At 40.7% G+C, this 288,358-nt stretch overlaps 1 long non-coding RNA gene, 1 other non-coding gene and 4 pseudogenes across 2 annotated transcripts; 2 read left to right on the top strand and 4 right to left on the bottom strand.

The window, feature by feature from the left end:
- Positions 1-44,046, top strand: part of LOC134485541 (polyubiquitin-B-like) — a 583,854-nt pseudogene extending 539,808 nt beyond the window's left edge.
- On the top strand, positions 18,309-19,121 carry LOC134485546 (ubiquitin-conjugating enzyme E2 variant 1-like; annotated as a pseudogene).
- Positions 44,047-50,037: 5,991 nt separating the features above from the next.
- On the bottom strand, positions 50,038-86,009 carry Nid2-ps7 (nidogen 2, pseudogene 7; annotated as a pseudogene).
- A 21,869-nt stretch (positions 86,010-107,878) lies between these two features.
- On the bottom strand, positions 107,879-236,472 carry LOC134485542 (polyubiquitin-like; annotated as a pseudogene).
- LOC120101197 (5.8S ribosomal RNA) lies at positions 133,226-133,379 on the bottom strand. The gene has a single exon (XR_010064546.1). It is a non-coding gene; the product is annotated as a 5.8S ribosomal RNA (ribosomal RNA).
- Positions 192,941-199,125, bottom strand: LOC134485559 (uncharacterized). The gene is made up of 2 exons (XR_010063686.1): positions 196,506-199,125; positions 192,941-196,407 (listed from the first exon to the last, which is right to left on the bottom strand). It is a non-coding gene; the product is annotated as an uncharacterized LOC134485559 (long non-coding RNA).
- Positions 236,473-288,358: the final 51,886 nt, after the last annotated feature.

Genomic DNA, 288,358 nt, shown 5'->3' with positions numbered 1-288,358 from the left:
GGTACCTCACTCAGGATGATATTTTCCAGTTCCATCCCTTTGCCTATGAATTTCATAAAGTCATTGTTTTTCATAGCTGAGTAGTAGTCCATTGTGTAGATATCCCACATTTTCTATATCCATTCGTCTGTGGAAGGGCATCTGGGTTCTTTCCAGCTTCTGGTTATAATAAATAAGGCTGCTATGAATATAGTGGAACACATGTCTTTGTTATATGTTGGGGCATCTTTTGGGTACATGGCCAAGAGAGGTATAGTTGGGTCCTCAGGTAGTTTCCAATTTTCTGAGGAACCTCCAGACTGATCTCCAAATGGTTGTACCAGTCTGCAATCCCAACAACAATGGAGGAGTGTTCCTCTTCCTCCACATCCTTGCCAGCATCTGCTCTCACTTGAGTTTTTGATCTTCGCCATTCTCACTGGTGTGAGGTGGAATCTCAGGGTTGTTTTGATTTGCATTTCCCTTATGACTAAAGACGTTGAACATTTCTTTAGGTGTTTCTCAGCCATTCGGCATTCCTCAGCTGTGAATTCTTTGTTTAGCTCTGAACCCCATTTTTTAATAGGTTTATTTGTCTCCCTGTGGTCTAACTTCTTCAGTTCTTTGTATGTTTTGGATATAAGCCCTCTACCGGTTGTAGGATTGGTATACATATTTTCCCTATCTGTTGGTTGAATTTTTGTCCTTACAACACTGTCCTTTGCCTTACAGAAGCCTTGCAGTTTTATTAGATCCCATTTGTCGATTCTTGATCTTAGAGCATAATCCATTGGTGTTTTATTCAGGAAATTTTCTCCAGTGCCCATGTGTTCAAGATTCTTCCCCACTTTTTCTTCTATTAGTTTGAGTGTATCTGGTTTGATGTGGAGGTCCTTGATCCACTTGGACTTAAGCTTTGTACAGGGTGATAAGAAAGGATCAGGTGAAGCCATTTGTTAAGAATGAGAATCTTTAAAGCTGTACCTTGCTTAGACCCTAGATGTTAGACAATAGACCAGAAAGTACAGAAAGCACATTCCCACCCACTCTCTTGGAAGTTACCCAATCATAAAACAGATGGTATAGATCATATTTACTGCAGGGCAATTACAAGGCAAGAAACATCTCCGGGAAGCTGACTGACCACTATAGATTGTGCTGCAGGATGAAAAACATATATCAAGTTAGATGTCCTTGGAACTGACATAGTTGTGCTGACATAGCTATAGCCTTGTCCTGGGAACACCAGGTGAGAAACATCTGCCAAGTCAGATATCCTTGGTCTTTGTCCTGGGAACCCCAGGATGGACAAACATATATCAAGTCAGACATCCTTGGTACTGAAATGGCTGTATTGATATGGTTGCATCCCTTTCTCAGAAACTCCAGAACAAGAACATCTGCCTAGTCAGATATCCTTGGCACCACAATAGCTGAGCTAATGAAACTGTGTAACCTTAAATGATTGTATAAGCTGTATATTTCTGCTGGTTTGGGCTCTTCACATTCCTCCTGTGTGAGGACCATGTCAAGCCCCAGTGCACTGGTATCCCTAAGTAAACCTCTTGTTTTTCCATCAAGACTGAGTCCCACATGTTTGTGGGGTGGTGGGTATCCTCAGGATTGGAGCAAGAGTATCCTCGGTCTGAGGGTCTTTCAAAACATATCAGATCCCAGCTGTACCTCATTGAACTTAGAAGAAGAAGATGATGAGCTCCAAAGAAACTCCATTTAGAGTTGTCTTCATTTGTGGCAAGCTAGCCTCTGGGCAAAGAAAGTGCCCTAACTTAATCGGCAGACAGAATGCCATCCAGAAAAGAAAACAAAACAAAATGAAAACAAATGCATTGAACTTGATTGCCAAGCTTTGCCAATACAGGGTAAGCAAATCCTTGGTAATCCCTGCTCACCATAAGGTTTCTCAGATACTTTGAACAAGAGAGCTGAAGACAGTGCTCCAATGTCTTAGAATACTTTGAAGTGGTCTCAACAGCCAACTGTCTGCCATTTTTAAAACTTTGAAAGTGTTTGTCTGCACTTCCTACTTAATCAGGAAATATTTCTTCTTAGTTGTCTTTTGGGGTTGAATACAAGATAATCATAGTCTCAATAAAAGCTTAAGTTGGTATATTTAAGAGGATTTATTAGACCTAAAAAGATGGTTTTAGGTTGTTAATGCAAGTTAGGATAAAATGTGATTTAGATCAAGAACTCTGAACTCACCAGGACAGGATAGATAGTAAGATATTTTTCTTAATTACCACATACTATGGACTTGACATTGTAAATATATATCACACCTTATAACTTATAATTTAAATAATTTTATTCAATTTATATTTGAAAAAGAGACATTTATTGTACTTCAAAGGGGGATTATTGAGAGAATATCTAATATCGATATGACTATGGCACTTGTTAATAATTGATATTATTTAGGTGGTAAATAAGAAGTGAGAAATATGGGAGAAATCATAATTCTGAGATAGAATGCGGCAGGAGATTCACCTTGGAAGACGTGAGGAGAGAGACACATAGTACCTGATCATGGTTAAGTGGGCATGTTACAGAATGTAGGTTAAAATAAGTCAGTTATTCTAAATTGTGATCTAGTTAGAGAAGAGCCTCACTATATAGTCAAGGTATTTGTAAATATATCTTGAGTCTGAGTCTTAATTCTTGGAGCATGGCACTCTCTGGAAGAACTGGATCAAACTGCTACATTATATTTTTCATGAGTTTTAAGCCAAGCTAAGTTTACAGTGTATATTGTCTAAGCACATACTCAAATAATAAATTATAGATGCCATAAGTTGTCAAAAGTTATGATTTTTGTAGTAGAATCATCCCTCATATTTGAGTTGAGGTCTTGCAGTTGATTTGGTAAACTAACCTGAAATTGATTAAATGAATGTATTTGAATTTAATTGATAAATTATTGATATTTATATCCATGGAAATGGTTGAAGGGATAACTTTGTATGGTAAACTGTAGAAAAACACAGAATACATGTCATTACAGTGGATTTAAACTTTTTTTTCCCAGATTTCAAGTTGTATTAAAAAGCTTACAGTAATAAAAAACAGCATATTATTGAAATAATAGACACACTGGTCAATGTATAGAATTGAAGACTCAGATCCACATGTAATTCCATACAGGTAAAAACACCTTGTTTTTCACAATGCAAACAAAATTACACACTGGGGAAAAGGTCAGCATCTTGACAGACAGATGGTGTGAATAGCAGCATACAGAGAAATGAAAATAGATCGATATCTCTCACCCCAAACACAACTCAACTCCAAATGGATCAAGGAACGCACTCAAATCACTGAAAGACCAAAAGCCCTGAACCTGACCTCTTTTTTTCTTTTTTCCTTTTCTTTTTTTTTTTTTTTTTGACTCCGATTTGTGAATCCAAAATTCAGTTTAACAGACTGGATGTTTTCCTATCCTGAGTCTCACTGGTCACAGAGCTTCCCACAATGCCTTCTCCCACCACCTCCCACCAGCAGCTGCACAGATGTTGGCTGACCTGCTTCATGGACACCAGAATATATCCTCAATTTTTCCATCTGCTCATCAAAATGTGAAAGTTCACGGCCTGTAGCTTTCCTGCCATAGATGTCAAAGTGGAAAGACATTTCTCCCATTCTGTCAGGATGCTGGAGGAGTTGTGAGTGTCTATGTGGCTCATTTCTCCTGTCCTGTCAGGATGCTGGAGGTGTTGTGAGTGCCTATTCGGCTCATTTGTTTGTTTTCTGTGATTTTCCTTTGCGTGTTTGCTTTCTGAGATAAGGTGTTACAAAGCTCAGCCTGGCCTCAAACACACTGATATAGCCAAAGATGACCTTGAGCACTTTGCTCCTCCTACTTCCACCCTCCAAGAGCTAGGAATATAAGAATCCCATGAATCCTTGCTCTTTGCTTTGGGGACTATGGAGATGGCCCAGATTGGGATCCTTCTCTCTCAAGTGTTCTTAGCTCACCTGCCCAGGGCTGGAGTTTGCCAGACATTTGCTCCTGCAACCTCAGAGTCAGTCTGCTCACCAGGAGGCTGCATTAGATAACTTGATCACTTTTCTTTCATCAGGGTTGTTATTAGTTCTTTAAAATCTGTTCAAGTCTCAGCCTGATTGTTCTCCTGTGAGTTGACTTTTTAAAACATCAAAAAACAAAAACAAAACAATACAAAAAAAAAAAAACCTTAGAGTTTTACATTTCTCTGGGCCTTAAATGAGTATCCCCAAATACCAGCACTTTCGTAGCTCTTAATCTCATCAGAGTCCTCATGAGCTCTCACCTTTCTCTGCTGTTGAAGGCAGACTGGAAGAACCAGGGAGTAGTCTGAATGAATGTCACAGAGTCACTGTATGCAATGCTCCCTACTCTGCAGAAGGTTAGCTGCCACTTCTAGGGAAATCATTGGAAGCACTGGGTGGCACATAAATAATTAAGGGGTGCCTTTTAATTAAGGCTATGTAGTGAAAACGGCTTTGTGCAACATTAAGAGCTTTTGAATAACTTTGATGCTCTCTTTTCAACCTGAACTTGTCATCCCTGGAAACTGCAGAAATAGTGACTTTTAACAGCTTTGGTCTTTTGATGATACCAGAGACTCACTTCTTTCTTGTGAATGAATGCTTTGTGAAAAGTCAGCAATCTGTTGAGGTGGCCAGCACTTCTCGTTTCAGGGAGATGATGGTATTCGTTATTCTTCTCATTGCTGTGACAACATATTCGACTAAATCAACTTATCCATAGTTTGTGTGTAGTGGCCAGTTAGGACACCGGACTCATGGAGGAGGGGAAGGCAGGGCAGTCAGAGCAGCTCTGGCTATGGTGACAGGAGCCTGAGGCAGCTTATTTCTGGTTCTCTCTGACTGCTCTGGATTTCTGTTACAAGGTGTGATCTTGCCGTTTTTCGTCGTGCTTTGATACTTCCTAGCCATGATGAAGTCTTCTCCCTCTGGAACTAGATAAGACAAATTATCCTGTAATTATCCATCCCTTATAAGATATTCATAGCTACCTGTGGGCTATTTAATGCCACACAGAATCTGGATCATCTTTGTCTTCCTCCATCTTCCTTCCATCCTCTGTGAATTTAAACTTTACAATCAATGGTTGCACTCAATAGTCTCAACACAACATTGGTTGAATGTATAAGGGAGGGAAACAGGGTGTGTCTGTGTTTTCGTGCGCGCACATGCGTGGTGTTTAAGCTCTTTCTTGTGTTGTTTCTTTTTGGCTATTTTGGGGACTGTATAAACGTTAATAGTTTTTCTTACACAGTTTGTCAAAAACAAATTTAAGCAAAGATTCCTCTGGTAAGAAAAATGCTCATGCTATTTTCAGTGAAAGATTTAATAATGCCTCAGGTCATAATTGAAAGTATACTATATAAGAAGTGGAGAGATCACTTGGTAGTTGACAGTGCTTGCAGCTTTTCACTGGGCTCTAGTTCAGTTTGTAGCAAACACACTTAGTGGATAGCAACAGTTTGTAACTTCAACTGTGAAAAATCCAATGCCTTCTTTTGAACTTTTTCAGCAACGGCTCTCATCTGTCCACATCCATATATATGTATCCATAAATGTAAAAAAAATAAAACGTTTTAAAACTTGTTTCATACAAATATTAAATAAATTAAACTTATTTTTGTCTCTGGTACATATCCTGAGTACTCTGAAATCTCAAATATTATAATTGCTGAAATTGGCTTAATGATCATTAGCTCACTAACAACACTGATGTCAGATAGGATCTCCAAAAGAAACCTAGACATTTTTCAGTAGCCAATTCTCACAGATACACAACTAGCATGTATTTAAACTATTTGATAAGTAAGTTCAGACTGTAACTTTACGAGTTTCAGGAAAACTAATTTATTTGACTGTGCTTATAAAATATAATAATCAGCTCTGTATAATCCAGTGGTGTTTTCTTAGAGAAAAATCAGAACTTTGTCTCTTTATTATCAAGTCATGTGTGTGTGTGTGTGTGCGTGCGTGTGTGTGTTCAAATGCCATAATTCCCTTGTCTTGTGTTGGTTCTTCAGAAAATTGCTAATGATGAGATTTTCTAAGTAGGTTAACAGTTCTATAAAGTTATTCATAGTTTTCTTCTAAATTTATTAAACATGTATTCCTGAAAAATCCTACCATTTATAAAACAGATGAGTGTACATTCGTGGACATAGAGGAAGTATATGACCTCCCTAGCCTTGTCAATTTGACATGACTTAGATTCATCCAAAAAAACATCTCAATGAAATAATCTGTCTTCAACATCCTGTCTGTAAGAGACTGCTTTGCTAATTGATTTAGAAAGACTCAGTCTATTATTGGTGACACCAATCCCTCTGAAGGTTCACTCATGATGTATTATAATGTTGTTAAGTATGAGCCTGAGCAAACCAGATTGAGTCCCCAAGCAGCCTGCCTCCATTGTTACTGTTTTAAGAGCCCACTTCAACCTTTCCCTAAATGATGGGGTTTGCCTTAAATGTGTAAGCTAAATATACTCTTTCTTTCCCAAGTTGCTTTTAGTTCTAATGTTTTTCATAGCACATAAAGAAAACTAGAAGAGAAATTGAGACCAAAAGTTGTTGTATGAACATTTTTTAATATGAATTTCTGTCAAGACATACCAAAACATGTAAAAGACATAGAAAAAAATGAATGCTCATCAAAACAAATAAATAATATATATTTTCCTTACTTGGATTATAGCTAGATTTGTTTTTTACACACTCTTTATAGTATAGCTGAGGTACACATGTTAAGCCAAATTTTGAAAAACCTTACTATGTCCATTGGACTATTCACACGCTTTGGATGTTATGAGTTATTGTAGCCATGTAGCTTTAAAAATGAACCCATGCTAAAGTCAGCTATGTATTGGCATTGGCGGTGTCTGTTCCTATCCTGGTACAAAGTCTGAGATCCATGACTGTGTGTTTTTCCTAGCCAACGCCTCACTCACAAATGCCAGCTCTACCTCTCCTGATCTCCAAGATCACTCTCTTGCCAATTCACCACCCCATAGTCAGTTCTGGGGACATTCTTGCCAGCCTGGGCTCTCCAGTCGTTTCCTCTCCTCTGGATCTTGGACTTTTGTACAGTCTTTCCATTCAAAACCCTAGCTGAATGTCGCCTGGCTATGCTCATCTAGGTCACTTAGAATGGAAAACACCAGTACTCTTTGTTTAAAATAAACAGATGACACAACCACTAGGTGTGAAATCTATCCTTCTAAACTCACCAATTATTCTATGTTAGAAATCTTCTTGTGGTGGAGGCTGCTACCAGGGCTAACAGTTCCCAGTCTATATCCTTCCTCCTCTCCCTCTTGCCTCCCTGTTTAAAGCCTGTTTCTTCTTCCTTAGTCCCCTTTTCCTTTCTAGGACCTGGAAGACTCACCTCCTCCTTCTCATTCAATGATTGGCTTCTTTTCATCTTTATTAGCCAATCAATTAATTAAGGGAAATTCCCATACAAGCAATGTGTTCAAATTGAGTAGCTATGGAAAAAGATTTATTAATATGTCTGTAAAAGTTGGGACAGAGTATCCCTGTATCATGGGGAAAAGAAAGAATGGTAGAGAAAGATGCATTATGTCTTCCTCTGCCCTCTGTCAGCAAACATACCCAGACATTATCATGTATATCACACACACACACACACACACACACACACACACACACACACACACACACACAACACAATAAGAGCAGTATGTGTTCACTCCTTCTTTAAAAGGGGAACAAGAATACCCTTGGGAGGGAATAGGGAGGCAAAATTTAGAACAGAGGCAGAAGGAACACCCATTCAGAGCCTGCCCCACATGTGGCCCATACATATACAGCCACCCAATTAGATAAGAAGGATGATGCAAAGAAGTGGAGGCTGACAGGAACCGGATGTAGATCTCTCCTGAGAGACACACCCAGATACAGCAAACACATAGGCGAATGCCAGCAGCAAACCACTGAACTGAGAATGGGACCCCCGTTGAAGGAATCAGAGAAAGGACTGGAAGAGCTTGAAGGGGCTCATGACCCCATATGAACAACAATGCCAACCAACCAGAGCTTCCAGGGACTAAGCCATTACCCTAAGACTATACATGAATTGACCCTGGGCTCCCACCTCATAGGTAGCAATGAATAGCCTTGTAAGAGCACCAGTGGAAGGGGAAGCCCTTGGTCCTGCCAAGACTGGACTCCCAGTGAACGTGATTGTGGGGGGAGGGTGGTACTGGGGGGAGGATGGGGAGGGAAGCCCATATATAAGGGGCGGGGAGGGTGTAGGGGGATTTGGACCCAGTAACCGGCAAGGGGAATAACAATCGAAATGTTAATAAGAAGTACTCAAGGTAATAAAGATAAAAAAAGAAGAGCAGTATGTGTTAGCATAAAGCTAGGTTCTTCTATTTAAAGATTCTACTGAAAAGCTCTCAGGGAGAACTTTCCCTCGGGATGGAGACCCTCTAACTCTAATGACCAGACCGAGACACCACAGGATGCAATCAGCAAGAGGATTTGGTTTATTGTCGGGATACACAGGCACAGGCACCTGCGGGCGCTTCAGTCACTCGGGGGACTGGCGCGCCCCACGGAACCAAGGATGGGCTTTTTTATAGGATTTTGGGGAGCAGAAGCAAGCATACAGAAGCAGATGCATGGTTACAGGGATATAATTGGTGGATTCTAATGTGGCAAGGGTTCAGCCTGGGGGCAAGTTTCCTAGCTACCTTCCTGAAACATAATGACTGACTCGGCCCCCCCAAGGGTTCAGCCCCGGGGCAAGTTTCCTAGCTACCTTCTTGGAACATAATGGCTGAATCGGCCCCCCACCAGGGTGTGGGACCTCTCCCAGGGCTTTTCTCATTGTCAGGTGCTCAACCGCAGTCCTCCTGTTGCCAGGCCTTCAACCAAACACATCCTGCTTGGCAGCCGCTGTGTACTCAGTGTTCTAACCTTTCTCTGAACCAGTCATCTTAAGTACAGCCTTGCAAAATGGCGTTACTGCTGCTAAGCTGGGGTCTTTCACTACCACATAAGGAGGAAACATATTCAGACATACCCATGCCATACTTTACAGAGAAGATAAAACCAAGGGCAAGAAATAGATGTATGTAAACTTATCTTTGGGTCCAATATAGTTTTTAATATCAAATATAATCTAGAAATAGATTAAACATAGTTTTTACCTTAGGGCCAAGGAACATTTGTTAGGACCAGATTGGGATTATCTAAGGATCCAGCGTGCCACTATCCTTGGACATGAGGACAAAGGACCATTTTTCTTTCTAACATCCTACCTGTATAATTATGACAAATTACACATGAAATATCTTTTTCCTTTGCCTGTTCTTATGCCAAAATATCTGAAAAAGACTACTTAACAAATAAATGGCTTATTTGAGATTAGAGTTCATGATACAGTACACAGGAGAAGTAATAATACACAACTAGTAACCCACGCTCTATTGTCAGCAAATAGAAAGAGGTGAATGCTGATGTTGCCTGTACATAGGTGGAGTCTTTCCCCATTAATCAATTAAATTCAGAACCCACATTACAGATATTTCCTGAAGTTTGTCTCCTAGGTGATTTTAGATCCTGTCAAGTTGACAACAAAATTAATCACCATGATGAGTATAAATAGCCATGAAAAGAATAAAATAAGAATTTGTTCTTCCAGTATAAAGACCATGCTGCAGATAGACGTGTTTCTTAAATTAAACTCTTTTCTAAAACCAAAAGAGGCCTGAAAAGTCAGACCTTTTATGCCTTCCAACTTTTCTAAAACATACAAGATTAAACTATCATATTTTAAGTAAATTTTTATTGCAATACAATGATACTTTCTCCTTGTTACTTGATAAACCCTTATTTTTTTCTATTTTTGAGTGTAGTGTTTTTCTTATCCACTGTTATTTGTAGAAATTTAGTGTTTACTTAGTGTGCATTCCTTTTGGTATAGGTGACTGTAGAAACTAGAGGTTGCCATCCAACGTCTTCTTCATTTCTTTCCTACCTTATTTGTTATTTATCTATTTAAAGTTTTACTTCTTTAATTAAAAAATAAAATTACAGAAAATACATTTTGGTTATATTTTTCTTCTCATTGAAATCTACACAAATACTCCAAACTTATCTACAAATCCGTGTTTATGCTTTTTCTAGAACTCTATCTTTCCCTTTCTTAAGAATATAAAGCCTACCCAAAAATCAATTAAAAATAAACACAAAAGTAATAAGACAAAATAATACCCAAACAAACAAAATAAGACAAGGTATATACAGTGACACATAAAGAATTGTAGAGGCAATAAGTGCTGCCCAACACTCCAGGGCATGTTTTTTTTTTTTTTTTTTCCTTTCTAGTGAGTGAAGTTGTTATACCATCATGCTCCTTTGGAGAAAATTGGTTTTCGCTTTGTCAGCAAGTTTCAATCACCAACAGCTTCTTGCCTGGGGATGAGACTTTGTATATATGTTTCCTTCTCAGTGCTAGCTTTTTAATCTAGTTTGAGCTTGCTCAGAACTTGTGCAAGCTGTTAGAGTTCCTATGACTTCATATGTGTATCTGTATGATTGTGTTTTGAAAATACGGTTTCTTTGAAGTCATCACCTACCTCTGGCTCTTTCATTCTTTCTGCCTCCTCTTCCATATAGATGCCTGATATTTTAGGTAAGGGGTATGATAAAAAAATCTCACTTATGATAGAGAGCTCAAAATTCCATCACTATCTGAACTCTATATTAGTTCCCTTCAACTGAAAGAAAGCTTCTCTTACGAAGGCAGAACATGGCACTGATCTACACCTATAACAACAGTACATTAGCAGGAGCCATTCATTTTATTGCATGTTCCTTTAGAATAATAAAATTATTGCTTTTCTCTAAATGTATGTGAAAATACACACAGACAAACACACTCATATATATATAAATATGTATATACACATATACATATACATATATATTATCAGGTTTGTGGCTACTTTATCAGTGTCACATATGAATTCTGTCTCACAGAGTGGGGCTCAAATACAATGTAAAAGAAAAGAGGTTGTTTATTCACACATTTATACCACTATTAAGTGAGTACATTTTTTAACCAACTGACTGTTATAGATTATAGGGCTTATATCTAAATATTTTTTCCCTTCCAGCATCATAAACTCTAGTCAGCAGGAATGAAACATTTATCTGGGCTCTGGCTCTACTTCTCCATGTTTGACATTGTATGTCATCCTCAGCACTATACATTTATGATCATGTTATAGAGAGAAAATAATACCCAGAAGAATGGCCTGTGATGGGAGGGGTGATCTATGGTATCGTCTTTCATCAATGATTTAACAATATGCAAGGTATTCCTGCAGAACGTTTTACATGGTGACATATGATATCTATTTAGAACTTCATCTTTGATGACTCCATCTATCTTCCTTTCATATAATGTGTGTGTGTGTGTGTGTGTGTGTGTGTGTGTGTGTGTGTGGGTGTGGGTGTGGGTGTGTGTGTGTGTGTGTGTAGCTTAGGAAGGTTCTACAGTGGTAGTGTCCCAAATGTATATTCAAGGGGTGTTTATAGTTTCTTGTCTTTCACAGTAGTCCCTATAATAGCCTACCACCTCATCCCTGTCCCCCTTTAATCCTCTTATTAAGGTTCCTCTTTATCTCCTTTAAATATCTTCTTCTTGAGATAAGTTTTCATAACAGAAGCTGTATCTTGAAAATTGGTTAACCTGAATATTCCTAGCACACAAGAGCTATTTCTGCTTAACTTCCTTATTTTCTCACTGGTAGAATTAGACATTTTTTAGTTGTCCTCCTTTTTACATTGCATACTGCTTGACTACTTTCTTTTGTCAACTTGAAACAAACTAGGGTCATTTGGGAAGAGGAATCTTCAACTGAAAAAAAAATGTGCCCAGTGCCAACTTTGGCAGGGTCTTCTTTCTTGTCAGTTTTTCATAAGGCAGAGAAAGGAAAGAACATCGGGAGAGGATACGACTGTTCCTTACAAGATACAGGGATAAGACGTTGTCTTATGACATATTTAGGGTTGCTGTGTAATAATAAAAAAATTTACTTATCTGAGACTAAATTACCTTGCTACTGTAGCTGAACTGCCTAGAAACTGCAAGTTTCTGGCACTTAACACCTCTTCCTAAAACAGCAAAGGATTAAGTAAGTAGACTTTGTGCTATCTCAGCAGGAACTGCACAGATAGAACTTTCCACCAGCTAGTCAGAAGTTACAGGAAAAGGAGGGTACTTTGAGAAGTGATTATAATATTTATTACTAAGTTGTAAAACATTTCTTATGAAAGCTATCTAAGGGGGAAAGCAGAAAGATCCTGAATGGGACAAGGGAAAAATTCTCTTTCGCATCTTTTTGTCCTCAGTACATATACAATTTTCAGAATACATGATCACATGTTAAAAAGTTCACCACATGTTCACACATAAAAGCAAATCATAAATGACATAGAAGTTTACAACTGAGAGTGTTTACATACATAGTCATTAGGAGTAATTATCTAGTTAAACATCCACCACCTGCCACATCTTCACAGGTTCGTAGAGAGTTGAAAACCATAACTAAGCTATTAGTGAAGTTTTGTATAGATTAACCCAGACAATATTTTATCTTCTTTTACCTATAATAAATTGTTAGTTCCCTTTACGTGACCTTAGTTACTTGTTTTGACAATCTCTTGGAATGTGTTTTGAGTAATAGAAAGTATGGTTACTGTCTAGCAATCAATTACTTGGTGACACATGGGAGACTGACAGAATTCTCATTGCAGTTTTGACTATCAGAAAGGGATCTACTAGCAGTACTACTATTAAGAGAGCTTAATAATCACTGATATTTCAGTAATTCTTGTAGGATCATCCTTAAGAATTAAGAAGTCATCTATTTGTCTATATAGAATCACTGCAAGAGAGTACATCTTCGTAGATCTGCAGCTATCTGCTCAAAAGGGGTGGGCTAGTACCTAATCATTGCTATATATGTTTAATAATAACAAGAAACATATATTAATATCAGGAATCTTTCCTAAAATGAATTCTCTTGGGCTTCGCCTATAAAGCAAAACTGTTGCAGACTATAATCTGAAGCATACCTCCTACTATGATTCTGACAAAAATGTTTCCAAAAGACTGGTTCCTGGGTCTTTTCCTTGTAAAGAATGAGTATTGGAGTTAGGAATATTGTGGGGCCTCACCTTGGCAGTTTGTTTTGGGTTGTAGAAGATAGCAGGCTGAGAATGACATGGATAACAAAGAATTAAGCAGTGTTTCTTCGTGGCAGCTTTGGTTTCTATCTTCAAGTTTCTGCCTTCACTTTCCCTTATGATGATCTAATCTTAAGACAAATTGTTTCTGTATTAAGTTGTAATTGGTTATGATGTTTTATCCTAGTAATAGAAATCAAGCTGCAGCACATGGATTCTGGTGCTCAAACTCAGGTCTTGATGTAGTGTGGCAAGCCCTTTGTTGACTAAACCATCTTTTCAGCATCAACCCTTAATATTTCTAAAAGATAGTATTTTCAGTGTAAACAAAGTGCAGCTTTCCATAAGGATATATCATAGGTCTGAAATTTTAATTAAAGGAACCTGGATATAACAAAACAACACACACTTTAGCAAAATCTCTCCTGGTCAACTGCCATTACACTGAGTGTGCATCTGTGAATTTGCAAGACAAAACAGTTGTCAAGGAGGTGTGGTATAGTGATTAGCATGCCAAACAAATTATAAAGGGAAGGAGCAAAATGCTTGACTGGTTTGTTAGCTAAAATTAATTTGCATGGGGATTTTGTACATGACATACAGTGTCTTTACCTGTGAAAATTGAACAAATAGACAGAGCTGTGATATGAATGTGTGCGTGTGTGTGTGTGTGTGTGTGTGTGTGTCTCAAATATCTTGAGTCACAGCTCCTCCTCCACATGTCTTGTACATTAGATGAATTGTTCATTATTATTTTTCTGGCAAGGAAGAAAGAAAAAACTCAGTGTGGCAGCACACAGCTGTACTTCCAGCATTCAAGAAGTAGGGACGCAAAGAACAGAAATTCAAGGTCATTTTCAATTACACAGTAAAATTAAAACCAGCATAATGTTCATGAGATGCTGCCTCAAAAATTTAAAGCTAGAAAATGTTGTGCTTTAGGAAGTGGATGGGGGCTGGAGATAAACTTCAGAACAATGCATCCCTAGCATGTACAAGGCACTGATATACATTCTTCTATAACTTAACCAGATATAATGACTTGAGCTGTTCATCCCAGGTATCAGGATAAGATTTTATCATACATAAGGAATTTGAGGCTTGCCTTTCCCTAGATCTTCTAAGAAAGGGCAAGTGTGTGTGTGTGTGTGTGTGTGTGTGTGTGTGTGTGTGTGTGTGTGTGTGAGAGAGAGAGAGAGAGAGAGAGAGAGAGAACAAGAAGAGGAGGAGGGGAGGAGGGAGGCGGAGGAAGAGGAAGAATGAAGAAGGAGGAGGAGAAGAAAAAGAAGAAGAAGAGGAAGAGGAAGAATTAGAGGAAGAGGAAGAAGAAGAAATGAGGAAGAGGAAGAAGAAGAAGGAGAAGAAGAGGAAAAGTCATGTGGAGTTTCATAGAATATGTATTCTATTAGGTTTTAGATAAGCAACTGTTTTCAGTAGAGGCATTCTTTTCAGTTATATTTTGAATACTAATTGATAACAGACTTGCTGTGAAAGAACAGCATCAAGAAGAGAGTCCAAATAACAATTGCTATCATGTATGGTTATTAGTTTGACATAGTTCCCACTACGACTATTGCATGATCAATTTAATTTTCTCCTCACAATGAACAGAAGAGGAATGTTACATCTCTAAGAATAAGTAGATTTTCACAGTGTTATATCTTTTAGACATCCACAGATGAAACACAGGTCTGTCAGGAACCAACTATGTTGATCACCATGTTACCTTGCAGCATTAGCCTAGTATGCTTTGCTCAGTTTGGTCTTCTCCTTTTAGATATCATTGCCAGTTCTTTCTATACTGAAATGGCCAGTGAATGCAGTAATATTTCAAATCACCGCTTCAGTTAGATCAGGTATCTGGAATTAGTCAGATGGATCAAGAGAAAAGGGACAACATTGATTGCTGACACTGCAGTGCATCGGGAGGAAATCCTCAGTCTGACAGAGAAGATCAGTCATTTCAACTACTTGTACCCAGAGTGTTGAACTAGCAAAATTTCTGACTTTTTAGTTTATTTTTTCACAGGACACCTTTGTAAACATGTCAGTTAGAGAAATGCTTGTTGGCTGTTTAAGCCTTAGCTGTGTAGATACAGTATGTCTAAACTTTTATTTCTGCTTGAACTTACTATTTCCAGAAGCCCAAATCATGTCATGGTACAAAAAAAGAAATGAATTAACAATTTGAAGTAACATTTTAAATCAGTTGGAAACATTCTAGATTATGATTATCAAAACATTGATTTCTGTTTAGGAGGAGACATTTGAAATTATGAAAAGCAAATAGAAATGGCCACATTCTAAAAGCTCTTAGTCGACATGGGGTAGGTTTTATTATCAGACCTTAGAAATTCTAAATCCTGACTGTAAATATAATTTACCAAGTTTACAGAGAGTGAAAACAGCAGTCTTCAGAATTACTCAGAAGTGATGATAAGAGATAACCTAGTGTGGGAAAGAATTTGCTGCAGAAAGAAGAGAATTCAAATTTCTGTGCCCATACTTTAAAACAGTCATGGTTGTATACAGCTATAACTCCAGTGCTATGATGACAGGGAAAGAATTTCTGGAGCTTGTGCACAGCAAGACAGCATCAGTATAAGTGAAAGGCTTTGAATTGAGAAAATTGTGTAGAAAGTTATAAAAGAGGTTACTATTTATTTCTCTGTCTTCTGCTTGAACACATATGCATGAAGGCATAGACAGACAGACACACACACACACATACATGCACACCATATCACACACACTAATTCTTGGTGGTCATGTATTGAGGAATATTAAATTCAAAATTTATAACCTTGAACTCATGAAAATGTCCACTTGACCTTTATAATTGCCATTGATCATGAATACTATTTTGTGAACCATGAATCCACATATGTAAAATAAATCAGTTGTCAGAATAAAGAAAGGGCATGACATATTAATATTAGAAAATTTTAAAAAACATTAGTTTATTATTTTTTGGGGTGTGTGTGTGTGTGTGCTGCATGTGTGTGTTTTCACGTAGGTCTTCTGATTCCACAGCATGTTTATAGGCCAGATGGCCAATTTCTGTAATGGGTCATTATCTATGGATTCCTATTTTTAAAGTGAGGGTGTTAAGCTTGTTCTGCTAGTCCTTTTTCCCTCTTGCTGGCCCAACATAATTGTCAAAATTTAAATGAATTTCTTATAAGCAATTGATGAAGGTTATTTACTCATCATGAAGCTAGAAGTTCATATTGAAGCTCAGCAAGCCTCTGGAGTGACAATTCCATTTTATGTCAGCATAGGAGACTTGGATATCATTTGATAAGGGCTTATGACTAGTTATATTAATATTCATAGAGTGACCAAATTGATCCTTGAAGAAGTCACCATTAAATTGGAAGACAAAGAACAAGAGTCAAATAAGTCCAGCAGCTACTGAGATGCAGTCACTGACTGAGCTGAGTCTGAGCAAACATCAAAGAAACAGTGAGCTGTACTGTAGCCTAAGTAATGATACAAGCAAAAGCACTAAAATTCCTTGAATGAGGCATATAGGTATGGGAAAAGCACTTCCACCTGGGTCTTCACTTGACTTAGGCTGCATAAAAATCTACCTTCCAGAAGTTTACCTAACAATGAAGTTGCTCACCTCATCTCACCTCCATGAAGCTGTATACGTATCAAACAATGGACTAAGACTCCCTGCACATAACATTGTTTATAAATTTCTCTTTCATGATCAACTTCCATTCAAAAGTATTCAAGAGCATATCCAGATACTGGAGGAGAAATCTGTTTCAACTGGCCTGAGACAGTTTAGAATATATACTCAGTAAGTCGTATTGAATCCTCTGGAACAACTTTCAAGGGAAACATACTGTTTAATGTCATATACCTAGTGATAATGGATATGCATTTGATTAAATCAAATGCATCATGGTAACTGATGTTCACAGTTAATTAAGGCTTGCCTAATCAAAAAAAAGCCAATCAAAACAGAAATATCCACACTGAACTCTGAGTAAACAATTCCTCCTTCTCAAGAGGTCCACAAATTAAAGCTACACTGAATTCCTGTGTTTCTCACTTTGCTTTTGAATAAAGTTTCTTTGTCACCTTGCTCTCTGTGACTTCTTGTAATAAGATGAAAACATCCTGGAAACACCTCACCTAGACAGTAACCTCAGATAAAACTGATAAGCATCTTCTTCAAATAATGACACGAATTATGGATTCTCCAAAAGAATTCTCCTGTTACTTTCTTGTAAGAACTTCTAAGAATGACACAAGCCATGTCTAATCTCATGCCTATTCAAAGAAATCAGAAGTTATAAAAAAATTCACCCTAGTGTTGTTTTTTGTACGAATTTCAACTTTAAGATATTAAGTACAATCATATTGGAATTCCTTTTTTCTCAAAAGTTTTGATAATGTCACCTACAATTAAGCAAGAGGAGAATCCTTAATGAATTTCTCTAAAATACAATTGCATAATAGATAAAATATTAACTCTAGAATGAGAATATTAGAAAAATGCTTGTTTCTGTGTTACTGCATTGAAAATGTAATTTATACCCCTTTGTCATTTTCAAAATGCAGCTGTTCATAGTATACATATTAGATTATGTGGACTATTAATAATAATAAAAGTTTCTAACAATAATTGAAGAACAGAGCCAGTACTTTGAGACAATAATGCTTCTGTCACCTTTAGTGTATAAAGTTTTTGCTATAGGTACACAATGATTCCTACATATGAAAGTCTAAATGCTCTACAGCTCATGCTTTCTGGTTTCAAGAAGTGAAAACTTGAGTAATAGCTTTTAACTTCAAAATCAAAATGAAAACAAAATGCATGAACAGAAAGAACAGAAGGAAAATAAAAGAAGGGAAGAAAGAAAGCATTGAAGGAAGGAAGGAAGGAAGGAAGGAAGGAAGGAAGGAAGGAAGGAAGGGAACAAGGAAGAAACAGGAAGAGATTTGGTAAGTTGCTCATTTGTCAGGCTACACACCAGTATGTAAGACACCCTTGGATGAGTTCCAAAACTGTACAAGATCAGGCATGGTTGTTCGTATCTACAATTTATTGGTGAATATCAGACATTCAAAGTCATCACTGGATATATAGTGAGCTTCAGGCAAGTCTGGGGTTTATGAGACCCTGTGGTAAAAAGAGAGAGAGAGAGAGAGAGAGAGAGAGAGAGAGAGAGAGAGAGAGAGAAGGAGCTAGGGACATAGGGGTAGAGGAAGAAAGGAAGGACTGACTTCGAGCGATAGCAACGCAAGATGGCAGCCACCACAGGCTCGGGAATAAAAGTCCTTCGAGATTTCCGACTGTTGGAAGAGCTGGAAGAATGCCAGAAAGAAGTAGGCGACAGCACAGTTAGCTAGGGTCTGGAGGACGATGAGGACATGACACTCACATGATGGACAGGCATGATAATTGGGCCTCCACGAACAATTTATGAAAACCGAATGTGCAGCCTTAAGATAGACTGTGGGCCACGCTAGTATCCAGAAGCATTCCAGTCTGTGAGATTTGTAACAAGAGTCAATATGAACGGCGTGAGCAGTTCCAATGGAGTGGTGGATCCACGAGCCATGGCTGTGCTGGCAAAGTGACAGAATTCCCACAGCATCAAAGTCATCCTGCAGGAACTGAGGCGCTTGATGATGTCAAAAGAGAACATGAAGCTGCCACAGCCACCAGAAGGACAGTGTTACAGCCAATAGTCACCAAGGCCCCGGCCTCCCTTCCCCATCCAACCCAAGTCTTCATTTTCCATAGTAGTGAATTTTCTAGATCCATCTGTAGATCTCAAAGTACTGGAGAGGAAGCCCCATTTAGACTTCATCCTGAGACACTGCTCTGATACTAACTTCTTGTCCATTTGAAATACCTAAGTTGTGCTGTGTAACATCATCTGCGAGTATAACTGCTGTCTGCCTGGTTGAACTTATGGGATCAATAAGGTGTGTTGAAATCGGTTTCCTTTGGGAGTGGTGGGCACAGCTAACGCAACTGTGGACAGACACGTCTCACACAATCACCTGCTGCTGGCACTTGGCCTGGGTATGCCTTTGCCTGCCCCGCCCTCTGCCACAGCTGTGTGGTGGCCCATAGAATAGATGGGGAGGTTTCAGGTAGCAGCTGTGGGACTGACCACCACTAGGCTTGGGGTGCTTTGGCTGTACCCATGCTTTCTTAAGTCTTAAGTGATTGCCCAATCCAAGCCATGGTCCCCACTCCTCCACTCCCACCCTTGGTCAAAGCTCAAATTGTAACCTCCCCTCCCCTGAAATTGGCCTCGGGTGAGGAATTCAGAGCTTCCAGTCTCCCCACCTTTATCAAGGGGTGCTGCTTTCCCCTCCTCAAGTCCCTTGTTGCCCATCACCACCAAACAATTTCTGTGGCCAGAAGCCATCAGATGAGGTTGAAAAAGCCTGGCCTCCCTCCCTTAGCTCTGGACCACACTTGTTCACCTGCCACCAGCCTGGGAAGGGAGCTCTGGGTCCGAGGCCCTGCCACCACCATCAGCTCTTGAGCTTTGAGCTCAGGTCTAGAGGTGAACAGAGCAGTCACAGGGCGACTCAGACGGGCCACCACTCAGGGTCCTTGGATATATGCCTAGAGAAAGGCCATGTAGAGAGTCCTCGGTGCACAGGTTCTGAGTTCGTTCCTTTTCCCATAATTGCTTTGTTTTTACACGATGAAGAGGTTTGAACAGGGCTCTCAGTCACCCTGACCACCCATCGGGTCTGGAGTGGAGTCTGACAGCTGAAGCATGAGGCCCTGACTCTGCCAACTCGGGTTTCAGTGTTGCTCCTCAGACCCTGGGCAGGGACCCAGAGGAGCTCTGTGTCACCATGTTCACAGATCATTTGCTGATAGGTGGGCCTGGCTCCTGGGTCATTGACAAGCTCCCCACTCTGTTCAGGACCACTAAATGTTGAAATGTGGATGCATACTGAAATAAAGGCAATTGGAGGTGTTGCAAAGGAAAAAAAAAAAAGACTGAGCAAATGAAACACTGGTGATTCTTTCTTAGTCCATTCAAGCCTCATTAAGTTTCAAATTTTTCAAACTAGCCATAGGTACAGCAAAATTCAAAAAGACAATGATAATAACCACATGGCAGTCACCTGGGGAGGGAATTTGCTCACAGTGGTAGAATGTAAATGAGCTGAGTTGATAGTATAAGAATAAAGCAAATCCTCAACTGATTGATTTGAAGTATCTTTTCCCACATATGAGCTTACTTTAATGAGAGGAATGGTGGACATGTCAACCTTTAATGAAGTACAATTTTTTAAGCCTTCTCTATTCCTATTTTCAGTCATGGTGACCTCATGCAGGATTTTCTGATAGTATATATCAGTATGATATCATCTTACTAAAATCAATAGGAAATACAGTCCAAATTTTTGAATCCCAACTAATTAAAGATGAATATTTACACAAAATTGTTTGTATCAAATTTGACAAAGTTGTTTTCGTGAATAAGAAAGGTACACAGAACTAAACCCTTAACAAAAATTAAAATCAGGACCTATAGAAAAGGCTCATGGGTTCAGTGTCCAGTATCTATACTTGGTGGGTCATTACTACTTGTCAATCGAGCTCTGGAAATTGGGTACCCTCTCCTACATTTTGCAAGTACCTGTACTCATTTGTGCACACATGTACAGATGCATGAAGCAAATATTTAAAACCACTTTTAATATGAAAAACTAAAAAAGTCAAAAAGAAAATGAAGGACAAAGAACAATGATTTGAATATAAGTCATGTTAATACTGTACATATCTATAAAAAAAAGTCATTTAACATAACCTTGAAACAGCATAATTCAGATAGTTAAAATGCAGTCCCACACTCCTACCCAGTATTTAATATCAAATTATTCTCTATAGTTATTCAAATCAATATTCAAATCAATAATTTCTACAGGTGCATTTAATAGTCTTTGCTCATTAAACTAATCAAAATCTATGTTGTAGTTATTTGAAGAGAAAGAATTTTACGAATCACGTGATATCAACTGAATAAATATGAAAATTATGTATGCAAACTTTACAAAAGTTAGTTTCAACACGAAAGTATAAATTTACAATTTAATAAACAAGGAACTAATTGATCAACCAAATGTTAACAACTAAAATTCATCTATGTATGCAATAGAAAATAATATTTGAGATATAAAATTAAGACTTGTGTTAGTAAAATAATGCATAAGTTATTTTACTTAACGTCTGACTTAATCATTTGATGACTTAGTTGTTCCCCATGTACAACCACCTGTACCCCCAGGACTGCAAATTATAAATATGATTCTATAATTTCTAATAAAGAGCAAATAAATTTCAAGCAATCATCACAAAAATGTTTACTAACAGCAATCACATTCAAATCAGACAAACAAAAAATAAATTGAACACCATGTGCTCCAGCTGTATATCCTGTGAACATAACCCCAAGACACCAAATTACTACAGAGGTACTTGTACAGTTTCACCCATTGTTGTTTAGTTCCCAGCAGGGCGGAAATGTAATTCATATGAATCCTCTGACTGCTCTGCTTTTCTTATCAGTTATTTTGCTATGCTGCCACTATGCCATCCTCATCGTGCAATCCTAGATAGCACAGTGATCTATGACTCCAAGATATAATGTTTGACTATGTAATTGCAAATATTGGAAGAGAAATGAAGTCTTAAATACTGCTATATATTTAATTAAATATCCCTGTTTGTTTTATTCCAGAGACTGTGCTGCAAAAGGTATATACACACTTCTCCCTCATTTCCTCTGCTGAAGGCTATGTGGCTCAGTTGTAATTCTCATGTGATAAAGTATCACATTCTCTATACTATTTCAAGAAATGTATCTCTCTTATTCTTTTCTATTTAAAGAGTCTAAACTGTCCTTATATCAAAGTATGCTGTTTATATAACAGGTAAACCCTGAAATATCAACTGTGCTTCACAAGGTAACTATGCAAAATACGGTTTTATAGAATTCCTTGAAATGCATCTACTCCTATTTTTATTTTCTGGTCTATTCAGGTGTCTTTTATAATATCCACCTGCTTGTTACCTATGGAAAATTACAAACAAAAGCAAAAAAGAAAACAATTCAGGTCTGTTATCAAATCTTAAGCAAACATTCATCACTCTAGGACTGGGAAATTGCTCAGAGGGTAGAAACATATGGACCTGGGTGTGAATATTCAGCATTTATACATAATGCCAGGCATAGGGGATAGCTACACATAACTATTACCTCTGAATCCTGAGGACTCACTGACCAGTTCTCAAATCCCACACTGAATTTCTAGTTCAACAAGAGAACTTATGTCAAGAACAGTGAACAGCACTAAAGAAGACGCTTGAAATCCTTCTCAGAACTCCAAAAACACATGCACAGATGGGTAAAGCCACATGGTTACAGGCATGCACCACACACTCACATCCACCAACATTCTTACAACACACAACACCACAGATACATAGAAAATGGTTAAGGGACTGCAGGATAATTCTTAATTTGCTGTTGTCACCCAGTATGTATCTTATATACTGATAATAACCAAGAAAAGATTGAGCTGGAAGAGAGTTTATCCATATTTTTAACTTTTGCTATATTTTAATTTAATTAAATGCTTTCATAATTTTACACAAAATATTATATCCAGATTTATGGGATTGTAGAATCACCCAGCACAAAAATGTTTTAGCATGTCTGAGAGACATCAGACTGGAAGAGTTCTAGTGCAAAGGCCCTCCAGCCAGAAGCTGGAACCCAGATGCCCTTCAACAGAGGAATGAATACAGAAAATGTGGCATATTTACACCATGAAGTACTACTCAACTTTCCAAAACAATGACTTCATGAAATTCCTAGGCAAATGGATAGAACTAGGAAATACCATCCTGAGTGAATTAACACAGTTAGTAGATACTAGTCCAAAGCTTGGAATACCCAAGATACAATTCATAGACCATATCATGCTCAAGAAGGAGGAAGAACAAAATGTGTACACTTCAGTCCTTCCTAGAAGGGGGAACAAAATACTCAAGAGGGAGGGGAATATCGGGACACAGAGTGGAGCAGAGACTTAAGGAAAGGCCATCTAGATGCTGCCCCATCTGGGAATCTATCACATATGCAGCAACCAAACCTAGTCAGTATTGCTGATGCCAAGAAGTCCTTATTGATGGGAGCTTGATGTGGATGTCTCCTGAGAGACTCTGCCAGAACCTCACTGATATAGACAAGCATGCTTGAAGCTAACCATCGGACTCCATGGGGACTCCAATAAAGGAGTGAAGGAAGACTGAAACGGCTTGCCAACCCATAGGAAGAACAACAATATCAACCAACTAGACTCACCAGTGCTCCCAGGGATTAAACTACTAACCAAATAGTACTCATGAAAAAGCCTAATGCTTCAGTTACATATGGAGCAGAGGATGGCATTGTCTGGCATCAATAGGAGGAGAAGCCCTTGGTCCTGTGAATGTTCCTTTCTCCAGTGCAGGGGAATGGTATGCTATTGAGGTGCGAGTGGGTGGATGGGAGGAAAAGCATCCTCATGGAAGCAGGGGGTGGGTTGTGGGAGAGTGGGTCCCTGGGCAAGGGAATAACATTTGCAATGTAAATATATAAAATATCAAGTTAAAAAATGTTACCACTGCTCTTAATAACCCTATATAAGTTTTTAAAATCCATTTGTCAAAATTCTTACTAAGTCTGTTTTGTGTTCACACATGGACTATGATGGATTAACACCATATCTGGAAATATCTTCTCAATATTAGACATAACATCTGAATATGTGATTATTTATATCCATTTTTTGTTCAAGAAGAATCCGATGCCAAAGAAAATTTCCTCTTTTTCATTAGCATGGAAATTATATTCAAAATAAGCTAATAAAATAAAGGATACCTGAGTGTATACACATTCACATACATATTCATATATATGAATATGTGTGTATATATGTATACATGATGTAGGCCTCCTTCACATGGCATCTAGGCCTTAACAGTTCCCTCAGGCCTACACATTGCATCTAGGTCTTCATGTTTTCCCTAGACCTTTAACAGACAGCAGCTTTGCCCTCTGAGCCATCAGTCTACAGAGGAATTCATAGAGAAACCCTGTCTGAAAAACTAGGGGAGGGAGACAAACAGATTAACAGATTGATTGCTCTCTCTCTCTCTCTCTCTCTCTCTCTCTCTCTCTCTCTCTCTCTGTGTGTGTGTGTGTGTGTGTGTGTGTGTGTGTGTGTGTGTGTGTGTTTGTGTGTGTGTATTCAACTGAGGAGGCACTGGCAAATAAATGTTTGCCCCTCCTCTGTAAGCCAGGCCACCCCAATATTGCCTTTCCTTTTGCTTAGTTTGTTTGGTTTATTTCAAGTTAATTGTATCTGTTTCTTTAATTTCCTCTTCATTTCTTTAGTTGAGTCAGGGGTCTTTGCACATAAGCCCTGGAAATCAGTACTTGGATCAGGTCTGCAGCCTGCTCACAGGGTTCTACCCACCTCCACCACTCAAGTGATGCAATAAAAGACATGCAGCACCGCACCTGGCTTCTTTTCACTGTACATTTACTTTAGTTCCAATGTTCATTCAGGTCTGAGAGAGGAGGGAGGGAAGGAGGGAAGAGAGACAGAGAGTGACAGAGAAACAGTGACAGAAAGGGAGAATTGTAGGTAATTGTTCCATCGCTTCAATCACTGTCTGTTGTTAGCCATCTTGGCAACCATGCCCCGAAACCCTCCCTTGGGTAAGATCAAGCATAATGGCAGCAACCATATAATTCCTGCTTAGTCGCACTGAACACCCCAGTCATCACTACCTGTGGAGAATTGTAAGGGGGCTCCTCTGATCTAGAGAGTAGTACCATTGAATGAAATGAGACGCACAACAAGCATTATTTGTTTTGAATATAAGATGTGGAAAGAACTATATGTGTGGATTGACAGACAGAAAGACAGAGAGACAGAGAGACAGAGAGATAGACAGACAGGACAGACAAGACAGAACAGGACAGGACAGGAGAAAAAAAGCAAGAACACAAACAAAAACTCAAAATGGAAGTCCGGTTCCAAATAGTCTCTGTCTGCACTGTTGCTCTAGAGTTGGTGGTCCAGCTTATAAAAGCTTATACATGGATGGTTTTGGGAAATGCTGCTCGGTGTTCCGTTCAGGTCCAAGAATATTGTGGGTAACTAGACAACAAAGAAAGCAGTTAGACTGACTTCTACAATGTATAGTTTCTGAGTGTGTTATCACACAGAAGAACCTAACAGAATATGTAATGAATTCCGGCAGTAACAGCAGAAACAACTAATGAGAAAGTGTCCTTATAATATTAGTAACTGCAACAAAATGGCAGACTAGCTAGGTAACAGTTACCTAGCCATTAACTAATCTGACATAGGCCTTCTTCACATTGCATCCAGATAGGCCTTCCTATCTTCCTCTCCAGTGCTGAGACCAAAGTGAGATCAAAGTCATGCATCACCATGGGTGCCTTCCTTTTCATTTTTTTCTTTCATCCTAGGAAGTGTGTATATGTGTGTGTGTGTGTGTGTGTGTGTGTGTGTGTGTGTGTGTGTGTGTGTGTGTAGAGAGAGAGAGAGGGAGAGGGAGAAGGAGAGGGAGAGGGGCAGAGGGAGAGAGAAAGAGAGTGCTCTAGAGAGAGAGAGCACTTTAGAGAGAGAGAGACAGAGAGAGAGGCAGAGAGAGTTTAAAATCAGCACGCAAGACTTTTTTTCTTCATATCCCTATCCCAATCCCCCCAAACCAGTAGTAAAGCCACCAGCACCAGAGACAGAGGAAGATGAAATCTCTAGTCTGAAAAACTAGAGGAGGGAGATAAACAGATCTCTCTCTCTCTCTCTCTCTCTCTCTCTCTCTCTCTCTCTCTCTCCTCTCTCCTCTCTCTCTTCCTCATAATTTGTTAAAGTGTTCCCTTTGTGCTGTGTGGATTCTACTTTATTAAGCAAGTTTCACATCGTACTAGCTCCAAAGAAGAGTCAACAGTCTCTTGGGGTGCAGGCAGTTGTTGCCTTCTTTAAATATTTTTTGGTGTGTTTGTTTGTTTGTTTGTTTCAAAACCCAGGGCCAGCCTTTGTTCAACAGATCCAAACCCAGTTCTCCAAGGGAAAAATGGAGTCAAGTACGAAGTCACGGGCATTTAAGTCATCTGCCATTGACAGTCATAGGAGATGGGAATATTGTGCTTTCTCCAGTGGCATCTTCATGAGTTGTTCTGCTTGGACTCACATTAACTTGGACAATGTGTTACAATCTTCTGGATCCTTCTAATTCTCCAGCTTTTTCTGTTTTCCCCAGTGAATAGTTTGTTCTCTCAGAACCTGAATATGTAAAATCATGTCCAGAAAACTTCCGTAAACACATGCCACACAGCACAACTTCTCTTTCTTGCTCTACTTCTCTCTGTCTTTCTTTTGTCTATTTTTGTCTCTCTTTCTCTACTCTTGTGTATTCTCTTATTCATAAGCTGTTCTCATGTGAATTGGGCATATTTTATCTGTGATACATTCTGTCACATTTTTCTCTGAATTACTACTTTATCTGGCCCTCAATTATATGACACTTTCAAACATGGCTACTTCCTTGTATAAACTAACCTTACAATGTACAATCATGTTGCTAATATTTGTCTACCTAGTTCTTACCTGGACCTATTCGTCGTAAAGAATTAACCTTTCATGATGCCTATATTTATGGCAGAATCTTTCTGACCTTTCATATATGATGTCCTGTGTCTCAAAGTTGAGGGTATTAGAATAAAATTATTCTACACATTTTCTAGAAGGTTGAAAGATTCAACTTAAGTCTTATTTTATGATCCCATTAGCAGCCATCAGTCCAAAACACAAAATCACTAAAACAAATCCTAGTTGCATCAGATAGGGTGGGAAGATATCCCAGTGACTAATCAGGCAGGAAATGTTAGAGAGACATGGGAAGAAGATTGTTTATTGGTCTATATTTATGGCTTGCTCAGCCTGTATTTTTATAAAAGCTAGAACAATAAACCCAGGAGTGGGACAACCTATAGTGAGCTGGGCCCTCCAACAAAATTATTGATCAAGAAAGTGCCCACAGGCCTTATCATTGGACAATCGTATGAAGAGTTTTTTCTCAGTTAAGATTTCTTCTTCCAAGTTATCTCTAGTTTTATATCACGTTGATAAAAAACCTTCTTATATAGTTTGTAGGTGAGAGTTTGTGGGTGTATATCTCTAAGCTTATGTGTTAAAGTGATATCATTAAAAATTTTACAAAAGAATGGCTAATAATAACCTGTGTGTGTGTGTGTTTCTTTAATCCCGCAGGGTTTCGCCTGATTCTCGGTACCGTTTCGGTGAGGACATTGGGCACCGACAGTGTATGTCAGTGAAATTATGTGTGTATATGTGTTTCTGCATCCCACAGATATTATATGTATCATAATAGGGTATTAAAGAGGACAATGACTTAATCTAAAGAAATGCTTTACATTATAGCACACACCAGCAAGAAAACATTTCTTTTTTGGCAAGGGGTAGCAATTGGGCTTGCAACAATAACTTATGAAATATACTAGGAAGAGTGAAATAGCTCAGTAGGTAAAGATATTTGTTGCCAAGGCAGTTAACCTTGGTTTGGTCCTTGGGACATACACAATGGAAGGAGGAAATGAATGCCATAAATTGGACTCCGTCATCCACATGTGTGCAATCACATGCAGAAACAAGGAAATACTCAACTAAAACAATCAGAAAATTAGAATTCTATAAATATAGGACTTAAAATATATGCATAAATTAAAGTAAGGAAATAGGTTGACATGAGATATGGTAAGAATTCTGTAAAGCTGATACATTCCCAGACTTACAGAAAGTATCCCTATACATATGTGTGTTCCATTTCACCCCTTTCTGAAGCAAGAAAAAAATTACATACACGGAATTTCTGCCTAGTATTACAGAGCAACAGAACATAATATTGAGAATTAAAAGAAGAATAAATATATAATTCATATGAAGGCATCTTGGTCTTGCAGAGATAAGCTAAACAACTCCTGGATACTATAAGTTCAGACTCATGAACATGTATTACTCAGATTGATGAATCAAAAAACTTAAATATGGGGCATGTAGATTCCAGAGACTTTTCCACTGTGGTATTGTGTAACCAGGGTGACCAGACAATAGCACTTGTATTTGTATCACTTAGATTTATAGGGACCTTTCCTTGCATGGTGGAGGAATAGGCATCTACACTGAAATGTACTATATGTAACTAGAGAAATAAAACAAAATGTTCTCCTTCATAACCGAAACAGGAATACTACTAGGAGTTTCCAGGTGTCTTAGTCACATCATGAAATAGAATCAAGTGACCTTGTTCCAATATGATATTCTTCATTCTTTCTGAGATATGAGGTAGAGGATGAAAGAAAACACCCCAACAACCTGGGTTTATGGTAATATATTAGTTAAAAATGTCAAATGTATGAGTCCAAGGGGATCTGACAACCATCAGGAGTACTGGAATACTTCCACTGGACTCTCCACAGTGGTTGCCTGTGTAGGATTTAGTTGCTGAATCAGCACTCATTTTTCAAATGTAGAAGACATCAAAATATAGACAAGAGGAATCATCCTCATATTCAATTACAAAGCATCCCCACAAGTTTCCTATTGTCTTACATGGAAAGGATAAATTTAAAAGAGTAAAACAATATTATTATACTCAAGGAAAAAGCTTGTGTCAAAGAAACAAAACAACAATTAAAGGCAAAAGTCTATGTTTTTCAATAGAGTGACTATAAGGAATGGAAGTACACTTTAAGCAGAAATTGTGGTTATCTTCTTCAAATTTATGGACCATGGATGTTATAAAATGAATGATAAGATAGAATAACAATGTAGGGTAAGAAGCTAATTGATAGAGGAGCAGAAATTAAACTCAAAGCAGCTCAGAGCATCAAAGAAGCCTGTGGTAAAACCAAATGTGCAGCAACACAATTGTAAGCAATACCCATTATGGAAAAGTAAAGACAATTCAAAAGGCAAATTAATATATATGATGGACACTTGTGTCAACTTGGATTTAGATGCCTCTAAATCTGGAGGGGTTTGTCTCCTATTGAGAAGGCAAAATGTTCCCCTTCAGAAATTTGAAGTAGATTGAATAATTTTACCCTCTTTGTCCTAGTAAAAAAAAATAAGGCCAGAAAATAATTTACATTGTAAACGTGTATATGTAGGGGGTGTGTCTTTATTAAATTATGTGTGAGTATTTGCATGTCTAGGGTTGCCTGTGGAGGCTAGAAAAGGAAGAGTATTGGGTCCCTGAAACTGAAATTACCAGTGATTATGAGTCATCTTGTTCTTTGAATCTAACATGGGTCTTCTTCAAAAGTAGTACATGTTCTTAACTTCTCCGTCATCTCTCCAGTCTCCTGTAAAAATAAGTTAAAAAAAATGATTTCTGTTCCCTAAAGACAAGGAGGCTGAATGAATATAATGATTCTGAGGTTGTTTTTAAAGATGAAATTCATTATGATAGACAATGGCCATAATATATCTAAAACTAAAAAAAGATAAAGTGCAAACAACAGTGTGCTGTATGAGAGATGTTGCAGGGTAAAAAATGACATGAAACTTTCTAAAGAGGCTTGAGTCTGCTTATAAGGTCGCAGTATTTTGTGTGTACATGTTTGTGTGGGGGTACATATGTCTGCAGGTGCATGTCCACAGGTGTGAATAAGGAGGTCAAAGGTCAATACTGGGTATCATTCTCAGTCACTCTCTACTGTATTGATTTTGTGACATGGTCTCAAGCTGACCATGGAATTACCAATATAGCTAGACTGGGGCTCTGTCAAGCCACAGGGTTTCTTTCTTCTCCATTTCACAGGCACCAGTATGATTAGCTTGGAACAGAGTCCCATGACTTTTTACATGTTCTCTGGAGACTGCACTCAGATCCTCATGCATGTATCAGAAATAATTTAGCAAAGGTGCTACCTCTTTCTGGCAGTGGCCATGTAGCTGCTGCAAGGAATAGCATATGAGTGCTTCAGTGACAGGATTCTACTGTGGCAATTCCATTTAAACCACTTCTCAGTTGACAAGGTTAATTTGGTGGCCTTTATATTTAGTACCAAGTTTGCATGCCCTACAAGCTCTCCATCCCTTCATTGTACTGCATATAGTCATTATCAAAATTGTATCACTTCATCAGTCATGGACAAGGCCATCTGGAGTCACACTGACTTACACTGTGGATGATTCTACATTTTTCTGAAAACTCTTTCAAGGGATAAAATGTTCACTTCTTTTGGTATCTATCAATCCTCCAGATGTTACCATAAATCCTGGGAATTTGAGACTTATACTCATATCTTTAGAGAAGTACCCAGTCGCACTGAGCAAGTCTGTGTCAGTTGTGGAGAGAGGTAGGTCCTGCTTACATAACTGTTTTTAAGAAGATATATCTGATCAGTAGAGACATGGAAAATTCAGAGATTATGTGGGATTGATAGAGACTTGAAAATGGCTCTTAGAATGATTACATCTTACAAAGATCTATATATTAGAAAGATGTCTAGAAGATCTGCTTTGTAAAATCAACTTGTCTGTCTGCAATTAAAAGGGAATTATGATAGGAGATAATAACTAGTATAGTTTACCAACAAATGTTTAATTCGGCCTCTCACCATGCATAACTATGTAACCATGTTTGGTACCAGACCAGTATGTCTTCCTGTTTACAGGACAAGCCTGGCCAGACATCTCTTTTGTCTTGCTGAAATTGTGCTTTTTAATGCAAAATAAGTTTAGGTGGTGATTGATCCAAGGAATGGGAGAAGGAGGAAGGAGGAAGGAGGGATTTGTATAAAGATAGAGCTTTTGAAATGTGGATATTATGATTTCTTTTAATAATGTAAGCAATGATATCACTGCTTGGGTAAGCACAATTGTCATTGTATAAATATAGAAGGCTCAAGTTATTTGTGGCCACTTGCCTGAAAATCAAAAGGTGGTCAGTGTCTTCACCTTTGTTAACTCCCCTTCTCCACCTCAGGACCTAAACATTATAGCTAGAACTGGCATTGGCATCTTCTTGGTTCCTAAATTTTAATTTTTAAAAATTTTTATTAGATATATTTCTTTACTTACATTTCAAACATTATTCCCCTTCCCAGTTTTCTGTATATGAGCCCAATTCCCTCCCATCCCCCTCCCCTATACAGGTATTCCCCCTGTACATCCACTTTTTCCCACCCTCCATATTCCCCTGCACTAGCGTTCCAACCTTGGCAAGACCAGGGGCTTCCCTTCCCCTGGTGACCCAACAAGTCTATTCTCTGCTATATATGTGGTTGGAGCCCTGGATTATTCCATGTATAGTCTTTCGGAACTGGTTTAGGCCCTGGAAGCTCTGTTTGGTTGGCATTGTTGTTTTGATGGGGTTGCATCCTCCTTCAACTGTTTCAATATTTCGTCTAATTCCCTCCAAGGGTGTTGTTCTCAGATCAGTGGTTTGCTGATAGCATTGACTTCTGTATTGGACACGCTCTGGATGTGTCTCTCAGGAGAGATCTATATCCGGTTCCTTTCAAGATGCATTTTATAACTTCATCGATCTAATCTAGTATACATATATACACATACATATACATATATATACACATATATACACATATATACATACACACACATACACGCACACACATATATTCATACACACACACACACATATATTCACACACACACAAATGAGTATTTACAAACAGATACGTAAGGTAGAGTACACTATTCTTTGTATTATTTTATACTATCATATGTATTTATAACTATGCTCACATAAAGAAAAACTATTGTAAGTAACTAAACATCATTTAAAAATGGTAAGAAGTAATACGTATCTATATAAGCAATGGAAATGGAGAAAAGTACACAATTACAGTGTGAAATTATCTCTTTAAATTGTTTTTAATGAGTTTTTAAATAACCATACCACTAACTTTCAATTTAAGTCCCCAGGAATTAAATTCCTAAAGCATATTGTACCATAACTGACATGGATAAATCCTACCTCATAGTAACTAGTACTTTTTTAAATAGTCAAAGACATATTTGTATCCATGAAAATACATTGTTTCAGGTAGCACAATTTAAATTTTCAATCTCCTCCTTCCTCTCCAGCCTGTCAACAGCCTTATTTTCAAATATTTTCCTATTTCCCATCCTTTCCTTTTCACTTCCTCAGTCAGGTTCTTCCAATGAAATTTAGGTCTTATACACAGTATTCCTGCTTGGCATAATCTTCTGTGAATATGTAAGAGATATACTCCTTTCCATGGTCCTTCCTCTTATGTTCATTAATGGACCTGGTGAAATTCAACAAAAACACACTAAGAAGTGAAATAAATGGTATAGTGACTTGTTTTCATATAAATCAAGGATGTAATTACAAAATATTAATTTTAAATTAATAGGCTAAATAGCAGTTTTGTGCTACAACAAACAAAAGCAGTTTTTCAAAAAACAAAACAAAACAAACAAACAAAAAGCAAAAACAGAGTATGTTGCAAAACAAAGCAGGTGAGCCCTAAACTATGACATTTAGGAAGCAGATTTTGTTCTGAAAATATTTCCGCCTATATTAATGGAACCAAGATCATACATGGTTCAGAAGCAAGAAGTATACCTTTTGAGTGTGCACAGTATTGTAATCTGTATTGACAATAAGTCAATATTACTTCCTAAATCCTATTTGAGCCGATACAAAGGTAGGGGAAGAAAAGTATGAAAATGGCGGCCACCACATTCTCAAAGCAGAAAAGGTAAGATATTCCAAAAACAGGTAGAAAACATTTACTGGGAGTCTAATCCTGATGCTGAAACCAAAGAACCGGAAAAGAAAGTTATACACCAACATCTCTGATGACCATAGGTGCACAAGGCTTTAATAAAATACGTGTAAACCAAATGCAGTAACACAAACAGATTTCTCATTAGGTTTAAGGCAACTTCATCCCAGAGATGGAGGAAAGCGTCAATACATGAGAATTAACATAATCTACCACATAAGTACAAGTACCACCATATTGCATACATAAAAGACCTTTGATAAAATACAGCCTCCATTTGTGATGAAAGTCTTACAGAGAATAAGGACACAAGGGATTTATCTCAACTTGATAAAGGCAATATACAGCTAAAGTCATCCAAAAGAGAGAATAATTCAAAGTACTTGTGTTGGAATCAGGACCAAGACAAGGATGTTCACTCTTCTCACTTCTCAACATACTTCTTACAGTGTTAGGTCAAGCAATTGAACAAGTCAAGTTAATGAAGCAAATACAAATGAGAAGGGAAGAAATCAATATATGTTTATTTTCAGGTTTTAAGATTCTATACATAAAAACTAAATCATAAAAAAAACCCTATGGCTGATAAATATGGATAAAAGTTGAAAAACACAGAGTTAAAGCACAGGAATCAGTATCCTTTTTAACATACAAAAGACAAACACAGAAAGCAAGGGGACAATACTATTCTCAAGAAACTAAAACAAAACAAAACAAAAACAAAATACTTGAAATAAATATGACAAAGGAATGTGTGCCATGAAAACTGTAAAACACTAAAGTAATTCACTGAACATATTCCTGCTTAAGAAACAGCTACAGGTGTTTCTTGCCCTCTTGCTAAGAGCAGAAGAATAAATAATACTCTGTTAGTACTCAGTGGCTTCTGGGATTTTCTTAACATTCACATCACCACAGAGAACTACAAACAAATAAGAAACCTCTTAAGTTATTGAGAAGCAAATCCCAACCTTCGTGCATTTTTCATGTAAATAAAATAAACTATTTATCAAGTTTAAAATGGAGATAGGATGTAGTATGCACCCTCCCCCCAACGCCCCCCTCACCCTCCCCGATTACCACAGTCTTGTGTATGTTACTCAGTGTGACAGCTCCAAAGACTATGTGTCCTGAGAGCTATGTGTCCTGAGGACTTGATGCTGTTATGGAGTTCTGCTCTGTTCACTGCCAGCATGTTCCTCATAATCTAAGAATTATGGGAAAACTCTAAGGGGCCTCAAATCACTCACTGGCCAACATATCTGGCATTAACAATTGATTTCTTATACACATTTTTGCCCTCAGCTTCCTGAGGGGATTTATTAAGAATTGCTCTTGAGTAGATACTCATTCTGAGGATTTAAAATAGATATGACTGATTTTTATATAAGTGGTTAGATCTGTGAGTCTTTTAAGAATACTTTTTAAGGATAAATAATGAAATAATTACTCCTGTCTTTGTCTAGAAGAAAACTAAAACAATTACATTGCAATTTAATGATGCTTGAAAGATTTGGCTGGGACATATAAATGATGGAACAAAGAATAAAGCACAAGGGTTAGGGCATCCATCAACTATGTGTATCTGTTAAGGCTTGTGTATTATGGGCTGGAAAACTTTTCCTTCTACCATCAACTCTGTGTGTGTTTGTGTGTGTGTGTGTGTGTGTGTGTGTGTGTGTGTGTGTGTGTGTGTGTGTGTGAGAATTTTCTCTCTTCCCTGGTCTTTCTCACTGACCCCAAGGAGTTAAGAGTTCATAGGTTTTTCGCTGATCAGAGAGAGTGCCAACCCCCCAGTAACTTAAGCTTTGCTCCCTCAGAAACTGTCTGTTGAGTAACATCTCTAGTCGCTGGCTGCCTGTGGCAGCATCCCCATAGGTGTCTGGATCCACCCCAATAAATACCTTTAAGCATTGATTCCCAACGGCTGCCTGCCTCATTTTACCCACCACACATATGCCAACATTGGTCATCAGCAATAGTAGAAAATCGTTTACTTTTAATTTAAAAGGAAATCGAGTTTCAGCTTAATTTTCTGTGTGTTTTCTTGAATATATGTGACTGTGTCCGTGAAGAGACAGACTGCCCAGAAGGGTAGTTAAGAACAGTTGTGAGGCGAGTATTTCTTATTTGTGAAGACTGACAAATAAGGCCTCGCCAATGCCATTCAAATAAAAAAAGAAAAAGAAAAAGAAAAAGAAAAATATAGCTTTCAATTTCTTATCATTTTATACCTCAAGGAAGCTAAACATGACAATGCCTATTACTATTATTATTATTATTATTATTATTATTATCATTATTATTATTATTACTTTGGTTTTCACTGGAGGATCACTAGGGACTATTATGTTATTTAAAATTCTTTACATGGTAGTATAGATGAAGGACTCAGACTAAAATATTTCCTTTGTAATATATATTTCATATGTGGAAATTGTAGAACTGACTTGATAGACTTAATCTTTCTAAAAATATAAAAAAAATCAACTATCCATTAAGAAATAGAACTCACTTAGCTTCTCCATACCTACCTTCATAGCCACAAGAAGCAATTTCATCTCTTGAAAAAAACAGAATCAATTCAAATTCTTTGCGTAGAATTGGGATTCTTACTCACTGATGAATCTGATATTAGGTCTGCATTAAAATAAGATTTAATCATTATGTTAAAATATATTTTCCTTAAATTTTATTAAGGAAATATGGTTTCTATTATTTTCAGGTGCAAATATTTAGGTTCCAAACACTGCACGAATGGCCATATTTAGTACAAAAACTAGTAAAATTGATTTTTTATTTTTCAGCAGTGTTCAGACAAAAATGCGTCTCTATAAACTCACGGTATCATGTTTTAATAAATGTAAACCATTCTGTTACCTTGTCAGACAGTCCCTGGGGTAGGCAAGGGTGGAAGTGGTAAGGAGGATGAAGACCATCTCCTTGCTTAGGAGAACTATGCAGCTCACTATAACAGGAAAAACAGAAAAGAAGTTTCTTGGAATGGTTATTTTTTCTTTCCTAAAAGAACTTTCTATAGAACTTACAACTAATATGATAAAGAAATTTCAAGTTTCTGCCAGCCATTTGATTAAACAAAAACTTACTAATCAATATTAGGAAGTTTGGTTTCCTGTTTCCCATATCCAGAAACTAAGTCAGTATAGCTTGATAATCTCATCTATACACTACATCCATACCCACATGCGTGCACACACACACACACACACACACACACACACACACACACACATACACACACACACAAATATATGCACATTATATAAACATTTTTATATACTATAATGACACTTTATCTTAAACATTAAAGTTTTTCTTTTACGCACAGGTAAAAACAGTCTAACAGCATTATTTTCTACTTGTCATGAAACAAGTGCACTTTCAACTAAAAAACCTGAGCTCAATTTTTGTCAGTAGTAACTGCTTTACAGAACATAATTCCAGTTTCGATAGAATAACAGCTTACCAGCATTTGTAATATCCAAACCAAATTTGCAATCTCACCCAGATGTATAAATGTGCCCGGCACCTGAACCATAAAGAAGTCCATTAATAATGGATGAGTATATTAAAGAAATTGGTCATTGCTGTCGATAATACTATTAGGTTAAGCATGATGTGTGCTTTTATAGAACTTTTTCTGCTACAAACAACACTGTTAGTAAAGCAAGACCCAAATCTATCACTTTAGCTAATTCCAAACAAAGCTATTCTGTGTACACTGCAGTAGCACAGAGTTTAAAAAACTACTCACTGCCTCTTTTTCACACATATTGAAACACCCCAATGCTCTATGAAAAACAGCAAAGTTATTGCACCACCAGAAATACACAGTACAATAACTAACTTCATTTCAGTAGAGCATGAGACTTAATCTCAGGGTCAAGGGCACCAATTATAAAAGGAATTAAACACTCTAACTAGTCCAAATAAAAGACACACAATCCAGGTACTTTATTTACAAGTCATAAGCCTAATTGGGCAGGTTTACAGCTATACTAACCTATTTCCATGCCATAATGTCCCTTCTTACTTGCTGTTTTTCCAGGCTATATGCTCAGGGTCCATCTCCTCACATGGTGGCTTCCTCCTCCCTTGGTCTCCTCTCTTGTTCCCCCTTCTCCTCCCTCGTGACACCCTCCACTCCATCCTCAAGTCCCACCATTCTTCTTCTATTGCCTAATCACAGACTCTATCCACTTTTGATGAGTTAAACTAAGAAGCAAAGTTTACAAAGCATCACTTGGGGTACTTGAGGATCTGCTCCTCAGGGCTTCCAGATCTTGGGAGCCAGTATGTAGGAAGCATTTAAATACTAGAAGCACCATGCCAACCCCACCAATAACTTTTCCTTATCTGACCAATAACCATCAACATCTTTACCTAATACACAGCCCATACAGATATTTTCAGATCCTAGCACCCATAGCTATGGCTTCTGGTAAAATGTAAGGATGTGTCACATTCTTATAAACTCAAGACAAACTGAGCAGATTATCCAGTGTTTTCACAACAGTCCACTATTTATTCTGCAAGAATTTAAGAGTCATCAATAACAAACCAACAGAAAATGCCACTAAGCAAAGACAACAGCCATGATATATTATATTCCAAAGTTACAACCATGAATTAAGCTTTAAAAGGAAGTTATTACATAACCGTTATATTTTAAAGACTTTTAAAATAAGACTCTCACTTGGAAATAATGCAAAGTTCATCTTTGACTACTGAGTGTGGGCCATGCACCCCCACTGCCATGGCCTGAGAGGCAACACCAGAGTGTTCCTCTTCACTGGGCTAGCTGACCTGCTCCACAGTGCAGCAGAGTGCATGGGTCTCTCCACAAGCAGAGTGAGCTACTCTATGTGAGATTCGTGGAAATACAAGGATACACAGTCCTCTCTGGAGGGCAAACTAGACAAGCACATGGAGAAAGAATGTGGAGGAATAGTTGGAGAAATCAGAGACCAGGACACAAAATTTTGAAAGAGTAATCACTGAGACTCAATCTGTGACTAATAGAATTTAAATAGTTGCTCTTGTAGAATGAAAAGTAAAGTTGCTAACAGGGTAGAAAACATCTGCATCCTCGGAATCCAGGAGGGGTTTGTAAAAGGCCCCAAACATGTGCAGAGATTAAATAGCTCTAAACAGAATCATCAAAGAGATGATTCAGGAAACAGCACACAAAGGAAGTCACAGATGGATCAAATGCTCTGGTTACATTGACCTAATTTCTTAATATAAGGAACAAGAAATCAGTTTCCAAAAAACATGAAAGATGCTTCATCTAACAATACAAGTCAATATTAGACCTAATTTTTATAGAGCTAATGTGTAGAAGTCAAAGATACTAACTTCTAAAATGACTCTTAGTACATTTAATTTTTGTGCAATGTCTAATAATGACTCAGAGAATGTGATATTGGAAAAAAGTAGAAGAAAGGCATTGGAAAAGCAGTTTTAGGCACAGGTTTGGTTGTAAATTTAGTAAAAGACAATCTAGTCCTATATCTAGCAAATACTTTTACAGGCTCCAAATGGGTCAAAGACCTTAAGATACAAAAATGAATGTCATAAAGTTAAAACAAGAATATAGTATCAAAGTATTATGACCACTTTTTTAAAGGAAAGGAATATTTCATTTTGTGGAACTTAAACATTTCCTCTAATATTTGACTTCTGGTGGCCCATCCAAAAGAAATGAAAAAGATATGAATTATAAAAGGATGTCAAATATTTTAAAAATCCAGTGGTTAATAAGATGCAGCTAATTAAGTAAGCAAAGAAAATATTCTGCTGCAAAACCATGTTTGGCCAGCCAGTGATGGAAAGCAAGACAAAAGAAGATTAGTTTCCTGCAATTTTCAAAGAACAAGCATCTACCCAGGTCAAAATCTAGATGCAGACTACTAAAACAAGCAGCTGACTTGGCGTCTACCCACCAGACTGAGCAACAAAGGAACTAGAAACACCACCAAACATGCACAACAGTTTTTTTTCCCTCATTTTGACAGATGTTCACTAAGTATTTTCTTAGTGTTCAGCATGGGACACGTACTGTGTACTTCCTTCAGTTACACATCCCTTGCTTTCTAGAACTTAAATTTCTATCTATTTAATAATATGAAGAAGGAAATTCAGAAAGAAAAAGCAATATGGTACACAAGTATGCTGAAGAAACTGACCACAAGCAATGAAACAAAGACTCAACAAGCTCAAGAAGTTATCCCAAGATCTACTGACACAAATCACTAATCTCAAAATTTTCTGAAAACATTTAACAGCTAATGAGAGCCCTAGAAAACTTGAAAAACTGAAACACATATAAATTTTAAATGTGTGTCTACAATCACCCTTCCCAGTGCACCATGTAAGCAGATGATGGCAACTAAGAAAGACTAATTCCTGAAAAGAAATCTAGATGGCCAGATTCTGTTTTGCCTCAACAGGGTCGTTTCTAAAATAACCATTGTTTTTTTAAATCTGACAAAACAGGAAACAGAAGTAACTGGGATAAAACCAAAATCTAGATCCTTTCTACTGTGCTATATGTCTTTCTTCTCGTTAATGTGTTCCTAAAACTATGATTTTTTTTTAATATTTGTGGTTTTAGAATTTATTCTACAAGGAAACCAATAGGAAAGACTTGCCAATTTCTTTGGAACGGTAATGCAAGGTAGTAAAACAAATGAAGATCTTATGATTGTAAAGAGACTAATTTTCCAAGACGGTTATGGAAATATGTTTTCTAAGAAACCAACTCACTCAAATGAGGCATTTAGACTCTGGTTACAATAGTGGTTGTGTCCTTCCTTGAGTCGGGGTTCCCTGCTCTGTAGCCTTCCCTTGAAAGTTCTGTTCTCTTGGTGTCATCTCCTGAAAGCCGAGGTTAGGTACCATGGTGTCTGCTTTTAAGTTCTAAAAAATACTGAAGAACATAAACTTCAGTGTCTGCACGCTGACATAAGCCAAATCGCTAATAGCTCATCTAGTTAATATGAAAAAATCATGCTTTCACTCCCAACCTAAGTTGGGATTGAGTTCCAGGTGAACATCATCCTCCAGTTCCAGAAATCAAAACTATACACTGGTCAGTCCTCAGCTTTAGATTTTGTTTGGATTCATGTTGTCACTTGTGGAAGTTTGGACCTGGTTCTTCCTCCCAGCCCCATGCTCCCAGAAATAAGACGGAGACTCAAAATATATTAACAAATACCTTGGCCATAGAGCTAGACTCTTCTCTTACAAATTCTAACCCACTTACTCAAATCTACATTCCACCATGTGGCTCATTACCTGTGCCCAGGAACCACGGGTCTGTCTGGTCACATTTTCCAGGGCAAGTCTCTCCGACCTGGCTCTATCCCAAAATGCTTTCTGCCTTCCGGACGTCCCACCTTCTATTCTATCCTTTCCTATAGGCCATAATTTTTTTTAACTGAAAGGTGATATATCCATACAAATGCACAAGATACTCTCTCTACAGTCGCTAGCATTCTTAAAGCCTTCAAAGAGCTAATTATTCCAATTCTACTTTTACTTCTAATGCATCAACACCAACACCAACATTCAGAGGCCATCCATGGGAGGACTATTGCTTTAAAGAACTTATGTGCACCTGCTTTTCCTTTCAGTTTATTCTGGTAATAATGCCACTCCAGCAGGGTGTTAGCATCAGGATGAAAAGGTGTTCTATGTAGACCAGGCTGGCCAGGAATTCATAGAGGTTCACCTGCTAGGATTAAAAGCTTGCTCCACAAACATGGCTCTGATGAACTGACTCAATCTAACAGCAGCAGAGTCAGTTTTCTGTAGCCTTTGATTTCTTACAATGAAAAACAGGCAACTCGGATACCAGGTTCAGATTGTAGGAGAAGAAAATGAGACAAAAAAACTACAATCAGACTTTTGTAATTCTGGTATAAGTAGGTATAAATAGATTTAGAGAGCAGGGGGCTCAGAACAAAGAGACATATAACACACAAGCTCTCCTGCCTCACTATATAAGTCAGACAAAAGAACAATAGACCAGAAGGTAAGTGTCCCTAGCCTAAAATCAATTCCTTTACATTCAAAAAAATCCCTTTCAGAGCTGAGTCAAAACTACCTAGGTATAGGTACTATACCTAGGTATAGGTATAGTTACTTCCCAACTAAAGCCTTGTTGGGAATCTAGAATTTTCTAGTATTTTCACATAAGGGAAAAACTGACATTCAAACGAAACTGCAAATGTAGCTATCATGTCCAGAAAGAACTAAAGAAAAATGCTAAATAAATGCTTCTAATACGAGTAAGTAGTACACACATAAACCTGAAATTTCATTTGCAAAACAGACTGCCCAGTTGACTCAACTCAATGATACAGAATTATCCAAAACCCAGAAGTTAGTATGTTTACCTACATTAAGGGAGGAGAGTTATTTGAACAGAAGAGAAAGTCTGAAGACACAGTATAGCAGAAAATTTCCCTTAATGAGCAATAAAAAAATATAGAAAATATCCAGAAACTCTCATCTTTGTGAGATAACAGAGTCATCAATTTAACATACTCTCCTCTGTATATTTCAACATACACTAATGCGGTAGGATTCTAATTTCTCAATACCTGTGATAAGAAGGGGTAGCCAATTTGAACAAATGAATAAATTTAATTGAGAAAAAACAAAATACTTTCGATAGAATATATTGTTATCATTTCAGACACACACACACACAGACACACAGACACACACACACACACACTCTCTCTTATGTATCAATTTTTTTTAAGCAAACAAGAATATAGATCTTTAAGATCTGTTATACTTCTTACACCCAGGAGACAAAGAAGAAAACAGTATCAACATGCCTTCCAGAGCTCTGATGTCTGGGTGCCGTCAATACTGACATATTGCCTAAACGGAAAAAAAGAGCATTCAAACTCAAACTAATTCTTCTCATTAAAAACATATTTAGTCAATTTTAAAAAATCACATTTAAGAATAATGTTAACATAATGTAAAATATATTATGGACTGTACACCACCTTAATAGATGAATTTCCATTTCTTCAGTTTTCTGATAGAATGTTAAATCATTTCTAAAAATAGCATAGCATTATTTCCTATTCTACATTCTAACCTTCTTCCTTTAAGATTATAACTTTATAAGATAAATCTTATTATACAATTTAGTTATGTGTAGTTTCACCTATTTAGCTTTGATAAACTCCATTCTGCACAACTCTACAAATTTTATTTAATGAAACAATTACAATGGCTACTACTACCCAATGTTGTTGATAAGTAATAAAACACAAGAGGATTACAAGGAGTTAGATTAATTCTCACAACACTATAGGGAAAAATTACTATCACCCACAACTTTTATATTAGTAATATAAGTTCAACAGCTGGTGAGTGCCCAAATTGGAATTTATTTCCAGTCAGTCTGATTTCCAAGCTCTTAAATTATCATACTTGCTGGTATTGAAATCTCTTTGTAATAAAGTACCCACCACAACCATCAAAATAGAGCACACAAAACTAAAACCGTTCCACTTAGTGAGATTTAATGGGAGAACAAGACAAGGGAAAGGGGCGAGAGAAAAAGAGAAAAGAATGAAGAGAAGAGAGAGCATGAGGGCAGAAGAAGTCTGCCTTTCATTTGGAATATGACATAACTACTCCCACGTGGAGTTGGGATTTGGACCAAAGGAATACTGGGAAAGTAGGGCTGTTGCCATGTCAACAGTTACCAAATAGTGTTGCTGCTCAAGGCAATTCCTGATACCAACAATACTGCTGTTATAATTCGACATATTTCAAAAAGAAGTTCACAAAAAACCAAAGTCTATATACACAGGGAATTGTTCTTTCATTATTAGCTGTTACTAGTTCTGCCCCATGACAATTATATTTATGGAGATGAAAGTAAATATTATCTCATAAGGAAAATTACTGACTTACAATAACCAGAGATTGTTAATAAGGATTATTATAACCCAACTATTAGGATAAGACTACTTTATAATAATATTACTTCTAATAATCCCCCTGGTGTTCCAAAATATGATGTTACAGTTCCTAAAACTGCCACCCATTTCTACGTGTCTCAAGCTCTGGCCGAATCTTTCGTGCACTGTGACAGCCAATTCTGTGAAAAACTGACTCATAAGAGGCCAGTGAAAGAAGAACACAGACTGGAAACAATTAAAAAAAAGTCTATTCAGTCCCAAATCAAAGTACACCTGCCTGTTAAGACAGAGCATGCAGTGAAGATCCAGGTAAATATATTTAAAATGCAAATCATACCAGCCCTCAACAAACACCGAGAAGTCAACAAAATGATCTAAGTATTAAAAAGAAAAAACAAAACAAACAAACAAAAAAACCCAAAAGCCCCAAACCACTCTTTCTCTTCAACAAGGAGGCCAAGTAGCAGATGCCAACATGCAGATCTTCATGAAGACCCTAATGGGCAAGACCATTACTCTTGAGATTGAGCCCAGTGACACCATCAATAATGATCCAAGACAAGGAAGGCATCCCACCGACCAGCAGGGTGGATATTCGCTGGCAAACATTTGGAGGATGGCCATACCCTGTCCAACTACAACATCCAGAAAGAGTCCACCTTCCACCTGGTGCTGCGACTGCACGGTGGCATCATCGAGTCATCCCTTTGTCACCTTGTCCAGAATTACAATTGTGACAAGATGGTCTGCCACAAGTGCGACTCATGCCTGCACACAGTGTAGTCAACTGCTACAAGAAGTTCGGCCACTCCAACAACCTGAGCCCCAAAGAAGAAGGTCAAATAAGGCTGGGGCCATACCTGGCCTGTGACCCTGTGACCAAATAAAATCCATTGACTTGGGCAAAGAAAAAAAAAAGAGAGAGAGAGAGAGAATGACAAAGAAAAATATCAAGCTGGGCACAGGACTTAAACCCTAGCATTCAGAGACAGAGGGCAGGCACATCTCTGTAAGTCTGAAAGCAGCCTTGTCTACAAAGTGAGTTCCAGGACAGCCAGGGCTATACAGAAAACCCTGACTCAAAAACAAAACAAAATTCTGACAATTAGCTTTCCTGTGTAAAACCATTATGACTCTTTAGCATATCCAACAAAAATTCATGTATTGGTGGCAAGAAAAACACTGTTAACGATGAATACTCTATGCTGGTACAGAACACCAGACAAACCCACATTTGGAAAACAGCTTTGTAAGAAATATAGTAAGACACACATTTAAACAACTAACATTATTGGATTTTGTACTAAAAACTGAGATCTTACAAGTAAACTGTAGTGGTTTGGCTTGATGCTGCTTGTATATTATTGTTCATATTGGTTCCTCAAGAGGCGTTGCCCCCACCCCACAAGCAGAGCATCATGTACTTAGGTGATGCTATGTCAACCTTCTCTCCACTTTAATAGGTCAATAAAAGGTTAGAGCCTATGATTGGGTAGTGGATAGGAAAGGTGGGACTGGAGGCTCAGGAGGGGGTGGCAGGTAGAAGGAGAAAAAGAATGAAGGAAGAGGAGTGAAGGAAGCCACTATGCACCAGAATCCTGTGGCTGGGAGAAACCAGAAGTAATAAGGAGTCTTAGAATTGGGAAATAAGTTAGTATTGTATTAGATATGCCCAATCTAGGCATATAACTTATTATTAAAATATTTGGATTGTGTGTCTTTTACATGGGCTGTTAGTGTTGGAAATTTTAGTAACAAATTGACAAAGCCATGTCTGGTTAAGAACCAAAGTAACCCGATACGGAAATCCACCCCCATCCACTGAATACTAACAACTAGGGCTTCACTCTAAAGCTGCTTCAGGGTGGAAATTAAGCATGAATCTAAAGGGTGTACAGAGAGCTAACTGAGATGCTCCCTGCCCAAGCCCCAAGCAAACCTAGGCAACCAGAGATACCACACCAGCCCTGAGCTGGGACACAAGGTGGCGCCAATGCCACAACATAGTTGGGGTTTCCCCGAATCTGAGAGAAAAAAAAGGACAGGAAGTCAAGGTTGCCTTAGATGAGTCCTTCACAACCGAAAATTAGCAACTGAAAACACAGCAGGTATCTTTCCAAAGCTTTCTCACAGATAACAATGGGCTCATCTAGGGATATCTCTCCCAAGTCAACCTTCCCATGCACACTTTGATTTCCAACATCCCTCCACTTCTAAACAGGGCACAGGACACAGGTTGCAAGACCAGCTATCTCAACTGCTTACACTGCAGGCTGTGTAAGATCAATACACAGGCTGAAGGCTATACAGGACAGTCAAAAGACCTAAAGGGCTCAAAACAAAAAAAGCCAAGGGTCTTTGTACAGTCAGCCCCTCACTACTAGTGAAAGAACCCGAAAGGACCTTAATGTCCTAAATCAAACACCATAAGGAAAGAAAGATAAAAGAAACTTCAGACCAAATATAAGAATTAAAATAGTACCACTGCACTCTTTTCCTCCTTCGCTTTTTCCTACATAAGGTGCGATAGAGAATTGAGGAGTTTCTTAAGTAGTGAATATAAAAAGCAGTGATTTTGTTTTTAACATTCTTAGCTTTTCAGAGTATGTATGACCAAAGTCTAAGAAATTAAATTTGCCAAGGTATGTTGAACAAAATTTTTGCATTTTCCACAGGCTAAAACTAAGAGCTGTACCAGAATCCACTCTGACATAACACTTTACCAGCAAAACTTGTAATTATAAACAGTATGATCTGCTCTTGTTAAGCAAATATCTTGATTTACTAGTACTTAACTTTAACTCAACAAAAAGATAAAATAGTTAGATTCAGTCATCACAGAGACAACAACAGTACAATTAATACAGTAATGAAAATGTAACTCTACCTTATGTCTATATAACAAGGAACTACAGTAAGGACTAAAGAGGGCTAATATTGCACATACCTTAAGAGGCATGGACCTGGGCAGGAGAGATAGCTCAGTGGATAAGAGGTCCTAAGTTCAATTCCCAACAACCACACGGTGGCTCACAACCATCTGTAATGGGATCTGATGCCCTATCCTGATGTGTCTGAAGACAGCTACAGTGTACTCATGTTAATTGATTAATTAATTAATTAATTAATTAATTAATTAGCCATGGACCCAGAGAAACAAGGTGAAATCATCTAAACCAGTATGAAGACAACCAGGCAATCAAGCACAGTGATACATGAAGAGATCTTAAATGACAAATATGTATCTGTCAACTGCACGGGTTAAAAAAAATGACACTGACATACATATTGACAGCAATTTGCTGTCAATTGGGGGCAAACATACACAACTATGACCATCAAGAAGACTCAAAATTAAGAAAAATTTGGGTAGTAATACTCAATAAAGAAAGACAAGTGCTAAAATGATCAGAAAGGAATAAATCTAGATTGGGTAAATGAAAACTCAGAAAGAAATTATTTGGTGTAAAAAAAAAGGAAAATGAAGTTAATTAAATAAATAAATAATTGGGGGCCAGAAACAGATGGAACAATCTCACTGGGCAAAAAAAGTAGGTGAGTAGGTGTCTTACAGTTTTATTGCTGTGAAGAGACACTGTTACTGAGTCAACTTTGATAAGGAAAACTGACATTGGGCTGGCTTACACTCTCAGAACTTTAGTCCATTATCACCATGGCGGGAAGCACAGCAGCATTTAGGGAGGCATCGTGCTGGATAAGGAGCTGAGAGTTCTACATCTTCATCTGAAGGCAGGAGCAGGAGACTGTGTCGACACTGGTCATAGCTTGAATATAAAGACTTCACAGCCCACTTTCCCATTGACCCACTTCCTCCAACATGGCCACACATACTCCAACAAGGCCCCACCTCCTAATAGTGCAACTCCTTATACGACAAGGATTCAAGCATATGAGCCTATGGTGGTCATTCCTATTCAAATCACCACAGCAGATAAGTCTTCAGACAGGGAGTTCATAGCTAAAACTATATAAAAATTAAAATTTCCAGATATCTTCACCAACCCACACGGCAAACTACTCATTCATTCCAGAGACTAGACCCAGGAAGAGTAGATAGAGCTGGTAGAAGAGGCAACCAACACAAAGGAGTAACTCGGTGATACCCTTTCTAGACTGACAATTATGGCCCTTTCCTGACCTTCTTTGACAAATCTAAAAATATTCTCTGCTATGAAAGTACCCTTTCACAAGCAAAAAAAACAGATCTTTCTCTAGGAAAACACAAGCATGCACCCCAAAGGACCTCAGGGCCAACCCTAATCCTGAGTTCCTGCATGAAGACCCTGAGAAAGGAAGTGAAGCCTGGGATACTTGTACAGACTCCAAGGTGTTGCAAGCGCCAAAGCTGTGATTTCTGCCGGGGAGAGTTGCTTTCATGGGATAGAACCAGCCTGGAAGAGATATATTTTACAAGCAGAAAGATGGAGGATGGTGCCATATAAGCCTCTGATATCAGATATTAAGCTAGAGCCCTGGTTATCAACCTTTCTAATTCTGTGACTCTTCAATACAATTCCTTGTGTTGTGGTGAACCCCAACCATAAAATTATCTTTGTTGCTACTTCATAACTGTAATTTTGCTACTGTCATGAATCATAACGTAAATATATGTTTACAGATGGACTTAGGGAGCCCCTGTAAATGGGCCATGACCCACAGGTGGGAAGTCTGACCTAGGGGACTTGATGTTTACATGCTGCCTTATCAGTCTTGCTTGGTCCAGCGTTTTCTGACTATGCCCCCATTCCTCCTTTTAGGAAATAGTAATATATATCTTTTCCATTTTATGTTGAAATTAATTCACTTTTCAAATTCACAGGGTTTTATCGAGACTGTGGGAGACCATGGGGACTTCTGAAGTAGGATTAAATATACTTTGTATTATAACAATGGCCTTTGAAGCCTGGGAGGGAAATGTGGTGGTTTGAATGAGAATATCTCCCATAGGCTCAAATGTCTGAACCCTGGTGGTGACTTTACAGGCTATACCTTGCTAGGGGCTAGCTCTGAGGCTAGTATATATTGACTAGCCCCAATTCCTGTTCACTCTCTCTGCTTCATATTTGGGGTTTAACATGTGATCTCTCAGCACCCTGCCATGATGGCCTCATAGAAGCCCAACCAAAATAAACTCTTCCATAAACTGACTTGGTCATGGTATTTCATTATAGCAACAGAAAAGCAAATAAGTCAGGCTATAAGTAGTTGAAGATTAAAACATTTTTTTCTTATCTTAAAAAGTTCATGATAAAATTGGGCACAAAACCAGTAAAAAGCACTCAACATCTCTAACCATTAATATAGATAGCAATTCCCCTAAATATTGCTGTGTCCCATCTTCTTGCTTAACAGAACAAATAGGTTCCTCCAGCTTCTGGAACAAGGCAGCCAGGTGCTCATCCTACAACCAAGAAAAGACATTCCAATAAACAGCAGATACAGCTCCCTGCCACAAAAATAACTTTAAAATACCAATACACTTACAAATACAATTTCATGTATTTTACACTGTTTTGATTAGTTTGCTTCTTTTTCTCCATCTTTATTAACTTGGGTATTTCTTATTTACATTTCAATTGTTATTCCCTTTCCCAGTTTCCAGGACAAAATCCCCCTAACCCCTCCCCCTCACTTCTTTATGGGTGTTCCCATGCTCATCCTCCCCCCATTATGACCCTCCCCCCAACAATCACATTCACTGGGGATTCAGCCTTGGCAGGACCAAGGGCTTCCCCTTCCACTGGTGCTACCTATGCAGTTGGAGCATAGGTTCAGTCCATGTACACTCTTTGGGTACTGGCTTAGTCCTTGGAAGCTCTGGTTGTTTGGCATTGTTGTTCATATGGGATCTCAAGCCCCTTCAAGCTTTTTAAGTCTTTTCTAAGATTCCTTCAATGGGGATTCCATTCTCAGTTCAGTGGTTTGCTGCTGGCATTCGCCTATGTATTTGCTGTATTCTGGGTTTGTCTCTCAGCAGAGATCTACATTCGGTTCCTGTCAGCTTGCACTTCTTTGCTTCATCCATCTTATCTAGTTTGGTGGCTGTATATGTATGTGCCACATGTGGGGCAGGTTCTGAATGGGTGTTCCTTCTGCCTCTGTTCTAAATTTTGCCTCCCTATTCCCTCCCAAGGGTATTCTTATTCCCCTTTTAAGAAGGAATGATGCATTCGTATTTTGGTCATCCTTCTTGGGTTTCTTGTGTTCTGTGCATCTAAGGTAATTCAAGCATTTGGGCTAATGTCCACTTATCAATGAGTGCATACTATGTGTGTTTTTAGGTGATTGGCTTACCTCACTCAGGATCATATTTTCCAGTTCCATCCATTTGCCTATGAATTTCATAAAGTCATTGTTTTTGATAGCTAAGTAATATTCCATTGTGTAGATGTACCACTTTTTTTGTATCCATTCCTCTGTTGAAGGGCATCTGGGTTCTTTCCAGCTTCTGGCTATTATAAATAAGGCTGCTTTAAACAGAGTGGAGCAAGTGTCTTTGTTATATGTTAGGTTATCTTTTGGGTATCTGCCCTAGAGAGGTAGAGCTGGGTCCACAGGTAGTTCAATGTCTAATTTTATGAGGAACGTCCAGACTGATTTCCAGAATGGTTGTACCAGTCTGCAATCCCACCGACTCTGGAGGAGTGTTGCTCTTTCTCCACATCCTCACCAGCATCTGCTGTCACCTGAGTTTTTAATCTTAGCAAGTCCCTGGTGTGAGGTGGAATCTCAGGGTTGTTTTGATTTCATTTCCCTTATGACTAAATATGTTGAACATTTCTTTAGGTGTTTCTCAGTCATTCGGCATTCCTCAGCTGTGAATTCTTTGTTTAGGTCTGAGCCCTATTTTTTAATACGGTTATTTGTCTCCCTGCAGTCTAATTTCATGAGTTCTTTGTATATTTTGGATATAAGCCCTCTATTGGTTGTAGGATTAGTAAAGATCTTTTCCCAATCTGTTGGTTGCCATTTTCTCCTTACAACTGTGTTCTTTGCCTTATAGAAGCTTTGCAGATTTATGAGATCCCATTTGTTGATTCTTGATCTTAGAGCATAAGCTATTGGTGTTTTGTTCAGGAAATTTTCTCCAGTGCCTATGTGTTCGAGGTTTTTCCGCACTTCTTCTTCTATAAGTTGGAGTGTATCTGGTTTGATGCGGCGGTCCTTGATCCACTTGGAGTTAAGCTTTGTACAGGTTGATAAGAATGGACAGATCTGCATTCTTCTACATGCTTACCTCCATTTGAACCAGCACCATTTTCTGAAAATGCTATCTTTTTTCCTTGGCTCCTTTGTCAAAACTTAAGTGACCATAGCTGTGTGGGTTCATTTCTGGGTCTTCAATTCTATTCCACTGGTATATCTGTCTGTCTCTACACCAATACCATACAGTTTTTATCACTATTGCTCTGTAACACTGCTTGAGTTCAGGAATATTGATTTCCCCGGAAGTCTTTTTATTGTTGAGGATAGTTTTAGCTACCCTGGGATTTTTTGTTATTCCGGACGAATTAGCAAATTGTTCTGTCTAACTCTATGAAGAATTGGCTTGGAGTTTTAATGGGGATTGCATTGAATCTGAAGCAGTCATTAAAAGTCTCCCAACCAAAAAGAGCCCAGATCCAGATTGGTTCAGTGCAGAATTCTATCAGACCTTCATAGAAGACCTCATACCAATACTATCCAAACTATTCCATCAAATTGAAATAGGTGGAGCACTACCGAATTCCTTCTATGAAGCCACAATTACTCTTCTTCCTAAACCATACAAAGACCCAACAAAGAAAGAGAACTTCAGACCAATTTCCCTTATGAATATCAACAAAAAATACTCAATAAAATTCTTGCAAACCGAATACAGGAGCATATCAAAACAATCACCCATCATCATCAAGTAGGCTTCATCCCAGGGATGCATGGATGGTTTAACACACGGAAATCCATCGACGTAATCCACTATATAAACAAACTGAAAGATAAAAACCACATGATCATTTCAGTAGAGGCTGAGAAAGACTTTGACAAAATACAACACCCCTTCGTGGTAAAGTTCCTGGAAAGAACAGGAATTCAAGGCCCATACCTAAAGATAGTAAAAGCCATATACAGCAAACCAGTAGCTAGTATTAAACTAAATGGAGAGCAACTTGAAGCAATCCCACTAAAATCGGGGACTAGACAAGGCTGCCCACTCTCTCCCTACCTATTCAATATAGTTCTTGAGAGTTCAATATAGTTCCAGAGCAATCAGACAACAAAAGGAGATCCAAGGGATACAGATTGGAAAGGAAGAAGTCAAAATATCACGATTTGCAGACAATATGATTGTATACTTAAGTGATCCCAAAAGTTCCACCAGAGAACTGCAAAAGCCACTTAGGCCTGGTCTACAAATTGAGTTTCACAAGGTGAAAGCAACGTGTTCCCTTGATTCAGCACAATTTCTGTGTCCACCTCCTCCACAAAATATGACCAGAGTCTCTAGAAGTGTAGGGACAGACACGAAAAGCATGCAGGATGCTGTTAAGAGGTCCAAGTCGCCCCCACCCTAATTTCCCTTTGTCTCTCTACTAACCCTCCGAGTTCCTGATGAAAGTGGCCAGAGAGTCTCCTGGGAAGCTCCCCAGATGCTTTTGCTGCAGGTGTCCTCAAGGTCAATTTTCAAAATGACTGCTTTTTCCAAGGTTTTTCCCAAGGTACACTACTGGGGACAGCTGTTATCACTAATACATGGCTAGGATTTTAACATCCTAGTGTTTTCATACCAGCCCTAAGAAGGTCCCATCCCTCATCTTCAATTCAGAGTTGGTTCAGTTCCAGAAAATCTTAGACCCTACCCCTAGGCCCAGAGCAGCCAGGTCTCCCTATTCCTACCCTGACGCCATACCTCAGGCAGCCAGGTAGAGACAAAGTCCCTCATGCACAGAGCGACCCCCAGGCACCAGGGTGGGGTGCCCCGGTGCCCCAGCCCTCACTCACCTTACCTGTCTGGACCAGGATGGCCAAGGGGAAAACGAGGTAAAGGAGGAGAGCAGTGAGCCTAGCCACCATGGCTGGGAGCAAGTGCAGGACCCCAGAGGAGGACAGCTATCCAAGGAGAGCCTGAGAGGTGGTTGGGGAGGAGGGGCCGGAGAGGAGGAGCCTATAACAGCTGCAGGACCCCACCAACAGCTAGAACCACTTGAACAGCTTGGCAGCAGTCTGGGGGTGGGACATGGGGGAGAGGGCAGAGGCGGGGCTAACAGACACCCTTGGGTCGCCTGATCCATATTGGGTGGTGTGTCTACTTGTTGCCCACAGAACCCTCCCCATCCTGCATTGCTATGGGAATGTCAGAAGCGGCCTGCGAGTATCAGAAGCCAGGGGGTGAGAAACAGCAGTGGAGATGGTGCTCAGAAATGGCCACCTGTGAGTCACCACACCCTGGCCCAGAGCTTGCGACCTTGGGCCGCACCTTCCTCCTCTACTTCAGTTCTCCCAGCTGCGAGGACCCCAGCACCTCAGCAGCACTTGCTACTCCAGGTTGAAAGCTGCAACAAAATCCCTGCCCCAGACTAAAAGAACTGGTCTGTTTGTGTAGCTGCCTGGAACCAGGTAGAAGCTGAGGACCAGGGCAGGCAACAGGGAGGGTGAGCTCAGTCCAGAGTAAAAGCTGTAGGGAACAGTTCCCGAGGCTTGAGTTAGGGATGGCCTTAGTGAAGGGAAAGTTCAAAGCTGCTCAATCTACTGAGACTAACAAGTGCGCTGCAGTCTTTCCCCATGAATCTCTCTCTCTGCAAATGGAGTCCTACTCCCTGGCGGTGAGAATGCAGATACTCTCTGCTGTGACAACCAAAAACCTACTGCAGCCTGGAATTGAAAGCTCCCAATATGAGCAGGGCTGCAGCCAGCTCTCAGGACAAAGAAACCCTGCTCAGGGTGGCAGCATGGAACCTGTCTATACCATCATGCTGCATAAGCTGCCCTGGGGTCACTTCAGAGCACCTCTCCTATTCCTATTCCTATGGGGCAGATACAACACATATACATATGCACAGGCAGGCAGGCAGGCATGCACAGACACACACACAAACACACACACATACACACACACACACACACACACACACACACACACACACCCTAATGAAAACAACACTAAAAAGAAGAGAAATTTTCTGAGCCTTTAACAAAATCCTAATTCCCTGACTCAGCAAACCAAATCCTATATGCTTAAAGGGGAAGTTAAAACTTACTGAGAAGGGTGCTCTCTATTCAGAAAATAAGGTTCAAACAGCATCTGTCTTCAAACTACACAACAGAGCTGCGGGGGAACTCAAGTCCATCCACTACCAGAAGCCGCGCATTTCCTACCTTGAGCTGTTACTAGAAGGTCTCAGCCCCATGTCAACAGCTGCCCAGAGTAAGCCCACAGCTGCTGGATAAACCTCTGGGACAGCAGTGTTTCCTCTGAACATAAATAATAACAATTACATGTTTCTATGCTTCACACAGCTCACCAAACATTCTTTCTTAAGGGCTAGGCTTTCCCACACATGAACTTGTACACATGAACACACATAAATATTTTTTAAATAAAATTTAAAAGTATTTTTCTCCTCTAAGACTTAAAAGCTTCCAGTTGGAAAATCTCCCCCTGAATGTCTTTTTCATAAACATTCTAGCATTTAGATGTCAGCACTGACTACATTTGGCAGCTGATTAAACACCAGAGATCATGTCCCTCTGGATTATGCTGTTATCCTCAGTTCCCAGTAACTGGTTCCATTTCAGGCCTTTCTGAGCTCTTAAACAGCCACGCACAACCTTTGACACTGTGACACATTATCATCTACAAAGTTCACGCTTCAAGAACCATGAGCGATTGCAAAAGAAAACTCTCTGAAGGTTTTAGAACAGTTTACAGTTTTGTGCTGGGCCATAGCCCGCTCCTCAGGTTTTAGACAACTGTATATACACCCACTTTCCAACAACTGTGTGCTCTTCCTGGGCCAGGAAAATACAACCCCCAACAAAAGGCCACTCAAAAACACATCTGTAACACAAAATCCCTTTGAGGAAATTTTGATTCGTACCTTTAAATCTCTTTAGATAGAAAGAACTCACACTGAATATTTTAGGAGATTGTTAGAAGAATTTGAAAGTTCTAACGTTTAAAAGAAATCCATGCCTTTGGCTTTAACAAAAACAAATACTCATCAAACTTCATCAAGCAGAAAAGGAGACAAGAGGCAAAAGCTTTTCAATGAGACTTTCTGTTTTCAGTTTCTCTGTTTTCCAGCCCAGCTGTTCACTCCCCCACCCCCATCCTCCAGTTTGTTATGTTTTAAATCCTCTAAAGATTAATAATGATGCTCTTAACTGTCTTCTGAGGAACAGACTAATGCAGGCACTCAAAACATAACATATACTAACAACAAATCCTGGCAATACGTTTGTAAATGAAAATCAGAGACCTGAGGGTGAAATAAGTTGCCTTAGCATGGCCAAGATTCAAACTTGACAACAACAGTCCTACCCTAAGTATTACTCTATACTCTGTTAAACACAAAGTGTTTTCTTCCCTCCTGAACTATTTCTCTAAACAAGTCCTGAACCTGCAGAAAATGTCCCAGCAGAACCAGAAAGTCCTCTTTCCTAGGTTAATGTTTTGGTCAATAAACGGACAGAAAAACTGTGAAGTTAAAATGCTGTGGAGAGAGGTGTGACCTCTGACATGTCCTCCTGGCAGAGATCATTGAGCAGGGAAAGCAAGAGATAGGTGTGGGGAAGGATGAATCTAGGACCAGTTTCCCAGTCCATCAGGGTGGATGAAAAGTTGTTCCCTCTGGGCATTCCCCTGCCTTCTTCCTGCTACCTTTAGTGCTAGTGAGTCACAGAACCAGGTTAAGGTGGTTCAGGGCAGGTGAAGGCCACAGCTATGGGGACAAGAACCAGAACTAATAGCAGACACAGGTGTCTATACCATGTTCTCTCCCTAAGGCTCTTCAGCATGTTTCCCTAAGCCTGCACAGCTAACTACCACAGACAAAGCTAAATGGCTGTACCCTCCATCCTGCAATGCCTATGAAGCCTCGACATGGCTCACCTTCTCTGAACTTGCAAACCGAAATTTTTATTACACTTGGGAGGAGAGCTGGCTGTATAATTCAGGCTGGCCTAGAATTCTCTATATGGCCCAGGCTACTCTTGAACCTACACAATCTTTCTGTCTCAGCCTGCCCTTGCCTGCCCTAGCCTGCCCCAGCCTGTTCCAGCCTGCCCGGTACAGGGATGGGCCCAGGTGAATGACCATATCAAGTTTGTCAACTCTGCTATATTTTCTTTAAACAAAACCTCAAATGCCCAGTTTTTCAATGCACTTGCCTTGAGCTTTAGAACTCACGTGGTCATCCACTCCTACCACATACTTCCCTCCACTCAGGGGTGGCATGTACCAGAATCGGGGTAATTAGGAAGGATTTCTCCTTCCAAAGGAGCGACAGGAACATCTGGCTGTGAAAGCACTGGCCATGCCTCTGGATAGAACCTGGTGTTTCTGTTCCCAAGGTCTTTCCTGCCTGGAGTTAGGAAAGCTGCATCTGCCTGTGGAGGAGCTGGGGTTCTGGTGCCCATTGGATCCAAAACCAATGCTGGGTCCTTGAAATACAGGACCTCTACCTGTCCCACAGGTGGCCCCTGTTTGATTTGACGGACCGAAGAAGCCAATTCTGTTTCCCGGTAGGATGCCCAGTTACCAGGTGCTGGGTGTGGCAAAGGAGAAGCATGATCAGAATCTGGAGACATGGTGCCAACATCCACAAAGCTCGAATTAGCCTTTGATTTGAAAGACACATAAATACATCGATTCTGCTGTGGTCTTCCAGGGCCTTCCCCGGTTCAATTGGTGGGTATTCTACATCCTCTCCAGTCTCCTTGTGATAATTGCAACTGTCCTCAGTACAGATCTCCAGGGCTGCAGCATGGTTGAAGGAGTGCTCAAGCGCTGAGGAACAGGCTGTGGAATGGTCACCTCTGACCGTGGCTGGCCAGACATTGTCCAGGGCCAGCCTGCTGCTGATGTGAAAAGCCCACGCCCCAAGAATCCCCGGGTTGCTTAGTCTAAGAACAGAGGAAAGAGTGGATTGTAACCAGTCCATTCATCCTTCTTCAGAATTCATATTGAAATCAAAAGACTTTAACGATCAAAGTCAAACTTTCCATGCTATGCCAAACAGAAGCAAAGCTTCTAAGTAACTGAGATAAATACCGTACAGGAACTTTGTTATAAGCTGCCTTTTGTCTGGCATTGTGTATGGAACACTAAGCCATCAGGTTATATATCTGCTCCAGAAGCCCAAATCAAATATCCTGTCAAAAACCTGGCTGTCTTGAGATCAAACATGGAATGCAAGAATATTTTATGCTTTCTCGACGTGAATGAAAACTTAAATCAGACTCAAGCTTACTTAAGCTTAAAATTCCTAAAACACTTAAATAGTACTGATTTCTACAAGCCGAGCCTACACCAGTGCTTATCAGTCTTCACTGTGCTCTGCAAGATAGGGGTGGTAGCTGTGCTAGTTCTTAGTGAGGAAAAAGTTGGTTTTGAGATGTTAGCTAATCTTCAGATCATACAGCCAAAAGTTGGCAAAGCCACGGCAAGAATTTCATGCTAACACGAAACTTTGTCTTCCAAACATCTCTGTGTACTCTGATTCACATGGACTAATATATTAATGACAGGGGATGATAGATCTATCTGTACTTCTTAATGACCAAGTCTAGAACAATTTTTGAGGAAAAGTTCAACATAGGTAAGATACAAATGTATTAATCAAAATGAGGCTCAGTATTTGGGAACAGATCTTCATTTTCTCTGTAGAGTAGACCATGAAACCCTGTTAGTTCCCAAGAATCTCTTTTCTTAGAGGAGTCTCACCAGATAGTCCCAGCTATCCTAAAACTTAAGATCTTCTGCTGGGATGTGGCACTACTCTTGCCAGCTCAGTCACCTACTATCTCAGTGTCAAGGGTACGCTTGCTGTGAAGAGGACAGCCATGTGTAAGATGACTCCTAACCCTAAGAGAAAGCTCGGGTTAGGAAGGCTCTGGAAGGATGAAGGAACGCCCATTCAGAGCCTGCCCCACATGTGGCCATATATATACACCCACCGAACTAGATAAGATGAATGAAACAAAGAAGTGCAGGCTGACAGGAACTAGATGTAGATCTCTCCTGAGAGACACAGCCAGAATATGGCAAATGCATAGGTGAAGGCCAGCAGCAAACCACTGAACCGAGAATGGGACCCCCATTGAAGGAATCAGAGAAAGGACTGAAAGAGCTTGAAGGGGCTTGAAACCCCATATGAACAACAATGCCAACCAACCAGAGCTTCAGGTGACTAAGTCACTACTCAAAGACTGGCCCTGGGCTCCAACCGCATAGGTAACAATGAATAGCCTAGTAAGTGCACCAGTGGAAGGGGAAGCCTTTCATCCTGCCAAGACTGAACCTCCAGTGATCGTGATTGTTGTGGGGAGGGCGGTAATTTGGGGAGGATGGGGAGGGGAGCACACATATAGAGTGGGAGGGGAAAGGTGTTAGGGGGATGTTGGCCTAGAAACCAGGAAAGGAAATAACAATTTAAATGTAAATAAAAAATACCCAATTTAATAAAGATGGAGAAAAAAATGACTCTGGAAAACGGGACCTAGCCAATGATATCAATCCTGTGTTTGCACGAAATACCAAAGCTCAAATTATTCCAGACTATGTAATTTCCTCAAGAATCAACAATCAAGAATAAGAGGGAATGGCTAAAAAGAGGTATTAAGATTCACTGAATCATATAACGAGATCTTTGTTCACTGGGGCAAGTATTCATCATTCTAGTCTAGGTTTCTACTGCAATAATGAAGAGAGTTGAGGTTTTCTTCAGTTCTCTATCTCTCTTTCATTCTGTGCACTGTCCACTAGCCACTACCTGTACCCAAGTGTATTCATGATACTCTGCTGTACTGGCTGGATTCTGCTACCCTGATGCAGACCTGAGAAGAGATTGCCTCAATCACACAGGCCTGAAGGCAAGTCTGGGGGAGGGGCGTCTTCTTGGTTAATGATTGGTGGGAGGAAGAGCAGTTCATGATGGGTGATACCACCCTAGGGTACCATCTCTGGTTGTGTAAGAAATCAGGCTGAGTAAGACAGAGGAACCAAGCCAATAATAATGTTCCTCCATGGCTTCTGCTCCAGTTCCTGCCTCCTTCTAGGTTCCTGTCTTGCTTTAGTTCCTGCCTTGGCTCCCCTAATGCACTGTGTGACCCAGGACAGTAAACCAAATAAACCCTCTCCTCCCCAATCAGGTCAGTGTTCGTCCCTTCCGTGATTTGTTATATTCAATTGCTAAGGTTTCTTTTCATTTTTTGAGACACAGTCTCATGTAGCTGATGATAACCTTGAGCTTCTATTCCTCCTGCCTGCACCTCCCAAACACTGGGATACCAGGTGTGATAATAAACCCTGTTTGTGTGGCACCAAGGTCAAAACTCTGGGCTTTGTGTCCTCAAGGCAATGTTCTACCAGCAGAGCTTCAACTCTTGCCCTCAGTTGGTGCATATAGAAATTAGGGTTGCAAATAAAACACACCACAGAAGACAAAACTCCAGGCTGAAAAAATGACTTAGCAGGGAAAGCCACTCACCTACAAGAGCTTAGAGCTATAACCAGAATCCACGTGGTGGGGGAGAGCACAAACTCTGACAAACTGGATTCTGACCCAGACACCTCCCCACCAGCTGCCTCCAACCCCCAACTCCCACACAGTAATGTAATTTTAAAAACTGAAACCAATCAGTAAGAAGAGACCCTGGAGCCCCAGCCCATCCCACAGCAGGGTATTGCAGCTGGGAAACCTCTTGAGTTTGGAAGTGGACAGCTTCAAAGCTTCAAAGAGTAAGAAAATACAAAACATGCAAGAGTGGAGCAAAATAAATGCCTTCTAATGAGACATAAATCAATATCCTGGCATTTGCCACAGTGCCTGGTGGGAATCTAAACAGTTAATTTACCCTCCACACTGAGGTCGTTTATGAATGCTCACAGATTGAATTTGTCTCCTAGAAAGAAAAACTGTATCACAAAACAGAACAGACATGCTGGCCTGCCTGTGACTAATCCCTTCCCAGGAACTACTCTCTTCCCTACCTGAATATGCATATGTTTCAGAAGAGGCCTGCAAACATGAATAATGTATGACCTCTGTTGGAGGAAGAGATTCCAGGACTATTAAAATGTTCTTCTCCTTGGAGGGGCACAGCAAAGCATCCAGAGGGAGCTAGGACCATGATCCTGAGCTACTTTAGTTTACAAATGTTGTCCTCTGGGCATGTGTGATGCAATGTTTCAACCCTTAAGACAACGATACTGACAGGAAAAGAAGCCTAAGAGACAGTGTTAAGTATGGAAACACTGAATGGGAGGCAAAGCCCACGCTGAAAGGGGAGGTAGCAGAGTTGTCACTCAGAGTAGTGGTAGGATAATTCTGACTTGCATTTTATGTTATTCCATTGTCTGTAGTTTGTCTCACTTTATTAAGGGTGAGGCACACCAAATCTGTCAATCACTCTGGTCATGTCTCACGCTGCTCCTTTCTGGCGCACGCCTGTGTCTTAAAAATTGTAGTATTTCAAGCACTCAGCCCTCCTTCCAAGGGGCTCTAGGTACAACCTGGGGAGAAAGAGTCTTTAAGCTAGAGGGTAAGAGGTTAGAGGAGAAAGGATAGAGGCCAACTGCTAAGTCTGTTCTAGAGTCTACACTACAGAGCAGGTGAGATGGAACCAAGACTCAGTACGGATCACAGAACAGGAGGGGACACTTGTATGTAGAGCCCTTGGAAATAGGGCTGAGTGCTTGAAATACTATGATTTTTAAAGGCAGAGCACCTGGACACCAACAGCATCTGGGAAGGACCAAGAATCACAGAGTATTAGAATGAGAATTGGTACCTGCATAGCCATAAGAAGCCGTGCGTGTGCATGTGTGTGCCCATGTGTCTGTGCCTGTGTGTGTGTGTGTGTGCAAAAAGCATGTGAGGAGAAAGTTGTGTTTCCCTACTAGAGCCATAAAGGCCTTCATACACCTGCTCACACACACATGCATGCACATGCACGCAGGTGCAAGCGCGCTTGCACACACACACACACACACACACACACACACACACACACCACACACAAGACACTATCATCCATTCACTCCGGTTCTTCACTGCCTCCTTTGATGCTTTCCAGAAATATCAAAATTGCAGGAGAGGGGCAGAGTGTAACCGGAGTGACTGAAAAAATGAACCAAAATGCAAACAACCAGGTAACGTGAAATCCAAGTAAGAAACACCCTATCTACTCTGCATAAGAGATCACCCCTGTATCCGTACTTCAAAGAGGTATTGACTATGGCTCGGCCATTTACTTCTGACATAAGCACCTTTCATAATTTCGGTAAGACTATTGGTAAAACTGGGAAGATATTTATACTTATCACCTATAAGTTGAGAAAGTTTTAATTAAGATAATATCTGCAAGGGTTTTATCACAATGCTCTGCAGATAAAGTGATCGGCAAATTTTTGCTCTGTCACTCTATCTGCCCATGATCTAGTTTGACTGAGAAGCAACTATGGGAAGCCACAACATAACTACTGTGGGCTAAGCTAGTATTGCAAAATACAAAGACAAAAGAGCCCACCTGAAGTCAATAGTCTCTTAGGAGCACCAATTGGACAGACACCTGCAGAATAACCTATTGCAGCACTAGCAGAATAACCCACTGGGGAGACTAAGAAATGGATTTGTCTCTGGCAACACTGTGGGTAAACCAGTCAGCATGATTTCTGGTGATGGTGCCAAAAGAAACCTGAGACGAATAAAAGCCTCATCTACCTCCGCCCCATTATACTACTCATAATTTAATCCTTAACAATACCTGTTTGAAAGACTGAATCATGATGCCTCCTCTCCAGAAATCATTAACCTGAAAAGCGCCCACTGAGGCAGTTAGTTATGACTGGATATTTTTATGTAGCCCCAAGAACAATGTTTTTCACAACAAGCCCCAGTAGTTCTGCAAAAACATATAACCACTGCTGGTTCTGGTTTCTATGCCTGACAGATAGTGCAGGAAAAAGAAAGAATCTTTTAAATATTGGACAGCCTGAAGCTCCAGAGGTCCAGCTTATCTCTTGGTTTTCAACCAGTGCCTTTCTTAGAAGCCACCAGAGGTTATTATCAAATGGTTTCTGGCCACTAGAGATAGTGTCCTCCTAAATGTCCTTCCAGTGCATAGCACAGTCACACACTCCACATTACTCACTGGTAGAGATTCTTCACCGACTGCTCACTGTTAGTCAGGCTGAAGTACAGGGCTTTTCTCTTCACATCATCTGCTTCCCCTTGGCAGAATCCCACCTTAGCAGGAAGCTGTGGCTGGACACTGTAGGATTCTTTGGGGTGAGTTCCAAAAACTGAAGACCATTGGGAGGATAGAGAAAGAGGGCATAGGAATCACATTCATCGGATGCCAGAACGGCCTGGAAAGCGTTCACCTGTGGACAAAGAGGAATTGCAGACACCCTTAAACAAAGAAATAAACAAAAGAAGAAAATCAGAACACAGGTAAAGTGTTCCAACAAGGGGGCGGAGGCCAGATCCTTTTTAGGATTTCCCCATGTTGGTTTTGAACATAATCGCCTTTAGAATTCCGTCTTCAAATTACAAATATAATTTTGTAAACCATGCTTTTTTTTAAATCTTTTCTACCAATTTAGATCAATAGTTAAATAATGCATAAATGAAACACTGGTTTAAAATCTTTAGGATTGCAGGGAAGAGGATGAAGAGGAACTAACTAACACTAAGGATATTTGAAAAAGCCATATGAAGGGCCAGAGAGACGGACAGTTAAGGGCACAGGCTGCTCTTCCAGAGATCCTGGGTTCAATTCCCAGCACCTACTCGCCCATGGTAACTCACCCCTGCTTGTAACTTCAGTTGCAGGACTTCTGACAGCCTCACACAGACATACAAGTAGGTAAAACGTCCATGAACATTAAAATACAAAAGCCATATGAAAAGCTACGTGCCAACTTACAATGAACGTTACAAGGTGGGTAATTCTCCTTCCATTGGCTACAAGTTTTCAAAAAGTCCAGAGCTAGATGTAGGACACCTTGCTCTCAAGTTGTTGGTCGAGGATGTCACAGAGATGATACCAGAGTTGTCAATTCTCATTGCTCAGGGCTACCCATCAGAATGTGATGGTAAGATCCTATAGCTGATGACACCACACAAGTAGGTCAAAGAACTTGAAGACATCACACAGACCTGCCTGCACAGTACTTAGCAGGAAGCTTCCACCCCTGCTAGCTTTATGATGCTAGAAGTTGCTATGCAGACTATTCTCACTCCACTGTGACTACTCAGGGCTACATAACAAAAGCCCTGGCAAGATGTACTCATGGGTGCTCCATAAATGGCAGGAATGCATTGAGGATCACCAATCATTTTCTGGGTGGATTCAAGGTCTGCACTACAAGAGGAAACTTTTGCCTGGCATTGTATATCTGGTCAGGAAACCATGGCAGAGAGGCTCATAAGCCCTGGGAGTGAACCATAACTACTATTTTCTTAAATGGATATATAGTATCAAACTATACCAGTTACAAGCTCAAAGATTAACACAGCTCTCGGTGGTCATTGGGGGAGCACCTTTATACAGTGGATGGTAGTTAATACACATTCGTAACTAGTCCGAGTATTGAGAATGAACTCTCTGTGGAGAGCTCAGCCACAGAAGCTCCCACCGTATCAAGTTACCTCAAGGCTCAGGGAATATTGGAAAGAAAAGAGGTAGAAAGAGTTTAAGAGCCAAAGGTCAGAAGGAGTTGGATCAAAACAATGACATGTTCTCATGATATGGTCGTTGAACTTACAAACTCAGTGCAGTTGGTGTCCAGCAGAAGAGCAAACCACTCAACATTCCCGCACGGATGTGGTAGGGCACTGAAGCCCCTGCCTGCAACTGAGAAGATTCTGTCACTTGAGAACTGCTAGGGGAGGGTTTTCTTTAGGGGTATGATCCCTAGTGAGTGGACCATACTGCAGTGGTGGCCCCTCACTCATGAGTAGGCTTCTCTGTATTCAAGGGATTATTCAAGTGGATATACTGAAATATACTGTATCAATGTATGAAATTCTCAACAAATAACATTATAACAGTGTATTTAAAAGTGGTAAGGTTGTAAACTTCTCCAGTCTAAACTCTTTGAGAGTTCTGGACAAGGACCAAAATTGACTTGCTCATTCCTATACCCTCAGTTTTTATTTTGTGTCTGAACGGCTTTCACATCCATATATCATATTAGCATCCATGCATGCACCCACCCATGCATCCAGCAAGCCATGCATCCATCTATCCATCCATGCATCCAACATCCATACATCCATCCATCTTTGCATCCATCCAGCATGCATCCAGCAAGCCATGCATCCATCCATCTATGCATGCATCCATCCATCCATCTATGCATCCATCCAGCATGCATCTATCCATCCATCTATGCATCCATCCAGCATGCATCTATCCATCCATCTATGCATCCATGCAGCATGCATCCAGCCAGTCAGCAATGCATCCATCCATCCATCCATGAATCCAACATCCGTGCATCCAGCAAGACATGCATCCATCCATCAATGCATCCACCCATTGCCTACTGCAGGCAACACTCAGTAAGGAAGCAGCTGATCAAAAGGCACCCTTACTGATTTCACATCCAAACTCCCTTTCCTTTTCAATCTCTTTACAACCCGAATTATCTTGTCACATTGCAGATGAAGAAAGAGACCCAAGGGCTTGCTTAAGGTCAGGCAATGATTAATGGTGGAAGCCAGCCAGACCCAACAGCTCATCCCCTGCAATAGACAGTCATCTGAACTCTACCAAACAAGCCATTCCAGGACACCTGCTCTGACCCAATCTCCCTTCCCAGGCTCAGCTCCACTAAGCCCTCTACACAGTGCTTAAGGGTCCCCACTCCTACTAAGTGCTTTGATGCTGTGTCCATATTTCCCTGCCCCAAGAAAATCCTTACCAGCAAGCACTGCCTTTAGGGGGTTGAGGACTGTGATTCCCTGCGGAACCCCTTCCATCCTTAGGCACCCACTATGTTGGTTTTCCAGTATGTATTTGGCTCCTGTTGGTTGTCTGGTTTGGCTTTGGCCTCCACTCACTAACTCATCTGAATATTAATTCATCGGGGTTGGCTACCCACTAAACCACATTATGTTTGATGCTGCAGTCAGGACAGAGCCAAAAAACTATGCCCCAAGAGCCTGAATTATAGGAGAGAGAAACAGCCTGGACTGGAATTTTAGGAGAGTGACTGGGGACAGGCATGGTGGCAGAGGCCACAGAAAAAGGAGAGTGTCCAGGACATCAGAGTAGGGTAGGGTAGCATCACAGTGGCGGCCAATGAATGAAGATAAACACTGTGGGAGCCAAAGCAGACCTAGATGAGAGTTGGAGTCTGAATTAACATCAGGGTGACTGTGCAATTACTCCCTGATATTTCATTTACTGAGTTTCAAAGGGACCTTTTCTGCCATTACCACCTTCTTCCACCAAAGAATTAGTTAAGGGATGCTCCACTGTCTTAGACTCTGTAGTTGGCTTCTCTCACTAGATCAAATATGCTTTACAATTTAATAGGGAACTGGGGAGACATTTCTCTTACGAATACTCGCTTTATAAAGAAGGTTGTTGACAAGAAGAAAAAGAAATCACTTATTGGTATCATTACCTCTTCATTTTGCTAAACAAGACAAACTGACACAGCAAGAACCTCAAAACTGAATACAAGGAACGAATGTGTCCTTGTGTTTTTTTCTGCCTTGTTCTAGAACATCTCAAATGTTACTTTTAACTTTCTGACAGTTAATGCTAAAGTACAGCTTTGAGGTTTGGGTAATAAGACAAAGAAATGCAGATATTAATATGGTTTCAAGAAAAAAAAAAACTCTGTAGCTCCTCTGTATTATCTAAATGGAAGAGTCTGCTTACCTTCCTTGTTTTTCAAAAAAAGTTCATGAATTCAGTCCCCACATTCTACATTTGTTGCAGCTGTAGTCCTCAAGTAGGTCATCTTCGGGGCTTGACCCTCCCCAGAAAGGTCAAAACCTCTAAGTTTCCAACTCAGGTACATGAAGAACATGTGTCATCCATCATCAGTCAGGGTAGGGCCAGAGGCTGCCAAAGCTTTATTTCAGTCACAACAAAGTTCAAGTAGGAGATAAAAAGCCGAACTAATAATCTCATCCTTAAATAACCAACTGTGGAAGCTCCTGGTATGGTGGCCACAATCAACTTCACAAGATAAGGGAGAACCAAGGCTCTAAATATAGAGAAATTCCATATGATAAGGGATGTCTGCATGTGGAGATCAGAAGGCAGTGGGGAGGAGGTCTGGGGAGAAGTGAGGAGGCTGTGATGGGAGATCCTGACTTTTAACCTGGAGATCAGCACATGTAGTGCCTTATTTGCTCTATGTCTTTTCTGTGTCACCTTTTGGCGAAGCACTCACTTCAGATGGCGAGTTTTAATTTCCTCATCCCCACTAAAAGAGGCAAATAACAGGGGAGAAAACAACAAAAACTTCCTTTTAATATAGTTTATGATCCCAAAGTACATTCCGGAAGAGTTGAGCTGCTTGAAATCTGCCACACATGAATCCCTTGTCAGGGCTACAGAATTCCATACAGAATTACTAAGAAGCCACTTCATAGGCCCTGAAGAGCTTCTCCTTAGAGATCCCCTCTGTCTGACTCTTTTCCAAAGGGAAAGGGCCTCACATTCCCAGAGACAAGTTTTCCAAGAGTCCTCCACACTGGTTCTGAAGGTAAGCCCTCAGTTGCACTGCCAAAACCTGTACAAGAGTCATGACCTCCCAACCTCCCCAAAGAGAAAGAGAGAGTTGCCAGCTAGGAGAGGAGCTCTCCACAGGTTGGGGAGCAGTACAAAGAGGATCAGGTCAGTGTTGCCCAGCTGCAAGGTCTCCATTTTCCTGTTCAGACAGAAAACCAGAAGGCTTCTCAAACATACCATCCAACAAGGGTAAAACATCAACCAGCAGAATGATATCTTTACAACAAGGGATTTGACTATTCAGCCTTACCAAAATGATAACAAAATAAGAAATGAGGTGATTCCTTCCTGGGGGGACAAAGTTCAATGCTCAGTCTTCCTTAAGGATACATTCTCTGAAAGTGTAAGGCAACTGATTCTGGCATCCGATGTTTGGTTGTATGTTACTTTTTCCCCATTCCCATGGGGACACTGATGTGCTTGGGGTATTCCAAATTAACCCCTGTACTGCAGAGTTAAGAGAATGCCTAATGCTTTCACGATGGCATAGTGTATCCTCCTTCATATGTAGTCTTCAAGGACACCCAAGCAGTTTTCTTCAACCCATTTTCATATATCTAGTTATTCTCTATCCTCGCTGTCTTCACTGACATGTGGTGAATTACACACATACTGTTCCTGTGGACTCTAGCTCCATAAATTAAAAGCTCCAGCTAAATCCAAAGTTCTTGATCAACAACTGTCACCTCTGCACCAACTCAACACACACCATTCCATGTTAAAGCATCCAGGGACCAGCTTGATGCATACTATTAGCTGTCAATCTGATGCTCTCTATAACCATCCAGGAAACAGTCACCAGGCATGTCTCTGATAAAGTATCTTGATTAGATTAATTAAGGAGGGAAGACCCACCCTAAATATAGACACCACCATTCCCTGGGCTCAGGCTTGCACTGCATACAAAGAAGAAAGAAAGCTTAGAAACAACACCCATCTTTCTCTGCTTCCTGGCTACAGATACAATGTTTCCATCCTTTTCTGAAGCAACTTCCACGCTGCCATCCCTCTCCCAGGATGCAGCCCAGACTAGGGCAAGCTCTCCTACCACTCACACTCAGTTTCCATTCCTGTGGTCCTTCCAACCCAAAGGAAATTCCTCATCAACAAAAACCTTCGACATACTATCTAACTCAGTTCTAGATAACACCCTCCTCCCCAGTGAGAACACATCAGCCTTCCCCTGACACCAAAAATACACAGAGCAACAACGACAACGACGACGACGACGACGACGACGACGACGACAACAACAACAACAACCCTAACAACAGCAACAAGAACAAAAAATGGTACCCATCATTACTCAGATCTTCCGGCCATAACCTCTTTGCTCTATGAAGTGACAGTTTAAGAAATCTCAGATTAACTAAATGTACATTTGTTCATTTTAGTAATGCAGTTGCACCATGCCATTCTTGCATGCCAGGTAGAACACTCTATCACACCCAAAGTGAACATCCTGGAGTTGGAGAAGAGAGCAGAAATATTTCACACTGTAAAGATATTATTCCTCTGATGTCATTTCCAGTGACTAATATTAATATTACTATAACAGATGTAAGAAAACTATGTAGAGATCACAGAATCTTCCAGGCAAAGGAGATTGGTATGTGCCAAAATCTACCTCAAAAATAAAATAAAATCTATCAAAGCAAGAGTTCAATCCCAGGGTCTTCAAAGTATTCAGAAGAGCCTTCCACAGGAGTAATTGAAAACACATCTTGTGCTCAAAACCTCATCGAATGGAACAAGTCCTGAAGCCCATTCAGCCTATGGCAATATATGAAGAACAATATGGATGTTTGGAAAAGTTAAAAAAAAAGAAAGCTACAGAATTTTCCCCACCAAATTCCCCTAGAAAAAGATAAGAAAAACAAAGGGGAAAAAAACCCAAAACAGTAATTTGGAAAACCCTCCATTTAAAAAGTACTTATAAAGAGGTCCAGAGAAGGCTCGAAAGGTAAATAAATCCCTTGCCTTGAAATCCGAGTTCAGTTTCAGGAACCCATGTAAAAGGAGAGAACTAGTAATGGGAGGATCTCCTCCCAATCTCTGCATGTGCACCCTGCTACGTGCACACATAAATCATACAAAAACACATACCATACATGTCCTACACACATACCATACACACACCCCACATAAATATCATGCACACACAAGTGACCTCAATGCAGTATTCACATACCATACAAACACCACATACTCACACACAACATGCACACACCATATGCATATAAACACACCATACAGACACACACAAGCACACACATCATGCACATACACACATCATACACACATACCATAAACAGACACACACATCACACACAAACACATACAAACACACAGATAATGTGCAAATGCAGACATACATACACATCATGAACATGCAGACACACAATTTCATATACAGCATAAACATAGATTATTTACATACACACACACCATACTTAGACATACATATTCACATGTAGCATGTAAACATATACGTACACATACATGCACACACAGAGAGAGAATAAAATGAAATAAATCAACCAAGTCCTTACATAAATGAGTTCTACCACAAGATCTTTACATGGCAGGAACAACACATCGCCTTGGTTAATTCTCATGACAACCCTAAAAAGTCAGCACTACCATGTCAATCTACAGCTTAGAAAATGAAGACTGAGGGCTTGTGTCTTCCAAGACCACTGCTGCAAGTGTTTTCTGCCTTACTCCTGACTTCACAAGTACCTGGAAGGTGTAATGAAAGAATTACTGTGTCTATGGGTGTTGCTCATTCATGAAGGACTTACTTAGCTAACCTTCATGAGGACTTGTGTTCAAGTCCCAGAACTGCAAAATTGAAGGAAGAGCTGGGAATATGGTTCAGTGTGAGGAGTGGCTATTCAAGCATAAGCACCTGAGTTTGATCCCTAGAATACACACTGAACAAAAACAGTCATGTTGTCTGTCAGTCCCAGATCTGTAGTCCCATAAGAAGGAAGGCAACTCCTCGAGCCTCGTCACCCAGCAATCAATCCTGGCTTAGCTGCTGAGTACTGGGTCAGGGGGAGGTGTGCCTGAAATGATTTGAAAGGGAGCTGGATAGAGTGCTCAGCAGGTTAAAGGCACTTACCTCAGAAGCCTGATGACCAGAGCTCAATTCCTAGACCCCATCAAGGGGGATTAGCAGAGAGCTGACTCTGAATTTGTGTTCTGACTACCACAGTGTCAAAGCATGCACACGTAGGCAGAACAAATAAATAATTTTTAAAAGGTGGATAGTGCCTAAGGAATGACCCTCAAAGTTCTTCTCTGGTCTGCACACACATGCATCTCCACAAAATTGTGAGCCATGCATGAATGTCTGTGTGTGCCTGCACATGCTCACACATGCGCAGGCACACACAGAGACACAGGTACCGCATGCACGGACACCAAAAGGAAACTGTCAAAGACTGTTTCTAATGAAATGTTGCTAATGAAATGCGAATCCTAAGTAGTAAACTCATCTCTCTGGGGCTGTAACCTTCATGTCAAATAAACACTAAAACACTTGGGACCCACCGCAGCCTCAAGACCCCGGAGCCTCAGTGCAAATGCTTCTTGCTCTAATTTTTGTTTGTTTGTTTGTTTTTTCTGTTGCAAGTGGCTAGCTAATTCAGCTGAATTTTCCTTGGGAGCAGCAGAACAGTAATTTCATCGTGAGGTTATCATCAGAAGCATCCTTCACAGCAACTTCACTCCAGTTCACAGTTCCTCTGAATATGGCTCCAAGAACTGTCCCAGCACCAAAGCCACAATGAACACTAAAACACTAACCTTATTTATTAGATGTCTTCAGAAAAAGCACAGCGATTGTTACTGTAACTACTTATATGATTCGTGTACAGAAAATGGATCTTGCATGAAAAGTGTAAGAAAGGGGAAAAGTATGTCTTCTAAGGTGACTTTGCCTCACTTAAGGCAGATTTGGAAATTATTTTCTCTTCTGTGATATAAACAGTTATTACTGTACTTATCCTGTGGGACTGTGTCGAGAAGACAATATAAAACACTCCTGCAAGAAGGTAAGGAGAGGGGGGCAGAGGGATGGCTCCCTGGTTGAGATCATTGGCTCTTCTTCCAGAGGACCCATGTTCATTTCCCAGCACTCACATGACAGCTCACAACTGCAGGTACTCGGGTCCAGGGTATTCCATGGGCACTGCATGCAACCGTGTGTAGGCATATGACCCATGTGCATAAACACAATTTTAAAAATTTAAAGAGAAGTCTGATGGTGTGAACAAACAGACTATTTAACAGTTGTCTAAGTAGTTTGCCCTTCGACCCTTACTAACTAAGGTCACCAGAAAGACTGTGGCTCAGCTAGTAGAGTGCCTGGTCAGCCTGCACTCTCGGTTCAGTTCCCATCAAATGGGTAGGGTGTGATGCTGCACACCCACTATCTCAGCACAGGTCAGTCAGGTCAAAAGGATCAGAGATTCAAGATCATCCTCCATTATGAGGTTTGAGGCCAACCTGAGATGCATGGGGGGTGGGGGGGATCAAAAGCAAAACAAAAGGAACAACATAAACGTCAGACTCCCCACTTCAAATCGTTCAAGGCTGCCTACTTCCAGGAACCAATTGCAGTCCTCAGAGGGGACAACGTCTCTACCCTTGAGTGCTCCTGCATCAGATCCCAGAACCCTGCTCTTCTGAAAGACACTGTGCCTGCCATGCCCCTAGTACATTAACCTCCAGTGCACAGGCTGATACATGCTCTGCCTTCTATCCTGGAGAAATTGCTTGCTCACTGAAACCTACCCTAATGGAATCCCTGAATCAAGATGGGTTAGGAGGAAGCTCTAGCTGGAGAGTCTACCATATTACCACAACAAAAGGTTATCAATAGTGTTCCTACTAAATGTAAGAGAGGCCATTCAGAGTAAGAGCATTCTGTTTAGAGTCTATGTCTATTTCAGTGCCGATATAAGGAAAATGTGTAAAAGTAGTTTCTGAATTAACAAATATCAACTATGTTCAGATAGAGATTATATATGATATATATGACTCTCTGCATATATAACCCTAACCCTAACCCCTTACTCCTAACCCTAAACCCTAGCTCCTAACCCTAACCCTGTGACATAGATTTTTTTTAACATTACAGGAGAAGCTGGGAAGGTAGCACAGTCTATGAAGTGCTTGCTGTGTGTGCATGAAGTCCTGATTTGAATGGCAGCACCCAGATCAAAAGAAAGTCGTGGCAGCACACTTGTAATCTATGCCCTGGAGAGAAAAACAAGCAGATCCCTAGGGCTCACTGGCCAGCAAGCCTAGCCTAACTGGGGAGCCCCAGGTCCCAGAGAGACCCTGAGTAGAAAGACAAGATGTCTCCCAAGCAAAGACATTTAAAGTTGACCTCTCGTTCACACATGCATATGCACACATGTGCATGCACACCCACACTCTCACTCATAAATTAAAAAGTTTTAAAAAGACTGTAAAAAAATATAAATATTAGAATTGGCGACCTAGTTGCTTGTATTAGAAAAGTTTATTTTTTTCCACTATAATTTTGTTATACATGATATTAGATAAACGTTTTAAAAAGAATGTATGAATGAATGACTGAGCGAATGAAACTTAACAGTGGGGACTGTCTTCTCTAGCCCTCTAGCTGGCTGGCCTGTGCCAAGGAGGCAGTGTTTGAGTTGAAGGTATTCTGTTGAACTGTAATAGAGATGTCAAACCCAAGGCATTACAAGGCTAGTCAGTAAACAAAACTGGATGTTAACCTGTCAAGTAAGAAACTGAAACTTAAAACAATTTCTCCATCTCTGCTGGTGCAGGTTTTAGGAAAACATGTCTCTTCCTTTAAGTTCACACAACAAACACAGGAACAATGGGCAAGCTCTTAGGGAAGACATCACTTCTGTAGCTCAGAGGCACTAGGGGAGTTAAGGCAAACACAGATTTGCTCCAGGTCTATGGCATTTTACACCCAGGTGGAATTTCACAAGAGGACTCTGTCTCTACCTACACCAGGAATGAGGCCATTTACCCTCACCCACACATACCCGCTTCACATGTTGCCAAGACCAAAGCCAGAGCAGAGTTGGTGTTTTCTCCAGGGAGACTGCAAAGCAGGCTCCTGCAGACAGAAGTATGTAAACTGTTACAAAGGCAATGTGGAGAAAGCTACAAGGAACTTACTAAGAAGTTCATGGCATGCTTGCTCACTCTCCTGTGATGTCAGCTAAGGCTGTGCAGTGTTTTGACACTTTAAACAGTGTTGGCTTTGAAGAGGTGGCTCAGCACCTAGTAGTCCTTTCAGCATGCTAGCTCAAATCTCTGTATCCATTGTCAGTCAAGCAGTTCACAACTGCCTGTATGTAACAACCCCAGCTTCAGGGGGCCCAAGCCCTCTTCTGGCCCTACCAACAAGCAGACACAGAGAAAGACAAACACACACACACACACACACACACACACACACAAACACACACACACACACACGAATAAAATAAAAACCTTATAACGCGTTTTATACAATTGATTATAGTAAAAACGTCATGGGAGCAACGTTAATGACCACTAGGAAGGGTGAGATTTTATACAGTTGTAATAAATGTTATAGAAATGCACTGACCAGAGCATACTAAACAGCAGAACTAGCAAGTGAAAGAATAATATGGGCACTGTGGACCCACTGTTGTCAACGGCAACAATATTAAAGAAATAACTAGAAATGTACACACGAACCTAAGGGTTATTTTTGGTTTCTCCAGACAGGGTTTCTCTGTATTTTGTCCTGAAACTCACTTTGTAGACCAGGCTCGCCTAGAACTCACAGAGATCTGTTTGCTTCTCTGACTCTGCTGGGATTGAAGGTGAGTGACACCACACCCAGCTCATACAAAAAAAAAAAGTTGTTCCTTTTTAAATTTCCCAAATTTTTAATTTTTTGATGAATATATCATTCGAATTATTTGTGTACTTATAGGTGATTCCAGAAAAAAGAAAAAAAAAAAAAAAAACCTGTAAAGTGCCTTAAGTTCCCTCAGAGTCTTTGGTATCTGCACCTTAGTCCCTCATTTTACTAAGCGATTTTCATAGTGTTGAGGAGCAGAATCAAGGGAATGCCTCTTAGCCAATATCTTAGTTTCCTGTTCAAGCCCAACCCTTCTGTTTATTCAGCAGGGTACCCCTTGCTTACCTCTCCAGACCATGCAGCCCCAAACTTGTCCTCCTCCTAGGCGCCCACTTGCTCCCAGGTGGCCAGGAAGAAGTGGGTAGTGGGGAAGCTGGACCCGGTCAGCGGGAAGCCTGTGCACAGGTAGCAAGCAGCCAGACTCAGCACAGCCCAGGAGGTGTCCTCCATACAGGATCCAGCCACTGCTGTGACTAGAGTGGATGTCAGCCAGGAATGGGGCGATGGCTGGGAAGTCAGTAGGTAAATCATCAATGACATATTAAGTCTCCCTGGGTAAGTCCTGGGTGGAGATGATGCCATTGGTGCCCACCTACAATAAGACCACAGGGCGCTGAGACAGTTCAGCAGGTAAGGGCACTCTGCTGTCAAACCTGATGACTTGAGTTTTAGGAACCGACAGACAGTGGGATAAAAAAAAAAAAAATGGTTGTTCTCTGCTCTGCATGAGGTGGCACGTGAATCCCGCCCCACATAAACATTTTTAAAGGGCAAAACGGTGGTCGCTCAAAGTGGTGGTGGGCAACCACCAGTCGAATGCACCTAAGGTTTGAGTTCTACTCGGGTCAAGAAGACTCCCTCCTCTTTGCAGGTTGAGACACATTCAGGGTAACAAACTCAACTTTGGCGACAGTGCTCAAGTGCACTGCGACCCACAGGTGCGGCCACTCATGAACCCACTCATCTTTCTCCACCACTGCACACCTTGGGCACCGTGTCCTTTATTAGATTGCTATGCCTGCGTGCACAGCCTCCCACCGCCCCTAAACACAAACCGCACTAGCAGCCTCAACTTCATCTTCCTGCCTGGGAAGTTAAAGTAGAGGGGGACGGTTCCAGCTCTCCCTTGAAATGATCCTTATTCCTCCACAGTAGGGATCAAGAAGCTGCAGCGCCACCGCTAAGCCCGGTCCCCAGCGGCGATGACAGTTAAACGTTGAGGTTAGTTGCTCCACACCCTGGGAAGAAACTACAACCCCACACCAAGCCACGCACCTCTGGGAGCTGAACTTACATAGAGGTTGCTGAACTGTTCACCATAGAAGCATAGAGGTATTGCTAACTTCACAGCCGGGGAGCTTTCAACGTCGCCCTCCCGTGGCAGCCGATCTCCCCACAACTCCCCGTAAGGAAAGAGCTCCACAGGACACAGAGCCCCGGCTCGTGACAGCAGCACGAGCACCAGGAGCAGCGATAGGCGGTGATGGCGCCTGGCTGTGGGGTCCTAAGACATGCTCATTCCTCCCTGGCTCTGCCCTCCACACCTCGAGTCTCTGCAGGCCACTGTGCCTGCCAGATGCCCACTCGGACCTTTGGTCCGCAATGCCGACCCAAAAACCGCGCTGATTGGCTACAGCTCTCAGCCACTGACCAATCAGCGACTCTGAGAATGTATGCCAGCGGTTACTACAAGGGTTCTCATTAGGTTTCCTAAGACTGCTGTAGTTTGGTGGAGCAGCCAGCCTGGGAAGGTGAGACTGTTGGCCTGATCTGGTCTGGGCTGTCCCAAGTACTCCTGGGCTACCCACGACTCTCCAGTATGGGTAATGACGCTGCAGGAGGTGATCTCCTGGGCTGGAGGGACACTCAGTGCGCGGGCAGCTGTAGGCTCTAAGCGACTGTGCGCTCTAGGTTGGCAGAGCGAGGGAGGGTAATGAGATTACACACTGGAGTTTTCTCCCTGCCCTGGCGTCCCAGGTACCCCTCTCGCAAGAGGCCAGGCCATCAGATAAAGATTCAAAGAAGCTTTGTCTCTATCCGGGGACTGCTCCGCCCCACCCGCATTTCCTGCTGAGAAGCATGCCTTTGTGAAAGGCTGACTCCCAAGTTCTATCCCCAATCCCTGGCTAACCTTTGGGAGGACACTGCCACCCTCTGAATTGTCCTCCCCAGCTGTTTACCTTCCCTGGGGCAAACCACCCCAGCGCAGACTGTGAATCCCACTTTGTGTGACACCATTCAATTGAAGCCTGGAGTGAAGCTGCCTGGCGCCAGGGCTGGACAACAGAGTGTTTTCTCCCAAAGTGAAGGAACTGCCCTAGCAGAGTCCATAACCCTAGCTGCCCTGTAGGGCTGGAAACCTCACAACCTGTGAGGTGCACCTGTGTTGGGGAACCCCCTCCACCATAAACATCCCCTCTGCTCTAAGCCTTGGGAGCCGGATGAGATTTTATTACTATTTAAATATCAGGAGCATGAAATTTCCCACGTATAGCCAATTTTCTCTCAGCTAGGCCCACCCGCCACGGGATCCTTAGAAGCAAAGGTAGTTTTTAAAAAAGCCTTAGACATACTTTAAAGGACTCCCAAAACCAGCTTTCTCGTTGTGTTTTTCCCAGCCATGTAATTCTTAATTATTTATATATTATTTCATATATTTCTTTAAAATTGTCTCCAAGGGGCCAAATACTAAAATCCTTGAAGATACCAGACTGACAGACTCCTAATCAACACAACAGAAAAGGCCCAGAGCAGTTTGTCCCTGCAAGCTGGAGAGAGCTATGTTTTCTCCCTCAGAAAACAAACTGAAGCTTGCACTTTTTTTGCCTCATTTGCCCCCCTGTGACCAACTATTTACATTTTGCTGAGGACAAAATGGTGTCTCAGAGGCAGGAGGCGATTTGACTTGTCCAAATTATTTACTCTTATTTACTCTAAGTTATTTATTTAACCTTATTTACTCTTCCACCCACCTTACATTCTGCCTCTGGCTCAACATTTCTCCTCTGGCTAAGCATTCCTCCATTCAGCAGAACAATAGCTCTAACATTGACTGGAGGTCTAGCCTACAAATTAGAGGCAAACCAAAATCAAAGATGGAATCCCCACAGCTTGATTTCCTAGTGTTCTCTTTCTTGTATAAATGCCCATCCTCCCATGCACTCCTACTCTCCAACAACCCACCCCTGCCAACCTGAGAAGGGTAGGCTAGCTTGTGAATTCTGACCAACAGAATGGGGCCATAGTGATCAGAATTCACTTCAATGGCCTTTCTGTCTTGCCAGTCAACACCATATCTCCACTGGTTCTGAGGAAGCTATATACTGCCTTAGGAGGGCAACACATAGTAAAGAACTCCAGAGAGTCTCTGGTCACCAGCCAGCAAGAATCAAACTCTGCCAAGAGACCTGTAAATGAGCTTCTGGAGTCTTGAGATAGCACCACAACCATGGTTGACTTTGGTTGCAGCCATGTGATAGACCCTTGAAGAAAGGGCCTCATTTAAGCCATAACACATTCTTAATTCATAATGACCCTGAGAATTACTAAATATGTGTTGTCGTAAGGCATTTCATTTGAGAGGAGTTGCTGGACATAAATAGATAACCAAATCAGGAGAACACTGTGCTAAGGAAAATAAACTTGAAGAGTGTTTGGTTTTTTTTTTTTTTGGTTTGTTTGTTTCTTTGTTTGTTTTTTAAGTGATTACTGTCACGTGACTGGTGTATGTCAAAGTTTATCTTTAAACCCAGTTTTGTCTTGTCTCTAGACTTCTACCTTCAACTGCAAATTGTACTGACTCAATGGCATTTACTTTACTTTCCAACGTAACTTAGGTTATATTCGCCACTGGCTATGCTACCAGCTGTCAAATGCCACCTCCTACATTTCATAATGTAGAACAACACTAGTCCCGTTCCCTGTGGTGGGCAAATTTTTCCACCAGTCTACAAATGACCCTTTGTATCCCTCAAGGCATGAAGCAATAGTCTTCAGAATGCTTTCCTGGACAACAACTTGATTTAGAAGCCTCTTGCTTAGCACATACCCCACGTTTACTTACCAAGGTGGAATGTCTTCCCATATCTCTCTTGTGATCCAATTAGACACATTCAGTATGTTTTGGGAGAAGAAATGTTGTCTTATTCTGAGCCTGTCAAATGCCTAGAAATTCGAGGAGTATTTGTTGAGTGAGTAAAGCCAAGCAAGCCATCCTGGGACTAGGACCCAGTTTTGCTGGCCCAGAACAGCGGTCTTTCTCACTGTTTACCCCACCTTTTCTACTAATCGGACCTAATTTGTAATCCTCTTTACCAGGCTGCTTAGCAACACACCCACTACTGTTCTCCAGTTTTCATCAGTCTCTCATTCATTTGGCAATATTCCTGCAAGCTTACCCAGGTGGGTAAGCTATGAGGGCTTTCATGACCTGGACCTCGACATTACTGGCCCATGATCACGATTAGGTTTGGAAACTGAAGCATAAGTACAAGGCTCTAACATACCATGTAGTCACCAGCAAAACAGGCAAACTGACTTTGAAAGTAAAGATAGTACTGGATTTGATTCCTACATAATCTGAGGATCAAGAAGTGAATCCGGCAGAGAGATGGCTGAAGTGAATGGTCTTGTGTCCCTGAATTACAGCTGTGCTTAAACAGACATTCTTTGGAGTTTCTACATTTATTTTTAAATGACTCCATGGCACCAAAAGAGAGGCTTCTTCTTTAATATGTCACTTTGTGTCTTTGGGAAAAGGCAATTTCTGTCATAGCTGTTCCACTAATCAGAGGGAAGAGCTGCTTCTCTGGTACCTATATCTCCGTTTGCAAGGATAGAATTTCTGTGAGCTGCCCAGCTGGCTGAAGAGGCAGAGGCCCCTTTCAAGCTCAGATGATAAGGGACTACAGAAGTGTTTAGTCCTCTTGGATTGGGTCCTTACGGTGACTGACACCATTTGAGAACTGAGATTATTTTATCTCCCTCAAGATAGGGACTGAACCAGACACCATGCTTCCCAATAGATCTCACGTGACTATCCACACATTCCTGTTATGAATACTGTGACCTCAAGAATGATGATACTTCCTGTTATTTTGCTTAGGAAAATGAAAGCACATCTGTTTCTCTGTGTGCAGATAGATGCAAGTTCTCAAGAGCACATTCTATGCATAGGCGGGGGAGCATGCTCAATGGTGAGTCAGTTGAGCATGCTTCATGGTGAGTCAGATGAGCATGCTCCAAGGACAGGCCAGAAGTATATGCTCCATAGACTGTCAGACAAGTATGCCCCATGAAAAGTCAGAGGACCACACTCTCTGTGTAGACCAGCTCTTGTAGTACTCAGGGACTCTTTGCATAACTTTGTTATCCAACTATATTCCAAGGTTGGTGTGATGGCCTGTGAAAAAATAGAATAGGGCAAATTAGCACGTCTTCTCAGACTGAGGCTCATGTGGAATTATGTTGTGCCTAAGAAATACCACGCGCAAGATAGTATTTGATGTAAGATGTACAGTGTATAACGACTGTGAGTCTTGCAGTCTTGTCGTCTGTGTTACTGAGCATGTAGGTTTCCTACAATTTTAAATACAGAGATGGTATGGGGGGCATTCAGATTCTTTCCCAACAGCCTTCCTCTTCTTTTCTTTGGACTCAAAAACTTCATACTGTTCAGATTCTGTGTGCAGCAAAGCTAGGAATGGTGGCCCCCATTCTGACAGACAACTAAAATTGGTCTGGCAGTCATGATTACAGTTGCTACCTCTTCCATTGCAGAACACATCCCCTGGATGTCTGAAACTGTGTGTTAGGGCTTTTCCTATGCACCCCTAGGACAGCACTGAGTTGTTAATTAGGTGCAGCTGAAGGGGCTGGAGACTGCTCAGCAGTTAAAAGAATTTGCTGCTCTCATGGAGCCCCTGAGTTTGGTACTGAGCACCTACTTCATGCAACTCAGGACTGTCTCATACTCTAGGGAATGTGGAAACCAGAGACATGCAGACACACATACCTACACGTAGTTAAAAATCATAATAAAAGTAAGCCATAGAGGCATTAACAAAAACAGAATGGAACAAGATGCTTTAATAAGACTTACTGAAAAAGACCTGTGCATTATTTATTTCTGGAAGTTTGGGGGCTGCAGGTAGTTGGCCATGAATAACTAAGGCAATAAAATACAAACCCATGGATAAAGGGTGATGCCTGAATGCCTTTTCTCATTTCTACAAGCGTCTCCTGTGTCTTCTACCATTCCCTTTCTATTGGCCTTTCTCCTAATCCCTAACTATACCCCAGTCAAGCCATTAATGTTTTTCTCTACTTCCTACTGCATTGATTTTCTTCTTCTGCATTTTTAGAGTCTCTGCTGAGAAGGAATTTGAACTAGCCAGCTGCCTTCCTTTACAATACAGGGAAATGGACTGTTCCATTTCCACCAATAGATGGCTCAGATCGAGACCAGCTATGAAATCATATGACAAAATTCTCTATGCAATTTCCAGCCTTTTACCTTTAGACCTCTTTGGTATTTCTTGCCCTTCTGGAGTCTCTTTCTAGAAATTCTCTGCCCGGCTCTCCTCTCTGGTCATCGCCTTATATTCTTCCTTAAGGTCTTAAGGTCTCCTTAAGAGACCTGATTCTCTTTCTGCTCCATGCCATCCTGGAGTGTCCTGACTCTTCTAATGGCCCCTCATCACAGCTAGAGTCTCAGACCCAGCCCTGAGCCTTTGGCTTTTAAACTTATATCCAGCCTTTTGCTGAGTTTCCCCTGAGACTCCACATCAAGAACTAGAAGAATTTCTAAATTCCATGTTTCTTCTAAAGGCATGTATTGTTACCATTAGCCTGCTGCAGGTCCTCATTGTATCTCACCTGCTCCCTATGGTAGAAGAAATGGTAGCTTAACTTATTCGTTGTTTATTCCCAGTTTCCCATGCCAAGACCTTTTATACAAGGAGAATTACTGCTTGCTTAGCTTTTCTTACAGCCAAAGGTGGCCATTGGAGATGGTATGTACCTGACTTGCAGAAATCTACTGAGGCTGTTGGTCTCTGGAAGGGCCTTTATGATGGATGATAAAGGAACTGTTGGCTTATATCCCACTCTTGTATCATTAAACACAATTGCAAGGTCCTGTGCTCAACCAATCATCTTCTTATGGCAGAATGGCCTCTAGGAGAGCAAAGCATGACAAAGCCAAACTGCAGAGAGCAGAGTACCTGAATCAGTCACTGCCCTCCTGTCACCACCCCTTCACTGTGAGAGAAAACACACCGCTGCTGGCGTAAGATTTTCTTACGTGTAGGCATTCCTATACCTTATTAATACACTCTACACTTAACCCTGCACTATCCATAAAATTTAAACAAATCTATGGTATATCTCTGTCTGACATGCTTGGGTGGAGCTTCCCCACCTTCCTGGAAAGCTAATGCTGTTCTGTATCTCCTCTGATATATCCTGTTCTTTCCAGCCTTACATCATCAGAATTCTGAACTGTTTCTCTCCAGTACCCCATCTGAAAAAATAGCTGGATCCTGGTATACCTCAGTGGATGCTGCTCCTTGCCTTTCCCACCTGCAGATGTTCCAAAGAACCTGCTCTTTCTGCATGCCTAATACTTGGGCATATGTTTCTCAGCCTTTCATCTAAACTCTCCAGTATTCTAGTTAGGTCTGTCCTTTCCAAAGGCTCCAGGGTTTGAACTGTAGTTTCATGTCATGGTATGTCTTTGACACACTCTGTCTGTCTCTGTCTCTGTGCTCTCTTATCTACCTTATGTAGTCACTTAAGTATGCTTGTTTCTCTGATCACAGGACAAGAGATAGCTTTACAAATGTATTCCTGGCTGGCTTTGCATAGTCATTGGAACGTGGTCAGAGATGCATAGTATCTCTTTATCTTATTTTTCATAGCACGGACCTGCTACACAGGGATGTTCAGTAAACCCTTGCTGACATGAATAGGAAAAAATACTTTTAGAATGGCTTTCCTAACTCCCACACTTTCTCCTGTATAATCCACTCCCTGATTCTTTGCATTCTTGCTACATTCTTGATTGTTACTAGGAATACATGAGACTTGAGTTAAAAAACAAGGAAAAACAAGAAGCAAACCCACACACAAATTATACTTAAGTATATTCTATCAGTCTCTATGTCCTCCACACAGAAGTCTTCCCCTCACCAGACTCTGTTTCCCTTAGGTTCTACTTTTCATTTCCTTTAAGACTTTCCCAGCTGCCCTAACACAGTGTTCTGTAAATAAATGCTGGTGTACTTCTGATGATGCAGAAAGAGCTCATGGCTGCCCAAATATAACATCAGTGTGAGCTGTCTCCACTGGGTAGTGAAAGCAACCATGTTTCCAGTTGTCTTTGGCTTTCTTTGTGCTGTTTGCCTAGATATGCTGTGCTTTTCCCCAAATCAAATCACCTGTTATTGTTACATGTGACCTGCTGGCCACCAGCACTTCCTCTAGAACTTGGTACTTGAGCCAGAACGATGTTCCTGAAGTCAATGATAGCAATAGCAAGCCGTAACTGAGCCATCTATAACGTACAGGGCTCGGCCTGGGCACTCTTTCCACTGTTTTGTTTATCCGGTAATCGTGCCTCATTTTCAGATACAGAAATGGAGTGTAGAGGGATTATCTGCCTTAACCAAGAACCCACTCACCAAGAGTGAAAACCAAACTTCAAGCCCACGCTATCTGACCTCTGACCTCCCTCAAAACATGGGCAACAGCTGAACCTCTAATTCTGCCAGCCAGTTCTTGTGTTCCAGATTTTCATGAAGCTAGAATTATGTGTGCTCAACTGGACATACCTCATAAAATTAGAGGACTTTAAATATCTGAATTCTTTAGACTGAAAAAATATGACACCATGCCCTTTAAAAGCTTGCTTTCTAGATTTGTTGACGATGTTCTCATAATTTATTAAAAATTTATTACACAATAGACATTGCAATGGATTCGCAATCTTCATCACATCGTATGAGATAAGAAAATTGAGATTTTGAAATTTTAAGTGGCTTATTCGTGCTCCAAAAGATAACAGTAGCTAAATGAAAATCTGAATGGCCCGAAAAGCAACCTCACCCATAAATATAGCTATGCTTCATTAATCCTGCAGCAGGAACAGGGGCTGTAAACCATACAGAATTACTGCAAAGTTCTCAGAATTCTTCTGAGAATGAGCATCACACATTATACCACAACATAAAATACTAAATGAAGAGTGGGGTCCACTGAGATGGTATCGTTTACTGGTAGTAGAATGTCATGTCACACACTGCATGTCTCTTCCTACTGAAGTACTATTGTCCAGATTTTCCTGGGCAGTAGTGAGTTCTCACTTTCTCAGTGATGGAAAAGGGGGCTATATTCTAAGGCTGCTTTTCTTCTTTGTTTTGGTCATTTTGTTGGCTACTTTTAGCTGTCATTTTTACACAATCTAGAATCACCTGGTAAGAGAGTCTTAATTAGGAATTGTTTCAATCATGTTGGACTATACGCACGTTTTGTGGTTGTGGTGGTGGTGGTGGTAGATATCTTTAATTTTTTTTTAATCTCAGCACCCAACGACTATGTTACTCTTGGTACCAATTTTTGTTCTAGTCTTATTTGTCTTACTGTCATTACATATCCTGGCAAGAATCAACTTAGGGAACAAGGGATTATGGTGGCTTGAATGAAAGTGGCTGCCAAAGGTTCATACATTTGAATACTTAGTAAGAAGTCCTAGCTCACTATGGGCAGCAGCAATCCCTAGGTTGGGCCCTGAACTATAAATAGAAGTGAAAAAAGTTTCTAAGTAACTATCCGTGCAGATATGCTCTCTTTACTCTTGACTGTGAATATTCGTCAGCCATCTGTCTCAAATTCCTGCAATTCTATGATTTTCCTGAAATAATGGACTGTTACCTGAAATTGTAAGTCAAATAAACTCTGTGTTTGTCACTATTCTATTGCTATGAGGAGATACCATGACTAAAGCAACTCTTGTAAAAGAAAACATTTAATTGGGGGCTTGCTTACAGTTTTAGAAAATCAGTACACGTTATATTGGCCAGAAGCAAGTAAGAAGGTGCTGGGGCAGTAACTGAGAGCTGTACATCCTAATATATCCCAGAATGATACACTGAACTTTTAAACCTCGAAACCCACTCCTCCAATAACATGCCTCCTCCAATAAGGCCATACCTATTCCCAAAGGCCACACCTCCTAATCCTTCTCAAATAATTCAACTCCCTGATGACTGAGTACTCAAACATATAAGCCTATTGGGGTTCATATACAAAAGAATGTAAATGACTAAACTAAATACTACACCAAGGACTGTGGAGAACCAACCCACTCATTGGACATTCTGTGCATGTGATGGCTTGTACTTGGTAGGGTTTCTCCTAAAAGAAAGAAACACACAATGTAAAGCTGTAAAATTATAGGTTACCTCAAACTGTGCTTTCCTCTTTGTGAAACATTAACAGACTTTAAAAGTTTGGTTTTTACAAAAATCACGAGCAACAGAATACTGAGGCAGCCACATGCCCCTCCCTCTATAAGAGGTCTGAAATGGCACTGTTGTTTTTTCCTGATATTTGAGAAGAAACAATCAGACAATTTCAGTTGGGTTCTATTGAAAAGCCCTCATTGGGATCTACAGGTGAGGTGGTCCATTCAGATATTTCAATGTTCAGAAGCCTACCTCCAAGAAGAAAACCAGACCAACCAACTTAGCCTCAATACAACCCCTTTCTTCTGGTCAACTTTAAATAGTGGGAGGGAAAAATAAAACAATAAAAGCCTAAAGCATAATAAGGTTATGAGGAGGTAAAGAGCTACTATATTGATAAAAAACTCCACAAATGTCCGCTGAGGTTATCCAAAGCTAGAACTGAAGCATATAGATTCACTGAATCCCAGACAGTTATATAACACAAGTGTCATGTATTTTACACACTGCAGGGCCCCTAAGAATTGCACCCTAATCACCATCAACTGTGTCCTATGTATTGAGGACTTACACATTCTGTTTAAGTAGTTTCTGATTACATGTGTTCTCTACTGTGTGGTGATATTTTGGTACTATCCCTCTAGGAACTTGCCCATCCTACAGGCTTGCCTTCTCTTGGGCATGCTTGAGGTTTTAGGCACAGTCAAAACAATAGGCCATTTCTTTCCATTCTCCCTCTGTATTGTTAAGTCAGCAGAAGATAAAGCAACTTGGATTGCACTAAAGGTATCTTGGGTGAATTATAATTAATTTTGTTAGGTTTTGCGTTTTTAATTTTCATCGCATTTTTGTGTGTATGTATGTATATACATGTATGGGTGCAGAGGTCAGAGGCCAACTTGTGGGTGGTAGGTCCTTCTACCATATGTGATACAGGTATTGAATTCAAGTCATCAAGCTTTGTGGCAAAAGCCTTTTGCTGAGCCTTCATGCTGGTTCTCAATTTTTATAATAGTTCTTCATGACGAAAATGGACTTGACAAACAGATATTATATTGAAGACTATTATTACTGTTGGCGAACTTTCCCATATTGATGTAAAAGGGTAAAAAAACCCTTCTAAACATTAATGATTGAACAAGGTGAGCTTTCAACTAAATGGGTGGCTCCTCAGCTAGGCTTTGAAAAATTAGAAATCTACAGAAATAGCCAAGCCCAGGAGTTTAATGTAGGCCTTGTTCTGTCTGAGAACAGAATTTCGACTAGATGTTGACCCTTCACACCATTGTGTTGAACACTGAGCGTCCTATTTACCCAGTCCATCCCTCTCCTGTATTCTGCTGAAATCTGTGGCACTGCTCTGTGTAAGGTGATGCCATTTATGGAGCAAGGCGAGTCCAGGATAAGGCATACCCTATCATTGGATGAGAAGGAAGGGCAGGTGGGGAAATGTCTAGGAAGGAGGGAGGAGAAAGAGAGGTGAGGAAAATCAAGATGGAGACAACAGAGCAGGATGATCCAGGTCCAGGTGGATAGTTTTCCAAAGCATTGTTTAAATTTGGCTTATGAGAAAGGAACAGATTTGTAGAGATAAGAGTACTTGTTTGGTTCACATGGTATAAAAGAAACCAGTATGTTTACTTCCCTTTGACTCATGACCCCAGTCCTCACTCTTTTGTGAGCTACATCTTAAAAGGACAAAGTTTTGCATTTTGCCATATATTCATAAGTGTATGTTCATCCAAATTACTGGCAGTATTTCATTATTTTTGCCTAAGAAGATGTTGTCTGATTCCTGGCAGCTGTAGTGACTGGTGTTTGCAGGATTCTGGGATTCGGACTGCAGGCCTCCTGACCGCACAGCAAGTTCTTTTAACCTGGGAAGTATCTGTCTAATCACCAGAGCTATAGTTTATAAGGAGGCGAATATAGATTTAAACATGGACACTAAGGGAGGAGAAACACACAAGAAATCATGACAGGCATGAGAGAAGGGGAGGCAGATGTGGGGAGTTGAGCTGTGTAAAGCAAAGACAGTGTGAGCTGGGGCCAAGAACAGATAACTAGAAATACTTTTAATTAATTAATTAATTAATTAACTCATTAACATATTCTGTGTCCATATGTCTATACATATTAGTGTGTGTGTATGGAGACCAGAGGACAAATGAGTGGGGATGTCAACCTCCTACCCCATGAACTGTAGTTATAGAACTTGGATCCTCATGGGTGATGACAAGTTCCTTTATCCCCTTTTAAAAGTGACAATTTTTATATTTGTATGGCAGGAGTTGTATGTGTGAATATTGTAGAAATTGTTTAATCCTCACACAGGGTTTCTCCCCTTCCTCTGACTACTTAGTTCCTAGATAAAGGACACCCACAAGCTTTATATTTACATTAATCAGCAAAGGAGCTGGGCAGATATGGATCCTCTTGATGTTATGTCTGTTTCACAGCCAATAATCCCACTATAAAATTAAATTTCCTATGTCTGGGCTTCTCTTAACTCCAATTAGCCAACCTACCTGACCCATGGAGGCTTTCTCCTCCCTTCACATTCTTTTCCCCTCATGGTTCTTCTCTGACACCAGAAGTCCTGGAATGCTAAACCCTGTCTCTGTGTCTTCTGCCCAGCTGTTGACTGCTGGCATCTTTATTCACTTATCAGAAATAATTTGGGGAAAAGATCACATCTCATCACTTGGGTCTACTTGTGGACTCTTGTCTCTGGGACAATCAGGCCTTGGGGGTCTGCAGTTAGCATTACAATGCACAGCAACAGACCAAACCACAAAACAAGGAGGTCAGGGGCATCTGGTGGGAGTCAGGTTTCAGTGTAGTTCCCAGGTTTCATCAGGCTTGGCCACACAAGAACCTTTACACATTGAGTTATCTTATTGGCTCATGAAAAACCTTTTACAGGCTCTTTTGGCCTGGTGGCTCTGCATATGTGAGCTCCCATGTGTGGAGGCCAGCGGAAAACCTTGGGTGTTACTCTTCAGGTGCCATCAATAGGACAGGTCGACTTGGCCATCTGGCTAGGGAGGATATGGAGTCTCTGTCTCCCCAGCACAAGTGTGTGCCACCAAACCAGGTTTCTTTATTGTTGTTGTTATTTTAATTTGCTTCTTGTGTTTGGACTCAAGTTTATTATCTGAGTTTCTGGCCCCATGGCTTTCTATGTGTGCAGGAGAGGACAAAAAAATGTCTGTGATAGATGCGTGTATTGTATATGATTGTTCTTGAGTCTAGCATAAAACTGAACAGAATGTTCCTTTCTGGCTTAGTCTTGTTTGATCACACTCAAGGTTTAAGAGGAACCTCTTTGTTTTTTTTTTTTAATTTTTTATTAGGTATTTTTTTATTTACATTTCCATGTTATTCCGCTTCCCAGTTTCCTGTCCATTTGCTCTCCGACCCTTTTAAGAGGGTCTTCTTGCAGGTTTAATTATAGGACAAGGGTTATATAATTCTCTAAACTCCATGATTCTTACATCTAAGACTACTACGTATGTACTTTGTTTCATTTTTTTCCCTTTTGGCACAATCTCAATTATGTAGCTGAAATGTGGAATAAACTACTAATACTAAAATCATTAAGTGTTCTTAAGTTCACTAGGGCACAGGCCAAGAGATTGGAAAAGACTGGATCTGATGCAAATACTGAGACTTTCCTATTGCCTGTGCTGGCCTGAAGGTAGGCAGCTAATCCACAGAGGGCAGCATTTCTCTGGCTATTAAGGACCACGGGTCACTCTGTCTGTTTAGCCGTTCTCTACAGATTTCATTTGACACTATTTTAGTCTACTGTAGAGAAATGACAGGAAGCAACTGCTCCTAGCTTGTCAGCTGCAGGGCATGCTAGGATGGTTTGGTCACTCCCGGCACACTGAGATACCTAGGAGGCACAGTTCCTTAAGCAGAGGATTCTGGTAACTCCTACTGCCAAGTAAGCTGCAAACCTGAGGACATGGCCTTCATGATCATTCTCTCGTGAGAAAGTAACTTTGTTTATAGGTTAATTAGACAACAGCACATCTAACAGATCGAAGAGTTGGACTGCTGACAAGTTTCTCAGTTTGCAAAGAGGTTTGCATCACTTCGATCCAAGATATTCTATTGGTAGGGAAGCAGCAGCTGGTGAGAACTATATATTGTAGGAAACCTTTATCCTGCTTTGCCTTTAAAAGAAGTTGAAACTGAATAAACTGTTTATTGGCTGACTGGGCTGTGAACCCCCCATATCCAGGTTAATGCAAACCTCACTTGAGACCTCAATGTACTAGACGGTAGCATTGAATCCATTTTTCTGCTTTGGCTCCATAGTTAGTAATGGCACTGCTCAAGAGTTCTCTGAATGAAACACACACGTGCCCAGATGTGCGCATGCACATGCACATGCACACGCACACGCACACGCACACGCACACACACACACACGCGCGCGCGCACACACACACACACACACACACACACACACACTTACCCACATACACGCACACCAGTTAATTTTCATACACCTCGAGTAAGCCCAATGGCTGGACATTTCTAATCCTCCTGACATCTGGCATACATTTCCCTCTGGTATCCCACGAGGGATCTTTGTTTAAATCTGTGTTTTATCTTTGTTGCTCTGTTACCTTCTTGGAAAGTCTCCACTTTCCCTATAGGGTCCTATTCCCTTCCACCTATATTGTAGGCTGCTTTCTCTCTTGCAGCTCTTAAATCTGATCCTTCTAAATATGGATCATGGTGATTCTCTTCATTCTCCCCTCTCTCAATCCCTTGCCCTGTCTTTCTGTCTTTCTACCCAGCCATTGCTTATATGGCAATTCTTTATTTTCAATTAAAGGACTCCAGGAGCCTCAGGCCTGGAAGTGTGGTTTTTTGGGGAGCCAAAATAAGACAATGCTCAACACCAGATGTTGACCCTTTACACATACATTCTTGATATTAAATTAAGCAACTTTCTCTAAGAATATTGGAATTTGATCCTCAGTACTAGGGAGGGTAAACATAAAGAAGGAAATGGCAGTCATTTTGACTGTGGCCTCGGTTCATATGTTGCTGGCTAGGACTTAGTCACATGCACACTGTTGATTTGAAAGTCACCTAGGAAATATAATTCATAGTTCCCCACTCTGTACCCTATTAAAGATATAGGAAATGTGAAAGGAAGATAGAAAATAACAGTACAGACTCTCTCAAAATTCTCTTAGACCTCTGGGTTTGTATTCTATTTATTTAAGCATTCCTGAGTGCTCTGTATTCTTTTAGTGGCCATTCTCTGATGCACATTTTTATCTTCAAGCCATTAAATACAGCTTAAATACAGCCATTAAAACTGTGGTGAAGTGGTAAAATGCTTAAAACATAAAAATGTAACATTTTGATGATCCTTTTTTAGTTATCGTTTTATGTGTAAAGGTATTTTTGCTTGCTTGTATGTCTCTACACCACATTCTTGCCTGGCAACCACAGAGGCTAGAAGACAGCATTGGGTACTCCCGGGACTAGAGTTAAAGACAGCTGTGAGTCACCATGTGGGTGCTGGCAGTGGAGCCCACCATAGTCCTCTGAGAGAGAAGCCAGTGCCCTTGGCTGCTCAGCCATCTCTTTGGTCCCAACCAGTTTTACATGGGTTGTTCAGTAACATTAATACAGTGTACAACAGACATTACCACCATTCGTCAGTAAATCCCTTTCATCTTGACCTAACATGCTCCTGTTATTACCCCAATCCCAAAACACACTCTCCAATTTTCAGTATCTCCTAAATACTTGAAGTATCTGGTCTGAGTGGGATGGTAGAGCAGTTTAACTTTACAAATGACTGCTTTTCTTAGCATCTTGTTTTCATGACTATGCTGTTGCACATCCTAAATTTCCTAAGTCTAAATAATATTTCATATGTGTATGTGGCATGTTTTGTTTTTTGATACTATATCAATGTATATTTGGGATTGCTTTCACCTTTTAGCTACTATGAATGCTGCTGTTGGGAATACAGGTGTACAGATAAATGTTTCATTGTGAGCAAGTGGACCATGACATCAGACAGAAGAACTCAGAAGGTTTAGTGATCTCAAACACCATGAATCTCAGAATTGATAATGGTAGGAATGAGGCCATTGCCTGCTCTAGAACATGTAACCAGGACACCACACTGAGAAGACCAGGATTATTAGTCACGTAGGAGAAACACCTGGAGTCCTTCCCCATGCAAATAGAGCATCACTAGCTTCTCAAACTGATCCAGTGGGAAGCATCTTCCCTTGGATCCCACTCTACTTCTCCAAAAGTATATTTCCTATTAAAATTTAATAAAGTACAGAAGCTATGTTACCTAGAGTAATCTGAGAGTGTCTGCTTTACTGATCTGTAACTCTTGGGAAAGAGCTTTCTCTCCAGAAGCTGTCATCAGAAGCTGTCATCTGGACCTTGGCGCAGTCTCCTGCCATCAGCAAAGCCTACTGCTGCTAATGCCACCCTGGCACTGGCACTGGCACTGCCACAGTAGCAGAGGGGACACAGGACCCTGGCTACCTCTCCTGTATTGTCCTCCCAAACCTCCCCGCTTTCCTTGTAAGAGCTGTTAACACTCTGCCCATTTGCTGCCAGACCAGAGACCCCGGGAAGCAACTCAATCCATGTTCACCAAGGGCCACATCTACTTTGAGTTTGGTCTATACTCAGAAGTGGACATAGATAATGTAGTGCTGTAGTAATGATTTGGATTTCTGCCATGCTTTTTCCCACAGTGGAAGCATCATTATATCCTCTCACCTATTTCCTCTCTTGGGCAATGAAAGTAAGAGGATCAGGAATTCTGGCTATTTGGGTTACATAGAGTCTGACTCAAGGGAAAAAAGGGCTGAGGATAGAGTTAAGTGGTAGAGCACTTGCTGAGGGCACACATGACACTGGATTCAATACTTAGATTATGCCCAACACCCTGAACCCCAGTACCATCCATTTGGGTGTGAGGAGGCCTCTCCTAGGGGTTTTGTATGATTGGTGACTGGGAGCATATTTTCCTGTGATTATTGGCCATCCATACATCAAACCTGTTAGATTACTTTTTGAGTGATGATAAAATTAGTTTTAAGTAGCCTATATCTTTATCTCTTATTGCATATAATTTCACATACTTTCTTCCTTTCGTAAGTTGCCTTTTCACTGCTGTGTGATTTGATGCAGTTTTAACTTAAATATTTATTTTCTTAATGTGTATGAGAGTTGTCGATTGGTTGTAATGCTATTTGTTTTTATTTGGCTCCAAAAAGCACATGGGAACCACATGTCTGCCTGTAAGACTCTGAGGGTCCTTACCCCTAGTAGCCTCTGATAAAGTTGCTGGTGGCCAATGGCTGGGCAGGGAGAGAGACGCGGGACATGGGAATCACCATTGCCAGGGAAAGAGAAGGTCCTGGCCTGAGAAATGTAGGACAGGGAGACAAAGACACAGAGACACTGACAACATGTAAGAGTTGGAGATCATGGCGCATGAGGGCTGCAGGCTTGGGTCTGTGGCTGCCAGTATTGAATATAGGCTTCAGTAAGAAATAATTAAAACATATGGGAGGGGAGACTGTTTTAGTTGCAGGGATGTTTGGATGGGTCCAGACATTTCGATGTTTAAAGTATATTAAATAGAAGGCTCTGAGTGTGTGTGTGTGTATGTGTGTGAGTGTGTGTGTGTGTGTGTGTGTGTCTGTGTCTGTGTCTGTGTCTGTGTGTGTTTCATTTGCAAATCCACAGCATTTTTGCGGGCGATGAGGATTGTGATTGTGTGCTGTTGCCACCGGCGGCAGCATTTGAGTGCTGATATTTATTAATTCAACATACGAATATTTGACTACATGTTTGTATGGTTACAGCATACATGTAGAGGCCAGAAAATGTTGCATATCCTGAAACTGGAGTTACAGATGGTTCCAAGTTGCCTTGTGTGCGCTGGATACTAAACCTTAGTCCTGTGCAAGAGAAGCAAGTGTTCTCAAGTGCTGAACCATCTCTTCAGCTCCAGTTTTTCCTTTTTCTCCCCAAAAGTTTAATTAAGAGTTTTAGTTGGCACACAAAATCATGGGATTTATTCTTGTCATGGACCCCCTTTTGCTTTCATAGTATTACGTCTGAGTATTTTCTAGTTTATCTACTTTGTTGTGAGTATATGTTCATATCATATCCAAGATATCATTAACAAATCCACTGTCAAAATATTTACCTATTTTCTTTTTCTTGAGTTCAGTAGTTTTGGTGTTATGTTTAAGTCCATTTTAAAATCTATTATGAATTAATATTCATGTATAGTGTAAGCTAATGATCCATCTTCTTTTGCATGTGATATCCCAGTTTCACTAACTCTCTTCATTTAAAAGACTGTCCCATTGATTTCTTACGGAGAAGCCCCTTTAAATACAGATGTCCCTGGATTGCACTATACCTTAAGGTCCTCAGTTGTAAGTAACTGCCTAAGTAGGAAACTGATGGCTAAGGTAAGGGGAAAAGGTACTGAGAAGAGAGATATGTGTGGGCCCAAACCCAGCTTATCTCTCCTTGTCTAAGAGTGGCCCCAGGATGCTTTCTCTACATTTTTGGCACATTATGTGTTATGTCATACAACTAAAATGGGCACAATAGTGAACTCATTGTACATTTGTTTTAGTTAACAAATATTTCTTGTAACTATTAAGTGAGGGTAAGGTAGCAGCATTTTGTATCTGTATATGACCACAGCAATGAAACTGAATAAAGTCACTCTAAGCAGTTGCACTTACTTGTTTTGGTTATTGGTTTGTTTGAAATAGGATCTAACTACATAGCTATCTAGCCTCTGTTGGCTTGAACTCAGAATGCTCTTGCCTTAGCTTCTTCCTGTGTTCTGGGATTACAGGTGTGACTTACTGTACCTGGCTTGTTCTTCTTATATCTCCTCCCCACAACACCGCCATTACCACTCCTAGGTAGCCCAAACCAGCCATAACTGTTCAGCCTCAGTCTTCGGAATGTTGAAATTACGGAGGTGTGAGGGGGTGGGGAGGCAAGTTTCAGTTTCTTTCATTAATACTTCATATCTTTAGGAGTTACAAATGCCATTAGCTGTCTTTGGGGGCATTTTGTCAGAGTGTGATAAATGAGCTCTTTATTATTTATTGTATAAATAATTTTCTTAGTAAATATGTGAAATGCCACTTTTGCAAAACCTGATTGTTCCTAATGAAGATAGTTCCTTTGAAAAATATTACAAATAAGAATCAAATGTGGTAGTATATGCCAAGACCCAGTGTGAGTCAGTAGGATAACTTTGAGTTCTATGCCATCTTTGGCTACAGAGACCCTATGTTAGAAAAACCAAAAAAAAGCAAAATTAAGTAAAGCTTACCAATGCCCATGTAAGCAGACAAAAGGAAGTTTTTTGATGGGGTGTGAGAGGCCTCATAACATGCACATGGAAGTCCAGAATGAGCTGCTACTGCTGTGCCCATCAAGGAGGACACATGCTTTAGTAATCCTGTAAGTCAAGAAGCCTATTGTAAACATTCTAAATCCATGCTGCTCTACCATTCCCCTTCCATTGAAGGGAAGCCAGCTGGCTGACTGTTGTGGTATGTTGAATGGAACAGGGCAGAGTTATATTTCATAGTCAATGATTGGCTGACATTTAATATTTTTGCCTTAATATTTCTTTACAGTTTTAGCTTACAGAACCTTTCAGTGGTTGAGGCACTTTGGGCAACTTTCCTAGAGTCATATGAAAACAAGAAGTAAGAACTGTGTGGTACCATGAAAGAGAGCCTGGTTCCTGGTTGAACTAGGGCTAGAAATCCCGGTGACACTGAAGAGACAGTAGGCATTTCGCCTGACTCCTGGGAAACTAGGCAGATCACAAGCCCACAGCCTTCCATAGATTCATGGCCATCAGTCACAAAAGGGTAATGCCTCAAGTTTGTCCACAGGTAGAGGACATGGCCTGTGGTCTCATAGACTCAAGACAGATCTCCATTTTAATGAGGTACCAAAGGCATGGAGGCTTAGCCAATAAACTTTCCTTCCTAGATATTTCACCCTTCAAAAGGTACTTAATCGCAAGTCCACCCTAAGAAGTGGGGTACGGTTTTAATCATTCACTTTTCACCATGCCGATAAATATTGTAAAACCATGGACTGCCTCATTATATTGGGGTTCGCCATGGTGAGCCACAGAGAAGGTCTTAGACTACAGAGCCAGCATCTAATCTCCTGCAGAAGGCCTCCCTGTTCTCCCAACCACAGCAACCACCACAACCAAGCCAAAGCAAGCACCCCCTCACCAAGCCAAAGCCTCTCCTCAAAGGACCAGCTAGAGGCCCCCTTCTTTCCTCTTCAGCCCGGGACTATATACAGTTCCATGTGCCCCAACTCCATTCTCAACTCTTCTGTGGCATTCAGGGGCACCTGGATGCCTAAGAGCACAAGAACCAGACAGCCCCTGCCTTGTTGCAGGCCCAAGGAACCTCCCCAATCCCTCAGGCAGCTCCAGTGGTCCTGTGCCTCAGACTACATTTCATCATCCCCAGAGCAGTGTCCCTTGACTTCCCATACAACCACTGGTCGATGGGGTAAGTGCAGTCATCTCCCACATCTTGCCTATTGTAGCCTTGCCCTGTGGCAGAGTGGACATGGGACTCACGCAACCCTACACTGAGGAATTTTACACTATTTTTAGCTGACTGGTTTAAAACAGTCTCATCTGTTCAAAACTCTTTTACTTTTAAACCTTGAGGAGACTCTATTCAGAACTTAAATCTAAAACTTAAATAAGAAAAAGACTGCTAAAGACAGGATTAAACAATGGAACCCTCCTTGCTTGACATATTTACGTTCAGTTCTCTTTACTCTGGTCACATCTCTATCTAATATCCACATATGGCCCCACATGGGGATTTTCTGATCACTACTCAGTCACATTTCTTGTTAATAGGTGAAGAGATCTGAGGCTCACTGCTCTTGAATATACCCTGTATAATAGCTAAGGTGGCAGTCCTTTGATTAAGATCTGAGCTGAGGTCTTTCATTAGTAAATTCTTTCCATTGTGTCTCACTGTAGCGGTTGGATGGTGCCTTTAAGTAAATTTATGTTTTGTATAGTTTTAAAAGGGATTCTTAGTCTGTTCCAATATGCTTTTTGCTCTGCACTGGCAGGATAGAATCCTGTGATAAATCACTAAAGTGTTTTGAGGACATTCCCCAAATGATGGGCATAGTGTGTTGTAGATTTATGAGTTCATGTCTAATTTACTTTTAAGCTTAAGTTTTTGACATCATCATTGATAGTTTCTCTGTTAATGTTGTGGAATATAGAGAAGTTGTGGGCTGATTTATTTTGTGCATTATTTTTTAGACACTGTTTATCACTGATGCTCACCTGAGATGAGCAAACACCATACAATTAGCTTTGGAAACCCAATCACCTCAAGCAAGGTGGTTTTTACCTACAAGTCTAGCTTTATAATTGATGACTTGTCAATACAGAACCATTGCTTCCTAGTGAGTCAGCATAGTAAGGAGGACACATTGTAATTGCAAAAGTTGCTTGGAACAGGAAGAAAAACCTCATTTTTGAACTATGCCTCATCATGTTATTTGTATCCTAATCCATTGTCCTCTTCCCTTTAGACAAAGTCTTATTTAAATAAACAAACAAGTCTTGTGGAGTGGGGAACCTCTCTATAGATAAGACCACAGAGACATTGATAAACTATTTCTTTTCTGGTGATCGCTATGGATTAGCAGAAATTTATGCTTTTATACCATGACACCTCATAGAGTATAATCCTATAAATGATTTGTAGTAATTTTCCACATACTACATGGTTCTTGTTGCTATCAATGAGGTCCAAATGCTGGAGTTTTTCCATATACTACTTTTAGGAGAGAATTTGTGATATATATGTTCAGAGTTTGAGTCTGAATTTTCAGAATTTTTTCTATTAAAAATGTTTTATTTTATTTTAATAATATGCATGTGTATGTAGTAGCTGCTTGGTGGTGATGGTGGGTATGCACACATGGGAATAAAGGTGCTGGCATCCAGAGAGTGTGTCTGAGCTCTTGGAGCTGAGTCAGGTGGTTGTGAGCTGCTAGATGTTTTTGCTTTGGCCAAACTCTGATCCTCTGCCAGAGTATTATATTCTCTTCTCTTCTGAAGCATCTCTTCAGTCCTGGAAAAAACTTTTTTGTTCATTTTCCTTGTTTGTTTTTTGTTTTTGTTTTTTTTTTTCATGGAAACAGGTTCTCACTATGTGTTAGTTTTTTGTCTAAGCTCCACTCCCACAGTTACTTGGTAACAGCCAGGTATGCCTGGCACTGTAAAAGGGGATGCTTGTCCCCTCCTCATTCTCTTACTCTCTTCCTTTCTTGCTTCTTGTTCTTGCCCTGCTTCCCCTATTCCCCTTTGTCCCTTCTCTCCCCATTCTCCTTCCCCTGTTCCTCCACATACTCATGGCCGGTCTTTACTCCTCTCCTCTTCTACTCTTCTCTCATTAAACATTTCCACATGGAACCTTGTTGTCCCATTGAGGTTTGTCTGGACACGAAATGAGATTTCTACCCCAACATTATCTAGTCCTGGCTGGACTGAAACACTCTTTGCTACCCAATCACATGTACAGTTAATGGCAATTTAATATATTTTCATGATACTATTTGAGTATGTGAAACAAGATTCTTGTTGGTTTCAGTGAAATATGAACGTGTACATATGAATATGCTCTCCATGTTTATGTCAGCTCAATCTAGGCTATAGTCATCATAAAGGAGGGAAGCTCGATTGAGAAAATGCTTCCCCATAAGATCAGGTTTTAATCAAGTTTATAGGGTCTTATTTCAGTGATTTATACAGGAGGTCCCAGGCTGTTGTGGGTGTGGCCACCCCTGGCCTGTTGGTCCTGGGCTGTATAAGAAAGCAAGCTGAGGAAGCCAGTAAGCAGCACCACTGGTTGACCACTGTACCAGTTCCTGCTTCTAGGTTGCTACCATGTTTGGGTTCCTGTCCCAAGTTCCTTCAGTGATGGATTACCAAGTGGAAGTGTAAGGCAAATACACTCTTTCCTCTACAACTTGCTTCAGTGTTTCATCACAGTGATAATAACCCTAACTAGGGCAATGAGTATCAATGCAAGTGTGGAGAAATGTATCACTTGCCTTGTATTTGGCCTTTTAGTAGAAGTTGTCGGGGGTTTAATTTCTGGAAAACTTGATTTGTTTACTTCTAGTTTGTTCTTATTTCTTTTTTTTTAATTAATTTATTTATCTTATGTATGTGAGTATACTGTCACTCTCTTCAGACACACCAGAAGAGGGCATCAGATCTCAGTACAGAGCTGATCTGAGCTACCATGTGGTTGCTGGAAATTGAACTCAGGACCTCTGGAAGAGCAGTCAGGGCTCTTACCCACTGAGACTTCTCTCCAGCCTCAGTTCTTATTGGTAATATAGAGATCAGTATATTTGGAAGATTCTTCAACTCCAGTTCTCATTCCTTTCGTGTGGGGTTTGTTAAAATTATGGCTGCTCTTCAGCCACTCCTCTGGAGTTGACAGATTATTCTCAGAGAGGAAAGAATCCCATTGGGGAGAAGTAGCAGGTATTTGTAAATGTTGTTCTCTTCAGATATTTATTTCACTAATTTCCACTACTAGGGAAGTGACTTTGCCTTGGGACAATGTTTTATAGAAAACACAGTTTTAGTTTCTTGTGGGGCTTGCTTGGTTTTGTGTTTTTCCTTAATTATTGACACCAAACCGACAGCCTCTTCAATGACAGGCGAGTGCTGCACCCCTGATGCATATCCATATCTTTCTCAGTGTCAGACTTGATACCCTCCTTGTTACACCATCAATAATGATTTTCTCACTGGCTTTTCACAGCAGAATTTTTAGTGAGCATACCGTGCTCTTAAATGAATAATCAAAGGAATTGTTATTATTTTTTATTTCTCATTTATTTTTCTTTTATTTGTTCATTTTTTTTAAGAACTGAGACTAGGCTTCTGTAATTGAGGCTGGTCCTGAGTTCATTATATAGATAGGGCTGGCCTTGAACTTCTGATTCTCCTCACTGTACCTCCCAGACACTGAAATTAAAGGTGTAATACACCATACCTGGCTTTAAGTTTGAAGATATATTCTATTATTTGTAGAGAAATGGCAAGAGGACACTGTTCCCAGCTTGCCAGCTTGCAGGCAACCTAGGGTGTTTGTCATTCTAAGCAAACTGAGACCAAGGAAGCCAACTTTCTCAAGCAGAGAATCCTGGTGCTCTGCTAAGTAAGCTGCAAACCTGAGGAAGAGACCTTCCTGTTGCTTTTCCCATGAGAAAGTAACTTTGTTTACAGTTTAATAGACATCTTGATGGGAAGCATGGTGGTGAGCAGAAGCAGAGAGAGCAGACTGGATAAACAACATTCTTTACCTCTCAGAGCTTCCCTCCTGGGACATGCTTCTTCCAGCAAGGCCATACCTCTTAATCCCTTCCAAACAGCACCACCAGCTAGGTGTCTAAATATCTGAGTCTGTGAGGACATTCTCATGCATATGACTACATGTTGTTACATTTAATGACTGCCACATAGACATTTGCAGAATGTTCAGATCATTTTCTGTTAAAAGTACGTGTATAGATTCAGAGTTTCTTTGAACCAGTCATTATGCAATAGGAATTTCTTTGGCTCTTAAGGGATGAAGACTAGCAAATAAGCCTCTTAAGGAGAATTTATGAGATACATCTGACAATTATGGGCTTGATATGGAACACACCATGGAATACCCTGGTACCAGCCTAGAGCAAATTTAAGAGCAAAGTCCACAGAATTAGTAATTTATTTTCAGGGCCTTTTACATAGGCCCCTAAAACATTTAAATTGTCTTTCTCACTCTAGGGACTTAGCTGAAAACGTCCTCGTGTCTTTAGCCATTTTTCATGTATATAATATGTTGTTAATACAAATGTCAGAAAGAGAAATGAAATCAAAAGGCATTTCAAAAACTAAGAATCATGTGTGTGGAAAAAATATGTTTTAAGATTAAAGATTCTTACAAATCTTACCAAAGCTACTTTGACTTTGATAGTGAAGGCTTCATATAATAGTCTTTGATATAATCTTAGAGAATTACAGAAAGCAATGTAAATATTGCATTAATTTATGAAAGTTAATACAGTGGTGGCCTAACTTGTACCTGGAAAATTTAACTTTGTGCCTCTTTTGATTCAACAATGACTTAACTAGTTAGTCCCTAGGCTGGAAGCTTGAGACATGCCAGGATCTGGTAATCTTGGTGTTGTATAGTACAGTTAAGTGTTGCATTAAGAATGCCAGTGTTTTCTGTCCTCTGACCTTGTCTTCCCTTCTCTGCCCTCATGGCTCTGCTCTTGTCTGCCTGCTTCTACCCAGTCTCCAGGCCCTCACCGCCCCCAAATCTTCTTACCCCTGATCTCTTGCATGTAATCATTTCTCAAGAGCACATCTTGGCATGGGTCTGCAGTAAGTAATACTCCCTTAATGTATTTTGTTTCAACCTCATGTATTAAATTTGTTATCACACTAAGAAGTCCCTTATGTAGATCTTTTAATGAAGTTCTTGGGGGTGCATTTTGCTTAGTAGATGTATTATACTATGTGTGTTTTCTTGAGTTGTTTGTATGACACAGTTTAAGAGTCATTTTAGGTCAGATGATGAAGGAAATATTTTAATAGATTGTTTAACTAATTAATGGTAACGAGTAAGTGACAGTTGGATTTATTGATGTTTTATGCAAAGAGGATATTAAGTGTTATTCAGGAGCGCATAGATTCCCCATTGACCCCTCTTACAAGTAGAAAGTTGGAAAGTGTTTAAATATGAGACTAAAAGTGTAGGGAGGATGTTCTCTGGACAGACTGCACTGATAAAGCAACCTGAAAATAACACATTTTGATAAGGTTTACTTGGGATTATACTTTTGTCTTTCGTTAATTGGACATTTGAGTTTTCAACTTTCCCGTTTCCCTTGATAAAATATCAATGAAGAGTAGGTTATGGTATAAAACTGACTTTTTTTTCTCTCCATACAGAATCTCTGCGTACCATGAGGAGGTGTTGTTGGAGGACGAAATCTGAAAATCATGGCTGGGAAAAAGGCTGTGTTTTAATGAATAAAGGTATTTACATATCCAGATAATTTTTGTTCATTTTAGTTTACAATATGGCTTCAGGTAGAATACATTTTCATAAAGTTAATTTTACTCTCAAAAATTTTGTTCAGAGGAAGTAGATATTCTTGCACAGAACAATTTAATATATTTGTGTTTAGCTCAGCATTGCTAGTAATAATGAGAATTAGGAAAAACATATAAGTATCTAGTACAAAGTGTTATTAGTTAATCATCTGTATATAGCAAACCATTTTCTTTTTATGTTTCTAATTTTTGAAAAATACAAAGAATATAAAAAAATTTACTAATCAGTAAAAGTAAGTTGTTTGCAGTTTGGACAAAGTATACCACTAGTTGTCACCTATAGCTTCACTTTAAAGGCAAACTAATCTTTACTATATTAATCTTGCCAATCCATGAACTTGGGAGATCTTTCCATCTTCTGAGATTTTCTTCAATTTCTTTCTTCAGAGGCTTGAAGTTCTTATCATCCAGGTCTTTCTCTTGCTTGGTTAAAGTCACACTGAGGTATTTTATATTATTTGGGACTATTATGAAGGGTGTCATTTCCCTAGTTTCTTTCTCTGCTTGTTTTTCTTTTGTGTAGAGGAAGGCTACTGATTTCTTTGAGTTAATTTTATACCCAGCCACTTTGCTGAAGGTGTTTATCAGCTTTAGTAGTTCTCTGGTGGAACGTTTGGGATCACTTAAGTATACAATCATATAGATTCCAAATCGTGATATTTTGACTTCTTCCTTTCCAATCTGTATCCGTTTGATCTCCTTTTGTTGTCTGATTGCTCTGGCTAGAACATCAAGAACTATATTGAATAAGTAGGGAGAGAGTGGGCAGCCTTGTCTAGTTCCCGATTTTAGTGGGATTGCTTAAAGTTGCTCTCCATTTAGTTTAATACTAGCTACTGGTTTGCTGTATATGGCTTTTACTATCTTTAGTTATGGGCCTTGAATTCCTGTTCTTTCCAGGAACTTTATCACGAAGGGGTGTTGTATTTTGTCAAAGTCTTTCTCAGCCTCTACTGAAATGATCATGTGGTTTTTATCTTTCAGTTTGTTTATATAGTGGATTACGTCGATGGTTTTCCGAGTGTTAAACCATCCCTGAATCGATGGAATGAAGCCTACTTGATGATGATGGATGATTGTTTTGATATGCTCCTGGATTCGGTTTGCAAGAATTTTATTGAGTATTTTTTGTTGATATTCATAAGGGAAATTGGTCTGAAGTTCTCTTTCTTTGTTGGGTCTTTGTATGGTTTAGGTATAAGAGTAATTGTGGCTTCCGAGAAGAAATTCGGTAGTGCTCCACCTGTTTCAATTTCATGAAATAGTCTGGATAGTATTGATATGAGGTCTTCTATGAAGGTCTGATAGAATTCTGCATTGAACCAATCTGGACCTGGGCTCTTTTTCGTTGGGAGACTTTTAATGATTGCTTCAGATTCAATGCAATCCCCATCAAAATTCCAAGCCAATTCTTCATAGAGTTAGACAGAACAACTTGCAAATTCGTCCGGAATAACAAAAAAGCCCAGGGAAGCTAAAACTATCCTCAACAATAAAAAGACTTCCGGGGAAATCACTATCCCTGAACTCAAGCAGTATTACAGATCAATAGTGATAAAAACTGTATGGTATTGGTATAGAGACAGACAGATAGACCAGTGGAATAGAATTGAAGACCCAGAAATGATCCCACACACCTATGGTCACTTAAGTTTTGACAAAGGAGCCAAGGAAAAAAGATAGCATTTTCAGAAAATGGTGCTGATTCAAATGGAGGTAAGCATGTAGAAGAATGCAGATCTATCCATTCTTATCACACTGTACAAAGGTTAAGTCCAAGAGGATCAAGGACCTCCACATCAAACCAGATACACTCAAACTTATAGAAGAAGAAGTGGGGAAAAACCTCGAACACATAGGCACTGGAGAAAATTTCCTTAACAAAACACCAATAGCTTATACTCTAAGATCAAGAATCGACAAATGGGATCTCATAAATCTGCAAAGCTTCTGTAAGGCGAAGGACACAGTTGTAAGGACAAAATGGCAACCAACAGATTGGGAAAAGATCTTTACTAATTCTACATCCAATAGAGGGCTTATATCCAAAGTATACAAAGAACTCATGAAATTAGACTGCAGGGAGACAAATAACCATAATAAAAAATAGGGCTCAGAGCTAAACAAAGAATTCACAGCTGAGGAATGCTGAATGGCTGAGAAACACCTAAAGAAATGTTCAACATCTTTAGTCATAAGGGAAATGAAATCAAAACAACCCTGAGATTCCACCTCACACCAGTGACTGGCTAAGATCAAAAACTCAGGTGACAGCAGATGCTGGTGAGGATGTGGAGAAAGAGGAACACTCCTCCATTGTTGGTGGGATTACAGACTGGTACAACAATTCTGGAAATCAGTCTGGAGGTTCCTCAGAAAATTGGACATTGAACTACCTTAGGACCCAGCTATACCTCTCTTGGGCAGATACCCAAAAGATACCCTAACACATAACAAAGATACTTGCTCCACTCTGTTTAAAGCAGCCTCATTTATAATAGCCAGAAGCTGGAAAGAACCCAGATGCCCTTCAACAGAGGAATGGATACAAAAAAATGTGGTACATCTACACAATGGAATACTACTCAGCTATCAAAAACAATGACTTTATGAAATTCATAGGCAAATGAATGGAACTCAAAAATATCATCCTGAGTGAGGTAAGCCAATCACAGAAAAACGCACAAGGTATGCACTCATTGATAAGTGGATATTAACCCAAATGTTTGAATTACCCTAGATGAACAGAACACATGAAACCCAAGAAGGATGAGCAAAATATGAATGCTTCACTCCTTCTTAAAAGGGGCACAAGATAACCCTTGGGAGGAAATAGGGAGGCAAAGTTGAGAATAGAAACTGAAGAAACACCCATTCAGAGCCTGCCCCACATGTGGCCCATACATTTAAAGCCACCAAACTAGATAAGATGGATGAAGCAAAGAAGTGCATGCTGACAGGAACTGGATGTAGATCTCTCCTGAGAGACACACCCAGAATACAGCAAATACATAGGCGAATGCCAGCAGCAAACCACTGAACTGAGAATGGGACCCCCATTGAAGGAATCTTAGAAAGGACTTAAAAAGCTTGAACGGGCTTGATATCCAATATGAACAACAGTGTCAACCAACCAGAGCTTCCAGGGACTAAGCCAGTACCCAAAGAGTATACATGGACTGACCCTGTGCTCCAACTGCATAGATAGCAATGAATAGTCTAGTGAGAGCACCAGTGGAAGGGGAAGCCCTTGGTCCTGCCAAGGCTGAATCCCCAGTGAATGTGATTGTTGGGGGGAGGATGGGGAGGGGAACACCCATATAAAAGGTGAGGGGGAGGGGTTAGGGGGATTTTGTTCTGGAAACCAGGAAAGGGACTAACAATTGAAATGTAAATAAGAAATACCCAAGTTAATAAAGATGGAGAAAAAAAAGCAAACTAATCAAAATAGTGTAAAAAACCATGAAATTTTATTTGTAAGTGTGCTGGGACTTTAAAGTTATTTTTGTGGCAGGGAGTTGTACCTACTGTTTATTGGAATGTCTTTTCTTGGTTGTAGGATGAGCACCTGGCTGCCTTGTTCCAGAAGCTGGAGGAACCGGTTTGTTCTGTTAAGCAGGAGGATGGGACACTGCAATATTTAGAGGAATTGCTATCTATATTAATGGTTAGAGATGTTGAGTGCTTTTTACTGGTTTTGTGCCCAATTTTATCATGAACTTTTTAAGATTAAGAAAATTTTGTTTTAAACTTCAATTACTTATAGTCAGACTTATTTGCTTTTCTGTGGCTATAATGAAATACCATGACCAAGTCAGTTTATGGAAGAGTTTATTTTGGTTGGGCTTCCATGAGACCATCATGGCAGGGCGCTGAGAGATCACATGTTAAACCCCAAATATGAAGCAGAGAGGGTGAACAGGAATTGAGGCTAGTCAATATATACTAGCCTCAGAGCTAGCCCCTAGCAAGGTATAGCCTGTAAAGTCACCACCAGGGTTCAGACATTTGAGCCTATGGGAGATATTCTCATTCAAACCACCACATTTCCCTCCCAGGCTCCAAAGGCCATGGTTATAATATGAAGTATATTTAATCCTACTTCAGATATCCCCATGGTCTCCCACAGTCTCGATAAAACCCTGTGAATTTGAAAAGTGAATTAATTTCAACATAAAATGGAAAAGATATATATTACTATTTCCTAAAAGGAGGAATGGGGGCATATTCAGAAAACGCTGGACCAAGAAAGACTGATAAGGCAGCATGTAAACATCAAGTCCCCTAGGTCAGACTTCCCACCTGTGGGTCATGGCCCATTTACAGGGGCTCCCTAAGTCCATCTGTAAACATATATTTACATTATGATTCATGACAGTAGCAAAATTACAGTTATGAAGAAGCAACAAAGATAATTTTATGGTTGGGTTCACCACAACATAAGGAATTGTATTGAAGGGTCACAGCATTAGGAAGGTTGAGAACCAGTGCTCTAGCTTAATATCTGATATCAGAGGCTTAGATGGCACCATCCCTCCATCTTTCTGCCTGTAAAATATATCTCTTCCAGGCTGGTTCTATCCCATGTAAGCAACTCTCCCTGGCAGAAATCACAGCTTTGGCGCTTCCAACACCTTGGAGTCTGTACAAGTATCCCAGGCTTCACTTCCTTTCTCAGGGTCTTCATGCAGGAACTCAGGATTAGGGATGGCCCTGAGGTCCTTTGGGGTGCATGCTTGTATTTTCCTAGAGAAAGATCTGTTTTTTCTTGCTTGAGAAAGGGTACATACATAGCAGAGAACATTTTTAGATTTGTCAAAGAAGGTCAGGAAAGGGCCATAATTGTCAGTCTACAAAGGGTATCACCGAGTTACTCCTTTGTATTGGTTGCCCCTTCTGCCAGCTCTATCTACTCTTCCTGGGTCTAGTCTCTGGAATGAATGAGTAGTTTGTCTTGTGGGTTGGAAATTTTAATTTTTATATAGTTTTAGCTATGAACTCCCTGTGTGAAGACTCATCTGCTGTGATGATTTGAATAGGAATGACCACCAGAGGCTCATATGCTTGAATGCTTGTCGTATAAGGAGTGGCACTATTAGGAGGTGGGGCCTTGTTGGAGTATGTGTGGCCATGTTGGAGGAAGTGGGTCTCTGGGAAAGTGGGCTGTGAGGTCTTTATATTCAAGCTATGACCAGTGTTGACACAGTCTCCTGCTCCTGCCTTCAGATGAAGATGTAGAACTCTCAGCTCCTTATCCAGCACGATGCCTCCCTAAATGCTGCTGTGCTTCCCACCATGGCGATAACGGACTAAACTTCTGAGAGTGTAAGCCAGCCCAATGTCAGTTTTCCTTATCAAAGTTGACTCAGTAACAGTGTCTCTTCACAGCAATAAAACTGTAAGACACCTATTCACCTACTTTTTTTTGCCCAGTGAGATTGTTCCATCTATTTCTGGCCCCCAATTATTTATTTATTTAATTAATTTTATTTTCCTTTTTTTTACACCAAATAATTTCTTTCGAGTTTTCATTTACCCAATCTAGATTTATTCCTTTCTGATCATTTTAGCACTTGTCTTTCTTTATTGAGTATTACTACCCAAATTTTTCTTAATTTTGAGTCTTCTTGATGGTCATAGTTGTGTATGTTTGTCCCCAATTGACCGCAAATTGCTGTCAATATGTATGTCAGTGTCATTTTTTGAACCCATGCAGTTGACTGATACATATTTGTCATTTGAGATATCTTCATATACCACTGTGCTTGATTGCCTGGTTGTCTTCATACTGGTTTAGATGAATTCACCTTGTTTCTCTGGGTCCATGGCTAATTAATTAATTAATTTATTTATTTATTAACATGAGTACACTGTAGCTTTCTTCAGACACATCATGATAGGTCATCAGATCCCATTACAGATGGTTGTGAGCCACCATGTGGTTGTTGGGAATTGAACTCAGGACCTCTTATCCACTTAGCTATCTCTCCTGCCCAGGTCCATGCCTCTTAAGGTATGTGCAATGTTAGCCCTCTTTAGTCCTTACTATTGTTCCTTGTTATATAGACACAAGGTAAAGCTACATTTTCATTACTGTATTAATTGTACTGTTGTTGTCTCTGTCATGACTGAATCTAACTATTTTATTTATTCATTGAGTTAAAGTTAAGTACTAATCAATCAAGATATTTGCTTAACGAGAGCAGATCTTACTGTATATACTTACAAGTTTTGGTGGTAAAGTGTTATGTCAGAGTGGATCCTGGTACAGCTTTTAGAGTTAGCCTATAGAAAATGCAAAAATTTTCTTCTGAAAGGAAAATTATACGAATTTAAGGTTTAAAAATATAAAATTAAAAGAGTAAGCCCCAAAAGCCACAGACTCAGGGCTAAGCCCTGCCGCCAGGAATAGCAGGCCATAAAGATGAAGAAAAGGAATACAAGAACCAGCTCAGGCTATCAATGACTGACCCATAAACCATCCAAAGACATCCCCCCAGCTTACTCAGAGTCATACTTTAACCAGATGTCCTCCAGACCCTGATAAGCCCCTACTTGTGCTTTTCAGCCATTGTGTCCTGCAGAGAGCATTCCAGGAAACCGGACAGCCCAAGGCTAACCAGAGGTGTTTCAAATACAGATGCTTCATCAATTTTGACAAACTTTTACCCAACCGTTCTCCTGATTTAGTAGCTCTGTTCCAGGAACCAGGGGGCCATAAAACCTTTTGGCGTCCCCTTATCTCCTAGAACCATAAAACAATCCTGTAACTTGTGGTACATTCCCCTTTGACATCCCCCCATCCCCTGGTGCTCACAGCCTCTGCCTTTAAATACTCTTTCTCCCAGCCTCTCCAGGTCGACACCTCTGTCTCCTGCGTGAATAGGTCTCCATAATAAACCTCGCCTTTGTTTATTACATCCAAAATGGTCTCTCTGTGTCTGGGGTCCGTGATTTCCCAAGACTTGAGTAAGGGTCTCTCTGCGTGAGATCTTTCACATCAACATACCTTGGCAAATTTAATTTTTTAGACTTTGGTCATATATACTCTGAGAAGCTAAAATGTTAAAAACAAAATCACTGCTTTTTATATTCACTGCTTAAGAAACTCCTCAATTCAGGGGTTGGGTATTTAGCTCAGTGGCAGAGCGCTTGCCTAGGAAGTGCAAGGCCCTGGGTTCGATCCCCAGCTCCGAAAAAAAGAACCAAAAAAAAAAAAAAAAAAAGAAACTCCTCAATTCTCTATAGCACCTTATGTGGTAAAAAGCGAAGGAGGAAAAGAGTGCAGTGGTACTATTTCAATTCTTATATTTGGTCTAAAGTTTCTTTTATCTTTGTTTCCTTCTGGTGTTTGTTTTAGGACATTAAGGTCCTTTCAGGTTCTTTCACTAGTAGTGAGGGGCTGACTGTAAAAAGACCCTTGGCTTTTTTGTTTTGAGCCCTTTAGGTCTTTTGACTGTCCTGTATAGCCTTCAGCCTGTGTATTGATCTTACACAGCCTGCAGTGTAAGCAGTTGAGAGAGCTGGTCTTGCTGCCTGTGTCCTGTGCCCTGTTTAGAAGTGGAGGGATGTTGGAAATCAAAGTGTGCATGGGAAGGTTGACTTGGGAGAGAGATGCCTAGACCAGCCCATTGTTATCTGTGAGAAAGCTTTGGAAAGATACCTGCTGTGTTTTCAGTTGCTAATTTTCAGTTGTGAAGGCCTCATCTCAGGCAATCTTGACTTCTTGTCCTTTTTTTTCTCTGAGACTCAGGGAACCCCAACTATGTTGTGTCATTGTCACCACCTTGTGTCCCAGCTCAGGGCTGGTGTGCTACCTCTGGTTGCCTAGGTTTGCTTGGGGCTTGGGCAGGGAGCATCTCAGTTAGCTCCCTGTACACCCTTTAGACTCATGCTTAATTTCTACCCTGAAGCAGCTTTAGAGTGAAGCCCTAGTTGTTAATATTCAGTGGATGGGGGTGGATTTCTGTATCGGGTTACTTCGGTTCTCAGCCAGACATGGGTTTGTCAATTTGTTACTAAAATTTCCAACCCTACCAGCCCATGTAAAAGACACACAATCCAAATATTTTAATTATAAGTTATATGCATAGATTGGGTATATCTAATACAATACTAACTTATTTCCCAATTCTAAGACTCCTTATTACTTCCGGTTTCTCCCAGCCACATTATTCTGGTGCATAGTGGCTTCCTTCTCTCCCATTCCTTCATTCTTTTTCTCCTTCTACCTGCCACCCCCTCCTGAGCCTCCAGTCCCACCTTTTCTATCTACAATTTACTCGTAAGATCTCAGTTTTTAGTACAAAATCCAATAATGTTAGTTGTTTAAATGTGTGTCTTACTATATTTCTTACACATCTGTTTTCCAAATGTGGGTTGGTCTGGTGTGCTGTACCAGCATAGAGTATTCATAGTTAACAGTGTATTTTCTTGCCACCAATACATGAATTTTTGTTGGATATGCTAAAGAGTCATAATGGTTTTACACAGGAAATCTAATTGTCAGAATTTTGTTTTGTTTTTGAGTCAGGGTTTTCTGTATATCCCTGGCTGTCCTGGAACTCACTTTGTAGACCAGGCTGCCTTCAAACTTACAAAGATGTGCCTGCCCTCTGTCTCTGAATGCTACGGTTTAAGTCCTGTGACCAGCTTGATATTTTTCTTTCTTTCTTGCATTCTCTCTCTCTCTTTTTTTTCCCCAGTCAATGGATTTTATTTGGTCACAGGGTCACAGGCCAGGTATGGCCCCAGCTTTATTTGACCTTCTTCTTTGGTGCTCAGGTTGTTGGAGTGGCTGAACTTCTTGTAGCAGTAGACTACACTGTGTGCAGGCATGAGTCGCAATGTGGCAGATCATCTTGTCACAATTGTAATTCTGGACAAGGTGACAAAGGGATGAATCGATGATGCCACTGTGCAGACACAGCACCAGGTACAAGTTGAACTCTTTCTGGATGTTGTAGTTGGACAGGGTGTGGCCATCCTCCAACTGTTTGCCAGCGAATATCCACTCTGCTGGTCGGTGGGATGCCTTACTTTTCTTGGATCATTATTGATGGTGTCACTGGGCTCAATCTCACGAGTAATGGTCTTGCCCATTAGGGTCTTCATGAAGATCTGCATGTTGGCATCTGCTACTTGGCCTCCTTGTTGAAGAGAAAGAGTGGTTTGGGGCTTTTGGGTTTTTTTGTTTGTTTGTTTTGTTTTTTCTTTTAATACTTAGATCTTTTTTTTTTACTTCTGGGTGTTTGTTGAGGGCTGGTATAATTTGCATTTTAAATATATTTACCTGGATCTTCACTGCTTCCTCTGTCCTTTACTTTAACAGGCAGGTATCCTTTGATTTGGGACTGAATAGACTTTTTTTAAATGTTTCCAGTCTCTGTTCATCTTTCACTGGCCTTTTATGTGTCAGTTTTTCACAGAATTGGCTGTCACAGTGCATGAAAGATTTGGCCAGAGTTTGAGACAAGTAGAAATGGGTGGCAGTTTTAGGACCTGTATATCATATTTTGGAACACCAGGGGGATTATTAGAAGTAATATTACTATAAAGAATTGTTATCCTGATAGTTGGGTTATAATAATCCTTATTAACAATCTCTGGTTATTCTAAGTCAGTAATTTTCCTTATGAGATAATATTTACTTTCATCTGCATAAATATAATAGTCATGTGGCAGAACTAGTAACAGCTAATGAAGAAAGAAAAATTCCCTGTATATATAGACTTTGGTTTTTTTGTGAACTTCTTTTTGAAATATGTCGAATTATAAGAGCAGTATTGTTGGTATCAGGAATTGCCTTGAGCAGCAACACTATTTGGTAACTGTTGACATGGAAACAGCCCTACTTTCCCAGTATTCCTTTGGTCCAAATACCAACGCCACGTGGGAGTAGTTATGTCATATTCCAAATGAAAGGCAGACTTCTTCTGCCCTCATGCTCTCTCTTCTCTTCATTCTTTTCTCTTCTTTCTCTCGCCCCTTTCCCTTGTCTTGTTCTCCCATTAAATCTCACCAAGTGGAACTGTGTTAGTTTTGTGTGCTCTATTTTGATGGGTGTGGTGGGTACTTTATTACAAAGAGATTTTAATAACAACAAGTATGATAATTTAAGAGCTTGAAAATCAGACTGACTGGAAATAAATTCCAATTTGGGCACTCACCAGCTGTTGAACTTATATTACTAATATAAAAGTTGTGGGTGATAGTATTTGTTCCCTATAGTGTTGTGAGAATTAATCTAACTCCTTGTAATCCTCTTGTGTTTTATTACTTATCAACAACATTGGCTAGTAGTAGCCATTGTAATTGTTTCATTAAATAAAGTTTGTAGAGTCGTGCAGAATGGAGTTTATCAAAGCTAAATAGGTGAAACTACACATAACTAAATTGTATAATAAGATTTATCTTATAAAGTTATAATCTTAAAGGAAGAAGGTTAGAATGTAGAACAGGAAATAATGCTATGGTATTGTTAGAAGTGATTTAACATTCTATCAGAAAACTGAAGAAATGGAAATTCATCTATAAGTTGGCATACAGTCCATAATATATTGTATATTATGTTAACATTATTCTTAAATGTGATTTTTTTAAAATGGACTAAATATGTTTTTAATGAGAAGAATTAGTTTGAATGCTCTTTTTTTTCCCGTTTAGGCAATATGTTAGTATTGAGGGCACCCACACATCAGAGCTCTGGAAGGCATGTTGATACTGTTTTCTTCTTTGTCTCCTGGGTGTAAGAAGTATAACAGATCTTAAAGATCTGTATTCTTGTTTGTTTAAAAAAATTGATACATAAGAGAGAGTGTGTATGTGTGTGTGTATGTGTCTGTGTCTGTGTGTGTGTCTGTGTGTGTGTATCTGAAATGATAACAAAATATTCTTTGGAAAGTATTTTGTTCTTTCTCAATTAAATTTATTCATTTGTTCAAATTGGCTACCCCTTATTATCACAGGTATTGAGAAATTAGAATACTACTGCTTTAGTGTATGTTGAAATATACAGAGAAGTGTATGTTAAATTGAGGACTCTGTTATCTCACATAGATGAGAGTTTCTGGATATTTTCTATATCTTTTTATTGCTCATTAAGGGGAATTTTCTGCTATACTGTGTCTTCAGACTTTCTCTTCTGTTCAAATAACTCCTCCCTTAATGTAGGTAAACATACTAACTTCTGGGTTTTGGATAATTCTGTATCATTGAGTTGAGTCAACTGGGCAGTCTGTTTTGCAAATGAAATTTCAGGTTTCTGTGTGTACTACTTACTAGTATTAGAAGCATTTATTTAGCATTTTTCTTTTTATTTCTGGACAAGATAGCTACATTTGCAGTTTTGTTTGAAAGTCAGTTTTTCTCTTATGTGAAAATACTAGAAAATTCTAGATTCCCAACAAGGCTTTAGTTGGGAAGTAACTATACCTATACCTAGGTATAGTACCTATAACTAGGTAGTTTTGACTCAGCTCTGAAAGGGATTTTTTGAATGTAAAGGAATTGATTTTAGGCTAGGGACACCTACCTTCTGGTCTACTGTTCTTTTGTCTGGCTTATGCAGTGAGGCAGGAGAGCTTTGTGTGTTATGTTTTCTTTGTTCTGAGCCCCTTGCTCTCTAAACCTATTTATACCTGCTTATACCAGAATTACAAAATTCTGATTATAGTTTTTTGTCTCATTTTCTTCTCCTACAATCTGAACCTGGTATCCGAGTGGCCTGTTTTTCATTGTAAGAAATCAAAGGCCACAGAAAACTGACTCTGCAGCTGTTAGATTGAGTCAGTTCATCAAAGCCATGTTTGGTCTCCAAGCTTTTAATCCTAGCAGGTGAAACTCTATGAGTTCCCGGCCAGCCTGGTCTACATAGAACACCTTTTCATCCTCATGCTAACCCCCAGCTGGAGTGGCATTATTACCAGAATAAACTGAAAGGAAAAGCAGGTGCACATAAGTTCTTTAAAGCAATAGTCCTCCCATGGATGGCCTCTGGTTGGTGTTGGTGTTAGTGCATTAGAAGTAAAAGTAGAATTGGAATAATTAACTCTTTGAAGGCTTTAAGAATGTTAGTGACTGTAGAGAGAGTATCTTGTGTATTTGTATGGATATATTACCTTTCAGTTAAAAAAAATTATGGCCTATAGGAAAGGGTAGAATAGAAGGTGGGACATCCGGGAGGCAGAAAGAATTCTGGGATAGAGCCAGGTCGGAGATATTTGCCCTGGAAAATGTGACCAGACAGACTCGTGGTTCCTGAGCACAGGTAATGAGCCACATGGCGGTATGTAGATTTGAATAAGTGGGTTAGAATTTGTCAGAGAATAGTCTAGCTCTATGGCCAAGGTATTTGTTAATATATTTTGAGTCTCCGTCTTATTTCTGGGAGCATGGGGCTGAGAAGAAGAACCAGGTCCAAACTTCTACAAGTGCCAACATGAATCCAAACAAAATCTAAATCTGAGCAATGACCAGTGTATAGTTTTGGTTTCTGGAACTGGAGGATGATGTTCACCTCCCAACTTAGGTTGGGAGTGAAAGCATGATTTTTTCACATTAACTAGATGAGCTATTAGCGATGTGGCTTATGTCACCGTGCAGACACTGATGTTTATTTTCTTCAGTATTTTTTAGAACTTAAAAGCAGACACCATGGTACCTAACCTCGGCTTTCAGGAGATGACACCAAGAGAACCGAACTTTCAAGGGAAGGCTACAGAGCAGGGAACCCCGACTCAAGGAATGACACAACCATTATTGTAACAAGAGTCTAAATGCCTCATTTGAGTGAGCTGGTTTCTTAGAAAAAATATTTCCATAACTGTCTTGGAAAATTCGTCTCTTTACAATCACAAGATCTTCACTTGTTTTAATACCCTGCATTACAGTTCCAAAGAAATTGGCAAGTCTTTCCCATTTGTTTCCTTGTAGAATAAATTGTAAAACCATAAATACTAAAAAACATCATTGTTTTAAGAACACATTAACGAGAAGAAAGACATATACCACAGTGGAAAGGATCTAGATTTTGGTTTTGTCCCAGTTACTTCTGTTTACTGTTTTGTCAGATTTAAAAAAAACAATGGTTATTTTAGAAACGACCCTGTTGAGGCAAAACAGAATCTGGCCATCTGGATTTCTTTTCTGGAATTAGTCTTTCTTAGTTGCCATCATCTCCTTACACGGTGCACCAGGAAGGGTGATTGTAGACACACATTAATATTTTATATGTGTATTAGTTTTTCAAGTATTCTAGGGCTCTTATTAGCTGTTAAATGTTTTCAGAAAATTTTGATATTAGTGATTTGTGTCAGTAGATCTTAGGATAACTTCCTGAGCTTGTTGAGTCTTTGTTTTATTGTTTGTGGTCTGTTTCTTCAGCATACTTGTGTACCAGGTTGCTTTTTCTTTCTGAATTTCCTTCTTTGTATTATTAAATATATAAAAATTTAAGTTCTAGAAAGCAAGGGATATGTAACTGAAGGAAGTACACAGTACGTGTCCCATGCTGAACACTAAGAAAATACTTAGTGAACATCTGTCAAAATGAGGGAAAAAAACTGTTGTGCATGTTTGTTGGTGTTTCTAAGTTCCTTTGTTGCTCAGTCTGGTGGGTAGACTCCAAGTCAGCTGCTTGTTTTAATAGTCTGCATCTAGATTTTGACCTGGGAAGGTGCTTGTTCTTTGAAAGTAGCAGGAAACTAATCTTCTTTTGTCTTGCTTTCCATCACTGGCTGGGCAAGCATGGTTTTGCAGCAGAATATTTTCTTTGCTTACTTAATTAGCTGCATCTTAGTAGCCACTGGATTTTTAAAATATTTAACATCCTTTTATAATCGATATCTTCTTCATTTCTTTTGGATGGGCCACCAGAAGTCAAATATTAGAGGAAATGTTTAAGTTCCACTTGCTATTGAAAAGTGACAAAATGAAATACTCCTTTCCTTTAAAAAAGTGGTCATAATACTTTGATACTATATTCTTGTTTTAACTTTATGACATTCATTTTTGTACTTAAGGTCTTTGACCCATTTGAAGCCTGTAAAAGTATTTGCTAGATACAAAATGACTAGATTGTCTTTTATTAAATTTCAGCCAAACCTGTGCCTAAAACTGCTTTTCCAATGCCTTTCTTCTACTTTTTTCCAATATCACATTCTCTGAGTCATTATTAGACATTGCACAAAAATTAAATGTACTAAGAGTCATTTTAGAAGTTAGTATCTTTGACTTCTACACATTAGCTCTATAAAAATTAGGTCTAATATTGACTTGTATTGTTAGATGTAGCATCTTTCGTGTTTTTTGGAAACTGATTTTTTGTTCCTTATATTAAGAAATTAGGTCAATGTAACCAGAGCATTTGATCCATGTGTGACTTCCTTTGTGTGCTGTTTCCTGAATCATCTCTTTGATGATTCTGTTTAGAGCTATTTAATCTCTCCACATGTTTGGGGCCTTTTACAAACCCTTCCTGGATTCTCAGGATGCAGATGTTTTCTTCCCTGTTAGCAACTTTACTTTTCATTCTGCAGGAGCAACAGTTTAAATTCTATTAGTCACAGACTGACTCTCAGAGATTTCTCTTTCACTGTCTTGTGTCCTGGTCTCTGATTTCTCCAACTATTCTTCCACATCCTTTCTCCATGTGCTTGTCTAGTTTGCCCTCCAGTGAGGACCGTGTATCCTTGCATTTACATGAATCTCACATAGAGTAGCTCACTCTGCTTGTGGAGAGACTCATGCACTCTGCTGCACTGTGGAACAAGTCAGCTAGCCCAGTGAAGAGAAACACTCTGGTGTTGCCTCTCAGTCCACGGCAGTGGAGGTGCATGGCCCACACTCGGCGCTCAAAGATGAACTAGAGATGTTACTCAACAGACAATTTTCTGAGGGAGCAAAGCTTAAGTTACTGGGGGGTTGGCACTCTCTCTGATCAGCGAAAAACCTATGAACTCTTAACTCCTTGGTGTCAGTGAGAAAGACCAGGGAAGAGAGAAAATTCACACACACACACACACACACACACACACACACACACACACACACACACACAAACACACACAGAGTTGATGGTAGAAGGAACAGTGTTCCAGCCCATAATACACAAGCCTTAACAGATACACATGGTTGATGGATGCCCTAACCCTTGTGCTTTATTCTTTGTTCCATCACTTATATATCCCAGCCAAATCTTTCAAGCATCATTAAATTGCAATTGTTTTAGTTTCTTCTAGACAAAGACAGGAGTAATTATTTCATTATTTATCCTTAAAAAGTATTCTTAAACGACTCACAGATCTAACCACTTATATAAAAATCAGTCATATCTACTTAAAATCCTCAGAATGAGTATCTACTCAAGAGCAATTTTTTTTTTTTTTTTTCCGGAACTGGGGACCGAACCCAGGGCCTTGCGCTTCCTAGGTAAGCGCTCTACCACTGAGCTAAATCCCCAGCCCCTCAAGAGCAATTCTTAATAAATCTCATCAGGAAGCTGAGGGCAAAAATGTGCATAAGAAATAAATTGTTAGTGCCAGAGATGTTGGCCAGTGAGTGATTTGAGGCACCTTGAAGTTTTCCCATAATTCTTAGATTATGAGGAACATGCTGGCAGTGAACAGAGCAGAACTCCATAACAGCATAACAGCATCAAGTCCTCAGGACACATAGCTCTCACGACACATAGTCCTTGGAGCTGTCACACTGAGTAACACCCACAGGACTGTGGTAATGGGGGGGGGGCGTGTGGGGGGGAGGAGGGTGCATACTAGATCCTATCTCCATTTTAAAGTTGATAAATAGTTTATTTTATTTACATGAAAAATGCATGGAGCTTGGGATTTGATTCTCAATAACTTAAGAGGTTTCTTATTTGTTTGTAGTTCTCTGTGGTGATGTGAATCTTAAGAAAATCCCAGAAGCCACTGAGTACTAACAGAGTATTATTTATTCTTCTGCTCTTAACAAGAGGGCAAGAAACACCTGGGCTCACCTGCTTTATTTTGCAACATACCCTGTTTTTGCTTTTTGTTTGTTTATTTTGTTTTGTTTTTTGAAAAACTGCTTTTATTTGTTGTAGCACAAAACTGTTATTTAGCCTATTAATTTAAAATTAATATTTTGTAATTACATCCTTGTATCAACATCCAACTATGTTGATCACCATGTTACCTTGCAGCATTAGCTAGAGTAGCTTTGCTCAGTTTGGTCTTCTCCTTTTAGATATCATTTCCAGTTCTTTCTATACTGAAATGGCCAGTGAATTCAGCAATATTTCAAATCACCACTTCAGTTAGACCAGGTATCTGGAATTAGATGGATCAAGAGAAAAGAGACAACATTGATTGCTGATACTGCAGTGCATCGGGAGGAAATACTCAGTCTGACAGAGAAGATCAGTCATTTCAACTACTTGTACCCAGAGTGTTGAACTAGCAAAATTTCTGACTTTTTAGTTTATTTTTTCACAGGACACCTTTGTAAACATGTCAGTTAGAGAAATGCTTGTTGGCTGCTTAAGCCTTAGCTGTCTAGATACAGTGTGCCTAAACTTTTATTTCTGCTTGAACTTACTATTTCCAGAAGCCCAAATCATGTCATGATACAAAAAAAAGAAATGAATTAACAATTTGAAGTAACATTTTAAATCAGTTGGAAACATTCTAGATTATGATTATCAAAACACATTGATTTCTGTTTAGGAGGAGACATTTGAAATTATGAAAAGTAAATAGCAATGGCCACATTCTAAAAGCTCTTAGTCGACATGGGGTAGGTTTTATTATAGACCTTAGAAATTCCAAATCCTGACTGTAAATATAATTTACCAAGTTTGCAGAGAGTGAAAACAGCAGTCTTCAGAATTACTCAGAAGTGATGATAAGAGATAACCTAGTGTGGGAAAGAATTTGCTGCAGAAAGAAGAGAATTCAAATTTCTGTGCCCACACTTTAAAACAGTCACGGTTGTATACAGGTATAACCCCAGTGCTATGATGACAGGGAAAGCATTTCTGGAGCTTGTGCACAGCAAGATAGCATCAGTATAAGTGAAAGGCTTTGAATTGAGAAAATTGTGTAGAAAGTTATAAAAGAGGATAATATTTACTTTCTCTGTCTTCTGCTTGAACACATAGGCATGAAATACATAGACAGACAGACAGACAGACACACATACACACACACACACACACCATATCACACACACTAATTCTTGGTGGTCATGTACTGAGGAATATTAAATTAAAAAGTTATAACCTTGAACTCATGGATATGTCCACTTGACCTTTATAATTGCCATTGATCATGAATACTATTTTGTGAACCATGAATCCACATATGTAAAATAAATCAGTTGTCAGAATAAAGAAAGGGCATGACATATTAATATTAGAAAATTTAAAAAAACATTAGTTTATTATTTTTGGGGTGTGTGTGTGTGTGTGTGTGTGTGTGTGTGTGTGTGTGTGTTGCATATGTGTGTGTTCACGTAGGTCTTCTGATTCCACAGCATGTTTATAGGCCAGATGGCCATTTTCTGTAATGGGTCATTATCTATGGATTCCTATGTTTAAAGTGAGGGTGTTAAGCTTGTTCTGCAAGTCCTTTTTCCTCTTGCTGGCCCAACATAATTGTCAAAATTTAAATGAATTTCTTATAAGCAATTGATGAAGGTTATTTACTCATCATGAAGTTAGAAGTTCATATTGAAGCTCAGCAAGCCTCTGGAGTGACAATTCCATTTTATGTCAGCATAGGAGACTTGGATATCATTTGATAAGGGCTTATGACTAGTTATATTAATATTCATAGAGTGACCAAATTGATCCTTGAAGAAGTCACCATTAAATTGGAAGACAAAGAACAAGAGCCAAATAAGTCCAGCAGCTACTGAGATGCAGTCACTGACTGAGCTGAGTCTGAGCAAACATCAAAGAAACAGTGAGCTGTACTGTAGCCTAAGTAACGATAGAAGCAAAAGCACTAAAATTCCTTGAATGAGGCATATAGGTATGGGAAAAGCACTTCAACCTGGGACTTCACTTGACTTAGGCTGCATAAAAATCTACCTTCCAGAAGTTTACCTAACAATGAAGTTGCTCACCTCATCTCACCTGCATGAAGCTGTATATATATCAAACAATGGACTAAGACTCCCTGCACATAAATTGTTTATAAACTTCTCTTTCATGATCAACTTCCATTCAAAAGTATTCAAGAGCATATCCACATAATGGAGGGAGAAATCTGTTTCAACTGGCCTGAGACAGTTTAGAATATATACTCAGTAAGTCGTATTGAATCCTCTGGAACAACTTTCAAGGGAAACATCCTGTTTAATGTCATATACCTAGTGATAATGAATATGCATTTGATTAAATCAAATGCATCATGGTAACTGATGTTCACAGTTAATTAAGGCTTGCCTAATCAAAAAAAAGCCAATCAAAACAGAAATATCCACACTGAACTCTGAGTAAACAATTCCTCCTTCTCGAGAGGTCCACAAATTAAAGCTACACTGAATACCAGTGTTTCTCACTTTGCTTTTGAATAAAGTTTCTTTGTCACCTTGCTCTCTGTGACTTCTTGTAATAAGATGAAAACATCCTGGAAACACCTCACCTAGACAGTAACCTCAGATAAAACTGATAAGCATCTTCTTCAAATAATGACACGAATTATGGAAGCTCCAAAAGAATTCTCCTGTTACTTTCTTGTAAGAACTTCTAAGAATGACACAAGCCATGTCTAATCTCATGCCTATTCAATGAAATCAGAAGTTACAAGAAAATTCATCCTAGTGTTGTTTTTTGTACCAATTTCAACTTTAAGATATTAAATACAATCACATTGGAATTTCTTTTTTCTCAGAAGTTTTGATAATGTCACCTACAATTAAGCAAGAGGAGAATCCTTAATGAATTTCTCTAAAATACATTTGCATGATAGATAAAATATTAACTCTAGAATGAGAATATTAGAAAAATGCTTGTTTCTGTGTTACTGCATTGAAAATGTAATTTATACCCCTTTGTCACTTTCAAAATGCAGATGTTCATAGTATACATATTAGATTATGTAGACTATTAATAATAATAAAAGTTTCTAACAATAATTGAAGAACAGAGCCAGTACTTTGAGACAATAATGCTTCTGTCAACTTTAATGTATATAGTTTTTGCTATAGGTACACAATGATTTCTACATATGAAAGTCTAAATGCTCTACAGCTCATGCTTTCTGGTTTCAAGAAGTGAAAACTTGAGTAATAGCTTTTAACTTCAAAATCAAAATGAAAACAAAATGCATGAACAGAAAGAACAGAAGGAAAATAAAAGAAGAGAAGAAAGAAAGCATGGAAGGAAGGAACGAAGGAAGGAATGAACAAAGGAAGGAAGGAAAGAAGGAAGGAAGGAACGAATGAAGGAACTAAGGGAACAAGGAAGAAACAGGAAGAGATTTGGTAAGTTGCTCATTTGACAAGCTACATGCAAGTATTGAGGACACCCTTGGATGAGTTCCAAAATTGTACAAGATCAGGGATGGTTGTTCGTATCTATAATTTATTGGTGAATATCAGACATTCAAGGTCATCACTGGATATAGAGTGAGCTTCAGGCAAGTCTGGGGTTTATGAGACCCTGTGGTAAAAAGAGAGAGAGAGAGAGAGAGAGAGAGACAGAGAGAGAGAGAGAGAGAGAGAGAGAGAGAGAGAGAGAGAGAGAGAGAGAGAGAGAGAAAGGAGCTAGGGACCTAGGGGTAGAGGAAGAAAGGAAGGACTGACTTCGAGCGATAGCGATGCAAGATGGCAGCCACCCCAGGCTCGGGAGTAAAAGTCCTTCGAGATTTCTGACTGTTGGAAGAGCTGGAAGAAGGCCAGAAAGGAGTAGGCGACAGCACAGTTAGCTAGGGTCTGGAGGACGATGAGGACATGACACTCACATGATGGACAGGCATGATAATTGGGCCTCCACGAACAATTTATGAAAACCGAATATGCAGCCTTAAGATAGAGTGTGGGCCACTCTAGTATCCAGAAGCATCCCAGTCTGTGAGATTTGTAACAAGAGTCAATATGAACGGCGTGAGCAGTTCCAATGGAGTGGTGGATCCACGAGCCATGGCAGTGCTGGCAAAGTGACAGAATTCCCACAGCATCAAAGTCATCCTGCAGGAACTTGGCGCTTGATGATGTCAAAAGAGAACATGAAGCTGCCACAGCCACCAGAAGGACAGTGTTACAGCCATTAGTCACCAAGGCCCCGGCCTCCCTTCCCCATCCAACCCAAGTCTTCATTTTCCACAGTAGTGAATTTTCTAGATCCATCTGTAGACCTCAAAGTACTGGAGAGGAAGCCCCACTTAGACTTCATCCTGAGACACTGCTCTGATACTAACTTCTTGTCAATTTTAAATACCTAAGTAATGCTGTGTAACATCATCTGTCGAGTATAACTGCTGTCTGCCTGGTTGAACTTATGGGATCAATAAGGTGTGTTGAAATCGGTTTCCTTTGGGAGTGGTGGGCACAGCTAATGCAACTGTGGACAGACACGTCTCACACAATCACCTGCTGCTGGCACTTGGCCTGGGTATGCCTTTGCCCGCCCCGCCCTCTGCCACAGCTGTGTGGTGGCCCTTAGAATAGATGGGGAGGTTTCAGGTAGCAGCTGTGGGACTGACCACCACTAGGCTTGGGGTGCTCTGGCTGTACCCATGCTTTCTTAAGTCTTAAGTGATTGCTCCATCCAAGCCATGGTCCCCACTCCTCCACTCCCACCCTTGGTCAAAGCTTAGATTGTAACCTCCCCTCCCCTGAAATTGGCCTCGGGTGAGGAATTCAAAGCTTCCAGTCTCCCCACCTTTATCAAGGGGTGCTGCATTCCCCTCCTCAAGTCCATTGTTGCCCATCATCACCCAACACTTGCTGTGGCCAGAAGCCATCAGAAGAGGTTGAAAAAGCCTGGCCTCCCTCCCTTAGCTCTGGACCACACTTGTTCACCTGCCACCAGCACGGGAAGGGAGCGCTGGGTCTGCGGCCCTGCCACCACCATCAGCTCTTGAGCTTTGAGCTCAGGTCTAGAGGTGAACAGAGCAGTCACAGGGCGACTCAGACGGGCCACCGCTCAGGGTCCTTGGATATATGCCTAGAGAAAGGCCATGTGGAGGCACATGGTTCTGAGTTGGTTCCTTTTCCCATAATTGCTTTGTTTTTACACGATGAAGAGGTTTGAACAGGGCTCTCAGTCACTCTGATCACCCATCGGGTCGGGAGTGGAGTCTGACATGAGGCCCTGACTCTGCCAACTCGGGTTTCATTGTTGCTCCTCAGACCCTGGGCAGGGACCCAGAGGAGCTCTGTGTCACCATGTTCACAGATCCTTTGCAGATAGGTGGGCCTGGCTCCTGGCTCATTGACAAGCTCCCCACTCTGCTCAGGACCACTAAATGTTGAAATGTGGATGCATACTGAAATAAAGGCAATTTGAGGTGTTGCAAAGGAAAAAAAAAAAAGGACTGAGCAAATGAAACACTGGTGATTCTTTCTTAGTCCATTCAAGCCTCATTAAGTTTCAAAATTTTCAAACTGGCCATATGTACAGCAAAATTCAAAAAGACAATGATAATAACCACATGGCAGTCACCTGGGGAGGGAATTTGCTCACAGTGGTAGAATGTAAATGAGCTGAGTTGATAGTATAAGAATAATGCAAATCCTCAACTGATTGATTTGAAGTATCTTTTCCCACATATGAGCTTACTTTAATGAGAGGAATCGTGGACATGTCAACCTTTAATGAAGTACAATTTTTTAAGCCTTCTCTATTCCTATTTTCAGTCATGGTGACTTCATGCAGGATTTTGTGATAGTATATATCAGTATGATATCATCTTACTAAAATCAATAGGAAATATAGTCCAAATTTTTGAATCCCAATTAATTAAAGATGAATATTTACACAAAATTGTTTGTATCAAATTCGACAAAGTCTTTTTCGTGAATAAGAAAGGTACACAGAACTAAACCCTTAACAAAAATTAAAATTAGAACCTATAGAAAAGGCTCATGGGTTTTCCTTCATAGAGAACCTAAGTTCAGTGTCCAGTATCTATACTTGGTGGGTCATTACTACTTGTCAATTGAGCTCTGGAAATTGGGTACCCTCTCCTACATTTTGCAAGTACCTGTACTCATTTGTACACACATGTACAGATGCATGAAGCAAATACTTAAAACTGCTTTTAAATATGAAAAACTCAAAAAAGTCAAAAAGAAAATGAAGGATAAAGAACAATGATTTGAATATACGTCATGTTAATGCTGTACATATCTATAAAAAAAGTCATTTAACATAACCTAGAAACAGCATAATTCAGATAGTTAAAATGCAGTCCCACACTCCTACTCAGTATTTAATATCAAATTATTATCTAGAGTTATTCAAATCAATATTCAATTCAATAATTTCTACAGGTGCATTTAATAGTCTTTGTTCATTAAACTAATCAAAATCTACGTTGTAGTTATTTGAAGAGAAAGAATTTTATGAATCACATGATATCCACTGAATAAATATGAAAATTATGTATGCAAACTTTACAAAAGTTAGTTTCAACACAAAAGTATAAATTCACAATTTAATAAACAAGGAACTAATTGATCAACCCAATGTTAACAACTAAAATTCATCTATGTATGCAATAGAAAATAATATTTGAGCTATAAAATTAAGACTTATGTTAGTAAAATAATGCATAAGTTATTTTACTTAAAAAGAAAATCTTATGATTGTATTAATACAGCTAGAAAACATTAAGAAAAAACTTAATACTCTTAAAAATGGGATACACATGCACACAAATTTAGAAAAGTTGGATACATATACATTATATTATAATGTCATTTCAAAAGTTAGAACTATCATTGTGTTTGTTATGAATGAAAGGTGGATGTTTCAGACCATAAACAGAAATAAAATTTTCTGGAATTTTACATAAATAAAAGGCATTTAGAAACTAAAATTTTTAATAGCATCTCCATCATAATTAGATGAGTATGTTCCTGCCTTCTTGCAATGAACATTGAATTGATCTCTATTGTATCAAGAAAATTGTGATAGCTGTTCGGTACAGAGAATGAAAAGCTGTCCTCTGGACAGCTCATGGTTATCACACTCATGAACCCACAGCACCTGTGTTAACACAATACTTTCACATGATCAAGCCAGCTAGAGTCAGGGCTTAGATGGGGTGACCAACCCTTGCCAATGCCATATTGAGGGGCTTTTGGCATTTGATGGCTACTGGTGAATGAAGAATCATTCATTTTTTGGGGGGGGTATTGCCTTGGTAATTTGCTTGTGCTTCAATAGATTCCCTTCACGAGTGACACTAGATTCTGATTCTTTGATGAAATCTAAAAGGTAAACAGATGAAGACATGGTGTCAGGAGATGTATTATAGGAAATATGGTGAGATTTGTTAAAGAGAATGTAGAGTGCATGCAAGTATATTTCTTTATATAAAAAATAAAGAAAAGTATGAAAGGACAAATGTTTGCTTAATTAACAGAAGATAGAATATCTCTACAGACAAATTCTAAATAGCTTATATACATAAAGCTAGAAATAATAGATGAGTTTAAAAGATGTACAAATTTTCTTCACTGTTTAAGAGATCATCGTAAGAGATCATGGGAGAGAATGTAATGTATTATAATATACTTTCAAATGTAAAAGATCATAACTGTAGCTTACTAATAAATACAAGGTTTTTCACTGACTTAGATTATGTATAATCAGTTTGAGCTAATTCCTCCCTGTTAAATTATATGCATTTCTAAATTCCTCAGAAAACCACCTCAGAATAACTACTTTTAGTCCCCCAAAGTCCAGGGAATTGGGGCAAAAACTCTTCAATGGTTTCTTCAAGCTGTACATAATTATTTTTATATTTATTACTAAACTAAAATTATGATCTTTTACATTGGCACAGAATTTATTTGATACAAATTTAGATTTTTAAGATTTTCTTTAATATAAATTTCTCATTGATTTAAAATTAATATTGTTACTCTGATGTACACGTATTGTGCCTATACAACACATTTCAGCATAGATGGCTTATACCCAGTCCTTTTCTGCTATTAAAAAATGAAGCAGAGCTGATTAAGCACGTGAGTTTAAGGCCAAATAGCAAATTCATGTCTCTAAGTTGATTGTTAGAATGCTTTCAAGATAATTTATTAAGATAATTAATCGACAACAGTTCAGATTACTTATATAGTTAGATGGTTTCTAAAAAACACCAGAAGTCCACAAAATATGACATTTAATGTTCTTTAACTTTTATTGAGACATGTCCACTCGCACCAGCTCCCCTTTGGTATATTCAAAGAAGAAACTGAAAATCTCCACCTTCATGTGAGGTAATTTATTGTGGCAGACAGGCACTATGCAAAAATTGCTCCAATTCTTCTACAGACTAATTACTGTCCAGAAAAGGAAACATTGCAGAATAAGTTGGCTGAAAATTTCTGCCAAGCCAGAATGACTAGCCCTTCAAAATTCAGTGTTTCAAAAGTCTGTCTGGTGATCCTAGGCCAGAAGGCTGAAGACTTGCTCTCACGTGTTGCTCACAGGGGACTGTGCAAATAGAAAATTGTCTCTATAACCTGTCTCAGTTATAGAAGCCATGCTAGGCTTCCTATATTTACAGATATATGGGTCATTCTCAGATTACTGGCGGGGTTGAAAACTTAGTATAATCTTATAACCCACTCAAACTATTTAACTTTGAGAATACATATTTAATTAGCTAGTTATCAGATAATACATAAGCTAGCCAGGATATAACAGATTTTAAGCCTTTTATAAGCTAAAATATATCTAAATGTTCTGTTTAACTGATGAAAGTTTGGCTGGGAGTTAGGTACATCTTATACTTTTAAATTACAGAATGATAATAGTTGTGCTCAACTTATATTTGAGAAAAAATTTTCCGTTTATTTTTTTTAATCAAAAGGGTAAAAGAGTAGATTGATGTCATTATTAAGGTGAAGGGAGGTACAGGATAGAACCAGGCCTGTCATTGGATAAGAAGGAAGGATGGGTGGGAGAAAAGTTTTAGAGAGGCAGAGGAAGCCAGAGTGAGAATGTGAGAGCACAGAGAACATGGCAGTAGATATTTAGATGCCTCTCTGTACATATTACAGGTTGTTATGACTATTCTCAAGGGATGGGTGTGTACAGGATTTTGTGCCATCTAGATTGGCAAATTATATATTATCAATTGCATCAGAAAATATTGTTTGATGTGTCCTTTCATAAGGCAACTTAATTGAGTTTAAGAGAGTGTATGGTGGCCAGATGCATGGGCCTACCAAAGAATTGGGATGTGTTTGCCTGGCATGGTGGAAACCCAACCAAGAGGGCTGTGGATGAGGGAGGAGCAGCCTGACACGGTGCCGTGTTGGGAAGAACAGTGTGTCAGAAAGTAGATGGGGCAGCATGGAGCCACTGAGATAAATTATTGCTATTTCCAATGGCACCAGAAATATTAAGGGAGTGAGACAGCTAGGGTATACCTGGGAACAAGTTCTGTCGGGTTTTTTGTTTTGTTTTGTTGTTTTTATTTTTACTGCAGCACATATATTGTGTGTCGAGTGTCCTGAAGGGAAAACATGCTTAAGTCCTTAAGTATGAAGTGATTTATTGCATCATGGCCACATAAAACCATGATGGGATACTAAAGACAAAGATAGGAGAGTGAGGATTTTTAATTTCCAAGAAATTATAGGATTTTGGTGTTCCTTAATCATATGATTTTTTTGGGTAAGATATATACCTTGTGATCTAGACTAATAGATGAATCACAGAAAGAAAAATGGTGGAAGCAGAGTTATCATTAAAGGTTTTTGGGGCCTGGGAATCAGATGCAAGGGACAGAGAGACTACAAGGCCACAGAATATGTTGCTTATCAATTATATTGAGAGGTTACAAAGGGAATGGCAGGTTTGAGGAAAGCAGCCAGTTAGACAGGACTGTGAACTAACACTTCCCTGCTTATGAAAGAAAATTCAAAAGTCACATCCAGCTGGAAAGTCTTATGAATACTATGAAGAACCTATTAATGTGGGGAGCCAGGACTGCCCTAGACTGTCTGAGAGACCTGGAGAAAAGAATAACTGGAACACTAGTTCTATGACCTTACCCAGGATCAAACTTGTCAAGGCCTGTCTGATGCAGAAGCCAATGTCTTAAAGGAGTCAAGGTTGAGGGAAGAGACTCTTCCCTTAGGTTGTGGTTATCAGTTCTTAGGCAGCTGTAACTGTGGTATCCCATGTTCTTTTCGTCAGCATTGTCTGACGTAATCATTTGCTGACTTAGTTGTTCCCCATGTACAACCACCAGTACCCCCAGGACTGCAAATTATAAATATGATTCTACAATTTCTAATAAAGAGCAAATAAATTTCAAGCAATCATCACAAAAATGTTTACTAACAGCAATCACATTTTAAATCAGACAAACTAAAAATAAATTGAACACCATGTGCTCCAGCTGTATATCCTCTGGACATAACCCCAAGACACCAAATTATTACAGAGGTACTTGTACAGTTTCACCCATTGTTGCTTAGTTCCCAGTAGGGAGGAAATGCAATTCATATGAATCCTAATGGGGTGACTGCTCTGCTTTTCCTTTCAGTTATTTTGCTATACTGCCACTATGCCATCCTCATCGTGCAATCCTAGATAACAAAGTGATCTATGACTCCAAGATATAATGTTTGACTATGTAATTGCAAATATTGGAAGAGAAATGAAGTCTTAAACAGTGCTATATATTTATTTAAATGTCCCTGTTTGTTTTATTCCAGAGACTGTGATACAAAAGGTACATATACACTACTCCAACGATGACTTCTTGAAATTCCTAGGCAAACGTATGGGACTAGGAAATATCATCCTGAGTGAATTTACCCAGTTCGTAGATACTAGTCCAAAGCTTGTAATACCCAAGATACAATTCATAGACCATATGATGCTCAAGAAGGAGGAAGAACAAAATGTGTACACTTCAGTCCTTCCTAGAAGGGGGAACAAAATACTCAAGAGGGAGGGGAATATAGGGACACAGTGGAGCAGAGACTTAAGGAAAGGCCATCTAGATACTGCCCCATCTGGTGATCTATCACATATGCAGCCACCAAACCTAGTCAGTATTGCTGATGCCAAGAAGTCCTTACTGATGGGAGCTTGATGTGGATGTCTCCTGAGAGACTCTGCCAGAACCTCACTGATATAGATAAGCATGCTTGAAGCTAACCATCGGACTCCATGAGGACTCCAATGAAGGAGTGAAGGAAGAGCTGAAACGGTTTGCAAACCCATAGGAAGAACAAAAACATCAACCAACTAGACTTACCAGTGCTCCTAGGGATTAAACTACTAACCAAATAGTACTCATGCAAAAGCCTAATGCTTCAGTTGCATGTGGAGCAGAGGATGGCATTGTCTGGCATCAATAGGAGGAGAAGCCGTTGGTCCTGTGAATGCTCCTTTCTCCAGTGCAGGGGAATGGTATGCTATTGAGGTGCGAATGGGTGGATGGGAGGAAAAGCATCCCTCATGGAAACAGGGGGTGGGGTTTGGGAGAGTGAGTAACTGGGCAAGGGAATAACATTTGCAATGTAAATATATAAAATATCAAGTTAAAAAATGTTACCACTGCTCTTAATAACCCTATATAAGTTTTTAAAATCCATTTGTCAAAATTCTTACTAAGTCTGTTTTGTGTTCACACATGGACTATGATGGATTAACACCATATCTGGGAATATCTTCTCAATATTAGACATAACATCTGAATATGTGATTATTTATATCCATTTTTTGTTCAAGAAGAATCCAATGCCAAAGAAAATTTCCTCTTTTTGATTAGCATGAAAATTATATTCAAAATAAGCTAATAAAATAAAGGATACCTGAGTGTATACACATTCATATACATAATCATATATATGAATATGTGTGTATATATGTATACATGATGTAGGCCTCCTTCACAGGGCATCTAGGCCTTAACAGTTCCCTCAGGCCTACACATTGCATCTAGGCCTTCATGTTTTCCCTAGACCTTTAACAGACAGCAGCTTTGCCCTCTGAGCAACCAGTCTACAGAGGAATTCATAGAGAAACCCTGTCTGAAAAACTAGGGGAGTGAGACAAACAGATTAACAGATCTTGCTCTCTCTCTCTCTCTCTCTCTCTCTCTCTCTCTCTCTCTCTCTCTCTGTGTGTGTGTGTGTGTGTGTGTGTGTGTGTGTGTGTGTTTGTGTGTTCAACTGAGGAGGCACTGGCAAATAAATGTTTGCCCCTCCTCTGTAAGCCAGGCCACCCCAATACTGCCTTTCCTTTTCCTTAGTTTGTTTGGTTTATTCCAAGTTAATTGTATCTGTTTCTTTAATTTCCTCTTCATTTCTTTAGTTGAGTCAGGGGTCTTTGCACATAAGCCCTGGAAATCAGTACTTGGATCAGGTCTGCAGCCTGCTCACAGGGTTCTACCGACCTCCACCTCTCAAGTGATGCAATAAAAGACATGCAGCACGCACCTGGCTTCTTTTCACTGTACATTTACTTTAGTTCCAATGTTCATTCAGGTCTGAGAGAGGAGGGAGGGAAGGAGGGAAGAGAGACAGAGCGTGACAGAGAAACAGTGACAGAAAGGGAGAATTATAGGTTATTGTTCCATCGCTTCAATCACTGTCTGTTATACGCCATCTTGGCAACCATGCCCTGACACCCTACCTTGTGTAAGATCAAGCATAATGACGGCAACCATATATTTCCTGCTTAGTCGCACTGAACACCCTAGTCATCACTACCTGTGGAGAATTGTAAGGGGGATCCTCTGATCTAGAGGGTAGTACCCTTGAATGAAATGAGAAGCACAACAAGCATTATTTGTTTTGAAATATAAAACGTGGAAAGAACTACATGTGTGGATTTACAGACAGAAAGACAGAGAGACAGAGGGACAGAGGGACAGAGGGACAGACAGAGAGACAGAGAGACAGGACGGACAGGACAGAACAGGACAGGACAGGAGAAAAAAACAAGAACAGAGGGTTGGAGAGATGGCTCAGCGGCTAAGAGCACCCGACTACTCTTCCAGAGGTCCTGAGTTCAATTCCCAGAAACCACATGGTGGCTCATAACCATCTGTAAAGAGATCCGATCCCCTCTTCTGGTGTATCTGAAGACAGCTACAGTGTACTTATATATAATAAATGAATAAATCTTTAAAAAATAAAACAAGAACAGAAACAAAAACTCAAAATGGAAGTCCGGGTCCAAATAGTCTCTGTCTGCACTGTTGCTCTAGTGTTGGTGGTTCAGCTTATAAAAGCTTATACATGGGTGGGTGCGGGAAATGCTGCTGGGTGTTCGGTTCAGGTCCAAGATTATTGCGGGTAACTAGACATTGCATCTAGATAAGCCTTCCTATCTTCCTCTCCAGTGCTGAGACCAAAGTGAGATCAAAGTCATGCATCACCATGGGTGCCTTCCTTTTCATTTTTTTCTTTCATCCTAGGAAGTGTGTTGTGTGTGTGTGTGTGTCTGTGTGTCTGTGTGTGTGTGTGTGTGTGTAGAGAGAGAGAGAGAGAGAGAGAGAGGGAGAGGGAGAGGGAGGAAGGGAGGGAGAGGGAGAGAGAGAGAGAGAGAGAGAGAGAGAGAGAGAGAGAGAGAGAGAGCTTTAATTTCAGCACTCAAGACTTTTTTCTTCCTATCCCTATCCCAAGCCCCCCAAACCAGGAGTAAAGCCACCAGCACCAGAGACAGAAGAAGATGAAATCTCTAGTATGAAAAACTAGAGGGAGATAAACAGATCTCTCTCTCTCCCTCTCTCCCTCTCTCTCTCTCTCTCTCTCTCTCTCTCTCTCTCTCTCTCTCTCTCTCTTCCTCATAATTTGTTAAAGTGTTCCCTTGTGTGGATTCTACTTTATTAAGCAAGTTTCACATCGTACTAGCTCCAAAGAGGAGTCAACAGTCTCTTGGCATGCAGGGAGTTGTTGCCTGCTTTAAACATTTTTTGGTGTTTTTGTTTGTTTGTTTGTTTGTTTGTTTCAAAACCCAGGGCCTGCCTTCGTTCAACAGATCCAAACCCAGTTCTCCAAGGGGAAAATGGAGTCAAGTCCGAAGTGACTGGCATTTAAGTCATCTGCCGTTGACAGTCATAGGAGATGGGAATATCGTGCTTTCTCCAATGGAGATTCACCTGGGTATGCATCAACCACATATAAGGACAGGCCTGGGGTACAACAGGGTGGTGGATGGGGAGGAAGGATCTGGAAAGAGGTTGCAATGGAAAACTATGATCAGAATGTTGCACAGAAAACAAAATTTGTACCTTATAAAACAAAAACAACAACAACAAAAAAAATAAGTTCCCAATATCTATCCAAAAAGGAAAGGAAAAAAAACCTACAGCAGAAATTTACTAACTGCAAATGTTCCATCTCCCTGTATCCAACCACTCCACTCCCAGATAGGTAGATGATAGTTTGCACTTCTGTCCCAGTTGGGCTATTGAGGTTAATAAAAGGGGAACCACCTCTGTGGTCATGTGATACACACACGAAATAAAATAAAAGGAGTGGATAGACGTGCCTGGCATTTTAAGATGCTCAGTTTCTTTGTAAGCTTCATTTTGTTTCATTCTTTTAAAGGTTTATTTATTTATTTTCATTTATATGAGTATACTAAAGCCCTTTTCATATACACATGGCAGTAGAGTACACAGGATATCCCTTTGCAGAGGGTTGTGAGCCACTATATGGTTTTTGTGGCATGGAACTCAGGACCTCTGGAAGAGCAGAGCAGTGAGTGCTCTTAACCTCGGAGCCATCTCTCCAGCCCTTCACAAGCTTTATTTAACTAAACATTAAACATGAATCAGAAACGCCAAATCCTGTAAATATGGTCCAGATTCTGCCTTACTTAGAACTCCAGAGCTGGCAGGGCAAGGCTGGGAGTGAGCAAAGAGAGTCTTCCTCTTTCCCTGAGGGTGTGCTATCAATTCCATTACCATTTCCAAACAGCTGGGTGTGAGTCTAACTAAGGTTTTCTTCAGTCATTTGCCATGAGCCAGAGCACTGAAAGGACAGCGAGGGATCAGACATTCACACTGAAATCATCACTCACTGATTTCAGGCAGAAAACTCGCCCCCCCTAAAGAGGCACCGCCTGGCTCAGCGCTGAAGCAAAGCATGCTAGGGCAGCAGCAGTATTTCCTGGACAGTCCTTCAGGGACATGCACATTCTCCAGCCCCACCCCACCCCCTCTCAGCTAGCTCCTGTCCACCCCTACCCCTTCCCCCACATACAGGGAGGAGGCCTTGTGTGTGTGGAGGGGGGAGATGGAAGTATCTCTTGAGAGAGGGTTCGGGTCTCCCAAACAAATAAATAACTAGAAACTTCATTTATTTACTTTATTTCATCGAGCATACCATGGCAGAGGGAAAAGGAACACGGAAACTAGGCCAACTGGTAGAGCTCCTTTCATTTTGTTTCAAAAGGGAAAAGCCAAAGAAACAACATTCCCTGGTTTTCGTGAAAGGAACATAATGGGAAAAGTTGAAACATTGGCTCAACACTTAATACTTTGGCTTTTAATAAAAGGGCCAACAGATCTACCTCCTATTTGGTAAAACAGAGAATAAAAAAAACCACAAAAACGTTCTGTCAGCCAACTTCCCTTTAAACGACTGTTAAACAGGAAGACTGTTTTTTTAAACAGCATTTTAAATACTTAAATATATATTTTTGTGTGTGTCTGTGTGTGTGTGTGTGTGTGTGTGTGTATGTGTGTGTGTGTCTCTGTCTGTCTGTCTGTCAGTGTCTTCTGTATGGAGAGGATGTGCTGTAACACTCGGGACGGGGTGGTCTGGGGCCCACGGGTGATGCCGCGTTGCACCGCACCCCCAGTCACCTTCCATGTAGGGCCTTCACAGAGGTCCCATAGCTGGTTTCAGCGCACCACCACCAAGGAAGGGAGCCTGGCTGCGGCCAGTTGCTGAACAAGGGGGGGGGGTGTCACCCACCAACCCCACCCCTGGCCGCACCTGCGTCCCCGCGCCCGCCCGCCTACCACCTTGTTGGGAGGAACGGGGACAGCGACAGCGGGACGCATGGAGGGGGGAGAAAAACGCGGGGGTGGAGGGGTCAGGAGGAACAGGGAGTGGGAAAGATCTGTTGGAATCACCCAAACAGAGGAAAGCGCGCCTCTGGGTTGAATCCTCTGGGCTGACTGCGCTGACCACACCCGTTTACCTCTTAAAGGTTTTACACCCTCTTGAACTCTCTCTTCAAAGTTCTTTTCAACTTTTCCTTACTGTACTTGTTGGCTATCTGTCTCGTGCCGGTATTTAGCCTTAAATGGAGTTTACCACCCACTTTGGGCTGCATTCCCAAGCAACCCGACTCCAGGAAGATCAGGGCCCGGCGCGCCTGGGCCTGCTACGGGCCTCACACAGTCCAAAGGCTGGGCCTCGATCAGAAGGACTTGGGCCTCCCACGAGTGGCGCCGGGGAGTGGGTCTTCCGTACGCCACATTTCGCGCGCCACAGCACGCGGCAGGGATTCAGCGCTGGGCTCTTCCCTGTTCACTCGCCATTACTGAGGGAATCCTGGTTAGTTTTTTTTCCTCCACTGACTAATATAATTAAATTCAGCGGGTCGCCACGTCTGATGTGAGGACGCGGTCAAGAGGGGAAGGAGGAAAGGAGGGCGCGCGCGGCCGCGGGCAGAAGGACGGAGAAGAGAGCGAGAGGGTGCCGGGGTCCCAGGCCGGGGCCTGCCACCTCTCTACCCCGGCCAGCTCCCACATCCCGGGGACAAGTCGTGTCAGCACACGGACGCCGCAGCATCAAGCCTGCTGGCACCAGAACGGACGGCCCCCACAAGAGGGAGGGGGGAGGAGAGGTACCTGAGACCAGCCCCGGCGGGTGCGGTAGCCCCCCACCCCCAGTCCGACCCTCGCAGGTTGCTCTCTCTGCGAGCACAAGCGGGTGCTTGGCGGCGGCAGACGCACCGACCCAGTGGGCGGGACTCGCCTCCCACCAGACAGGAGGCTCGATGACCAACCCGGGCGACAAGGTCCCTCTCGCGCCCAGGCACCCGACCGGCCCCCGCCGATGTGTCCCCATGGTGGGGAGAGCGGGAGAAGACGGGAGCGGGAGCGCCGGAGCGATTAGGCATAAGCCACGAGAAGGGTGGCCGGCGCGCGGCGCCGGTGGACGGGGAGATCTAGGCCCATGCAGACCCACCGGGCATGGACGACCGCCGGACGCCGCCCAGTCTGAACTTCGGGAGACGGAGGGCCAAGGGGAGAGACCCTACGAGCAGAGCACCAGCCACGCGGCGACCCCCCCCCCCAGGCGACGAAACCACAGGGGGCGTGGCATCGATTGATCCTCAACCAACTCTCAGACAGGTGTAGCCCCGGGAGGAACCCGGGGCCTCAAGTGCGTTCATAGTGTCCATGATCAATGTGTCCTGCAATTCACATTAATTCTCGCAGCTAGCTGCGTTCTTCATCGACGCACGAGCCAAAGTGATCCACCGCTATCTAGGGTGTGAGCGGACTCCTATGGGTGCTAACAACAGCACCAGCTCCCCCGCCCGCCCCTGCTGAACCGGAAGAGAGGGGCCAACTGCGAGGCGGCTCCACCTCAGGCCGGCCAGCGGGAAACTAAAGGATACATGTGAAAAGAAAAAGAAAGACAGGGTCGGGAACGGAAAGGAGGGACACATGGGACATGGGATGCAGCGAACCCAGAACCCAGCACCTCTGGGAGGGCCGGCGGCCGGAGGGGGCCCGCTGAGTCTCAGGGAGCACCAGGTGGAGGGAGGAAACCGGAAGCCCTCCTGTGGACGACCGAAGGGCGGTAGGGCGACCCCCCCCCGGGGGTCTTTAAACTTCTGCGCCTGAACAGGACAGCTAGGTACCTGGACAGGAGCGGGGCAGACACGCGAGGCTCAGAAGGCGGGGCGGGCTGCGAGAGCCCACCCGTGGCACAGGCACCCCCTGCACGGGACAGAGACACCCTGGCACCTTCAGAGCGGGAGAGCTGTGGCGGAGGGGCGGCAGGTGCTGTGAGGAGAGGGAGCGGGTCCCGGCCACCGCGTACAGCCCCCCCCTCCCGGTGCACACGAGATGAGATCACGGAGCCGGTCCAGAAAGAGGCAGAATGACCTCGGTACGCCTAGGGCCTTGGCTGGCCAGAGGGCAAGGGAGGTGCCAGCGGCGGAGGCAGCAGTGCTGGAGGCAGAGGCGGGCGCATGGAGGCAAGGACTTAGGCAGAAGAACAAGGGAGAGAGAGAGAATGGAGGAGGTCCCTCGACGGACCAGACCTGACACCCTCCCCGCACCGCTCCTTAACGACCCCTGCCTTTCCCGAAATGCTCACTTGGCCAGCAGAGGCGGCACATGCCACGAATGCGACCAGGGGACCCATTCCCGGTGAGAGGAGGGACTCACACAGGCTGGAGAAAGGACCAGACACCCCCTCGGCCTTCTCAGTGAATGATCCTTCCACTGGTTCACCCACAGAAACCTTGTTATGATTTTTACTTCCTCTAGATAGTCAAGTTGGACCTTCTTCTCGGGCCTCTGACAGGGCCATGGGCTGATCAGGCCTCACTAAACCATCCAATTGGTAGTAGCGAAGGGTGGTGTGTACAAAGGGCAGGGACTTAATCAACAAAAGCTTATAACCGGCACTTACTGGGAATTCCTCGTTCATGGAGAATAATTGCAATCCCCGATGTCCATCACAAATGAGGTTCAATGGGTTACCCGCGCCTGCCTTTGTAGGGTAGGCACATGCTGAGCCAGTCAGTGTGATGCTAATGCAGCCCCGGACATCTAAGGGCATCACAGACCTGTTATTGCTCAATCTCAGGTGACTGAATGCCACTTGTCCCTCTAAGAAGTTGGGGGACGCGACCGCTCAGGGGGTCGTGTAACTAGTTAGCATGCCAGAGTCTAGTTCGTTATCGGAATTAACCAGACATATCGCTCCACCATGTAAGAACAGCCATGCACCACCACCCACGGAATCGAGAAAGAGCTATCAATCTGTCAATCCTGTCTGTGTCCGGGCCGTGTGAGGTTTCCCATGTTGAGTGAAATTAAGCTGCAGGCTCCACACCTGGTGGTGCCCTTCTGTCAATTCCGTTAAGTTTCAGCTTTGCAACCATACTCCCCCTGGAACCCAAAGACTTTGGTTTCCCAGAAGCTGCTTGACTATCATGGGAATAACTCCACTGCATCACCAGTTGGCATCTGTTTAGTTATGTACCCCCATTTGTTTTTCTTTTTCTTTCTCCATTTCTCTTTCTTTTTCTTTCATTGGGGGAGGGGATTTTTTTAATTCACATTTTAAATATGATTTTCCTGATTTGCCCTCTAGAAACCGGCTATTATTTCCCCACATGCCTCCTGTTCTGAGGGCAGTTCCTCACTCACCCACTCACTCCTTCCAACCTGCCCATTCTGACAGTTCCCTACACTGGGGCATCAAGCCTTGACAGGACCAAGGGCATTTGCTCCCTTTTGGTGCCTGAAAAGGATATCCTCTGCTTCATATGCAGATTGAGCCATAGGCTCATCCTTGTGTATTTTTGGGATGGTTGTTTAGTCCATGGAAGATCGAGGGCAGGGGTTTAGTTAGTTGATGTTGTTCTTCTTATGGGGTGGCAAACCCCTTCAACTACTTCAACTACTTTCTGTAACTCCTCTTTCTGGAACCTTGTTCTCAGCTCAGTGGTTGACTGCAAGCATTCTCCCTTCTTCCCTCCCTCTCTTCTTCCCTCCCTCCCCACACCGCTCTTTGTTTGCATGTTTGTGTGTTTGTGTGTCTCTGTATATGTGTGTGTGTCTGTCTGTCTCTGTCTCTGTCTGTATGTCTTTCTAAGAGAATGTCACTTTTCTTTTCTTAGATAAAGTGATGAGATAAGAGTCTTACCCAAGCTATGCAAATACGTCCTTTAGGCTGAGGCCAGAGTATTTTTTCCCTCTGTTGTACTATTTATAGACCTAATACTAGGAGCTTCTAGCCTCCATGTAATCCAACCTTCCAAGCTGATTGATTCAATATGGTTTCTCTTGGCATCTTCATGAGTTGTTCTACTTGGACTCACATTATCCTGGACAATGTGTTACAATCTTCTCGATCCTTCTAATTCTCCAGCTTTTTCTCTTCTCCCAGTGAATAGTTTGTTCTCTCAGAACCTGAATCTGTAAAATCATGTCCAGAAAACTTCCGTAAACACATGCCACACAGCACAATTTCTCTTTCTTGCTCTACTTCTCTCTGTCTTTCTTTTGTCTATTTTTGTCTCTCTTTCTCTACTCCTGTGTATTCTCTTATTCATAAGCTGTTCTCATGTGAATTGGGCATATTTTATCTGTGATATATTCTGTCACTTTTTTCTTTGAATTACTACTTTATCTGGCCCTCAATTATATGACACTTTCAAACATGACTACTTCCTTATATAAACTAACCTTACAATGTACAATCATTTTGCTAATATTTATCTACCTAGTTCTTACCTGGACCTATTGGTTGTAAAGAATTAACCTTTCAGGATGCCTATATTTATGGCAGAATCTTTCTGACCTTTCATATATGATGTCCTGTGTCTCAAAGTTGAGGGTAGTAGAATAATATTATTCTACACATTTTCTAGAAGGTTGAAAGATTCAACTTAAGTCTTATTTTATGATCCAATTAACAGCCATCAGTCCAAAACACAAAGTCACTAAAACAAATCCTAGTTGGATCAGGTAGGGTGGGAAGATATCCCAGTGATTAAGCAGGCAGGAAATGTTAGAGAGACGTGGAAGAAGATTATTAGTTGCTCAGCCTGTGTTTTTATAAAAGCTAGAACAATAAACCCAGGAGTGGGACAACCTACAGTGAGCTGGGCCCTCCAACAAAATTATTGAACAAGAAAGTGCCCACAGGCTTTTTCATTGGACAATCTTATGAAGAATTTTTTCTCAGTTAAGATTTCTTCTTCCAACTTACCTCTAGTTTTATATCGCATTGATAAAAAAAAACTTTCCTATAGAGTTTGTAGGTGAGAGTTTGTGGATGTATATCTCTAAGTTGTGTATTGAAGTGATATCATTAAAACTTTTACAAAAGAATGGCTAATAATAACCTGTGTGTGTGTGTGTGTGTGTGTGTGTGTGTGTGTGTGTGTGTGTGTGTTTCTTTAATTTCGCAGGCTTTCGCCCGATTCTCGGTACCATCTCGGTGTGGGCATGGGGCACCAACAGTGTATATCAGTGAAATTATGTGTGTATATGTGTTTCTGCATGTCCACAGATATTATATGTATCATGATAGGGTATTAAAGAGGACAATGACTTAATCTAAAGAAATGATTTAGATTATAGCACACACCAGCAAGAAAACATTCCTTTTTTGGCATGGGGTAGCAATTGGGCTTGCAACAATAAATTATGAAATTTACTAGGAAGAGTGAAATAGCTCAGTAGGTAAAGATATTTTTGCCAAGGCTGTTAACCTTGGTTTGGTCCTTGGGACATACGCAATGGAAGGAGGAAATGGATGCCATAAATTGTACTCCATCATCCACATGTGTGCAATCACATGCAGAAACAAGCAAATATTCAACTAAAAGAATCAGAAAATTAGAATTCTATAAATATAGGACTTAAAATATATGCATAAATTAAAGTAAGGAAATAGGTTGACATGAGATATGGTAAGAATTCTGTAAAGCTGATACATACCCAGACTTAGAGAAAGTATCCCTATACATATGTGTATTCCGTTTCTCCCATTTCTGGAGCGAGAAAAAAATTCTTACATGGAATTTCTGCTTAGTAGTACAGAGCAACAAAACATAATATTGAGAATTAAAAAAGAATACATATATAGTTCATATGAAGGCAACTTTGTCTTGCAGAGATAAGCTACACAACTCCTGGATACTATAATTTCAGATTCATGAACATGTATTACTGAGATTGGTGAATCAAAAAACTTAAACATGGGGCATGTAGATTCCAGAGACTTTTCCACAGTGGAATTGTGTAACTAGGGTGACCAGACAATAGCACTTGCATTTGTATCACTTAGATTTATAGGGACCTTTCCTTGCATGGTGGAGGAATAGGCACCTACACTGAAATGTACTATATGTAACTAGAGAAATAAAACAAAATTTTCTCCTTTATAACCAAATCAGGAATACGACTAGGAGATTCCAGGTTTCTTAGTCACATCATGAAATAGAATCAAGTGACCTTGTTCCAATATAATATTCTTCATTCTTTCTGAGATATGAGGTAGAGGATGAAAGAAAATACCCAACAACCTGGGTTTAGGATAATATATTAGTTTAAAATGTCAAGTGTATGAGTCCAAGGGGATCTGACATCCATCAGGAGTCATGGAATACTTCCACTGGACCCTCCACAGTGGTTGCCTGTGCAGGATTTAGTTCCTGAATCAGCACTCATTTTTCAAATTTATAAGACATCAAAATGTAGACAAAAGGGATCATCCTCATATTCATTTACAAAGCATCCCCACAAGTTTTCTATTGTCTTACTTGGAAAGGATAAATTTAAAAGAGTAAAACAATATTATTATACTCAAGGAAAAAGCTTGGGTCAAAGAAACAAAACAACAATTAAAGGCAAAAGTCTATGTTTTTCAATAGAGTGACTATACGGATTGGAAGTACACTTTAAGCAGAAATTGCTGTTATGTTCTTCAAATTTATGGAGCATGGATGTTATAAGATGAAGATAAGATAGAATAACAATGTAGGGTGAGAAGCTAATTGAGAGAGGAGCAGAAATTAAAATCAAAACAGCTCAGAGCATCAACGTAGCCTGTGGTAAAACCAAATCTGCAGCAACACAATTGTAAGCAATACCCATTATGGAAAAGTAAAAGACAATTCAAAAGGCACATTAATGTATATGATGGACACTTGTGTCAACTTGGATTTAGATGCCTCTAAATCTGGAGGGGTTTGTCTCCTATTGAGAAGGAAAATGTTGTTCCCCTTCAGAAATTTGAAGTAGATTGAATAATTTTACCCTCTTTGTCCTAGTTAAAAAAAAAAAGGCCAGAAAATAATTTAAATTGTAAACATGTGTATGTGGGGGGTGTGTCTTTATTAAATTATGTGTGAGTATTTGCATGTCTAGGGTTGCCTGTGGAGGCTAGAAAAGGAAGGGTATTGGGTCCCTGAAACTGAAATTACCAGTGATTATGAGTCATCTTGTTCTTTGAATCTAACATGGGTCTTCTTCAAAAGTAGTACATGTTCTTAACTTCTCCGTCATCTCTCCAGTCTCCTGTAAAAATAAGTTAAAAAAATGATTTCTGTTGCCTAACGACAAGGAGGCTGAATGAATATAATGATTCTGAGGTTATTTTTAAAGATGAAATTCATTATGATAGACAATGGGCATAATATATCTAAAACTAAGAAAAGATAAAGTGCAAACAATAAGGAACAGTGTGCTGTATGAGAGATGTTGCAGGGTAAAAAATGACATGAAACTTTCTAAAGAGGCTTGAATCTGCTTATAAGGTCGCAGTATTTTGTGTGTACATGTTTGTGTGGGTGTACATGTGTCTGCAGGTGCATGTCCACAGGTGTGAATTAGGAGGTCAAAGGTCAATACTGGGTATCATTCTCAGTCACTCTCTACTGTATTGATTTTGTGACAGGGTCTCAAGCTGACCATGGAATTACCAATTTAGCTAGACTGGGGCTCTGTCAAGCAACAGGGTTTCTTTCTTTTCCATTGCACAGGCATCAGGATGATTAGCTTGGAACACAGTCCCATGACTTTTTACATGTTCTCTGGAGACCGCACTCAGATCCTCATGCATGTATTAGAAATAATTTAAAAGAGGTGCTACCTCTTTCTGGCAGTGGCCATGTAGCTGCTGCAAGGAATAGCATATGAGTGCTTCAGTGACAGGATTCTACTGTGGTAAGTCCATTTAAACCACTTCTCATTGACAAGGTAAATTTGGTGGCCTTTATATTTAGTACCAGGTTGGCATGCCCTACAAGCTCTCCTTTCCTTCATTGTACCGCATATAGTCATTATCAAAATTGTAGCACTTCATCAGTCATGGACAAGGCCATCTGGAGTCACACAGACTAAGTCACTGTGGATGATTCTACATCTTTCTCAAAACTCTCTCAAGGGATAAAATGTTCTTCACCTCTTTTTGTATCTATCAATCCTCCAGATGTTACCATAAATCCTGGGAATTTGAGACTTATAATCATATCTTTAGAGAAGTACCCAGTCACACTGAGCAAGTCTGTGTCAGTTGTGGAGAGAGGTAGGTCCTGCTTACATAACTGTTTTTAAGAAGCTATATCTGATCAGTAGAGACATGGAAAATGCAGAGATTATGTGGGATTGATAGAGACTTGAAACTGGCTCTTAGAATGATTACATCTTACAAAGATCTATATATTAGAAAGATGTCTAGAAGATCTGCTTTGTAAAATGAACTTGTCTGTCGGCAATTAAAAGGGAATTATGATAGGAGATAATAACTAGAGATAGTTTACCAACAAGTGTTTAATTCGGCCTCTCACCATGCATAACTATGTAAGCATGTTTGGCACCAGACCAGTATGTCTTCCTGTTTACAGCACAAGCCTGGCCAGACATCTCTTTTGTCTTGCTGAAATTGTGCTTTTTAATGCAAAATAAGTTTAGGTGGTGATTGATCCAAGGAATGGGAGAAGGAGGAAGGGGAACTATTGGGGACTTTGTGTAAAGATAGAGCTTTTGAAATGTGGATATTATGATTTTTTTTAATAATGTAAGCAATGATATCACTGCTTGGGTAAGCACAATTGTCATTGTATAAATATAAAAGGCTCAAGTTATTTGTGGCCACTTGCCTGAAAATCAAAAGGTGGTCAGTGTCTTCACTTTTGTTAACTCTCCTTCTGCATCTCAGGACCTAAACATTATAGCTAGAACTGGCATTGGCATCTTCTTGGTTCCTAAATTTTAATTTTTTTAAAATTTTTATTAGATATATTTCTTTACTTACATTTCAAACATTATTCCCCTTCCCAATTTCCTGTATATAAGCCCCCATTACCTCCCATCCCCCTCCCCCACACAGGTATTCCCACTATACATCCACTTTATCCCCCCCCAAATTCCCCTGCACTGGGGGTCTAACCTTGGCAAGACCAGGGGCTTCCCCTTCCCCTGGTGCCCCAACAAGTGTATTCTCTGCTACATATGCTGTTGGAGCCCTGGATTATTCCATGTATAGTCTTTCGGTCCTGGTTTAGGCCCTGGAAGCTCTGTTTGGTTGGCATTGTTGTTTTGATGGGGTTGCATGCTCCTTCAACTCTTTCAATATTTCGTCTAATTCCCTCCAAGGGTCTTGTTCTCAGATCAGTGGTTTGCTGCTACTGAAAGATCCCACGCAGAGAGACTCTTACTCAAGTCTTGGGAAATCGCGGACCCCAGACACAGAGAGACCATTTTGGATGTAATAAGCAAAGGCGAGGTTTATTACGGAGACCTATTACAGAGATCTCCAGGCGACACGTCTCCCATGCAGGAGACAGAGGTGTCGGCCCCGAGAGGCTGGGAAAAAGAGTATTTAAAGGCAGAGGCTGTGAGCACCAGGGGATGGGGGATGTCAAAGGGGAATGCACCTTTGTTACAAGATTGTTTTATGGCTCCAGGAGATAAGGGGAAGCCAGAAGGTTTTATGGCCCCCTGGTTCCTGGAACAGAGTTACTAAATCAGGAGAAGGGTAGGGTCTTCAGGTCCTCATTATTTTTAAAAGTTTGTCAAAATTGTTGGAGCATTTGTATTTGAAACACCTCTGGTTAGCCTTGGGCTGTCAGGTTTCCTGGAATGCTCTCTGCAAGACACAATGGCTGAAAAGCACAAGTAGGGGATTATCAGGGTCTGGAGGACATCTGGTTAAAGTATGACTCTGAGTAAGCTGGGGGGATGTCTTTGGATGGTTTATGGGTCAGTCCTCGATAGCCTGAGCTGGTTTTTGTATTCCTTTTCTTTATCTCTATGGCCTGCTATTCCTGGCGGCATGGCTTAGCCCTGAGTTTGTGTCTTTTGGGGCTAACTCTTTTAATTTTATATTTCTAAACATAGAATTCGTATAATTTTCTTTTCACTACCATTGACTTCTGTATTGAACATGCTCTGGATGTGTCTCTCAGGAGAGATCTATATCCGGTTCCTTTCAAGATGCATTTTATAACTTCATCAATCTTATCTAGTATACATATATATACATATATATATACATATATACATATACATATAATATACCCCCTTTTAAGAAGGAGTGGGAGCATCTGAACTTTGGTCATCCTTCTTCTTGAGCTTCCTGTGGTCTGTGGATTGCATCCTGGGTAATTCGACCTTTTTGGCTAATATTCACTTATCAATGAGTGCATACCAAGTGTGTTTTCCTGTGATTGATAAACCTCACTCAGGATGATATTTTCTAGTTCATTCCATTTGCCTATGAATTTCATTACGTCATTGTTTTTGATAGCTGAGTAGTACTCCACTGTGTAGATGTACCATTTTTGGAATCCATTCCTCTGTTGTAGGGCATATGGGTTCATTCCAGCTTCTGGCTATTATAAACAAGGCTGATATGAACATAGTGGAGCATGTGTCTTTGTTGTATGTTGGAGTATCTTTTGGGTATATGCCCAAGAGAGGTATAGCTGGGTTCTCAGGTAGTGCAATCTCTAATTCTCTGAGGAAACTCCAGACTGATTTCCAAAGTGGTTGTACCAGTTTGCAATCCCACCAACAATGGAAGAGTGTTACTCTTTTTCCCCATCCTCCTCAGCATCTGCTGTCAACTGAGTTTTTTATTTTAGCTTTTCTGAATGGTGTGAGTTAGAATTTCAGGGATGTTTTGATTTGCATTATTGTGTCCGTGCTGGCACCAACAGATATCTTCTGTTCTAATGTGGTCTTTATCTGGTTGACTGTTTTAACAACTATCTCTAAGGAAAGATCTCCTTAGTTGGATGTGGGGAGGTGGAGTAAGGGAAGAGGCAGGTGGAAGCTCCTTTGTTTTCTTAATGAAGTCCTGCCCTGGGGGGAGAGGGAGGAGCAGACAGTCTGTTTAGTGTCTCCTTTGAAGCCTTGGGGGTTTTCTGTATCAGCTCTGCCACAGGGCACATCCCCTAGGTGATACAGGACTTAGAAGTTTGAGCACACTTACCCGACACTGCCACAGGGTGGGTGTAGGGCTGTGGAAAGCTGCAAGAACACTGCTGGCGGGGGTGGGGGGGGGGGTTGGGGGGTGGGGGGTGAGGGGAAGGGCGGGTGCAGGAACTGAGGAAATTTTTTTTTTTTTGGTTCTTTTTTTTCCGGAGCTGGGGACCGAACCCAGGGCCTTGCGCTTGGAAATTTTTTTTAATATTGTGTTTTCCTGTGTGTCAGTGAACTGTCACAGGAAAAAGGAGAAACGGTTTGTCCAATGGGAACATTCCCTTGGCCTATCAGCTTTGGGGGATTCCACAGAAGTCCAAAACGTTAAGCCTTTCTGCAGATTAAAGAACTAGGTGCCCTGTGGCTTTAAGCGTCTGATGCTTTACCAGGTTAGATAGGGAGTCTGCCAAAACCAATTGCAGGCTGTTTTGCAGGCTGTCTGGATTTAGACAGGGGCTAGAGGGACCTTCAGCCAACCCCAGAGAGTAGCTTTGGCCAGTAGCCTTCAGTTGCCCCTTCAGCTTGACCTAAGCTTGAGATGGTGCTGACTGAAAACTCAGCAGGAAAAGATAGGTTGCTAGTCTCCAGAGTTGGGGGAGGCGACTCACCTTCCTGCACTGCAGTTTTGTTGATCATTGTTCTAGCACTACATTTTAGGGCTCTGGTGCCCGAGTGCTCTTCACAGTGATCTCTGACCAGGCTGGCTAGTTGTGTGGGTACAGGTAAAGGGAGAAAGATCTCAGGCAGGGAGGAGGAACATTTTTTTGCCACCTCAAGTGCCTGTCCTTCTCCTTACCCGGACTGCCTGCCACTTTGGGCTGAACCAGCAGGGGACTGACTAGCCAGTGAGGAGTGCAAGAGAGATTCTGGCTGTGATGATTTCCAGAGAGCAGATCTCATCTCCAAGTGGCTCTTATAACAGAAGCTCATAGACAATGGAATAATTCCTGCACGCCTTTCCTTGTGCTTAAATAGTTTAGTGAATGGGTCAGTGTCTGACAGAAGGTACTTCCTATTGGTTTGTCCTGAGAGCTTGGGAAATCCTCTTCATATACTTATTTGTAGGTGTGATCCTGCTTCTACCTCTGATCTGTCTTGAGCCTACATGACCTGTGGTGAAGGGGCTTGCAGCATTGCCCTACATGACTGGTCTGTCTTAAACCTCTATAAAGGGGTCTTTGGGGGGAACTGATATCCTGGGAAATTGGGAAGGCACCGGCGGTCCCCTTTAAGTGTCCTGGAAATTCAACCTATCTCCGGCAGGAATCAGGGTACCTTTCACTGCCTGCCCCTCTAGTGAATTACATTGATGGATTTCCATATATTGAACCGTCTCTGCATCCTTGGGATGAAATCTACTTCATCATGATGGATTATCATTTTGATGGTTGCTTGGATTTGGTTTGTAAGAATTTTGAGTATTTATGCTTTGATATTCATAAGGGAAATTGCTCTGAAGTTCTCTCTCTTTCTTGGTTTTTTGTGTGGTTTAGGTATAAGCATTGTTGGTATCAAGTGTTGCCTTTAGCTGTAACACCATACATTCCCAGAAGACCTTTTGGCTCAAGTCTCACCTCCACCTGGGCATCTTTACCTCACAGTACAAATAAAAGCAGACTCCCTCCACCCTCACTCTCTTTTCTCTTCTTTCTCTGGCCCCTTCCCCTTGTATTTAATAAGGGAATTATTAAATCTCACCACATGGAACCGTGTTGGTATTGGTTTGGTGTGCCCTTTCTGGTCGGGCGCAGCCAGTATTTAATAGCAACAAGCATAATTATGGTTTCATAGAAGGAATTGGCTAGAGTTCCTTCTTTTTCTATTTTGTGGAATAGTTTGCACCATATTGGTATGACATCTTCTATGAAGGTCTCATAGAATTCTGCACTAAACACATCTGGTCCTGGGCTTTATTTGGTTGGGAGACTGTTAATAACCGCTTCTATTTCTTTAGTAGTTATGGGACTGTTTAGATGCTTTGTGTGATCCTGACTTAACTTTGGTACCTGGTATCTGTCTAGAAAATTATCCATTCAATACAGATTTTCCTGTATTGTTGAATAAAAGCTTTTGTAGTAGTATCTGATTATTTTCTGAATTTCCTCAGATTCTCTTGTTATGTCTTACTTTTCATTTCTGATTTGTTAATTTGGATACCCTGTGCCCTCCGGTTTTCCAGGCTAAGGGTTTATTATCTATCTTGTTGATTTTCTCAAAAAACCAGCCCCCACTTTTGTGGATTCTTTGTATATTCCTTTTTTGTTTCTACTTGGTTGATTTCAGCCCTGAGTTTAATACAATTTCCTGCCTTCTACTCTGCTTGGGTGCATTTGCTTCTTTTAGTTCTAGAGGTTTTAGGTGTTCTGTCAAGGTGCTAATGTATGCTCTCTCTCCAATTTCTTTTTGAGCTGTGAGTTTTCCTCTTAGCACTGCTTTCATTGTGTTCCATAAGTTTGGGTACATTGTACCTTTATTTTCATTAAATCCAAAAAAGTCTTTAATTTATTTCTTTATTTTTTTTCCATGACCAAGTTATCATTGAGTAAAATGTTATTCAGCTTCCATGTATACGTGAGCTTTCTGTCACTATTGTTGTTATTGAAAACAAGCCTTAGTCCATGGTAATCTGATAGGATGCATGCAATTATTTCAATCTTATATCTGTTGAGGTCTATTTTGTGATCAATTATATGGTCAGTTCTGGAGAAGGTACCATGAGGCTGTAAGAAGGTATATTCTTTTGTTTTAGGATGAAATGTTCTATTAATATCTGTTAAGTCCATTTGGTTCATAACTTAGGTTAGTTTCTCTATGTCTCTGTTTAATTTCTGTTTCTATGATCTGTCCATTGATGAAAGTGGGGTGTTGAAATCTCCCACTGTTATTGTGTGACATGCAATATATATATGCTTTGAGCTTTAGTAAGTTTTCTTTTATGAATGCAAGTGCCCTTGCATTTGGAGCATAGATATTCAGGACTGAGAGTTCATCTTGTTGGACTTTTCCTTCGATGAATATGAAGTGTCCTTCCTTATCTTTTCTGAAAACTTTTAGTTGAAAGTTGATTTTATTCGATATGAGAATGGCTACTCCAGCTTTTTTCTTTGGACCATTTGCTTGGGAAATTATTTTCCAGCAATTTACTCTGAGGTAATGTCTGTCATTGTCACTTATGCGGGTTTCCTGTTTGCAGCAAATGCTGAGTCCTCTTTAAGTATCCACTCTGTTTGTCCATGTCTTTTTATTAGAGAAGTGAGTCCATTGATATTAAGAGATATTAAAAAATAGGATTGTTGTTTCCTGTTATTTTTTGTTGTTTGAGGTGGAATTATATTTGTGTATTTCTCTTCCTTTGTTTGTTGCTTTTTCTGTGCTTTTCCTTGGGTTAGTTTTCCTCCTTGTGTTTGAGTTTTCAATCTATTATTCTTTGTAGGACATAAATACCTATCTTAAAGAAATACAGCACAACACAGGTAAGGAATAGAAGACCTTAAGAAGGAAACACAGAAATCTCCTGAAGAACTACAGGAAAGCACAAACTAACCAGTAAAGGAATTGAACAAAGTCATCCAGGAATTAAAAATGGAAATAGAAACAATAAAGAAAGCACAAAGGGTGACAACCCTGGAGATGGAAAAAGAAGGAAGGAGATCAGGTGTCAGAAACACAAGTATTTTCAATCAGAAATCAAGAGATATAGGGGAGAATCTCATCGGCAGAAGATAACAGAAAACACTGACAAAACCATCAAAGATAATGTAAAACGCAAAAAGCTCCTAACCCAAAACATTGAGGAAATCCAAGACACAATGAAAAGATCATCCCTAAGGATAGTAGGTATAGAAGAGAGCTAAGATTTCCAACATAAATGTCCAGTAAATATCTTCAACAAAATTATAGAAGGAAACTTCCCTAAAGAAAAGAAAGCCATGCCCATAAACATACAAGTAGTTTAGCGAACTCCAAATAGACTGACCAGAAAGGAAATCTGTGCCATCACATAATAGTCAAAATACCAAATGCACAAAACAAAGAAAGAATATTAAAGCAGTAAGGGAAAATATCAAGTAACATATAAAGGGAGACCTATCAGAATTACACCAGACTTCTCACCAGAGACTATTAAAGCCAGAAGATCCTTGGCAGATGTCATACAGACCCTAAGAGAACACAAATCGCGGTTACTCTATCCAGCAAAACTGTCAATTAACAAAGATGGAGAAACCAATATACTCCATGACAAAACCAAATATACAAAGAACCTATGCATTTATTATGTGTATCTAACTGTGTGTCAGACAGACATGTATATACACATGTAAATAAGTTACATATTTACTAAATTACTCAAAAACATTTTACAATATTCAAGTAGACATATGTACACACATGCCTACATATATACACATATACAAGTGTGGCTGGTATATACCCACGGGTTAGGTGTCTTTTTTGCACATCTGTCTTTATAAATGTGTGTGGACTGTGTGTGTGTGTGTGTGTGTGTGTGTGTGTGTGTGTGGCATGTGTGTGATGTGTACATATTTATGTGTGAATGCACACCCTTTTGTGTGGAAACACATGTGAAAGTCAGAGGAAAAGGTCATGTGTAGGTTCTCACACCTTACCTTGTCCTGGGTAACCTCTATTGCTACTACCACTGAGTAGTCAAGGCTACCTTGATCAGAAGCATCCAAGACTTATCTTCTTTTCTCTTTCCACCTTACCATGTGACCTGTGGTATCTACATCAACCATGACCATACTTATTTCATATGGATTAGTTTTTGATATGGTGGCTGTTTGCGGCAAGGTCTTTTCCTTAATGAATAAAGATTTCAGGGCACCAATCACTGGACATATACTTCCAGGTTAGACTTCCAGGTTGGAGGGAGAAAGAGAGGATGAGAAAAGGGACCTGTGGATTTTTGGATTGTGGGAGAACTTGAGGTAGGTGATATAATGAACTAGAGCCTCCCACTTAGATTTCCGATCAGTCAGGATCAGCCACTGAAGGATTTCATTTACTATGACTTACTAATAAGGAATGTTAGTAGTTGTACCCAGTGACTGAATTACCTGTTGATTCTAAACTAAGTTTGCCTTGTGTTTGCCTTCACACAGCTTCTCAACTGTTTTCCAGAGATAGGTACAGCCCCTCTCCCACCCCCACCCCCCAGCCAGCCGATAAATTTGGATGCTCGAGTCTGGGTTTTGTCATGGTAGTGACTTTCTAAGGTGACATAGCTAATTGGGTGAAGAGATTTCTGGAGCTACAGGCCAGAAAGTCTGTCAAGATGAGAACAGCCCACCAGGGCCAAATGACCCATTGGTGCCATGTGACCTGCTGGTACATGGGGTAATATGGGATGGTGCCCTCTTCGGTATTTCATGCTGCAGGTGTTCGAATTCAGTTTGAACCAAAATGAGTACTTTGGTATTAAAGCCTAAGTTTTAACCAATCACAATATTCCAGCACTGACATTATATTTCATAGCATAAAGCATCCTATGGGATCTGTATGCTTCAGAATGAGTTCTCTGTATTTGATCTTTTCACAAGATTCAACCCAACTCCCAGCTCCTTTGGAGGTCACCAACTATACTATAGGCTGTTCTCCTATGGCACCAAACCTGGGCATAAAATGTAAAATGTTATCAGGTTGATTGAATTCCCATGAATCCATTTCCTTTCACTTTCCTCTTTGTTCAGCCACTGATGACTTTTGGTTGTCTTTTTAAGCAGCCATACACATACCACGTTTTACATTGTCTTTTACAGAGAGGCTCTATGGCTCATGTCTGGACAAACCACACCAGGTCAACAGGGCTCCACGTGGAGAGGTTTATTGGAATGGTAGAGACAAAGACCAAGGGGTGAAGAGAGGTAGGAGAGAAAGAGAGGAGAAAAAGGGAAGGGAGGAGAGACAAGTGGAAGAGGGCAGAAAGGATCTGCCTTTTATGTGAAATGTGGTGCAACTCTAACATGAAATGTATGCTGGAAATGGATGACCGTTGCCTTGACAACATGTGCTCAGGTGACCAGATGACATCATTGCTGGAGGCAAAAGCAGTTCCTCATACCAACATTTGGATATTTCGGTCACCAACTGGGTCCCTCCTTTGTACCTGTAGCATACCTGTCAAAAAAACTAGATCTAACCATGCAGGGATGGCACCTTGTGTTTGTACCTAAGCAGCTGCTGAACTCCTTATTCAAGAATAAGAAAACCTAACATTTGGGTTGCCTATAATGGTCTTCTCCTCTTATAACATGTCACAGCTCCTACCTTTCAAAGGTTTACAGAATCTACCTCCCTCCAAGGTTCTTTCTCTTCAGGTAGCACTAATAGAAGACTCCACACTAACCTTTCAATCACACCCACCTTTCCAATCTCCACCAAATACTAACCACTCCTTATCTCACCCCTGCACTAAAAACTTAGAGGAATTATTACCTCACCCTTCACAAATACAGGAGGGCAATTTGCCTCAGACCATCTATACCTGGTATACAGATGGAAGCTCCTTTCTACATGAAGGAGCCATAAGAGCCAGCTACCCCATAGTGTCAGACACTGAGGCACAGGCCCTTCCTGCTCATATCACCAATCAACAGGCTGAAGTAGTAGTCCTTATCCATGCCTTTCAACTGGCACAGGGACATGCCCTCAACATCTACACAGATTCTAAACATGCTTTCCATATCATCCTGACCCATGCCATTAACTGGAAGGAGCATGGGGTACTTATGACTAAAGGAGGATCAGTAACCAATGCAAACCAAACTATGGCCATGCGAAAGGCCTCCCATCTCCACACAGCTATTGGGTTTGTCCACTGCCGACCCCACCTGACGAATGACTCTATTGTCTCCAAGGGAAACAACGGAGCTGAAGAGGCAGCCAGAGCTGAGGCCCTTAGGGGCCTACACATGTAGCACCCTCCCCAGGACATTCTTACACTGCAACCCATATCCCCACTCTCACTCCCTAACACTCATCAAACTCTGTCATATCTTCACAACATCTTTCATCCTAACAGCAAGGCATTGTCTTAATTTGTTAAAACCCACCTGAAGCCTACTCCTAAGGACTTAAGTTTCTTAAAATCCATCACTGCCTCTTCCAAAGTCTGTCAAGTGTCAGTTTTCAACCTCTGGTATTGTAGCACCCCTTTTTCTACCCATCTGGCCAGAGGTTCCCTTCCTGGAACTGACTGGCAACTTGTCTTTACCCACATGCCAAATGTGCCAAGTACCTCCTAGTTTTGATTGACACATTCTCGGGGTGGGTGGAGGCATATCCCACAACTAACAAAAGGGTTCAGACAGTTTCTGAGCTCCTCTTACAAGAGATCATCCTCAATTTTGTGTCTCAGCCTCCCTTCAGTGAGACAATGGTCCCGAATTTACTTCCCAAATTTCTCAAATTCTGTCTAAGGCCCTAGACATCACCTGGCATTTTCATATTCCATACCAACCTCAATCTTCAGGTAAGATAGAAAGTGAAAGATCCCATGCAGAGAGACCCTTACTCAAGTCTTGGGAAATCGTGGACCCAAGACACAGAGAGACCATTTTGGATGTAATAAGCAAAGGCAAGGTTTATTACAGAGACGTATTACAGAGATCTCCGGGCCGACACATATCCCACGCAGGAGACAGAGGTGTCGATCCCAAAACTCAAAAGTCAGAGGGTTATATAGAGAAGGCTAGGGGGTTTTGGCGTGGTTACATACAATTGGCTCATTCAAACATAGCAGTGAGAACAAAGCAGAAAGAGTACGTGTTAGAAGTCAGGGGCTTATCAGGGTCTGCAGGATGGCCCTGAGTGAGCTGGGGGGAGATGTCTTCCTGCCAGACGTCCCATGAATCAGTCCCATTAACTCAGGCTGGTTCCTGCATTCCTTTTCTTTATGGTTTGCCAGTCCTGCCTGGACAGTGTTTCCTGTGCTCCTTTATCTTTATGGCCTGCTAGTCCTGGCTGCAGGGCTTAGCCCTGGGTCTGTGGCCTTTTGGGGTTTATTCTTTTAATTTTTATATTTCTAAACCTAGAATTCGTATAACTCTCTTTTCAAAAGAACTAACTGCTCCCTAAAAACCACTCTTGTCAAACTGTCACAGGAACTTCGATTGGGCAAAACTCCTACCTCTGGCTCATTTAAGGCTACAAGCTCTCCCCAAGTGACCTGTTTTGTCTCACCTTTCAAACTCATGTATGGATGTCAGTACTAACTCCTGGTCTTTCAAGTAAATGCGCTCCCCTTGTAGACCATTGACTTACCCCATTACTTTGTCACCCCCTTTCTCTCCTATGGAACTTTACTGACCACCACTGACTAAGGCCACACACTGTCTCCTGTCCACTACCTATCAACATTTGAGACCAAGTTCTTCTGTCCCCTCCAGATCAGCAGCTCTTAGCTGTCTCTCCTAAATGGTAGGGCACTTCATGGACCCTGCTCTCTTAAGCTCCACAAGATGTTGAGACCACCCACCTTGTCCCCAATCCCAGAAGAATGAGACTCCACTCTAGCATCTGCGCTCCACTCCACTGGATTAGACCTGGGCTTCTCATCTGATCGTTTCCATCCATGGTATCACTTACATCTAGAGATTCGAGGTTCAAGGAATCCCCACTGATAACAAACAGACTTTCCCAATAGGATCAGGAAACCACTCCATGCTGGGAGCCAATCCAAATTGCTGTCATCCCTATATCTGTCATTCCTTCTACATATTATGTTCTCTTTGTCTGCTTCCTCTTTGACCAGACAAAAGATGATTGCAAAAAATGGCCAGACAAATATGGGGGCTGCCCATATTGGTCGTTCCAGATACATATGTTAGGATCAAGGACCAATCACTTCTGTCAGCAATGCAAGACCCTGTTCTTCTATATACCAGACCCATGGAATCCCAGGTAGAAAACAGGAGTTGTTGGTAAGCTCTAATGTAAAAACCAAGCAGGGTTTCCAGTGAGTACTATCCACATCCAGAGGAATTATGTACAATTTCCCAAACTCTAGATATTGGAAAAATAGGAGAAATAATCAAACACTCCTCCAGGATCCTTACGTGCTTGACATCCCCCCTCACAAATGGTACTAACTTGTCATTTAGCCTTTTGATTCAGACCCTGACCTTGGTGTACCAACTCCTTATGGCACCCAACCTGGTCACTTTAAAGACTGCTAGCTACACAGTACCCCCCTGAAACTAATTCACAATTGCCAATTGCAGCCTCTCTAGTGATACTGCCCAATGACATTACCTCAGCTTTTATCAGCTGTCCTGACTCCGATGCTGCCATCGCCCCATACTTTTTTAAATCCCTCTTATTGGTTTGACAGTTTTATGACATCCAGGACATGTTCTGAAGGGAAAGTCAGTTCCCTAGACTGCAATAGATCCACCATCCTTGATGCCCCATCTCTGCTGCAGTGCCCTGCAGTCCAAAACACGTCAATTCTCTGTGGCACTGGTATATATCATCACCTACCTGCCAGCTGGTCAGGAAGAGTTTGCACACTGGTGTTCCTTCCCTGAACTAGGAGTAATACATGGCAAAGAATCTCTACCAATTCCAGTTTTTGACATTTCTGTCCAGCATAAGAGGGCACTGCAGGTTGTGCCATTGCTGGTTGCTGCAGGAGTAGCTACAGGTGCTGGCACTGGAACAGCAGGGCCGAAGACTTCTCTAACCCTATACAAGAAGTTCTTATCCCAGCTTGACAACGGTTTCCAAGGAATGTATGAAACCATGCTCATCATCCAGAAAAAGATAGATTCGTTGGCAGCAGTTGTGCTTCAGAACTGACAGGGACTAGAAGTCCTGACAGCTAAAGAAGGTGGTCTTTGTCTGTTTCACCAGGAAAAATGCTGTTTCTATGTCAACGAATCTGGGGTAGTAAGAAATACATTCCATCAGCTGCAATCAGACATCCAGAAATGCAGGGAACAGCATGAGGCCTCCAATTCCTGGGTTTTTCAAAACCCTACATGGAAATAGCATATTGCCCTTCTTAATGCCTCTTCTCCCCATTTTCCTGGACCTACTATTTCCTCCCTGCCTCATTAATCTTGTTTTCACATTCCTTCAAAGACAAATTCAAAATATTCTAACCAAAAAGTCAAACAGTTCCTTTTACAGAACTATCAAGTGGGCTGGATGGTGAAAGTCAGCTACATCCCAAAACTGATAATGCTCCTAGACAGCAGGGAGCAGTTTAAGAGGTCTAAAGCCCCTATTTCCCTTTTAGCATTGGCTTCCCCTGTTTTCCTTTTTTCTTCTCTCTATGATAAGAAAAAGGGAGGTATGTTATCATCAGAAGTGGTTTACAGCTAGCCTCTGAATCCAGCAATGACATCATCCTTAGGTAACAAAGACTTGCTTGCTTCTGTTGCCACAGCAACCGCCACACTCTCAAGGCACATGCCTCACTCACATTAAAAGTACACACACACACACACACACACACACACACACACACACACACAGAAATATATTCACACACACACACAAATGAGTATTTACAAACAGATAAGTAAGGTAGAATACACTATTCTTTGTATTATTTTATACTATCATCTGTATTTATAACTATGCTCACATAAAGAAAAACTATTATAAGTAACTAAACATCATTTACAAGATGGTAAGAAGTAATACGTATCTATATAAGCAATGGAAATGGAGAAAAGTACACAATTACAGTGAGAAATTATCTCTTTTTAAATTGTTTTAATGAGTTTTTAAATAACCATACTACTAACTTTCAATTTAAGTCCCTAGGAATTAAATTCCTAAAGCATATTGTACCATAACTGACATGGATAAATCCTACCTCATAGTAACTAGTACTTTTTTAAATAGGCAAAGACATATTTGTATCCATGAAAATACATTGTTTCAGGTAGCACAATTTAAATTTTCAATCTCCTCCTTCCTCTCCAGTCTGTCAACAGCCTTATTTTCAAATGTTTTCCTATTTCCCATCCTTTCCTTTTCACTTCCTCAGTCAGGTTCTTCCAATGAAAATTAGGTCTGATACACAGTATTCCTGCTTGGCATAATCTTCTGTGAATATGTAAGAGATATACTCCTTTCCATGGTCCTTCCTCTTATGTTCATTAATGGACCTGGTGAAATTCAACAAAAACACACTAAGAAGTGAAATAAATGGTATAGTGACTTGTTTTCATATAAATCAAGGATGTAATTACAAAATATTAATTTTAAATTAATAGGCTAAATAGCAGTTTTGTGCTACAACAAACAAAAGCAGTTTTTCAAAAAACAAAACAAAACAAACAAACAAAAAGCAAAAACAGGGTATGTTGCAAAACAAAGCAGGTGAGCCCTAAACTATGACATTTAGGAAGCAGATTTTGTTCTGAAAATATTTCTGCCTATAGTAATGGAACCAAGATCATACATGGTTCAGAACCAAGAAGTATACCTTTTCAGTGTGCACAGTATTGTAATCTGTGTTGACAATAGGTCAATATTACTTCCTGAATCCTATTTGAGCCAATATAAAGGTAGGGGAAGAAAAGTATGAAAAGGGCGGCCACCACATTCTCAAAGTTGAAAAGGTAAGATATTCCAAAAACAGTTAGAAAACATTTACTGGGAGTCTAATCCTGATGCTGAAACCAAAGAACCGGAGAAGAAAGTCATACACCAACATCTCTGATGACATAGGGGCACAAGGCATTAATAAAATATGTGTAAACCAAATGCAGTATCACAAACAGATTTCCGATTAGGCGTAAGGCAACTTCATCCCAGAGATGGAGGAAAGCGTCAATACATGAGAATTAGCATAATCTACCACATAAGTACAAGTACCACCCTATGGCAAACATAAAAGATCTTTGATAAATTACAGCCTTCATTTGTGAGGAAAGTCGTGCAGAGAATAAGGATACAAGGGATTTATCTCAACTTGATAAAGGCAATATACAGCAAAAGTCATCCAAAAGAGAGAATAATTCAAAGTACTTGTGTTGGAATCAGGACCAAGACAAGGATGTTCACTCTTCTCACTTCTCAACAAACTTCTTACAGTGTTAGGTGAAGCAATTAAACAAGTCAAGTTAATGAAGCAAATACAAATGAGAAGGGAAGAAATCAATATATGTTTATTTTCAGGTTTTAAGATTCTATACATAAAAACTAAATCATAAAAAAAAACCTCCTAGAGCTGATAAATATTGATAAAAGTTGAAAAACACAGAGTTAAAGCACAGGAATCAGTATCCTTTTTAATATACAAAAGACAAACACAGAAAGCAAGGGGACAATACTATTTTCAAGAAACTAAAAGAAAACAGAACAACAACAAAATACTTGAAATAAATATGACAAAGGAATGTGTGCCATGGAAACTGTAAAACACTAAAGAAATTCAATGAACATATTCCTGCTTAAGAAACAGCTACAGGTGTTTCTTGCCCTTTTGCTAAGAGCAGAAGAATAAATAATACTCTGTTAGTACTCAGTGGCTTCTGGGATTTTCTTAACATTCATGTCACCACAGAGAACTACAAACAAATAAGAAACCTCTTAACTTATTGAGAAGCAAATACCAAGCTCCATGCATTTTTCATGTAAATAAAATAAACCATTTAAGTATCAAGTTTAAAATGGAGATAGGATGTAGTATGCACCCTCCCTCCCCCCCGCACCTTCTCCCCCCCCCCCATTACCACAGTCCTGTGGGTGTTACTCAGTGTGACAGCTCCAAGGACTATGTGTCCTGAGAGCTGTGTGTCCTGAGGACTTGATGCTGTTATGGAGTTCTGCTCTGTTCACTACCAGCATGTTCCTCATAATCTAAGAATTATGGGAAAACTTCAAGTTGCCTCAAATCACTCACTGGCCAACATCTCTGGCACTAACAATTGATTTCTTATACACATTTTTGCCCTCAGCTTCCTGATGAGATTTATTAAGAATTGCTCTTGAGTAGATACTCATTCTGAGGATTTAAAGTAGATATGACTGATTTTTATATAAGTGGTTAGATCTGTGAGTCTTTTAAGAATACTTTTTAAGGATAAATAATGAAATAATTACTCCTGTCTTTGTCTAGAAGAAAACTAAAACAATTACATTGCGATTTAATGATGCTTGAAAGATTTGGCTGGGACATATAAATGATGGAAAAAAGAATAAAGCACAAAGGTTAGGGCATCCATCAACTATGTGTATCTGTTAAGGCTTGTGTATGATGGGCTGGAACACTGTTCCTTCTACCATCAACTCTGTGTGTGCATGCGTGCGTGCGTGCGTGCGTGCGTGCGTGCGTGCGTGCGTGCGTGTGTGTGTGTGTGTGTGTGTGTGTGTGAATTTTCTCTCTTCCCTGGTCTTTCTCATTGACCCCAAGGACTTAAGAGTTCATAGGTTTTTCGCTAATCAGAGAGAGTGCCAACCCCCAGTAACTTAAGCTTTGCTCCCTCAGAAAACTGTCTGTTGAGTAACATCTCTAGTCGCTGGCTGCCTGTGGCAGCATCCCCATAGGTGTCTGGATCCACCCCGATCAATAGCTTTAAGCACTGACCCCCAAAGGCTGCCGGCCTCATTTTACCCACCACACAGATGCCAACATTGGTCATCAGCAATGGTACAAAAATCGTTTACTTTTAATTTAGAAGGAAATCGAGTTCAGCTTAATTTTCTGTGTGTTTCTTGAATGTATGTGACTGTGTCCGTGAAGAGACATACTGCCCAGAAGGACAGGTATGAACAGATGTGAGGCGAGTTTTTCTTATTTGTAAAGACTGACTAATAAGGCCGCGCCAATGCCATTCAAATAAAAAAAGAAAAAGAAAAAGAAAAAGAAAAATGTAGCTTTCAATCCCTTGTCATTTTATAACTGAAGGAAGCTAAACATGACAATGCCTATTACTATTATTATTATTATTATTATTATTATTATTATTATTATTATTTTTGTTTTCACTGGAGGATCACTAGGGACTATTATTTTATTTAAAATTCTTTACATGGTACTATAGATGAAGGACTCAGACTAAAATATTTCCTTTGTAATATATATTTCATAAGTGGAAATTGTAGAACTGACTTGCGGGGCTTAATCTTTCTAAAAATATAAAAAAAAAATCAACTATCCATTAAGAAATAGAACTCACTTAGCTTCTCCATACCTGCTTTCATAACCACAAGAAGCAATTTCATCTCTTGGAAAAAACAGAATCAATTCAATTTCTTTGCGTAGAATCGGGATTCTTACTCACTGATGAATCTGATATTAGGTCTGCATTAAAATAAGATTTAATCATTATGTTAAAATATATTTTCCTTAAATTTTATTAAGGAAATATGGTTTCTATTATTTTCAGGTGCAAATATTTAGGTTCCAAACTCCTGCACGAATGGCCATTATTTCTATACTTAGTACAAAAATTAGTATAATTGTTTTTTTATTCTTCAGCAGTGTTCAGAGAAAAACGCGTCACAGTAAACTCACGGTATCATGTTTTAATAAATGTAATCCATTCTGTTACCTTGTCAGGCAGTCCCTGGGGTAGGCAAGGGTGAAAGTGGTAAGGAGGATGAAGTCTACCCCCTTGCTTAGGAGAACTATGCAGCTCACTATAATAGGAAAAACAGAAAAGAAGTTTCTTGGAATGGTTATTTTTTCTTTCCTAAAAGAACTTTCTATAGAACTTACAGCTAATATGTTAAAGAAATTTCAAGTTTCTGCCAGCCATTTGATTAAACAAAAACTTACTAATCATTTTTAGAAAGTTTGGTTTCCTGTTTCCCATATCCAGAAACTAAGTCAGTGTAACTAGATGATCTCATCTATACAGTACATCCATCCATACATGCGTGCGCACACACACACACACACACACACACACACACACACACACACAAATATATGCACATTATATAAATATTTTTATATACTATAATGACACTTTATCTTAAACATTAAAGTATTTCTTTTATGCACAGGTAAAAACAGTCTAACAGCATTATTTTCTACTTGTCATGAAACAGGTGCACCTTCAACTAAAAAACCTGAGCTCAATTTTTGTCAGTAGTAACTGCTTTACAGAACATAATTTCAGTATCGATAGAAAAACAGCTTACCAGCATTTGTAATATGCAAACCAAATTTGCAATCTCACCCAGATGTATAAATGTGCCCAGCACCTGAACCATAAAGAAGTCAATTAATAATGGATAAGTATATTAAAGAAATTGGTCATTGCTCTGGATAATACTATTAGGTTAAGCATGATGTGTGCTGTTATAGAACTTTTTCTGCTACAAACAACACTGTTAGTAAAGCAAGACCCAAATCTATCACTTTAGCTAATTCCAAACAAAGCTATTCTGTGTACACTGCAACAGCACATAGTTAAAAATACTACTCAGTGCCTCTTTTTTCACACATATTGAAACACCTTAATGCTCTATGAAAAACAGCAAAGTTATTGCACCACCAGAAATACACAGTATAATATCTAACTTCATTTCAATAGAGCATGAGACTTAATCTCAGGGTCAAGTGCACCAATTATAAAAGGAATTAAACACTCTAACTAGTTCAAATAAAAGACATACAATCCAGGTACTTTATTTACAGGTCATAAGCCTAATTGGGCAGGTTTACAGCTATACTAAACTATTTCCATGCCATAATGTCCCTTGTTCCTTGCTGTTTTTCCAGGCCATATGCTCAGGGTCCATCTCCTCACATGGTGGCTTCCTCCTCCCTTGGTCTCCTCTCTTGTTCCCCCTTCTCCTCCCTCTTGAGACCCTCCACTCCATCCTCAAGTCCCACCTTTCTTCTTCTATTGCCTAATCACAGACTCTATCCATTTTTGTTGAGTTAAACTAAGAAGCAAACTTTACAAAGCATCACTTGGGGTACCTGAGGACCTGCTCCTCACGGCTTCCAGATCATGGGAGCCAGTATGTAGGGAGCATTTAAATACAAGCAGCACCACACCAACCCCACCAATAACTTTTCCTTATCTGACCAATAACCATCAACATCTTTACCTAATATACAGCCCATACAGATATTTTCAGATCCAAGCACCCATAGCTATGGCTTCTGGTAAAATGTAAGTACATGTCCCATTCTTACAAACTCAAGACAAGCTGAGCAGATTATCCAGTGTTTTCACCACAGTCCACTATTTAATCTGCAAGAATTTAAGGGTCTTCTATAACAAACCAAAAGAAAATGCCACTAAGCAAAGACAACAGCCATGATATATTATATTCCAAAGTTACAACCATGAGTTAAGCTTTAAAAGGAAGTTACATAACCTTTATATTTTATAGACTTTTAAAAGAAGAGTCTCACTTGGAAATTATGCAAAGTTCATCTTTGACCACTGAGTGTGGGCCATGCACCCCCACTGCCCTGGCCTGAGAGGCAACACCAGAGTGTTCCTCTTCACTGGGCTAGCTGACATGCTCCACAGTGCAGCAGAGTGCATGGGTCTCTCCACAAGCAGAGTGAGCTACTCTATGTGAGATTCGTGGAAATGAAAGGATACACAGTCCTCACTGGAGGGCAAACTAGACAAGCACATGGAGAAAGGATGTGGAGGAATAGTTGGAGATATCAGAGACCAGGACAACCAAATTGTGAAAGAATAATCACTGAGAGTCAGTCTGTGACTAATAGAATTTAAATTGTTGCTCTTGTAGAATGAAAAGTAAAGTTGCTAACAGGGTAGAAAACATCTGCATCCTCAGAATCCAGGAAGGGTTTGTAAAAGGCCCAAAACATGTGCAGAGATTAAATAGCTCTAAACAGAATCATCAAAGAGATGATTCAGGAAACAGCACACAAAGGAAGTCACAGATGGATCAAATGCTCTGGTTACATTGACCTAATTTCTTAATATAAGGAACAAGAAATCAGTTTCCAAAAAACACGAAAGATGCTTCATCTAACAATACAAGTCAATATTAGACCTAATTTTTATAGAGCTAATGTGTAGAAGTCAAAGATACTAACTTCTTAAATGACTCTTAGTACGTTTAATTTTTGTGCAATGTCTAATAATGACTCAGAGAATGTGATATTGGAAAAAAGTAGAAGAAAGGCATTGGAAAAGGAGTTTTAGGCACAGGTTTGGCTGTAAATTTAGTAAAAGACAATCTAGTCATTTTATACCTAGCAAATACTTTTACAGGCTCCAAATGGGTCAAAGACCTTAAGATACAAAAATGAATGTCATAAAGTTAAAACAAGAATATAGTATCAAGGTATTATGACCACTTTTTTAAAGGAAAGGAATATTTCATTTTGTGGAACTTAAACATTTCCTCTAATATTTGACTTCTGGTGGCCCATCCACAAGAAATGAAAAAGATATGAATTATAAAAGGATGTTAAATATTTTAAAAATCCAGTGGCTAATAAGATGCAGCTAATTAAGTAAGCAAAGAAAATATTCTGCTGCCAAACCATGCTTGGCCAGCCAGTGATGGAAAAACAAGACAAAAGATTAGTTTCCTGCTATTTTCAAAGAACAAGCACCTACCCAGGTCAAAATCTAGATGCAGACTACTAAAACAAGCAGCTGACTTGGTGTCTACCCACCAGACTGAGCAACAAAGGAACTTAGAAACACCACCAAACATGCACAACAGTTTTTTCCCCTCATTTTGACAGATGATCACTCAGTAGTTTCTTAGTTTTCAGCATGGGGCACGTACTGTGTACTTCCTTCAGTTACTCGTCCCTTGGTTAAATTTTTATGTATTTAATAATACGAAGTAGGAAATTCAGAAAGAAAAAGCAACATGGTACACAAGTATACTGAAGAAACTGACCACAAGCAATGAAACAAAGACTCAACAAGCTCAGGAAGTTATCCCAAGATCTACTGACACAAATCACTAATCTCAAAATTTTCTGAAAACATTTAACAGCTAATAAGAGCCCTAGAAAACTTGAAAGACTGATACACATATAAATTATAAATGTGTGTCTACAATCACCCTTCCCTGTGCACCGTGTAAGCAGATGATGACAACTAAGAAAGACTAATTCCTGAAAAGAAATCCAGATGGCCAGATTCTGTTTTGCCTCAACAGGGTCGTTTCTAAAATAACCATTTTTTTTTTAAATCTGACAAAACAGGAAACAGAAGTAACTGGGATATAACCAAAATCTAGATCCTTTCTACTGTGCTATATGTCTTTCTTCTCGTTAATGTGTTCCTAAAACAATGATTTTTTTTTAATATTTGTGGTTTTACAATTTATTCTACAAGGAAACCAATGGGAAAGACTTGCCAATTTCTTTGGAACTGTAATGCAGGGTAGTAAAACAAATGAAGATCTTGTGATTGTAAAGAGACTAATTTTCCAAGACAGTTATGGAAATATTTCTTCTATGAAACCAGCTAACTCAAATGAGGCATTTAGACTCTGGTTACAATAGTCGTGTGTCCTTCCTTGAGTCGGGGTTCCCTGCTCTGTAGCCTTCCCTTGAAAGTTCTGTTCTCTTGGTGTCATCTCCTGAAAGCCGAGGTTAGGTACCATGGTGTCTGCTTTTAAGTTCTAAAAAATACTGAAAAACATAAACTTCAGTGTCTGCACAGTGACATAAGCCACATAAGTAATAGCTCATCTTTTTAATATGAAAAAATCATGCTTTCACTCCCAACCTATGTTGGGATTGAGTTCCAGGTGAACATCATCCTCCAGTTCCAGAAACCAAAACTATACACTGCTCAATCCTCAGCTTTAGATTTTGTTTGGATTCATGTTGTCACTTGTAGAAGTTTGGACCTGGTCCTTCCTCTCAGCCCCATGCTCCCAGAAATAAGACGGAGACTCAAAATATATTAACAAATACCTTGGCCATAGAGTTAGACTCTTCTCTGACAAATTCTAACCCACTTACTCAAATCTACATACCACCCTGTGGCTTATTACCTGTGCTCAGGAACCACGAGTCTGTCTGTTCACATTTTCCAGGGCAAATCTCTTCGACCTGGCTCTGTCCCAGAATTCTTTCTGCCTCCTGGATGTCCCACCTTATATTCTACCCTTTCCTATAGGCCATAATTTTTTTTAACTGAAAGGTGATATATCCATACAAATACACAAGATACTCTCTTTACAGTCACTAGCATTCTTAAAGCCTTCAAAGAGCTAATTATTCCAATTCTACTTTTACTTCTAACGCACCAACACCAACACCAACATTCAGAGACCATCCATGGGAGGACTATTGCTTTAAAGAACTTATGTGCACCTGCTTTTCCTTTCAGTTTATTCTGGTAATAATGCCACTCCAGCTGGGTGTTAGCATCAGGATGAAAAGGTGTTCTATGTAGACCAGGCTGGCTGGGAACTCATAGAGGTTCACCTGCTAGGATTAAAAGCTTGCTCCACCAAACATGGCTCTGATGAACTGACTCAATCTAACAGCAGGAGAGTCAGTTTTCTGTAGCCTTTGATTTCTTACAAAGAAGAACAGGCAACTCGGATACCAGGTTCAGATTGTAGGAGAAGAAAATGAGACAAAAAACTACAATCAGACTTTTGTAATTCTGGTATAAGTAGGTATAAATAGATTTAGAGAGCAGGGGGCTCAGAGACATATAACACACAAGCTCTCCTGCCTCACTACATAAGCCAGACAAAAGAACAAAGGACCAGAAGGTAAGTATCCCTAGCCTAAAATCAATTCCTTTACATTCAAAAAAATCCCTTTCAGAGCTGAGTCAAAACTACCTAGAACAAAAATAAAGCCTTGTTGGGAATCTAGAAATTTCTAGTATTTTCACATAAGAGAAAAACTGACTTTCAAACGAAACTGCAAATGTAGCTATCTTGTCCAGAAAGAACTAAAGAAAAATGCTAAATAAATGCTTCTAATACTAATAAGTAGTACACACATAAACCTGAAATTTCATTTGCAAAACAGACTGCCCAGTTGACTCAACTCAATGATATAGAATTATCCAAAACCCAGAAGTTAGTATGTTTACCTACATTAAGGGAGGAGTTATTTGAACAGAAGAGAAAGTCTAAAAACACAGTATAGCAGAAAATTTCCCTTAATGAGCAATAAAAAGATATAGAAAACATCCAGAAACTCTCATCTATGTGAGATAACAAAGTCCTCACTTTAAGATACACTTCTCTGTATATTTCAATGTACCGTAAAGTAGTACTATTCTAATTTCCCTATACCTGTGATAATAAAGGGTAGCCAATTTGAACAAATGAATAAATTTAATTGAGAAAAAACAAAATACTTTCCGAAGAATATATTGTTATCATTTCAGATACACACACACACACACACACACACACACAGACACACAGACACACAGACACTCCCTCTCTCTCTCTCTCTCTCTCTCTCTCTCTCTCTCATGTATCAATTTTTTTAAACAAACAAAAATACAGATCTTTAAGATCTGTTATACTTCTTACACCCAGGAGACAAAGAAGAAAACAGTATCAACATGCCTTCCAGAACTCTGATGTCTGGGTGCCCTTAATACTGACATATTGCCTAAACGGAAAAAAAGAGCATTCAAACCCAAACTAATTCTTCTCATTAAAAACATATTTAGTCAACTTTAAAAAATCACATTTAGGAATAATGTTGACATAATGTAGACTATATTATGGACTGCACACCACCTTAATAGTTGAATTTCCATTTCTTCAGTTTTCTGATAGAATGTTAAATCATTTCTAACAATAGCATAGCATTATTTCCTATTCTACATTCTAACCTTCTTCCTTTAAGATTATAATTTTATAAGATAAATCTTATTATACAATTTTGTTATGTGTAGTTTCACTTATTTAGCTTTGATAAACTCCATTCTGCACAACTCTACAAATTTTATTTAATGAAACAATTACAATGGCTACTACTACCCAATGTTGTTGATAAGTAATAAAACACAAGAGGTTTACAAGGAGTTAGATTAATTCTCACAACACTATAGGGAAAAATTACTATCACCCACAACTTTTATATTAGTAATATAAGTTCAACAGCTGGTGAGTGCCCAAATTGGAATTTATTTCCAGTCAGTCTGATTTTCAAGCTCTTAAATTATCATACTTGTTGTTATTAAAATCTCGTTGTAATAAAGTACCCACCACACCCATCCAAATAGAGCACACAAAACTAACACAGTTCCACAGTGAGATTTAATGGGAGAACAAGATAAGGGAAAGGGGCAAGAGAAAGAAGAGAAAAGAACGAAGAGAAGAGAGAGCATGAGGGCAGAAGAAGTCTGCCTTTCATTTGGAATATGACATAACTACTCCCACGTGGATTTGGGATTTGGACCAAAGGAATACGGGGAATGTAGGGCTCTTGCCATGTCAACAGTTACCAAATGGTGGCGCTGCTCAAGGCAATTCCTGATACCAACAATACTGCTGTTATAATTCGACATATTTCAAAAAGAAGTTCACAAAAAAACAAAGTCTATATACACAGGGAATTGTTCTTTCATTATTAGCTGTTACTAGTTCTGCCGCATTACTATTATATTTATGGAGATGAAAGCAAATATTATCTCATAAGGAAAATTACTGACTTAGAATAACCAGAGATTGTTAATAAGGATTATTATAACCCAACTATTAGGATAACACTACGTTATAATAATAGTACTTCTAATAATCCCCCTGGTGTTCCAAAATATGATAGTACAAGTCCTAAAACTGCCACCCATTTCTACTTGTCTCAAGCTCTGGCCGAATCTTTTGTGCACTGTGACAGCCAATTCTATGAAAAACTGACTCATATAAGGCCAGTGAAAGAAGAACACAGACTGGAAACAATAAAAAAAAAGGCTATTCAGTCCCAAATCAAAGTACACCTGCCTGTTAAGATAAAGGACAGAGCAAGCACTGAAGATCCAGGTAAATATATATAAAATGCAAATTATAACAGCCCTCAACAAACACCGAGAAGTCAACAAAATGATCTAAGTATTAAAAAGAAGAAACAAAACAAACAAAAAAAACCCCAAAAACCCCAAACCACTCTTTCTCGTCAACAAGGTGGCCAAGTAGCAGATGCCAACATGCAGATCTTCATGTAGACCTGAATGGGAAAGACCATTACTCTTGAGATTGAGCTCAGTGACACCATCAATAATGATCCAAGACAAGGAAGGCATCCCACCGACCAGCAGAGCTGATATTCGCTGGCAAACATTTGGAGGATAGCCACACCCTGTCCAACTACAACATCCAGAAAGAGTCCACCTTGCACGTGGTGCTGCTTCTGCACAGTGGCATCATTGAGTCATCCCTTTGTCACCTTGTCCAGAATTACAATTGTGACAAGATGATCTGCCACAAGTACTACTCATGCCTTCACACAGTGTAGTCAACTGGTACAAGAAGTTCGGCCACTCCAACAACCTGAGCCCCAAAGAAGAAGATCAAATAAGGCTGGGGCCATACCTGGCCTGTGACCCTGTGACCAAATAAAATCCATTGACTGGGGCAAAAAAAAAAGAGAGAGAGAGAGGGAGAGAGAGAATATGACAAAGAAAAATATCAAGCTCGGCACAGGACTTAAACCCTAGCATTGAGAGACAGAGGGCAGGCACATCTGTGTAAGTCTGAAGGCAGCCTGGTCTACAAAGTGAGTTCCAGGACAGCCAGGGCTATACAGAAAACCCTGACTCAAAAACAAAACAAAATTCTGACAATTAGCTTTCCTGTGTAAAACCATTATGACTCTTTAGCATATCCAACAAAAATTCATGTATTGGTGGCAAGAAAATACACTGTTAACTATGAATACTCTATGCTGGTACAGAACACCAGACAAACCCACAATTGGAAAACAGCTGTGTAAGAAATATAGTAAGACACACATTTAAACAACTAACATTATTGGATTTTGTACTAAAAACTGAGATCTTACGAGTAAACTGTAGTGGTTTGGCTTGATGCTGCTTGTATATTATTGTTCATATTGGTTCCTCAAGAGGCGTTGCCCCCACCCCACAAGCAGAGCATCATGTACTTAGGTGATGCTATGTGAACCTTCTCTCCACTTTAATAGGTCAATAAAAGGTTAGAGCCTATGATTGGGTACTGGATAGGAAAAGTGGGACTGGAGTCTCAGGAATCAGTGGCAAGTAGAAGGAGAAAAAGAATGAAGGAAGAGGAGAGAAGGAAGCCACTATGCACCAGAATCATGTGGCTGGGAGAAACCAGAAGTAATAAGGCGTCTTAGAATTGGGAAATAAGTTAGTATTATATTAGATATGCCCAATCTAGGCATATAACTTATAATTAAAATATTTGGATTGTGTATCTTTTACATGGGCTGTTAGGGTTGGAAATTTTAGTAACAAATTGACAAACCCATGTCTGGCTTAGAACCAAAGTAACCCGATACGGAAATCCACCCCCATCCACTGAATATTAACAACTAGGGCTTCACTCTAAAGCTGCTTCAGGGTGGATATTAAGCATGAGTCTAACGGGTATACAGAGACCTAACTGAGAGTCTCCCTGCCCAAGCCCCAAGCACACCTAGGCAACCAGAGGTACCACACCAGCCCTGAGCTGAGACACAAGGTCGCGCCAATGCCACAACATAGTTGGGGTTTCCTGAGTCTGAGATCTTTTCCCAATCTGTTGGTTGCCATTTTGTCCTTACAACTGTGTTCTTTGCCTTATAGAAGCTTTGCAGATTTATGAGACCCCATTTGTTGATCCTTGATCTTAGAACATAAGTTATTGGTGTTTTCTTCAGGAAATTTTCTCCAGTGCCTATGTGTTCGAGGTTTTTCCCCACTTCTTCTTCTATAAGTTTGAGTGTATCTGGTTTGATTTGGAGGTCCTTGATCCACTTGGACTTAAGCTTTGTACAAAGTGATAAGAATGGATAGATCTGCATTCTTCTACATGCTTACCTCCATTTGAACCAGCACCATTTTCTGAAAATGCTATCTTTTTTTTTTGGTTCTTTTGTCAAAAATTAAGTGTACATAGGTGTGTGGGTTCATTTCTGGGTCTTCATTTCTATTCCACTGGTCTATCTGTCTGTCTCTATACCAATACCATACAGTTTTTATCACTATTGCTCTGTAATACTGCTTGAGTTCAGGGATAAAGATTTCCCCGGAAGTCTTTTTATTGTTGAGGATAGTTTTAGCTACCCTGGGCTTTTTTGTTATTCCGGATGAATTTGCAAGTTGTTCTGTCTAACTCTATGAAGAATTGGCTTGGAATTTTGAAGGGGATTGCATTGAATCTGAAGCAGTCATTACAAGTCTCCCAACCAAAAAGAGCCCAGGTCCAGATTGGTTCAGTGCAGAATTCTATCAGACCTTCATAGAAGACCTCATACCAATACTATCCAAACTATTCCATGAAATTGAAACAGGTGGAGCACTCCCGATTTCCTTCTATGAAGCCACAATTACTCTTCTTCCTAAACCATACAAAGACCCAACAAAGAAAGAGAACTTCAGACCAATTTCCCTTATGAATATCAACAAAAAATACTCAATAAAATTCTTGCAAACCGAATACAGGAGCATATCAAAACAATCACCCATCATCATCAAGTAGGCTTCATCCCAGGGATGCAGGGATGGGTTAACACACGGAAAACCATCGATGTAATCCACTATATAAACAAACTGAAAGATAAAAACCACATGATCATTTCATTAGAGGCTGAGAAAGACTTTGACAAAATACAACACCCCTTCGTGATAAAGTTTCTGGAAAGAACAGGAATTCAAGGCCCATACCTAAAGATAGTAAAAGCCATATACAGCAAAGCAGTAGCTAGTATTAAACTAAACGGAGAGCAACTTGAAGCAATCCCACTAAAATCAGGGACTAGATAAGGCTCCCCACTCTCTCCCTACTTATTCAATATAGTTCTTGAGAGTTCAATATAGTTCCAGAGCAATCAGACAACAAAAGGAGATCCAAGGGATACAGATTGGAAAGGAAGAAGTCAAAATATCACGATTTGCAGACCATATGATTGTATACTTAAGTGATCCCAAAAGTTCCACCAGAGAACTGCAAAAGCCACTTAGGCCTGGTCTACAAATTGAGTTGCACAAGGTGAAAGAAACGTGTTCCCTTGAATCAGCACAGTTTCTGTGTCCACCTCCTCCACAAAATATGACCAGAGTCTCTAGAAGTGTAGGGACAGACACCACAAGCACGTAGGATGCTGTTAAGAGGTCCAAGTCGCCCCCACCCTAATTTCCCTTTGTCTCTCTACTAACCCTCCGAGTTCCCAATGAAAGTGGCCAGAGAGTCTCCTGGGATGCTCTCCAGATGCTTTTGCTGCAGGTGTCCTCAAGGTCAATTTTCTTTTTTTTTTTTTTAATCTTTCTATGTCTGGTTTATTTCATTTAACATAATGCTTTGTAGTTCCAACCATTTGCTCTTTATTGGTAGCATTTTAATTTGTGATCTCACTTGGCAAGCAGTACTATGAAGACATTGGGAAAGTTAGATCTGGGAAGATCAGTTTCCTCTTTGTTATTTATGGATTGTAGTTTCAATTTGGATTTTTGTTTTGTAAATCACATTTCTAACCGGCAATTCCAAATCCTTAGCTGATCATGCAGAAGTTGGGGTGCAGTTGGTCACAGAAGCAGAACCACTCCTATTCATGGTGGGTTCTATGACTCAAGCTGACCAACATTCTTAAAAGCCTCTGCCTTTGCACTGTTTCCAGTAATTTTATGTTCATCACATTCCCCATTTAATTTACTTCTTCTCTCCCCTTATTTGAGTGACATCATTACACTGACATTTGGTTAAATCTAGAAACACATAGGTCTGCATTTCCAACAATCTTTTTTTTTTAATTTAGCGAATACTTTATTAGTTTTTGTAATCAAACCCACGTATATAAGACCTTACATATTTAATACAGTGTGTTACCCCTGTACAAATGGAAAAAACTTAAGTTCAACATTTCTAGACCAATATGGCTGTTAATTTCTGTACAGTGCCAACTCAACACAGTAAACGGGGATACTTTTTTCGAAAGTTGACAGCACAGGTAAAGTTTCAAAAAATTCAAATTATATATCTGTATATATATATTTATATTTATATAAAAAGACCAATAATAGCAGTGTGTTATGCATCAACAGCAGCAACAGCTTTTCCAGGTTCTGCAGTCATCTGAACAAAACTGTAGAGACATCCAGCACACTCCATTAAAAAAAAAAGTAAAAAACAAAACCTGAGAAAACAGCACAGTTCTGTTACTCTTGTGGTACCTGGCACCATTTTTTTTTTAAATTGGCTTCTCAATCATCATCTGGAAAGAAAACATTCTGAGCAACATCATTAAAAACAGCTCTGATAAAGCACAGTCACTACTACGTATCATAAAGCAGGTACAAGCTATTTTACATCCACAGAGGTATGATACAGTACTGTCCTACATCTATAATACTAGAGGATACAATTTAAAAGGCATTATTTGAGACTTGATTCTACTTTTCCAGCAGAGGGCCCAAAGGATGGTGTGACACAGCTTTGTAAAGAAACATACTCTAGACAGGATTTCCTTTCACTAGTGGCACAGTTCTAAGGATTCATTCTCTCCATGAATGTCAGCTAAAACCGTTATTAAAAATGAAATATCCCTAGAACAAAACCGTATAACCACCGGATTCACATGAAGATGACCTAGTGGAGACAAGCTGGACCTCACCTTACCAACAAGCTATCAAATCTGTTATGTTTAAACAGTGAGACCTCCAAGGAAGGAGATGCCAAGTAGTGCTTCAAAGCTTCGGACCACAATCAAACACAGCAACTTTTTCAACTAAAAGTTTTCAGAAAAGATAAGGAAGGACACTTTATATTCATCGAAGGAAAAGTCCAACAAGATGAACTCTCAGTCCTGAATATCTATGCTCCAAATGCAAGACGGATGATCAAAATGTGAATGCTTCACTCCTTCTTTAAATGAGGAAAAAGAATACCCTTGGCAGGGAAGGGAGAGGCAAAGATTAAAACAGAGACTGAAGGAACACCCATTCAGAGCCTGCCCCACATGTGGCCCATACATATACAGCCACCCAATTAGAGAAGATGGATGAAGCAAAGAAGTGCAGACCGACAGGAGCCGGATGTAGTTCGCTCCTGAGAGACACAGCCAGAATACAGCAAATACAGAGGCGAATGCCAGCAGCAAACCACTGAACTGAGAATAGGTCCCCCGTTGAAGGAATCAGAGAAAGAACTGGAAGAGCTTGAAGGTGCTCAAGACCCCAAAAGTACAACAATGTCAAGCAACCAGAGCTTCCAGGGACTAAGCCACTACCTAAAGACTATATACATGGACTGACCCTGGACTCTGACCCCATAGGTAGCAATGAATATCCTAGTAAGAGCACCAGTGGAAGGGGAAGCCCTGGGTCCTGCTAAGACTGAACCCCCAGTGAACTAGACTATGGGGGGAGGGTGGCAATGGGGGGAGGTTTGGGAGGGAAACACCCATAAGGAAGGGGAGGGGGGAGGGTGATGTTTGTCTGGAAACCGGGAAAGGGAATAACACTTGAAATGTATATAAGAAATACTCAAGTTAATAAAAAAAAAAAAAAAAAATAAATAAATAAATAAACACACACACAAAAAAAAGAAACAGAAAAAAAAAAAGAAACATACTCTAGACAGGATTTCCTTTCACTAGTGGCACAGTTCTAAGGATTCATTCTCTCCATGAATGTCAGCTAAAACCGTTATTAAAAATGAAATATCCCTAGAACAAAACCGTATAACCACCGGATTCACATGAAGACGACCTAGTGGAGACAAGCTGGACCTCACCTTACCAACAAGCTATCAAATCTGTTATGTTTAAACAGTGAGACCTCCAAGGAAGGAGATGCCAAGTAGTGCTTCAAAGCTTCGGACCACAATCAAACACAGCATCCTTTTCAACAGAAGCAGAAGCTCATCTGAATATGCTCATGGATGCTGACATCAACATTTAATCATCTCCTCACTCATCCAGGTAGAGGGGGAGATCAGTTACTACTGTACTTTATTGTGTTCAATCAAATCACCATGTTACAAAAATAGCAAGCTGCCATAATAAAAAATGAGGCTCCTCTATCCAGCACCAGATAGCATCATTTTACTTTCAAGCCTAGAAATTGCACACTTGTATATAAACCAATCGAAGATGAGGATTGAGAGTTCATCTTGGTGGATTTTTCCTTTGATGAATATGAAGTGTCCTTCCTTATCTTTTTTGATGACTTTTAATTGAAAATTGATTTTATTTGATATTAGAATGGCTACTCCAGCTTGCTTCTTCTGACCATTTGCTTGGAAAGTTGTTTTCCAGCCTTTCACTAGGAGGTAGTGTCTGTCTTTGTCTCTGAGGTGTGTTTCCTGTAGGCAGCAGAATGCAGGGTCCTCATTGCGTATCCAGTTTGTTTATCTATGTCTTTTTATTGGGGAGTTGAGGCCATTGATATTGAGAGATATTAAGGAATAGTGATTATTGCTTCCTGTTATATTCATATTTGGATGTGAGGTTATGTTTGTGTGCTTTCATTCTCTTTGTTTTGTTGCCAAGACAATTAATTTCTTGCTTCTTCTAGGGTATAGCTTGCCTCCTTATGTTGGGCTTTACCATTTATTATCCTTTGTAGTGCTGGATTTGTAGAAAGATATTGTGTAAATTTGGTTTTGTCATGGAATATCTTGGTTTCTCCATCTATGTTAATTGAGAGTTTTGCAGGATACAGTAACCTGGGCTGGCATTTGTGTTCTCTTAGGGTCTGTATGACATCTGCCCAGGATCTTCTGGCCTTCATAGTTTCTGGCGAAAAGTCTGGTGTGATTCTGATAGGTCTGCCTTTATATGTTACTTGACCTTTTTCCCTTACTGCTTTTAATATTCTTTTTTTATTTTGTGCGTTTGGTGTTTTGACAATTATGTGACGGGAGGTGTTTCTTTTCTGGTCCAATCTATTTGGAGTTCTGTAGGCTTCTTGTATGCCTATGGGTATCTCTTTTTTTAGGTTAGGGAAGTTTTCTTCTATGATTTTGTTGAAGATATTTACTGGTCCTTTGAGCTGGGAGTCTTCACTCTCTTCTATACCTATTATCCTTAGGTTTGATCTTCTCATTGAGTCCTGGATTTCCTGTATGTTTTGGACCAGTAGCTTTTTCTGCTTTACATTATCTTTGACAGTTGAGTCAATGATTTCTATGGAATCTTCTGCTCCCGAGATTCTCTCTTCCATCTCTTGTATTCTGTTGGTGAAGCTTGTATCTACAGCTCCTTGTCTTTTCTTTTGATTTTCTATGTCCAGGGTTGTTTCCATGTGTTCTTTCTTGATTGCTTCTATTTCCATTTTTAATTCCTTCAACTGTTTGATTGTGTTTTCCTGGAATTCTTTCAGGGATTTTTGCGATTCCTCTCTGTAGGCTTCTACTTGTTCTCTAAGGGAGTTCTTTATGTCTTTCTTGAAGTCCTCCAGCATCATGATCAAATATGATTTTGAAACTAGATCTTGCTTTTCTGGTGTGTTTGGATATTCCGTGTTTGCTTTGGTGGGAGAATTGGGCTCCGATGATGCCATGTAGTCTTGGTTTCTGGTGCTTGTGTTCCTGCGCTTGCTTCTCGCCATCAGATTATCTCTAGTGTTACTTTGTTCTGCTATTTCTGACAGTGGCTAGACTGTCCTATAAGCCTGTGTGTTAGGAGTGCTGTAGACCTGTTTTCCTGTTTTCTTTCAGCCAGTTATGGGGACAGAGTGTTCTGCTTTTGGGCGTGTAGTTTTTCCTCTCTACAGGTCTTCAGCTGTTCCTGTGGGCCTGTGTCTTGAGTTCACCAGGTAGGTTTCTTGCAGGGGAGAAGTTGGTCCTACCTGCGGTTCCAAGGCTCAAGTTTGCTCATGGGGTACTGCCTAAGTCCTCTCCGCGGCGGCAGCAACCGGGAAGATCTGCGCCGCTCTTTCCGGGAGCCTCCGTGCACCAGGGTTCCAGATGACATTTGGTGTTTTCCTCTGGCGTCTGGATGTGCACAGAGTGCAGTCTCTTCTGGTTTCCCAGGCGTGTCTGCCTCTCTGAAGGTTTAGCTCTCCCTCCCACGGGATTTGGGTGCAGAGAACTGTTAATCCGGTCTGTTTCCTTCAGGTTCCGGCGGTGTCTCAGGCGCAGGGGTCCTGCCGCTCCCGGGCCCTCCCTTACGGGAACCCAGAGGCCTTATACAGTTGCCTCTTGGGCCAGGGATGTGGGCAAGGGTGGGCAGTGTTGATGGTCTCCTCCACTCTGCAGCCCCAGGAGTGCCCACCTGATCAGGCGGTGAGGTCTCTCTCCCACGGGGTTTGGGAGCAGAGACCTCAAGGTCAATTTTCAAAATGACTGCTTCTTCCAAGGTTTTTCCCAAGGTACACTACTGGGGACAGCTGTTATCACTAATACTTGGCTAGGATTTTAACATCCTAGTGTTTTCATACGAACCCTAAGAAGGTCCCATCACTCATCTTCAATTCAGAGTTGGTTCAGTTACAGAAAATCTTAGACCCTCACCCCTAGGCCCAGAGCAGCCAGGTCTCCCTATTCCTACCCCGACGCCACACCTCAGGCCAGCCAGGTAAAGACAAAGTCGCTCATGCACAGAGTGACCCCCTGGCACCAGGGTGGGGTACCCGGGTGCCCCAGCCCTCACTCACCTTACCTGTCTGGACCAGGATGGCCAAGGAGAAAACGAGGTAAAGGAGGAGAGCAGTGAGCCTAGCCACCATGGCTGGGAGCAAGTGCAGGGCCCCAGAGGAGGACAGCTATCTCAGGAGGGCCTGAGAGGTGGGTGGGGAGGAGGGGCCGGAGAGGAGGAGCCTATCACAGCTGCAGGACCCCACCAACAGCTAGAACCACTTGAACAGCTTGGCAGCAGTCTGGGGGTGGGACATGGGGGAGAGGGTGGAGGCGGGGCTAACAGACACCCTTGGGTCGCCTGATCCAGATTGGGTGGTGTGTCTACTTGTTGCCCACAGAACCCTCCCCATCCTGCATTGCTATGGGAATGTCAGAAGCGGCCTGCGAGTATCAGAAGCCAGGGGGTGAGAAACAGCAGTGGAGATGGTGCTCAGAAATGGCTAACTGTGGGACCACCACACCCTGGCCCAGAGCTTGCAACCTTGGGCCGCACCTTCCTTCTCTACTTCAGTTCTCCCAGCTGTGAGGACCCCAGCACCTCAGCAATGCTTGCTACTCCAGTTTGAAAGCTGCAACAAAATACCTGCCCCAGACTAAAAGAACTGGTCTGTTTGTGTAGCTGCCTGGAACCAGGTGGAATCTGAGGATCAGGGCAGGCAACAGGGAGGGTGAGCTCAGTCCAGAGTAAAAGCTGTAGGGAACAGTTCCCGAGGCTTGAGTTAGGGATGGCCTTAGTGAAGGGAAAGTTCACAGCTGCTCAATCTATTGAGACTAACAAATGCACTGCAGTCTTTCCCCATGAATCTCTCTCTCTCTGCAAATGGAGTCTACCTCCCTGGCAGTGAGAATGCAGATACTCTCTGCTGAGACAACCAAAAACCCACTGCAGCCTGGAATTGAAAGCTCCCAATATGAGCAGGGCTGCAGCCAGCTCTCAGGACAAAGAAACCCTGCTCAGGGTGGCAGCATGGAACCTGTCTATACCATCATGCTGCATAAGCTGCCCTGGGGCCACTTCAGAGCACCTCTCCTATTCCTATTCCTATGGGGCAGATACAACACATATACATATGCACAGGCAGGCAGGCAGGCAGGCATGCAACAGACACACACACACACACACACACACACACACACACCCTAATGAAAACAATACTAAAAAGAAGAGAAATTTTCTGAGCCTTTAACAAAGTCCTAATTCCCTGACTCAGGAAACCAAATCCTATATGCTTAAAGGGGAAGTTAAAACTTATTGAGAAGGGTGCTCTCTATTCAGAAAATAAGGTTCGAACAGCCTCTGTCTTCAAACTACACAACAGAGCTGCGGGGGAACTCAAGTCCATCCACTACCAGAAGCCACGCATTTCCTACCTTGAGCTGGTACTAGAAGGTCTCAGCCCCATGTCAACAGCTGCCCAGAGTAAGCTGCTGGATAAACCTCTGGGACATCAGTGTTTCCTCTGAACATAAATAATAACAATTACATGTTTCTATGCTTCACACAGCTCACCAAACATTCTTTCTTAAGGGCTAGGCTTTCCCACACATGGACTTGTACACATGAACACACATAAATTTTTTTTAAATAAAATTTAAAAGTATTTTTCTCCTCTAAGACTTAAAAGCTTCCAGTTGGACAATCTCCCCCTGAATGTCTTTTTCATAAGCATTCTAGCGTTTAGATGTCAGCATTGACTACATTTGGCAGCTGATTATGAAAAGAGCATTATACAAATTCTAGGTTTAGAAATATAAAAATTAAAAGAATAAACCCCAAAAGGCCACAGACCCAGGGCTAAGCCCTGCAGCCAGGACTAACAGGCCATAAAGATAAAGGAGCACAGAAAACACTGTCCAGGCAGGACTGACAAGCCATAAAGAAAAGGAATGCAGGAACCAGCCTGAGTTAATGGGACTGACTCATGGGATGTCTGGCAGAAAGACATCTCCCCCCAGCTCACTCAGAGCCATCCTGCAGACCCTGAAAAGCCCCTGACTTCTAACACGTACTCTTTCTGCTTTGTTCTCACTGCTATGTTTGAATGAGCCAATTGTATGTAACCACGCCAAAACCCCCTAGCCTTCTCTATATAACCCTCTGACTTTTGAGTTTCGAGGCCGACACCTCTGTCTCCTGCGCGGGATATGTGTCGGCCCGGAGATCTCTGTAATAGGTCTCCGTAATAAACCTCGCCTTTGCTTATTACATCCAAAATGGTCTCTCTGTGTCTGGGGTCCGCGATTTCCCAAGACTTGAGTAAGGGTCTCTCTGCGTGGGATTTTTCATAATGGGGGCTCGTCCGGGATCTTCGCGACCACCCCAGACTCGGAAGACCCCTTGGAGGTGAGTTGGATGTTTGTCTGTGTGTTTCTGTGTGAGCGGCGCCTCAATTGTCAGTCTGTGTCTGTCTCTGTTTTGGTTCCGCCGTGTGTGTATATATGTGTGTCTTAGTACTGGTCAGTGTTAAGAGGGCAGATGGGTATTCCTGCCCTGTGTTAAGAGGGCAGATGGGTATTCCTGCCCTGTTCTAAGAGGGCAGATGTGTATTCCTGCCCTGTGCTAGGAGAGTGGGTGTGTATCCCCACTCAGTGCAGCTGCCTTTGTGGTTCGTGAGGACCCTCTGGCTGCGGAAGCGGGGGACGCCCCGGGGCCCGCAGGCTGCAGCCCCTGGAAGACATTCCACGGGCGGAGAACAGTCGGAAGAGCCCGGCTGTGGGCAGTCAGGAGGACCTGACTGTGGTTTTCTGGAACAAAGGAGATAGAGTGCTCCTTAGTGTCTGCTGTCTGTGTTCTGTTTCTGTGTTTGGTGTTCTTTTTCTTTGCCATGGGGCAGACTGTGATAACCCCTTTGTCTTTGATGGTGGACCATTATACGGATGTTAGGACAAGAGGACACTCTAAAATCCTGTTGGGAGGTGGAATCAGATGGTCCATCTCATCCCAAAAGCAGCTAAGGTTAAGCTGCAGTTTGGGCCAGGTACTGAAGGTACCAGGCATCTGTGAAAATTGGTTATAAGATGCTTTGTCTTGATATTGTTTGTCTGGTTTGTTTTCTGTGGTATTGTCGAGTGTCTTTTTGGCTTTTGTTTCGTTTTTGAATTTTGGACTGACGACTGTGTTTGAATTTGGACTGACGACTGTGTTTGAATTTTGGACTGACGACTGTGTTTGAAATCATGAAACTGTTTGCTTTGTTCGTCAAAGAGTTTTACTTGGTCCTTTTGGTGCTTAAGTTAAAAGTTAAAAATAATTTGCTTGAGAGAAATTGTTTTCTGCCAAGGAGTTTTGTCTTTCTCTCTTGAGCCTTCTCCCCAAGGAGAGATGCCCCTCCCTTTACTCCCCTTGATCAGCCTAGCTGCTGTTAACAGTTGTGTAAACAGACATTAACAAAAACCTTGAGGACAAAACCTCTTGTAAATAAAAAAGTTCCCCAGATTAGGCCTCCGGTATGAAACAAGTATAGTGAGTAAGAAACTTAATTTTATGGACCCCGCTCTAGTGGCGGTGTGTTGGTTGATAGCCAACGTTAATTTTTTAAAACATAGTGTTTTATCTGTGCTTGTGCTCCCAACACACAGTAGGGGGGAGCGAAATTAGCTGCGGAGCTGCTGCAGCGAGCATGAGGACTTCTCAAGTCTCACCCAATTTTTCTGGCTCTTCAGGAGCTGTTTAAAAGAAAAAGGCTTAAGGTAAAAAGAAACACTATAGAGAGATTTCTTAGTGAATTACTACACCTTGGTTCATGATCTCTGGGAATCTCACCGTGGACAGCTGAGATAAGCTGAAAAAAGATTTAAATTTTGCTTGGGAGCAAGGAATCTTAAAGGCGGAGTTTCAGCCCGTATGACACTTAGTGTGTAGCTGCCTAAAAGATCAGAAATGCTGTCAACAGGCTATAAAAAAGGGACAGGCTGTGTTAGAAATGCTACAGGAAGAATGATCTAAAAAGGCTGAGAGTGAGGTGGGGGAGGACTCTAAGAAAACAAGAACAAGAAAGGAATTTCTGCTTTTAGTGGCCAGATCTTCAACTCTTGCTCACAGAAAGAGAGTGCTCATTAGGAGATGTTCTTTAGGGAGCCTGCCTTATCTGCTGGCCCTATTCCAAGAGAGGAGTCAGTCTCCAGCATTAAATTACTTTTCTCACTGGTCATCATTAGCATGGAGAATGCCTTTGATCCTATCCCCACAGCAGCCAGTTCCTGCCCCTGTGGTCGAAATGTCCCAGGTTGGGGGACAGAGAAGCCCCTAAAATAGTTTCAAAGAATCTATAACAAACTGTGAAGAACTTTGTTTTGTTTTGCCAGTCAAAATTTAGAATTCAGGCTTTGGCTGTGGCCAAGGTCAGGAATAATGTTTTCTTTTCCATGGGCCTTTAGCCCACTGAGAAAGTTTGGTAAAGGGCTGCTACTGAGGTCCTGAAAGCCCCAGGTGAACTGGTTACAATTCTTTTGTCAGCTGCTTAGAATCTAACACCCAGGTTCTAACGTCTCTCCATCCTTTTGTTATTAGTTCTTACTGGAAGCCTAGTGCCATTTAGAGGATGGGTCTCTTGAGCGATAAAGCCACTGAGCTGGCACTAAAGGAAGGTACTCGTTAAGGGAAAATCTAAGTCCAGAGAGACAGCCGGTAGCAGATAGGCTGCCCCTCTGCTCACTTTTCTGTTTCACAGACACAAGGTCTTTTTGTCCCAAGAAAGCCTCCTGGCTTAGCTGTGTGACTAAATGCTATTTGCCCTCTTCAGTGGACCTTTATTCTCGAGATTCCCTTGTTTTCTCACCATCCCATTTAAGATGCTTGTTAGTAGCTGTTACAGGTCTTCTTTACCAGAGACGGAATCCTACTAGAGGCCAGAAAAAGTGTTCCAGAGATGGATGGAAGGCCCTCACTTCTGCCTGCTCTCTTCAAACGCCTAAAGGTAGGGAGTGCCAGGTCTGCCACCAGGCTCCAAGGGTGGGTCTCTGAGGGGCTAGAAAATGCCCCACCAATCTGGCTAAGATAAGGAAAGGATATAAAGAGAAAGTTACAAAAATTTGAAGGGTTAAGTTAAGTTACTGAGAGTTAGTGTAAGTTACAGAGAAAATAAGTTTGACAAAAAGAAGAGGAAGTTAGAAAGCTAAAGAGAGATAAAAGACGAGAGAGGAACATATACTGGCCACAGTAGTTAGGGAACCTAGGAAGATAGTACCTGACAACAGAAGAGAATTCCTGGCTAAAGATCAGTGTGCCTAAGATGAAGAAAAAGGACACTGGGTCAGGCACTGCCCAAGAAAGAACAAGAGGGGCCACTGGAGAGCTTCTTGGTCCTAGAGTGCTGGACAGTGACCCAATGCTCTGTGCTCCTATGCTCCAGTGGGCCAGTATCCAAAGACCTTGAGTACAAAGAGCTACTGGCAACAAACAATACTTATAGACTGCCCGAAGAACAGTGGACCTTGGCGTGGGCCGGGTAACCCACCCACTAATTCATGGTCATCCCTGACTGCCCCTATCCCTTGCTCATGAGAAAATTGCTCTCCAAATTGGCTTGCGTGGGCTGAAATGGCTGGATGAGGCCATGTGTATACATATCTATAGACTGTGTATGTAGAGCTTAAGACCTGTCTCAGTACACCAGTAACTGATGCTGGGAGATGAATGGCTTAGTGCTTTTCTGCTTGGAACACATCACTCCTGCCAGCCGGGCACTAACAATTATCACCCAATCCAAGACTTAAACTGTGATAGAGTGGCTGATAGAGTGTCCCAAAAGATGGGACCACTGGTCAGCTGCCATGGACTAGATTCTCCACTGGTTGGGGACAATCTGGTCACCTTGCTGCTCAATCCGGACCTGGAGCCACCACAGCACGAGTGTCAAACACTGACAGAAGCACATGGGTGGAAGAAAGACCTCTGCGACTGGCTGATTGACCCCTGCTGAAAGCCGAGGACGTTGTCCACAGACAGGAACAGTTCTCTTCATGACTGAAGGTCAGAGATAAGTGGGTGCTGCCATGGTGGACAACACAATGTCATCTAGAATGGCTGAACCCCAACCCCCAGCACATCAGCGCCACAGATGTCTTTGCCATCTCTTAGATGCCCTGATGAAGCCAACAACTGTGAGTACTATTCATTACTCAGGATATCTGAAGGAAGAGATTCAGTGACATGGGACAGTAACAAAGCAGATAAAGTGGCTCAGGAAATGGCTATACAGGAGCCTATCCTGGTTACAGGCCTACAAGAAACAGCCACTGGGAACTGAGATTAGACTAAGAGATGGCCTCACTTAGAATGTACAACAGAAGAAAAGGCCCAAGTTGTTTAAAAGATAAAAGGACAATGACACACTTGGGGAGAAAGCTATACCCCCCAGAGAACAAACAAAAGACTCACTCTGCCAAATTAAAAAATGGACTCATTTAAAAGATAAAAAATTTGTCCAAGTAGTGAAGTGTATATAATAGACTTTAAGATTTTAGCCAGAGAGACAGTAAAAAGTATAAGATATGTCAATAAGTAAATGCTTAACAAACAAACAGGACAAAGAGACCTAGAGAGTTTAGTAAAAAGTCGAAGTGAACTTCACTGAGATAAAACCAGAAAAATATAATCACAAGTATCTCCTAGTGCTTGTAGATACTTTTTCAGGAATAGATAGAAGCTTTCCTCACCAAACGAGAGACGGCCTCTACAATCATCAAGAAGATACTGGAAGAAATCTTCCCCAGGTCTGGAATGCCCAAGGTAATCTGGTCAGACAACGGCCCTACTTTCGTTGCCAAGGTAAGCCAGGGTGTGGCCAAGTATTTAGAGGTCGATTGGAAATTACATTGTATTTACAGACCTCAAAGTTCAGGACAGGTAGAGTAAATAAATAGAACTCTAAAAGAGACCCTGAACAAATTGACCATGGAGACTGGCACAGACTGGGTGACACTCCTTCCCTCTTGCTCTCTTCAAAGCAAGAAATACCCCTTCCAGATTCAGCCTTACCCCCTTTGAGATCTTATATGGGGCCTCAGCTCCCCTGACTGTATTAGATGATGTTACTGAACCAACATGTCAGAGTGCCATAGTAATAATGATTTGTGTGCCAGGCTAAAAGAACTACAGGTGATACAGAAAGAAATCTGCTCACAGCTGACAGCAGCCTATGCCCTGGAGACCCCTGAGACATCTCATCAGTTCCAGGTCGGAAGCAGCTACACTGAGCCCAGACACTCGAGCCTCGCTGGAAAGGACCATACCTGGTGCTGCTGACCACCCTGACAGCTGTCAATTCTCAGCCCTCACCAGCCGTGTACTAGCTGTTGGGGCTGAGAGCTGAGACCTAGAGGGACACTCAACATGTTTGCCCTGGGTTCCATCGAGATAGGTGTGGGGATAGGCTTGATTTCTATTACAAATGATGTAACATTACATATGTTAGTACTCCTAACACTTCTTGGGACTGTGCCTCAGGGATCACAATCTATATAAGTTTAGAAGTTCTAAAAGCTAGTCATGACCTTGGTGTATAGGTTTAGATAGTGTCCAGATAGAATCCTGATGCTAAAAACTTAATAAAAAAAAGTTGAGAATTACTTAAGGCTATCTAGGTGCTACAGGACAACACAAAGACATCTGCTGTTGCTCTACAATACAAGGCTTATAGAGAATTCAGAACTGCCATTGACTCAGATATAAAAAGAGGGAAGGACTTTTTAGCTGACCTCCAAGAATACCTAACCTCCCTCTCAGAGATAGTCCTTCAAAATAAGAAAAGATCAGACCTGATATTCCTTAAAGAAGGACTCTGTGTGCTATACTGAAAGGAAAATGTTGCTTCTATACAGACCATTCAGGAGTAATTAAAGTCTCCATAAATAAACTTAGAGAAAGGTTAGACAAAAGACAGACAGAAAAACACATCAGAGATGGTTCGAGAGCTAGTTTAGTATATCTCCCTGGATGACTACCCTACTCTCTGCTACAGCTGGGCCATTATTAATAATTTTCTTGGTTTTAGTTTTTGGCTCCTGCGTGACAAACAGGTTAATTGCTTTTGTTAAAAATTGAGTGGGTGCTGTGCGGTTGATGGTTGTGAGACAACAATACCAGTCAGTTAGGACAACTGGTGAGACCAAATACGAGACTTGATATCAAAATTCTAAGATTAGAATTATTTAGTAGGAGAAGACGGGAATGAAAAGAGAATTATACAAATTCTAGGTTTAGAAATATAAAAATTAAAAGAATAAACCCCAAAAGGCCACAGACCCAGGGCTAAGCCCTGCAGCCAGGACTAACAGGCCATAAAGATAACAGAGCGCAGAAAACACTGTCCAGGCAGGACTGACAAGCCATAAAGAAAAGGAATGCAGGAACCAGCCTGAGTTAATGGGACTGATTCATGGGATGTCTGGCAGAAAGACATCTCCCCCCAGCTCACTCAGCCATCTTGCAGACCCTGATAATCCCCTGACTTCTAACACGTACTCTTTCTGCTTTGTTCTCACTGCTATGTTTGAATGAGCCAATTGTATGTAACCACGCCAAAACCCCCTAGCCTTCTCTATATAACCCTTTGACTTTTGAGTTTCGAGGCCGACACCTCTGTCTCTTGCGCGGGATACGTGTCGGCCCGGAGATCTCTGTAATAGGTCTCCGTAATAAACCTCGCCTTTGCTTATTACATCCAAAATGGTCTCTCTGTGTCTGGGATCCGCGATTTCCCAAGACGTGAGTAAGGGTCTCTCTGCGTGGGATTTTTCAATTAAATACCACAGATCATGTCCCTCCTGGGTTATGCTGTTACCCTCAGTTCCCAGTGACTGGTTCCATTTCATGCCTTTCTTAAACAGCCACGTACAACCTTTGACACTGTGACACATTATCATCTACAAAGTTCACACTTCAAGAACCATGACCGATTGCAAAAGAAAACTCTCTGAAGGTTTTAGATCAGTTTACAGTTTTGTGCTGGGCCATAGCCCACTCCTCAGTTTTCAGACAACTGTACATACACCCACTTTCCAATAACTGTGTGCTCTTCCTGGGCCAGGAAAATACAACCCCCAACAAAAGGCCACTCAAAAACACATCTGTAACACAAAATCCCTTTGAGGAAACTTTTGATTCGTGCCTTTAAATCTCTTTAGATAGAAAGAACTCACACTGAATATTTTAGGAGATTGTTAGAAGAATTTGAAAGTTCTAGAACTTTTAAAAGAAATCCATGCCTTTGGCTTTAACAAAAACAAATGCTCATCAAACTTCATCAAGCAGAAAAGGAGACGGGAGGCAAAAGCTTTTGAATGAGACTTTCTGTTTTCAGTTTCTCTGTTTTCCAACCCAGCTGTTCACTCCTCCCCCCCATCCTCCAGTTTGTTATGTTTTAAATCCTCTAAAGATTAGTAATGATGCTCTTAACTGTCTTCTGAGGAACAGACTAATGCAGGCACTCAAAACATAACATATACTAACAACAATTCCTGGCAATACATTTATAAATGAAAATCAGAGACCTGAGGGTGAAATAAGTTGCCTTAGCATAGCCAAGATTCAAACTTGAGAACAACGGCCCTACCCTAACTATTACTCTATACTCTGTTAAACACAAAGTGTTTTCTTCCCTCCTGAACTATTTCTCTAAACAACTCCTGAACCTGCAGAAAATGTCCCAGCAGAACCAGAAGGTCCTCTTTGCTAGGTTAATGTTTTTGTCAATACACAGACAGAAAAACTGTGAAGTTGAAATGCTGTGGAGAGAGGTGTGACCTCTGACACATCCTCCTGGCAGAGATCATTGAGCAGGGAGAGCAGGAGATAGGTGTGGGGGAGGATGAATCTGGGACCAGTTTCCCAGTCCATCAGGGTGGATGAAAAGTTGTTCCCTCTGGGCATTCCCCTGCCTTCTTCCTGCTACCTTTAGTGCTAGTGAGTCACAGAACCAGGTTAAGGTGGTTCAGGGGAGGTGAAGGCCACAGCTGTGGGGACAAGAACCAGAACTAATAGCAGACACAGGTGTCTATACCATGTTCTCTCCCTAAGGCTCTTCAACATGTTTGCCTAAGTCTGCACAGCTAACTACCACAGTCAAAGCTAAATGGCTGTACCCTCCATCCTGCAATGCCTATGAAGCCTCACCTTCTCTGAACTTGCAAACCGAAATTTTTCATTACACGTGGGAGGAGAGCTGGCTGTATAATCCAGGCTGGCCTAGAATTCTCTATATGGCCCAGGCTACTCTTGAACCAAGACAATCTTTCTGTCTCAGCCTGCCCCAGCCTTCCCCAGCCTGCCCGGTACAGGGATGGGCCCAGGTGAATGACCATATCAAGTTTGTCAACTCTGCTATATTTTCTTTAAACAAAACCTCAAATGCCCAGTTTTTCAATGCACTTGCCTTGAGCTTTAGAACCCACGTGGTCCTCCAGTCCTACCACATACCTCCCTCTACTCAGGGGTGGCATGTACCAGAATCAGGGTAATTAGGAAGGATTTCTCCTTCCAAAGGAGCGACGGGAACATCTGGCTGTGAAAGCACTGGCCATGCCTCTGGATAGGACCTGGTGTTTCTGTTCCCAACGTCTTTCCTGCCTGGAGTTAGGAAAGCTGCATCTGCCTGTGGAGGAGCTGGGGTTCTGGTGCCCACTGGTTCCAAAAGCAATGCTGGGTCCTTGAAATCCAGGACCTCTACCTCTCCCACAGGTGGCCCCTGTTTGATTTGACGGACCAAAGAAGTCAATTCTGTTTCCCGGTAGGATGGCCAGTTACCAGGTGCTGGGTGTGGCAAAGGAGAAGCGTGATCAGAATCTGGAGACGTGGTGCCAACATCCACAAAGCTCGAATTAGCCTTTGATTTGAAAGACACATCAATACATCGATTCTGCTGTGGTCTTCCAGGGCCTTCCCCGGTTCAATTGGTGGGTATTCTACATCTTCTCCAATCTCCTTGTGATAATTGCAACTGTCCTCAGTACAGATCTCCAGGGCTGCAGCATGGTTGAAGGAGTGCTCCAGTGCTGAGGAGCAGGCTGTGGAATGGTCACCTCTGACCGTGACTGGCCAGACATTGTCCAGGGCCAGCCTGCTGCTGATGTGAAAAGCCCACGCCCCAAGAATCCCCGGGTTGCTTAGTCTAAGAACAGAGGAAAGAGTGGATTGTAACCAGTCCATTCATCCTTCTTCAGAATTCATATTGAAATCAAAAGACTTTAATGATCAAAGTCAAACTTTCCATGCTATGCCAAACAGAAGCAAAGCTTCTAAGTAACTGAGATAAATACCGTACAGGAACTTTGTTATAAGCTGCCTTTTGTCTGGCATTGTGTATGGAACACTAAGCCATCAGGTTATATATCTGCTCCAGAAGCCCAAATCAAATATTCTGTCAAAAACCTGGCTGTCTTGAGACCAAACATGGAATGCAAGAATATTTTATGCTTTCTCGACGTGAATGAAAACTTAAATCAGACTCAAGCTTACTTAAGCTTAAAATTCCTAAAACACTTAAATAGTACTGATTTCTACAAGCCATGCCTACACCAGTGCTTATCAGTCTTCACTGTACTCTGCAAGATAGGGGTGGTAGCTGTGCTAGTTCTTAGTGAGGAAAAAGTTGGTTTTGAGAGGTTAGCTAATCTTCAGATCATACAGCCAAAAGTTGGCAAAGCCACGGCAAGAATTTCATGCTAACACGAAACTTTGTCTTCCAAACATCTCTGTGTACTCTGATTCACATGGACTAATATATTAATGACAGAGGATGATAGATCTATCAGTACTTTTTAATGACCAAGTCTAAAACAATTTTTGAGCAAAAGTTCAACATAGGTAAGATACAAATGTATTAATCAAAATGAGGCTCAGTATTTGGGAACAGATCTTCATTTTCTCTGTAGAGTAGACCATGAAACCCTGTTAGTTCCAAAGAATCTCTTTCCTCAAAGAAGTCTCACCAGATAGTCCCAGCTATCCGGAAACTTAAGATCTTCTGCTGGGATGTGGCACTACTCTTGCCAGCTCAGTCACCTACTATCTCAGTGTCAATGGTACGCTTGCTGTGAAGAGGACAGCCATGTGTAAGATGACTCCTAACCCTAACAGAAAGCTCGGGTTAGGAAGGCTCTGGAAGGATGAAGGAACGCCCATTCAGAGCCTGCCCCACATGTGGCCCATATATATACACCCACCGAACTAGATAAGATGGATGAAACAAAGAAGTGCAGGCTGACACGAACTGGATGTAGATCTCTCCTCAGAGACACAGCCAGAATATGGCAAATGCATAGGCGAATGCCAGCAGCAAACCACTGAACCGAGAACGGGACCACCCGATTGAAGGAATCAGAGAAAGGACTGAAAGAGCTTGAAGGGGCTTGAAACCCAATATGAACAACAATGCCAACCAACCAGAGCTTCAGGTGACTAAGTCACTACCCAAAGACTGGCCCTGGGCTCCAACTGCATAGGTAACAATGAATAGCCTAGTAAGGGCACCAGTGGAAGGGGAAGCCCTTCATCCTGCCAAGAGGGAACCTCAAGTGAACGAGATTATTGGGGGGAGGGCGGTAATGGGGGGAGGATGGGGAGGGGAACACCCATATAGAGTGGGAGGGGAAAGGTGTTAGGGGGATGTTGGCCTGGAAACCAGGAAAGGGAATAACAATTGAAATGTAAATAAAAAATACCCAATTTAATAAAGATGGAGAAAAAAATGACTCTGGAAAACGGGACCTAGCCAATGATATCAATCCTGTGTTTGCACAAAATACCAAAGCTCAAATTATCCCCGAATCTGTAATTTCCTCAAGAATCAACAATCAAGAATAAGAGGGAATGGCTAAAAAGAGGTATAAGATTCACTGAATCTTTGTTCACTGGGGCAAGTATTCATCATTCTAGTCTAGGTTTCTACTGGAATAATGAAGAGAGTTGAGGTTTTCTTCAGTTCTCTATCTCTCTCTCATTCTGTGCACTGTCCAGTAGCCACTACCTGTACCCAAGTGTATTCATGATACTCTGCTGCACTGGCTGGATTTCGTCACCTTGATGTGGACCTGAGAAGAGATTGCCTCAATCACACAGTCCTGAAGGCAAGTCTGGGGGAGAGGCGTCTTGCATGAAAAGTGTAAGAAAGGGGAAAAGTATGTCTTCTAAGGTGACTTTGCCTCACTTAAGGCAGATTTGGAAATTATTTTCTCTTCTGTGATATAAACAGTTATTACTGTACTTATCCTGTGGGACTGTGTCGAGAAGACAGTATAAAACACTCCTGCAAGAAGGTAAGGAGAGGGGGGCAGAGGGATGGCTCCCTGGTTGAGATCATTGGCTCTTCTTCCAGAGGACCCATGTTCATTTCCCAGCACTCACATGACAGCTCACAACTGCAGGTACTCGGGTCCAGGGTATTCCATGGGCACTGCATGCAACCGTGTGTAGGCATATGACCCATGTGCATAAACACAATTTTAAAAATTTAAAGAGAAGTCTGATGGTGTGAACAAACAGACTATTTAACAGTTGTCTAAGTAGTTTGCCCTTCGACCCTTACTAACTAAGGTCACCAGAAAGACTGTGGCTCAGCTAGTAGAGTGCCTGGTCAGCCTGCACTCTCGGTTCAGTTCCCATCAAATGGGTAGGGTGTGATGCTGCACACCCACTATCTCAGCACAGGTCAGTCAGGTCAAAAGGATCAGAGATTCAAGATCATCCTCCATTATGAGGTTTGAGGCCAACCTGAGATGCATGGGGGTGGGGGGGATCAAAAGCAAAACAAAAGGAACAACATAAACGTCAGACTCCCCACTTCAAATCGTTCAAGGCTGCCTACTTCCAGGAACCAATTGCAGTCCTCAGAGGGGACAACGTCTCTACCCTTGAGTGCTCCTGCATCAGATCCCAGAACCCTGCTCTTCTGAAAGACACTGTGCCTGCCATGCCCCTAGTACATTAACCTCCAGTGCACAGGCTGATACATGCTCTGCCTTCTATCCTGGAGAAATTGCTTGCTCACTGAAACCTACCCTAATGGAATCCATGAATCAAGATGGGTTAGGAGGAAGCTCTAGCTGGAGAGTCTACCATATTACCACAACAAAAGGTTATCAATAGTGTTCCTACTAAATGTAAGAGAGGCCATTCAGAGTAAGAGCATTCCGCTTAGAGTCTATGTCTATTTCAGTGCCGATATAAGGAAAATGTGTAAAAGTAGTTTCTGAATTAACAAATATCAGATAGAGATATGTTCAGATAGAGAATTATATATGATATATATGACTGTCTGCATATATAACCCTAACCCTAACCCCTTACTCCTAACCCTAAACCCTAGCTCCTAACCCTAACCCTGTGACATAGATTTTTTTTAACATTACAGGAGAAGCTGGGAAGGCAGCACAGCCTATGAAGTGCTTGCTGTGTGTGCATGAAGTCCTGATTTGAATGGCAGCACCCAGATCAAAAGCAGGTCGTGGCAGCACACTTGTAATCTATGCCCTGGAGAGAAAAACAAGCAGATCCCTAGGGCTCACTGGCCAGCAAGCCTAGCCTAACTGGGGAGCCCCAGGTCCCAGAGAGACCCTGAGTAGAAAGACAAGATGTCTCCCAAGCAAAGACATTTAAAGTTGACCTCTCGTTCACACATGCATATGCACACATGTGCATGCACACCCACACTCTCACTCATAAATTAACAAGTTTTAAAAAGACTGTAAGAAAATATAAATATTAGAATTGGCGACCTAGTTGCTTGTATTAGAAAAGTTTATTTTTTTTCCACTATAAGCTTGTTATACATGATATTAGATAAACGTTTTAAAAAGAATGTATGAATGGATGACTGAGCGAATGAAACTTAACAGTGGGGACTGTCTTCTCTAGCCCTCTAGCTGGCTGGCCTGTGCCAAGGAGGCAGTGTTTGAGTTGAAGGTATTCTGTTGAACTGTAATAGAGATGTCAAACCCAAGGCATTACAAGACTAGTCAGAAAACAAAACTGGATGTTAACCTGTCAAGTAAGAAACTGAAACTTAAAACAATTTCTCCATCTCTGCTGGTGCAGGTTTTAGGAAAACACGTCTCTTCCTTTAAGTTCACAGAACAAACACAGGAACAATGGGCAAGCTCTTAGGGAAGACATCACTTCTGTAGCTCAGAGGCACTAAGGGAGTTAAAGCAAACACAGATTTGCTCCAGGTCTATGACATTTTACACCCAGGTGGAATTTCACAAGAGGACTCTGTCTCTACCTACACCAGGAATGAGGCCATTTACCCTCACCCACCCATACCTGCTTCACATGTTGCCAAGACCAAAGCCAGAGCAGAGTTGGTGTTTTCTCCAGGGAGACTGCAAAGCAGGCTCCTGCAGACAGAAGTATGTAAACTGTTACAAAGGCAATGTGGAGAAAGCTACAAGGAACTTACTAAGAAGTTCATGGCATGCTTGCTCACTCTCCTGTGATGTCAGCTAAGGCTGTGTAGTGTTTTGACACTTTAAAAAGTGTTGGCTTTGAAGAGGTGGCTTAGCACCTAGTAGTCCTTTCAGCATGCTAGCTCAAATCTCTGTATCCATTGTCAGTCAAGCAGTTCACAACTGCCTGTATGTAACTCCAGCTTCAGGGGGCCCAAGCCCTCTTCTGGCCCTACCAACAAGCAGACACAGAGAAAGACAAACACACACACACACACACACACACACACACACACACACACACACACACACGAATAAAATAAAAACCTTATAACGCGTTTTATAGTATTGATTATAGTAAAAACGTCATGGGAGCAACGTTAATGACCACTAGGAAGGGTGAGATTTTATACGGTTGTAATAAATGTTATAGAAATGCACTGACCAGAGCATACTAAACAGCAGAACTAGCAAGTGAAACAGTAATATGGGCACTGTGGACCCACTGTTGTCAACGGCAACAATATTAAAGAAATAACTAGAAATGTACACACAAACCTACGGGTTATTTTTGGTTTCTCCAGACAGGGTTCCTCTGTATTTTTTCCTGGAACTCACTTTCTAGACTAGGCTCGCCTAGAACTCACAGAGATCTGTTTGCCTCTCTGACTCTGCTGGGATTGAAGGTGAGTGACACCACACCCAGCTCATACAAAAAAAAAAAAAAAAAAAAAGTTGTTCCTTTTTAAATTTCCCAAATTTTTAATTTTTTGATGAACATGTCATTAGAAATATTTGTGTACTTATAGGTGATTCCAGAAAAAAGAAAAAAAAAAAAACCTGTAAAGTGCCTTAAGTTCCCTCAGAGTCTTTGGTATCTACACCTTAGTCCCTCATTTTACTAAGCAATTTTCTTAGTGTTGAGGAGCAGAATCAAGGGAATGCCTCTTAGCCAATGTCTTAGTTTCCTGTTCAAGCCCAACCCTTCTGTTTATTCAGCTGCAGGGTACCCCTCGCTTACCTCTCCAGACCATGCAGCCCCAAGCCTGTCCTCCTCCTAGGCGCCCACTTGCTCCCAGGTGGCCAGGAAGAAGTGGGTAGTGGGGAAGCTGGACCCGGTCAGCGGGAAGCCTGTGCACAGGTAGCAAGCAGCCAGACTCAGTACATCCCAGGATGTGTCCTCCATACAGGATCCGGCCACTGCTGTGACTCCACTGGATGTCAGCCAGGAATGGGGCGATGGATGGGAAGTCAGTTGGAAAATCATCAATGACATATTAAGTCTCCCTGGGTAAGTCCTGGGTGGAGATGATGCCATTGGTGCCCACCTACAATAAGACCACAGGGCGGTGAGACAGTTCAGCAGGTAAGGGCATTCTGCTGTCAAACCTGATGACTTGAGTTTTAGGACCCAACAGAGGGTGGGATTAAAAAAAAAAAAAAAAAACTGGTTGTTCTCTGCTCTGCATGAGGTAGCACGTGAATCCCTCCCCACATAAACATTTTTAAAGGGCAAAACGGTGGTCGCTCAAACTGGTGGTGGGCAACCACCAGTCGAATTCACCTACGGTCCGAGTTCTACTCGAGTCAAGAAGACTCCCTCCTCTTTGCAGGTTGAGACACATCCAGGGTAACAAACTCAACTTTGGCGACAGTGCTCAAGTGCACTGCGACCCACAGGTGCGGCCACTCTTGAACCAGCTCATCTTTCTCCACCACTGCACACCTTGGGCGCCGTGTCCTTAATTAGATTGCTATGCCTGCGTGCACAGCCTCCCACTGCCCCTAAACACAAACCGCACTAGCAGATTCAACTTCATCTTCCTGCCTGGGAAGTTGAAGTAGAGGGGGACGGTTCCAACTCTCCCTTGAAATGATCCTTATTCCTCCACAGTAGGGATCAAGAAGCTGCAGCGCCACTGCTAAGCCCGGTCCCCACCGGCGATGACAGTTAAACATTGAGGTTAGTTGCTCCACACCCTGGGAAGAAACTACAACCCCACACCAAGCCACGCACCTCTGGGAGCTGAACTTAGAAAGAGGTTGCTGAACTGTTCACCATAGAAGCATAGAGGTACTGCTAGCTTCACAGCCGGGGAGCTTTCAAAGTCGCCCTCCTGTGGCAGCAGATCTCCCCACAACTCCCCGTAAGGAAAGAGCTCCACAGGACACAGAGCCCCGGCTCCTGACAGCAGCATGAGCACCAGGAGCAGCGATAGGCGGTGATGGCGCATGGCTGTGGGGTCCCAAGACATGCTCATTCCTCCCTGGCTGTGCCCTCCACACCTCGAGTCTCTGCAGGCCACTGTGCCTGCCAGATGCCCACTGGGACCTTTGGCCCGCAATTCAGGCCCAAAAACCGTGCTGATTGGCTACAGCTCTCAGCCACTGACCAATCAGAGACTCTGAGAAAGTATGCCAGCGGCCACTACAACTGCTTCTCATTAGGTTTCCTAAGACTGTTCTAGTTTGGTGGAGCAGCCAGCCCGGGAAGGTGAGACTGTTGGCTGGATCTGGTCTGGGCTGTCCCAAGTACTCCTGGGCTACCCACGACTCTCCAGTATGGGTAATGACGCTGCAGGAGGTGATCTCCTGGGCTGGAGGGACACTCAGTGCGCAGGCAGCTGTAGGCTCTAAGCGACTCTGTGCTCTAGGTTGGCAGAGCGAGGGAGGGTAATGAGATTACACACTGGAGTTTTCTCCCTGCCCTGTCGTCCCAGGTACCCCTCTCACAAGAGGCCAGGCCTTCTGATAAAGATTCAAAGAAGCTTTGTCTCTATCTGGGGACTGCTCCGCCCCACCCACATTTCCTGCTGAGAAGCATGCCTTTGTGAAAGGCTGACTCCCAAGTTCTATCCCCAATCCCTGGCTAACCTTTGGGAGGACACTGCCACCCTCTGAAATGTCCTCCCCAGCTGTTTACCTTCCCTGGGGCAAACCACCCCAGAGCAGACTGTGAATCCCACTTTGTGTGACACCATTCAATTGAAGCCTGGAGTGAAGCTGCCTGGCGCCAGGGCTGGACAACAGAGTGTTTTCTCCCAAAGTGAAGGAACTGCCCTAGCAGGAGGCCACAGAGTCCATAACCCCAGCTGCCCTGTAGGGCTGTAAACCTCACAACCTGTGAGGTGCACCTGTGTTGGGGAACCTCCTCCACCATAAACATCCCCTCTACTCTAAGCCTTGGGAGCCAGATGAGATTTTATTACCATTTTATTATCAGGAGCGTGAAATTTCCCACATATAGCCAATTTTCTCTCAGCTAGGCCCACCCGCCACGGGATCCTTAGAAGCAAAGGTAGTTTTTAAAAAAGCCTTAGACATACTTTAAAGGACACCCAAAACCAGCTTTCTCGTTGTGTTTTTCCCAGCCATGTAATTCTTAATTATTTACATATTATTTCATATATTTCTTTAATATTTGGCTCCAAGGGGCCAAATACTAAAATCCTTGAAGATACCAGACTGACAAACTCCTAATCAACACAACAGAAAAGGCCCAGAGCAGCTTGTCCCTGCAAGCTGGAGAGAGCTATGTTTTCTCCCTCAGAAAACAAACTGAAGCTTGCACTTTTTTTTGCCTCATTTGCCCCCCTGTGACCAAGTATTTACATTTTGCTGAGGACAAAATGGTGTCTCAGAGGCAGGAGGCAATTTGACTTGTCCAAATTATTTACTCTTAGCTATTTATTTAACCTTATTTACTCTTCCACCCACCGTACATTCTTCCTGTGGCTCAACATTTCTCCTCTGTCGCACCCACCTCGACCGGCAAGGAAGACGCAACACCATTGGATCCTTCTCAATCAGCCTTTATTGCAGGAACACCTTATTGATGATACGGGGACCCCGGGGAACAAAGGCACTCGCCTTAAATACAAGACAGGCTGTGGTTGTAAATTTGTCCACTGGGGATTGGTGGAGCATGAAATACCTATTTAGCATGAATATCACCCTGGCCTTGTAGGTGCTGGAGGTCTGCCAACACATGCGCTGTACGTGTTTACCACAAACGACCACCGGAGGTCGGCGCCATCTTTAGCCGCTCCCTACATCTCCCCCTTTTTTTTTTTTTTAAAATGAACCCATTAGGTGGAGGTAGTGGTCTGAGAGAGGTCAGACATGCCTCACAGAGTGCCCAGCTCGGCCATGGCGAACCACTCTTGCAGTTAGGACTGCACCCCAATGGCTAGAGATGACTTATGTACAACACACCGTCCTGGGCTATACGTGTGTGTTTAATATTAGGGGAGAAGCAGAGCAGATGGGCATAGGACCAGCCCGAATGTTCAAACAGGGCAAGGCCACCTCTGTCTATGACTGGTCTAGATCTGGGTGTCACGTCAATACACGTCATTGCTCCTATCTTAGGTCGTTCCTCTCTAAAAACTCGGCCTTACCCATCACTGGAAATTAACCCTATCGCCACCGGGCTCCTGTCTTAGGTTGGTCCGAGCCTGAGGAAAGTTGCCCGTCTCTGGATACAATGGCTTCACATGACAGTGACAAAATATGATCTAGGGCGAACTCTCAATCTATCAGAGAGGCCAGCCATACATTGGGAGAAGCACCGCTTTCAATGCCCGCCATAGCTTGGTAAACAATCGCTTTGTGTCTGGCATGCTCTCGTTGTAAATGGCAAAAAAGCCATAGACATACTCCACATCCCAAGAGGACAATGGCCCCCCAGGCAAACATGCCAGCCCAATCTTTAAAAAATGAGAAAGCATTAGTGATCCACGAGGTGAAATCTCCAAACGTGATGGGTTCCATTCTGGTGTTGTTAAGGACAGCAATCAGCAATTGTCTCGATAATTGTTCCGCTTCCATGGATTTGAGATTTCTTTGCTCTGTTGAAAATACTGAGAAAAGTTAGCTTGCAATGGAGTAACACATAAGCCTCTAAGAGAGGAAACGCAGGACAGCTGTGTCATATGATATAATGCCTCAATTTGTTCTTGAATCAAATCTATTCGTTGGTTAGCTAATAGAAAGCCAGATGCCAAGTGGGCATTAAATTCTTCTTGTATCTCTAATGCCACTGCGGTTCTGTCTACAATCTGATTGATAGTCTCAGCTGTCTGTATTTGATTAGTCATAGGTTTAGTAGCAGCATGGCGATCCGCAGCAGAGCGGCCATGCATATCCAAAATTAAGAAATTTAGAGTAAAAAGAGCTAAAGACAACTGTTCTCTTGGTGTTTTGCCATAGGCAATTCCCCCTTTTTGTTTTTGTAAGAGCTCTTTTAAAGTACGATGTGCTCTTTCTACAATTCCTTGACCTTGGGGATTGTATGGCAATCCTGTATATGTTTGACCTGTATTGTTTGGCAAAATGTCTGAAAAGACTTTGTAGTGTAGGCAGGTCCGTTGTCTGTCTTGAGGCTGTCAGGCTTTCCCCAGGCTGTCCACGCCTCTAAGCAATGACTAATGGCATTACGAGCCTTTTCACCAGTCATCAGAGTGGCATGTATAATGCCAGAACAGGTATCAACAGAAACATGTGTATATTTTAAATTTCCAAATTGAGATATGTGTGTGACATCCATCTGCCAGAGTTTTAGTGGAATCAGACCACGAGGGTTAACTCCCACCTGAGGAGGGTGGTGAAACTGAACACAATTCTGGCAACGTAATACTACATCACGAGCTGTAGCTCTAGAGATTTTAAATTTTTGTTGAAGAGTAAAAGCAGGAACATGAAACTTTTGATGAAATTCTCTAGCAAGATCAACTGGAGCTGCATGAAAAATAAATTCTCTGCGAGTACTAGCATCCACCAAAGTGTTATTACTGGCCATGGGACCAGGCAAATTAGTATGAGCTCAAATATGTTGTATGAAAAACTTATTTTTTCTTGGTCCAAATTAATTTTTGTAATTCTAAAAGAATTTGACATATAGTACTAGTCAACCTAATTGGCCCTGTAATTTCAAGTGAGCGCACAGCGTTAACTACATAAGCAGAATCAGAAATTAAATTGAAAGAATCATGAAATCTTTTAAAAACTTCCAACACAATTTTACATTCTGTAATTTGGGGGTGCCTGGCTTCTAGGATAAGAGTTCTATAAAAATATTATCTCAATTTAGACCTGTTTCTCTAGGTTGGCTCATGTCACATATTGTCTAGAATGACTCTATCTAAATTATCAGTTTTATGTCAACTTCTTGTTATAGATGTTATAATTTTTTAACCATATCCAATAACTTAAAGGCCAATAATCTATGACCAAGGCATGTAGAACATATTTATACATTTAAAACCAGTCAGAAACAAAATTGAAGTGGTTAACACATGTCTTTAATATTTAGACCAAGCACCATTTTTGCTTTTCTACCTGTGATTTTAAAAGAAACACCTTGTCACCTGCTAAGTCTAATAACAACTCAGGGATTTTTCTAAGAGAAACAGCCATCAGCTCCCATACCAAGAAGCTGAGGAGCTGCTGGCGCCTTTAAGATCAGCTCCTGCAGATGCTCCGCCCCCGGGCAACTTGTCCAGCTGACCTAGGCTCTTTGCTGCAGGTACAGGGCTCCAAAGGCCGATTGAAACTGCGTTTTACTCATTTGTTCTCTTTTCAGAAACGAGTTAAGACCAAATCAAGGTGTGAATGACCGGCAGATAAAGTTTTTACCATTTTTTCTTTTGAACATGAAACATAAAACATTTAAACAATGAGAAACAAAATCCACAGACATAAACTGACAGACATGGACAGCTTGGTGCACCAAGGACAGACAATAGACATAGAGGGAAAAAACTAGATGATGTCCCACTGAAAGGACTCAGATATCTTATCTATGGAGTTCAGAACCAGAAATAAGCATTTCTCTAATAGGAGCCAGCAGAGAGGCAGGACGTCTCTTACCTTTCTTCTGTTCCCAGGAGAGCTCTGAAAGTTTTTCTCTTTCTCCAAAGCATCTGTGGAGAGTCTGGGAGGACTGTTTTTCCCAAACCCATTCTCTCTCATGTCTAGGGTGTAAACTGTCTCTAATCAGGGTCCAAAGACTAAAACATAACTCTAAAAGAATGCATACACAAAAACACTTTACCATTACCTTGTCTCTTTTTTATTACAAGTTTTACTCATGCTAGCCCAAATCATTGAGGCCTTTTCTAGCCCATCTTACCCCAATACGTCCCTGTTTTATGGCTCCAGGAGATAAGGGCCAAAAGGTTTTATGGCCCCTGGTTCTTGGAACAGAGCTACTAAATCAGGAGAAGGATCGGATCTTCAAGTCCTTATTATTTTTATCTCGTCCTGTTGGAGTAAAAGTTGGTCAGAGTTGATGAAGCATCTGCATTTGAAACACATCTGGTTAGGCTTGGGCCTGGAATGTTCTCTGTTTTAACTTTTACCTTTGGCTGTTGGCAGTTTTGTAGTCCGAGGGGCTTCTCTGTCCCCCAACCTGGGGCATTTTGACCACAGGGGCAGGAACTGGCTGCTGTGGGGATAGGATCAAAGGCACTCTCCATGTTAATGATGACTAACGAGAAAAATCACTTAATGCTGGAGACTGACTTCTCTCTTGGAATAAAACCAACAGATAAGGCAGGCTCCCTGAAAGAACTTCTCTTAATGAGCACTCTCTTTCTGTGAGCAAAAGTTGAAGGTCTGGCCACTAAAAGCAGAAATTCTTTTCTTGTTCTTGTTTTCCTTAGAGTCCTCCCCCACTTCACTCTCAGCCTTTTCAGATCATTCCTCCTGTAGCCTTTCTTTTTTTTTTTTTTTAAAGATTTATTTATTGTATATGAGTACACTGTAGCTGTCTTCAGACACACCAGAAGAGGGCATCGAATCTCATTACAGATGGTTGTGAGCCACCATGTGGTTGCTGGGATTTGAACTCAGGACCTCAGGAAGAGCAGTCGGTGCTCTTAACCACTGAGCCATCTCTCCAGCCCCTCCTGTAGCCTTTCTAACGCAGCCTGTCCCTTTAAGGTTCCTTGTTCCCAAGCAAAATTTAAATCTTTCCCAGCTTTTCTTAGCTGTCCACCTCGAGATTCCCAGAGAGCGAGCCAAGGTGCAATGGCAATCGCACTCACTAAGAAATCTCTCTATAGTGCTTCTTTTTATCCTAAGCCTTTTTCTTTTAAACAGCTCCTGAAGAGCCAGAAAAATTGGGTGAGACTGAGCAGTCTCCATGTTCACTGTAGCAGCTCCGCAGCTAGTTTCGCTCCCCCCCTACTGTGTGGGCTGGGAGCACAAGCACAGATAAAACACTATGCTTCAAAAATTAAGGTTGGTTATCAACCAACACACCGCCACTAGAGCAGGGTCCATAAAATTAAGTTTCCTTTCACTACACCTGTTCCATAGCCGGAGAGAGGCAGGCTCTGGTTAAACTCCCCCAGTCTCCATGGGTGAGACAGTATCAGCCAAGAGCCTCAATTTGAGCGATAACAAAAGCTGAGTTGACTCCATAGGTTTTGACTGACTCTGTTAATTGTTTTATTGTCTTAAAGTCAACAGGTTCATGATGTCGCTGCCCGTTTGCATCCAGAAAAACTGGAAAACTCAATCCTAACTCTTTCCATACTTCCGGGCAAAAAGAAGTACTTCCTGCAGGCTTCACCATTGTTTTACCTTGAAAGTTATACACGGGTGCAGGAGGTGCTGTTGGCATAATTGCCTTCTTATTTAAGTCCTTGGCTTGTTTCTGCACAGCGTAAGTGTTTGGCCAGTCAGAATGATAAATCTCTTTCTCATAATGAGCTACCTCCTCCTCAAGGTCAGCTAAGTCACTATCACGAAACTCTGAATCACTAGACATCTCCAAGGTCAATGCCTTTAATGAGGGACAAATTTTTTTTTGTTCCTAAATCCTGATTACTATTCTCGCCTTTGTCTATCCTCTTCTTGATCTTTTCTGCCTTTTCTTTTACCTCTTTTCCTCCTTTTCTTTTCTTTCCTTCCTTCAAAACTTTCTCTCCTTCTGACATACTCTCCTGTTGCTCTGTAAGGATTCTCTGATCTGTCCTAACAGCTTCTTCACATCGTTTATCTTCCAAGCGGCACGGATCATACGCCAAAGTGGCCTTGTCCCTGGTTTAAGCTTGCCCACTGTAGTCTCCTTATCCAGATCTTTCCCCAGCTTCTCCCATGCTCTCAAAGTGAGCGACCCTGACACTATAAACCACGGGGCACAATGGTTACACTCATCAAGAAAACTCAGCAGGATTTTCTTTTCAATTTTAAGCTTACGCTAACCAAGAAGATCCTGAAGAGCTGACAGGAGCGGGGTGGAGTGTGAGCTTCCCATGCTTTTACGACCTTATTTACGATCGATTTACAAGCAAGGGGAGCTGGCGAGCTGGCGTGTTTATTTACACACGATCTTGTGGCTCATCATGGACTCTTCCCAACAAATGCATCCATGCCCTGGACGGTGGCAATTCAGACAGAAGCAACACCACAACACAAAAAGAGTATAAGGCAAAAGTGCTAGTCCAACCCACAAAGGAACAAATGGAAAAGACAACATTACCGTGCTCCACAAACCCCTTTTTGCCTCTAAACAAAGGCTATTCTTTGTCTCTGCTTATCCAGAGAACTTTATTGTCCTACTAGGGAAGTTTTACAATCCCTTATCCCGGAGCTTTATCGTCCCAACTTCAGGAACTTTACCGTTCCACTTATAGGAACTCTATTGTCCCAATTCTGGCAACTAACTGCCCCTACTGGGAACTTACCAACATCGACCGTCCTGAGGCTGAAAAAGTTCTGGATCCAGACGAGAAAAGATAATTTTCTCGGGTCTCCGTAAGGGCCACCAGTTGTCGCGCCCACCTCGACTGGCAAGGAAGACGCAACACCGTTGGATCCTTCTCAATCAGCCTTTATTGCAGGAACACCTTATTGATGATACAGGGACCCCGGGGAACAAAGGCACTCGCCTTAAATACAAGACAGGCTGTGGCTGTAAATTTGTCCACTGGGGATTGGTGGAGCATGAAATACCTATTTAGCATGAATATCACCCTGGCCTTGTAGGGGCTGGGGGTCTGCCAACACATGCGCTGTAGTTGTTTACCACAAATGACCACCAGATGTCGGCGCCATCTTTAGCCGCTCCCTACACTGGCTCAGCATCCCTCCATTCAGCAGAACAATAGCTCTAACATTGACTGGAGGTCTAGCCTACAAATTAGAGGCAAACCAAAATCAAAGATGGAATCCCCACAGCTTGATTTCCTAGTGTTCTCTTTCTTGTATAAATGCCCATCCTCCCATGCACTCCTACTCTCCAACAACCCACCCCTGCCAACCTGAGAAGGGTAGGCTAGCTTGTGAATTCTGACCAACAGAATGGGGCCATAGTGATCAGAATTCACTTCAATGGCCTTTCTGTCTTGCCAGTCAACACCATATCTCCACTGGTTCTGAGGAAGCTATATACTGCCTTAGGAGGGCAACACATAGTAAAGAACTCCAGAGAGCCTCTGGTCACCAGCCAGCAAGAACCAAACTCTGCCAAGAGACCTGTAAATGAGCTTCTGGAGTCTTGAGATAGCACCACAACCATGGTTGACTTTGGTTGCAGCCATGTGATAGACCCTTGAAGCAAGGGCCTCATTTAAGCCATAACACATTCTTAATTCATAATGACCCTGAGAATTACTAAATATGTGTTGTCTTAAGGCATTTCATTTGAGAGGAGTTGCTGGACATAAATAGATAACCAAATCAGGAGAACACTGTGCTAAGGAAACTAAACTTGAAGAGTGTTTGTATTTTTTGGTTTGTTTGTTTGATTGTTTGTTTTTTAAGTGATTACTGTCACGTGACTAGTATATGTCAAAGCTTATCTTTAAACCCAGTTTTGTCTTGTCTCTAGACTTCTACCTTCAACTGCAAATTGTACTGACTCAATGGCATTTTTACTTTGCAACGTAACTTAGGTTAGATTCACCTCTGGCTATGCTACCAGCTGTCAAATGGCACCTCCTACATTTCATGATGCAGAATAACTCAAACACTAGTCCCGTTCCCTGTGGTGGGTAAATTTTTCCACCACTCTACAAATGACCCTTTGTATCCCTCAAGGCATGAAGCAGCAGTCTTCAGAATGCTTTCCTGGACAACAACTTGTTTTAGAAGCCTCTTGCTCAGCACATACCCCACGTTTACTTCCCAAGGTGGAATGTCTTCCCATATCTCTCATGTGATCCAATTAGACACCTTCAGTATGTTTTGGGAGAAGAAAAGTTGTTTTATTCTGAGCCTGTCAAATGCCTAGAAATTCGAAGAGTATTTGTTGAGTGAGTAAAGCCAAGCAAGCCGGCCTGGGACTAGGACCCAGTTTTGCTGACCCAGAACAGCGGTCTTTCTCACTATCCACCCCACCTTTTCTACTAATTGGACCTAATTTGTAATCCTCTTTACCAGGCTGCTTAGCAACACACCCACTACTGTACTCCAGTTTTCATCAATCTCTCATTCATTTGGCAACATTCCTGCAAGCTTACCCAGGTGGGTAAGTTATGAGGGCTTTCATGACCTAGTCCTCGACCTCACCGGCCCATGATCACAATTATGTTTGGAAACTGAAGCATAAGTACAAGGCTCTAACATACCATGTAGTCACCAGCAAAACAGGCAAACTGACTTTGAAAGTAAAGATAGTACTGGATTTGATTCCTACATAATCTGAGGATCAAGAAGTGAATCCGGCAGAGAGATGGCAGAAGTGTATGGTCTTGTGTCCCTGAATTACAGCTGTGCTTAAACAGACATTCTTTGGAGTTTCTACATTTATTTTTAAATGACTCCATGGCACCAAAAGAGAGGCTTCTCCTTTAATATGTCACTTTGTGTCTTTGGGAAAAGGCAATTTCTGTCAGCTGTTCCACTAATCAGAGGGAAGAGCTGCTTCTCTGGTACCTATATCTCCATTTGCAAGGATAGAATTTCTGTGAGCTGCCCAGCTGGCTGAAGAGGCAGAGGCCCCTTTCAAGCTCAGATTATAAGGGACTACAGAAATGTTTAGTCCTTTTGGATTGGGTCCTTACGGTGACTGATACCATTTGAGAACTGAGATTATTTTATCTCCCTCAAGATAGGGACAGAACCAGACACCATGCTTCCCAATAGATCTCACTTGACTCTCCACACATTCCTATTATGAATACTGTGACCTCAATAATGATGATACTTCCTGTTATTTTGCTTAGGAAAATGAAAGCACATCTGTTCCTCTGTGTGCAGATAGATGCAAGTTCTCAAGAGCACATTCCATGCATAGGTGGGGGAGCATGCTCCATGGTGAGTCAGATGAGCATGCTCCAAGGATGGGCCAGAAGTATATGCTCCATGGACTGTCAGACAAGCATGCCCCATGCAAAGTTAGAGGAGCACACTCTCTGTGTAGACCAGCTCTTGTAGTACTCAGGGACTCTTTGCATAACTTTGCTATCCAACTATATTCCAAGGTTGGTGTGATGGCCTGTGAAAAAATAGAATAGGGCAAATTAGCACGTCTTCTCAGACTGAGGCTCACGTGAAATTATGTTGTGCCTAAGAAATACCACGCGCAAGATAGTATTTGATGTAAGATGTACAGTGTATAACGACTGTGAGTCTTGCAGTCTTGTCGTCTGTGTTACTGAGCATGTAGGTTTCCTATAATTTTAAATAAAGAGATGGTATGGGGGGGCATTCAGATTCTTTCCCAACAGCCTTCCTCTTCTTTTCTTTGGACTCAAAAGCTTCATACTGTTCAGATTCTAAGTGCAGCAAAGCTAGGAATGGTGGCCCTCATTCTGACAGATAACTAAAATTGGTCCTGCAGTCATGATTACAGTTGCTACCTCTTCCATTGCAGAACACATCCCCTGGATTTCTGAAACTGAGTGTTAGGGCTTTTTCTATGCACACCTAGGACAGCATTGAGTTGTTAATTAGGTGCAGCTGAAGGGGCTGGAGACTGCTCAGGAGTTAAAAGAATTTGCTGCTCTCATGGAGCCCCTGAGTTTGGTACTGAGCACCTACTTCATGCAACTCAGGACTGTCTCATACTCTAGGGAATGTGGAAACCAGAGACATGCAGAAACACATACCTACACGTAGTTAAAAATCATAATAAAAGTAAGCCATAGAGGCATTAACAAAAACAGAATGGAACAAGATGCTTTAATAAGACTTACTGAAAAAGACGTATGCATTATTTATTTCTGGAAGATTGGGAGCTGCAGGTAGGTGGCCATGAAAAACTAAGGCAATAAAATACAAACCCATGGATAAAGGGTGATGCCTGAATGCCTTTTCTCATTCCTACAAGTGTCTCCTGTGTCTTCTACCATTCCCTTTCTATTGGCCTTTCTCCTAATCCCTAACTATACCCCAGTCAAGCCATTAATGTTTTTCTCTACTTCCTACAGCATTGATTTCCTTCCTCTGCATTTTTAGAGTCTCTGCTGAGAAGGAATTTACACTAGCCAGCTGCCTTCCTTTACAATACAGGGAAATGGACTGTTCCATTTCCACCAATAGATGGCTCAGATCGAGACCAGCTATGAAATCATATGACAAAATTCTCTATGCAATTTCCAGCCTTTTACCTTTAGACCTCTTTGGTATTTCTCGCCCTTCTGGAGTCTCTTTCTAGAAATTCTCTGCCTGGCTCTCCTCTCTGGTCATCTCCTTATATTCTTCCTTAAGGTCTTGGTTTTACGCCTCTGCTCTAAAAGCATGTCATTACTGAGACCTGATTCTCTTTCTGCTACATGCCAATCTGGAGTGTCCAGACTCTTCTAATGGCCCCTCATCACAGCGAGAGTCTCAGACCCAGCCCTGAGCCTTTGGCTTTATACTCATATCCAGCCTTTTGCTGAGTTTCCCCTGAGACTCCACATCAAGAACTAGAAGAATTTCTAAATTCCATGTTTCTTCTAAAGGCATGTATTGTTACCATTAGCCTGCTGCAGGTCCTCATTGTATCTCACCTGCTCCCTATGGTAGAAGAAATGGTAGCTTAACTTATTCGTTGTTTATTCCCAGTTTCCCATGCCAAGACCTTTTATACAAGGAGAAATACTGCTTGCTTAGCTTTTCTTACAGCCAAAGGTGGCCAATGGAGATGGTATGTACCTGACTTGCAGAAATCTACTGAGGCTGTTGGTCTTTGGAAGGGCCTTTATGATGGATGATAAAGGAACTGTTGGCTTATATCCCACTCTTGTATCAATAAACACAATTGCAAGGTCCTGTGCTCAACCAATCATCTTCTTATGGCAGAATGGCCTCTAGGAGAGCAAAGCATGACAAAGCCAAACTGCAGAGAGCAGAGTACCTGAATCAGTCACTGCCCTCCTGTCACCACCCCTTCACTGTGAGAGAAAACACACCACTGCTGGCATAAGATTTTCTTACATGTAGGCATTCCTATGCCTTATTAATACACTCTTCACTTAACCCTGCACTGTCCATAAAATTTAAACAAATCTATGGTATATCTCTGTCTGACATGCTTGGGTGGAGCTTCCCCAACTTCCTGAAAAGCTAATGCTGTTCTGTATCTCCTCTGATATATCCTGTTCTTTCCAGCCTTACATCATCAGAATACTGAACTGTTTCTCTCCAGTACCCCATCTGCAAAAACAGCTGGATCCTGGTATACCTCAGTGGATGCTGCTCCTTGCCATTCCCATCTGCAGATGTTCCAAAGAACCTGCTCTTTCTGCATGCCTAATACTTGGGCATATGTTTCTCAGCCTTTCATTTAAACTCTCCAGTACTCTAGTTAGGTCTGTCGTTTCCAAAGGCTCCAGGGTTTGAACTGTAGTTTCATGTCATGGTATGTCTTTGACACACTCTGTCTGACTCTGTCTCTGTGCTCTCTTATCTACCTTATGTAGTCACTTAAGAATGCTTGTTTCTCTCAACACAGGACAAGAGACAGCTTTACAAATGTATTCCTGGCTGGCTTTGCATAGTCATTGGAATGTGGTCAGCGATGCATAGTATTTCTTTATCTTATTTTTCATAGCACGGACCTGCTACACAGGGATGTTCAGTAAACCCTTGCTGATATGAATAGGAAAAAATACTACTAGAATGGTTTTCCTAACTCCCACACTTTCTCCTGTATAATCCACTCCCTGATCCTTTGCATTCTTGCTACATTCTTGATTGTTACTAGGAATACATGAGACTTGAGTTAAAAAACAAAGAAAAACAAGAAGCAAACCCACACACAAATTATACTTAAGTATATTGTATCAGTCTCTATGTCCTCCACACAGAAGTCGTCCCCTCCCCAGACTCTGTTTCTCTGAGGTTCTACTTTTCATTTCCTTTAAGACTTTCCCAGCTGCCCTAACACAGAGTTCTGTAAATAAATGCTGGTGTACTTCTGATGATGCAGAAAGATCTCATGGCTGCCCAAATATAACATCAGTGTGAGCTGTCTCCACTGGGTAGTGAAAGCAGCCATGTTTTCAGTTATCTTTGGCTTTCTTTGTGCTGTTTGCCTAGATATGCTGTGCTTTTCCCCAAATCAAATCACCTGTTGTTGTTACATGTGACCTGCTGGCCACCAGCACTTCCTCTAGAACTTGGTACTTGAGCCAGAACGATGTTCCTGAAGTCAATGATAGCAATAGCAAGCCTTAACTGAGCCATCTATAACGTACAGGGCTCGGCCTGGGCACTCTTTCCACTGTTTTGTTTATCCGGTAATCGTGCCTCATTTTCAGATACAGAAATGGAGTGTAGAGGGATTATCTGCCTTAACCAAGAACCCACTCACCAAGAGTGAAAACCAAACTTCAAGCCCACGCTATCTGACCTCTGACCTCCCTCAAAACATGGGCAACAGCTGAACCTCTAATTCTGCCAGCCAGTTCTTGTGTTCCAGATTTTCATGAAGCTAGAATTATATGTGCTCAACTAGACATACCTCATAAAATTAGAGGACTTTAAATATCTGAATTCTTTAGACTGAAAAAATATGACACCAAGCCCTTTAAAAGCTTGCAGTCTAGACTTGTTCAGGATGTTCTCATAATTTATTAAAAATTTATTACACAATAGACATTGCAATGGATTAGCAATCTTCATCACATCGTATGAGATAAGAAAATTGAGATTTTGAAATTTTAAGTGGCTTACTCGTGCTCCAATAGATAACAGTAGCTAAATGAAAATCTGAATGGCTCGAAAAGCAACCCCACCCATAAATATAACTATGCTTCATTAATCCAGCAGCAGGAACAGGGGCTGTAAGCCATCCAGAATTACTTCAAAGTTCTCAGAATTCTTCTGAGAATGAGCATCACACATTATACCACAACATAAAATACTAAATGAAGAGTGGGTTCCACTGAGATGGTATCATTTACTGGTAGTAGAATGTCATGTCACACACTGCATGTCTCTTCCTACTGAAAAACTATTGTCATGATTATCCTGGGCAGTAGTGATTTCTCACTTTCTCAGTGATCGAAAAGGGGGCTATATTCTAAGGCTGCTTTTCTTCTTTGTTTTGGTCATTTTGTTGGCTACTTTTAGCTGTCATTTTTACACAATCTGGAATCACCTGGGAAGAGAGTCTTACTTAGGAATTGTTTCAATCATGTTGGACTATACGCACGTTTTGGTGGTTGAGGTGGTGGTGGTGGTAGATATCTTTAATTTTTTTTTAAATCTCAGCACACAACGACTATCTTACTCTTGGTACCAAGTTTTGTTCTAGTCTTATTTTTCTTACTGTCATTACATATCCTGGCAAGAATCAACTTAGGGAACAAGGGATTATGGTGGCTTGAATGAGAATGGCTGCCAACGGTTCATACGTTTGAATACTTAGTAAGAAGTCCTAGCTCACTATGGGCAGCACCAATCCCTAGGTTGGGCCCTGAACTATATATAGAAGTGAAAAAAGCTTCTAAGTAACTATCCGTGCAAATATGCTCTCTTTACTCTTGATTGTGAATATTCGTCAGCCATCTGCCTCAAATTCCTGCAATTCCTATGATTTTCCTGAAATAATGGATTGTTACCTGAAATTATAACTCAAATAAACTCTGAGTTTGTCACTATTCTATTGCTATGAGGAGATACCATGACTGAAGCAACTCTTGTAAAAGAAAACATTTAATTGGGGGCTTGCTTACAGTTTTATAAAATCAGTACACGTTATCATGGCCAGAAGCAAGTAAGAAGGTGCTGGGGCAGTAACTGAGACCTGTACCTCCTAATATATCCCAGAATGATACACTGGACTTTGCAACCTCTAAACCCACTCCTCCAATAACATGCCTCCTCCAATAAGGCCATACCTATTCCCAAAGGCCACACCTCCTAATCCTTCTCAAATAATTCAACTCCCGGATGACTGAGTATTCAAACATATAAGCCTATTGGGGTTCATATACAAAAGAATGTAAATGATCAAACTAAATACTACACCAAGGACTGTGGAGGACCAACCCACTAATTGGACATTCTGTGCATGTGATGGCTTGATGTTAGAGTTTCTCCTAAAAGGAAGAAACACACAATGTAAAGCTATAAAATTATAGGATACCACAAACTGTGCTTTCCTCTTTGTGAAACATTAACAGACTTTAAAAATTCGGTTTTTACAAAAATCACGAGCAACAGAATACCGAGGCAGCCACATGCCCCTCCCTCTATAAGAGGTCTGAAATGGCACTGTTGTTTTTTCCTGATCTTTGAGAAGAAACAATCAGACAATTTCAGTTGGGTTCTATTGAAAAGACCTCATTGGGATCTAGAGGTGAGGTGGTCCATTCAGATATTTTGATGTTCAGAAGCCTACCTCCAAGAAGAAAACCAGTCCAACCAACTTAGCCTCAACACAACCCTTTTCTTCTGGTCAACTTTAAATAGTGGGAGGGCAAAATAAAACAATAAAAGCCTAAAGCATAATAAGGTTATGAGGAGGTAAAGAGCTACTATATTGATAAAAAACTCCACAAAGGTCCGCTGAGGTTATCCAAAGCTAGAACTGAAGCATATAGATTCACTGAATCCCAGACAGTTATATAACACAAGTGTCATGTATTTTACACACTGCAGGGCCCCTAAGAATTGCACCCCAAGCACCATCAACTGTGTCCTGTGTATTGAGGACTTACACATTCTGTTTAAGTAGTTTCTGACTACATGTGTTCTCTACTGTGTGGTGATATTTTGGTACTATCCCTCTAGGACCTTGCCCATCCTACAGGCTTGCCTTCTCTTGGGCATGCTTGAGGTTTTAGGCACAGTCAAAACAATAGGCCATTTCTTTCCATTCCCCCTCTGTATTGTTAAGTCAGCAGAAGATAAAGCAGGTCGGATTGCACTAAAGGTACCTTGGCTGAATTATAATTAATTTTGTTAGGTTTTCCGTTTTTAATTTTCATCGCATTTTTGTGTGTATGTATGTATATACATGTATGGGTGTGGAGGTCAGAGGCCAACTTGTGGGTGGTAGGTCCTTCTACCATATGTGATCCAGGTATTGAATTCAAGTCATCAGGCTTTGTGGCAAAAACCTTTTGCTGAGCCTTCATGCTGGTCCTCAATTTTTATAATAGTTCTTCATGAGGAAAATGGACTTGACAAACAGATCTTATATTCAATATTATTCTTACTGTTGGCGAACTTTCCCATGTTGATGTAAAAGGGTAAAAAAAACCCTCCTAAACATTAATGATTGAACAAGGTAGCATTCAACTAAATGGGTGGCTCCTCAGCTAGGCTTTGAGAAATTAGAAATCTACAGAAATAGCCAAGCCCAGGAGTTTAATGTAGGCCTTGTTCTGTCTGAGAACAGAATTTCGACTAGATGTTGACCCTTCACATCATTGTGTTGAACATTGAGCGTCCTATTTCCCCAGTCCATCCCTCTCCTGTATTCTGCTGAAATCTGTGGCACTGCTCTGTGTAAGGCGATGCGAGTCAGGGATAAGGCATACCCTATCATTGGATGAGAAGGAAGGGCAAGTGGGGAAATGTCTAGGAAGGAGGGAGGAGAAGGAGAGGTGAGGAAAATCTAGATGGAGACAACAGAGCAGGATGATCCAGGTCCAGGTGGATAGTTTTCCAAAGCATTGTTTAAATTTGGCTTATGAGAAAGGAACAGATTTGTTTGGTTCACATGGTATAAAAGAAACCAGTATGTTTACTTCCCTTTGACTCACTCTTTTTGTGAGCTACATTTTAAAAGGACAAAGTTTTGCATTTTGCCATATATTCATAAGTGTATGTTCATCCAAATTACTGGCAGTATTTCATTATTTTTGCCTAAGAAGATGTTGTCTGATTCCTGGCAGCTGTAGTGACTGGTGTTTGCAGGATTCTGGGATTCGGACTGCAGGCCTCATGATCGCACAGCAAGTTCTTTCAACCTGGGAAGTATCTGTCTAATCATCAGAGATGTAGTTTATAAGGAGGCAAATATAGATTTAAACATGGACACTAAGGGAGGAGAAACACACATGAGAGCATGACAGGCATGAGAGAAGGAGAGGCAGATGTGGGGAGTTGAGCTGTGTAAAGCAAAGACAGAGTGAGCTGGGGCCAAGAACAGATAATTAGAAAAACTTTTAATTAATTAATTAATTAATTAAGTCATTAACGTATTCTGTGTCCATATGTCTATATATGTTAGTGTGTGTATATGGAGACCAGAGGACAAATGAGTGGGGAGGTCGTCCTCCTACCCCATGGATTGCAGTGATAGAATTTGGATCCTCATAGGTGATGACAAGTTCATTTACCCCCTTTTAAAAGTGACAATTTTTATTTTTATTTTTTTGTGTGCGTGTGTATGGCAGGATTTGTATGTGTGAATGTTGTAGAAATTGTTTAATCCTCACACAGGGTTTCTCCCCTGCCTCTGACTACTTAGTTCCTAGATAAAAGACACCCACAAGCTTTATATTTACATTAATCAGCAAAGGAGCTGGGCAGATATGGATCCTCTTGATGTTATGTCTGTTTCACAGCCAATAATCCCACTATAAAATTAAATTTCCTATGTCTGGGCTTCTCCTAACACCAATTAGCCAACCTACCTGACCCATGGAGGCTTCCTCCTCCCTTCACATTCTTTTCCCCTCATGGTTCTTCTCTGATGCCAGAAGTCCTGGAATGCTAAACTCTGTCTCTGTGTCTTCTGCCCAGCTGTTGACTGTTGGCATCTTTATTCACTTATCAGAAATAATTTGGGGAAAAGATCACATCTCATCACTTGGGTCTACTTGTGGACTCTTGTCTCTGGGACAATCAGGCCTTGGGGGTCTGCAGTTAGCATTACAATGCACAGCAACAGACCAAACCACAAAACAAGGAGGTCAGGGGCATCTGGTGGGAGTCAGGTTTCAGTGTAGGTCCCAGGTTACATCAGGCTTGGCGACACAAGAACATTTACCCATTGAGCTATCTTATTGGCTCATGAAAAAGCTTTTGCAGGCTCCTTTGGCCTGGTGGCTCTGCATATGTGAGCTCGCATGTGTGGAGGCCAGAGGACAACCTTGGGGTTTACTCTTCAGGTGCCATCAATAGGACAGGTTGACTTGGCCATCTGGCTAGGGAGGATATGGAGTCTCTGTCTCCCCAGCACAAGTGTGTGCCACCAAACCAGGTTTCTTTATTGTTGTTGTTATTTTAATTTGCTTCTTGTGTTTGGACTCAAGTTTATTATCTGAGTTTCTGGCCCCATGGCTTTCTATGTGTGCAGGAGAGGACAAAAAAATGTCTGTGATCGATGCGTGTATTGTATATGATTGTTCTTGAGTCCAGCATAAAACTGAACAAAATGTTCCTTTCTGGCTTAGTCTTGTTTGATCACACTCAAGGTTTAAGAGGAACTTCTTTGTTTTTTTTTAAATTTTTTATTAGGTATACTTTTTATTTACATTTCCATGTTATTCCCCTTCCCGGTTTCCTGTCCATTCGCTCTCCCACCCTTCCAAGAGGGTCTTCTTCCAGGTTTAATTATAGGACATGGGTTATATAATTCTCTAAACTCCATGATTCTTACATCTAAGACTACTAAGTGTGTACTTTGTTTCATTTTTTCCCTTTTGGCACAATCTCAATTATGTAGCTGAAATGTGGAATAAATTACTAATACTAAAATCATTAAGTGTTCTTAAGTTCACTAAGGCACAGGCCAAGAGATTGGAAAAGACTGGATCTGATGCAAATACTGAGACTTTTCTATTGCCTGTGCTGGCCCGAAGGTAGGCAGCTAATCCACAGAGGGCAGCATTTCTCTGGCTATTCAGGACCACGGGTCACTCTGTCTGCTTAGCCATTCTCTACGGATTTCATTTGACACTATTTTAGTCTACTGTAGAGAAATGACAGGAAGCAACTGCTCCTAGCTTGTCAGCTGCAGGGCATGCTAGGATGGTTTGGTCACTCCCAGCACACTGAGATACCGAGGAGGCACACTTCCTTAAGCAGAGGACTCTGGTGACTCTTACTCACAAGTAAGCTGCAAACCTGAGGACGTGGCCTTCATGATCATTCTCTCGTGAGAAAGTAACTTTGTTTATAGGTTAATTAGACAACAGCACATCTAACAGATCGAAGAGTTGGACTGCTGACAAGTTTCTCAGTTTGCAAAGAAGTTTGCATCACTTCGATCCAAGATATGCTATTGGTAGGGAAGCAGCAGCTGGTGAGAACTATAAATTGTGGGAAACTTTTATCCTGCTTTGCCTTTAAAAGAAGTTGAAACTGAATAAACTGTGCATTGGCTGACTGGGCTGTGAACCCCCCATATCCAGGTTAATGAAAACCTCACTTGAGACCTCAATGTACTAGACTGTAGCATTGAATCCATTTTTCTGCTTTGGCTCCATAGTTAGTCATGGAACTGCTCAAGAGTTCTCTGAATGAAACACACACGTGCCCAGATGTGCGCATGCACATGCACATGCACATGCACACGCGCACACGCACGCACACACACACACACACACACACACACACACACACACACACACACACACACACTCACGCCCATGCACGCACATCAGTTAATTTTGATACGCCTCGAGTAAGCCCAATGGCTGGACATTTCTAATCCTCCTGACATCTAGCATACATTTCCCTCTGGTATCCCAGGAGGGATCTATGTTTAAATCTGTGTTTTATCTTTGTTGCTCTGTTACCTTCTGGGAAAGTCTCCACTTTCCCTATAGGGTCCTATTCCCTTCCACCTATATTGTAGGCTGCTTTCTCTCTTGCAGATCTTAAATCTAAATATGGATCATGTTGATTCTCTTCATTCTCCCCTCTCTCAATCCCTTGCCCTTTCTTTCTGTCTTTCTACCCAGTCATTGGTTATATGGCAACTCTTTATGTTCAATTAAAGGACTCCAGGAGCCTCAGGCCTGGAAGTGTGGTTTTTTGGGGAGCCAAAATAAGACAATGCTCAACACCAGATGTTGACCCTTTACACATATATTCTTGATATTAAATTAAGCAACGTTCTTTAAGAATATTGGAATTTGATCCTCAGTACTAGGGAGGGTAAACATAAAGAAGGAAATGGCAGACATTTTGACTGTGGCCTCGGTTCATATGTTGCTGGATAGAACTTAGTCACATGCACACTCTTGATTTGATAGTCACCTAGGAAATATAATTCACAGTTCCCAACTCTGTACCCTATTAAAGATATAGGAAATGTGAAAGGAAGATAGAACATAACAGTACAGACTCTCTCAAAATTCTCTTAGACCTCTGGGTTTGTATTCCATTTATTTAAGCATTTCTGAGTGCTCTGTATTCTTTTAGTGGCCATTCTCTGATCCACATTTTTATCTTTAAGCCATTAACTACACCATTTAAAACTGTGCTGAAATGCTAAAATGCTTAAAACATAAAAATGTAACATTTTGATGATCCTTTTTTAGTTATCGTTTTATGTGTAAAGGTATTTTTGCTTCCTTGTATGTCTCTACACCACATTCTTGCCTGGCAACCACAGAGGCTAGAAGACAGCATTGGGTACTCCCGGTACTAGAGTTAAAGACAGATGTGAATCACCATGTGGGTGCTGGCAGTGGAGCCCACCATAGTCCTCTGAGAGAGAAGCCATTGCCCTTGGCTGCTCAGCCATCTCTTTGGTCCCAACCAGTTTTACATGGGTTGTTCAGTAACATTAATACAGTGTGCAACAGACATTATCAACATTCGTCAGTAAATCCCTTTCAGCTTGACCTAAGATGCTCCTGTTATTACCCCAACCCCAAAACACACTCTCCTATTTTCAGTATCTCCTAAATACTTGAAGTATCTGGTCTGAGTGGGATGGTAGAGCAGTTTAACTTTACAAATGACTGCTTTTCGTACCATCTTGTTTTCATGACCATGCTGTTGCACATCCTAAATTTCCTAAGTCTAAATAATATGTCATATGTGAATGTGGCATGTTTTGTTTTTTGATATTATATCAATGTATATTTGGGATTGCTTTCACCTTTTAGCTACTATGAATGCTGCTGTTGGGAATACAGTTGTACAGATAAATGTTTCATTGTGAGCAAGTGGACCATGACATCAGACAGAAGAGCTCAGAAGGTTTAGTGATCTCAAACACCATGAATCTCAGAATTGATAATGGTAGGAATGAGGCCATTGCCTGCTCTAAAACATGTAACCAGGACACCACACTGAGAAGATCAGGACTATTAGTCACGTAGGAAAAACACCTGGAATCCTTCCCCATGCAAATAGAGCATCACTAGCTTCTCAAACTGATCCAGTGAGAAGCATCTTCCCTCGGATCCCACTCTACTTCTCCAAAAGTATATTTCCTATTCACATTTAATAAAGTACAGAAGCTATGTTACCTAGAGTAATCTGAGAGTGTCTGTTTTACTGATCTGTAACTCTTGGGAAAGAGCTTTCTCTCCAGAAGCTGTCATCAGAAGCTTTCATCTGGACCTTGGCACAGCCTCCTCCCATCAGCAAAGCCTACTGCTGCTAATGCCACCCTGGCACTGGCACTGGCACTGGCACTGCCACAGTAGCAGAGGAGACACAGGACCCTGGCTACCTCTCCTGTATTGTCCTCCCAAACCTCCCGGCTTTCCTTGTAAGAGCTGTTAACACTCTGCCAATTTGCTGCCAGACCAGAGACCCTGGGAAGCAACTCAATCCATTTTCACCAAGGGCCACATCTACTTTGAGTTTGGTCTATACTCAGAAGTGGACATAGATAATGTAGTGCTGTAGTAATGATTTGGAGTTCTGCTACGCTTTTTCCCACAGTGGGAGCATCATTATATCCTCTCACCTAGTTCCTCTCTTGGGCAATGAAAGTAAGAGGATCAGGAATTCTGGCTATTTGGGTTACATAGAGTCTGACTCAAGGGAAAAAAGGGCTGAGGAAAGAGTTAAGTGGTAGAGCACTTGCTTAGGGCACACATGACACTGGATTCAATACTTAGATTATGCCCAACACCCTGAACCCCAGTACCCATCCGCTTGGGTGTGAGGAGGCCTCTCCTACGGGTTTTGTATGATTGGTGACTGGGAGCATATTTTCCTGTGCTTATTGGCCATCCATACATCAAACCTGTTAGATTACTTTTTGAGTGATGATAAAATTAGTTTTAAGTAGCCTATATCTTTATCGCTTATTGCATATAATTTCACATACTTTCTTCTATTTCGTAAGTTGTCTTTTCACTGCTGTGTGATTTGATACAATTTTAACTTAAATATTTATTTTCTTAATGTGTATGAGTGTTGTGGATTGGTTGTAATGCTATTTGTGTTCATTTGGCTCCCAAAAGCACATGGGAACCACATGTCTGCCTGTAAGACTCTGAGGGTCCTTACCTCCAGTTGGCTCTGATTAGTAATAAAGTTGCTGGTGGCCAATGGCTGGGCAGGGAGACAGAGGCGGGACTTGGGAATCACCATTGACAGGGAAATTGAAGGTCCTGGCCTGAGAAATGTAGGACAGGGAGACAAAGACACAGAAACACTGACAACATGTAAGAGTTGGAGATCAAGGCGCATGAGGGCTGCAGGCTTGGGTCTGTGGCTGCCAGTATTGAAAATAGGCTTCAGTAAGAAATAATTAAAGCATATGGGAGGGGAGATTGTTTTAGTTACAGGGATGTTTAGATGGGTCCAGACATTTCGATGTTTAAAGTATATTAAATAGAAGGCTCTGAGTGTGTGTGTGTGTGTGTGTGTGTGTGTGTGTGTGTGTGTGTGTGTGTGTCTGTGTGTCTGTGTGTGTGTGTGTGTCTGTGTGTCTGTGTGTCTGTGTGTATGTCTGTGTGTGTTTCATTCGCGAATCCAGAGCATTTTGGCGGGCGGTGAGGATTGTGATTGTGTGCTGTTGCCACCGGCGGCAGCATTTGAGTGCTGATATTTATTAATTCAACATACGAATATTTGACTACATGTTTGTATGTTTACAGCATGCATGTAGAGGCCAGAAAATGGTGCATATCCTGAAACTGGAGTTACAGATGGTTCCAAGTTGCCTTGTGTGCGCTGGATACTAAACCTTAGTCCTGTGCAAGAGAAGCAAGTGTTCTCAAGTGCTGAACCATCTCTTCAGCTCCAGTTTTTCCTTTTTCTCCCCAAAAGTTTAATTAAGAGTTTTAGTTGACACACAAAATCATGGGATTTATTCTTGTCATGGATCCCCTTCTGCTTTCATAGTATTACGTCTGAGTATTTTCTAGTTTATCTACTTTGTTGTGAGTATATGTTCATATCATATCCAAGAAATCATTAACAAATCCACTGTCAAAATATTTACCTATTTTCTTTTTCTTGAGTTCAGTAGTTTTGGTGTTATGTTTAAGTCCATTTTAAAATCTATTATGAATTAATATTCATATATAGTGTAAGCTAATGGTCCATCTTCTTTTGCATGTGATATCCCAGTTTCACTAACTCTCTTCATTTAAAAGACTGTCCCATTGATTTCTTACGGAGAAGCCCCTTTAAATAAAAATGTCCCTGGATTGCACTATACCTTAAGGTCCTCAGTTGTAAGTAACTGCCTAAGTAGGAAACTGATGGCTAAGGTAAGGGGGAAAGGTACTGAGAAGAGAAATAAGTGTGGGCCCAAACCCAGCTTATCTTGCCTTGTTTAAGAGTGGCCCCAGGATGCTTTCTCTACATTTTTGGCACATTATGTGTTATGTCATACAACTAAAATGGGCACAACAGTGAACTCATTGTACATTTGTTTTAGGTAACAAATATTTCTTGTAACTATTAAGTGAGGGTAAGGTAGCACTTTGTATTTGGTTATTGGTTTGTTTGAGATAGGATCTAACTACATAGCCATCTAGCCTCTGTTGGCTTGAACTCAGAATGTTCTTGCCTTAGCTTCTTCCTGTGTTCTGGGATTACAGGTGTGACTTACTGTACCTGGCTTGTTCTTCTTACGTCTCCTCCCCACAACACCACCATTACCACTCCTAGGTAGCCCAAACCAGCCATAACTGTTCAGCCTCAGTCTTCTGAATTTTGAAATTACGGGGGGGGGGGGCAGGCAAGCTTCATTTTCTTTCATTAATACTTCATATCTTTAGGAGTTACAAATGCCATTAGCTGTATTTGGGAGCATTTTGTCAGGGTGTGATAAATGAGCTCTTTATTATTTATTGTATAAGTAATTTTCTTAGTAAATATGTGAAATGCCACTTTTGCAAAACCTGATTGTTCCTAATGAAGATAGTTCCTTTGACAAATATTAAAATTAAGAATCAAATGTGGTAGTGTATGCCAAGACCCAGTCTGAGTCAGTAGGATAACTTTGAGTTCTAGGCCATCTTTGGCTATAGAGACCCTATGTTTGAAAAACCAAAAAATAAGCAAAATTAAGTAAAGCTTACCAATGCCCATGTAAGCAGACAAAAGGAACTTTTTGATGGGGTGTGAGAGGCCCCTTAACATGTACATGGAAGTCCAGAATGAGCTGCTACTGCTGTGCCCATCAAGAAGGACACATGCTTTAGTAATCCTGTAAGTCCAGAAGCCTATTGTAAACATTCTAAATCCATGCTGCTCTATCATTCCCCTTCCATTGTAGGGAAGCCAGCTGGCAGACTGTTGTGGTATGTTGAATGGAACAGGGCAGAGTTATACTTTATAGTCACTGATTGGCTGACATTTAGTATTTTTGCCTTAATATTTCTTTACAGTTTTAGCTTACAAAACCTTTCAGTGGTTGAGGCACTTTGGGCAACTTTCCTAGAGTCATATGAAAAGAAGAAGTAAGAACTGTGTGGTACCATGAAAGAGAGCCTGGTTCCTGGTTGAACTAAGGCTAGAAATCCCGGTGACACTGAAGAGACAGTAGGCATTTTGCCTGACTCCTGGGAAACTAGGCAGATCACAAGCCCACAGCCCTCCATAGATTCATGGCCATCAGTCATAGAAGGGTAATGCCTCAAGTCCCTCCACAGGTAGAGGACATGGCCTGTGGTCTCATAGACTCAAGACAGATCTCCATTTTAATGAGGTACCAAAGGCATGGAGGCTTAGCCAATAACCTTTCCTTCCTAGATATATCACCCTTCAAAAGGTACTTAATCGCAAGTCCACCCTAAGAAGTGGGGTACGGTTTTAATCATTCACTTTTCACCATGCTGATAAATATCATAAAACCATGGACTGCCTCATTTTATTGGGATTCGCCATGGTGAGCCACAGAGAAGGCCTTAGAGTACAGAGCCAGCATCTAATCTCCTGCAGAAGGCCTCCATGCTCTCCCAACCACAGGAACCACCACAACCAAGCCAAAGCAAGCACCCCCTCACCAAGCCAAAGTCTCGCCTCAAAGGACCAGCTAGAGGCCCCCTTCTTTCCCCTTCAGCCCGGGACTAGATCCAGTTCCATGGTCCCCAACTCCATTCTCAACTCTTCTGTGGCATTCAGGGGCACCTGGATGCCTAAGAGCACAAGAACCAGACAGCCCCTGTCTTGTTGCAGGCCCAAGGAACCTCCCCAATCCCTCAGGCAGCTCCAGTGGTCCTGTGCCTCAGACTACATTTCATCATCCCCAGAGCAGTGTCCCTTGACTTCCCATACAACCACTGGTCGATGGGGTAAGTGCAGTCATCTCCCAAATCCCGCCTATTGTATCCTTGCCCTGTGGCAGAGTGGACATGGATATCACGCAACCCTACACTGGGGAATTTTACACTATTTTTAGCTGACTGATTTAAATCAGTCTCATCTGTTCAAAACTCTTTTACTTTTAAACCTTGAGGAGACTCTATTCAGAACTTAAATCTAAAACTTAAATAAGAAAAAGACTGCTAAATACAGGATTAAACAATGGAACCCTCCTTGCTTGACATATTTACGTTCAGTTCTCTTTACTCTGATCACATCTCTACCTAATATCCACATATGGCCCCACATGGGGATTTTCTGATCACTACTCAGTCACATTTCTTGTTAATAGGTGAAGAGATCTGAGGCTCACAGCTCATGAATATACCCTGTATAATAGCTAAGGTGGCAGTCCTTTGATTAAGATCTGAGCTGAGGTCTTTCATTAGTAAATCCTTTCCATTGTGTCTCTCTGTAGCGGTTGGATGGTGCCTTTAAGTAACTTTATGCTTTGTATAGACTTCTTTCTTTCTTTTTTTTCACTTAAATCCCTATAGTGTGTAGTCTTCTTCTTCTTCTTCTTCTTCTTCTTCTTCTTCTTCTTCTTCTTCTTCTTCTTCTTCTTCTTCTTCTTCTTCTTCTTCTTCTTCTTCTTCTTCTTCTCCTTCTTCTTCTTTTTATTAACTTGAGTATTTCTTATATACATTTCACGTGTTATTCCCTTTCCCGGTCTCTGGGCAAACATCCCCCTCCCCTTCTTTATGGGTGCTCCCCTCCCCATCCTCCCCCCCTTGCCGCTCTCCCCCCAACAATCTAGTTCACTGGGGGTTCAGTCTTAGCAGGACCCAGGGCTTACCCTTCCACTGGTGCTCTTACTAGGATATTCATTGCTACCAATGAGGTCAGAGTCCAGGGTCAGTCCATGTATAGTCTTTAGGTAGTGGCTTAGTCCCTGGAAGCTCTGGTTGCTTGGCATTGTCGTACATATGGGGTCTCGAGCCCCTTCAAGCTCTTCCAGTTCTTTCTCTGATTCCTTCAACGGGGGTCCTATTCTCAATTGAGTGGTTTGCTGCTGGCATAGGCCTCTGTGTTTGCTGTATTCTAGCTGTGTCTCTCGGGAGAGATATACATCCGGCTCCTGTCGGCCTGCCCTTCTTTGCTTCATCCATCTTGTCTAATTGGATGGCTGCATATGCATGGGCCACATGTGGGGCAGGCTCTGAATGGGTGTTCCTTCTGTGCCTGTTTTAATCTTTGCCTCTCTATTCCCTGCCAAGGGTATTCTTGTTCCCCTTTTAAAGAAGGAGTGAAGCATTCACATTTTGATCATCCGTCTTGACTTTCATGTGTTCTAGGCATCTACGGTAATTCAAGCATTTGAGCTAATAGCCACTTTTCAATGAGTTCATACCATGCGTGTTTTTCTCTGATTGGGTTACCTCACTCAGGATGATATTTTCCAGTTCCGACCATTTGCCTACGAATTTCATAAAGTCATTGTTTTGATAGCTGAGTAATATTCCACTGTGTACATGTACCACATTTTCTGTATCCATTCCTCTGTTGAAGGGCATCTGGGTTCTTTCCAGCTTCTGGCTATTATAAATAAGGCTGCGCTGAACACAGTGGAGCACGTGTCTTTTTTATATGTTGGGGCATCTTTTGGGTATCTGCCCAAGAGAGGTATAGCTGGATCCTCAGGCAGTTCAATGTCCAATTTTCTGAGGAACCTCCAGACTGATTTCCAGAATGGTTGTACCTGTCTGCAATCCCACCAACAATGGAGGAGTGTTCCTCTTTCTCCACATCCTCGCCAGCATCTGCTGTCACCTGAGTTTTTGATCTTAGCCATTCTCACTGGTGTGAGGTGAAATCTCAGGGTTGTTTTGATTTGCATTTCCCTTATGACTAAAGATGTTGAACATTTCTTTAGGTGTTTCTCAGCCATTCGGCATTCCTCAGCTGTGAATTCTTTGCTTAGCTCTGAACCCCATTTTTTAATAGGGTTATTTGTCTCCCTGCGGTCTAACTTCTTGAGTTCTTTGTATATTTTGGATATAAGGCCTCTATCTGTTGTAGGATTGGTAAAGATCTTTTCCCAATCTGTTGGTTGCCGTTTTGTCCTAACCACAGTGTCCTTTGCCTGAAAGAAGCTTTGCAGTTTTATGAGATCCCATTTGTCGATTCTTGATCTTAGAGCATAAGCCATTGGTGTTTTGTTCAGGAAATTTTTTCCAGTGCCCATGTGTTCAAGATGCTGCCCTAGTTTTTCTTCTATAAGTTTGAGTGTTATCTGGTTTGATGTGGAGGTCCTTGATCCACTTGGACTTAAGCTTTGTACAGGGTGATAAGCATGGATCCATCTGCATGTTGACCTCCAGGTGAACCAGCACCATTGGCTGAAAATGCTATCTTTTTTCCATTTGATGGTTTTGGCTCCTTTGTCAAAAATCAAATGCCCATAGGTGTGTGGGTTCATTTCTGGGTCTTCAATTCTGTTCCATTGGTCTATCTGTCTGTCTCTGTACCAATACCATGCAGTTTTTATCACTCTTGCTCTGTAATACTGCTTGAGTTCAGGGATAGTGATTCCCCCTGAAGTCCTTTAATTGTTGAGGATAGTTTTAGCTATCCTGGGTTATTCCAGATGAATTTGCAAGTTGTTCTCTCTAACTCTTTGAAGAATTGGATTGGTATTTTGATGGGGATTGCATTGAATCTGTAGATCGCTTTTGGTAAAATAGCCATTTTTTCTATATTAATCCTGCCAATCCATGAGCATGGGAGATCTTTCCATCTTCTGAGGTCTTCTTCAATTTCTTTCTTCAGAGTCTTGAAGTTCTTATTGTACAAATCTTTTACTTGCTTGATTAAAGTCACACCGCGGTACTTTATATTATTTGGGTCTATTATGAAGGGTGTCATTTCCCTAATTTCTTTCTCGGCTTGTTTCTTTTTTGTGTAGAGGAAGGCTACTGATTTATTTGAGTTAATTTTATACCCAGCCAATTTGCTGAAGTTGTTTTTCAGCTTTAGTAGTTCTCTGGTGGAACTTTTGGGATCACTTAAATATACTATCATATCATCTGCAAATAATGATATTTTGACTTCTTCTTTTCCAATCTGTATCCCTTGACCTCCTTTTGTTGTCTGATTGCTCTGCCTAGAACTTCAAGAACTATATTGAATAAGTAGGGAGAGAGTGGGCAGCCTTGTCTAGTCTCTGATTTTAGTGGGATTGCTTCAAGTTTCTCTCCATTTAATTTAATGTTAGCAATTGGTTTGCTGTATATGGCTTTTACTATCTTTAAGTATGGGCCTTGAATTCCTATTCTTTCCAGGACTTTTATCATGAAGGGGTGTTGAATTTTGTCAAATGCTTTCTCAGCATCTAATGAAATGATCATGTGGTTTTGTTCTTTCAGTATGTTTATATAATGGATCACGTTGGTGGTTTTCCGTATATTAAACCATCCCTGCATACCTGGGATGAAGCCTACTTGATCATGGTGGATGATTGTTTTGATGTGGTATTGGATTCGGTTTGCCAGAATTTTATTGAGTATTTTTGCATCGATATTCATAAGGGAAATTGGTCTGAAGTTCTCTTTCTTTGTTGGGTCTTTGTGTAATTGTGGCTTCATAGAAGGAATTCGGTAGCGCTCCACCTGTTTCAACTTTGTGGTATAGTTTGGATAATATTGGTATGAGGTCTTCTATGAAGGTCTGATAGAATTCTGCACTAAACCCGTCTGGACCTGGGCTCTTTTTGGTTGGGAGACCTATAATGGCTGCTTCTATTTCCTTAGGAGTTATGGGGTTGTTTAACTGGTTTATCTGTTCCTGATTTAACTTCGGTACCTGGTATCTGTCTAGGAAATTGTCCATTTCCTGAAGATTTTCAAGTTTTGTGGAATATAGGCTTTTATAGTAAGATCTGATGATTTTTTGAATTTCCTCTGAATCTGTAGTTATGTCTCCCTTTTCATTTCTGATTTTGTTAATTTGGACACACTCTCTGTGTCCTCTCGTTAGTCTGGCTAAGGGTTTATCTATCTTGTTGATTTTCTCAAAGAACCAACTTTTGGTTCTGTTGATTCTTTCAATGGTCCTTTTTGTTTCTAGTTGGTTGATTTCAGCTCTGAGTTTGATTATTTCCTGCCTTCTACTCCTCCTGGGTATATATGCTTCTTTTTGTTCTAGAGATTTTAGGTGTGCTGTCAAGCTGCTGACATATGCTCTTTCCTGTTTCTTTCTGCAGGCACTCAGCGCTATGAGTTTTTCTCTTAGCACAGCTTTCAATGTGTCCCATAAGTTTGGGTATGTTGTACCTTAATTTTCATTAAATTCTAAAAAGTTTTTAATTTCTTTCTTTATTTCTTCCTTGACCAGGTTATCATTGAGTAGAGCATTGTTCAATTTCCACGTATATGTGGGCATTCTTCCCTTGTTGTTATTGAAGACCAGTTTTAGGCCGTGGTGGTCTGATAGCACGCATGGGATTATTTGTATTTTTCTGTACCTGTTGAGGCCCGTTTTTGACCAATTATATGGTCATTTTTGGAGAAAGTACCATGAGGAGCTGAAAGAAGGTATATCCTTTTGCTTTACGATAGAATGTACCATAAATATCTGTTAAGTCCATTTGGCTCATGACTTCTCTTAGTCTATCTACGTCTCTGTTTAATTTCTGTTTCCATGATCTGTCCATTGATGAGAGTGGGGTGTTGAAGTCTCCTACTATTATTGTGTGAGGTGCAATGTGTGTTTTGAGCTTTCGTAAGGTTTCTTTTACGTATGTAGTTGCCCTTGCATTTGGGGCATAGAATTGAGAGTTCATCTTGGTGGATTTTTCCTTTGATGAATATGAAGTGTCCTTCCTTATCTTTTTTGATGACTTTTAGTTGAAAATTGATTTTATTTGATATTAGAATGGCTACTCCAGCTTGCTTCTTCTGACCATTTGCTTGGAAAGTTGTTTTCCAGCCTTTCACTCTGAGGTAGTGTCTGTCTTTGTCTCTGAGGTGTGTTTTCTGTAGGCAGCAGAATGCAGGGTCCTCATTGCGTATCCAGTTTGTTAATCTATGTCTTTTTATTGGGGAGTTGAGGCCATTGATATTGAGAGATATTAAGGAATAGTGATTATTGCTTCCTGTTATATTCATATTTGGATGTGAGGTTATGTTTGTGTGCTTTCATTCTCTTTGTTTTGTTGCCAAGACAATTAGTTTCTTGCTTCTTCTAGGGTATAGCTTGCCTCCTTATGTTGGGCTTTACCATTTATTATCCTTTGTAGTGCTGGATTTGTAGAAAGATATTGTGTAAATTTGGTTTTGTCATGGAATATCTTGGTTTCTCCATCTATGTTAATTGAGAGTTTTGCAGGATACAGTAACCTGGGCTGGCATTTGTGTTCTCTTAGTGTCTGTATGACATCTGTCCAGGATCTTCTGGCTTTCATAGTTTCTGGCAAAATGTCTGTTGTAATTCTGATAGGTCTGCCTTTATATGTTACTTGACCTTCTTCCCTTACTGCTTTTAATATTCTTTTTTTATTTTGTGCGTTTGGTGTTTTGTTTGTATAGTTTTCAAAGGGATTCTAAGTCTGTTCTGATATGCTTTTTACTCTGCACTGGCAGGATAGAATCCTGTGAGAAATCACTAAAGTGTTTTGAGGACATTCCCCAAATGATGGACATAATGTGTTGTAGATTTATGAGTTCATGTCTAATTTACTTTTAAGCTTAAGTTTTTGACGTCATCATTGATAGTTTCTCTGTTAATGCTGCAGAATATAGAGAAGTTGTGGGCTAATTTATTTTGTGCATTTTATTTTAGACACTGTTTCTCACTGATGCTCACCTGAGATGAGCAAACACCATACAATTAGCTTTGGAAACCCAATCACCTCAAACAAGGTGGTTTTTACCTACAAGTCTAGCTTTATAATTGATGACTTGTCAATACAGAACCATTGCTTCCTAATGAGTCAGCATAGTAAGGAGGACACATTGTCATTGCAAAAGTTGCTTGGAATAGGAAGAAAAACCTCATTTTTTGAACTATGCCTCATCATGTTATTTGTATCCTAATCCATTGCCCTCTTCCCTTTAGACAAAGTCTTATTTAAATAAACAGACAAGTCTTGTGGAGTGGGGAACCTCTCTATAGATAAGACCACAGAGACATCTATAAACTATTTCTTTTCTGGTGATCGCTATGGATTAGCAGAAATTTATGCTTTTATACCATGACACCTCATACAGTATAATCCTATAAATGATTTGTAGTAATTTTCCACATACTACATGGTTCTTGTTGCTATCAATGAGGTCCAAATGCTGGAGTTTTTTCCTATACTACTTTTAGGAGGAATTTGTGATATATATGTTCAGAATTTGAGTATGAATTTTCAGAATTTTTTCTACTAAAAATGTTTTATTTTATTTTACTAATATGCATGTGTATGTAGTAGGTGCTTGGTGGTGATGGTTGGTATGCACACATGTGAATGAAGGTGCTGGCATCCAGAGAATGTGTCTGAGCTCCTGGAGCTGAGTCAGGTGGTTGTGAGCTGCTAGATGTTTTTGCTTTGGCCAAACTCTGATCCTCTTCAAGAATATTATATTCTCTTCTCTACTGAAGCATCTCTTCAGTCCTGGAAAAAAATTTTTGTTCATTTTCCTTGTTTGTTTTTTGTTTTTGTTTTGTTTTTTTCTTGAACACAGGTTCTCACTTTGTGTTAGTTTTCTGTCTAAGCTCCACTCCCACAGTTACTTGGTAACAGCCAGGTATGCCTGGCACTGTAAAAGGGGATGCTTGTACCCTCCTCATTCTCTTACTCTCTTCCTTTCTTGCTTCTTGTTCTTGCCTTGCTTCCCCTCTTCCCCTTTGTCCCTTCTCTCCCCATTCTCCTCGCCCCTTCCCTCCACATGCTCATGGCCGGTCTTTACTCCTCTCCTCTTCTACTCTTCTCTCATTAAACATTTCCGCATGGAACCTTGTTGTCCCATTGTGGTTTGTCTGGACGCGAAATGAGATTTCTACCCCAACATTATGTAGTCGTGGCTGGACTGAAACACTCTTTGCTACCCAATCACATGTACAGTTAATGGCAATTTGATATATGTTCATGATAATACTTGAGTATGTGAAACAAGATTCTTGTTGGTTTGAGTGAAATATGAACGTGTACATATGAATATGCTCTCCATGTTTATGTCAGCTCAATCTAGGCTATAGTCATCATAAAGGAGGGAACCTCGATTGAGAAAATGCTTCCCCATAAGATCAGGTTTTAATCAAGTTTATAGGGTCTTATTTCAGTGATTTATATAGGAGGTCCCAGGCTGTTGTGGGTGTGGCCACCCCTGGCCTGTTGGTCCTGGGCTGTATAAGAAAGCAAGCTGAGGAAGCCAGTAAGCAGCACCACTGGTTGACCACTGTACCAGTTCCTGCTTCTAGGTTGCTACCATGTTTGGGTTCCTTTCCCAAGTTCCTTCAGTGATGGATTACCAAGTAGAAGTGTAAGGCAAATACACTCTTTCCTCTGCAACTTGCTTCAGTGTTTCATCACAGTGATAATAACCCTAACTAGGGCAATGAGTATCAATGCAAGTGTGGAGAAATGTATCACTTGCCTTGTATTTGGCCTTTTAGTAGAAGTTGTCGGGCGTTTAATTTCCGGAAAACTTGATTTGATTACTTCTAGTTTGTTCTTATTTCTTTTTTTAAACTTAATTTATTTATATTATGTATGTGAGTATACTGTCACTCTCTTCAGACACACCAGAAGAGGGCATCAGATCTCATTACAGAGCTGATCTGAGCTACCATGTGGTTGCTGGGAATTGAACTCAGGACCTCTGGAAGAGCAGTCAGGGCTCTTACACACTGAGACTTCTCTCCAGCCTCAGTTCTTATTGGTAATATAGAGATCAGTATATTTGGAAGATTCTTCAACTCCAGTTCTCATTCCTTTCGTGTGGGGTTTGCTAAAATTATGGCTGCTCTTCAGCCACTCCTCTGGAGTTGACAGATTATTCTCAGAGAGGAAAGAATCCCATTGGGGAGAAGTAGCAGGTATTTGTAAATTTTGTTCTCTTCAGATATTTATTTCACTAATTTCCACTACTTTGGAAGTGACTTTGCCTTGGGACAATGTTTTATAGAAAACACAGTTTTAGTTTCTTGTGGGGCTTGCTTTGTTTTCTGTTTTTCCTTAATTATTGACACCAAACTGACAGCCTCTTCAATGACAGGCGAGTGCTGCACCCCTGATGCATATCCATATCTTTCTCAGTGTCAGACTTGGTACCCTCCTTGTTACACCATCAATAATGATTTTCTCACTGGCTTTTCACAGCAGAAATTTTAGTGAGCATACTGTGCTCTTAAATGAATAATCAAATGAATTGTTATTATTTTTATTTCTCATTTATTTTTCTTTTATTTGTTCATTTTTTTTTAAGAACTGAGACTAGGCTTCTGTAGTTGAGGCTGGTCCTGAGTTCATTATATAGATAGGGCTGGCCTTGAACTTCTGATTCTCCTCATTGTACCTCCCAGACACTGAAATTAAAGGTGTAATACACCATACCTGCCTTTAAGTTTGAAGATATATTTTATTATTTGTAGAGAAATGGCAAGAGGACACTGTTCCCAGCTTGCCAGCTTGCAGGCAACCTAGGGTGTTTGTCATTCTTAGCAAACTGAGACCAAGGAAGCAGACTTTCTCAAGCAGAGAATCCTGGTGCTCTGCCAAGTAAGCTGCAAACCTGAGGAAGAGACCTTCCTGTTGCTTTTCCCATGAGAAAGTAACTTTGTTTATAGTGTAATAGACATCTTGATGGGAAGCATGGTGGTGAGCAGAAGCAGAGAGAGCAAACTGGATATACAACATTCTTTACCTCTCAAAGTTTCCCTCCTGGGACATGCTTCTTGCAGCAAGGCCATACCTCTTAATCCCTTCCAAATAGCACCACCAGCTAGGTGTCTAAATATCAGAGTCTGTTAGGACATTCTCATGCATATGACTACATGTTGTTACATTTAATGACTGCCACATACACATTTGCAGAATGTTCAAATCATTTGCTGTTAAAAGTATGTGTATAGATTCAGAGTTTCTTTGAACCAGTCATTATGCAATAGGAATTTCTTTGGCTCTTAAGGGATGAAGACTAGCAAATAAGCCTCTTAAGGAGAATTTATGAGATACATCTGGCAATTCTGGGCTTGATATGGAACACACCATGGAACACTCTGGTACCAGCCTAGAGCAAATTTAAGAGCAAAGTCCACAGAATTAGAAATTTATTCTCAGGGCCTTTTACATAGGCCCCTAAAACATTTGAATTGTCTTTCTCACTCTAGGGATTTAGCTGAAAATGTCTGTTTGTCTTTAGCCATTTTTCATGTATATAATATGTCGTTAATACAAATGTCAGAAAGAGAAACCAAATCAAAAGGCATTTCAAAAACTAAGAATCATGTGTGTGGAAAAAATGTGTTTTAAGATTAAAGATTCTTACAAATCTTACCAAAGCTAGTTTGACTTTGATAGTGAAGGCTTCATATAATAGTCTTTGATATAATCTTAGAGAATTACAGAAAGCAATGTAAATATTGCATTAATTTATGAAAGTTAATACAGTGGTGGCCTAACTTGTACCTGGAAAATTTAACTTTGTGCCTCTTTTGATACAACAATGACTTAACTAGTTAGTGCCTAGGCTGGAAGCTTGAGACATGCCAGGATCTGGTAATCTTGGTGTTGTATAGTACAGTTAAGTGTTGCATTAAGAATGCCAGTGTTTTCTGTCCTCTGACCTTGTCTTCCCTTCCTGCCCTCATGGCTCTGCTCTTGTCTGCCTGCTTCTACCCAGTCTCCAGGCCCTCACCACCCCCAAACCTTCTTACCCCTGATCTCTTGCATGTAATCATTTCTCAAGAGCACATCTTGGCTTGGGTCTGCAGTAAGTAATACTTCCTTAATGTATTTCGTTTCAACCTCATGTATTAAATTTGTTATCACACTAAGAAGTCCCTTATGTAGATCTTTTAATGAAGTTCTTGGGGGTGCATTTTGCTTAGTAGATGTATTATACTATGTGTGTTTTCTTGAGTTGTTTGTATGACACAGTTTAAGAATCATTTTAGGTCAGATGATGAAGGAAATATTTTAATACATTGTTTAACTAATTAATGGTAATGAGTAAGTGACAGTTGGATTTATTGAAGTTTTATGCAAAGAGGATATTAAGTGTTATTCAGGAGCGCATAGATTCCCCATTTACCCCTCTTCAAGTAGAAAGTTGGAAAGTGTTTAAATATGAGACTAAAAGTGTAGGGAGGATGTTCTCTGGACAGACTGCACTGATAAAGCAACCTGAAAATAACACATTTTGATAAGGTTTACTTGGGATTATACTTTTGTCTTTCATTAATTGGACATTTGAGTTTTCAACTTTCCCATTTCCCTTGATAAAATATCAATGAAGAGTAGGTTATGGTATAAAACTGATTTATTTTCTTCTCTCCATACAGAATCTCTGCCTACCATGAGGAGGTGTTGTTGGAGGACAAAATCTGAAAATCATGGCTGGGAAAAAGGATGTGTTTTAATGAATAAAGGTATTTACATATCAAGATAATTTTTGTTCATTTTAGTTTACAATATGGCTTCAGGTAGAATATATTTTCACTGCTCAAAAATTCTAACCTTTAAAGTTAATTTTACTCTCAAAAATTTTGTTCAGAAGAAGTAGATATTCTTGCACAGAACAATTTAATATATTTTTGTTTAGCTCAGCATTGCTAGTAATACTGAGAATTAGGAAAAACATATAAGTATCTAGTATAAAGTGTTATTAGTCAATCATCTGTATATAGCAAACCATTTTCTTTTTATGTTTCTAATTTTTGAAAAATACAAAGAATATAAAAAAAATTACTAATCAGTAAAAGTACGTTGTTTGCAGTTTGGACAAATATACCACCAGTTGTCACCTATAACTTCACTTTAAAGGCAAACTAATCTTTACTATATTAATCTTGCCAATCCATGAACTTGGGAGATCTTTCCATCTTCTGAGATCTTCTTCAATTTCTTTCTTCAGAGGCTTGAAGTTCTTATCATACAGGTCTTTCTCTTGCTTGGTTAAAGTCACACTGAGGTATTTTATATTATTTGGGACTATTATGAAGGGTGTCATTTCCCTAATTTCTTTCTCTCCTTGTTTCTCTTTTGTGTAGAGGAAGACTACTGATTTGTTTGAGTTAATTTTATACCCAGCCACTTTGCTGAAGGTGTTTATCAGTTTAGTAGTTCTCTGGTGGAACGTTTGGGATCACTTAAGTATACAATCATATTGTCTCCAAATTAAGATATTTTGACTTCTCCCTTTCCAATCTGTATCTGTTTGACCTCCTTTTGTTCTCTGATTGCTCTGGCTAGAACTTCAAGAACTATATTGAATAAGTAGGGAGAGAGTGGGCAGCCTTGTCTAGTCCCTGATTTTAGTGGGATTGCTTCAAGTTGCTCTTCATTTAGTTTAATACTTGCTACTGGTTTACTCTATATGGCTTTTACTATCTTTAGGTATGGGCCTTGAATTCCTGTTCTTTCCAGGAACTTTATCACGAAGGGGTGTTGTATTTTGTCAAAGTCTTTCTCAGCCTCTAATGAAATGATCATGTGGTTTTCATCTTTCACTTTGTTTATATAGTGGATTACGTCGATGGTTTTCCGTGTGTTAAACCATCCCTGAATCGCTGGAATGAAGCCTACTTGGTGATGATGGATGATTGTTTTGATATGCTCCTGGATGCAGTTTGCAAGAATTTTATTGAGTATTTTTTGTTGATATTCATAATGGAAATTGGTCTGAAGTTCTCTTTTTTTGTTGGGTCATTGTATGTTTTAGGTATGAGAGTAATTGTGGCTTCCGAGAAGGAATTCGGTAGTGCTCCACCTGTTTAAATTTCATGGAATACTTTGGATAGTATTGGTATGAGGTCTTCTATGAAGGTCTGATAGAATTCTGCACTGAACCAATCTGGACCTGGGCTCTTTTTGGTTGGGAGACTTTTAATGACTGCTTCAGATTCAGTGCAATCCCCATCAAAATTCCTAGAGAATTCTTCATAGAGCTAGACAGAAAGATTTGCAAATTCGTCCGGAATAACAAAAAAGCCCAGGGAAGCTAAAACTATCCTCAACAATAAAAAGACTTCCAGGGAAATCATTATCCCTGAACTCAAGAAGTATTAGAGAGCAATAGTGATAAAAACTGTATGGTACTGGTATAGAGACAGACAGATAGACCAGTGGAATAGAATTGAAGACCCAGAAATGAACCCACGCACCTATGGTCACTTGAGTTTTCACAATGGAGCCAAGGAAAAAAGATAGCATTTTCAGCACATGATGCTGGTTCAAAGGGAGGTAATCATGTAGAAGAATGTACATCTATCCATTCTTATCACCCTGTACAAAGTTTAAGTACAAGTAGATCAAACCAGATACACTCAAACTTACTGAAGAAGAAGTGGGGAAAAACCTCGAACATATGGGCACTGGAGAAAATTTCCTGAACAAAACACCAATAGCTTATGCTCTAAGATCAAGAATCGACAAATGGGATCTCATAAATCTGCAAATCTTCTGTAAGCCAAAGGACACAGTTGTACGGACAAAATGGCAACCAACAGATTGGGAAAAGATCTTTACTAATTCTAAGACCAATAGAGGGCTTATATCCAAAATATACAAATAACTGATGAAATTAGACTGCAGGGAGACAAATAACCGTATTAAAAAATAGGGCTCAGAGCTAAACAAAGAATTCATAGCTGAGGAATGCTGAATGACTGAGACACACCTAAAGAAATGTTCAACATCTTTAATCATAAGGGAAACGCAAATCAAAACAACCCTGAGATTCCACCTCACACCAGTGACTGGCTAAGATCAAAAACTCAGGTGACAGCAGAAGCTAGTGAGGATTTACAGAAAGAGGAACACTCCTCCATTGTTGGTGGGTTTACAGACTGGTACAACAATTCTGGAAATCAGTCTGGAGGTTCCTCAGAAAATTGGACATTGAACTACCTTAGGACCCAGCTATACCTCTCTTGGGCAGATACCCAAAAGAGACGCTAACACATAACAAAGATACTTGCTCCACTCTGTTTAAAGCAGCCTCATTTATAATAGCCAGAAGCTGGAAAGAACCCAGATCCCTTCAACAGAGGAATGGATACAAAAAAATGTGGTACATCTACACAATGGAATACTACTCAGCTATCAAAAACAATGACTTTATGAAATTCATAGGCAACTGGATAGAACTCGAAAATATCATCCTGAGTGAGGTAAGCCAATCACAGAGAAACACACATGGTATGCAGTCATTGATAAGTGGATATTAACCCAAATGTTTGAATTACCCTAGATGCACAGAACACATGAAACCCAAGAAGGATGACCAAAATACGAATGCTTCACTCCTTCTTAAAAGGGGCACAAGATAACCCTAGGGAGGGAATAGGGAGGCAAAGTTGAGAATAGAAACTGAAGAAACACCCATTCAGAGCCTGCCCCACATGTGGCCCATACATATACAGCCACCAAATGAGATAAGATGGATGAAGCAAAGAAGTGCAGGCCGACAGGAACTGGATGTAGATCTCTCCTGAGAGACACACCCAGAATACAGCAAATACATAGGCGAATGCCAGCAGCAAATCACTGAACTGAGAATGGGAACCCCATTGAAGAAATCTTAGACAGAACTTAAAAAGCTTGAAGGGGCTTGAGAACCCATATGAACAACAGTGCCAACCAACCAGAGCTTCCAGGGACTAAGCCTGTACCCAAAGAGTATACATGGACTGACCCTGTGCTCCAACTGCATAGGTAGCAATGAATAGTCGAGTAAGAGCACCAGTGGAAGGGGAAGCCCTTGGTCCTGCCAAGGCTGAATCCCCAGTGAATGTGATTGTTGGGGGGAGGGTCGTAATGGGGGGAGGATGGGGAGGGGAACACCCATATAAAAGGTGAGGGGGAGGTGTTAGGGGGATGTTGGCCTGGAAACCAGGAAAGGGAATAACAATTGAAATGTAAATAAGAAATACCCAAGTTAATAAAGATGGAGAAAAAAAAGCAAACTAATCAAAATAGTGTAAAAAAACATGAAATTTTATTCGTAAGTGTGCTGGGACTTTGAAGTTATTTTGTGGCAGGGAGTTGTACCTACTGTTTATTGGAATGTCTTTTCTTGGTTGTAGGATGAGCACCTGGCTGCCTTGTTCCAGAAGCAGGAGGAACCTGTTTGTTCTGTTAAGCAGGAGGATGGGACACTGCAATATTTAGAGGAATTGCTACTATATTAATGGTTAGAGATGTTGAGTGCTTTTTACTGGTTTTGTGCCCAATTTTATCATGAACTTTATAGATTAAGAAAATTTTGTTTTAATCTTCAATTACTTATAGTCTGACTTATTTGCTTTTCTGTGGCTATAATGAAATACCATGACCAAGTCAGTTTTTGGAAGAGTTTATTTTGGTTGGGCTTCTATGAGACCATCATGGCAGGGCACTGAGAGATCACATGTTAAACCCCAAATATGAAGCAGAGAGAGTGAACAGGAAAAGGGCTAGTCTATATACTAGCCTCAGAGCTAGCCCCTAGCAAGGTATAGCCTGTAAAGTCACCACCAGGTTTCAGACTTTTGAGCCTATGGGAGATATACTCATTCAAACCACCACATTTCCCTCCCAGGCTCCAAAGGCCATTGTTATAATATGAAGTATATTTAATCCTACTTCAGAAGTCCCCATGGTCTCCCACAGTCTCGATAAAACCCTGTGAATTTGAAAAGTGAATTAATTTCAACATACAATGGAAAACATATATATTACTATTTCCTAAAAGGAGGAATGGGGGCATATTCAGAAAACGCTGGACCAAGAAAGACTGATAAGGCAGCATGTAAACATCAAGTCCCCTAGGTCAGACTTCCCACCTCTGGGTCATGGCCCATTTACAGGGGCTCCCTAAGTCCATCTGTAAACATATATTTACATTATGATTCATGACAGTAGCAAAATTACAGTTATGATGAAGCAACAAAGATAATTTTATGGTTGGGGTTCACCACAACACAAGGAATTGCATTAAAGGGTCACAGCTATAGGAAGGTTGAGAACCAGGGCTCTAGCTTAATATCTGAAATCAGAGGCTTAGATGGCACCATCCCTCCATCTTTCTGCCTGTAAAATATATCTCTTCCAGACTGGTTCTATCCCATGTAAGCAACTCTCCTTGGAAGAAATCACAGCTTTGGCGCTTCCAACACCTTGGAGTCTGTACAAGTATCCCAGGCTTCACTTCATCTCTCAAGGTCTTCATGCAGGAACTCAGGATTATGGTTGACCCTGAGGTCCTTTGGGGTGCATGCTTGTGTTTTCCTAGAGAAAGATCTGGTTTTTTTGCTTGAGAAAGGGTACATACATAGCAGAGAACATTTTTAGATTTGACAAAGAAGGTCAGGAAAGGGCCATAATTGTCAGTCTAGAAAGGGTATCACCGAGTTACCCCTTTGTGTTGGTTGCCTCTTCTACCAGCTCTACCTACTCTTGCTGGGTCTAGTCTCTGGAATGAATGAGTAGTTTGTCCTGTGGGTTGGTGAAGATATTTGGAAATTTTAATTTTTATATAGTTTTAGCTATGAACTCCCTGTCTGAAGACTCATCTGCTGTGGTGATTTGAATAGGAATGACCACCATAGGCTCATATGCTTGAATGCTTGTCGTATAAGGAGTGGCACTATTAGGAGGTGGGCCTTGTTGGAGTATGTGTGGCCATGTTGGAGGAAGTGGGTCACTGGGAAAGTGGGCTGTGAGGTCTTTATATTCAAGCTATGACCAGTGTCGACACAGTCTCCTGCTCCTGCCTTCAGATGAAGATGTAGGACTCTCAGCCCCTTCTCCAGCATGATGCCTCCCTGAATGCTGCTGTGCTTCCCGCCATGGTGATAATGGACTAAACTTCTGAGAGTGTATGCCAGCCCAATGTCAGTTTTCCTTATCAAAGTTGACTCAGTAACAGTGTCTCTTCACAGCAATAAAACTGTAAGACACCTATTCACCTACTTTTTTTTGCCCAGTGAGAATGTTCCATCTGTTTCTGGCCCCCAATTATTTATTTATTTAATTAATTTTATTTTCTTTTTTTTTATACCAAATAATTTCTTTCTGAGTTTTCATTTACCCAATCTAGATTTATTCCTTTCTGATCATTTTAGCACTTGTCTTTCTTTATTGAGTATTACTACCCAAATTTTTCTTATTTTGAGTCTTCTTGATGGTCATAGTTGTGTACGTTTGCCCCCAAATGACAGCAAATTGCTATCAATATGTATGTCAGTGTCATTTTTTTTAATCCATGCAGTTGACTGATACATATTTGTCATTTAAGGTATCTTCATATATTACTGTGCTTGATTGCCTGGTTGTCTTCATACTGGTTTAGATGAATTCACCTTGTTTCTCTGGGTCCATGGCTAATCAATTAATTAATTAACTAATCAGTTAACATGAGTACACTGTAGTGGTCTTCAGACACATCAGGGTAGGGCATCAGATCCCATTACAGATGGTTGTGAGTCACCATGTGGTTTTTGGGAATTGAACTCAGGACCTCTTATCCACTGAGCTATCTCTCCTGCCCAGGTCCATGCCTCTTAAGGTATGTGCAATATTAGCCCTCTTTAGTCCTTACTATAGTTCCTTGTTATATAGACACAAGGTAAAGCTACATTTTCATTACTGTATTAATTGTACTGTTGTTGTCTCTGTGATGACTGAATCTAACTATTTTATTTATTCGTTGAATTAAAGTTAAGTACTAATCAATCAAGATATTTGACTAAGGAGAGCAGATCATACTGTTTATAATTACAAGTTTTGCTGGTAAAGTGTTACTTCAGAGTGGATCCTGGTACAGCTTTTAGAGTTAGCCTATAGAAAATGCAAAAATTTTCTTCACAATACCTTGGCAAATTTAATTTCTTAGACTTTGGTCATATATACTCTGAGAAGCTAAGAATGTTAAAAACAAAATCACTGCTTTTTATATTCACTACTTAAGAAACTCTTCAATTTTCTATATCACCTTATGTGGGGGAAAGTGAAGGAGGAACAGATTGCAGTGGTACTATTTTAATTCTTATATTTGGTCTGAAGTTTCTTTTATCTTTGTTTCCTTCTGGTGTTTGTTTTAGGACATTAAGGTCCTTTCAGGTTCTTTCACTAGTAGGGAGGGGCTGACTGTACAAAGACCCTTGGTTTTTGTGTTTTGAGCCCTTTAGGTCTTTTGACTGTCCTGTATAGCCTTCATCCTGTGTATTGATCTTACACAGCCTGCAGTGTAAGCAGTTGAGAGAGCTGGTCTTGCTGCCTGTGTCCTGTGCCCTGTTTAGAAGTGGAGGGATGTTGGAAATCAAAGTGTGCATGGGAAGGTTGACTTGGGAGAGAGATGCCTAGACCAGCCCATTGTTATCTGGGAGAAAGCTTTGGAAAGATACCTGCTGTGTTTTCAGTTGCAAATTTTCAGTTGTGAAGGCCTCATCTCAGGCAACCTTGACTTCCTGTCCTTTTTTTTTTCTCACACTCAGGGAACCACAACTGTGTTGTGGCATTGGCGCCACCTTGTGTCCCAGCTCAGGGCTGGTGTGGTATCTCTGGTTGCCTAGGTTTGCTTGGGGCTTGGGCAGGGAGCATCTCAGTTAGCTCTCTGTACACCCTTTAGACTCATGCTTAATTAACACCCTGAAGCAGCTTTAGAGTGAAGCCCTAGTTGTTAATATTCAGTGGACGGGGGTGGATTTCTGTATCCGGCTACTTTGGTTCTAAGCCAGACATGGGTTTGTCAATTTGTTACTAAAATTTCCAACACTAACAGCCCATGTAAAAGAAACACAATCCAAATATTTTAATTATAAGTTATATGCCTAGATTGGGCATATCTAATACAATACTAACTTATTTCCCAATTCTAAGACTCCTTATTACTTCTGGTTTCTCCCAGCCACATGATTCTGGTGCATAGTGGCTTCCTTCTCTCCCCTTCCTTCATTCTTTTTCTCCTTCTACCTGCCACCCCCTCCTGAGCCTCAAGTACCACCTTTCCTATCCAGTACCCAATCATAGACTCTAACCTTTTATTGACCTATTAAAGTGGAGAGAAGGTTCACATAGCATCACCTAAGTACATGATGCTCTGCTTGTGGGGTGGGGGCAATCCCTCTTGAGGAACCAATATGAACAATAATATACAAGCAGCATCAAGCCAAACCACTACAGTTTACTCGTAAGATCTCAGTTTTTAGTACAAAATCCTATTGGATTATTATGTTAGTTGTTTAAATGTGTATCTTACTATATTTCTTACACAGCTGTTTTCCAAATGTGGGTTTGTCTGGTGTTCTGTACCAGCATAGAGTATTCATAGTTAACAGTGTATTTTCTTGCCACCAATACATGAATCTTTGTTGGATATGCTAAAGAGTCATAATGGTTTTACACAGGAAAGCTAATTGTCAGAATTTTGTTTTGTTTTTGAGTCAGGGTTTTCTGTATAGCCCTGGCTGTCCTGGAACTCACTTTGTAGACCAGGCTGCCTTCAGACTTACAGAGATGTGCCTACCCTCTGTCTCTGAATGCTAGGGTTTAAGTCCTGTGCCCAGCTTGATATTTTTCTTTGTCATTCTCTCTCTCCCTCTCTCTCTCTCTCTCTCTCTTTTTTTTTTTTTTTTTTTTTTGCCCCAGTCAATGGATTTTATTTGGTCACAGGGTCACAGGCCAGGTATGGCTCCAGCCTTATTTGACCTTCTTCTTTGGGGCTCAGGTTGTTGGAGTGGCCGAACTTCTTGTAGCAGTTGACTACGCTGTGTGCAGGCATGAGTAGCACTTGTGGCAGATCATCTTGTCACAATTGTAATTCTGGACGAGGTGATAAAGGGATGACTCGATGATGCCACTGTGCAGACGCAGCACCAGGTGCAAGGTTGACTCTTTCTGGATGTTGTAGTTGGACAGGGTGTGGCCATCCTCCAACTGTTTGCCAGCGAATATCAGCTCTGCTAGTCAGTGGGATGCCTTACTTGTCTTGGATCATTATTGATGGTGTCACTGGGCTCAATCTCAAGAGTAATGGTCTTGCCCATTAGGGTCTTCATGAAGATCTCCATGTTGGCATCTGCTACTTGTTGAAGAGAAAGAGTGGTTTGGGGTTTTTGGGTTTTTTTGTTGTTTGTTTTGTTTTTTCTTTTAATACTTAGATCATTTTGTTCACTTCTCGGTGTTTGTTGAGGGCTGCTATAATTTGCATTTTAAATACATTTACCTGGATCTTCAGTGCTTGCTCTGTCCTTTATGTTAACAGGCAGGTGTACTTTGATTTGGGACTGAATAGACTTTATTTTAATTGTTTCCAGTCTGTGTTCTTCTTTCACTGGCCTTTTATGAGTCAGTTTTTCACAGAATTGGCTGTCACAATGCAGGAAAGATTCGGCCAGAGCTTGAGATAGGTAGAAATGGGTGGCAGTTTTAGGACCTGTACTATCATATTTTGGAACACCAGGGGGTTTATTAGAAGTACTATTATTATAATGTAGTGTTATACTAATAGTTGGGTTATAATAATCCTTATTAACAATCTCTGGTTATTCTAAGTCAGTAATTTTCCTTATGAGAAAATATTTGCTTTCATCTCCATAAATATAATAGTAATGTGGCAGAACTAGTAAGAGCTAATAATGAAATAAGAGCTAATAATGTGTATATAGACTGTTTTTTGTGAACTACTTTTTGAAATATGTCGAATTATAACAGCAGTATTGTTGGTATCAGGAATTGCCTTGAGCAGCAACACCATTTGGTAACTGTTGACATGGCAACAGCCCTACTTTCCCAGTATTCCTTTGGTCCAAATCCCAACTCCATGTGGGAGTAGTTATGTCATATTCCAAATGAAAGGCAGACTTCTTCTGCCCTCATGCTCTCTCATCTCTTCATTCTTTTCTCTTCTTTCTCTTGCCCCTTTCCCTTGTCTTGTTCTCCCATTAAATCTCACCAAGTGGAACTGTGTTAGTTTTGTGTGCTCTATTTGGATGGGTGTGGTGGGTATTTTATTACAACGAGATTTTAATAACAACAAGTATGATAATTTAAGAGCTTGGAAATCAGACTGACTGGAAATAAATTCCAATTTGGGCACTCACCAGCTGTTGAACTTATATTACTAATATAAAAGTTGTGGGTGATAGTAATTTTTCCCTATAGTGTTGTGAGAATTAATCTAACTCCTTGTGTTTTATTACTTATCAAGAACATTGAGTAGTAGTAGCCATTGTAATTGTTTCATTAAATAAAATGTGTAGAGTTGTGCAGAATGGAGTTTATCAAAGCTAAATAGGTGAAACTACACATAACTAAGATGTATAATAAGATTATCTTATAAAATTATAATCTTAAAGGAAGAAGGTTAGAATGTAGAATAGGAAATAATGCTATGCTATTGTTAGAAGTGATTTAACATTCTATCAGAAAACTGAAGAAATGGAAATTCATCTATTGAGGTGGTGTACAATCCATAATATATTCTACATTATGTTAACATTATTCTTAAATGTGATTTTTTAAAAATAACTAAATATGATTTTAATGAGAAGAATTAGTTTGGGTTTGAATGCTCTTTTTTTCCGTTTAGGCAATATGTCAGTATTGAGGGCACCTAGACATCAGAGCTCTGGAAGGCATGTTGATGCTGTTTTCTTCTTTGTCTCCTGGGTGTAAGAAGTATAACAGATCTTAACGATCTGTATTTTTGTTTGTTTAAAAAAATTGATACATGAGAGAGAGAGAGAGAGAGAGAGAGAGAGAGAGAGAGGTAGGGAGTGTCTGTGTGTCTGTGTGTCTGTGTGTCTGTGTCTGTGTGTGTGTGTGTGTGTGTATCTGAAATGATAACAATATATTCTTTGGAAAGTGTTTTGTTTTTTCTCAATTTAATTTATTCATTTGTACAAATTGGCTACCCTTTATTATCACAGGTATAGGGAAATTAGAATAGTACTACTTTAGTGTACGTTGAAATATACAGAGAAGTGTATCTTAAAGTGAGGACTCTGTTATCTCACATAGATGAGAGTTTCTGGATGTTTTCTATATCTTTTTATTGCTCATTAAGGGAAATTTTCCGCTACAGTGTGTCTTTAAACTTTCTCTTCTGTTCAAATAACTCCTCCCTTAATGTAGGTAAACATACTAACTTCTGGGTTTTGGATAATTCTATATCATTGAGTTGAGTCAACTGGGCAGTCTGTTTTGCAAATGAAATTTCAGGTTTATATGTGTACTACTTATTAGTATTAGAAGCATTTATTTAGCATTTTTCTTTAGTTCTTTCTGGACAAGATAGCTACATTTGAAGTTTCGTTTGAAAGTCAGTTTTTCTCTTATGTGAAAATACTAGAAAATTCTAGATTCCCAACAAGGCTTTATTTTTGTTCTAGGTAGTTTTGACTCAGCTCTGAAAGGGATTTTTTTGAATGTAAAGGAATTGATTTTAGGCTAGGGATACTTACCTTCTGGTCTATTGTTCTTTTGTCTGGCTTATGTAGTGAGGCAGGAGAGCTTGTGTGTTACATGTCTCTTTGTTCTGAGCCCCCTGCTCCCTAAATATATTTATAACTACTTATACCAGAATTACAAAAGTCTGATTGTAGTTTTTTGTCTCATTTTCTTCTCCTACAATCTGAACCTGGTATCCGAGTTGCCTGTTTTTCTTTGTAAGAAATCAAAGGCCACAGAAAACTGACTCTCCTGCTGTTAGATTGAGTCAGTTCATCAGAGCCATGTTTGGTGGAGCAAGCTTTTAATCCTAGCAGGTGAAACTCTATGAGTTCCCGGCCAGCCTGGTCTACATAGAACACCTTTTCATCCTGATGCTAACACCCAGCTGGAGTGGCATTATTACCAGAATAAACTGAAAGGAAAAGCAGGTGCACATAAGTTCTTTAAAGCAATAGTCCTCCCATGGATGGTCTCTGAATGTTGGTGTTGGTGTTGGTGCGTTAGAAGTAAAAGTAGAATTGGAATAATTAGCTATTTGAAGGCTTTAAGAATGCTAGTGACTGTAGAGAGAGTATCTTGTGTATTTGTATGGATATATCACCTTTCAGTTAAAAAAAATTATGGCCTATAGGAAAGGGTAGAATATAAGGTGGGACATCTAGGAGGCAGAAAGAATTCTGGGACAGAGCCAGGTCGAAGAGATTTGCCCTGGAAAATGTGAACAGACAGACTCGTGGTTCCTGAGCACAGGTAATAAGCCACAGGGTGGTATGTAGATATGAGTAAGTGGGTTAGAATTTGTCAGAGAAGAGTCTAACTCTATGGCCAAGGTATTTGTTAATATATTTTGAGTCTCCGTCTTATGTCTGGGAGCATGGGGCTGAGAGGAAGAACCAGGTCCAAACTTCTACAAGTGACAACATGAATCCAAACAAAATCTAAAGCTGAGGATTGACCAGTGTATAGTTTTGTTTTCTGGAACTGGAGGATGATGTTCACCTGGAACTCAATCCCAACATAGGTTGGGAGTGAAAGCATGATTTTTTCATATTAACTAGATGAGCTATTAGCGATTTGGCTTATGTCACTGTGCAGACACTGAAGTTTATGTTTTTCAGTATTTTTTAGAACTTAAAAGCAGACACCATGGTACCTAACCTCGGCTTTCAGGAGATGACACCAAGAGAACAGAACTTTTAAGGGAAGGCTACAGAGCAGGGAACCCCGACTCAAGGAAGGACACACGACTATTGTAACCAGAGTCTAAATGCCTCATTTGAGTTAGCTGGTTTCGTAGAAGAAATATTTCCATAACTGTCTTGGAAAATTAGTCTCTTTACAATCACAAGATCTTCATTTGTTTTACTACCATGCATTACAGTTCCAAAGAAATTGGCAAGTCTTTCCCATTGGTTTCCTTGTAGAATAAATTGTAAAACCACAAATATTAAAAAAAAAAAATCATTGTTTTAGGAACACATTAACCGGAAGAAAGACATATAGCACAGTAGAAAGGATCTAGATTTGGTTCTATCCCAGTTACTTCTGTTTCCTGTTTTGTCAGATTTAAAAAAAAAAAAACAATGATTATTTTCGAAATGACCCTGTTGAGGCAAAACAGAATCTGGCCATCTGGATTTCTTTGCAGGAATTAGTCTTTCTTAGTTGCCATCATCTGCTTACACGGTGCACAGGGAAGGGTGATTGTAGACACACATTTATAATTTATATGTGTATCAGTTTTTCAAGTTTTCTAGGGTTCTTATTAGCTGTTAAATGTTTTCAGAAAATTTTGAGATTAGTAATTTGTGTCAGTAGATCTTGGGATAACTTCCTGAGCTTGTTGAGTCTTTGTTTCATTGCTTGTGGTCAGTTTCTTCAGCATACTTGTGTACAATGTTGCTTTTTCTTTCTGAATTTCCTACTTCGTATTATTAAATAGATAAAAATTTAACCAAGGGACGAGTAACTGAAGGAAGTACACAGTACGTGCCCCATGCTGAAAACTAAGAAACTACTGAGTGAACATCTGTCAAAATGAGGGGGAAAAACTGTTGTGTATGTTTGGTGCTGTTTCTAAGTTCCTTTGTTGCTCAGTCTGGTGGGTAGACGCCAAGTCAGCTGCTTGTTTTAGTAGTCTGCATCTAGATTTTGACCTGGGTAGGTGCTTGTTCTTTGAAAATAGCAGGAAACTAATCTTCTTTTGTCTTGTTTTTCCATCACTGGCTGGCCAAGCATGGTTTGGCAGCAGAATATTTTCTTTGCTTACTTAATTAGCTGCATCTTATTAGCCACTGGATTTTTAAAATATTTAACATCCTTTTATAATTCATATCTTTTTCATTTCCTTTGGATGGGCCACCAGAAGTAAAATATTAGAGGAAATGTTTAAGTTCCACAAAATGAAATATTCCTTTCCTTTAAAAAAGTGGTCATAATACCTTGATACTATATTCTTGTTTTAACTTTATGACATTCATTTTTGTATCTTAAGGTCTTTGACCCATTTGGAGCCTGTAAAAGTATTTGCTAGGTATAAAATGACTAGATTGTCTTTTACTAAATTTATAGCCAAACCTGTGCCTAAAACTCCTTTTCCAATGCCTTTCTTCTACTTTTTTCCAACATCACATTCTCTGAGTCATTATTAGACATTGCACAAAAATTAAACGTACTAAGAGTCATTTTAGAAGTTAGTATCTTTGACTTCTACACATTAGCTCTATAAAAATTAGATCTAATATTGACTTGTATTGTTAGATGAAGCATCTTTCGTGTTTTTTGGAAACTGATTTCTTGTTCCTTATATTAAGAAATTAGGTCAATGTAACCAGAGCATTTGATCCATCTGTGACTTCCTTTGTGTGCTGTTTCCTGAATCATCTCTTTGATGATTCTGTTTAGAGCTATTTAATCTCTGCACATGTTTGGGGCCTTTTACAAACCCTTCCTGGATTCTGAGGATGCAGATGTTTTCTACCTTGTTAGCAACTTTACTTTTCATTCTACAAGAGCAACAATTTAAATTCTATTAGTCACAGACTGACTCTCAGTGATTACTCTTTCACAATTTTGTGTCCTGGTCTCTGATTTCTCCAACTATTCTTCCACATTCTTTCTCCATGTGCTTGTCTAGTTTGCCCTCCAGTGAGGACCGTGTATCCTTCCATTTCCACGAATCTCACATAGAGTAGCTCACTCTGCTTGTGGAGAGACCCATGCACTCTGCTGCACTGTGGAACAGGTCAGCTAGCCCAGTGAAGAGCAACACTCTGGTGTTGCCTCTCAGGCCAGGGCAGTGGGGGTGCATGGCCCACACTCAGTGGTCAAAGATGAACTTTGCATAATTTCCAAATGAGACTCTTCTTTAAAAGTCTATAAAATATAAAGGTTATGTAACTTCCCTTTAAAGCTTAATTCATGGTTGTAACTTTGGAATATAATATATCATGGCTGTTGTCTTTGTTTAGTGGCATTTTCTGTTGGTTTGTTATAGAAGACCCTTAAATTCTTGCAGATTAAATAGTGGACTGTGGTGAAAACAATGGATAAATGCTCAGTTTGTCTTGAGTTTGTAAGAATGTGACATATACTTACATTTTACCAGAAGCCATAGCTATGGGTGCTAGGATCTGAAAATATCTGTATGTGCTGTATTAGGTAAAGATGTTGATGGTTATTGGTCAGATAAGGAAAAGTTATTGGTGGGGTTGGTGTGGTGCTGCTTGTATTTAAATGCTCCCTACATACTGGCTCCCAAGATCTGGAAGCCGTGAGGAACAGATCCTCAGGTACCCCAAGTGATGCTTTGTAAAGTTTGCTTCTTAGTTTAACTCATCAAAAATGGATAGAGTCTGTGATTAGGCAATAGAAGAAGAAAGGTGGGACTTGAGGATGGAGTGGAGGGTCTCAAGAGGGAGGAGAAGGGGGAACAAGAGAGGAGACCAAGGGAGGAGGAAGCCACCATGTGAGGAGATGGACCCTGAGCATATGGCCTGGAAAAACAGCAAGGAACAAGGGACATTATGGCATGGAAATAGTTTAGTATAGCTGTAAACCTGCCCAATTAGGCTTATGACCTGTAAATAAAGTACCTGGATTGTATGTCTTTTATTTGAACTAGTTAGAGTGTTTAATTCCTTTTATAATTGGTGCACTTGACCCTGAGATTAAGTCTCATGCTCTATTGAAATGAAGTTAGATATTATACTGTGTATTTCTGGTGGTGCAATAACTTTGCTGTTTTTCATAGAGCATTAAGGTGTTTCAATATGTGTGAAAAAAGAGGCACTGAGTAGTATTTTTAACTATGTGCTGTTGCAGTGTACACAGAATAGCTTTGTTTGGAATTAGCTAAAGTGATAGATTTGGGTCTTGCTTTACTAACAGTGTTGTTTGTAGCAGAAAAAGTTCTATAACAGCACACATCGTGCTTAACCTAATAGTATTATCCAGAGCAATGACCAATTTCTTTAATATACTTATCCATTATTAATTGACTTCTTTATGGTTCAGGTGCCGGGCACATTTATACATCTGGGTGAGATTGCAAATTTGGTTTGCATATTACAAATGCTGGTAAGCTGTTTTTCTATCGATACTGAAATTATGTTTTGTAAAGCAGTTACTACTGACAAAAATTGAGCTCAGGTTTTTTAGTTGAAGGTGCACCTGTTTCATGACAAGTAGAAAATAATGCTGTTAGACTGTTTTTACCTGTGCATAAAAGAAATACTTTAATGTTTAAGATAAAGTGTCATTATAGTATATAAAAATATTTATATAATGTGCATATATTTGTGTGTGTGTGTGTGTGTGTGTGTGTGTGCACGCATGTATGGATGGATGTACTGTATAGATGAGATCATCTAGTTACACTGACTTAGTTTCTGGATATGGGAAACAGGAAACCAAACTTTCTAAAAATGATTAGTAAGTTTTTGTTTAATCAAATGGCTGGCAGAAACTTGAAATTTCTTTAACATATTAGCTGTAAGTTCTATAGAAAGTTCTTTTAGGAAAGAAAAAATAACCATTCCAAGAAACTTCTTTTCTGTTTTTCCTGTTATAGTGAGCTGCATAGTTCTCCTAAGCAAGGAGGTGGACTTCATCCTCCTTACCACTTTCACCCTTGCCTACCCCAGGGACTGTCTGACAAGGTAACAGAATGGATTACATTTTTTAAAACATGATACCGTGAGTTTACTGTGACGCGTTTTTCTCTGAACACTGCTGAAGAATAAAAAAACAATTTTACTAATTTTTATACTAAGTATAGAAATAATGGCCATTCGTGCAGGTGTTTGGAACCTAAATATTTGCACCTGAAAATAATAGAAACCATATTTCCTTAATAAAATTTAAGGAAAATATATTTTAACATAATGATTAAATCTTATTTTAATGCAGACCTAATATCAGATTCATCAGTGAGTAAGAATCCCGATTCTACGCAAAGAAATTGAATTGATTCTGTTTTTTTCAAGAGATGAAATTGCTTCTTGTGGTTATGAAAGCAGGTATGGAGAAGCTAAGTGAGTTCTATTTCTTAATGGATAGTTGATTTTTTTTTATATTTTTAGAAAGATTAAGCCTTGCAAGTCAGTTCTACAATTTCCACTTATGAAATATATATTACAAAGGAAATATTTCAGTTTGAGTCCTTCATCTATACTACCATGAAAAGAATTTTAAATAAAATAATAGTCCCTAGTGATCCTCCAGTGAAAACAAAAATAATAATAATAATAATAATAATAATAATAATAATAATAATAGTAATAGGCATTGTCATGTTTAGCTTCCTTCAGTTATAAAATGACAAGGAATTGAAAGCTACATTTTTCTTTTTCTTTTTCTTTTTTTATTTGAATGGCATTGGCGTGGCCTTATTAGTCAGTCTTTACAAATAAGAAAAACTCGCCTCACATCTGTTCATACCTGCCCTTCTGGGCAGTATGTCTCTTCACGGACACAGTCACATACATTCAAGAAACACTCAGAAAATTAAGCTGAAACTCGATTTCCTTCTAAATTAAAAGTAAACGATTTTCTACCATTGCTGATGACCAATGTTGGCATCTGTGTGGTGGGTAAAATGAGGCCGGCAGCCTTTGGGGTTCAGTGCTGAAAGCTATTGATGGGGGTGGATCCAGATACCTATGGGGATGCTGCCACAGGCAGCCAGCGACTAGAGATGTTACTCAACAGACAGTTTTCTGAGGGAGCAAAGCTTAAGTTACTGGGGGGTTGGCACTCTCTCTGATTAGCGAAAAACCTATGAACTCTTCAGTCCTTGGGGTCAGTTAGAAAGACCAGGGAAGAGAGAAAATTCACACACACACACACACACACACACACACACACACACACGCACGCACGCACGCATGCACACACAGAGTTGATGGTAGAAGGAACAGTGTTCCAGCCCATCATACACAAGCCTTAACAGATACACATAGTTGATGGATGCCCTAACCCTTGTGCTTTATTCTTTGTTCCATCATTTATATGTCCCAGCCAAATCTTTCAAGCATCATTAAATCGCAATGTAATTGATTTAGTTTTCTTCTAGACAAAGACAGGAGTAATTATTTCATTATTTATCCTTAAAAAGTATTCTTAAAAGACTCACAGATCTAACCACTTATATAAAAATCAGTCATATCTACTTTAAATCCTCAGAATGAGTATCTACTCAAGAGCAATTCTTAATAAATCTCATCAGGAAGCTGAGGGCAAAAATGTGTATAAGAAATCAATTGTTAGTGCCAGATATGTTGGCCAGTGAGTGATTTGAGGCACCTTGAAGTTTTCCCATAATTCTTAGATTATGAGGAACATGGTGGAAGTGAGAAGAGCAGAACTCCATAACAGCATAACAGCATCAAGTCCTCAGGACACATAGCTCTCAGGACACATAGTCCTTGGAGCTGTCACACTGAGTAACACCCACAGGACTGTGGTAATGGGGGGGGGAGGGGGGAGAAGGTGCGGGGAGGAGGGACGGTGCATACTACATCCTATCTCCATTTTAAACTTGATACTTAAATGGTTTATTTTATTTACATGAAAAATGCATGGAGCTTGGGATTTGCTTCTCAATAAGTTAAGAGGTTTCTTATTTGTTTGTAGTTCTCTGTGGTGATGTGAATGTTAAGAAAATCCCAGAAGCCACTGAGTACTAACAGAGTATTATTTATTCTTCTGCTCTTAGCAAGAGGGCAAGAGACACCTGTAGCTGTTTCTTAAGCAGGAATATGTTCCGTGAATTTCTTTAGTGTTTTACAGTTTTCATGGCACACATTCCTTTGTCATATTTAGTTCAAGTATTTTGTTGTTGTTCTGTTTTTTTTTTTTTTTGTTTCTTGAGAATAGTATTGTCCCCTTGCTTTCTCTGTTTGTCTTTTGTATATTAAAAAGGATACTGATTCCTGTGCTTTAACTCTGTGTTTTTCAACTTTTATCAATATTTATCAGTTCTAGGAGTTTTTTTTATGATTTAGTTTTTATGTATAGAATCTTAAAACCTGAAAATAAACATATATTGATTTCTTCCCTTCTAATTTGTATTTGCTTCATTAACTTGACTTGTTTAATTGCTTCACCTAACACTGTAAGAAGTTTGTTGAGAAGTGAGAAGAGTGAACATCCTTGTCTTGGTCCTGATTCCAACACAAGTACTTTGAATTATTCTCTCTTTCGGATGACTTTTGCTGTATATTGCCTATATCAAGTTGAGACAAATCCCTTGTATCCTTATTCTCTGCAAGACTTTCATCACAAATGAAGGCTGTATTTTATCAAAGGTCTTTTATGTTTGCAATAGGGTGGTACTTGTACTTATGTGGTAGATTATGTTAATTCTCATGTATTGACGCTTTCCTCCATCTCTGGGATGAAGTTGCCTTACGCCTAATCGGAAATCTGTTTGTGATACTGCATTTGGTTTACACATATTTTATTAATGCCTTGTGCACCTATGTCATCAGAGATGTTGGTGTATGACTTTCTTTTCCGGTTCTTTGGTTTCAGCATCAGGATTAGACTCCCAGTAAATGTTTTCTAACTGTTTTTGGAATATCTTACCTTTTCAACTTTGAGAATGTGGTGGCCGCCCTTTTCATACTTTTCTTCCCCTACCTTTATATCGGCTCAAATAGGATTCAGGAAGTAATATTGACCTATTGTCAATACAGATTACAATACTGTGCACACTGAAAAGGTATACTTCTTGGTTCTGAACCATGTATGATCTTGGTTCCATTACTATAGGCAGAAATATTTTCAGAACAAAATCTGCTTCCTAAATGTCATAGTTTAGGGCTCACCTGCTTTGTTTTGCAACATACCCTGTTTTTGCTTTTTGTTTGTTTGTTTTGTTTTGTTTTTTGAAAAACTGCTTTTATTTGTTGTAGCACAAAACTGCTATTTAGCCTATTAATTTAAAATTAATATTTTGTAATTACATCCTTGATTTATATGAAAACAAGTCACTATACCATTTATTTCACTTCTTAGTGTGTTTTCATTGAATTTCACCAGGTCCATTAATGAACATAAGAGGAAGGACCATGGAAAGGAGTATATCTCTTACATATTCACAGAAGATGATGCCAAGCAGGAATACTGTGTATCAGACCTAAATTTCATTGGAAGAACCTGACTGAGGAAGTGAAAAGGAAAGGATGGGAAATAGGAAAACATTTGAAAATAAGGCTATTGACAGGCTGGAGAGGAAGGAGGAGATTGAAAATTTAAATTGTGCTACCTGAAACAATGTACTTTCATGGATACAAATATGTCTTTGCCTATTTAAAAAAGTACTAGTTACTATGAGGTAGGATTTATCCATGTCAGTTATGGCACAATATGCTTTAGGAATTTAATTCCTGGGGATTAAAATTGAAAATTAGTGGTATGGTTATTTAAAAACTCATTAAATGTAGAGGGCCACAATAACATGCGCCACCACTAGATGGCGCTGGCTTCCACTGCACCCCACGTGGAAGGCCAAGTCAGTCAAGATGGCGCCAGCCTTCGCTGCGCAAGCTGGCCCCCCTCTCAGGAAGTTAACTGAGTGCATGTGCAAGAGTGCCTTCCTGCCAGGTCTTTGCCCATTCCGGGGCGTGCCTGATGAGATCATGAGTAAGCAACCAATCAGGTGTGGATGCATGCGCGAGGGTTAAATAGGCGCGCCTGGCCGGCGCGCGGGGCTTCTCCATGAGATAGGAATAAAGTATCACTCATAGCAAGAATTTCTATGTCTCGTGTGCTTCTTGCCGGCGGAAAGTCGCGCGTGGGACATTTGGTGCCGAGAAACCCGGGACAAAAACATCGCCGGTGCTACGAGAGGCCTCCGTTTCACGGAAGAAATTCAGAAGCTATGGAATACAGGTAAAAAACTCTGAGAGACCATGGCTAGCCTTGATCTGCTCCAACTCAGTCCCCTGCCGGACGCGGCAGGTGCCGCTGTGGTTGCTCTGGCAACCCTCAGGCTTTTTCTATTGACCTTTGAGTTTCTAGCTACCGCCAAATGGCTTCGGAGGTCGCGTGGGAACAGCTCAGCTATAACAGCAAAGCGGAGAGCGTTGGGGGGAGGGCAAGACAGTGCGTCAGAAACAGGGTTAGATAACGAATTAAAGAGTTTAAAGGGGAGACAAGCCTGGGAAACCAGAAGAGACTGCTCCCTGCACACACATCTCGGACGCCAGAGGAAAAAGCCAAAGACCATTTGGAACCCTGGTGCACTGAAGCTCCCGGAAGGGGCGGCACAGGTCTTCCTGGTTGCTGCCGCTGCAGAGAGCCCCTGGGGAGCACCCCACGAGCGAACCTGAGCCTCGGGACCACAGGTAAGACCAACTTTTCTGCTGCAAGAAAGCTGCCTGGTGAGCTTGGGACACACGGAAGCAGAATTCCTCTAGGACCAGGCACGTTCTGTGTTTACCGGAAGTCCCACACCCGCAGATCCCGGCCCGCAGCAGCTCTCTGCTCCCAGACACGGTGAGAGAGAGACCCAACCGCCTGGTCAGGTGGGCACTCCTGAGGCTGCAGAGCGGAAGAGACCACCAACACTGCTCACCCCTGCCCACATCCCTGGCCCAAGAGGAAATTGTATAAGGCCTCTGGGCTCCCGTGGGGGAGGGCCCAGGAGCGGCAGGACCCCTGCCTGAGACACCGCCGGAACCTGAAAGAAACAGACCGGATAAACAGTTCTCTGCACCCAAATCCCGTGGGAGGGAGAGCTAAAACTTCAGAGAGGCAGACAAGCCTGGGAAACCAGAAGAGACTGCTCCCTGCACACACATCTCGGACGCTAGAGGAAAAAGCCAGAGACCATCTGGAACCCTGGTGCACTGAAGCTCCCGGAAGGGGCGGCACAGGTCTTCCTGGTTGCTGCTGCTGCAGAGAGCCCGTGGGCAGCACCCCACGAGCGAACTTGAGCCTCAGGACCACAGGTAAGACCAAATTTTCTGCTGCAAGAAAGCTGCCTGGTGAACTCAAGACACAGGCCCACAGGAACAGCTGAAGACCTGTAGAGAGGAAAAACTACACGCCCGAAAGCAGAACACTCTGTCCCCATAACTGACTGAAAGAGAGGAAAACAGGTCTACAGCACTCCTGACACACAGGCTTATAGGACAGTCTAGCCACTGTCAGAAATAGCAGAACAAAGTAACACTAGAGATAATCTGATGGCGAGAGGCAAGCGCAGGAACCCAAGCAACAGAAACCAAGACTACATGGCACCATCGGAGCCCAATTCTCCCATCAAAACAAACATGGAATATCCAAACACACCAGAAAAGCAAGATCTAGTTTCAAAATCATTTTTGATCATGATGCTGGAGGACTTCAAGAAAGACGTGAAGAACTCCCTTAGAGAACAAGTAGAAGTCTACAGAGAGGAATCGCAAAAATGCCTGAAAGAATCGCAAAAATCCCTGAAAGAATTCCAGGAAAACATAAATAAACAAGTAGAAGCCCATAGAGAGGAGACACAAAAATCCCTGAAAGAATTCCAGGAAAACACAATCAAACAGTTGAAGGAATTAAAAATGGAAATAGAAGCAATCAAGAAAGAACACATGGAAACAACTCTGGATATAGAAAATCAAAAGAAAAGAAAAGGAGCTGTAGATACAAGCTTCACAAACAGAATACAAGAGATGGAAGAGAGAATCTCAGGAGCAGAAGATTCCATAGAAATCATTGACTCAACTGTCAAAGATAATGTAAAGTGGAAAAAGCTACTGGTCCAAAACATACAGGAAATCCAGGAATCAATGAGAAGATCAAACCTAAGGATAATAGGTATAGAAGAGAGTGAAGACTCCCAGCTCAAAGGACCAGTAAATATCTTCAACAAAATCATAGAAGAAAACTTCCCTAACCTAAAAAAAGAGATACCCATAGACATACAAGAAGCCTACAGAACTCCAAATAGATTGGACCAGAAAAGAAACACCTCCCGTCACATAATTGTCAAAACACCAAACGCACAAAATAAAGAAGAATATTAAAAGCAGTAAGGGAAAAAGGTCAAGTAACATATAAAGGGAGACCTATCAGAATCACACCAGACTTCTCGCCAGAAACTATGAAGGCCAGAAGATCCTAGACTGATGTCATACAGACCCTAAGAGAACACAAATGACAGCCCAGGTTACTGTATCCAGCAAAACTCTCAATTAACATTGATGGAGAAACCAAGATATTCCATGACAAAACCAAATTTACACAAAATCTTTCTACAAATCCAGCATAACAAAGGATAATAAATGGTAAAGCCCAACATAAGGAGGCAAGCTATACCCTAGAAGAAGCAAGAAACTAATCGTCTTGGCAACAAAACAAAGAGAATAAAAGCACACAAACATAACCTTACATCCAAATATGAATATAACGGGAAGCAAAAATCACTATTCCTTAATATCTCTCAATATCAATGGCCTCAACTCCCCAATAAAAAGACATAGATTAACAAACTGGATACGCAACGAGGACCCTACATTCTGCTGCCTACAGGAAACACACCTCAGAGACAAAGACAGACACTACCTCAGAGTGAAAGGCTGGAAAACAACTTTCCAAGCAAATGGTCAGAAGAAGCAAGCTGGAGTAGCCATTCTAATATCAAATAAAATCAATTTCCAACTAAAAGTCATCAAAAAAGATAAGGAAGGACACTTCATATTCATCAACGGAAAAATCCACCAAGATGAACTCTCAATCCTAAATATCTATGCCCCAAATAGAAGGGCACCTACATACGTAAACGAAACCTTACTAAAGCTCAAAACACACATTGCACCTCACACAATAATAGTGGGAGATTTCAACACCCCACTCTCATCAATGGACAGATCATGGAAACAGAAATTAAACAGTGATGTCGACAGACTAAGAGAAGTCATGAGCCAAATGGACTTAACAGATATTTATAGAACATTCTATCCTAAAGCAAAAGGATATACCTTCTTCTCAGCTCCTCAGGGCACTTTCTCCAAAATTGACCATATAATTGGTCAAAAAACAGGCCTCAACAGGTACAGAATGATAGAAATAATCCCATGTGTGCTATCGGACCACCACGGCCTAAAACTGGTCTTCAATAACAATAAGGGAAGAATGCCCACATATACGTGGAAATTGAACAGTGCTCTACTCAATGATAATCTGGTCAAGGAAGAAATAAAGAAAGAAATTAAAAACTTTTTAGAATTTAATGAAAATGAAGGTACAACATACCCAAACTTATGGGACACAATGAAAGCTGTGCTAAGAGGAAAACTCATAGCGCTGAGTGCCTGCAGAAAGAAACAGGAAAGAGCATATGTCAGCAGCTTGACAGCACACCTAAAAGCTCTAGAACAAAAAGAAGCAAATACACCCAGGAGGAGTAGAAGGCAGGAAATAATCAAACTCAGAGCGGAAATCAACCAAGTAGAAACAAAAAGGACCATAGAAAGAATCAACAGAACCAAAAGCTGCTTCTTTGAGAAAATCAACAAGATAGATAAACCCTTAGCCAGACTAACGAGAGGACACAGAGAGTGTGTCCAAATTAACAAAATCAGAAATGAAAAGGGAGACATAACTACAGATTCAGAGGAAATTCAAAAAATCATCAGATCTTACTATAAAAACCTATATTCAACAAAATTTGAAAATCTTCAGGAAATGGACAATTTCCTAGACAGATACCAGGTATCGAAGTTAAATCAGGACCAGATAAACCAGTTAAACAACCCCATAACTCCTAAGGAAATAGAAGCAGTCATTAAAGGTCTTCCAACCAAAAAGAGCCCAGGTCCAGACGGGTTTAGTGCAGAATTCTATCAAACCTTCATAGAAGACCTCATACCAATATTATCCAAACTATTCCACAAAATTGAAACAGATGGATAACTACCGAATTCCTTCTACGAAGCCACAATTACTCTTATACCTAAACCACAAAAAGACACAACAAAGAAAGAGAACTTCAGACCAATTTCCCTTATGAATATCGACGCAAAAATACTCAATAAAATTCTGGCAAACCGAATTCAAGAGCACATCAAAACAATCATCCACCATGATCAAGTAGGCTTCATCCCAGGCATGCAGGGATGGTTTAATATACGGAAAACCATCAACGTGATCCATTATATAAACAAACTGAAAGAAGAGAACCACATGATCATTTCATTAGATGCTGAGAAAGCATTTGACAAAATTCAACACCCCTTCATGATAAAAGTCCTGGAAAGAATAGGAATTCAAGGCCCATACCTAAACATAGTAAAAGCCATATACAGCAAACCAGTTGCTAACATTAAACTAAATGGAGAGAAACTTGAAGCAATCCCACTAAAATCCGGGACTAGACAAGGCTGCCCACTCTCTCCCTACTTATTAAATATAGTTCTTGAAGTTCTAGCCAGAGCAATCAGACAACAAAAGGAGATCAAGGGGATACAGATCGGAAAAGAAGAAGTCAAAATATCACTATTTGCAGATGACATGATAGTATATTTAAGTGATCCCAAAAGTTCCACCAGAAAACTATTAAAGCTGATAAACAACTTCAGCAAAGTGGCTGGGTATAAAATTAACTCAAATAAATCAGTTGCCTTCCTGTATACAAAAGAGAAACAAGCCGAGAAAGAAATTAGGGAAACGACACCCTTCATAATAGACCCAAATAATATAAAGTACCTCGGTGTGACTTTAACCAAGCAAGTAAAAGATCTATACAATAAGAACTTCAAGACACTGAGGAAAGAAATTGAAGAAGACCTCAGAAGATGGAAAAATCTCCCATGCTCATGGATTGGCAGGATTAATATAGTAAAAATGGCCATTTTACCCAAAGCAATCTACAGATTCAATGCAATCCCCATCAAACTACCAATCCAATTCTTCAAAGAGTTAGACAGAACAATTTGCAAATTCATCTGGAATAACAAAAAACCCAGGATAGCTAAAGCTATCCTCAACAATAAAAGGACTTCGGGGGAATCACTATCCCTGAACTCAAGCAGTATTACAGAGCAATAGTGATAAAAAACTGCATGGTATTGGTACAGAGACAGACAGATAGACCAATGGAATAGAATTGAAGACCCAGAAATGAACCCACACACCTATGGTCACTTGATTTTTGACAAAGGAGCCAAAACCATCCAATGGAAAAAAGATAGCATTTTCAGCAGATGGTGCTGGTTCAACTGGAGGGCAACATGTAGAAGAATGCAGATCGATCCATCCTTATCACCCTATACAAAGCTTAAGTCCAAGTGGATCAAGGACCTCCACATCAAACCAGACACACTCAAACTGATAGAAGAAAAACTAGGGAAGCATCTGGAACACATGGGCACTGGAAAAAATTTCCTGAACAAAACACCAGTGGCTTACGCTCTAAGATCAAGAATCGACAAATGGGATCTCATAAAACTGCAAAGCTTCTGTAAGGCAAAGGACACTGTGGTTAGGACAAAACGACAACCAACAGATTGGGAAAAGATCTTTACCAATCCTACAACAGATAGAGGCCTTATATCCAAAATATACAAAGAACTCAAGAAGTTAGACCGCAGGGAAACAAATAACCCTATTAAAAAATGGGGTTCAGAGCTAAACAAAGAATTCACAGCTGAGGAATGCCGAATGGCTGAGAAACACCTAAAGAAATGTTCAACATCTTTAGTCATAAGGGAAATGCAAATCAAAACAACCCTGAGATTTCACCTCACACCAGTGAGAATGGCTAAGATCAAAAACTCAGGTGACAGCAGATGCTGGCGAGGATGTGGAGAAAGAGGAACACTCCTCCATTGTTGGTGGGATTGCAGACAGGTACAACCATTCTGGAAATCAGTCTGGAGGTTCCTCAGAAAATTGGACATTGAACTGCCTGAGGATCCAGCTATACCTCTCTTGGGCATATACCCAAAAGATTCCTCAACATACAAAAAAGACACGTGCTCCACTATGTTCATCGCAGCCTTATTTATAATAGCCAGAAACTGGAAAGAACCCAGATGCCCTTCAACAGAGGAATGGATTCAGAAAATGTGGTACATCTACACAATGGAATATTACTCAGCTATCAAAAACAACGAGTTTATGAAATTCATAGGCAAATGGTTGGACCTGGAAAATATCATCCTGAGTGAGCTAACCCATTCACAGAAAGACATACATGGCATGCACTCATTGATAAGTGGCTATTAGCCTAAATGCTTGAATTACCCTAGATCCCTAGAACAAACGAAACTCAAGACGGATGATCAAAATGTGAATGCTTCACTCCTTCTTTAAATGAGGAAAAAGAATACCCTTGGCAGGGAAGGGAGAGGCAAAGATTAAAACAGAGACTGAAGGAACACACATTCAGAGCCTGCCCCACATATGACCCATACATATACAGCCACCCAATTAGAGAAGATGGACGAAGCAAAGAAGTGCAGGCCTACAGGAACCGGATGTAGATCGCTCCTGAGAGACACAGCCAGAATACAGCAAATACAGAGGCGAATGCCAGCAGCAAACCACTGAACTGAGAATAGGCCCCCGTTGAAGGAATCAGAGAAAGAACTGGAAGAGCTTGTAGGGGCTCGAGACCCCAAAAGTACAACAATGTCAAGCAACCAGAGCTTCCAGGGACTAAGCCACTACCTAAAGACTATACATGGACTGACCCTGGACTCTGACCCCATAGGTAGCAATGAATATCCTAGTAAGAGCACCAGTGGAAGGGGAAGCCCTGGGTCCTGCTAAGACTGAACCCCCAGTGAACTAGACTGTTGGGGGGAGGGCGGCAATGGGGGGAGGGTTGGGAGGGGAACACCCATAAGGAAAGGGAGGGGGGTGGGGGATGTTTGCCCGGAAACCGGGAAAGGGAATAACACTTGAAATGTATATAAGAAATAGTCAAGTTAATTAAAAAAAAAAAAAAACAGTTTAAAGGGAAAAAGTGCACTTAAGAAAAGAGACCCTCTCGAGGACTTTAGATCCGAGGGAGAGAGAGAGTGGGGAAAAAACGCCCCGGGAGAGAACAAGGGAGGAGATAAACAGAACACAGTATTTTGGGAGAAAAACTTTGTCTTAGTGCTTATGAAAGGTGTAATTAAGCTCCCGAGCCGGCTCTGGGGATGCTGCGGCTTCCGGGCGCTGCCGAGACAGCTTTACAGAGTCATACTGATCAGATTTGATAGAGGTAGACCGCCTGAAAATTTATTCAGGAGAATCAAACAAAAGGACATCTCAGTGCCCGTGCACAGCCTGATAGAGTTAATGTAATTGGGTTGTGAGTAAATATACTCAGGGCTGTGTTTCACTTCCATGCCATTGGCGAATGTCGGTCGTACTGCTCAGATATCTCTCAGTGTCTTACAGAATTGGGTTTCAACACGTTGGTGGACTAGTCCAGGAATTGAGACAATCCATCGCCCATATCAGCTCCACTCGATGGATAGTCGCCGTGAACACCATCTGGCTTTTTCCCCTCTTTGTCTATTGTTTGTCTCTGGTGCACCAGGATGTCCCCATGTCTGTCAGTGTATGTCTGTGATTTTTGTTTCTCGTTGTTTAAATGTTTTATGTTTCATGTTCAAAAGAAAAAATGGTAAAAACCTTATCTGCCGGTCGTACACACCTTGACTTGGTTTTAATTCGTTTCAAAAAGGAACAAATGAATAAAAAACTGTTTCAATCAGGTCTTTGAAGCCCTGTGCCTAGAGCCAGGTGTCTAGATTAGCTGGAGGATCTGCTTAGAGGCTGGCTAAGCGTCTACACGGGCTGATCTTAAAGGCGCTAACAGCTTCTCAGCTTCTTTGGTACAAGAGTTGATAGCTGTTTCTCTTAGAAAAATCCCTGACTGATTAATTGACTCAACAGGTGACAAGGTGCTTCTCGTAAAATCATAGGTAAAAGGGTAAAAATGATGTTTGGTCTAAATATTAAAGATAGGTGTAGCCATTTCAATTTTGTTTCTCATTGGTTTTAAATGTATAAATATGCTCTGCTTGCCTTGGTTGTGGACTATTGGCTTTCAAGTTATTGGATATGGTTAAAAAGGTATAATACTGGTAACAGAAAGTTGACATAAAGCTGGTAATTTGGATAAAGTAATTCTAGACAACTTGTGACATTGGGCCACCCTAGTGAGACAGGTCTAAATTGAGGTAATGTTTTTATGGAGTTCTTATGCTAGAAACCAGGCTTCTAAAAGAATTTAGGACATTGTCCCTTGTTGAGGTATTGGAGACCACACCATTGTGCGTCCAAATGTAAGAATTGACAGTCAAACTTTGTAACATAATAGATAGACCTGGGGTGCCTTGGAGACTAGATTGTTTGTTGGGGGTTGAGTTTTGCTTTCCAAAGCTGTGGCTTGCCCAGAAGTTATCTGTATTTTAATGCTAATTTCCACTGCCCAGAGAACAGCTGCCTAGTCACGTACTCAGAACTCAGGTGACCTCGTGGCTGTGTTCTGGTGTTACAAAGAGAACTTAAAGATTGTGATTTAGGATTGCCAGTGTTACATTGACTAACTCAAACTTATTTTTAATTAAGGAAAAATCAAACAGGTAGAGATTGTTACAAGATTTAAGAAGGATTGATGAGGTTTTAGAACTTGTGAGAGCATTACAGCCAGTTTCCTTACTCCAACTGCCATTTCAAGACAGATTTAGAGGATTGATTTTATACAATTTGTTTTCGTCATAGGAATTGTGAGTTTTCATTTCGTGAGCTTGCTTATAGTTTTAGAGAGCCCATAAAGTGATATCATTAAGAATGGCTAAAAGCCTTATATTATATAATTTTGTTGCTTCTTCAGTGTAAGAAGTTAGAACTTAAATCTTTCAATGTATATGGAAATTTTTATTACAAACCTTTGCTCTCAAAATGAGCTTTAATATTTGGGGAGTAGCTGTTACACTACTCCGGATAAGAATATTTAAAGCTAATTCTAAGCTTCTAAAGATATGTTAATTGGCTAAGTACCTCACCTTACCAGAGGACTTAGGTCTTTGTTATGCACAAAGAGATAAAGCTTCAGCTGTGTTAGTACAGAGTTGTGGACTGGAGTCATGGAAGTATTTTAAATAGAAACCTGGTAAAACATATCTTATTCCAAACAACAGTTAATTGGTTATTACTAAATACTGATATTTGGCCTATTACATATACAAATTTTTCAGACAAAGTTGATAATTTTACTCTTTACATGCTTTTGTACTTCCTACATATTTTGCGTACAACCCATAGGAAATGCGCTTAGTACATTTATAGGTGGTTCATCTAATAAAAAGGCTACAGGTATGATTGGATCACTTGTTTATTCTCTTGAATTTCTATTGCTTCAACACAGATTATTAAATTCCATGCTTTAGCCGCTGTTTTTAAATGTTAAAAATCAAGCTTTCACTTCATATACTGATAGTCATTGTGTGGTTTGTGGTTTACAATTGATTTCTATTACTTAATGCTTTATTGGAGACAGGTTTTCTACTTAAAATCAGTGAGTGATTTCAGTGTAAATTGTCTGATAACTCACTGTCCTTTCAGTGCTCTGGCTCACACAACTAAACAAAACCATAGACCCAGCTCTTTAAAAATGGTAATAGAGTTGATAACACACCCTCACGAAAAGAGGAAGACTCCATTTGTTTACTTTCAACTCCCAGCCTCACCCTGCCAGCTCAGAGATTTCTAGTAAGACTGAATCTGGACAATATTTACAAGATTTGACATTTCTAGTTAATGCTTATGTTTAGGTAAATAAACTTTGTGAGGTGCTAGAAAAATGGCTTAGTGGTTAAGAGCACTAAATACTGTTCCTTTATAGGACATTTAAAAACTCAAACTGGATTGCCTGGGCTCCTTAACAAGGGAGGACTATAATACCAGACAGATTATAGGCCTTACATAAAAACAATTAATCAAAAAATCTTATTCTTTATATATCCAAAACAATAATGCTGGAGACAATAATTTGGTATACAAGTCAATTTATAAATAAAAGTGCTCAGTGTCCTCAATTTAATCCTCGAGGACTTACTTTAATAAATAATATCTTTACTATATCTTTATAAATAAAAAGGGGGAGTTATCCCTGTATGCTAAAATATGCTCCTTTTATTTCAATTTTAAAAATTTGGATGCCAAAGTTTATGGCACCCTACAACTAGGCATACTTCTGCCTAGGTGAAATAGAGAGATCCACTTATTGACATGTTCCTGTCCAGATATTTTATATGGGGAAGAGGGAATGTTTGTGTTTTTTCTACAGGATGCTACAAGAGTGTGCCAGCTGCCAGAGGTGGTTGCTGAGACTTGCTGATCCTGGTTATTCAGCTCTCCTGGTTCGGGTCCCTGGAGTCATTCCTCTGCCCTGAGAGGAAGATAGAAGATGCCCCTTCATCCTTTGTCATCACAGAGATTTTGCCGTTGCTGCAGTCAGTGTTACCCCTGCGTGTGTTCCCGTCCCATTGTGGCCTACACTCAGACTCTGTACACTGCTGCTTCCTGGAGAAGACTGGACTCCAGCTGTTACCCCTGTCCTTTCATTTCCCTGGTGACTCTTGCTGCCTTAACTGGTAACTGGTGTTGTCATTTTACAGACTGTAGCTTCACAGAAAGCCACCTGTGTAAAGCTACAGTGACTGGAGAACTCTGTCCTGGTTATACAGATCTCAGAAATGGTTCCATTGTCTGCTGGTTGTTCCAGAGAAGAATGACTGATCCTGAACTGTCCTGGAAAAGACCTTGACACTTTCGCTGCTATTGTAGCAGCCATTACTGCTGCAGACATTGTGTCTGCAGTGTCTGGAGTTATCCTCCCCCAATCTATTGTTAGACAAGTACAGTGGGTGAACTTTCTGGAGTAGTTACTAACAATTGGAAATTCTAAATTTCATTATAGGAGTGGCTTGACCACGGCCCTTGGTGGCAACAGCTGAGGAGGACCATATGAGGTGCCCACTACTTATCGGGAGTGGCTCTGTTTGATGCAGCCCTATGCTGTGGATCAGTATTCATACCATGGTTGGTTTACAAACTCAGATCTCAACAGTAACGTGATAAGGCCATTATCACTCAAGCACTTGTGGCCATTGTACAAAGGGCCTCACCTGGAATTTGGTTATCTTGCTCAGGACTTACTCTGTATCTGAGTTCCCTGCTCCTGCACCCCATGGACCTGTGGGTCCATTTGCACAGGGAGGAGAGGGATTCTCTCTGTATTCTGAGTTCTCTGCTCTTGCACCCCATGGACCTGTGGGTCCGTTGCACTGGGATTGAGAGAGACTCAGTGATTTCCTTTGATCAGCCCCTGCACATCGCTGAGGTTTCCTCATTGCACGCGATAGGGTGATCAAGACTACTATAAAATTATAATTATAAGGGTGAGATGTAGAGGGCCACAATAACATGCGCCACCACTAGATGGCGCTGGCTTCCAATGCACCCCACGTGGAAGGCCAAGTCAGTCAAGATGGCGCCAGCCTTTGCTACACCAGCTGGCCCCCCTTTCAGGAAGTTAACTGTGCGCATGTGCAAGAGTGCCTTCCTGCCAGGTCTTTGCCCATTCCGGGGCGTGCCTGATGAGATCATGAGTAAGCAACCAATCAGGTGTGGATGTGTGCGCGAGGGTTAAATAGGCGCGCCTGGCCGGCGCGTGGGGCTTCTCCATGAGATAGGAATAAAGTATCACTCATAGCAAGAATTTCTATGTCTCACGTGCTTCTTGCCAGCGGAAAGTCGCACGTGGGACAATTAAAAACAATTTAAAAAGAGATAATTTCTCTCTGTAATTGTGTACTTTCCTACCATCTTTTAAATGATGTTTAGTTACTTATAATAGTTTTTCTTTATGTGAGCATAGTTATAAACACACATGATAGTATAAAATAATACAAAGAATAGTGTACTCTATCTTACTTGTCTGTTTGTAAATACTCATTTGTGTGTGTGTGTGTGTGTGTGTGTGTGTGTGTGTGTACTTTTAATGTGAGTGAGGCATGTGCCTTGAGAGTGTGGCAGTTGCCGTGGCAACAGAAGCAAGCAGGTCTTTGTTACCTAAGGATGATGTCATTGCTGGATTCAGAGGCTAGCTGTAAATCACTTCTGATGACAACATACCTCCCTTTTTCTTATCATAGAGAGAAGAAAAAAAGGGGAAAATTGGAAGCCAATGCTAAAAGGGAAATAGGGGCTTTAGACCTCTTAAACTGCTCCCTGCTGTCTTGGAGCATTATCAGTTTTGGGATGTAGCTGACTTTCACCATCCAGGCCCAGTTGATAGTTGTATAAAAGGAACTGTTTGACTTTTTGGTTAGAAAATTTTGAATTTGTCTTTGAAGGAATGTGGAAACAAGATTAATGAGGCAGGGAGGAAATAGTATCTCCAGGAAAATGGGGAGAAGAGGCATTAAGAAGGCAGTATCCTATTTCCATGTAGGGTTTTGAAAAACCCAGGAATTGGAGGCCTCATGCTGTTCCCTGCATTTCTGGATGTCTGATTGCAGCTGATGGAATGTATTTCTTACTGCCCCAGATTCATTGACATAGAAAGAGCATTCTTCCTGGTGAAACAGACAAAGACCACCTTCTTTAGCTGTCAGGACTTCTAGTCCCTGTCAGTTCTGAAGCACAACTGCTGCCAACAACTCGATCTTTTTCTGGATGATGAGCATGGTTTCATATATTCCTTGGAAATGGGTGCAAGCTGGGATAAGAACTTCTGGTATAGGGTTAGGGAAGTCTTTGGCCCTGCTGTTCCAGTGCCAGCACCTGTAGCTACACCTGCAACAACCAGGAATGGCACAACCTGCAGTGCCCTCTTATGCTGGACAGGAATGTCAAAAACTGGAATTGGTAGAGATTCTTTGCCATGTATTACTCCCAGTGTGCAAACTCTTCCTGACCAGCTGGCAGGTAGGTGATGATATATACCAGTGCCACAGAGAATTGATGTGTTTTGGACTGCAGGGCACTGCAGCAGAGATGGGGCATCAAGGATGGTGGATCTATTGCAGTCTAGGGAACTGAGTTTCCCTTCAGAACATGTCTTGGATGTCATAAAACTGTCAAACCAATAAGAGGGATATAAAAAATATGGGGCGATGGCAGCATCGGAGTCAGGGCAGCTGATAAAAGCTGAGGTAAGGTTTTTGGGCAGTATCACTAGAGACACTGTAATTGGCAATTGTAAATTAATTTCAGGGGGGTACTGCATAGCTAACAGTCTTTAAAGTGACCAGGTTGGGTGCCATAAGGAGTTGGTACACCAAGGTCAGGGTCTGAATCAAAAGGCTAAATGACAAGTTAGTACCATTTGTGAGGGGGGATGTCAAGCACGTAAGGACCCTGGAGGAGTGCTTGATTATTTCTCCTATTTTTCCAATATCTAGAGTTTGGGAAATTGGACAAAATATCTCTGGATGTGGATAGTACTCACTGGAGACCCTGCTTGGTTTTTACATTAGAGCTTACCAACAACTCCTGTTTTCTACCTGGGATTCCATGGGTCTGGTATATAGAAGAACAGTGTCTTGCATTGCTGACAGAAGTGATTGGTCCTTGATCCTAACATATGTATCTGGAACGACCAATATGGGCAGGCCCCATATTTGTCTGGCCATTTTGTGCAATCATCTTTTGTCTGGTCAAAGAGGAAGCAGACAAAGAGAACATAATATGTAGAAGGAATGACAGATATAGGGATGACAGCAATTTGGATTGGCTCCCAGCATGGAGTGGTTTTCTGATCCTATTGGGAAAGTCTGTTTGTTATCAGTGGGGATTCCTTGAACCTCAAATCTCTAGATGTAAGTGATACCATGGATGGAAACGATCAGATGAGAAGCCCAGGTCTAATCCAGTGGAGTGGAGCACAGATGCTAGAGTGGAGTCTCATTCTTCTGGGATTGGGGACAAGGTGGGTGGTCTCAACATCTTGTGGAGCTTAAGAGAGCAGGGTCCATGAAGGACCCTACCATTTAGGAGAGACAGCTAAGAGCTGCTGATCTGGAGGGGACAGAAGAACTTGGTCTCAAATGTTGATAGGTAGTGGACAGGAGACAGTGTGTGGCCTTAGTCAGTGGTGGTCAGTAAAGTTCCATAGGAGAGAAAGGGGGTGACAAAGTAATGGGGTAAGTCAATGGTCTACGAGGGGAGCGCATTTACTTGAAAGACCAGGAGTTAGTACTGACATCCATACATGAGTTTGAAAGGTGAGACAAAACAGGTCACTTGGGGAGAGCTTGTAGCCTTAAATGAGCCAGAGGTAGGAGTTTTGACCAATTGAAGTTCCTGTGACAGTTTGACAAGAGTGGTTTTTAGGGAGCAGTTAGTTCTTTTGAAAAGAGAATTATATGAATTCTAGGTTTAGAAATATAAAAATTAAAAGAATAAACCCCAAAAGGCCACAGACCCAGGGCTAAACCCTGCAGCCAGGACTAGCAGGCCATAAAGATAAAGGAGCACAGGAAACACTGTCCAGGCAGGACTGGCAAACCATAAAGAAAAGGAATGCAGGAACCAGCCTGAGTTAATGGGACTGATTCATGGGACGTCTGGCAGGAAGACATCTTCCCCCAGCTCACTCAGGGCCATCCTGCAGACCCTGATAAGCCACTGACTTCTAACACGTACTCTTTCTGCTTTGTTCTCACTGCTATGATTGAATGAGCCAATTGTATGTAACCACGCCAAAACCCCCTAGCCTTCTCTATATAACCCTCTGACTTTTGAGTTTTGGGATCGACACCTCTGTCTCCTGTGTGGGATATGTGTCGGCCCGGAGATCTCTGTAATACGTCTTTGTAATAAACCTCGCCTTTGCTTATTACATCCAAAATGGTCTCTCTGTGTCTTGGGTCCACGATTTCCCAAGACTTGAGTAAGGGTCTCTCTGCGTGGGATCTTTCACTTTCTATCTTACCTGAAGATTGAGGGTGGTATGGAATATGAAAATGCCAGGTGATGTCTAGGGCCTTAGACAGAATTTGAGAAATTTGGGAAGTAAATTCGGGACCATTGTCTCACTGAAGGGAGGCTGAGACACAAAATTGAGGATGATCTCTTGTAAGAGGAGCTCAGAAACTGTCTGAACCCTTTTGTTAGTTGTGGGATATGCCTCCACCCACCCCGAGAATGTGTCAATCAAAACTAGGAGGTACTTGGCACATTTGGCATGTGGGTAAAGACAAGTTGCCAGTCAGTTCCAGGAAGGGAACCTCTGGCCTGATGGGTAGAAAAAGGGGTGCTACAATACCAGAGGTTGAAATCTGACACTTGACAGACTTTGGAAGAGGCAGTGATGGATTTTAAGAAACTTAAGTCCTTAGGAGTAGGCTTCAGGTGGGTTTTAACAAATTAAGACAATGCCTTGCTGTTAGGATGATAGATGTTGTGAAGATATGACAGAGTTTGATGAGTGTTAGGGAGTGAGAGTGGGGATGTGGGTTGCAGTATAAGAATGTCCTGGGGAGGGTGAGACATGTGTAGGCCCCTAAGGGCCTCAGCTCTGGCTGCCTCTTCAGCTCCGTTGTTTCCCTTGGAGACAATAGAGTCATTCGTCAGGTGGGATCTGCAGTGGACAAATCCAATAGCTGTGAGGAGATGGGAGGCCTTTAGCATGGCCATAATTTGGTTTGCATTAGTTACTGATCCTCCTTTAGTCATAAGTACCCCATGCTCCTTCCAGTTAATGGCATGGGTCAGGATGATATGGAAAGCATGTTTAGAATCTGTGTAGATGTTGAGGGTTTGTCCCTGTGCCAGTTGAAAGGCATGGGTAAGGACTACTACTTCAGCCTGTTGATTGGTGGTATGAGCAGGAAGGCCTATGCCTCAGTGTCTGACACTATGGGGTAGCTGGCTCTTATGGCTCCTTCATGTAGAAAGGAGCTTCCATCTGTATACCAGGTATAGATGGTCTGAGGCAAATTGCCCTCCTGCATTTGTGAAGGGTGAGGAAATAATTCCTCTAAGTTTTTAGTGCAGGAGTGAGATAAGGAGTGGTTAGTATTTGGTGGAGAAAGAAGATTGGAAAGGTGGGTGTGATTGAAAGGTTAGTGTGGAGTCTTCTATTAGTGCTACCTGAAGAGAAAGAACCTTGGAGGGAGGTAGATTCTGTAAACCTTTGAGGGTAGGAGCTGTGACATGTTATAAGAGGAGAAGACCATTATAGGCAACCCAAATGTTAGGTTTTCTTATTCTTGAATAAGGAGTTCAGCAGCTGCTAAGGTACAAACACAAGGTGCCATCCCTGCATGGTTAGATCTAGTTTTTTTGACAGGTATGCTACAGGTACAAAGGAGGGTCCCAGTTGGTGACCGAAATTTCCAAATGTTCGTATCAGGAACTGCTTTTGCCTCCAGCAATGATGTCATCTGGTCACCTGAGCATCTGTTGTCAAGGCAACGGTCATCCATTTCTAGCATACATTTCATGTTACAGTTACACCACATTTCACATAAAAGACAGATCCTTTCTGCCCTCTTCCGCTTGTCTCTCCTCTCTTCCCTTTTTCTCCTCTCTTTCTCTCCTACCTCTCTTCACCCCTTGGCCTTTGTCTCTACCATTCCAATAAACCTCTCCACGTGGAGCCCTGTTGGCCTGGTGTGGTTTGTCCAGACATGAGCCATAGAGCCTCTCTGTAAAAGACAATGTAACAAGTGGTATGTGTATGGCTACTTAAAAAGACAACCAAAAGCCATCAGTGGCTGAACAAAGAAGAAAGTGAAAGGAAATGGATTCATGGTATTTCAGTCAAGCTGATAACATTTTACATTTTAAGCCCAGGTTTCGTGCCATAGGAGAACAGCCTATAGTATAGTTGGTGACGTCCAAAGGATCTGGGAGTTGGGTTGAATCTTGTGAAAAGATCAAATACAGAGAACTCATTCTGAAGCGTACAGATCCCATAGGATGCTTTATGCTAAGAAATATAATGTCAGTTCTGGAATATTGTTATTGGTTAAAACTTGGGCTTTAATACCAAAGTACTCATTTTGGTTCAAACTGAATTCGAACACCTGCAGCGTGAAATACCGAAGAGGGCACCATCCCATATTACCCCATTTATCAGCAGGTCACATGGCACCAATGGGTCATTTGGCCCTGGTGGGCTGTTCTCATCTTGACAGGCTTTCTGGCCTGTAGCTCCATAAATCTCTTCACCCAATTAGCTATGTCACTTTAGAAAGTCACTACCATAACAAACTCAGATTCAATCATCCCAATTTATCGGCTGGCTGGGGGTGGGGGTGGGAGAGGGGCTGTACCTATCTCTGGAAAACAGTTGAGAAGCTGTGTGAAGGCAAACACAAGGCAAACTTAGTTTAGAATCAACAGGTAATTCAATCACTGAGTACAACTACTAACATCCTTATTAGTAAGCCATAGTAAATGAAATCCTTCAGTGGCTGATCCTGACTGATCGGAAATCTAAGTGGGAGGCTCTAGTCCATTATATCACCTACGCCAAGTTCTCCCACAATCCAACAATCCACAGGTCCCTTTTCTCATCCTCTCTTTCTCTCTCCAACCTGGAAGTCTAACCTGGAAGTATATGTCCAGTGATTGGTGCCCTGAAATCTTTATTCATTAAGGAAAAGACCTTGCCGCAAACAGCCACCATATCAAAAACTAATCCAGATGAAATAAGCATGGGCATGGTTGATGTGGATACCACAGGTCACATGGTAAGGTGGAAAGAGAAAAGAAGATAAGTCTTGGATGCTTCTGATCAAGGTAGCCTTGACTACTCAGTGGTAGTAGCAATAGAGGTTACCCAGGACAAGGTAAGGGGTGAGAACCTACACATGACCTTTTCCTCTGACTTTCACATGTGTTTCCACACAAAAGGGTGTGCATTCACACATAAATATGTACACATCACACACATGCCACACACACACAAACACACACACAAACACACACACACACACACACACACACACACACACACAGACCACACACATTTATAAAGACAGATGTGCAAAAAAGACACCTAACCCGTGGGTATATACCAGCCACACTTGTATATGTAGGCATGTGTGTAAATATGTCTACTTGAATATTGTAAAATGTTTTTGAGTAATTTAGTAAATATGTAACTTATTTACATTTGTATATACATGTCTGTCTGACACACAGTTAGATACACATAATAAATGCATAGGTTTTTGTATATTTGGTTTTGTCATGGAGTATATTGGTTTCTCCATCTTTGTTAATTGACAGTTTTGCTGGGTAGAGTAGCCTGGATTTGTGTTCTCTTAGGGCCTTTATGACATCTGCCAAGGATCTTCTGGCTTTAATAGTCTCTGGTGAGAAGTCTGGTGTAATTCTGATAGGTCTCCCTTTATATGTTACTTTATATTTTCCCTTACTGCTTTAATATTCTTTCTTTTTTTGTGCATTTGGTATTTTGACTGTTATGTGATGGCACAGATTTCCTTTCTGGTCAATCTATTTGGAGTTCGGGAAACTTCTTGTATGTTTATGGGCATGTCTTTCTTTTCTTTAGGGAAGTATCCTAAAATTTTGTTGAAGATATTTACTGGACATTTATGTTGGAAATCTTACCTCTCTTCTATACATACTATCCTTAGGGTTGATCTTTTCATTGTGTCTTGGATTTCCTCAATGTTTTGGGTTAGGAGGCTTTTTGCGTTTTACATTATCTTTGATGGTTGTGTCAGTGTTTTCTGTTATCTTCTGCCGATGAGATTCTCTCCTCTATCTCTTGATTTCTGATTGAAAATACTTGTGTTTCTGACACCTGATCTCCTTCCTTCTTTTTCCATCTCCAGGGTTGTCACCCTTTGTGCTTTCTTTATTGTTTCTATTTCCATTTTTAATTCCTGGATGACTTTGTTCAATTCCTTTACCTGTTAGTTTGTGCTTTCCTGTAGTTCTTCAGGAGATTTCTGTGTTTCTTTCTTAAGGGCTTCTATTCCTTACCTGTGTTGTGCTGTATTTTGTTAAGATAGGTATTTATGTCCTACAAAGAATAATAGATTGAAAACTCAAACACAAGGAGGAAAACTAACCCGAGAAAAAGCACAGAAAAGGCAACAAAACCAAAGCAAGAGAAATAAACAAATATAATTCCACCTCTAACAACAAAAAATAACAGGAAACAACAATCCTATTCTTTAATATCTCTTAATATCAATGGACTCACTTCTCTAATAAAAAGACATGGACAAACAGAGTGGATACTTAAAGTGGACTCAGCATTTGCTGCAAACAGGAAACCCGCATAAGTGACAGTGACAGACATTACCTCAGAGTAAATTGCTGGAAAGTAATTTCCCAAGCAAATTGTCCAAAGAAAAAAGCTGGAGTAGCCATTCTCATATCGAATATAATCAACTTTCAACTAAAAGTTTTCAGAAAAGATAAGGAAGGACACTTCATATTCATCGAAGGAAAAGTCCAACAAGATGAACTCTCAGTCCCGAATAACTATGCTCCAAATGCAAGGGCACTTGCATTCATAAAAGAAACCTTACTAAAGCTCAAAGCACATATTGCATGTCACACAATAACAGTGGGAGATTTCAACACCCCACTCTCATCAATGGACAGCTCATAGAAACAGAAATTAAACAGAGACATAGAGAAACTAACCTAAGTTACGAACCAAATGGACTTAACAGATATTAATAGAACATTTCATCCCAAAACAAAAGAATATACCTTCTTACAACCTCATGGTACCTTCTCCAGAACTGACCATATAATTGATCACAAAACAGACCTCAACAGATATAAGATTGAAATAATTGCATCCTATCACATTACATGGACTAAGGCTTGTTTTCAATAACAATAGTGACAGAAAGCTCACATATACATGGAAGCTGAATAACAATCTACTCAATGATAACTTGGTCATGGAAAAAATAAAGAAATAAATTAAAGACTTTTTTGGATTTAATGAAAATAAAGGTACAATGTACCCAAACTTATGGAACACGATGAAAGCAGTGCTAAGAGGAAAACTCACACCTCAAAAAGAAATTGGAAAGAGAGCATACATTAGCACCTTGACAGAACACCTAAAACCTCTAGAACTAAAAGAAGCAAATGCACCCAAGAAGAGTAGAAGGCAAGAAATTGGATTAAACTCAGGGCTGAAATCAAGCAAGTAGAAACAAAAAAGGAATATACAAAGAATCCACAAAAGTGGGAGCTGGTTTTTTGAGAAAATCAACAAGGTAGATAATAAACCCTTAGGCTGGCTAACCAGAGGGCGCAGGATATCCAAATTAACAAATCAGAAATGAAAAGTAAGACATAACAAGAGAATCTGAGGATATTCAGAAAATAATCAGATCCTACTACAAAAGCTTATATTCAACAATACAGGAAAATCTGTATTGAATGGATAGTTTTCTAGACAGATACCAGGTACCAAAGTTAAGTCAGGATCACACAAAGCATCTAAACAGTCCCATAACTACTAAAGAAATAGAAGCGGTTATTAAAAGTCTCCCAACCAAATAAAGCCCAGGACCAGATGTGTTTAGTGCAGAATTCTATGAGACCTTCATAGAAGATGTCATACCAATATGGTGCAAACTATTCCACAAAATAGAAAAAGAAGGAACACTAGCCAATTCCTTCTATGAAACCATAATTATGCTTGTTGCTATTAAATACTGGCTGCGCCCGACCAGAAAGAGCACACCAAACCAATACCAACACGGTTCCATGTGGTGAGATTTAATAATTCCCTTATTAAATACAAGGGGAAGGGGCCAGAGAAAGAACAGAAAAGACAGTGAGGGTGGAGGGAGTCTGCTTTTATTTGTAATGTGAGGTAAAGATGCCCAGGTGGAGGTGAGACTTGAGCCAAAAGGTCTTCTGGGAATGTATGGTGTTACTGCTAAAGGCAACACTTGATACCAACAATGCTTATACCTAAACCACACAAAAAACCAAGAAAGAAAGAGAACTTCAGAGCAATTTCCCTTATGAATATCAAAGCATAAATACTCAATAAAATTCTTACAAACCAAATCCAAGCAACCATCAAAATGATAATCCATCATGATGAAGTAGATTTCATCCCAAGGATGCAGAGATGGTTCAATATATGGAAATCCATTAATGTAATTCACTAGAGGGGCAGGCAGTAAAAGGTACCCTGATTCCTGCTGGAGATAGGTTGAATCCCCAGGACACTTAAAGGGGACTGCCGGTGCCTTCCCAATTTCCCAGGATATCAGTTCCCCCCAAAGACCCCTTTACAGAGGTTTGAGACAGACCAGTCATGTAGGGCAATGCTGCAAGCCCCTTCACCACAGGTCATGTAGGCTCAAGACAGATCAGAGGTAGAAGCAGGATCACACCTACAAATAAGTATATGAAGAGGATTTCCCAATCTCTCAAGACAAACAAATAGGAAGTACCTTCTGTCAGACACTGACCCATTCACAAAACTATTTAAGCACAATGAAAGGCCTGCAGGAATTATTCCATTGTCTACGAGCTTCTGTTATAAGAGTCACTTGGAGATGAGATCTGCTCTCTGGAAATCATCACAGCCAGAATCTCCCTTGCACTCCTCACTGCCTAGTCAGTCCCCTGCTGGTTCAGTCCAAAGTGGCAGGCAGTTGGGGTGGCAAAAAAATGTTCCCCCTCCCTGCCTGAGATCTTTCTCCCTTTACCTGTACCCACACAACTAGCCAGCCTGGTCAGAGATCACTCCGGAGAGCACTCTGGCACCAGAGCCCTAAAATGTAGTGCTCGAACAATGATCAACAAAACTGCAGTGCTGGAAGGTGAGTCACCTCCCCCAACTCTGGAGACTAACAACATATCTTTTCCTGCTGAGTTTTCATCTCAAGCTTAGGTCAAGCTGAAGGGGCAACTGAAGGCTCCTGGCCAGAGCTACTCTCTGGGGTTGGCTGAAGGTCCCTCTAGCCCCTGTCCAAATCCTGACAGCCTGCAAAACAACCTGCAATTGGTTTTGGCAGACTCCCTATCTAACCTGGTAAAGCAGCAGACACTTAAAGCCACAGGGCACCTGCTCTTTCATTAATCTTCAGGAAGGCTTAACCTTTTGGACTTATGTGGAATCCCCCAAGGCTGATAGGCAAAGGGAATGTTCCCATTGGACAAACTGTTTCTTCTCTTTTCTGTAACAGACAGTTCACCGACACACACAAAAACACAACATTAAAAAAAAAATTCCTCAGTTCCAGCACCACCCCACCACCACCACCACCCCGCCCCCGGCAGTGTTCTTGCAGCTTTCCACAGCCCAACACCCACCCTGTGGAAGTGTGGGGTAAGTGTGGTCAAACTTTTAAGTCCTGTATCACCTAGGGGATGTGCCCTGTGGCTGAGCTGATGCAAAAAACCCCCAAGGCTTCAAAGGAGACACTAAACAGACTGTCTTCTCCTCCCTCTCCCCCCATGGCCGGACTCCATTAAGAAAACTAAGGAGCTTCCACCTGCCTCTCCCCTTACTCCACCTCCTCCCATCCAACTAAGGAGATCTCTCCTTAGAGGTAGTGGTTAAAACAGCCAACCAGGTCCCCAGCTCCGAAAAAAAGAACCAAAAACAAAACAAAACAAAACAAAACAAAAAAACAAAAAAAAACAAAAAACCAGCCAACCAGATAAAGACCACATTAGGACAGAAGATATCACCTATAAAGACAATGGAATACCCAAAGAGACCAAGAACCCCCCCTCCAAATCAGCCCCAATTCTAAGGGCCACTGTTGACAGCACACCTAAAAGCTCTAGAACAAAAAGAAATAAATAAACCCAAGAGGAGTAGAAGGCAGGAAATAATCAAAATCAGAGCTGAAATAAACCAAGTACAAACAAGAATGTGTATACAAAGAATCAGCAAAACCAGGAGCTGGTTCTTTGAGAAAATCAACATGATAGATAAACCCTTAGACTAACCAGAGGTCACAGACAGTGTATCCAAATTAACAAAATCAGAAATGAATAGGGAGGCATAACAGCACCATCTGAAGAAATTAAAAAAAAAATTAGATCCTACTATAAAACCCTATATTCAACAAAACTGGAAAATCTGGAGGAAACGGACAATTTCTAGACAGATTCAAAGCTAAATCAGGAACAAATAAACCATATAAACACCCCCATAACTCCTAAAGAAATAGAAGCAGTTATTGTTATTAAGAGTCTCCCAACCAAAAAGAGCCCAGGTCCAGATGGATTCAGGTCTGAATTCTACCAGAGCTTCACAGAAGACCTCATACTAAGATGTTCAAACTATTCTACAGAATTGAAACAGATGGAACACACCTAAATTCCTTCTATGAACTAATAATTGAATAATAAGATTATACAATTAATCTTATACTGAAACCACACAAAGACCCAACCAAGAAAAAGAAGTTCAGACCAATTTCCCTTATGATTATTGATGCAAAAATATTCACAAATGTCTTACAAACGGAATCCAAGAACACATCGAAATGATCATCCATCATAATCAAGTAGGCTTCATTCCAGGGATGCAGGGATTGTTTAATATATAAAAATCCATCAATGTAATCCACTATATAAACTAACCCAAAGATAAGAATGACATGGTCATTTGATTAGATGCTGAAAAAGCATTTGACAAAGTTCAACACCCCTTCATGATAAAAGTCCTGGAAAAATCAGAATTTCAAGGCCCATATCTGTGCATAGTAAAAGCAATATACAGCAAACCAGTAGCTAAGATCAAACTAAATGGAGAGAAAATTGAAGCAACCCAACTAAAATCAGGAACTAAACAAGACTGCCCACTCTCTCCCTACTTATTCAATCTAATAGTCGAAGTCAAAGCCAGAGCAATCAGACAGTGAAAGAAGGTCAAAGGGATACAAATTTGAAAGGAAGAAATCAAATTATCACTATTTGCAGATGATATAATAGTATAGTTAAGTGACCCCAAAAGTTCCACCAGAGAACTACTTAACCTGATAAACAACTTCAGCAAAGTGCCGGGGTATAAAATTAACTCAAACAATTCAGTACTCAAAGGATAAACAGGCTGAGAAAAAAATTAAGGAAATGACACCCTTCACAGTATTCCCAAGTAATATAAAATATCTTGGTGTGACTTTAACCAAGCAAACGAAAGATCTGCATGACAAGAACTTCAGTCTCTTAAGAAAAAAATTGAGGAAGAACTGAGAAGATGGAAAGGTCTTCCATGCTCATGGATTGGCAGGATTAATATAGTAAAGATGGCCATTTTGCCAAAAGCAATCTATAGATTCAATACACTCTCCATCAATATCCCTACTCAATTCTTTATAGAGATAAAAAGAGCAATTTGCAAAACACAGGATAGCGAAAACTATACACACCATTAAAAGATCTTCTGTGAGAATCACCATCCCAGACTTCAAGCGGTATTACCAAGGAATCGTCATAAAAACTGTATGGGATTGGTACAGAGACAGACAGATAGATCAGTGGAATAGAATTGAAGACCCAGAAATAAACCCACACACCTATAGTCACTTGATCTTTGACAAAGGAGCTAAAACCATCCAATGGCAGAAAGATAACATTTTCAACAAATGGTGTTGGTACAATTGGAGGTCAGCATGTAGAAGAATGCAAATTGATCCATTCTTATTACTATGTACAAAGCTTAAGTCCAAGTGGATCAAGGCCCTCCCCATCAAACCAGATACACTCACACTAAGAGAAGAAAAAATGAGGAAATGTCTCAAACACATGGGCACTGGGCAAAATTTCCTGAACAAAACGCCAATGGCTCATGCTCTAATACCAAGAATCGACAAATGGGAAAGCTGCAAAGCTTTTGTGAAGGAAAAGACACTGTCAATAGGATGAAATGGCAACCAACATATTGGGAAAAGATCTTTACCAATCCTACATCAGATACAGGGCTAATATCTAAAACATACAAAGAACTCAAGAAGTTAGAACCCAGAGAGTGAAATAACCCTATTAAAAATGGGGTACAGATCAAAACAAATCATTCTCAGCTGAGGATTATCGAATGGCCAAAAAACAGCTAAAGAAATGTTCAACATCCTTAGTCATCAGGGAAATGCAAATCAAAACAACCCTGAAATTTTACCTCACACCATTCAGAAAAGCTAAAATAAAAAACTCAGTTGACAGCAGATGCTGGGGAGGATGTGGAGAAAGAGGAACACTCTTCCATTGTTGGTGGGATTGCAAACTGGTACAACCACTTTGGAAATCAGTCTGGAGTTTCCTCAGAAAATTGGAGATTACACTACCTGAGAACCCAGCTATACCTCTCTTGGGCATATACCCAAAAGATGCTGCAACATACAACAATGACACATGCTCCACTATGTTCATATCAGCCTTATTTATAATAGTCAGAAGCTGGAATGAAACCATATGCCCTTCAACAGAGGAATGGGTTCAAAAAACTGGTACATCTACACAGTGGAGTACTACTCAGCTATCAAAAACAATGACTTCATGAAATTCATAGGGAAATGGAATGAACTAGAAAATATCATCCTGAGTGATGTTACTCAATCACAGGAAAACACACTTGGTAAGTGGATATTAGCCAAAAAGCTCAAATTACCCAAGATGCAATCCACAGACCACAGGAGGCTCAAGAAGGATGACCAAAATTCAGATGCTCCCACTCCTTAAAAGGGGATACATATATGTGTGTGTATGTATATATATATATATATATATATATATATATACATATACATATACATATATATATATGTGTGTGTATATGTATATATGTATGTATGTATATATATATGTATACTAGATACGATTGATGAAGTAATAAAATGCATCTTGAAAGGAACTGGATATAGATTTCTCCTAAGAGACACATCCAGAGTATGTCCAATACAGAAGTCAATGCTAGCAGCAAACCACTGATTTGAGAACAAGACCCTTGGAGGGAATTAGACGAAATATTGAAAGAGTTGAAGTTGCATGCAACCGCATCAAAACAACAATGCGAACCAAACAGAGCTTCCAGGGCCTAAACCAGTACAGAAAGACTATACATGGAATAATCCAGGGCTCCAACCGCATATATAGCAGAGAATACACTTGTTGGGGCACCAGGGGAAGGGGAAGCCCCTGGTCTTGCCAAGGTTGGACCGCCAGTGCAAGGGAATATGGGGGGGGGGGGTAAAGTGGATGTGTAGGGGGAATACCTGTATGGGGGAAGGGGATGGGAGGGAATGCGGGCTTATATACAGGAAATTGGGAAGGGCAATAATGTTTGAAATGGAAGTAAAGAAATATATCTAATACAAATTTTTAAAAAATTAAAATTTGGGAACCAAGAAGATGCCAATGCCAGTTCTAGCTATAATGTTTAGGTCCTGAGATGCAGAAGGAGAGTTAACAAAAGTGAAGACACTGACCACCTTTTGATTTTCAGGCAAGTGGCCACAAATAACTTGAGCCTGCTATATTTATACAATGACAATTGTGCTTACCCAAGCAGTGATATCATTGCTTACATTATTAAAAAAAATCATAATATCCACATTTCAAAAGCTCTATCTTTACACAAATCCCCCAGTAGTTCCCCTTCCTCCTTCTCCCATCCCTTGCATCAGTCACCACCTAAACTTATATTGCATTAAAAAGCACAATTTCAGCAAGACAAAAGAGATGTATGGCCAGGCTGTCCTGTAAACAGGAAGACATATCAGTCTGGTAGCAAACATGGTTACATAGTTATGCATGGTGAGAGGCCGAATTAAACATTTCTTGGTAAACTATTCCTAGTTATTATCTCCTATCATTATTCCCTTTTAATTGCAGACAGACAAGTTCATTTTACAAAGCAGATCTTCTAGACATCTTTCTAATATATAGGTCTTTGTAAGATGTAATCGTTCTAAGAGCCAGTTTCAAGTCTCTATCAATCCCACATAATCTCTGCATTTTCCATGTCTCTACTGATCAGATATAGCTCCTTAAAAACAGTTATGTAAGCAGGACCTACCTCTCTCCACAACTGACACAGACTTGCTCAGTGTGACTGGGTACTTCTCTAAAGATATGATTATAATTCTCAAATTCCCAGGATTTATGGTAACATCTGGAGGATTGATAGATACAAAAAGAGATGAAGAACATTTTATCCCTTGAAAGAGTTTTGAGAAAAATGTAGAATCATCCACAGTGACTTAGCCTGTGTGACTCCAGATGGCCTTGTCCATGACTGATGAATTGCTACAATTTTGATAATGACTATATGCAGTACAATGAAGGAAAGGAGAGCTTGTAGGGCATGCAAACTTGGTACTAAATATAAAGGCCACCAAATTTCCCTTGTCAACTGAGAAGTGGTTTCCATTGACTTGCCATAGTAGAATCCTGTCACTGAAGCACTCATATGTTATTCCTTGCAGCAGTTACATGGCCACTGCCAGAAAGAGGTAGCACCTCTGCTAAATTATTTCTGATACATGCATGAGGATTTGAGTGCAGTCTCCAGAGAACATGAAAAAATCATGTGACTGTGTTCCAAGCTAATCATCCTGGTGCCTGTGAAATGGAAAAAAAAGAAACACTGTGACCCGTGGATCCCGGCCCGCAGCAGCTCTCTGCTCCCAGACCCCATGGGAAAGAGACCTCACCGCCTGTTCAGGTGGGCACTCCTGAGGCTGCAGAGCGGAAGAGACCACCAACACTGCCCAACCCTGCCTACATCCCTGGCCCAAGAGGAAACTGTATAAGGCCTCTGAGCTCCCGTGGGGGAGGACCCAGGAGCGGCAGGACCCCTACCTGAGACACCTCCGGAACCTGAAGGAAACAGACCAGATAAACAGTTCTCTGCACCCAAATCCCGTGGGAGGGAGAGCTAAACCTTCAGAGAGGCAGACAAGTCTGGGAAACCAGAAGAGACTGCTCTCTGCACACACATCTCGAAAGCCAGAGGAAAACACCAAAGGCCATCTGGAACCCTGGTGCACTGAAGCTCCCAAAAGGGGCGGCGCAGGTCTTCCTGGTTGCTGCCGCCGCAGAGAGCCCGTGGGCAGCACCCCGCGAGCGAACGTGAGCCTCGGGACCACAGGTAAGACCAACTTGTATGCTGCAAGTGACCTGCCTGGTGAACTCAAGACACAGGCCCACAGGAATGGCTGAAGACCTGTACAGAGGAAAAACTACACGCCCGAAAGGAGAACACTCTGTCCCCATAACTGGCTGAAAGAAAACAGTAAAACAGGTCTACAGCACTCCTGACACACAGGCTTATAGGACAGTCTAGCCACTGTCAGAAATAGCAGAACAAAGTAACACTAGAGATAATCTGATGGCGAGAGGCAAGCGCAGGAACCCAAGCAACAGAAACCAAGCCTACATGGCACCATCGGAGCCCAATTCCCCCACCAAAACAGACATGGATTATCCAAACACACCAGAAAAGCAAGATCTATTTTCAAAATCATATTTGATCATGATGCTGGAGGACTTCAAGAAAGACGTGGAGAACTCCCTTAGAGAAACACAGGAAAACATTAATAAACAAGTAGAAACCTACAGAGAGGAATCGCAAAAATGCCTGAAAGAATTCCAGGAAAACATAAATAAACAAGTAAAAGCCCATAGAGAGGAGACACAAAAATCCCTGAAAGAATATCAGGAAATCATAAATAAACAAGTAGAAGCCCATAGAGAGGAGTCACAAAAATCCCTGAAAGAATTCCAGGAAAACACAATCAAACAGTTGAAGGAATTAAAAATGGAAATAGAAGCAATCAAGAAAGAACACATGGAAACAACCCTGGATATAGAAAACCAAAAGAAGAGACAAGGAGCTGTAGATACAAGCTTCAATAACAGAATATAAGAAATGGAAGAGAGAATCTCAGGAGCAGAAGATTCCATAGAAATCATTGACTCAACTGTCAAAGATAATGTAAAGCAGAAAAAGCTACTGGTCCAAAACATACAAGAAATCCAGGACTCAATGAGAAGATCGAACCTAAGGATAATAGGTATAGAAGAGAGTGAAGACTCCCAGCTCAAAGGACAAGTAAATATCTTCAACAAAATCATAGAAGAAAACTTCCCTAACCTAAAAAAAGAGATATACCCGTAGGCATACAAGAAGCCTACAGAACTCCAAATAGATTGGACCAGAAAAGAAACACCTCCTGTCACATAAAAGTCAAAACACCAAACGCACAAAATAAAGAAAGAATATTAAAAGCAGTAAGGGAAGAAGGTCAAGTAACATATAAAGGCAGACCTATCAGAATCACACCAGACTTCTCGCCAGAAACTATGAAGGCCAGAAGATCCTGGACTGATGTCATACAGACCCTAAGAGAACACAAATGCCAGCCCAGGTTACTGTATCCTGCAAAACTCTCAATTAACATAGATGGAGAAACCAAGATATTCCATGACAAAACCAAATTTACACAATATCTTTCTACAAATCCAGCACTACAAAGGATAATAAATGGTAAAGCCCAACATAAGGAGGCAAGCTATACCCTAGAAGAAGCAAGAAACTAATCGTCTTGGCAACAAAACAAAGAGAGTGAAAGCACACAAACATAACCTCACATCCAAATATGAATATAACAGGAAGCAATAATCACTATTCCTTAATATCTCTCAATATCAATGGCCTCAACTCCCCAATAAAAAGACATAGATTAACAAACTGGATACGCAACGAGGACCCTGCATTCTGCTGCCTACAGGAAACACACCTCAGAGACAAAGACAGACATTACCTCAGAGTGAAAGGCTGGAAAACAATTTTCCAAGCAAATGGTCAGAAGAAACAAGCTGGAGTAGCCATTCTAATATCAAATAAAATCAATTTTCAACTAAAAGTCATCAAAAAAGATAAGGAAGGACACTTCATATTCATCAAAGGAAAAATCCACCAGGATGAACTCTCAATCCTAAATATCTATGCCCCAAATACAAGGGCACCTACATGTGTAAAAGAAACCTTACTAAAGCTCAAAACACACATTGCACCTCACAAAATAATAGTGGGAGATTTCAACACCCCACTCTCATCAATGGACAGATCATGGAAACAGAAATTAAACAGAGACGTAGACAGACTAACAGAAGTCATGAGCCAAATGGACTTAACGGATATTTATAGAACATTCTATCCTAAAGCAAAAGGATATACCTTCTTCTCAGCTCCTCATGGTACTTTCTCCAAAATTGACCATATAATTGGTCAAAATCGGGCCTCAACAGGTACAGAAAGATAGAAATAATCCCATGCGTGCTATCGGACCACCACGGCCTAATACTGGTCTTCAATAACAATCAAGGAAGAATGCCCACATATACTTGGAAATTGAACAATGCTCTGCTCCATGATAACCTGGTCAAGGAAGAAATAAAGAAAGAAATTAAAAACTTTTTAGAATTTAATGAAAATGAAGGTACAACATACCCAAACTTATGGGACACAATGAAAGCTGTGCTAAGAGGAAAACTCATAGCGCTGAGTGCCTGCAGAAAGAAACAGGAAAGAGAATATGTCAGCAGCTTGACAGCACACCTAAAATCTCTAGAACAAAAAGAAGCAAATACACCCAGGAGGAGTAGAAGGCAGGAAATAATCAAACTGAGAGCTGAAATCAACCAAGTAGAAACAAAAAGGACCATAGAAAGAATCAACAGAACCAAAAGTTGGTTCTTTGAGAAAATCAACAAGATAGATAAACACTTAGCCAGACTAACGAGAGGACACAGAGAGTGTGTCCAAATTAACAAAATCAGAAATGAAAAGGGAGACATAACTACAGATTCAGAGGAAATTCAAAAAATCATCAGATCTTACTATAAAAGCCTATATTCAACAAAACTTGAAAATCTTCAGGAAATGGACAATTTCCTAGACAGATACCAGGTACCGAAGTTAAATCAGGAACAGATAAACCAGTTAAACAATCCCATAACTCCTAAGGAAATAGAAGCAGTCATTAAAGGTCTCCCAACCAAAAAGAGTCCAGGTCCAGATGGGTTTAGTGAAGAATTCTATCAAACCTTCATAGAAGACCTCATACCAATATTATCCAAACTATTCCACAAAATTGAAACAGATGGATAACTACCGAATACCTTCAACGAAGCCACAATTACTCTTATACCTAAATCACACAAAGACACAACAAAGAAAGAGAACTTCAGACCAATTTCCCTTACGAATATCGACACAAATATACTCAACAAAATTCTGGCAAACCAAATCCAAGAGCACATCAAAACAATCATCCACCATGACCAAGTAGGCTTCATCCCAGGTATGCAGGGATGGTTTAATATACGGAAAACCATCAACGTGATCCATTATATAAACAAACTGAAAGAACAGAACCACATGATCATTTCATTAGATGCTGAGAAAGCATTTGACAAAATTCAACACCCCTTCATGATAAAAGTCCTGGAAAGAATAGGAATTAAAGACCCATACCTAAACATAGTAAAAGTCATATACAGCAAACCAGTTGCTAACATTAAACTAAATGGAGAGAAACTTGAAGCAATCCCACTAAATCAGGGACTAGACAAGGCTGCCCACTCTCTCCCAGAAAATAATTTAAATTGTAAACGTGTGTATGTGGGGGGTGTGTCTTTATTAAATTATGTGTGAGTATTTGCATGCATAGGGTTGCCTGTGGAGGCTATAAAAGGAAGAGTATTGGGTCCCTGAAACTGAAATTGCCAGTGATTAAGAGTCATCTTGTTCTTTGAATCTAACATGGGTCTTCTTCAAAAGTAGTACATGTTCTTAACTTCTCCATCAACTCTCCAGTCTCCTGTAAAAATAAGTTAAAAAAAATGATTTCTTTTTCCTAAAGACAAGGAGGCTGAATGAATATAATGATTCTGAGGTTATTTTTAAAGATGAAATTCATTATGATAGACAATGGGCATAATATATCTAAAACTAAAAAAAGATAAAGTGCAAACAATAAGGAACAGTGTGCTATATGAGAAATGTTGCAGGGTAAAAAATGACTTGAAACTTTCTAAAGAGGCTTGAGTCTGCTTATAAGGTCACAGTACTTTGTGTGTACATGTTTGTGTGGGGATGCATATGTCTGCAGGTGCATGTCCAGAGGTGTGAATAAGGAGGTCAAAGATCAATACTGGGTAACATTCTCAGTCACTCTCTACTGTATTGATTTTGTGACATGGTCTCAAGCTGACCATGGAATTACCAATATAGCTAGACTGGGGCTCTGTCAAGCCACAGTGTTTCTTTCTTTCTTTTTTTTTTTTTTTTTATTAACTTGAGTATTTCTTATATACATTTCGAGTGTTATTCCCTTTCCCTGTATCCGGGCAAACATCCCCCTCCCCCCTCCCCTTCCTTATGGGTGTGCCCCTCCCAACCCTCCCCCCATTGCCGCCCTCCCCCCACCAGTCTAGTTCACTGGGGGTTCAGTCGTAGCAGGACCCAGGGCTTCCCCTTCCACTGGTGCTCTTACTAAAATATTCATTGCTACCTATGAGGTCAGAGTCCAGGGTCAGTCCGTGTATAGTCTTTAGGTATTGGCTTAGTCCCTGGAAGCTCTGGTTGCTTGGCATTGTTGTACATATGGGGTCTCGAGCCCCTTCAAGCTCTTTCAGTTCTTTCTCTGATTCCTTCAACGGGGGTCCTATTCTCAGTTCAGTGGTTTGCTGCTGGCATTCGCCTCTGTATTTGCTGTATTCTGGCTGTGTCTCTCAGGAGCGATCTACAACCGGCTCCTGTCGGTCTGCACTTCTTTGCTTCATCCATCTTGTCTAATTGGGTGGCTGTATATGTATGGGCCACATGTGGGGCAGGCTCTGAATGGGTGTTCCTTCAGTCTCTGTTTTAATCTTTGCCTCTTTCTTCCCTGCCAAGGGTATTCTTGTTCCCCTTTTAAAGAAGGAGTGAAGCATTCACATTTTGATCATCCGTCTTGAGTTTCATTTGTTCTAGGCATCTAGGGTAATTCAAGCATTTGGGCTAATAGCCACTTATCAATGAGTGCATACCATGTATGTCTTTCTGTGATTGGGTTAGCTCACTCAGGATGATAATTTCCAGTTCCAACCATTTGCCTATGAATTTCATAAACTCGTTGTTTTTGATAGCTGAGTAATATTCCATTGTGTAGATGTACCACATTTTCTGTATCCATTCCTCTGTTGAAGGGCATCTGGGTTCTTTCCAGCTTCTGGCTATTATAAATAAGGCTGCAATGAACATAGTGGAGCACGTGTCTTTTTTATATGTTGGGGCATCTTTTGGGTATATGCCCAAGAGAGGTATAGCTGGATCCTCAGGTAGTTCAATGTCCAATTTTCTGAGGATCCTCCAGACTGATTTTCAGAATGGTTGTACCGGTATGCAATCCCACCAACAATAGAGGAGTGTTCCTCTTTCTCCACATCCTCGCCAGCATCTGTTGTCCCCTGAGTTTTTGATCTTAGCCATTCTCACTGGTGTGAGGTGAAATCTCAGGGTTGTTTTGATTTGCATTTCCCTTATGACTAAAGATGTTTAACATTTCTTTAGGTGTTTCTCAGCCATTCGGCATTCCTCAGCTGTGAATTCTTTGTTTAGCTCTGAACCCCATTTTTTAATTGGGTTATTTGTTTCCCTGCGGTCTAACTTCTTGAGTTCTTTGTATATTTTGGATATGAGGCCTCTATCTGTTGTAGGATTGGTAAAGATCTTTTCCCAATCTGTTGGTTGCCGTTTTGTCCTAACCACAGTGTCCTTTGCCTTACAGAAGCTTTGCAGTTTTATGAGATCCCATTTGTCGATTCTTGATCTTAGAGCATAAGCCATTGGTGTTTTGTTTAGGAAATTTTTTCCAGTGCCCATGTGTTCCAGATGCTGCCCTAGTTTTTCTTCTATTAGTTTGAGTGTGTCTGGTTTGATGTGGAGGTCCTTGATCCACTTGGACTTAAGCTTTGTACAGGGTGATAAGCATGGATCGATCTGCATTCTTCTACATGTTGACCTCCAGTTGAACCAGCACCATTTGCTGAAAATGGTATCTTTTTTCCATTGGATGGTTTTGGCTCCTTTGTCAAAAATCAAGTGACCATAGGTGTGTGGGTTCATTTCTCGGTCTTCAATTCTATTCCATTGGTCTATTTGTCTGTCTCTGTACCAATACCATGCAATTTTTATCACTATTGCTCTGTAATACTGCTTGAGTTCAGGGATAGTGATTCCCCCTGAAGTCCTTTTATTGTTGAGGATAGCTTTAGCTATCCTGGGTTTTTTGTTATTCCAGATGAATTTGCAAATTGTTCTAACTCTTTGAAGAATTGGATTGGTAGTTTGATGGGGATTGCATTGAATCTGTAGATTGCTTTGGGTAAAATGGCCATTTTTACTATATTAATCCTGCCAATCCATGAGCATGGGAGATCTTTCCATCTTCTGAGGTCTTCTTCAATTTCCTTCTTCAGTGTCTTGAAGTTCTTATTGTACAGATCTTTTACTTGCTTTGTTAAAGGCACACCGAGGTACTTTATATTATTTGGGTCTATTATGAAGGGTGTCGTTTCCCTAATTTCTTTCTCAGCTTGTTTCTCTTTTGTATAGAGGAAGGCAACTGATTTATTTGCGTTAATTTTATACCCAGCCACTTTGCTGAAGTTGTTTATCAGCTTTAGTAGTTCTCTGGTGGAACTTTTGGGATCACTTAAATATACTATCATATCATCTGCAAATAGGGATATTTTGACTTCTTCTTTTCCGATCTGTATCCACTTGACCTCATTTTGTTGTCTGATTGCTCTGGCTAGAACTTCAAGAACTATATTGAATAAGTAGGGAGAGAGTGGGCAGCCTTGTCTAGTCCCGGATTTTAGTGGGATTGCTTCAAGTTTCTCTCCATTTAGTTTAATGTTAGCAACTGGTTTGCTGTATATGGCTTTTACTATGTTTAGGTATGGGCCTTGAATTCCTATTCTTTCCAGGACTTTTATCATGAAGGGGTGTTTAATTTTGTCAAATGATTTCTCAGCGTCTAATGAAATGATAATGTGGTTTTGTTCTTTCAGTTTGTTTTTGTAATGGATCACGTTTATGGTTTTCCGTATATTAAACCATCCCTGCATGCCTGGGATGAAGCCTACTTGGTCATGGTGGATGATTGTTTTGATGTGCTCTTGGATTCGGTTTGCCAGAATTTTGTTGAGTATTTTTGCGTCGATATTCATAAGGGAAATTAGTCTGAAGTTCTCTTTCTTTGTTGTGTCTTTTTGTGGTTTAGGTATAAGAGTAATTGTGGCTTCGTAGAAGGTATTCGGTATACACTTGACATTTTTAACTAACCTATTACCCTAAACCCAGGTTGTTGGGGTATTTTCTTTCATCCTCTACCTCATATCTCAGAAAGAATGAAGAATATTGGAACAAGGTCACTTGATTCTATTTCACGATGTGACTAACAAACCTGGAATCTCCTAGTCGTATTCCTGATTTGGTTATAAAGGAGAACATTTTGTTTTATTTCTCTAGTTACATATAGTACATTTCAGTGTAGATGCCTATTCCTCCACCATGCAAGGAAAGGTCCCTATAAATCTAAGTGATACAAATACAAGTGCTACTCTCTGGTCACCCTGGTTACACAATACCACTGTGGAAAAGTCTCTGGAATCTACATGCCCCATATTTAAGTTTTTTGATTCATCAATCTGAGTAATACATGTTCATGAGTCTGAACTTATAGTATCCAGGAGTTGTTTAGCTTATCTCTGCAAGACCAAGTTGCCTTCATATGAACTATATATGTATTCTTCTTTTAATTCTCAATATTATGTTCTGTTGCGCTGTAATACTAAGCAGAAATTCCATGTATGTAATTTTTTCTTGCTTCAGAAAGGGGTGAAACGGAACACACATATGTATAGGGATACTTTCTCTAAGTCTGGGTATATATCAGCTTTACAGAATTCTTACCATATCTCATGTCAACCTATTTCCTTACTTTAATTTATGCATATATTTTAAGTCCTATATTTATAGAATTCTAATTTTCTGATTCTTTTAGTTGAGTATTTGCTTGGTTCTGCATGTGATTGCACACATGTGGATGACAGAGTCCAATTTATGGCATTCATTTCCTCCTTCCATTGTGTATGTCCCAAGGACCAAACCAAGGTTAACTGCCCTGGCAACAAATATCTTTACCTACTGAGCTATTTCACTCTTCCTAGTATATTTCATAATTTATTGTTGCAAGCCCAATTGCTACCCCATGCCAAAAAAGGAATGTTTTCTTGCTGGTGTGTGCTGGAATCTAAAGCATTTCTTCAGATTAAGACATTGTCCTCTTTAATACCCTATTATGGTACATATAATATCTGTGGGCATGCAGAAACACATATACACACATAATTTCACTGACATACACTGGCGGTGCCCAATGCCCGCACCGACATGGTACCGAGAATCGGGTGAAAGCCTGTGGGATTTAAGAAAAACACACACACAGGTTATTATTAGCCATTCTTTTGTAAAAATTTTTAATGATATCACTTCAATACATAAGTTTAGAGATATCCACCCACAAACTCTCACCTACAAACTATATAAGAAGGTTTTTTATCAACGTGATATAAAACTAGAGATAACTTGGAAGAAGAAATCTTAACTGAGAAAAAACTCTTCATAAGATTGTTCAATGAAAAAGCCTGTGGGCACTTTCTTGATCAATAATTTTCTTGGAGGGCCCAGCTCACTGTAGGTTGTCCCACTCCTGGGTTTATTGTTCTAGCTTCTATAAAAACACAGGCTGAGCAAGCCATAAATGTAGACCAATAAACAATCTTCTTCCCACGTCTCTCTAACATTTCCTGCCTGCTTAATCACTGGGATATCTTCCCACCCTACCTTATGCAACTAGGATTTGTTTTAGTGATTTTGTGTTTTGGACTGATGGCTGCTAATGGGATCATAAAATAAGATGTAAGTTGAATCTTTCAACCTCCTAGAAAATGTGTAGAATAATTTTATTCTAATACCCTCATCTTTGAGACACAGGACATCATATATGAAATGTCAGAAAGATTCTGCCATAAATATAGGCATCCTGAAAGGTTAATTCTTTACATCCAATAGGTCCAGGTAGATAAATATTAGCAAAATGATTGTACATTGTAAGGTTAGTTTATATAAGGAAGTAGCCATGTTTGTAAATGTCATATAATTGAGGGCTAGATAAAGTAGTAATTCAAAGAAAAAAATGACAGAATGTATCACAGATAAAATATGCCCAATTCACATGAGAACAGCTTAGGAATAAGAGAATACACAGGAGTAGAGAAAGAGAGACAAAAATAGACAAAAAAAGACAGAGAGAAGTAGAGCAAGAAAGAGAAGTTGTGCTGTGTGGCATTGTCCCTGCCAGCGGGGACCCAGTTATTCAGGGTCCCGAAGAGGCTTTCTACCTGTGGGCCAAAATGGGGGTGAAGAGAAGAAGGAGACCAAGCAAAAGTTCTGTTGTCAAGGTCTCGTTTATTGAGAGAAATGTACAGCATTTAAAGCTCTGAGGCAGGAATAGAAGCAGGAACTGAAGCTTAGGGTGGGGGAGTTTGGGAAATGCCCAGGGATATAAGGTGAATCACTACACTGCAAGATATCCTCCTATAACAAAGAGGCAACAGTCTTCCGGGGACCACTGTGCTTGCCTAACAATAGATTTGGGGGCAGGTAACTCCAGACACTGCAGACACAATGGCTGCAGCAGTAATGGCTGCTACAATAGCAGCGAAAGTGCCAAGGTCTTTCCCAGGACAGTTCAGGATCTCTGGAACAACCAGCAGACAATGGGACCATGTCTGAGATCTGCAAAACCAGGGCAGAGTTCCCCAGTCCACAGCAGCTTCCAGCAAGCAGCAGTGCACAGAGGGTCGGAGCTCAGGCCGCGGTGGGACGGGACACAATGACTGCAGCAACGCCAGAATTTCTGTGATGACAAAAGATGAGTGGGAATCCTCCATATTCCTCCAAGGACACAGGAATGACTCCAGGGACCCGAACCAGGAGAGCTGAATCTTCATGCTCCCAGGATCAGCAAGTCTCACCAGCCACTCAGGCAGCTGGCACACTCCTGTAGCATCCTGTAGAAAAAACACAAAGATTCCCTCTTCCCCATATAAGATATCTGAACAGGATCATGCCAATATGTGGATCTTTCTATTTCACCTAGGCAGAAGTGTGCCTAGTTGTAGGGTGCCATAAACTCAGAGTGTTCCTTGGCATCCAAATTTTAAAATTGAAATAAAAGGAGCATATTTTAGCATACAGGGATAACTCCCCTTTTTATTTATTAAAATATTGTTAAAATATTATTTATTAAGATAGGTCCTTGAGGATTAAATTGAGGACACTGAGCACTTGTATTTATAAATTGACTTTTATACCAAATTATTGTCTCCAGTATTATTGTTTTGGATATATAAAGAATGAGATTTTTTTGACTAACTGTTCCTATGTAAGGCCTATAATCTGCCTGGCACGTGATATAGTCACCCAATGCCAACAGTGCTGCCAGTTTCTCCCCGTTCCTCACATCAGGGTCAACCCGAGAGGAATACAGCCATTGCAAATCTGGCAAATGGATGTTACTCATAATTCTATTTTTGGAAAATTACAGTATGTGCATGTATCTATAGACACATGTTCTGGCATTCTACATGCCACCCCACTTACAGGAGAAAAAACAACACATGTCATTCAGCACTGCCTTGAAGCATGGAGTGCTTGGGGAAAGCCAAAATGTGTAAAAACTGACAATGGCCCTGCCTACACATCTCAAAAATCCCGTCAGTTTTGTGCTCAGCTGCAGGTTACCCACCTGACGGGCCTGCCCTACAACCCTCAAGGACAGGGAATCATAGAGCGTGCTCATCGGACGCTCAAATCATATTTAATAAAACAAAGAGGGGGAATTATGATAGAACTTCCCCCAACACCCCGAGTGGCCACTGCTCTGGCCCTTTTTACCTTAAATTTTTTAAATCTTGATGAAGCTGGACAAACAGCGGCTGAGCGACATTGCTCAGAGCCCAAGAGGACAAAAGAATTAGTCAAATGGAAGGATCTATTAACAAATGAATGGAAAGGCCCGGATCCTGTTTTAATAAGATCCAGGGGAGCTGTCTGTGTTTTTCCACAGGACAATGAAAATCCCATATGGATCCCAGGACGACTTACTCGGAGCATCACAGCAAGTGATCAAGAAGGGACTGGGACTCCTGCACCTCCTCACTCTTCTTCCATGAATGCCAGCAACGGTGCAGGACGAGCTACGATGGGGAATAATGTCAACCTTTCCACTCCTGATGCCGGTGATGTACCACTAACAGGGATTTAGGGTTGGCCTATTTACCTAAGGATCCACAGGTTGAACGACTAAAAGAAAATAGGACTATTCCCCTTAAGGGCAGCCTTTGTTTTGGCATATTCAACAAAACATCTTTTGATCTCCCTTGCGTTATGTTATATAATCAATCTTCTGCTTGGTTAAGGGAGGCCACACGGGGAACTGGTGAGGAGGACATTGTGGCTAACACCACAGTTCTCTATGGTGGTGGCCTTACATTGCGTTAATGGTAGCTGCACTGATCTTATGCCCATGGCGATGCTACTTGGAGGAAAGGGTGAAAAGGGACGGTTGTCATTTTCCTGGATGGGGAACATCAAACCTGCTGCCTCTGTCTGGACAGCTATTCATATAAAATATTGCAGTAGTTACCCCCATGCCTTGCTTTATCCCGATCCCTGTTGATGCCCCGGGGACCATGACCTTATTTAGAGGAAAAAGAGATTTTGGTACTTCTGCAATTATTGCTGTCATTATTGCTACGACAGCAGTCGCTGCCTCGGATACTGCCTTGGCATTGGCCTTGTCAAATTCAGTACAGACAACCCAAACTATCAATGATTTATCGGCCACCATCTCTGTGGCTCGGGACAGACAGGCCTCGGCCAATACTCAG

Source organism: Rattus norvegicus, chromosome 2 (assembly GCF_036323735.1).
Source record: "Rattus norvegicus strain BN/NHsdMcwi chromosome 2, GRCr8, whole genome shotgun sequence".
In the NCBI taxonomy this organism is placed as follows: domain Eukaryota; kingdom Metazoa; phylum Chordata; class Mammalia; order Rodentia; family Muridae; genus Rattus; species Rattus norvegicus.
Note: the sequence above shows the minus strand (reverse complement) of the source record. Positions and strands in the feature narration are given on the sequence as shown.